Consider the following 274915-nt stretch of genomic DNA (forward strand, 5'->3'; position numbering starts at 1 on the left):
CAACTCATATATTTAACTCAGACACCAGTGGCCTTGGGCAGACACCTAAACAACTTAAGCTGGATGGATAATAAGCTGAGTATCCCTAAGCCAGTCTGACCATTCTATACTTTTTTCCAACTTCCAAAGTATGAATGGCACATGAATCTTCTGTTTTCATTGTACTGTGAGTACATCTGTTCTTTTTTTTTTTTTTATAAATTTATTTATTTATTTATTTATTTTTGGCTATGTTGGGTCTTCGTTTCTGAGCGAGGGCTTTCTCCAGTTGCGGCGAGCGGGGCCCACTCTTAATCGCGGTGCGCGAGCCTCTCACTGTCGCGGCCTCTCCCGTTGCGGAGCACAGGCTCCAGACGTGCAGGCTCAGTAGTTGTGGCTCACGGGCTTAGTTGCTCCGCGGCATGTGGGATCTTCCCAGACCAGGGCTCGAACCCATGTCCCCTGCATTGGCAGGCAGATTCTCAACCACTGCGCCACCAGGGAAGCCCAGTACATCTGTTCTTAAATTCACATTGGAATAGCTAATAATCCTCTTTAAAAGAACAGACAATGGTTCTAAACAAACTTAAATCTGAGCAGCTAAGCCACCTCAAAAACATATATCAGATAAATCTAAAACTAAGCTTTTCAGCTATTATAAAAGAAAAGCAATTGATTTTCATACATACTATACAAAGAATTCAACTGTAGGGGCACTTTGTAACTGCACCACTGAGGCATGATTAGCCTCTGGGGGAAAAAAATGGCTGGCACATTTTACTTTGACAAGATTACAAATTTATTTTCAGCAAAGACTTAATACCTTATTACTGTAAACCTCGATACTGGTACCTAGGAAAAAAAATTACAAACGTTTTAAAGAATAGAATTTTGGTTTAGACATTACAAATAATATTGGGTTGGCCAAAAATGTTCGTTCGGGTTCTTCTGTAACATCTCTTCTATTCCACATTATTGTACAGTATCCAATTTTCACTGCCCGTCACAATTTGTTTTAAAAAACGGAATGTTTTCGTTATGTTTAAGTAGAGAATCGCAATGCGGAAATATGGTCAAGAAGGTTTCTTTCGCTTAACTTACGTGGAACCCAAACATCAAAGCGATTAACATAACCAAGCTGGTGCAAATGATTTTCAACACCTGATTTGGAGATTTTGAGTGTGTCGGCTTATCTCCTGCGTGGTATAATGTTGACTGTTTTGAAATTTATGTCTCGATTTGACTGCTATCAACTTGAACTGGTCTCCCCGACCATGGAGCATCGCCCAGCCAGAAATCTCTACCACAAAACTTTGCAAACCACTTTTGACACGTTCAGTCACAGCACCTTTTCCATACACTGCACAAATCTTTTTTTGCCTTTCAGTTGTGTTTTTACCTTTCTTGAAATAATAAAGCATAATATGTTGTTGCTTTTTTTCCTTCCATCTTCAATATTAAAATGGCTACACAGAAATTCACCAATTTTGATGTTTTTTTTTAAAATGCACGCTGATATGACAGCTGTCACAATACAGTCTAACAAAATTGTTTCGAATGAAGTTAAAGACAACTAAGTGCTACTAAAGCCATCTTATGGAAAAAACCAAATACATTCAGATAAAAAAGCACTTATCTGATAAGACTATCCATTTGCTTTCATTTCTGTCATTCTCAAAGGAACCTGAAAAATAAATGAGAAAAATAAAGTTGTAGGTCCTCAATATGTTTAACTGATTGAAACATTAAAATACTCTTCAAATTAAGATTTGAAAAGCAAATTAAGATTACAAATTAATATTTCTCATTAAAAAAATCTATCAAAATGCTACTAAGAAATCAGAAGAAATCCACAAATGAAAAAAATGAAGTCTTAATTTAAAACAATTCTAATGCTGTTCCTCACCTTGGAAATGAAACCCAGGTTGAACCTTTTACTTTCCTGCGCTCTACCACATCCATATTGTATTTACCGTGCCTAGGCTATCTCTTAACTGGTCTTTCTGAAGGACTCCCACCACCTGCAAAAGCAAGCCTTCTGAAATGACTGACAGATTTCTCCCTCTCAAAGCCCTTTACATGTTTCCCACTTCATAGTTTTCAAACTTTTTTTTTTAAAGGAACTCCGAAATATGAAATAAGAGTGCAGCCTACTCTTAACCCCAACCAAGTAGAAGATTTTGTTCCACCACTGACCATGTGTACATATCTATTACAGTGTTTACTATAGTAAAATTTACTATAATAATATAAATGTATTCCTCCTCCCCCACCCTCCCTTGGGAGTTGTTCAAGAAATCATCTTTATCTCTACTGGTGAGCACACAGTATGTAATCAAATGCTAAAGGTATGTATTTTTAAAACTAAAATAACTCATACTAGTTAACTACAGGGTGAGATATTCAATATATTTAAAAACACTGGTTCACTACTGTATTGATCCAGAGGCTTCTAAATTAAGACAAGCGTGGTTTATGATTTGAACAGATCTGGAAAACCTAAGCTCAGGAAATATATAAACTTGGGGGGAATCAATTCTTTTATACCATCATGATAACGAGATTTTTCTTGTTAAAAAAAGTTAGGGCTTCCTCTCTGTCACCATTGTAACCACAATTTCAAAATAAGAAAACCAGCATCATTAAAACCAGGATAGTGGTTTATAAGCTAACGTAGGTTTCATACTGGCTTTGTCACTTAATAATTGTGTCACCTTGGGCAAGTTACTTATTCCCTGGTCTATAAAATGAGGATTATATACCACTTAAAATGACATCAAAAACAGGAATACTTAGATATAAATTTAAATTTGTATAAGATTTTGTGTTGAAAATCATAAAATGTTGGTGAGAAAATGAACTAAATAAACAAACTGATCAGAAGACTCAGTATTGTTGTCAGTTCTCCTTAAACTGATTTATAGATTCAATGTAAAACCCAATCAAATTTGCAAGAGGTTTTATTTTTTTGGGGGGGAGGGGTGTGTTTGTGGAAAGAAATCAACAAGCTATTTCTAAAACTTATTTGGGAAAAGAAATTAGAATAGCCAAAACAATTTCAAAAGAAATAGTTACAAGGCCTATGCCATCTGATTTCAAGACTTACTATAAAATTAATGTAATACTATTAATGGAAAAGAATAGAGTCTAGAAATAGAAATATATGGTTAATTGACAAAGGTGAAAAGGCAAATCAATGCACAAAGATAGTGTTTTTCCACAAATGGTGCTTGAACAACTGGACGTGTGTATACAAAAAGAGAAACCAACACCAAACACCAAACCATACCTTGTACCATATACAAAAATTAACTCAAAGTGGTAAGTCAAAATGTACCTCAAAGTCCAAAACTTCTGGATGAAAACAGAAAACCTTTGTGACCCTGGTTTAAAAAAGAGCTCTCAGATACTACACCAAAAGCATGATACATAAGTGAAAAAAACTGACAGTGAATTTCACCAAAATTAAAAGCTTCTGCTCTCCTTTAAGAGAATGAAAAAAAACTCTAGACAAAATATTTGCAAATCACATATTTGACAAAGGATATTTGTCCAGAATGTATAAAGAACTCCCAAATTCAACAACCCAATATTTAAAAATGGGCAAAAGACTCAGAAAATTCACATTACAAATAAAACTAATGTTCCTTCTTTAACCATCCTAACCCTGCAAGAGGTAATCACCATATTATGTATATCCTTCCAGCCAATAAATAACAATTCCTTAAAAGAGTAAATGCTGGTGTAATTATAAAGATGTTGAAGAGCAAGGGTCCTCACACACCTTAAGGCTGTTTGAAGTGTATGATTTGGAATTTGATTTTTACTATGTGGAACCATGAAGTGGAATTTTAGGAAAAAGTCATTTAAATAAGAAGTTGAACTATATGATCCATATGGGATTTATTAAAACTTTTAAATTTTTTTAGGAAAAGCCAATAGGCTTCAAGACTGCTATAATATGGGAGAATTTGACATATAAAGATGATAACCTACCTTTAGTAGACCGACTGGTTTAGGAGTCAGCAGCAACCAAGTGATAGTAAAGATTCAATGCAAAAATTTAGATGTCTAAAATGGATCATACTGCCAGGAAAGATTAAAAAAAAAAAGTTAAATAATATGCAATTCTTTCCCCAGTGGGAAAAACAGACACATTTAAACATCACTAGGAAAGTATATTAGAAATACATGGGGACTTCCCTGGTGGCACAGTGGTTAAGAATCTGCCTTTCAATGCAGGGGACGTGGGTTTGATCCCTGGTCAGGGAACTAGATCCCACATGCATGCTGCAACTAAGAGTTTGCATGCTGCAACTAAGGGACCTGCCAGCTGCAACTAAGACCTGGCACAACCGATATAAATAATAAAATTAAAAAAAATACTATATTTCTTATCCATTTAAAAAAAAGAAATACATGTTCATGTATTATTATGTATACATAGCCTGTATGTATATACTGACCTACAAATGTGTACTCTGAGAAGGGGGGAGCAGGGGAGGAGATAAATCCTGACAAATAAGGAATTTTGGACAGTTTCCTGGATATCTGGTGCATAAGCTCTCCAATTCAGTGAACTGGATGAAAAACTAAGGATGACAATAATTAATAGGAAAAAATCTGAGATGTCAATAATTGAAACAAAGTAAAAAGACTAATCCATCTAAGAATATGAAGAACAGAATTTAGATGGGCGTGCACGTTAAGTAGATAACTGTTTCTCCATCTTGTTCAGAGACCACCCGCATAAGAATTCTCCATGGATTTTAATTCACCAGATGTGAAGTGACGCCCAGGAATCTATATTTTGAACAAACACCCGATGTAATGCTTATGAATACACTAAAATTTGAGAATCACTGATTTGGACACAGCTTATTAAAAGGAGAATATGGCAACAGAATGTTTATTGAAGGGTTTCAAGAGATTTCTGATATATAGCAAAATGGAGGATGAAGCTGTAGGGCATGATGGGTACTTGGGAAAACGTTTTTTTTCCATTGGATTTTCAAAGAAATACATGTCTCAGAAATCGGAGCACATAACTAGATGATAAAAAGAGAAGTATCTGGTAGAAACTTTATAATAGATGGTTTCTAATACCTTATGATTCAGCATCAGTTCTCTCACCATTTCCAACATGAGGGTGGACAAAGAGCCAGGGAGCTGATAAAGAAGAAAATGCATATGAATTCAGAGATTAAAAAGCATCTTTTATAGTTTACTGACAGGTCAAGAGAGAAAAATAGCTCTGACTTAAGACAGGCCAGGTCAATATGGCCAAAGAAAATTTTATGTTAAGGGCTCAGTTCTGCCACTGCAAAAGAACCTTAACACAAGATTCCCTTACCAGCAATATGAAGGGATTCACGTTTACACTGAAAGTATCTTCTACTGACACGTTCTACTAACACCTAATTCGAAGTTCATTTCATAGGATAAAAATACGTGACAGATAATTCATTGTTTAGATAAATGTTGTATTTACTCACTATTTTACTAACAAAAGAGTTAACATCATTTTACTGCAAACTTTCCCCCAAAGATATTCAATATTCACAAGGTAGCCCATTTCTATTCTAATCACCATTTGACCTTTCACCTGTCCCTACTGAAAACGGAGTAAATGTGGCTGAATGCAGTTCTTATGTATTTCTAGAGGAAAGGTCTACTAGAAGTAAACACAGATAACACTTCCTTCAGAGGCAATACAATGATTCATTCACAAACTGAAACACGTTTGACATGGAAAGTCTAAAAGGCAAGCCACCAATGTTGGCAAGTCATACATTAGTAATTATTTCTGACAACTAAGTTTTTCTTCCTTGTCGGCAACCCTGGCTTTCATGATATGAAGCCAAATGAAACTTTCTGACAGATGACTTCATGTGTAGACATGACGTGCCACCCCCATCCCCCAATCTAGGCATTTGGACAGCTTCCAAAAAGAATTTCAGAAGAGATGCTTTAAACATGAAACTCGAGCTTGTCTACTCTAAATCCATTCTTTTCCCTAAATGGAAATCTGACAAAACAGGAAGTACTTGGCAGGATAGAGAAGCAAGTCTTGCAGCTTAAGTATTTACTGGTAACAGACTAAGTTCTTCATGACTGTGTAATAAAATGCAGAACTACAAACTTGAGAAGAAAACAGCAAAAACTTGCCTTGGTTACCAAGCTTCCCTTGGCAATTTAAAGGTCTTAAAAAGATAGTATCACATGATACATAGAGGAGTAAGAAACAGGAAGATGGCTTTTCTTTTTGTTATGGTACTTCATATAAGAATCCCTCTCCCGGCTTCCCTGGTGGCGCAGTGGTTAGGAGTCTGCCTGCCAATGCAGGGGACACGGGTTCGAGCCCTGGTCTGGGAAGATCCCACATGCCGCGGAGCAACTAGGCCCGTGAGCCACAACTACTGAGCCTGCGCATCTGGAGCCTGTGCTCCGCAACAAGAGAGGCCGCAACAGTGAGAGGCCCGCGCACCACGATGAAGAGTGGCCCCCACTCGCCGCAACTGGAGAAAGCCCTCGCACAGAATCAAAAACCCAACACAACCAAAAGTAGATAAATAAATAAATAAATTTATTAAAAAAAAAAAAAAAAAAAAAAAGAATCCCTCTCCCTACCCTGTCTGACCAAGATGTAAGCCACCAAAATTATACAAACACTGAAAAGAGTTTTGTGACTGTATATAAAAACTAAGAAACACAAAGATTCAAAACAAAACAAAGATTTCTGGTTTCGTTTGAGAGAACCTACTTCGGGAAAATCTTTGGTCTATGCTTGCCAAAGGATCTGAGTATAAATACAGTATCCTAACTACAAATAAATACAAATATAAATATACACCCTTAAATAGGCTGTTAGGATTAGCAGAGTCAATAACACACTAGCAAACATACTAAGGAAAAAAGAATCCCTTCCCCATGACTCCTTCCAGCTGCCACCCCCAGCCCCAATTCTACTGTTGTTGAAACAACTAGAAGCATTTTCAGGTAACAGTTAGTTTGTATCTTCACTTTTAAGCTATCACACTTAAGGGTACAGCAGTATATCAAAGTGCCCAGTAAATGTTAAAAACTACCAAACAAATGTAAAGCATTGTTATCTAGTCCATTTTCCTACCCCTCAAAAGCAGGTTCAGACCCACAGTAAGTCATAAAATCAATTTGTGGGTCACAACAGATTTTTTTAAAAAAGTGAACTACAGGAGAAAATACTGGAGCGCACCGTACTTTCATTTGTTGTGTGTATGAGCAGTATACACACATACACAGAATAGAAACTTCACTATAAAGAAATTAATCAATGACCTTGCTTAGCTATTATTTCAAATATCTGTTTTACTAGAACACTTGTTATATAAAACGGTGAGGTAGGTAAGGACATTAAAGCTTCTGTCAATTTGATAATAGCAGCAACTTCCGTAAGTGCTAAAATTATCAAGTCAGTGTCTGATACTTCTGATTTTCAGAGGTTAAGTATCATTTAACCTTTCAGGGATACATAAATATCAGAAATATGCTTAGGAATTCTTATTAGAAAAATATGGTGCTGGATTAGAACCGTTAAGTATTAAGAACTGTAAATACCTAGCCCCATGTCCCTTATACTTTAAAAGCAAACACTCATGTAGAGTAATGTATCCCAACCAATGAGAACAGGCTTATGATCAGAACACAGAACACCTGGTCTTCAAATCCAGTGTTTCTACAGTAGGATACTTACTTAAACCAACATCCCATTGAACTATTGTAAAAATTCTGAGAATTTTCGAGCTAAGAGTACATAATTGCTGCTTTAGCTCTAAAAATGCCTACTATGAGCCTGATTTTTTAACTTATCTCCCCATTTCCCAACATTTCCATTTCCTCTAAATCTAGAGGCATAGACCCCGTCAATCTTACAGTAACTAAAGATCAAGTAAGTGTCCTCATGAAATGTCTCACCCAGTTCCTATTTTCAGCCTACTCCTATTTTCATGCCTAGAGGCATTACGGTATTGTGAAAAGAAAAATGTATGTACAGAGTGAGATTATGGGTTCAATAACCAATTGAGCCAGGTGGTTTGTAGATTCTGTTATTGGCAGATGTACCCTTAGTACTGGCCCAACTTTTCACAAATTTGGACCACTGAGGATGAGAAGATTGGTGCGCGGGCAGATCTGTGAAAAATCAGCTGTCAGAAAAACAATCCCTCTGGTGGTTTATTAGACATACTAGCCTTTATAAAACAATAGGAAATCATTCTAATGAAAATTCCTGACCTGTGGATAGTCCCCAGAGTGACCTACCCCACTACACATTCTGGAATCTGACCCAATTCCTAAACCTCAAGCGATCTCATTTTAAGCAACTCATCAGGCAAGACGTTCCTCTTGTACAAAAACTGACAAAGCACATTTTTACTGGCATGCATTTGTCCATTAAATGTCACCTTTTAGCTTGCTATACCTTTTATAAACTGTCACTCCACAAATGAGTGCGTAGTAAGTGCCAAGGCCTGTGACAGGTTCTAAACCTACAAAAGTGAATAAGGTACAGTTCTCTGTAAGATGTCATAACTTAGTGAAGGACATATTAGTGGACAAAAAGCTAAAATGCAATACAGAAAGTGGTAGAAATCACATAAAAGGAAATATATGAAATTCATACGGACAGATTACCTATAGTTGCAGAGGTATCAAGGAAAGCATCACTTAAAAAGCAGCTTTTGAATATGTGGCAATAGGGCAACAATCGAGATGGTGGGAAAAGTATGAATAAAAACAAAGAACTGGGAAAATACAGAGCTTGTGCGGTGCAGCCATGATAGTTTTAGTGTGACTGCAGCAAATAATACCCGAAGAGAAGAAGTATGAAATTAGTTTGGAGAGAGGTCGATATGACCTTCAGGAAGGGAGAGGCAAAGAGTCTAGATGCTTTATTTCTGTATATAAATATAACATTTCCTTAAAACTCTCTTGAATGACAGATATTATGAAACAGCACGACACATACTAACAACACCACATAATATCTGGAATCATTCTAAGCACTTTACATATATTAATTCATCTAATACTAATCCTATCCAGGTCAGTTCTATTACTATCCCTATTTTACAGATGAGGCAGAGATTAAATCTGCCCTAAACCACCCATCCCCACAAAAAGCCTGGCCACACCCACACATTCTAAAGCTGAAGTATCTTCTTTGCTATCCCTGAGTAATTCCCTGGATATTCACTAAACTGTGGTCATTTCATGATGTATGTCAAATCACTATGCTGTACACAAACTTATACACTACTATATGTTAATATCTCAATAAAACTGGAAGAAAAAAAAGAATGAAAAACTAAACTTTCTTTAACTTAGTTCAGGAATCATCTGGTTTTCCTGCATTTATTTTACTTAATAATCCACTTTAACTTTTCAAGTTAAAATCAGAAATAAGAAAGCCCTAATAAAAGCACCAAAAAGTCTAATGGAAGAATGGAATTAAAAGTCAGAATACAAGGAATTCCCTGGCAGTCCAGTGGTTAGTACTCCACGCTTTCACTGCCAAGGGCCTGGGTTCGATCTCTGGTCGGGGAACTAAGATCCCACATGCCACGCCGCGCAGCCACAAAAGTCGGAATACAGAAAACAGTATACAGTCCAGCATATGCCTTAACCCAATTAGGGACCTTATAGGCATTTTCACAAAAGTAAGAACAGATGCTTACCGGACATTTCAAGCTCTAACTAGCATGTTTAAAACTGATTTCACTTTCCTTACCAACCAGTAGCCTCTCCTGACTTTCCAAATTGACTAATGGCACGATCTATTTCCCATTTTTTAAAATCCTGAGTTTTCTTTCTTCTTTACATCTATAATCAATTAGAAATCAAATGCTATCAACTCTTTTTTTCTCACAGTCTCTTGCTCACCTATCCTTCCTTCCCCTCCCTCCAGGCCTTACTCACTCTAGTTTCACCTCATGCTGACACCACTGCAAGAGTATCTTAATTGTCTCCCCACCTCCAATTCCTGTGTCACTTCTTCAGTCATACTGGACACTGTTTCCAAGTAATCTTCCAGGAATACATTTTGTCTATTCAAAAACCCTCAACAAAAATAATGAAAATCAAAAGGGAAGTCTTTATGGAAAAATATTTGCAGCAAATTACTGCTAAATATTATATAATAAGCTCAAAAACTTAAGGAATATCAAAACTCTAATATATAAATGGACAAAAGTCTTGAATAGACAACTTGTCTACTACTAAGAATCAGTAACTTAAATTATGGAAAGAGGTCCCACTTCACAAGTTAACAAAAATATTACAAAGAAAAAGAGAGCTCAACGTATTTTGTACCTAGTAACTTAGCAAAACTTATAATTACAGGCTACCCAATGTTGGTAACTAAACTCACAGGGAAGGTAGTGTAAATCGTAACTCTTTTGGAAAACAACATGGCAACATTTCAAAGAGTCATAAAAATGTTCATACAATGACCTTTTAAATCAATCCTAAAAGAACAGTGCAAAAAAACAGAAAATACTGTATGTACATAGATGATAATTACAGCACAATATTTAAGAACTAGAAACCTAAATGGTCAAGCAATAGGAAAATAAAGTCAGAGATAACACAGTTTGATGGAATACTTTCAGACATTAAAATTACTGTGGAGGACTTCCCTGGTGGTGCAGTGGTTAAGAATCCGCCTGCCAATGCAGGGGACATGAGTTCGAGCTCTGGGCTGGGAAGATCCCACATGCCGTGGAGCAACTAAGCCCGTGCGCCACAACTACAGAGCCTGTGCTCTAGAGCCCGTGAGCCACAACTACTGAGCCCGCGTACCTAGAGCCCGTGCTCTGCAACAAGAAAAGCCACCGCAATGAGAAGCCCGTGCACCGCAACAGAGAGTAGCCCCTGCTCGCCGCAACTAGAGAGCCTGCGCACAGCAATGAAGACCAAATGCAGCCAAAAATATAAATAAATAAATTTATATATATAAAAAAAATTACTGTGGAGACCATGCAGTCACATTGAATGCCTATTACAACGTTAAGTAACAAAGAAAAATAAAAATTTCTCTAAGGAAAAAGAAAATTTTAAAAATCCAATGTTAGGGTGGGATTAGAAGTAAGTTTTTGTTTGTTTAATTCCATTTTGATCTGTAAAATTTGAAAACAAAACAAAAAATAACCTTAATTTTCTGCTCATATCCCAGATTTCAAGGCCCTCTGAAAGTTCCCAAACCTATAAAAGACAAGCACTCTACATAATTCTGATGTGCAGCTAATTCTAGAAACCTTGACAAGCTGGCTTCACACAACTTTCCCAATGTAATCTTTAATCAGTCATCCTCTCCAAACTAGTTTACTTACTGTCCCAAACATAGCTTTTCTTATATATTGGGTTGGCCAAGAAGTTCCTTCAGTTTTAAGTAACAATAAAAGACACATTTTTCATTTTTGCCAAGAATTTTATTGAATAATGTATTCACTAACCGAACAAACTTTTTGGCTAACCCAAATAACTGCATCCTTGCTCACAACCTACATCCACTTAGAATGACTTCCCTCCTTCTAATTTTACATATTACATATCATTAACCTTGAAAAGCCTTCAATGATGGCTAAATAAATTTTTTTTTTCTGTATTATAAAACAATTTGTTTTTAAAAACAATTAGATCCAACTGTACACTGAACTTTGACAAATCTATTTTTCTCATGTGCCATGATTTAAATCTTTAAAAAGTTAAACCAATCTAAACTGATGGAATCTTTTGAAATAACTATATTAACATCCACATGTTTAATTATGGTTTTCTTTTTATTGACAGTAAGCTTCTGAGGACAGATCCTAGTAGGAATGCCAGTAGGTAACCTACCAAATCCTAAAATTATGCTCTTGTTTGCATTATATATGAAGGAAAACCAGTTATCTATGATTTCATGTGGCCATAAAATAAGCAGTGACATCTACTAGGGCAAAAGACCATACAGAGATTACAAAGGTTGCTTTGGTTGCAAATAAGCAAATTTAGTAACTTTCCAAAAAACAAAACCATCAGGAAAGCAGCTACATTCAACATAACAATCTGTTCTGCTTTTCAACATACATAGACATTTACAGAAATAACTGTACAGTGGAACAAATTCTATCATTTTTTAAAAGAGATATACATGTAATGGCAACATGGCCAGTCTCGATTACTACAGAATAGTTAAGTAAAATTGCATACCAGAAATACAATTTCAACAGAGAGCAGATCCAAGTCATTTAAAAACTGGAACACTTTCCTTCATTTTTCCACAAAGCGAGGCTTCCTCTAGAAGACAAAGACTTTTTAAAGTTTTGAGTATGTTATATAGCCCACACTCAGAAAAGACTGTTCTACTTCACTTCTAAACACTTTTCCTGATGAGATCTTTATATGTCAAGTACTTTACCATGGGTTAAAGAAAAAAAAAATCATGAAAATGTTCACAGTGTTCTGTGATTAAAAATCCAAAAATGGGAACCATATGAATGGGTAAAAAAAATTCATAGGGCTGTTCTAATTTTGAGATTTCAGTCTAAGATACCATGACGGGAAGCTAATTTCATGCCCTCATTTGAATCCTTGACCAAATAAATAAAACATTCTGCTTTCAAAATAGCTTTTTTTCATAAAAACATTAGTAAAAATTTGACAATTTTGATTTTGCAGAAACATTATTCTACTAGTTTGGGCTCATTAAAATAGGTTACAAAAATCAATTTTATCAAAATTAATTTTCATTCATTTATTCCTAAGAGATGATTTAATGAGTGTTCAATTAATATTCATCGATAGTTGCCTTCCACTAAGGTATCATAAAATCTTTAAAAAAAAAAAAAGAATTGAGGAAAAAAGTCAAGAATAACTATTCTCAATGAGTTCTCTAAACCCACATTATAATAGCAATTAGAAATCAAGTCAGCATTGGGACTTCCCTGGTGGAGCAGTTGCTGAAGAGTCTGCCTGCCAAGGCAGGGGACACGGATTCAATCCCTGGTCTGGGAGGATCCCACATGCTGTGGAGCAACTGAGCCCGTGTTCCACAACTACTGAGCCTGCGCTCTGGAGCCCTCGTGCTACAACTACTGAAGCCCTTGAGCCTAGAGCCCATGCTCCACAACAAGAGAAGCCACCGCAATGAGAAGCCCACACACTGCAATGAAGAGTAGCCCCCGCTCGCCACAACTAGAGAAAGCCTGCGTGTAGCAACGAAGACCCAATGCAGCCAAAATAAAAAAAAAAAGTTTACTCCCTTCAAAAAAAAAAAAAAAAGAAAGAAATCAACTCAGTATTAAATCAAGTTATTTGGAACACTAAAAAAAATTTCAAAATTAAGACAGCATTTGTGGAATATCATGAATTTTCAGAAGAGAAATGCTGTTAAAGAAAACATAAGTTAGCTTATTTCACATATTTTGTATATAAAAGTACATAAGGATTCATAAGAAACAGTGACAGAGCACATACCATGTATCAGGTAAGGAAACCTAAGACTGAGTAAAACAGCAATGTCTACCCTCTGGGAGTAAAGTCTCAAACTGGGGAAGAGCCAAACAAATGCAAAGTAAATGTGATGAGAGAGGCATGTAAAGGGTCCTATGAGAGTACAAAAGCACCTTGAGAACGCACATAAAGATGGAAAACTTTAAGCCAGGCTACAAGGAAACAATAGTTAAACTCAACTAACTCTACTATAAAAACAATTTGTTTTTAGTATCCTCTAAGTGTCACTTCTGCATAGCAAAATGTTTCACTGTACAAACACCTAACTATTCTAGATCAAAAAATAAATTAATTTTAAGAAATTACTCTTAAGGTCCAAAAAAATTCTCAAGTTTACTTTACTATATGTGTGACTTGACAGACTGATCATTTTACCTGAATAAACAGAGACCCAGGAGAAAAAGCTCAAAAATAAAGCTAAATTAAATTTTAAAAATGGGGGTGGAGGGGGGAGGAGAGTAATAAAAGGAAAAAGGATAACAAAAAAAGTAAGAGCAAAAGCTTTCTGATGAACAATGGTATAATCTCTTTGGCCTTGTATTTCCACTTTTAGAAATTTATTCTAGAGAAATAACCAGGCATGTGAGGGAATATCAAGATGCCTAGAAATTTTAGGCATAGATGTCAGTTCTCAGAGAAAATCTTTTGTAAACCATGCACAAGACATATTACTGCCATTATAAAAATTAAGAGATCTGGGTACATAAAATACAGTACATCAATCCTACAGGACACTACGCAGCCATGAAAAACGTGCAGCATGTTCCCAATATTTTCCAAAAAGGAAAAAAACCTGAGTGACAAAATGAGCATGACTAGAATGATCTCTATTTTGTAAAACAAAACCAGGGAAAGAGAAACCCCTCTGAATAACGTATAGGTACAGTACAAACTGCAATCACCTTTTGGTGGTGGTGATACAAGAGATTCTGTTTTCTTCTTTTGGCTTTTTGGTAATTTCCAAATGCCCACTGACATACATTATTTGGATCAGATAATAACAGTTTTAAGTCAGGTAGTGGAATTATAGGTGATTACCCACCCACCCCGCCCCGGGAAGTTAAGTAGTATTACATGTCCTATAATTTCCTTAAGAAAAAACAAATCGCTTAACTTCTAAACTCTTACTGAAATATCTTTTCTACATGCCAAATTTTTAAATATTGAGGAAAAAAATCATGAAAATGTCCATATTATTCCTTGATAAAAACATTAAATACTTAAAAATCTAGAAATAGGACCAGCATGAATTGGTAAACAAATTCGTAAGTATGTCCTAATTTTGAGACTTCATTCTAAAGTATCATATCAGGAAGCTAATTACAGACTCATCTGAACCCTTGACCAAAGACTTTTCAACTACCATTCTTCCATCTTGCTATTTATGGCTCTACTTACTGGTCTCCCCAATTCTAAAGATTTTTACAGACATTAGAACTCACCTCAGTAATACTTCCAGATGTTTGTCACTTAACTGTCCTGTTTTCTTCAGACCAACTGCCAAAAAAAACCCCAACAAATCATTAAACCACTCGATCATTTTCTAGTCTGGAGCCCCACCAATACAGCAATAGGGTTCAAAACATAAGTATTATAAGGATAATTTTAAGCAGCTATTCAGATCAGTGTGACTAAGTCACTCAGCAGAAATACTAACATGCATTTCATTTTCTTAACAATTCTGAAAAAATCACTGTTACGAATGAAAAATCGATGCAGCCTTAGTTAAGATGTCCTCTTAACGAGTAAGTTTAGTCAACGTGGATCACCGTCGATATTTTACATTTTCTTAATTATTTCATTCTTTAAAACAACTTGCCAATCAATACTCTATTTCCACCATTTCAAATGTGGTTTTGTTTTCTTTAACAGAACACAAGATCGTGTTAATGGAACGAGATCAAATGGCTGCCCTGAACAAAATCCTATCGGGGAGGTCCTTTTTTATTTTTACCTAAGGTGTTTTCCGTCCCTGAAAAACCACTGCTCGCTCCTTTCAAAAAGCAGCCTAAGCCTCGTGCAGCGTGGCACAGCTACTTGTCTAAGGCCAGAGCGGCAGCGTCTGTGCTAGCAAGGGAATTCCTCAGCACCCCAAGCCCAGTGTTTCCTTCAGTTTCCTCACTGCTTAAACGCATGAGCAGCAGGCGGAAACCCCTCCCCACGCAGGACCGGTTTGCCTCAGAACCCTGCCCTCCCTGCCTTAATTAAGGAGGAGCCCACAGCCGGTGGCCTTGGTCGCAGAACGTGACAAGCTGCCGAAATCCACTTCCAAAGGGAGGAAGCACTGCTCTAAGAGGAGCGACATCCCGAACATCTCTCACACTCCCGAGAGAAGTCCAAAGGATCAGCCCGGAGAAAAGAGACGTGCACGTCCCCTCCGCCTCTTTCTCTGGGGCCGCGAGAGAAGAAGCCTCGCCCCCTCTCAGCCCGCCCCCAGCTCCCCACCCAGCCGCAGGGAGAACTTACTCTGCCATGGCTGCCGCGCGGCCCCCTCACTTCCGGTGCCGGTGCCGCTAGAGCTGCGCCATCCCCCAGTCCACCGGACAACTACCGTTTCCAACTGACCTTTCTGACAGATTGCTACTCTTCCGATCTTCACTAGGTGCTGTCCTGGAGGGAACGGTGGATGGTTGCCGCAGTTAAATGAATCCACGGGATGAAGATTCCGCTCTCGTCTCGCCAGAAACATAAAATGCGGTAGACCTGCGTCCACCGCTGCCCAGACAAAATGGCGCCGAGAAACTGGTTCGGCGCAGGCGCTTTGGAAAGACCCTGCCCCGCCCCCGTGCAAGTCCTGGCCACAGCTCCGGGTTCGGTTTCCATGGGACACCCCACCGCCAATCCTCGTGCCGAACTGCTCTTCCTGACGCCTCAATTGACCAATCAGTGCTCAGTTAAGTACATCCGGAGTCGTCTTTACCAATCATTTTTCAGGACTTGCTTACTCAATACCTGATTCTCCAGTAACGTTAGTCTTCGGAGGCAGCCAATCATAAGTGGCAGATGTCCTACCTGCTGTTTTTCGCACCAATCCGTGAAGTTTCAGAGCTGCATCCAATGAGGACGGCAGGTAGCGAGCTCCAATCCGAAACTCTTCGGCGTCATGAGCAGCCAATAGGAGTTCGTGTAGAAGCGAGTCTGCTCAACAGCTTGTTATTTGGTGGATTGTGGCAGTAAATCGGGCGAGTGGGGAACCGGGCGCAGGAACTGCCGCCGCGGCCGGGAGTGGTGCTGCCCGGACTGGGGCCCACGGGGGTCAGTGGGGCGGAGGACTCGGGGGCTGACAGCGCGCACTTCACCCGCAGTTGGTAGGTGGGGAGAAGAGAAGCAGGGGATACTGAATGGACGAAGCGGCACTAGCAGCTGGTGCTGCTGCCCGGGGTCCCGGTGCAGTTGGAAGCTTTGGAGGTGGGGAGGGGGGATGCTTGGCAAGCGGGGAGGCGAGCGCAGGGGAAGGGGCAAGTCGTGGAGCAGCGGCAGCAACTGCGGGAACAGCCGCCGCAGCTGCCTCCTCGGCCGCTTCCCCGGGTTCCCCGGGAAAATGGCTGTGGGCTGGCCGCGCCGCTAAGTTTGCTTCCGCGAGGCGAGGAGCGGGCTGCTTGGGGCAGCCGGCCCCCAACTCCGCGGCGCGTCCTCCCCCGTGGAGTCCGTGGTTGGACCCGAGGAACTGGGGGCTGGTACCGCTCTGGGCTGTACAAAAAGTTGAGGCGGGCGCGGGGAGGAGGCGGCGGCTGCCGCTGTGCGGCTCCCCTCCCCTCCCACACCCTGTCCGGGCCACCTCCCCTCCTTCTCTCCGCCCCCCCCAGCCTTCTTCCCCTCGCGGGTCTTCCCTCCCTCGCGCGCCTCGGGGCTGAAGGCCACGGCCCCTGCCCCTTCGGGTGAAGAAGTGCTTCTCCTTTCTGATATGGTGCAGAGCGGAGGAAGGAGAGCAATGGCGCCGTGACACTCCGCTGCCGCCACCGCGGGCCCGGGGCGGGCGGAGGGGGCCGATCGGCGGAGGCGGGGCGCGGGCCGAAGTCGGGGTATCCGGGGGGCGGCTGAGCCAAGGCTCGGCGACCGCGCCTGTGGGGGGCCCGGGGAAGCCCAAACGGCGCTCTGCCCTTCTCCAGAGCGACCCGTCCTGGGGCTCTGAGTTGAGCATTCCGGGTCAAAGTGGCGAGCGAGGCGGGGGCGCGGTGGGCCGCTGGCGAACTCCGCGGCGGAACCCACTGCCCGTTGGCGCCCGTGGGGTTCTTGCCACCCCCTCGGCTCCTGCGTCCTGGCTGTCCTCGGAGGGGATCTTATCCCTTCCCTGGTGAGGGTTCTGCCCCTCCCCGCTGGCGTTTGTTTACTTTCTTTCCCCGGGTCGCTCCCCTCGTTGACTGATTCTGTGCCTGTCTTTCCCCTCCCCTTGGTTCCAGCGACGGAGAAGATAGCTCGTTGAGCTGGAACCCCACAGATCACCAGTGAAAATGAAGGTAAGTAGAGTCGACGCTGCTCGGAACCTCGTGCCCTGGACACTGACTGTCGTGAGGCCAGTGCTATGGAATGTCATTTTTTTTTTTGCTACTCAAAATTGATTCGTCTGCTAAGCAGCGCTTTCTGAAAATGAGGACGTGTTGAATGGGTGAGAGATGATCATTGTGTCTAAATGCGGTCAGTTGGGCCCCTCTCCGAAGCAGTTAGCACTTTGGAAAGGCTGCTGCAGCCTTTCCATTGTTGTCCATTGGGCTAGTATTTTTAAACACTTCCTGTGTTGGCAGCGACCTTTGCAGAAGTAAAGCTTTTGTCCTGCTTTGGTTCTTTGGGGGATTTTTTGATTTTTTTTTTTTCTTCCCCAGTGCCAATGCGATTTTCTAAGGAAGGAATGTGTGGATTGTGTAAGGGAGATACCATTTCTTCTGGGGAAAAAGTGAAATTTTGTGGGTAAAATATTTTAAGGTGAACTAAAACTAAGTATTATTATATATTATTATTATAACTAATAATACTTAATTTTAGTTCAGTCCTTATAGTAAATATTTTAAATGTATATCCAACATAAAAAAAATTCTCCTGAAGACAACTAATATTGCAAACATCGTATGTGATGTTTAAAGGGAAAGGAAGGTATAGCATCCTGCAGTTCTGTGGCATTGAATGTGTCATGTCAGATATTTATTTGTAAAAAGTATTTCTCTTCAATTTGCGTTATTCGTAAATGCACTAACCTTAAACTTGATTCCTTACTCATTTACTGTTTCAGTGTATTAAGCTCTGAAATACAGGATTTTCCCAAACTTCCTCTTGCTTTCCTATCTCCTTGAAGTGACAGTGTACCTTCTTTAATGTTAGTTGGGAAAACTTAATGAAAAATCATTTTCTACTTGAAAGTATTTCTCCAAAGTATACACTGTCACCTTTGCACTTAGCATTGTTGAGTTGAGCTTGTATGAATACACTTAACTTTTGGAAAACATTCGTAAAATGACAGATTGAGATAGCAATCATTCTGTTACTGTCAAGATTAAAATGAATGGTGGAGTGAAATTTTTCACATCTTTCCATGTATCATTCTGATCATGTCCATTTGCTAAAAGTAGATATTTCTTTGTGAAACTTTTTTTTTTAAATATACCAAGAAGATTAGTGTTGATAAACTAGGTACGGCCACCATCAGTTCACATCTCTGCATTCATCAGTTAATTTAGATTTAAAGCTTTAAAATGCAATATTTAGCTAATGATTTTTCTAAATAATGCTCTCCTTATCAAAAGGGTTGGCTTCATTTATTATCTGTACAGTTATTGTGTATCCAAAAATATGTTGCATTTACGTAGCTATATTAATAAACATTTAATTATGTATTTGTTAGTGTTAATTTTAATAGCAATATTTCTTTTAATTTGAAAACAAAATTTCAGGAGGCCATAACTGACTAACTTAAAGTTTTATGAGACACTTAAATATACCTTTTCTGGATTTTTAAGTTTTTTCATTTCTTAAATATATTATAAAATTGTTGAATCATTTTGTACCTGAATGAAAAAACATTATTTTTCCTACTGATACTTTCTAGTTACAATTTAAATTGTTTTATGTTATCAGGATGTAGTTTATAAAGTAAAGGATTGCTAATAAAGTGTTTGCTTTAGGGGTGTTTTTCAAAATATCGATGATATTAATAAGCAAATAATGTTAATGTTCTTATTACTTGACATACAGAACCTTTTGATGAGACTTGGGGTTGGAGTAGGGAAAATAGTAGTGACATTCATATCGTATGTTCCTTTCATCAGGCGGCGGATGAGCCTGCCTACCTGACAGTGGGAACTGATGTCAGTGCCAAGTACCGAGGTGCCTTCTGTGAGGCAAAAATTAAGACTGTGAAAAGGCTGGTAAAAGTTAAGGTAATTTTTTTTTTTAATGCCACAGCTTTATTAACTTGATTGAAGAGAATTAGTGATGGAATTAGGAGACTGCAAATCAACATTTTATTTATTGAACTGTTAGTTCACTTCGTGAATCATTACTCTGTGAAAGCACTGTTATATACAAAACTATAGGAAAAGCACATTAAGAATTGGGAAATAAAGAACTCAAGATGAGAAATTATTGCAACTGCTTCCATGAAATACCATACTCATGATACTTCCCATCATTTGGATCTTTCCTGTTTGCGGTAGCATGCTTACTTAGGCTATAATCTATTTTCTCTCCTTTCATATTCAGGTAGCAACGATTTCAAGTGATTAGAAAAAAAATAGATTACTAAAAACAAAACAGTGGAAATTATCATTTCAAGACAGCGATAAAAATGACTTAAGAATTTTATCTTAAGAAAATTTTAAGATGCTTTTTGACCAGAAAAGAAGTTATTTATTGCTATACAATATTTGGAAGTACAGAAAAGTACTGAAGGATTAAAAGCCATAGTTGACCTCAGAAATACTACTATTATCATTTTGTGTTTCCTCCTAGTAATTTTTCTACATAAATGCTTTAAATAATCTTAGTTACTTAGACTACAGAGGTAATGCATGCTTAGTATGAACTTTTTAATATTGTAGAACTGTATAATAAAGTTCATGGAGGTCCTCTGTGATATTACTCCAAAGAACCTTGATGTGTTCTACCAAATTTCGTGCTGTGCCTTTCAGTAACACTGTTGATGTTATTATTATCATTGGATCATTCTGTACTTTCAGTTTTGCAATTTGCTTTTCACTTACATATGTGATCTTTTCCTGCAAAAATTAAGCACCCCGGAAAGAGGAAATGTTTGCCTTGTTCTGTTCGCAATACCTAGAGCAGTGCCTTATAAACAGGGGGCGCTCAGAATGTGTTGAATGAGTAAGTGAACAGTGGACCCAGGACCAGCAGCATCAGTCTCACCTGAGAACTTGTTTAAAATGCAAATTCTCAGGCCCCCACCCCAGACAAACTGAATCAGAAACGCTGAGGATGGGGTGCTATGATTGTGTTATAACAAGCCCTTCAGGTGTTTCTGATGCATGTTGAAGTTTGAGAACCATTGAACTAGAGGAGTGTGATTTGTGTGGTAGACAAATAGATTTATCTATTATTATTACAAACTTTCTGTTTAAATTTTCATCTGCTGGTGAAACTTTTCTTCGGGTATTCTTAGGATATCATTTGACATTCATTTCTTCCTTGTTTCCTATAGCCTTTTTACTATGTCAGCTATACAGGATTTCCTTACTAAATATTTACTTGGAATTCTTTGAGAATTTTAACTTTTTGTTAGTATTGTGGCTCTTTGTAGATTAATTTATTTAATTTAAAATCAATACAATGATTGTCTGGGGAGGTCTTATACATAAATTACCTAGAATTTGAAGTTCCCCCTTATTTGGGTACATGCTCCGTTTCCGTCTCCCTCTCCCATTCTCCCTCTCTCTTAATAGAGCAGGTTACCTTATATATGCGGGAAGATCTGTAGTAGAAGGGAGCACTTATTTGTGACTGAATTGCATATCAGATTATTTTTTAGGTTTACTTTATGAAGGACCAGAAGACTTCTGGTTTTAATTTGTTTACCTTGCGTGTAGGCAATAAAGTTTGATGCTGTTCTTTTTTTTTTTTTTTTTTTTAAATACACTTGGCAGCAGAACCTTTATGACTAGTTGATAAAAAGCAATGAAGGCAATTTTAAGGTTTTACAATAATCACTACAGATTATAAACCTTCTATAGTTAATTCAGCAAACATTTATTAAGTGCCTGTAATATGTATTGACACTTGCTAACTGCTGGGGATATAGTGAGAAGGACTCTAGCACTCAAGGAGCTCACAGTTAATGAGAGAGACAATAAACATAAATACAATGGAGTAAGTATTATACCAGAGGTAACCACAGGATGCTAAGAAAGTATAAAGACATTTTTGTTACAGTGTTACCATAAATGTGTTTTAAAAGTAACATGCAAACTATTGTGCAAAAATGTTTTTTAGGTACTCCTGAAACAGGATAATACTACACAATTGGTGCAAGATGACCAAGTAAAGGGTCCTTTAAGAGTACGTATTTTGTACAGTTTACAATCTGACATGATGAATCGTAAATTCATACAGTGATTTATTGGATTTTATATTTGTAGATACACTTTTAAAATGTTAAAAAATGTTAATCAAAACAAAAATACAAATAAGGTGTTGTAGAGTTAGGATAAATTACAATATTACAATGGCTGTATCCTTAGTTTAAGAATGTTAAACATCTTACAGAAGGGTAATTTAATATATGTGAACATGAGTTTCAGCTACCTTTTGTTTTGAATCCTTGGACTGAATACTACATTTTGTTTTTCATATTGTTGCCACAGATGTTTAGCTTGATAAGTGTAATATACCAGTATCATAAGTCTGAATCTTCTGTTTTTCTAACTTACCAAGTAAACTATGTTGACTTAATAGTTCAATTTAATGAATACCTACATTATGTTTTCCATCCATTTCTGGCCATTTGTTTATGTTATAAATCTTTGTTATGTCAGAGTACCACTTCGGTTAATATCTGATATACAAAGGTCTGGAAGCTGAAAGAAGGTCACCTGGTCCATCCCTCTCTCTCCAGGTGAACCTTTATCTAAAAGGTCCCTTAAATACAAATGCTGAATCCAATATTCAATATTTACATGAAAGAAAATTGAAGCTGTTTTTGCTGTCCTATGGTTTTTTGGTTCTTACATTCCACAATTTTCTCGAAGGCAGTATCGTGTAGTAAAAAAAGCTCTGAAATGAGACTTAAAAGACTGGGTTCTCATCCTGGACTCTTTGCAAATTATTCTCTCTTCCTGAACCACAATTTTCAACATGTAAAATAGGGGTAATAATAGCTATCTTACTTAAGCCTAAGCATTTTGAGACTTGAATTGCATGGTAAATGTATGAACACTATAAATGATAAAGATCTAAGCCAATGTAAGGTAGAATTACCATAAATAGATATATTTTTTTTAACCCAGGTCATATAGTTGGTACGAGTGATTTGGTTTGTTTGTTTACATTTGGTGATGAAATTTCGATTTTTTGTTTTAGGTTGGAGCCATTGTAGAAACAAGGACATCTGATGGATCCTTTCAGGAAGCTGTTATCAGCAAGTTGACAGATGCTAGTTGGTATACTGTGGGTAGGTAGTTAGGTAATTTAATATAGAGGATTTAATTTGTGGGTTTCATATCTATCTCTCTGTTTTGTAAATACATTGAATCATTACCTTGGCAGAGGAATATGTATTCTTTCCTGTCAATTTACTTGATATAGACAGCTAAAATTTTAATGACACCCTGATGGTAAAAAAAAAAACAAACCAATTATCTCCTTATAGTAACTTGGCCACTTATGGCTATTTCATCCAAGAATGTACTTCTTTTTTAGGTTATCTTGCTATTTCCCTTCAAGAAAGTTAAATTATATGGTTATTTTTCTTCCGTTAGAAAAGTCAATACAACTTAGTATTGTAAGTCATCAGACTTTTAAACTTTTTCTGGAATTACAATTAAAATTGCATAGTTGCAGTCTTTTATTGTATTGCTGCCTATTTTATATAAGGGCACTATAGGTGTTACCACAGAATTTTCAGACTAAAAAAATTCGGGCCAGAGTAGATTCAAGCCTAGGTGATCATAGCTTAATTTTTGATTTTCAATGCAGTCAGGACTCTCTTAGTAACACCTTTCACGAAAGATATATATGCTGCTAATGTGAATTCATTCTTAACATTTCATGAATAAGCTTATACTGGCTTTAAAAAACTTTACTGTAGTGAGTAGCAACAAGTGTCACAGTGCATGTAAATGAAAACCTAAATGTAGTACCTATATAGTTGCTGTCATTATGTTGATGAGAATAGCAATAATTAAGATTTCCAAGTCTCCTCTCATGACTTTCAGACTACACAGTCTTGTGGATAACATCCAATCGTTGGCTTTACACTGAACATCTATAGCATTATTTGGTTTTTACATTTATGTCTTGGTATAAAAGATGTAATTATAGTGTTGTGGTTTCCTTGCAGAAGGTAAAGAAATGACCCTTTAGGTTTATATTTAGTTTACTTGATTTGTTGCTTTGGGTAAACATCATTCATCTGTAGTCGATGCTCAAAGCTGTGAAGAACACGCTTTGGTTGAAAATTGTGCTTCCTGTGTCTTACTCTGTGGCTTCTATTAGTAGTAGCAATGTGCTGTATGTACCTAATATTTTCTAACCATTTTTATTCTTAGACCTCCTACAAGTTGGTGTTGGTTCACAATGGTGCTATTATTCTGAACTATATATTTTTAGGAGGCTTAATTGTGACTGTTGATAGTTGTTAGAGATTTAAAAACTAAGCTTAAAATTAACTCTTAGATTTTAAGTGGATACAATTTTGCTATATTAAACAAAGCAGTGGTAAAAATTACAGGAGTTGATGTGTGCAGAATCATGGGATATAATATGATGCATGTTTGAATACTAATATGCATCCTATTTGGTGCCCAATATCAAGGTTACATTCACAATACTTGTGAAGTTTTACTGATGTAATGCTTATACTTCTGCAGCAGCAATACTTTTCAGGTTTTCACATTTTGGATTTTCTGCACCCCAGAATAATCCTTCAATTATTAATAGCAATCTCTGTCCTTTACATGAATGGCACTTCAGTATTGATGAAAACTAGTTGCTGCTGAGCATTCTCTGTGGTGATTTTCTTTGATAGATAATAACAGAAAAAATTGTATAATTCTTGTTCTCAAAGAGCTTAGAATCTTAATTGCATATGGTTCATATATTAAGCATTAGTGTACATAAGAATCACTTGGTGCTCATTTGAAAAAACAAGGATTTGAGGACCCCAAATCTCTCTAATTTAGTAGGTCTGGGATGGCAACCCAAGAGTCTTTCTTTTTTATTCAGCACATTGGCTGAATCTAATGCAGTTAGTACACACTTAGAAAAACAGACCACATTTGTAGAAACAGAGAATAATTCGGGGAGAAGAATCCAAAATATTTAAGATTTTTGCATCTGTGTAATGAGAGACAGTGACCAAAAAATTTTAAGATGTTAAGAGGCAGTATTCTCTTAAGTATACTCAGTATAGCACTCTGCGATAAAGAATATTTAGGTATTGAAGGATGTAGGCCACATAAAAAATGATCCTTATTAAAAGATGGCAAAATAAAATGTGTGATCTCTCACAGGTCACGAACTTTCTATAATTTTCTTTAATTGAGTGACTACTTAATTGCTCTTTTCTGGAATTTTTCTTGATTTCTAATTCCTAGCAAAGTGTTATATAGGTAGAATCAGAAAGTATTCAAAGTATTGTTAATGGTCTCAATGATGTTTTTTGATTTTAAAAGAACTTGAAATTATGTCAGGCTGTTAAAAATGAAACAGAAGGGGATACCACACCGCTGATTTGGATTAAATAGGAGTTATAATTATCAGTGATCAAAAGTTATCTGAGAAACTGTTATTAACTCCTTATATAATATAGGTATTAATTTTTCGTATTATAGCTGAATGACCAATTTTCAAAAAGATTATGGATCTAACATAACTCAATTAAAAAAAATCTAATAATACCTTGACCTCCAATGTTGAACAATAAATAGCACCAGTACTTGGATTCTTATGTTTTTTGAGACTTTGAAATATTTCCCCTTCCTATCATAAAACAGTGCTTCCTAGCAGTTTATTCATTTGGCAGTTCTTTTCCTTGCATTAAAGATAAGGAATCTGTAATGTATGGAAGTGTATTGTTATCTGTCCAGCCATTCAGAAGATACCAAAATTGGGATTAGAATTCATATCTCCACTTGAATGTTGCCTTTAATTCCTGACAGATATAACTGTCAGTAAGACATTCTAAAACTGTTCTTCTTTTGCTTTGTTAGAATATAAAAATAACACATTGTATTTGAAAAATAAGAAAAATGTAAAGGAGAAAGTTGCTTTTAATTTAAATAATTTATATATAAATGTACGTAAACACATACATCATATATCAAGTTTAACACTAAAATCTTTTCGATCATTGATATATTTTTGTGACAAATGCTTTTTAAGTTTCTGGATTTTTTCATACCTTCTTATTATTTTGCACATCAGTTATATCAGATCTCATGGAAATTCTAAGTTAAAGGAGTAGAGGAGGGTTACATTAACCTGGTGAATGGACTGACTTTTGTAGAATGTGCTGTAGGCTTATAAGGCTTTTAATTTGATTAGAACAGCTTATGACGAATGTTGTTATAACCAGAATCAACCACAAAAATGTTTTCAAAGCCAAGTGGTTATTCCCCTGACTAGAAAATCATTCAGTAAGAAAAAAAATACTAAAAAAAAAGTACTAAGTAACAAATCTATTTAGTCCTGTGATAGGCTTTAACCCATTGTTTAAATAGCCTTTTGTAAGACTTAACATTCTCATGATATTTTGTTAACATAATTATACATTTGAATGTTAATTTCTTAAATTTCCAGATTCCTGAAGTTTTTGATCTTAGCTGCTGAGGGGCTTCTGTAGTTATCACAGATGATTTTATGAGCAACAGAACTATTGGTTTTACCTAGGGTATGCATATATTTTTAATTTTAAAGTTTTTACTGTATCACGTGAAATGTTAATTGTTACCGGTATAAACAGATATAACAATAATACTTATTTTCACTAAGTCAGAATTCTTTTTTTTGTTTATTTTTTGTTTATTAACAAGATAAAGTTTGAGGGTTTTAAAAAAATTAATTTTTATTATTGAAATATAGTTGCTTTACAGTGTTGTGTTAATTTCTGCTGTATAGCAAAGTGATTCAGTTATACATATGTATACATTCTTTTTCATATTCTTTTCTATTATGGTTTATCACAGGATATTGAATATAGTTCCCTGTTCTATACAGTAGGACCTTGTTGTTTATCAAGTCAGAATTCTTAACTCTCTTCCCAGTGTTCATTTTATGCCTCTGTTTCTTCCCTGTTTCTTAATTCATTTTGATCCCCCCTTGGCTAAATCGTAGCTCATAGGTGACCCTTCTAATTCTCAATTTCTTTATCTATAAAAGGAAGATAGTGATTCCGACCCTGTAGAGGCTGCTGTGAGGATTAGGGCATAGTAGAAGCTTAATAAGTAATAGCCAATTGCATCTTTGGATAGATAAAGTTAATTTACTGTTGTTATTATCTTATTATTCTCCAGCATCTAACAGTGCTATGATAACAGGTAAATCTTTTTTTTTTTTTTTTTTAATTAATTAATTTATTTATTTATGGCTGTGTTGGGTCTTCGTTTCTGTGCGAGGGCTTTCTCTAGTTGTGGCAAGCGGGGGCCACTCTTCATTGCGGTGCGCGGTCCTCTCACTATCGTGGCCTCTCTTGTTGCGGAGCACAGGCTCCAGACGCGCAGGCTCAGTAATTGTGGCTCACGGGCCCAGTTGCTCCGCGGCATGTGGGATCTTCCCAGACCAGGGCTCGAACCCGTGTCCCCTGCATTGGCAGGCAGATTCTCAACCACTGCGCCACCAGGGAAGCCCCAGGTAAATCTTTTGTATTTAGTAGTTAGATTAGATCCCTGTTACTTTTGTTTCTTTGAATTCTAACAGTTTAGGGTCAGGCTTTATGTATTTGTTTCCATTAGCATTATTTTGTCTCGTGTGATTAATGTTATAGAGAGAGTCTTAGCTTCATCATTGTCCTCAAATTAGGTTTTAGAATTTATATGTAATATACTAACAGGGATACAATTTTAGTAGTATCTGTTCTCTTGCACTCAGTGAATGATCTATTCAAATGCCATTTTTGGCAAGTATGAGAGATTTCATATCTTATAATTACTAGATCCTTATACTCTGACTTTTCTTCTCTTGGCGTGCTGTAGTATACACCTTGAACCAAAAATAAGCTTAATATACTATACACACACCAGTTAATTATTTCACTCTTATCAAAATGCCAGAGTCAGTGTTCAATGCCTTCAAATTATGTGTTCTTTAAGATGATATTTCTAACATGGAAGTTATAGAGGAAACTTTTTTTTTTGGCCGCACCGCGTGGCTTGTGGGATAGTTCCCCAAACTGGGATTGAACCTGGGCCCTTGGCAGTGAGAGTGCAGAGTCCTAACCACTGGACTGCCAGGGAATTCCCTAGAGGAAACTTTTTTAAAATAAATTTTATTTATTTATTTTTGGCTGCGTTGGGTCTTCCTTGCTGTGCGCGGGCTTTCTCTAGTTGTGGCGAGCGGGGGCTACTCTCTGTTGCGGTGCGCGGGTTTCTCATTGCAGTGGCTTCTCTTGTTGCGAAGCACGGGCTCTAGGCGCACGGGTTTCAGTAGTTGTGGCTCGTGGGCTCTAGAGCACAGGCTCAGTAGTTGTGGCGCACGGGCTTAGTCGCTACGCGGCATGTGGGATCTTCCCGGCCCAGGGCTCGATTCAGTGTCCCCTGCATTGGCAGGCGGATTCTTAACCACTGCGCCACCAGGGAAGCCCTAGATGGAACTTCTTAATGATTTTGATAATCAGGGATGTCATGATTAAATAGGTCCACTATGTGGTTAAGTTTTCTGTTTGTCTTTCAGAAAGTCTTGAGAAGTTATATGGCTCAACAAACTTGTATAAAGTACTCAAATACATACCTTTATATAGTTTTATGAATTAAAAAAATTCTTAAAAGTATTTTTTAAGAGAAACAGAGAAAATTCTGTTTCTCTTTGTTCACTTGAAGTTGGAAGGGGTTCGGTTCCTGTAAAAAATGTAAAAGGGTTATTTGTACCACAATTGGCTTTGGTCCTTACCTTATTTCTAACCATGGTAAAATTGTGTTGAAGTGAGATTAATTTTTTCCTTCAAAAATCTGATATATTTCAAGGTGAATATTTTAAAAAAACAAGAACTCAGAATGTTAAATTGTTGAAATTTCTCATCAGAGCATTTTGATTTGGGGCTGCCATTGATTAATAATAAAACATTGTGGAAAAGATTTTGTTTCATAAATTTGATATTAGTGATTTGTCTTATATTCTCATTTTCCTTCCTCACATCTCCACCACTTAAATGTGGTGTATATAGTGTATATGTGTGTGTCCAGTGTCACCATCTTTGGTATTGTAGGCATTAAGGAAAATTGGAACTTTTAAGTTTTATTCTTTAGCATACTTACGGACATTAATAATAACATGAAAATTATTTTAAGTTTGGTATGATAATTTCATGATTTTGAATTTTTCAAAGAGCAGTGGTTTATTTATCAGACTCGATGACACCATATAAATCATAATTGTGATACAAATATTTAAACTAGTGTTAAACAAGTGTAGATTAGTGATATAATTGTTGGAGGATATTGTGTTTTATCCTGTCATTGTGTCTGCAGGTGGTCATTAATTTCTGCATCATTGACAGTGTATAACAGATGATTTTGCAGAATTATTATGGTTCTTTAAATATGTGCATCAGGAGCTTTTAATATTCTCTGCATTGTCTCCTGCATGTAAGAGAATCTAAACTAGGTGTCTTTAGTCTAAGAGAAGGAACTGACTGAGGTGGATAAATATTGAAGAAGTTGAGTACTCTTACATAGTTAAGTTTCTACCATGAAAAATGTTTATGATTCAAAGGCAAAGTTTTTGCTAATAAAGCAGCTCTTTAAAAAAAATTCATGATTGTAATTATATAGATAACAAGGTAAAGATTTTAAGATATTAAATCAAGATAATGTAGAATTTTCCTTAACATTAATCTATTCTGTTAAATTGGAAAAACATTAAAACATTGAAAAACATGTAGAATTATAAAAATTAGGATTAAATCTTAAAATAATAATCACTTTTGTTTATGCTTTCCTGTGTATGTGCTTTTTCCATAATATATATAAACATTTGTTGATGTGTATACGCGTTTTAAGTATCAGAGGTAAGGATTCTATCTTCTTGTATTTTACTTTTTCATAATGCTGGGCATCAGGTATCTTCTGAGAACATTTTCTTTGTGAATATTAGATGGTAAAATCAGAGTACCTTTCTAGAAAATTAAACCTATAAAATTATCAAAATAATATATATAGCTAGATATATGAAGAGCATTAGTGGTAAATTGTTAAATTCCTTGCCCCCATTTTCTTGAAATATTTTACACATAGTTTCCAAGTAGTATGATTTCTTTTAAATGTAGTAGAAATAAAAACTTGAGAAAGCTTCTGTGCAATTACGACTTATTTTTTAGAATTAAAAAAATTTTCTTCTTTCTGGTGTTTCAACTTTTATTTCTAAACTTCTTGCATCCTTCTCTAGCAAAAGAAACAAGTTGAATCTTATGACTTTAGAATTTGGCAGCCAGTACTTCTGTTGTATTAGGTTATCATGCAAATAAGTAGAAGCAGTAGAGTGAACCAACAGCATTACGAGCAGTCAGACAGTTTCTGGACATTAGAGATACTCCATTGATAACTGTTGTGAAAAAACCCATAATACTTCTTTTTTTTAAACCAGGTTTTTGCTCGTTCTTCTAAGATTAAAGGTAATTTAATATCTGTGCTTTGACTAGGTTGCTAATGGTTTAAGAAGGTCATTCTGTAGTGATAGAGATTGAAAAAGTGAATGGAGACACTTAAGCAGTTTGGGGCAGCCATTAACCTGTGCTTGTTTGGTATCTATAGAATGAAAAATGTGTGTATATTTTAAAAGGTTTTGAAGCATAACTAACAAATAATGGTTCTTAAGCCCCAGGTAAATAGCAATAAGTGTGCATAAATTCTCTGATATCTTTTGCCTATTGCAGTGTTCGATGATGGTGACGAGAGAACATTGAGACGTACCTCACTATGCCTGAAAGGAGAGAGACATTTTGCTGAGAGTGAGGTAGGGTAACATGGATGGACTTTTTGAATTGAACAACAGCTACTAATGTAGAGGCAAAAAGTGATTTAATTTGTCTGTTTCTTATCCAGACTCTTGACCAGCTTCCATTAACAAATCCAGAGCATTTTGGAACTCCAGTAATTGCAAAGAAGACGAACAGAGGAAGGAGGTCCTCTCTGCCTGTGTGAGTGTTTTCATGTACAGTAACATTACAATTGTCACAACATTAAATAAGTGGTTTTTCTACAGTGGCGAAATTTGTTTGGGTGGCCTTTCCACAGCATCTTGTATCCTTGTTTTAGACATTTTACCCTGAGTAGACTTTGTTCTTAATTCTTGGACAAAGTAATAGGAATAATGATCTCAACCCCTTTTTAAAAAAGGCTATTTTTTTTTTGAGTTACTTTGCCAAATTCCTTAATTGATAGGATTATTTTGCTGTTATGTGCGTATATGTGTTTTTTTTAGCCTTTTTATTTCAAAAACATTTCAAGTTTAAAAATTGTAAGAAGAATACAATAAACTTTCATATACTCATCCAGATTCACTAAATTATTAAAACTTTTGAACACATTTGCTTTATCATTTCCTGTCTTTATATACATATATTATAATTATTTTTTATTTAATAATAATTTTAATTGGCTGAACCATTTAAGAGGAAGTTGCAAGCATCATGACTTCTTATCCCTAAATAGTTTATGTAAGAACAAGGACATTCTCTTATATAATCAAAGTATGGTTATCAAATTCAGAACACATAACATTGATAGAATGCTATTATCTGATAATATATAATACATATTTCAGATTTTGCCAATTGTCCCAATAATAGCCTTTATACCATCGCCTGATTCCAGTATTCAATCCAAGATCATGCATTGCATTTAGTTTATGTGGTTCTTAAGTCTCCTTTAATCTAGAAAAGTTCCTCAGCCTTTTTTTGTCTTCATGACAGTGACATTTTTGAAGAGTACAGGCCAATTGTTTTGTAGATTTTTCCTCATTGTGGCCTTGTCTGATTGTTTAGTTATCCAGATAGGTTATCTAAATAAACCTCCTGATGTGTTTGGTGAGATCTCTTCCTAACCTGTTGGAGAATTAAAGTTACATTATCTGGAACCTGGCCTTCATAAAAAGTGGAAGGGCAGTCTCTTAAACTGTATTTGGCACAGTGAGTACTTCCTGGTGATATAGCTTTTCTGTCCCAGCCAGTGGTTGGCATGAGAGTCTAAGTCCAGGTCCTCACTGATCTAGTGAAGTGGACTCAGGGTTACCATGGACAGCGCAGGACTACTTCTTTGGGGCTAGGGAAGTATCTGTTTCTTCAATTCCAACTTGAATGAAGAGGCTACTACCCTGGGGTAATGACTGTATCAAAAATGGTTGATGTTAAGATCATGATAAAGTTATTCTAACTTTTAGTAACGAAGATGAAAAAGAAGAAGAAAGTAGTGAAGAGGAAGATGAAGATAAGCGACGTCTCAATGATGAATTATTAGGAAAAGTTGTAAGTGTGGTATCTACATCTGAGAAGAGTGAATGGTATCCTGCTTTGGTAAGTATGGTTTCTTTGCAGAATTAATTAACCATTTAAAGTATTTGTTTAACATGGATTTTAAGAAAGCATTTAAAATATTTTGAGAGTGTTACACAAATTTAGTTTGGACTTTATTGCAAAATTGAGCAATCCTACTCAGGTCCCACACACTTCACTGTCTTCTTTTGTTATTTCCTTCCTTTACTTCTCTGTAACCAAGTATTTATTGAGATCTTTCAGTTTTTCCTTCAAAATGTGTCCAGTGGTCTGTTTTTACTCTGTTCCCATCACCTTTTTTCACCTGATTTATAGCACCTACCACCAACTTCTCTTAACTTGATGCCTGAATGCTTTCTTTACTAAATTCAGACTTATTTTCTAGAAGTAACTTTTATAGAGAAATTTTAAAACATTGATTTAATCATGATACTCCCATTCTCAAAAAAAAAAAACCTGCACTGACTCTGCCTAATGAGTCAATTCTGCATTTTTAGCTGATATCTGTGGTCATCCCTAGCTCTTAGTTTGTTTCTCATTTTCAGTGTAAGCTGTCTACTTAGGCTCTTTCTTAACTGCTCCCTGTGTAAGACACTTCACTCCTCCAGTCCTTTACCCCTTAAATCAATTAGTATTTACTAAGGATTTGCAGTGACTTCAGCTTTGCTCTAAGCTCCTTAAGAAAAGAAAGAGGTATGAGACATAACACATTGCCCTCAAGGAGTTTACTATACACATCTCAAAGACTGTGTAGTAGTTAAATATTATATAGTAATTTAAAAAACTTTTGGTGCAGACACTGGAATAGGACAAAGAGTTTTAGGGAAAGGAAGGGTATACCTAGGCTTTAGAAATGGCAAATCTTGGGTAGGTTGGTAGAGAAAACTAACCTTTGCTTACTTGGGAAAGGAATGAGAAGGTATGGGCAAGAGAATTACTTCACAAGAGGAGTCAATAGTACTTGGTAATACCTATCTTCCCCTTTCTCTTCTTCCTACTCCTCTCCTCTTAAATATGTCTTAAGGCTCAGCTCAGGTCCTACCTTTCCTGCAGATTCTCCCCTAACCACTTTAACATAAGTATGCCCCTTCTTCTCTGAGTTTTGATATCACTTATATCTCTAATAATAATTTTGGCACAAAATACCTCCCAAATTAGGTTAGACTCCTTTAAAGAACTGAGGCCTTTTTTTTTTTAGGTTTCTATGTGCATATAAATACATTACTCAATTCCTATGTAGTAGATTTACTTTACATAGGAAAAGTCTGAAAATCCTTTGAACCTTTCAGCTGTATAGGCCAACAAGTAAATGGGTTTGGATTCAGAATACTCAGGTCATAATTTGCCAAGAGATTAAAAAAAAAAAAATGCCTTTATTTACTCAACAGGTTTATCATTTCCCAGGTGATAAAAGATGAGTAAGAGTCAGTGTAAGAATCAATCTTACATTTGATGATTTTAGTGTACTGCAGAGAATAATCCAAGTAACTGTAATATAAAATAGTATACATTCAATATTAGGACTTCTTGTCCTGAGACCTTGCATTTATTTGAAGGAAATCCAAAAAGAAAAATAAAGAAAAAGCCTTCATGAAGCTTTTGAGCTGAGCCTTGAAGGATTTAAAGTTAGTTAGCAGAGCTTCACTAGAGAACTTTCTTAGAAGAAACAGAATAAGTAATAGGAAAGAACGGGGTTTGTTCATGAAACTGTGTGCTGTGGGAATCCATTTTGGCTAAATATTAGATGTGAATAGGGGCATAATAGGAAAGAAGACTGGGAAGATAATTTGGATCAAGGGCAGAAGGGTCTTTAAAATTTCATCTAAAGAATCTGGACATAATTCTGCATAGAATTTTGCAGAAGAGTGATATTATTTGAGCAGCATATTTAGGAATGTTAATGACACAGTGGTATGGTGGATGGATTGTTGTTGAAAGCAGTGGAGGTGATAGGAATCAATTTGGAGGCCATTAGAGTGGTTCACAGGTGAGGTAATTAAGCCTTGGGTTCTGTCTACTCATCCTTTAAGACTTACCTTAAGCCTTAGCTGCCACACATTTTCCCTTCCCAGGTTTGGTTAAATCTTCTTCCTAGGTGTTTTTATTGATACTTTATCTTATGCCTAATTGGTATCACTGTACTTTTCCTTCGTTATGTTCTTTTTGTATATCTTTTTGTATTTACCTTTCCATTTCAGTGTTAGCTCCTTGAGGGCAGACACAACTATATTATTAGTCTAGTAATTACCAGCACCTAACAAACAAACAAACAAAAAAACATTTAATACCATCTGATGTTAAGACAGCTGATACAACTGCCAAGAATTTTTGATTGTCTGGACATAACGCTGTTTAATATGATAGTCATGACCATGTGTGGCTATTTAAGTTTAAATTGTAACTTAATTAATATTAAATAGAATTAAAAATTCAGTCTCTCAGTTGAACTGGCCACATTTCAGATGCTCAGCCCCATGTGATTCATTGCTGCTATATTGGTCAGTGCCTACAGAGAACATTTCCATCATTGCATAAAGTTCTGTGGTTGGTGCTAGATTACCACAGAGGGGCTAATGTTGAGCAGGTACAGTTCAGCAATTTATTAGTAGCCTTTAATGTTTTTTAAATATTAAATTCTGTAAAGAATATACAGAGATTGGTTAGTTACTAATGTTAAGACATTTGTTATTTTTAAAAGTTAAGAAATTTAAAAGTTCTTCACTCAGATTTTCTCTGATTTGTTTAATTACTAAAAATTGTACATGCCTTGGTAAGAATGGGAACTTAAGTGCTTATTTTAATCAAATAGGCAGATTTCAAAATTGATCCTGATTTAAGTGCATTTAAAAAAAATTATAATGTGGCATATTTTCATCATAGATCATACATTTTTTTTGGACAGTAAATGAGTTATTATTTGGCTTAGAATAAATCCTAATATTTTTAAAGTGGTCACATTATGGTTTATATTTCATTAATTATTCATTTTATTATCTAATGACTGCGTATATTAAATATCTAGAAAGCCAATATGCTAAAGAAAAATTAGAAGGCAATCTTTTGTAAGTAATTTATTATGGTATGGAAGCTGTTGACAATGAACCTATTTCTTTTCAAATATAATAATTTCAAGAAGTTAGGGGATCAAGAATTGTTATTATAAAAAATATATTCTTTCTTTGAGTAGGGAAAGTAGTAATCAATCTGCTTTTATTTTATATTTCAGGTAGTATCTCCCAGTTGTAATGATGATATCACAGTGAAAAAAGACCAATGTTTAATTCGGTCATTTATCGATTCTAAATTGTGAGTAATGAATCACTTAATAGTGTTACATTGGGAGAAAAAAATGGAAATCAAGGCTTTATTTTTTGAAGTTTAATCATTTCATGAACTGAGAAGTTGTTACCTAATATGTTTTGACTTTTTGTAATATAGGTTATTTAAAAAAAATTTTTTTTAATAAATTTATTTATTTTATTTTTGGCTGCATTGGGTCTTCAGTTGCTGTGCGTGGGCTTTCTCCAGTTGCGGCGAGTGGGGGCTACTCTTCGTTGTCGTGCGCGGGCTTCTCATTCCAGTGGCTTCTCTTGTTGCGGAGCACGGGCTCTAGGCACACAGGCGTCAGTAGTTGCAGCACGTGGGCTCAGTAGCTGTGGCTCACGGGCTCTAGAGCGCAGGCTCAGTTGCTGTGGCTCATGGGCTTAGTTGCTCTGCGGCACATGGGATCTTCCCGGACCCGGGCTCGAACCCGTGTCCCCTGCATTGGCAGGCAGATTCTTAGCCACTGCGCCACCAGGGAAGTCCCTAAAATTTTTATATAAAAACTGAACAACAATATGTGAGAATAATATTTAAAAAGTTTTAAAATAAAGCATAGTATTGATTTTCTCTTTAATTGTAAGAATTCTTTTTTTCTTTTAATTTATTTTATTTATTTATTTATTTTTGGCTGCGTTGGGTCTTTGTTGCTGCGTGCGGGCTTTCTAGTTGTGGCGAGCAGGGGCTACTCATCTTTGCGGTGCGTGGGCTTCTCATTGCAGTTGCTTCTCTTGTTGCGGAGCAAGGGCTCTAGGTGTGCAGGCTTCAGCAGTTGTGGCTCACGGGCTCTAGAGACCAGGCTCAGTAGTTGTGGCGCACGGGCTTAATTGCTCCATGGCATGTGGGATCTTCCCGGACCAGGGCTCGAACCCGTGTCCCCTGCATTGGCAGGCAGATTCTTAACCACTGAGCCACCAAGGAAGCCCTAATTGTAAGAATTCTTTATTTTTATTATGTGTACTATTTCATATTATAAAACATGAAATTTACTTTTAATAGAATTTATATTACTAGAATAATTATTTTGACTTTTTTTCTGATTAAAAGTCAGATTTTGAACTCCAATAAAAATTAATTTAAAAAAAGGTCAGAGTTTTAGAAACCTTCCTTCACTTCAACTTTGCTTTGTTTCCAAAAACTGTAAAATTATGTATTTATTGAGTTGTGATTCTCTGTGAAAAATTTGATACCATAATATATCTTACAATGATAAAAATATTTTAATGTTACCATCTATTAAATTTTTCATACTGAACTGAATAGTAAATTTGAGAAATATGAAAGATCAAAATAGACACTATAAGGAAAACACTATGCTGATATAAACTACCCCATATTGTAGGTAAGAGGGTTGCATAAATTGAAATATTACAAATGTGAGGCTCTCAAATTAGTGTGCTTTGAGTATGTGAATCTTTAGAATTAAGATATTAGCTTTGCCTATATTACCTCTTGCCCTTTATTAAGGATTAGGATATACATGGTCTTTTTAAAACAATTTATAGGTAAAATAATTTTGATTTTGAGATTTGTATTTTCTGTGTGTTAACGTGACTCTTTAAGTGATAATTCTTATTTAATAATGGTTTCCCTCCTATTTATTCTTCTCTATAATTAGTTATTCTATAGCAAGAAAGGATATCAAGGAAGTAGACATTCTCGATCTACCTGAATCTGAGCTCTCTGCTAAACCAGGTAAAATAAGGATGAATCAATCCATTATTTCATGATGTGACTCTAAATGGCAAATTTAGTGGCAAAAGCAAGACTGAATATTTTCTGGTGCCATTTTAACTGTTTAGAGTTGATATCCACTCTTCTTTAATGCCTTTTTTTAATATCTAGATAAAGTATTTGACCTTAATTCTTTGTGTGTTTTATCACTAACATTTCTGACAGTATTCCCTAGAGAAAAATAAACATTAATATAATATTATAACTTATATGTTCAAATTTACTGTATCATTGTAGAAATGACAGCTGAATTTGAATCCAGATCTTCTGACTCTGAATGTCATGGCTTTGTATTATTCTATGGTGCTAATTCCATAACAACTGCTGAAGTACATTTTTACTTTTAGGGCTGCAGAAAGCAAGCATCTTCTTAAAAACTAGAGTTGTTCCTGATAATTGGAAAATGGATATAAGTGAAATCCTTGAGTCATCCAGTAGTGATGATGAAGTTGGCCCAGCTGAAGAAAATGATGAAGAGAAGGAAAAGGAGGCCAAAAAGGAAGAAGAAGAGATGGTAGGTGAAATCTCATGTTTGTAACATATGAAAACATTTTAATACTCTAAAAATAATACCTTCATATATTTTCCCTGTGTTTAGATTCTTTATATTATTTGTTGCTGTCTTTTTCTAGCTCAGCTTTATTTGGGGAAGGGGGAGCTTTCTGGCTTTTAGCTTAGTGGGCAAATCAGAACTAATTTTTAGTGGGTAAGAGATTACAAAGAAGAACTTTTCAGGTTAAATGAGCAGCAAGTGCAAACTTTTTTTTTTTTTTTTTAACATCTTTTCCAAATAACCAAGGAGGAAGGAAATGTAACTTTTAGGTATATTACATGTGTTAACTCATTTAAATTATTGCCAGATGGAGTAATTGTTATTATTCTACTTTAAAGAGAAAAGTGAGGGTCAGAAAGGTTAAATAACTTTCCAAAGATGACACAGCTCAAATGTGGAGAGCAGGAATTTGAACCCAGGTCTGGTCTGTCTTAACTTTGAAATCTCACCTCTTTTAAAAGACATTTCAAAAAAAAAAAAAGACATTTCACAGTATCTCAAGGATAATGAGGATTAAAAAAATCCTATCTAAATGGAAGAATATTTCATTTGGTAGTTGGATAAATCATAGAAAAGATTTACATTGTATTTTATAAGTGCTAATGGTTTTCTTTGTAATACCACTGTGTTGTTAAGAATGTATATGTAATTGTAGGAAATCATTCATGAAGTACCGCATAATTGCTTACTTGAATATTGCTGTCTATTTTTTCAGCAGTGTTTTGTCAAGTGAGATAAACTGTCCAGTATAGTTTTGGTTGTTATGAGGTAAAGGGGCTTCGGGGCAGACAAAGAGAATGAGTTTACTGAAAAAGACCTATTTGAGCATGAAAAATATTTGCTTGGAAAATGTAGAATGTTTGTTTCCGTTTTACATACACAAATAAGAATTCTTGAAACAAAATGAGTGTACTTGTACGTGATATAGGGCATAGGGTATTTCTTCCCTTTTACTTCCCCTGCAGTATTTGGCTTTTTGCACTCTGAAATCAGAATGGCGGTTCATACTTACAGGCTGCCTACAGAGTTGCCATAGTAACGTGCTGTTGGTTTTAAGTGAGCATGCTCGGAAAGACAGGAAGGTTTTGCAGAGGCTTGGCGGGTTGCCAATGGAGGTTTGCCAGATGCTTTGAAATGGGCTGTCTTTCTTTTCCTTTCATGTAATGTCTGATTTTTATGTGGAAGAGAATGTAAGTAGTGCTGTATAACCCTGCGGATGCTATATGCCCTAAGAGGGAAAGCAAATATTGCAAGTCAGACCGAAAAATGTTCAGATACTGTACTGATTAAGTAGAAGGGGAATCTAACCATTTTACATGTGAAAGAAAATGCAGCATATAGGTAAGATTTTTTGTTATATATTACCATTTTGATTGCCAAAAATGAGGTTAAATAAGAATTTTAGGTATTGATGATTTGGCTGATATGGTAGGACTCGTAACCAGGCGTAATTGTTTCATGTAAAAGAGACAGTAGGAGTCTATTTTTAGAATATCAGAGGATGAGGGCTATTTTTCTGAAACATAAGATAGATTTTGAAATGAAAATGATAATGACAGTTTGGAAAAATTTGGGATTTAAAGTCTAAATATTAAATGTGATTTTTGTATTTTATCTGTATTTATTTATAGATTATATGTTTTCAGGGTAAATAGGCCACATTTTCAGGGTGTGAACTGTTGCAGTCTGGTTTTGCTTTTTTTTTTTTTTTAAATTAACACTGAAGTTAGGATCTTATATTGCCAAATACTGAAATACATAGTCTCTTAATTTTTGCTAATACTTTTAATTTGTATCCCTTTCAAAATGCATTTTCCCTGATCCCCACCCCCCCAAAAAAACCTGAAATTTTAAACAAAGAGGGTTAAAAAGGCTGTGTAGTAAGGTTAGAGAGGATGGCTGTAAAATAGTAAGTAGTAAATAGTGGTCTTATTATAGCTATTAATTTTGTAAAAGTCATAATGTTTTATTTAAGCTGTGAGTAAATGTTAGTAAAAAAGAATGAAGAGCAGAGGCAAGCTCTGTTACCTATTGTTTGCAGGTAGTAAGTAAAGAAATTTAAAAAGGTAAGGACCTTCGTAAGGATAGTATCTTCTTAAAATGTATTACTTAAATTATGAACTGTTAAAATTAAGTGAACCAAGATGCTTTTCATCTACTAAAGAAAAAAAAAGCACAATCGCAAAATGTAGTCACTGATTATAAGATTATTTAAAACTATTTTTCAGATACTCATTTTCATGCATATACTTTATTGAATTACCTAATAGAAACTAATTTCCTCTTTTTCTCTGGCTGTACAAGTAGATTTTCTTGAGTGAGATTTGGTTGCTTTAGAAAAAAAAAAATCAGCTGCATTTCTTGCTCTTGGATTTAAGATTTAGATGCTGAATCATTCTAACCTGTCTTGGACAGTAATTTTAAAAAATTTGATATATTGTAAAACTGAAAAGCAGTTTAATCTATATTTAGCAAAGGAAAAAAATGGATATGGTATAAAATGAATTAAAATCTGATAAGCCAGGGCCTACCTGGCTTAGTCATTACAGGCCTTTACTATATAAGTGAGGCTAAGCTGTTGTATTTACATTACAGATCATATTCTTCCCAAAATGTAATTATGCTATGCTTTCCGTGAGGATTTAATGTTGCTTGATAATGATCAAAAAGATCTTTTATAATATTCTGTAAACCACTGTAACAATACTTTAGCCAGCCATTTGGTGTTTGTAAATTTTATGCAGTAGAATCATACAAGTGTTAGATACTTCTGCAGTACTAATGGGCAGTGGACGTTGTTTTTATATTTGATACTTTGAGTACCCTAACATAGCCTTAATAAGGAGATTTGAGATTTACTGTGGAGGAGCATCTTTTATACTTAATATTATTTTGAATTCCTAAGCATTGGTAGTTTAGGATTTGAGTACAAGAAATATATTTCATACTATTACTGGGTAGGAAGAGACTTGAGAGTCTGACAGGAAGTAGATCCTACCTATATTGATGACTCTACATTTTAAGTCATTGACAATTATATCGAAAAAGGTTCTGGAGAATATTTTTGTGGGTATTACTTAAATGTCTTTTGTTAGAACATTTTTATATTAGAAAAGATATTACTGAATTTCCTTTTTAGCTTTGAAATTGATTGAAAAGTTCATGTAAACATAAACAATGATGTCAGGTATTCATTTACTCCTGACTTATATTCACTTTGGATGAATGTAGGAGAGTTGTCTAAGGGTAAAATAAATAGGTGAATGTTTAGAAGACTGAATATCAGGTGGGAATTTGACTAGTCTTAGTTCTTTTATCCTTTTGGTTTGCTATAGGTAGGCTTATATGTTGGGCCCTTTCAAAAATCTCCTCTGATTTCATATTTAGTAATGAAAATTAGAATTTAGTGAATTTTTATAAGAAATGCTCTTTTTTGTTTAGAAGTATTGACACCCTTTTCTCCAGTCGTTGAATTTCTAGGGATCACTGTTACATTTAATTCCTAGGATTACATTCCCCTATTATAAAAATCATAAGTGCTTGAACTTTTTAATTCATCGAAATGTGAATTTTTTTTAATGTTTAAATCAAGTGTTATTTTTGTGTATTTATGACTTTTTGTAGATCAACCATAAAGGCATTTGTTAGTGATCATTCAAGATCACTTTGGGTATAAACCTATAGTAAATGCTTGATAACTCAGGAAAATCATGTTAAGTCAATAACATTTACAGAAAAATTTAAGGTAATGTTAGTATTTTAGGTATATCTAATAACTCCAGCTGCCAATCAGGTGTTTCTAAGCAGACCCTATAAAGGCAACCTTCAATGAATAACTGAGACTTTAGCTTGCATTCAAATGTGATAACTTATCTGCTAAGGTCTTAAAGTGTAGCCTGTTAAATAAGCAAGCAAAAATGTCCTAATGTCTTTAGCAAAACCTTTCTTCACAGTGTTAGCACAAGGCTCTAACCAAATTAGGATCACCTAATCAGATTAATGAGGATTGCACATCTGTACACACAAATAACACCTACATTTTTATGTATTTATAGAAAAAGGTATTTTATAGTTGTGGTAGTAAGACTGATTTTAAAACCTTAGATTTGATAGCATGTGAACCACAGCTTGATGCCTGAAAGTAAGATGTGTGTACCTTTTAAAATAGTGGGGGGGGAATTACTAATTTGTTATAGGCAGGTTGTTTGTAAACTGTTTTGTGAAATTATAAAACAGTGTCTTACCACATAATGAATATATTAGGCATGACATGTGGTTTCTGAAATTTTCTGTTTAAGTGTACACAACAGGGAAGAATGGTACCACTCTAAATTTTATGATTAACAAATTTCACTGGGCCTTCAGTACTATTGGTCGGTTCTCAGTTACTATAATCTAATCATTATCTCCTCCATTAAGCCAACAACCCTACCCCCACTCCACTCACTTTGGAAAGAAACTAGGAGCTTCAAATTGGGAGCCAGCTCTAAACCCCACCTGCCTGCTCTCCTTCCCTTAATGTACAATTAATAGTATGTTGTCCTCTTCTGTAAGATGAGTCCCTCTTTTTAGGCTCTGGATCTCATTCCCTTCTTTCTTGCCTTAGACTGTGAAGTATCTCTTTTCTTTCCAGCATCTTTAATCTATTCCTTTCTGTTGTATCCTTCTTATCAGCTTTTAAAAACATGCTTACATCTCTTCCAACCTTCTGGCAACCTGTCCAGATTCCTTCCACCAACCCCTCCACCTTATGGCCAGATTGCTCAGAGGTATATACACCGTTCTATTTCCTGACACCACCACCCTGCCCCCCGTTCACTCTTAATTCACTGTAGTGCATCTTGCACTTCCACCACACCTAAAACTACTAAGGTCACCAGTGACCTCCAACAAATTTTTGTGCTAAGTCCAACAAATTTTTGTCATGATTTCATTTGTCTCCTTAGTAGGTATTCAGTATCTTTGACATGCCTACCTTCTTAAATCACCTGACATACATGACATTACATTTTTTCTGGTTTACTTCCTAACTAAATGATGTAATGACTCCAAATCTATATGTGCATCAAAGATGTCTCTTATGTCTCTTGTTAACTCCAGACATTTATATTAAACTTCCAATGAGGATTTCTTCATATTTTGTAAGTCCTCAAACTCTATATGGGCAAGACTGCACTCATCTTTTCCCCCAAACCTGTCCTTTCCCTGTTTGTTCCTAATTCACTTGAATAGAAGCACCATCCACCCAATTCCTCAAGCTAGATAAATGAGATAAATGAGATAATCCTCTCACTCTTGCCTCCCTATCCAATGAGACATCAGATCCTGTCTCTTCTACTTACTTTATAGCTCTCAAATTTGCCCACTTCCCTCACTTTCTACTCTCTGTCACCTTAGTTCAAGCCACTCTTCTCTTTCACCTAGCTAGACTGGTGCAGTAGCAACTTGTTCTTTCCATGTCCATGCTTTCGCTACTCCAGTCTGTTCCTCTGTACTGCATCGAAGTAGGTTTTTTAAAACTAGAAATATAAAAACGAGATTCCTCTTGGAATAAATTAATTTTAGGGCACAAAAATAAAAATAAAAATCCAGTCATTGACGATAAAACTGTGACTAAAATCAGCGTGTCTTTAACTTCATGGAACTTATTGAGCACTTATAACATGTTGAAACTTTGAGGACTACAAACATGAATAACCTAAACTAAAAAAAAAACTCAGCATTAACACCTCTCTCTCACTCTCCCATGCTCTTTCTCTCTCCTTCAGGGGGAGGGGTCATCTTTCCATCATCAGGTGGCAAGACTAATTCAGGCATTGATCCTCTCTTTGTGGACTGTGGCAGTAGCTCCCCTTTCCCTTCCAATCCATCAAACTCAGAGAACTTTTAAAAAGACAAATCTGACCTAATTCCTCTCTAGCTCTCTCAAACCTCACATCTACCCAGAGTGTCCAGTTCTGATTCTCTAACATATCATTCCAAAGTCCTTTCCTGATCACAGCCTGCCTTTGCCAGCCTCGTGTTTATGCTGTTTGCTCTTGTTCCCAGGCTGTATGCTCTTCACATTCTGAGGCTTTCCCTGCTATTACCACCATCACCGCACCCCCAGCAGAACCATTCATCCCCTCACCTTGCTCCTGTATTCTTTTATGTATTTTACAACACTTAGCACATTTTGTCTAATTGGCTGGTTTTACATTTCTACACCTCCTGCCAGACTTGAGGGCCAAAAGCGTCTTCTGATTTGAATTGCAATACTTTTGCAAAAGTCTGTGATTCATGGTAACTATCAAAAATGTTTGAGCTCGGGCTTCCCTGGTGGCGCAGTGGTTGAGAATCTGCCTGCTAATGCAGGGGACACGGGTTCGAGCCCTGGTCTGGGAAGATCCCACATGCCACGGAGTGGCTGGGCCCGTGAGCCACAACTACTGAGCCTGCGCGTCTGGAGCCTGTGCCCCGCAACGGGAGGGGCCGCGATAGTGAAAGGCCCGCGCACCGCGATGAAGAGCGGTCCCCGCACCGCGACGAAGAGTGGCCCCCGCTTGCCGCAACTGGAGAAAGCCCTCGCACGAACCGAAGACCCAACACAGCCAAAAATAAATAAATAAATAAATAAAGTAGCTATAAAACGCAGCTTTCTTTAAAAAAAAAAAAAAAAAAAAAAAAAAAAATGTTTGAGCTGTATTTGAAGACATAGTGTCCAAAGTCAGAAAATACATAATCTAGTAGTAGATAGGTATACAACTACTATAATATTAGGAAGTTATACTCCTGCTAACTAAAATTGTAAGTTTCTTAAAATTATGATCATATTCATGCCTCTTCTATATCCTTAGCCCCCTTCCCTGCCCTGGCATTTTACTGGGTGCATAGTTACTCTTCACATCCTTGACTAAACGAAGGGAAGAAGGCTCATCAGCAGTCTAGTGGGCTCTACCTCCCATTATTATAGCCCTCTCCCACTTCAAAACCCTTGAGGGATGAAAAACCCTCTTGCCTCCCAGGAGAAGAGACCCTGCAGGTATTGTGATAGCAAGCACAGCCCCCATACAAAAGTCATAAAGGCAGAGTCTTCTAGTTGGAGGCATTTTCTACCATGTGCAATTTTACTCTAAGGTGACTAACAAGAGAGCTGTTTTTGGTTTTTTTTTAACATTTTATTGTTTTATCTCTTAAACTTTTTTTTTAAAATTATTTATTTATTTATTTATTTATGGCTGTGTTGGGTCTTCGTTTCTGTGCGAGGGCTTTCTCTAGTTGTGGCAAGCGGGGGCCACTCTTCATCGCGGTGCGCGGGCCTCTCACTATCGTGGCCTCTCTTGTTGCGGAGCACAGGCTCCAGACGCACAGGCTCAGCAATTGTGGCTCACGGGCCTAGGTGCTCCGTGGCATGTGGGATCTTCCCAGACCAGGGCTCGAACCCGCATCCCCTGCATTGGCAGGCAGACTCTCAACCACTGCGCCACCAGGGAAGCCCAAGAGAGCTGTTTGAAAAAATAAAATGATTGTGAAGAATTACTTATTGTAAGAGATAAAGCATTTTGAGTTTTGCGAAGACCATCAGGTAAATTTAAAACTTTGTTTATAGTGTCATCTTTTTAAAATTTTTAATCAAAATAAATTTCCTTTCAAGCAGGCAGTTGTTTTTAAGTAGAATTCTTTATTCATTTATATCTTGTTTTCACACCTGATAACTGCATTCTGAACTTAAAATTTTATGGCCATAGTTTCTCATGGTACTTAAAACACTCTTGACATCCACTAACTTAATTCCAGTGAATTTAAACTACCAATTTTTATCTATAAAACTATATTCTTAATCATTAAGAATTTATCAAATGTTTGGTAAAACCTTAATAAATACCTAATTTGCAATTGATGGGTTCATTTTGTTTACTTACTTTTGGAAGAAACTTTGATTTCAAACTAGTGCTTTTTAAAAAAAATTGCTTTTACATATACTGGATACAACAGTCTTCTTTGAATTCTGTAAGATCATAAATACTAAAAATGAGGTGTTAGTCTGAGGAGAGACTATTGTGATTATGAGGGACAGGCAAAGCACAGAGCCAGTCTGGTATAAGTTGTTTTTGTTTTTTTCCCCATACCAAAAGTCCTTAAAATTAGTATCTGAAATGATTCTTAGACTACCAGATTACTCCTTTCTTGAGTTAACTCATTGGCAGTTGTTTTCACAACCTTGTAAAAGCAAAATTTTTTAATTCACTTGGGGAAAAAATTGCCATCTCTTGATCTGAGTATTTAGTAAAGACCTCTATTAACTCTGTAGTGATTATTAAGTCTGTATGTATATTGCTAACTATTAAGTCTGTATATTGCTAACTTTTGAGGCTTACTAGAACTTCAACTTAAGTTTCTTTATATTTTGTTAAACTGAAAGTACTCCGATGCTATAAGTCATTCTTTTTTTTTTTTTAATTAATTAATTAATTTATTTATGGCTGTATTGGGTCTTCGTTTCTGTGCGAGGGCTTTCTCTAGTTGCAGCAAGCGGGGGCCACTTTTCATCGCGGCGCGTGGGCCTCTCACTATCGTGGCCTCTCTTGTTGCGGAGCACAGGCTCCAGACGCGCAGGCTCAGTAATTGTGGCTCACGGGCCCAGTTGCTCCGCGGCATGTGGGATCTTCCCAGACCAGGGCTCGAACCCGTGTCCCCTGCATTGGCAGGCAGATTCTCAACCACTGCGCCACCAGGGAAGCCCTATAACTCATTCTTAATGAATGTACTGAAAGAAAAAAAAAAGACTGTACTGAGGGAAAGACTTTTCCCTTGATTGCCTCATGCTTTTTTTATTATATATTTTAATCGACCTTGATTGCCTCATTTTTTTTAATATATATTTTAATTAACTACGTGTTTATTGATCTTGGCTATATTATTAGCTGTTAGAAACTTAAAAAAATTTTTTTGCTCTCTGGATTTGTGAGCAGTCAATATTTATTGCTTGACAGTTGCCTTTGCTTTGAATATGGCTTTGCAAGACAAAAGTCTGAATTCTTGTTTTGGAACATGGAAAAATAGTAGTACTCTGGGTCTTCCCTGGTGGCGCAGTGGTTAAGAATCTGCCTGCCAATGCAGGGGACATGGGTTCGAGCCCTGGTCTGGGAAGATCCCACATGCCGTGGAGCAACTGAGCCCGTGTGCCACAACTACTTAGCCTGCGCTCTAGAGCGCACGAGCCACAACTACTGAGCCCACGCGCCACAACTACTGAAGCCCGTGCGCCTAGAGCCCGTGCTCCGCAACAAGAGAGGCCACCACAATGAGAAGCCCATGCACCGCAACGAAGAGCAGCCCCTGCTCGCTGCAACTAGAGAAAGCCCGCGGGCAGCAACGAAGACCCAACACAGCCAATAAATAAATAAATAAATAAATAAATCTATTTTAAAAAAAAGTAGTACTCTGAAATTAAATTATGATAATTTATATGAAAGAAATATATCAGTGTTTTCTTTGTCTCTCCATAGTATTGTTAAACTTTAAGAATTTTCCCAAATATTAATTTATAAGTAATCTATTAGAAAAGGAAATATTTTATTAAAACCCAAAATCCATTTGTTTGCATAAGAAAAAATCATTAGGTTTATACAATTAGTAAAATGTAACACACAAATAGGTATTTGTAGGAATAGTTGTTTCTGCATGAATGTTTCCATTAGTTTTTTTTTTTCCATAGAACTAAATTGTAGTTATGTATCTAGTTTCCTTCCCTAAGAAATAATTTTCATTGTTCTATTTTAAGGGGTTGCAAAGTCAACTACAGAGGCCCTGCAAGAAAGGCAAATGAGAAAAGCAGGCTACTATGATGCAAGAGGGGCTGGTGGAGTCTGGGACAAAATAAAATTTATATGGCTCATTTACATGCATTTAAATTTCTTTAAAACATTGTGCTATCCAAACAAAAAACCTTTGCCATGCGACTTCGCAGCCTCTGGTTTATATTCATTCAACAGTAACAAAATTTTAATATTGGTATGTGAATTATTTTAAAATAATAAATACATTTGTAATTCTTACACTCATCTATCAGTATATTCCTATGGGCCACATGGTATTTTGAGGATTTTTTTAAAAACACCAGATGAGGTGAAAACACTCACCCCATTCCTAAACCTTTTCCTCATGGCTAATCTTTGTCCCCACAGTGATAATTAATGGGAAGGTTCGAGTGATAAATGGAGTGGAGAGTAGAGATTGTATATCTTGACAATCGCATCAAACCAGCTCTATCAAAATATGAATTAAAATATGGTGTTGTAGGATTTTGAGAAAAATTCATATTTTCTGGCTTCATTAAAATCTTATCCCCTTACCTTGGATTCCCAAAACGAAAAACAAAGAAGACAGTGTGTCTCCTATTCATTGTTCTGTATATTTATATATTTTATCTTTACAGCCTGAGGAAGAACCTGATCCTGAAGAGAGGGACAGCTTCCTTCAACAGCTTTATAAGTTTATGGAAGACAGAGGTATTTTCATGCTTATTATTTAAAAGCAGGCATTTCTGGGAATTCCCTGGCAGTCCAGTGGTTAGGACTCAGCGTTTTCACTGCTGAGGGCCCAGGTTCAATCCCTGGTCTGGGAACTAGTGCGGCATGGCCAAAAAAAAAAAAGTAGACATTTCTTTTACTGTTTCATATTCTAGGTTTATGTATTATTTTTGTTCAAATCATGGTACAGGGATTTGGATTTCAAGCCTAAGAATCAGTTATAGCTGATAATAATAATTAAGTATTGGGAATAAAGACAACTACTAATATCTAGTTTGAGTACAAATGTAGAGGAAAAGTAGTTTTGGTATAGTTAAATTTTATCTTCTTGAGACTTATGAAACCAGAAAATATTATAATAATATTTGAGTAATAGAAAGTGAACAATCATAATGTAAATCTACATACCCATTATTTACTAATGGCGTTTTGGTGGCAAGTAAACTAGTCTGATCCTTGGTCTCAACAAATTAAACGTAATGGCCCCTATCTAAACGGAGTAGGATTTCTAATAAAGTTAGAAGCTTTATAAATCATCATACTTATTGACATTATGTCAATCCTGGAAATCCTCAGATAAATCGGTTCTAGTGGCCTTCAGCAATGATCCTTCAGATTACTGCCACCCGTCTTAACGTTTGTGTTGAAGCATTCAAAATGGAACCATGGCCTAAAATGTGCCCTTTCCATTGTATGTTTTCTTGCCCCGGCTTCTTGAACCAGCAACATCATTTGCTACACCTTGCAGGCCAAAGGTTTGATTTAGTTTTATCCAATTCAGTGGCAGTTAGAGAGGTTATTTTATTAGTTGTGGCAGTAAAACTAAAGACCACCACAGTACTGTGTAAAGAATATAGAGAATATTTTGTGTTGTCTTACATAATTTGAGGTTCTTTAAATATATGCCTCTGATTAGTGATATTTGGGAAATTAGAAATTGATAAGCTTTGTTTTCAACTTAGTATTTTCCGTTGGAATTAACATTGTATTTCTGCTCTCTGTTATTTAAAAGGTACTCCAATCAACAAACCACCTGTTTTGGGCTATAAAGATCTCAATCTCTTCAAACTCTTCAGACTGGTTTATCATCAAGGTGGATGTGACAAGGTAAGTAAGACTGTAATGCAAAGTTAAATTGTCTAATGTTGCACTATAATATGTACTTTAGGTAATAAACACATTTTCTTAATGAACATAACAGTATTAGTGTAAAGATTATTTCCCTTTGCAAACATTAACAAATAAAAACTTAATTTTCCAGATTGATAGTGGTGCTGTATGGAAGCAAATTTATATGGACCTTGGCATTCCTATTTTGAATTCAGCTGCTTCCTACAATGTAAAAACTGCTTATAGAAAGTAAGTAGTATAGTTTATTCATCAAAGAATACATATTTACAAGGAGTATTTTCCACTTAATTTGTTAGCAATTAAATAAGAACACATCAATCAAAGAACATTAAAGTCAGAGAAAGTGTATAAAAAGGTTTCGGTTAATAGATACTGTGATTGAAAGTTATTTCAGTGCACCAAGTCTGCTTTACTCCATTTTTCATGTTCTGATTTTCTTTTCAAAATCACAGATACAGGCAGTGTTTATAGTCTGAAATTACGATACATGTTATAGAGTTGTACCTTTTGTGGTGAACAGACTTCATATCAAAACTATGATAGCTGTGTTCAGTTATCACAAGCTCAGATTTTTCAGGAAAGAAATTTTAGTTTCTGATCAATATTTTGGTCTGTTTTCCTATATAAAACACCAAGAAATCAGTAACAGAAAAAATACTTTGTAAAAAAAAGGCTTGAGTTTTACTTTTCAAAAAATATGTGTGTGTTTAATATAGTATTCAAGTTAAATGTAAAGACTAAGATTTCTTAAAATGAAATATTGTTTGTTTAGGTATCTCTATGGTTTTGAGGAGTACTGCCGTTCTGCAAATATTCAGTTCAGAACTATTCACCACCATGAACCAAAAGTAAAAGAGGAAAAAAAAGACTTAGAAGAATCCATGGAAGAGGCTCCAAAAGTAGATCAAGAAATGCCTTTAGTAGAAGTGAAGAGTGAACCTGAGGAAAATATTGATTCAAACAGTGAAAGTGAAAGAGAAGAAACAGAATTAAAATCTCCAAGGGTAAGTAGTTAAGACTAGTTTTATCTAGTTTATTTTTAGCATATTTTAATCTTTTTATTATGGGCATTTTCAGATATACACAAAAATACTCCTGTGAACCTAGTTTATTTTCCAGTATTTGGTCGTGCTTCAGCCAGGCTAGCCTAGCTCCCTTTCTCTAAATATACCACACATTATTTCTTCTACCTGAAAAACCATTCCTCCTCTTGTTCTCTGTTTGTTTGTTCAAGTCATTCTCATCTGGGGTCAATCTCAAATATTCACTTCCGTCAAGTCTTTTGCTAAAGTGTCACCTCACTGAAGCCTCTCCTGGTCACCTTACCTAAAATTGTAACCTACCTCCTCTCTTTGGCACTGGCAATCCCTCTAATGTTGCTGTTTCTATCTGTAATTTACTTACTTGTTCAGTTTACTGCTTATTGTTTCTTTTACCCCACTCTGGACTAGTGTCACACTCCACAAGGGCAGGGATTAGTGTTTATTCCATTAATTGAGAGATCCCAGGCATCTAGAACAGTGCCTGGCACATAGTAAGGACTTATTAAATAGTTGTTGAGTGAATGAATCTCGTCTTTATAATACCTGTGCCCTCAGCCAGATGGGATCTTTTCTTTCTCTTGACTTCACAACACACTGTACAGCTCTTGTGGCAGTTTTTCATGCTCTGCCTTGTTTCCTAGTCATGTGCACACTGGTTTTATGTTCTAACTCTACCCTTGCTCTCCATTAGTATATAACAATCAGGAATTGTCCCTCATTATTTTGGTCTTTGTCTGATGATGTCTACACAGTAGGATTTATCAAATTTTAGAAGTAGAAAGAAGATTTAATCACACTGTCAAAGAAGTTCACTTATTGTAATGCATCTTATTTTTCAGTGAAATTGTAGTTAAAAGAAAAGGTGAAATCATCTTCTCTTTTATTTGCTCAGAAACCATTTTTTAAAACTGTCCATTTTATCATCTAGTAAATGGAATCTTCTAGTGAATTTCATGAAACATCCAAAGTGGTTTGTTTCTTTTCTTTCTTTAATTTTTAAAAATTGTGGTAAATACACATAACATAAAATTTATCATCTTCACCGTTTTTATATGTGCAGTTCAGTGGCATTAACTACATTCACATTGTTGTACAACCATCACCACCATCCATCCCCAGAACTTTTTTCATCTTGCAAAACTGAAACTGTACCTGTGAAACAGTAACTCCTCGTTCCTGTCTTCCCCAGCCTCTGGCAACCACCCTTCTACTTTCTATGAATTTGACTACTCTAGGTACTTCATATAAGTGGAATTATGTAGTATTTGTCCTTTTGTGACTGGTTTATTTCACTCTGCATAAGGTCTTCAAGGTTCATCCATGTATGCATTAGAATTTCCTTCCTTTTTAAGACTGAGTAATATCCATTGTATGTATTGTGGACACACTTCCTTGTCATTACATAAAGACCCTCCTCATCTTTATGTAAAACATCTGCGGAGTACTGCATAGTATGGATGTATCATAAATTTACCTTCCTCAAGATTTTGTCCAATTTTTTATGATTACAAAAAGTGATGCAATAAATATGCTCGTAAAAATGTCCTCCCCATTTATCTAAATATAGAGGCTTGTAAAAATGTCCTCCTCATTTATCTGAATACAGAGGCCAGACTTGTAAAAATGGGATTTCTGGGATAAAGGTATAAGTTATACAAACCTAAATTTTGATGGATAACAGATGCTTTTATTCATTTACCTACAAATATTTAAAGAGCACCTGCCATGTGCCAGGCACTGTCTAGATCTGAGGTTACAGAAGTGAATAAGACAGAGACCCTGCCCTCATGGAACTTACATTTAAGTTCTTTTTTTTTTTTTTCCCCCTACCTTTGATGTTTAAATAGCACATAGTCGGGAACTAGGTAAAACATTTGTTATACTGAGATATTGTTAAGTATTCTAGTGCTCCCAAAGTTCTTGGCTCTTTTATTATCCTCACTTTATTCCAAGTAGAGGGGAATTCTGCCAGTGTATAGAGGTTGACTGGAAGGAGAATTTAGGAGATAATGAAATGGCTCAACAGTTTCATGGTCATTTGAGCATGCAACAAGAGACTGGATAAAAGCTGCTGGGCGTATAACAAGTTACTGCTGGCCTAGTGAGCTCTCCAGATACTCATTCAAAGAAATGAGCTCACTTTTTGGCCATTGATACAGTTCAGTCCTTTTAAAATGTAATCACACTGAAACACAGTGATATGTTAATTTTATCTTAGTAAACAGTAGAATTAGAGATGACAGAACTTCTAAAAACTTAAGGGACTGATTTATTATTATTAACTTACATCATTGACACTTAGATAATTCTTTAAAAAATTTTATTATAGTCAAGAAATATTAAAAGTGAGATAAAATAATAGAGTGAACACAGGAGAAAATTTTTATTTTGTATGTAGTATGTAGCCAGGGATCATAGTACACTTGGACACAATTAAGTAATTTACATGGGTTATTCTTTTCCTTTTGAGAGGAAGAGAAAAGTATTCAGGAGTTGATGGGTTATCAGTGTCATGTGTCAAGCTAGAGAGAAGACGAGTCATTGCTGTGAAGGTTTAAGGAGAAGATACATTTTTCTACGTTTTTTTGCCCTTTGTAGTGATAGTTACTTTAAAGCTTTTATCCGCCTAATAGGGACGAAGGAGAATTGCTCGAGATGCAAATTCTATTAAAAAGGAAATTGAAGAAGAGAAAACAGAAGACAAATTAAAAGATGACGATACAGAAAATAAGGATGTAGATGATGACTATGAAACTGCAGAGAAAAAAGAAAATGAGTTACTACTGGGGAGAAAAAATCCACCAAAGCAAAAGGAGAAGAAAATTAAAAAGCAGGAGGATTCTGACAGAGACTCAGAGGAAGAGGAAGAGAAGAGCCAAGAGAGGTACATTATCTTATATTTGTTCTCCAGAAGCACCTGTCTGGGGTACAGCAGCGCTCTGTTCCTGCTTAGAGATTCAGGTTTGAGGGAATGTTTTCTTATTGGGACTTCCATTCCTCTTGTCTAATGAAGGTGAGACACATTGTGAAGATGATGTGTATCGCCTTTCGGAATTGGAGAATATACTGGTCGCACCATTTTAATAGCACTTGTGCCCTAAACAGTGGCCTCACAGAAGGCTGCGCCACCCAGTCAAAAGAAAGGTCCTGCAGTTGACAGCAGGGAAGGGAGCTGGAGAAAAATGGAGGAAGTGGACAAGAGGAAACAGCGACAGCAAAAATTCCATTTTAAAAAAGGTACAATGTGGGAAAGCTAACAGACACATGGGTGCACAGTACTAGCAGATGTTTCTGTGTGTTAGCTTCATCTAAGACATTTTTCTTTTTCAAGTTACTGTATTAGAATAAGTGGCATGCACCCCTGATTCTAGTTTGGAAAGTACATCCTTGCCCCACATCACAGCAATTAAATTTCGGCCTTTTAACGTTCATCCTGTTTGCTGTTGAATGAAAACTGTTTTTGTGTTTTCTCATGTATTACACATGTATGGACTGAATTGACTTAAAAGTAACCGATGACGAGGCAGTCTAGCTAGATCACGGTAATGTCCAACTATGTTCAGTTGGCCATTTCTTTGTTGTCAAATGGATTTACTAATTTTTAGACACTACTAAAAGATGACTTTTAATTCAGCAACAGCAGCATAACACACTTACTTGTATAGAAGCTCTCCTCCATAGTTATTTTTTGATTATCATCTGATGCTAAATTTTCTAGAAATTTGAGTTACTAAGCAAAATTGGGAACAGTGGCCTGCTGCCTCCGACTAGTGGCTGACACCCATCTGAAAATTAACCGTTGAGAAAATTACTGGAAAAATAGTAAGGATTGGTGAGTGGGAGAGGTAATTTTATGATTCAGTACAAATAGGTACAGGAGCTTTCACAATTACATGTGAATTAGATCAGTGAATACAGCAAGTTCTGTCTTGAAATAGGATTAGGATTAGGGAAAGTGGGAGGAAATAATTGGAGTTGAGTATAATGATGTGAGTGTAGTATTTGAAATATTTGGACAATAAATTTAAGCAAGGATAAACCACTTAAAAAGTAAGGCCTAATTACAGTTTGAAGATTTGTTAAAAATAAGCATCAAAATGTGTATATTTTATAGTAATGCATCAAACATGTAATACACATATATATATATATATATACACATACACTGTGGTTTAAAAAGCCTTTATAATTAATTGATATGTAAATGGAATAAATATTTATTTTAGAGACAGAAAATTTCAGACTTGAATATGAAGAATGATATTGCCTTTTACTAAATAAAAATTGAATATACAAACATAGTCTGTATTCTCATTCAGTAGCAGGAATTATGGAAATAGGAAACTTTTTTATTTATAGAGACTTCTGTCTTAAGTAGTTTCTCATGGTGTTTTGAAATTACCTTATCAGGATATAATTGGAAGATGCCCTTGGAAAGAAAACATTCCCACTGCTAATGGGTTATCAAAGCTTCTTCATGTCGGGTCCCCCAGTGGTCCCTAAAATAATGCCCTATGTTTATGACAGAACACAGTACCTCCTTTTAAGCTTTTTAAAACTCTTGTGACGCTAGTATGATCTTTGATGCAAATCTTTTCTGAATCCTTGCCGGGCTAATAAAGAATGTTTTATTTATAAAAATATGAAAAATATTGTTGGACCTCCCTGTGTGAATCTCCTTTATATCTGATTATCAAATAGAGAAGAACCGATGGGAGATGTGTAAAAACAAATAGGAATCAACATAAGATAACGCAAAGCTTTGTTCTCCTGGTGCTATCCCACAGTTATAACAAGTGGCCTAATACTCAAGTATCTATTGTTTCTATGTTAGGGTGGGGAAACCTTTAAAATAGAAACTATCAATAGTTTAAAAGATAGAGTTACTAAGGTAGTTAGCCCTTGTTCATTATTTTGCCCACCAAAAAACTAGTCTTGGTTAAGAACCATTCTGAATTGAGCAGAAAGTAGTAGTAAAGTAGACTTAAAAGACATTTTAGTTGCAGGAAGTTAAAAACTATCTTTAGGTCATTTTCACATGTAAGGTGGCACTTGAGTATGAATCCTAAAGACTTTTTCAAAGCATGTTGTCCGTATTTTGCTTTATCAAAAGTGACTTATTTGACTCCACATCATCATTAACTGTGATTATTGATTGGCCTTTAAGAAGTATGGATTTGCTTTTGGTACAGTGCACCTTTACATAATAAATAAATTCCTTAGTAAGTAGTCTATAAAAATCTTCTCCTTCTCCTCCTTCTTCTCCTCCTCCACTGACATGTTATTAAGGTAATAATTAGGTTGTGACTCTTCTACATGTTGGATTCTTTTAGCGTATATTATTTTGTTTTCCATTAAGTTATTAGTAGCATTATCAATGTTATAACTTACTGCAGGGAAGAAACCGAAAGCAAATGTGACTCTGAAGGGGAGGAAGATGAGGAAGACACAGAACCTTGCCTAACAGGAACCAAAGTGAAAGTAAAATATGGACGAGGGAAAACGCAGAAAATCTATGAAGCCAGTATTAAAGGCACTGAAATTGATGATGGAGAAGTTTTATACTTGGTACATTACTATGGATGGAATGTCAGGTAAGCAAGAAATTATTTTCTTTTTTTGAAATTTCTTTCATTGGTTCAGAAAGATCCATTTAATGTTTTAAAGAACTAAAGCAAATAGTATATATGTATTTACAAAGCACATCTTGTATCTGAATTTTCCAAGATTCCTATCATTCCCACTGTTATACTAGCTATGTCAATGCTTCCAGCCAAAGGTCACCAGGATCACATCTGTAGTTGAACAAGTTGGATTTACTACTCATTTTCAGTGAGGGAGAACACACAGCTTGGAGAACCACATGGCACCTCAGTTAGAGGGTGGATCTGTGAAAGCTTACAGTACCACCTTGGGGAAAAGCAATAGCCCAGGATTCTGTGGAAACATCCTGCAGGAAGCCAGGCCCATGGCTCCCAGCACTGCAAGTGGTTTTGTTTGTTTGTTTATTTGTTTATTAAATTTATCAGAAATCAAGCCTGTATCAAGCACTGTAACAATTCTGAATTGGTTAATTAATAGAAAAAAGAATATTAGATAGGACTTAGATCTGAGCTTCTGTTAGGTGATTTTGGGGAGGGTTTAAGGAAACGGGGCTTTGCTCTAGACTGGATGCTGTCAAGAAGTGGGGGGTAGTTCTGTGATTGGTTATCTTAATCTTATCTATAAGGAGAGAAGACTAGAGCAAGGTTAATGCTATAATTGGTAAAGCAGCAGCAGTCAGGAAAAAAAAAGGACGTTTGGTCATTTCTGTGGCTTGGACAATGTTCCTGTTTTCTTCTGTGTTGAGACACAACTAGGGAGTGGTCTTGTTTTTGTCTTGATCCATTATGGCCACGGAACAGACCTGTCTGATGCAGATGTTCTGCGAAATTGTTCACATTCAACATGAGAACAACACGCCCAAGCTGTGAGGGCCAGAACAGCTCCGTAGCAACAGCAAGGCCCAGCTAATAGTACCAGGCTGGTTCCTGAATGTCAGGGACTACTTTTCTCTTTCTCCTTTAGAAAGTCTTGTGTGTTCAGTATCTCTGCTTGCCCTGTAGTTGCTTTGAGCCAGAGTGCTCCAAAATTTCCCTGCATACTCAGTGTGTGCCCTGTTATGCCTCAATTCCCTCATCTGAATTGGGGAAGACAGAGTACCTACTTTACAGGGATTCTGTGAGAAGCAGTGCTAATATCTATATTAACATGCAAAGTTAATATAATTAGCGCCGAATATAGTTAGTAAGTGCTCAATAAACATTAACTGTTTTCTTTAGTGAGGGGGAGTTTGGTTTCTGTCCTCTCAACGTCATTTTAAAAGAGTATGGTTTTAATGAATAGCGTATAAAACTTTAAAATTTCTTTTCTCTTTTCTCAAACCAGCCCCTGTGCCCTTCACATTTCTGCCAACACTAAAAACAAACTTTTTCGTCCATCTCCCAGTTGTTTTGTACGTATGTACTGAATTTGGGAAGAAAGACCGTGCTTACCAACCTCGAGTCCCTGCTTTGCAGTTGCAGCCCATTGTAGCCTTCTTTTTTCCTCAGATTCTATTTAGTTCACATCCATCTACTTTTATTTACCATCAGTGTGTCTGTTCTGCTTTCCAGAATTTCCCGCTCCTATCATCCTTCTGTCTCATTTTTTTAATGTTTTACTGTATGACTCTTCCTCACAGTCATTTTTTTATTACAGGCTCATGTTCTTCCTAACTGGTTACCTAACTGGAATTCACATGGTTAATGGGTTTTCATTGACCTTCCGTACTGCTAGATATTGGGTTAATGCAGGAGAAGATCATTTTTAAACCACAGTATAGGTAGTCATGGTACTGTGTCAGCTGAACTTGCGCATATTGGAACAGTGCCCTTCTTTTGCGTGACTTCACGGTAACTGGGTAACAAAGTGAGGGTACGGTTCCCATCATCATGGTGCAGTTCAAAGCAAGGACTGCCTGTAGTTGTTCTGCTTAAATGTTCAGATTTTAGATTTTGGTTGAGCTCTATAAATACCTATATATTCATATAATATAAAAGCTGTTATTTAGTTCTAGGAAGTTTAATTCCTTATTTGCCCCTGATTAGTAACTTGGACTATGTTAAAATCTAGAGGTGATGTCAATATTTTGGGAAAGGGGAAAATGAGGAGTTCTCAACTTGAGCTAAACAGAGTAAACTTAGGTAAAGGAAATATCTATAAAAAATTTCAGTCTTAGAGGTGATACAGCCCAGAATAAAATTTTATTAGAAATACTGGAGGCTAGAGAGAGTTCTGAGGGGAAAAGAGTTGAAAAGGACTTCATAAAATAATCTGGAACTGAGCATATTACAAACTTGAATTTACCTGACTTGTTTTGCATTATTCGGTCAATAGAATGAATTCCAGTGCAGAATCAACTTATTTCATTAAGCTCAGATGTGTGGGAGTTGTGGAAAAGAAGGTAGTTCAAACAATCTTGCATCTATTTAGAGTTTGCCTACCCTGCTATCCCTGTAAGCCTGTTTTCCCTGAGAAATTCTCTTGCCTTGCCCTGTTGGTGGCAGGTACATAAAACACCTAGTACAGTACTTGGCACACATGTTACCAGCAAACTAGCATCTGTGCCCTTCGCATTTCTGCCAACACTAGAACCAGATTCTTTAGCCTGTCTCACTGTTGTTTTTATTTGGTGAGTACATTTCAAATAAGGTATTCTTGTGAATTTTTAATATATTCTTTATTTTAAGGTATGATGAATGGGTGAAGGCTGACAGGATAATCTGGCCGTTGGACAAAGGTGGACCAAAGAAAAAACAGAAGAAAAAAGCTAAAGTATGTACATAGGTGCCATATCCTTTATGATAAGTACAGGAATTATTCATATTGTATTTTCTATAAACGTTGTTTTCTCATTGTATAATCATCTTGAGTCTTTCAAAGTAATTGTGATTTTCTCTTCTACAACCCAGAAGCTTAAAAAGTAAAAAATGTAAACACATTACCACGCTGTTTCAGGAAAGGTGAAAACCGGCGACCCCTAGGGCACAGACTTCAAACACAAAGGCCTATGAGGTTCTCTAGAAAAGGGGTTAAGTAGGACTGAGAGTGACAAAGAAGAGGTCAAGTTCCTCATCTAGAGAGAATGGAACTAACCACTCTGCTGTGGGATGCAGACCCAGGGTTGCCAGATTTTAGGATTTTTTAAGACAACTCTATTTTTTAAAATGTGAAATCTGATTTTTAAATGCTGGAAGCTAATACTAAATTTTAAAACATACACTGGCCAGTTGTACCCTCATGCACACCCACAATTTTCAGCCTTTGCTGTAGAGATGATGACATATCTTTCTTTTCCTCAGGGAATAGTAAGAAACAAGGGGGAGAGCTGAGTAGTGTATAGCTCTCTAATGTACTGACTCTGACCTTCACAATATAATTGCAGTGTTCCAAGTTGAAGTTGTAGAACATCATATTCATATAAGTACAAAAATATTTTAGAAAACTATTTAATTTTTATTTTTCCATAACTACAGATTAGGAGTTGACATAACCAACAGCTGAGTAGTGTATAGCTCTCTAATGTACTGACTCTGACCTTCACAATATAATTGCAGTGTTCCAAGTTGAAGTTGTAGAACATCATATTCATATAAGTACAAAAATATTTTAGAAAACTAATTTTTATTTTTCCATAACTACAGATTAGGAGTTGACATAACAAACCTTTTTGAGTTATAGTTTTCCTTGGAGAAGTAGACTGTTCATTTTTCATAGGCTGGTGCTTCTCATACATTTTGTTGTTGTTACCCAGAACAAAGAAGACAGTGAGAAGGATGAAAAGAGGGATGAGGAGAGGCAGAAGTCAAAACGGGGACGACCTCCTTTAAAATCTACTCTTTCATCAAACATGCCATATGGTTTGTCTAAGACTCCAAACAGCGACGGAAAATCAGGTACCAGAAGCGCTCACATCAATATGCCAGACAGCTCACCTCTGTCAAATGGAATGGAAGGTGCTCAATTCTGAGAATCACTGGTTTTTTAAAAATCAATAATAAAAATAATAAAACTTCAGTTATGTGAGAGATTCATAGAAAGTCATCTAGGTTTTTTTTTTTTTTTTTTTAAGGAATCAATTGTATTTATTTATTTTTGGTTGCGTTGGATCTTTGTTGCTGTGCGCGGGCTTTCTCTAGTTGCGGCGAGCAGGGGCTACCCTTCGTTGCGGTGCACAGGCTTCTCATTGCAGTGCCTTCTCTTGTTGCGGAGCACGGGCTCTAGGTGCACAGGTTTCAGTAGTTGTGGCTCATGGGCTCTAGAGCGCAGGCTCAGTAGTTGTGGCGCACAGGCTTAGTTGCTCCGCAGCATGTGGGATCTTCCCTGGTCCCTGTGTCCCCTGCCTTGGCAGGCGGATTCTTAACCACTGCACCACCAGGGAAGTCCCTAGGCTTTTACTATATGATTTAAACTACAAAATTTGATTTGAAGAAAATGTTTATTTTGCTATATCATGTTTATTTAAAATTTAGTGATGTTTTACTTAATTAGGGATAACTTTTCTTGTTAATACCGTAGGAATATTCTTTCTTTTTTTAAAAAAATTATTTATTTATTTTTGGCTGCGTTGGGACTTCGTTGCTGTGCGCGGGCTTTCTCTAGTTGTGGCGAGCGGGGTCTACTCTTTGTTGCGGTGTACTCTTCATTACGGTGCATAGGCTTCTCATTGCAGTGGCTTCTCTTGTCGCGGAGCACGGGCTCTAGGTGCGCGGGCTTCAGTAGTTGTGGCACGTGGGCTTAGTTGCTCTGTGGCATGTGGGATCTTCCCGAACCAGGGCTCGAACCCGTGTCCCCTGCGTTGGCAGGCGGATTCTTAACCACCGCACCACCAGGGAAGCCCCCATAGGAATTTTCTATTTTAACAGAGGGTGGGTTGAAAAGCCATGCGTCCTCCTGTGTGCTGCACTGTCCTACAAAGCATGTGCCAGTGTCTCCTGTAATCTATTGCTGTTCACCTAGGGTCTTTCAATAAAGTTGTGACTGCGTTGTTCAAAGACAGGACAAACTAATGTGGTAGAGGCATGTTTTGTGATGAACATAGGTGAACATATTTTAGTCTGATTTTACCGTTTTTCCCACTTTTCTACCTTTGTATATTTTTCCATGTAATTTAAGAAATGTTAAATTTAGAAAACGTTCATATAAAAATTTCCCTCCCTTGAAGAAAAAAGCTTTTCTGAACCACAGGATTGCCATGAGCCCACCACGTGGAGGTTTTCTCCACGTGGAGGCATCTTTCCTCCTCTTTACTGCCATCTGCTGGAAGGTTGTCATAATACACAAATGCAAGATGTCCACAAAGTGGAAGATGCCCTCTTAGATGCATGCCAATGTGCAGTGTACAGTCTACAGAACTATACATGGTCTTGCTAAACTACTTCATAAAAGTAAAAAACTACTTTTTAAAAAAAATTTATTTTGTTTATATTTATTTTTGGCTGCGTTGGGTCTTCGTTGCTGCGTGCAGGCTTTCTCTAGTTGTGGCAAGCGGGGGCTACTCTTCGTTGCAGTGCGTGGGCTTCTCATTGTGGTGGCTTCTCTTGTTGCGGAGCACCAGCTCTAGCTGCGCGGGCTTCAGTAGTTGCGGCACGTGGGGTCAGTAGTTGTGGCTCACGGGCTCTAGAGCACAGGCTCAGTAGTTGTGGTGCACAGGCTTAGTTGCTCCGGGGCATGTGGGATCTCCCTGGACCAGGGCTCGAACCCGTGACCCCTGTATTGGCAGGCAGATTCTTAACCACTGCACCACCAGGGAAGTCCCTACTTTTTTTAACATGAGAAAAAATTCTAAATTCTGTATATGATAAAACCACAAAATAAAACTACACACCTTTTCATTTAAAAAGTACATTTAAGCTTGCTTTTTTGCACTTCTTTAGAATATGAGCACCATGTGGGTAGAATTTTTGTATTTTACAACTTCCATACCGTCTTAGAACCCTAGTTATTATTTTAAAAATTCTCTGAGTTAAAGAGAATGATTTAAGGTAGCTGGCCTATACTTTCCTGTCTCTTAATCAGAGGAATATTTAAAGTTTTGAGAATTCAAGCTTCTCATCCTGTACATCTTTTCAGAATTAAGTAGAATATCATATTCCTTTCTAAGGACACAAAATGGGCATCTCATTTATTAATCAGTACCTTCTAGATCTCAGATCAAACCACTTAACATATTAACTTCATATCTCAGTACTAGTCCTTTGATTTTTCTAGGGGTTACTGTAGCCTAAATACGATACTAGTAAAAATTGCAAAATAGCTCTTTTATAGATTTGAGACAGTAATATTTTCTATGCAGTGTATTTTCACATGGAATTTGAGGTCTCCCCTCCCTCATTTTTGGCACAAATGTATGATTTATTTATTTTTTTAATTTGTATTTTTAAATTTTATTTATTTATTTATCTTTGGCTGCGTTGGGTCTTCGTTGCTGCACGTGGGCTGTCTCTAGTTGTGGTAAGCAGGGGCTACTCTTCGTTTTGCTGCGTGGGCTTCTCATTGCGGTGGCTTCTCTTGTTGCGGAGCACAGGCTCTAGGTGCGCGGGCTTCAGTAGTTGCGGCGTGCGGGCTCAGTAATTGTGGCGCGTGGGCTCTAGAGCACAGGCTCAGTAGTTGTGGTGCACAGGCTTAGTTGCTCTGCGGCATGTGGGATCTTTCCGGACCAGGGCTTGAACCCGTGTCCTCTGCATTGGCAGGCAGATTCTTAACCATTGTGTCACCAGGGAAGTCCTGATTTATTTTACATAAGAAATTTCTACAAGGAGGTATTCAGAGGTACTTGATTAAGAGTTTTGTCTTTGGCAGAATTTTTATTATAAAATTGCATTGGTAATTAAGATAGAAACCTTTGTAATACAGTATTTCCTCTTGCAGACTCCTGTTCATCTGATAGTGAAACAGAAGACCTTTTAGAAAAGAATTTGATGAATGAAGAACTTTCTCCTGATATTAAAGAAGAATTAGAAAAAAATGAAAGTTTAAGTGATGATAAACTAGATGAAGAAAATCCAAAGATTGCTGCACATATATTAAAAGAAAATGATAGGACTCAAATGCAGCCTTTAGAAACCTTGAAGTTAGAAGTTGGAGAGAATGAACAAATAGTACAGATTTTTGGAAATAAAGTGGAACAAGCAGATGAAGTTAAGAAAGAGGCAGAAAAATCTCCGAAAGGAAAGGGAAGACGAAGCAAGACAAAAGATCTTTCTTTAGAAATTATAAAGATTTCATCATTCAGCCAGGATGAAGCAGGAACTGAACCTCATATAGAAGCTCAGAGTATAGAATTTTCTTCATTAGACAGTAAAAACTTTTCTTCTGCTACAGAAGATGAAATTGATCAATGTGCAAAAGAAAAAAAGTTGAAACGGAAAATACTGGGACAGTTATCACCAGAGAAAAAAGTAAGAATTGAGAATGGAATGGAAATGACAAATAGCATTTCTCAAGAAAGGACCAGTGATTGTGTTGCATCTGACGGAATGAAAAACTTAAATTTTGAACAACACTTTGAAATAGAAAATGAAGGAATGCCATCATTAATAGCAGAGCCAAACCAATGCATTCAAGAATTGACTAAAGAAAAATTTGATAGTCCAGCTGAAGAAACTGTAAATACTCCATTAAAAGAAGAAGAGGATGCAATGCCTCTGATTGGGCCGGAAACCTTGGTTTGCCATGAAGTAGATTTGGATGATTTGGATGAAAAGGATAAGACCAGTACTGAGGATGTAGTAGTTGAAAGCTCTGAATCTAACTCTCTTGTTTCTATTCCACCTGCCCTACCTCCTGCAGTACAGCATAACTTTTCAGTAGCTTCACCACTTACTCTCAGCCAAGATGAGTCTCGAAGTATAAAAAGTGAGAGTGACATAACCATTGAGGTTGATAGTATTGCTGAAGAATCTCAAGAAGGTCTCTGTGAGAGGGAATCAGCAAATGGATTTGAAGCCAGCGTTGCCTCTGGTACCTGTAGTATAATTGTTCAAGAAAGAGAGAGCAGAGAGAAGGGTAAGGACTTCCTAGGGAGAAAATCAACCGTTATATTAAAACCAAAAACTAGTAAGCCAAGAGTTTTAGGAACTAATGATCTGTTAAGTACCCTCCCTCCCTCCTTCCTTCCTTCTTTACTCTCTCCCTCCCTCCCCTCCTTTTTTTTTTTTTTTTTTTAAACATACACGTGGAAATTCGTGTAGAGTAGATAGGTGAATGAATGTTCTTGCTCTTGATTTTTTTTTTTCTAATTCTCTCTTTTCACTTATTTCAGGTCAGAAAAGGCCAAGTGATGGAACTAGTGGATTATTGGCAAAAAAACAGAAGCGAACCCCAAAGCGAACAAGTGCTGTAGCCAAAAATGAAAAGAATGGAGCAGGTTGGTACTTTTCAATGCTGGCTTTAGTGTGGTGTTAGTACTTTCAGCAGTTTGTTGGCTTGATCATTTGTGTCAGCTTAAAACTCAATTTGGTTCATTATGTTCTGAAAAGTAGCAATTTTTCCATTAGTTTTTAATCTGAAGGTGCTTGTCAATTTTATTTAGAGCTGGGATAGCTGTGGTTATTTTTTATGCTTATTTCATTTGTATTTCTTATGTAAAGCAGTTTAATATTAGAGGAATACATTTGGGAATCTTGAACAAAAGAAAAATAACATTTGCTCTGGTAATAAAAGCAGATTAAGTTTACATTTCTGAATGGAATGTTTTCCTTTAATCTAGAAAAACTGACTTTTAAATAGTAACACAGTAAGTTTGAAATAGAGGGAAATAAAATTCTTATTGAAACAAACAGGAAAATTAGTAAACCAGTAAGAATAGATTACATGAAAAACAGATTTCTGTACAATAAGGAGTAAAATTAAGTTGTAGAATATAGTAAATAGAAATAAACATGGTTGATTTTGACAAATTAAAATTTTACCTCCAAAGCATGCCTTCATACAAGTCTGAAAGGGAAATTCTAGATTACAGTAGATACATATTTCAAGGAAGGGGCATATAATTTATTTAAGATAAAAGGCATTTCAAAGGAAAACCTTTGAGCCATATTTCAAGTCCTCAGTAACCAGATATGGCTAGTGGCTGGACAAGACAGGTCTAGAGTATAGGGAAAGAGTGATGGGAGATGAGACTAGAAAGACAGCAGGAATTACAAAGGGAAAATGAGTAACTTTACAGTGGATGAGCTGGGCAGACATCACCTTAGTCAAATGAAGTGAACACCACCAGCAATGGGACAAAGTGAAATGTACCACCTGACAGGATGAAATAAGAAGAACATAGCTGCACATCTGTAATATTCCTGTCAAAGATGTATATAACCTGACTGTAATCACGAGGACCCATCAACAAATTCAAACTGAAGGATGTTCTATAAAATAACTGGCCTATAATTTTAAAAATTGTCAAGGTCATGAAAGTCAAAGAAAGAGGAACCGTTCCAGATTAAAGGAGATTTATGAGGTGTGATAACTAAATGCAGTATATGATTCTCACCTGGATCCTATTGCTGTAAAGAACATTATCAGGTCAAGTAGAGATACTTGTGTGGGATCTGAGGATTAGATGATAGTAATAGATCTGTGTTAATTTCCTGATTTTGATGGTTGTATCATGGTTCTTTAGGAGTGTGGTGGTTTTTAAAACATATCCACAAATGTGTTGATATGTTTCCCTTCAAGAGGCAAAGCCTAATCCCTTCCTCTTGAGTACGGGCTGAATTTAGTGACTCCCTTCTAACTAATAAAATAAAGTGGACGTGATGGAGTATGTCTTCAGGGAATAGGTCATAAAAAGCACTGCAAATTCCTTCCTGCTCTCCCTTGGATCACTTGCTCTGGGGGAAGTTAGCTGCCATGGTGTGAGGTCACTCAAGCAGTGTATGGAGAGGCCCACGTGGTGAGGAACTGAGCATATCCCGCCAACAACCAGCAAGGAACTGCGGCCTCCCAACACTCACTGACAGCCATGTGAGTGAGCCACCTTGGAGCATATCCTCCAGCTCCAGTCAGGTCTTCAGAGACCAGAATCTTGGCTAAAAGCTTGACGGCAACCTCACGAGATTCCCTGAGCTGGACCACACAGCCAAGCTGTTCCCAGATTCTAACCCTCTGAAACCGTGTGAGACACTAAACATTTGTAGTTTTAAACTGCTAAGTTTGGGGCTAATCTGTAGATAACTAATACAGGGAGAATGTTCTTATTTGTAAGAAGAGAGCACTAAAGTATTCAAATATGGCAGGGCAACTTATCCTCGAATGGCAGAAAAACATTCTTTGGTAATTGTTCTTCTCTTTTTTGTAAGTTTGAAGATTGTCTCAAAATAAAAAGTTAAAAAGATTAAAAAGGAAAAAAAAAAAGGAGATGATCAGTTTTTCTTTTTGGAAAGAATCTTTGGCTTAACTAAGGCAGTGAAAGAAGGAATGAATTAAGAGAATTGGGACATAAAATCACTAGTACTCAATTATTATTAGTTAGATACGAGGAACAGGTTAACTGACATATAGCATATAGGAGTAGCAGCAGGCGGTTGGAAGAGTAATTTAGGGAACGTTGCTTTAGAGGTACCACCTATTAGGAAAATAAGGGTCTGGAGCTTCGAAGAAAGTCTGTTTTTAGAAGATAGTTGTTGAAGGATTACAAGATGATAAAGCTGCTATGGGAGAGTTGTAAAAAGAGAAGAAAAAGGACCAGAAGTGGAATTATGTGGCATATCCCTTTAAATGGGCCAGGAAGAGCAGAGTAGAAGCAGGTTAGAGATAAATGAAAATCAGTTAACACTAGTTGGTTTGAATAAGAAAGACGGTTCAAATGCAATAGAATATTCAAGTAGGATTAAAATATATTCATTGAATTTGGTGAATAGTAAGTGTTTGGGGCCCTAACAAGAGCATGGGAAGGAGACATGATTAGAAAGTATGGAAATAAGAATAACAAAGAATTTCTCTTTCATGAAATTTGACCCTAAAGAGAAGGAAAGAGGTGCCAGCTAAAGGGGGAGGTTTTCCTCTCCTTCCCTCCCTCTCTCTCTAAGGGTAGGAAAGCTTTAAGCATGTTCATAGACTCTGGAAAAAGAAGAAAGATAAAATGACATTGGAATATTTCAGAGGAGCTGGGGATAAATGGTTTCAAGAGTATAGCTGAAGAGATTAGTTTGCCCAGCATTAAGTCTCTTCTTTTTGAGGCCAAAAAAGGGAGATAAGGACAGACACAGTAGGGGAGGGGCTGGGAAAGTGAGTGTGTAACCCTCAACTTTGCCTTTTCAGTAGAAGGGAAGGTTGGCTGTTGAGAGTGAATAGGATGGAAGTAGGGTGTAGACTTTGAAAAAAAGCAGAAAAAGTTGAGAGAAAATTCTAATTTGTTATTAAGTGAAAACCAAAAGCATCTTTAAGTACACATTTGGTGAGGAGGGATGTAGACTTGCAAACAAGTATCTGACACATTTTATGTATTATACATATGTTAAAAGTTGGATGTGTATTTTGTGCTTGTTCATGTATATAGTTTGGGTTGGTCCCCTTTTGGGTTGTTTTTATGTTTTGTTTTAAACATAAATGGGGCAATACTATGCTTATTGTTTTTTAACTTTATCATTTCACCATGTATTTTGGATATTTTGCCATTTTTGTTCTTAGGAACTCTAGCTCATTCTTTTTAACAACTTTAGCACAGTATTCTATAATACTGATATATAATTCTTAGCCATTTCCCTTTTGGTGGGTACTTAGGTTATTTCCATCTTTTTATTGTTATAAAACTTAGCACATTTGTGCATTTATTTCTTTAGGATACCGAAAAGTGTAATTACTGGGTCCGTTGCATTTTAATATTTGAGATTTTTATCATTTATAACCTGAGTCAATTTTTTCTTATTATAGGACAAAGCAGTGATAGTGAAGATCTTCCTGTCCTAGACAATTCAAGTAAATGTACCCCAGTAAAGCATCTTAGTGTATCTAAGCCACAGAAGCTTGCACGATCTCCTGCAAGAATATCCCCTCACATCAAAGATGGAGAAAAAGATAAACAGAAAGAAAAACATCCGAATTCATCTCCTCGGACATATAAGTGGAGTTTTCAACTCAGTAAGAAGCTTATAGAAAACTTGAATGTATATTACAAAGTGGTATATATTTTGAAATGTCAAAGTAAGGAATAACGATTAGCAAATTCATTTATTTAGGTATCCTAAATGTTGTCTTATTAATAATCACTACTTATTATCTTAAATACAAATCTGTGTATTTTCATAATACTAACTTGATAAATATTGGAGAAAGCTCTCCAGTTATGGAATGAGACATGTATGATTTATATAAATTGATGAAACTTAAACACCCTTTCTTGTACTGACAATTGGAAATAACTAATAAATGAGGAAAATATCAATACAAAGACACTATTTGGATAAATAACTACAATTATAGATCATAGTTGCTGTATGTTGATGTTTCCTTGTGCTTTTCTGATTATTTCAGTAATACATCATTAAGTAATACATGTTTAGTGGAATATTTGGGATATATATAGAAATCTTATTCATGAATTTAATTAAGGTCTTCCATTTTTATAGAGCCTTATTTAGTGTACTGTTAGGTTTTAATAAACTAAAGCTTTTGTTGATTTATGAGTTGGACTTTTGATAGAACTGCCATCTTTTTTTCTCGTAGAATTATTTTAAAATCCAAATTAACTTTTTTTCCCTTTTAGATGAATTAGATAACATGAACAGTACGGAGAGAATCTCGTTTCTCCAAGAAAAACTACAGGAAATCCGAAAGTATTACATGTCTTTGAAGTCTGAAGTTGCAACCATAGATAGGAGGAGAAAAAGATTAAAAAAGAAAGACAGAGAAGGTAATTTGATTATAATTTTTCTTCCCCCTATTTTTCAAATATATATCCTATCACTTTAGAAGATTTAGGTTTGCCACTTTTTAATATAGTATATATTTATTAATTGTTATCTTTAGATTCCTAGTGTTTTCTTCTTTGTTGCTATTGTTGAAGTGAGTCAACAGCTGAATCAGAATGAGACTCTTGAAAGAGACTATGAACTGTTTTACAAAATGTGTGATTTTACTAAATGTGGTGGGTTCTTAAGAAGAGCTTACTCCCTCTGAATTTCTCTCAACTGCTCAACAAACATTTATTGGCTGCCTATTAACAGGCACTATATTTGTCATTATGGGGTTCATCAAAATGAAGAGGGATATGGCTTATCCTCTAGGAGGTCATCTTGTTGGGATCATAAGTCATTTCCTAAGCAACTACTATATAAGATAGTTCAGCTTAGAACATTAATGCACACATACCATATGCCAGGCCCTCTTTCAGGTGGTGGAAGTACAGAGATGAATGAGATACAGACCTCGATCTCAAAGTCTTAACGTCTAGTGGAGCTGTATGTTGAGGGCCCTGAGAGTGATATTAACAAGAACAGGAGTTGGTGGAAGGAGAGATGACTTCGGAATAATCATGAGGAGAGAATAGCATCTGAACTAAACCTTAAAAATGTATAGGATTGACTTCTAGTTAAACATTGACATCTCATATCTACCCCAAGCCCAGGCCTCACTGAAATAATAGTAAAGAATAGTAAAAGCCCTGTACCCACAAGGACGAGAGAATGGGACCGCAGACTGACTACGGTAGACAAGAAATGTCAGCAGCATACCTTTTGGAAGCTGAGAAGCAGATGGACTGTAAGTGTCCTAGCAGATGACAGAATGCTAAACACCTGAGCCTGTGTATCCTTCTAGTGGGACGAAACAGTGAGAAGCAAGCCAATTCATACTACATCACCCCAGAAAAGCTCTGAGGACAGTGTGAGGTGTGAGGATGGAAATCGGAGATGGTTTGAAAAAGGAAGGAGAAATTGGATCCTTTCATCCCAACTTCTTTTCCCCTAACTCCAGCAGAAAATAGGAGATTAAGTTATTGGAGGCTGAGAGGGATCAACAGGCTTATAGAAAGACTCAGGGACACCAGCCATAGCTGAAGGTGAGGGTTAAGTGCTAAACCAAAAATAATGAGCTTGAGTGAAAGTTTCCAGTACTAAATGATGAGACTCCTGTCCCTTTTCCAACCAACGATCTCATCTTCTTGTCTCTCTGAAAGCTGGTAACCAAGCTTATGCTCCTTCCTGGAAGGAGATTGGAAGACTCCTCTGGAGAAACTGGTCAGCCCAAGGGAAGTGATCTAACATAGATACCAGTATTTGGAGGTTCCTGAACCAAAAAGCAAAATCCTTACAAATCACTATGTGTGCACTGCCCACCATTTAAAAGCCCTGTGGCCTCATGTATAGCTTCCAGTTAGCTTTTTAATGCTCCCTCTTAAATATGGAAGCCACAAGACCAGATGTTTGAGGAAAGCCTTTACATAAAGACAGAAACCAAAATATTCAATAGAAAAAAGGAACTTGGACAGTGTGCCATATAAAAACAAACTATAATTAATATCCAGAGTTACAGGAAAGATATTGCAGTCTTGAAACAAGAATATGATACTATCAATGAAATTCAGAGAACATGAAGGATCTCTTAAAAATTAAAAATATGGTATTTGGAATAAAAAAAAATAAATAGAAGGGTAAGATAGCAAGGCTAAAGAAATCCCAGTAAAAGATCAAAAAGATAATAGGAGAGAATAACGAAGAGAAGTATAGGATCTGGCTGGGAGATCCAGCTTCTGAATCATAGGATTTCTAGAAAGAGAACACTGAATAAACATAGGAGGAAGTTGTGATCAAAGAAATAAGAAAAACTTCCAGAACTGAAGGAGATGGGTTAGAAAACTGAAAGGACTCCCTGCGACCTCTATAAAGAATGGGGGAAAAAAATCACACCAATGCACATTATGAAATTTCAGAACCCTGTGGATAAAGGTAAGGTTCCAACAGCGTACCATATAAAGGTATATACAAAAAACTGGGTCTCAGAACAGCATCAGATTTCTCACGTCAGATTTCTCAATGGTGACACTAAAAACTGGAAGCCAAGCTATTAAGATAACATGACATCCAGCAAACAAGGAATCCCACATAGGAAAACAGTAAGGAAAATCTCAAGGTGATGGCACATGGAAACCCTAGAATGATCACTGCATAACAGGCCTACAAAGCAACTATTTCAGGAATAGGATGGAACAGGAGGGGACGGCTCTAGGAGGGATGTCCCTTTAAGAAAAAAACAGTAAATTATCTGATAGGCTTGCCCATCTTGAGAGAAGTTTTCTATCTATGGCAGAGAGTTAGGGGATGAATTACTAATAAAATGGCCTGTGTCATATGTGGTCTTGAATCATTCTACTCCAAGTCCAGCAGTTTTCAATTCCTGGAAATATGATGGAGCAAAAGGAAAGAGATCGACCTTCCATCTTTGTCCTTTTCTTTAAAAACTGTAAATAGCAAGAAGTCTTTACAGAATTTTTAAACACAGAAAGAAGAACAAATTAATAAATTGAGCTTTTCTTCAGAGAACCTTCAATGGCTTTGAGTTTCCTAAAGGTCATATAAGTTCAGACAACTAAAAAGATGATTTTCTTATAGTCTTCTTCCTTTTTTTGTTTTCTTAATTTTTTGTGTGTGAAGTGAGTTATTAAAGTGAAACATTGAGTGACTTCTAGCACATATATTAGAATTTGTAGTAATGAGTTACATGTCATATTGGCAGTACACACATTGAGGGATGTATACTTAAACAAAAATTAAGACTTTAAGTAAAATAGGAATAATTGGGCAAAGATTAGCAGGAGATAGGAGGGCCCTGCAAAGAAAAAAGTAAAAACTAAAAAATGACAGAGCACCTGATGCATAGAGTAATGATCTTTAATCCATGCTCCATGCTCCTGGAGAGTTTTGTTAAAGTCATTTGAAGGCTTTTTCTAATCACTCACCCACATTTCCATCCTGATCCCATGATTCTGATACCTGACTTAGATTACTGCTTCTTGCTTATGAGAGTTTTGTGTCCATCGGGTATATTGGGACAGGATAAAGATAGGAAGCCAACGGTTAGCTGGTTAAAAGAAATTCTCTAGGATAAGTGAATTCTTTTATGGTCCTATAATCCAGAGATAAAGCAGGAATTTGCTATAGTGAAAATTTATGTCAGGTTGATCTCATTTCTGATTTGGGACAAGGTGAGTTTCTTTCAGGGATCTTTCAAGTAGGGATTTAAGATTTTATATCTCTTTAGTCTTTACATTTTCTGGTGCCTTTTTTAAACTGAGTTACTTAAGTGATGAGAGACTGATTCCATTCATTTGAGCCAAACAAAATTTTGGTGACAAAATGTTGTTATTCCTTCATGCACCATTTAAGAGGACTATAATTGAAGTGAATAATGTTAAGAAATTCATTTCTAATTTGCCGGTGGCTGGGTATCTGTGTGTGATAGTTTTCAGGTCTAATGTAGCTGTTTTGATTCTACAGTGTCTCATGCAGGAGCCTCCATGTCATCTGCTTCATCAGACACTGGAATGAGTCCCTCCTCATCATCTCCCCCACAGAACGTACTTGCTGTAGAATGCAGGTGATAAATGTTTTCTCTGCCTTCCCAGCAGTTTGCTGCCAAGGACATAAATCCCAAAACCCTGAAATACAACCACAGAAAGCACTCAACTGGTTTGACATTGCTAAATATATCCTGTACACTTTTCCAGGCTGGATTGTATCTATTCCCTTCTCTTTTCTTTTTTTTTTTCTGTTGCAAAAAAATAAGCTGATTAATAACTGAAGTTTAGGCAGCCTGCCATATTTGTCATAATTTTTCCTTTTTTCTTTTTTTTCGTTTTTTTGTGAAGATAGAAAAAGGGCACTTAGCAAATTTGAATTTGTATAATAAAGCTTTCAGGTGTTATAGAAATCATAGACAAGCAAGTGCACATGATAAACATCAAAATACCCAGCTAAATAGTTACTGCTGCACTTTCACTGAGATGTATTTGAACACTTGGTGAGTAGGGGGTTTATGTTGTGTTTTTTTATTGTTGTTGTTGGTTTTCTTGTTTTTTTGTTTTTTTTTTTTGTGGAAGCACTTGCTATTTAGAACTGCCAAAGTATATGTTCAGCAGTGTGCCCAGGTTTAAGGTGTAAATGGGACAAAATAAATTGTGAAAGGAAGTGTAGTTGACTGAAAACTACAGTTGTAATAAGTCTTCCACTTTTTATAGGATTTTTGAGCACACAATTATGCAAATATTTTAATGTTTATTAATGTTTACAGTGGAATTGTGAATAAGTTTTCAGTGGACTATCTTATCCCTTGACAAAAATATTTTGTCTTTTTTCTATGTAATTTCAGAGTTTTTATTTTGTTACAAAAAGACAAAAATGAAATATATAACAACAATGAAGTTATTTAACAAGATTTCTAAAGCTGAAAATTTTGTGTAAAATAAGGTATTATCTTGCAACTTGTTAAATATATTTATTCAGACATTGGATGTTGTATTTTTATGTATTTTTTAAAATATTAATAAAATTGAAAAAAAGAAAATTCTAGGTTAATTCACTCTTCGAATGACAATAGCTCTCAGCTGTCCCTTTTACAGGAGGTTGCATCCAGCGGCTTTGCCTGTACTGAAGGGAGTCTGTCTCAGTCCTTCAAACAGTGTAGAACTATAAATGGGCATCTGGATCATTAAAGTACGTCCTCGTTTAGAAACTTTGGCAGTCCTAGTATTTAAACTGTTTTGAGGATCAAATTTTTGGTTGCCCTTAAGATATTTTGTCACAGTTTTTATGTTTGCTATACTGCCGAATAAATTTATATCTCCCAAAGTTGAGATGCAACAACTAAGTAAAGCAATTATGTATGCTTTGTTTGTGAATTGTTTCACAGACTGATACATTTTGTAAATAATTCTTCCAAAACCATGTATTTAAAGCAGTTTTGCCATATACATTATGTAAAAAGGTGATTTTTTAAAATCAGTTTTTAAATTCATGTTTGTACATTGAAAGGGGTTTTTTTTAAACCTCCTTTCCTGTGTTTAATATGCGTAGAGTAATAACCTAGACGCTCTAGACTGTATATCAGGATCTGATTTACAAGAACAGAGTCAGAGCCAAACACTAGTGATGGCATAGCATTACTGAAATCATTGTTTCTTAATTTCATTTTACCACATTGTGAACTTGTGATTCAGATTCCTTCCATTTTCGCAGAGAATTAAAAACAAAAAAGTACTCTTGTAAAATGCACTTTTCTGTCTTTTCTTTGCAAAGCAGAAGTATTTCAATGTAAAATAAAAATGGAGCTCAGTGGGCAGTATTAATAAAGGCCATGTTTTAAACATAGGCTTTATATTTTTAGTTTTCATTTAAGTGATTGTTTTTTTCCCCTAAGTGCCAATAACTCACAGTTGGAAAACCAGACTTCATGAAACAAAGCATATTCAATATATTCTTCATGTCTCTACAATTAAATATATCTAGTACTTAATTATAAAAATTTTAAAAGTGCGTCATTCAAATACAGTTGGAACTAGGAGGCAACTTTAGATTCATACATTAGATATTTTAATGATTTATCAGCTTGAATATTGTCCTTTCTAATCAATATAAATCTGGTAATGATGTACTGGGATCTTGCTACAGAGAGTAAAACTATATATTAATTGAATGAGTATATGGACACTTAAAATCCTTTTGTTTTGGGGGGCTGGAAAGGATTATGAAAATTATTGAATTTTGTAAGAATACTGACTAGGTATTAAATTCAAATATTGACCATATTTTGAGATTAGCTAAATGTTGAGTAGATAGCTCTTGCATATGATTAAAAAAATAAAAATATACTCTTTAATATATAAAATGGAAGGTGCTATCTATAAAATCAAGTTATTTGAAGATTATGGAGATTTCTATTTTAATATTCCATGTGTGCTTTTATTATTGTTTGTTAAATTTCTAGTTTTCCTGCCCTTCACTAAGAAAGATGTTTGTATTTAGCACATACATGCTATGTCTTCTACGAAATTGCTTTTAATTGGAAATCTTTATGCATCATGCTATTAATTTGCTTATATACCTTTCTTATACGCCCGGTAGTATAACGTAGCTATCAACATTGTGGAAGCATTTGAAGCTATATTCAACCACATATTTTAGAATTCAGGCATCAAAAATTTATGAATTTTTTTGATCATCAAAAATTTATTGGGTATCTTCGATGTGCCAGGCATTGTGCTAAGGCTCAGGAGACCTAACAGTGAACATGACAGAAAAAAGTCCCTGTGTGTGTGGACTGCATAATCTAAAGAGTTATATGTTAAACCATTATCCCATGTAATTCTTTTTTTAAATTAATTAATTAATTAATTTTTGGCTGCGTTGGGTCTTCATTGCTGCGTGCGGGCTTTCTCTAGTTGCGGTAAGCAGGGGCTACTCTTTGTTGCCGTGCATAGGCTTCTCGTGGTGGTTTCTCTTGTTGCGAAGCATGGGCTCTAGGCGCACGGGCTTCAGTAGTTGTGGCACGCAGGCTCAGTAGTTGTGGCTCACAGGCTCTAGAGCGCAGGCTCAGTAGTTGTTGCGCACGGGCTTAGTTGCTCTGCCTTAGTTGCTCTGCCGCAGGTGGGATCTTCCCGCACCAGGGCTCGAACCCGTGTCCCCTGCGTTGGCAGGCAGTTTCTTAACCACCCACTGTGCCACCAGGGAAGCCCCCATGTAATTCTTTTTTTTTTTTTTTAAACATCTTTATTGAAGTATAATTGCTTCACAGTGGTGTGTTAGTTTCTGCTTTATAACAGAGTGAATGAGCTACACATATACACACGTTCCCATATCTCCTCCCTCCCGCATCTCCCTCCCTCCCACCCTCCCCATCCCACCCCCCCAGGCGGTCACAAAGCACCGAGCTGATCTCCCTGTGCTATGCGGCTGCTTCCTACTAGCTAGCTATTTTACATTTGGTAATGTATATATGTATATGTTAACTGCAGGTGTGATTAGCATATGAAGTTATGGTGTGCCACGAGAAAACGATACAGAGCCCAACTAGTTTGAAGGCAAAGATGGTCTGCGAAGACTTTGCAGAGAAAGCAACAGTAAAACTGGGCCCCAGTGGGGATTATAAATTGGTTAGACAAATGGGAGGAGAGATATGGTGAGTAAAATGCTCAGGCACATTGAGGAGGAGAAATTGGTGGTGAGAGAACAGACCTGAGGCAGAAGAAGCAGGAGCCAGGTAAAGCAGAGTTATTCAGGCTTTGCCTAAATCTTATACCTGCCCATCTCGGCCTGTTGCTCCTTCTGTCCCCACCCCCCCAACTCTCATCCCTACTTATCGAGAGCCATTTCAAGAGCCACTTTTCCAGGAAGCTTTTGCTGACTTCTTACCACCCCCCAGAATATCACACTCTTTTATGCTCTGATAGCATTTTCAATCTGTATTATTTTACTTGACAACTCACCTTGTATTGAATATATTGCATTTACTTATGCCTGTGTCTTTCTACCCTACTAGATGTTTAGTTCCCTAAGTACTCCTCAGTCACAGGGGTATCCCACAGAGTGCCTGGTCGAGCATCTAACGTATAGTAAGATGGTCAAAAACTATGTTTACTTAAATTGAGAAAAATTACTTTTGAATTGCCATTGTGTTTTTACCAGTGATCCTTATGCACAAAGTCAGACATTTAGAAGTTGTCTTTGGTGTTCTTTTCATAAAGTGATTTAAAAGTATCATTTTAAAAATGTAAAACTTGTTTAACAGTCTAATCCCCAACTTAAAATATTCTTAAGCTGATGAGTTCTTTTTCCTCCTCTCCTTGTTTCTTCTTCCCTTCCCTCTTCCATTACTGTCATGCAGTTACAGACAGACTTTTGTTCCATTACAGGAAGACTACAGTATGTGATAGCATTCATCATTAGTGAAGGTTGAATGACTCTTAAAATGGAGTTGGCACTAATAGGGAATTTCTAACAAATACATACTTGGTGTTTTCAGCATATAAATATTTTTTTAGTCCTTCACATTTATTAACAAAATCAAATGATGTTTTCCATGTTGAGAAGGACAACAAAACCTTTTTTATTCATAGAGACCCATTATATCTTTTTAAACAGAATAAGAAGGGCACTGTTTATAATTCTGGAATTTGTAGTTAACATAATTATGAAGCTATCTTCATTTTGTAATCTATACCATGCAAAATTCATTTTAAAAAGTTCTACTTTTGAAAAACTTAAGGAACTTCCATGTAAATATAATAAATGATTACTCTGCACAGGTAATTGGATTTCTTCTCAAGGCTAAGTTACATTAAACAAGACAATCTGATTCAAGAGTCTCACCAGTTTAGGGTTGCCAGATTTAGCAAATAAAAATACAGGATACCCAGTTAAATTTGAATTTTAGTCAAAACACATAATTTTTTAGTATAAGTATGTCTCATCTAAAAATTGTTATTTATCTGAAATTCAAATTTAACTGGGCATCCTATATTTTATCGGCAAATCCCACAACTAATTCCTTTACTGTTATATTCCAGTACATGTTATCCTCTAGAGAACCTTGGTCTCTGATGGAGGATAATAAACTGCTGAAGTTTCTCTTGGTTTCCAAGGATGAATCGTCCTGGGAAGTCTGTAAGTGATTTCTAGAATTAACCATTTCCGTGATGCAGTCATTATCTCCACAATTGGCCCTGTAATAGCTAAGCTTTAACAAGATAGTTGTGAACACAAGATTTTACTGGTAGTGTGCCTTTGATGGGGCACCTTTCCCACCAGTTGCTAACTGCTCTCAGAAATTCTCTTTGATCCTTATCCAAACCTACTCTTAAATAAAAACCTAAACTAAATCTGACTGCATTAAAATTAAAAACTTCTCTATGACAAGACATTTAATAATTATGAATAGAGCCACTGTAGATATTCATTTCTCAGGTAAACACCTAGGAGTAACTTTTGTATGACTGTACCATTTTGCATCCCCACCAGCAGCACACAAGAGTTCCAGCTGCACTACGTCCTTGTCAGCACTGGATATTGTCAGATGTTTTTGTTCTTTAGCAGTTCTAATAGTTGTGATATTTAGAAAGGTCAAGTGATTTGCCCATGTTCAAACAGTTAGCTAAGTTATAAACGACTGCTTATAAATCCTACTGAGCAGAATCCCAGACCCTGTAAGTTCTCCTTAACCATACCACGTGTTGGGGAGGATGCAGAAGAACTAGAACTCTCTTACCCTGCTGGTGAGAATGCAAAATGGTACAACTACTTTGGAAAATTTTTGGCAATTTGTTAAAAATTTAAACATATGACCTAGCCATTCCACTCCTAGATATTTAGCCAAGAGAAATGAAATCATGTCCACATATAGCAACTTTATTAATAACAAATACTTAAAACAACCCAAATGCCCATCCACTGGTGAACGGATTAATAAATTATTGCATATCCATACAGTGGAATACAACCCAGCAGTAAAAAGGAACAGATGATACAGGCAACAAATTCGATGAATCTCAATTATGCTGAGTGAAAGAAGCCAGTCAAAAAAGAGTACACACTTTGACTGCATTTATATAAACTTATAGAAAATACACATTAGAGCGACAGAAAGCAAGTCATTGGGTTTTTGGAAAGTTGGTGGGGGTTGTGGCGTGGGTGGCCTGGGAGGGAGAGATTACACAGGGGCCAAGGAAACATCTGGGGGTGACGGTTGTGTTCATTATTTTGGTTGTTGTGATGATGGTTTCATGGGTGTACACATATGTGAAAATTAATGAAAGTGTATACTTTAAATGTGTGCAGATTGAATGTAAAGGAAAACAATCTTCTAAAACAAAAAAGGATAGGGAACATGCAAACCCAAAGTCACTGTGGTTGGCTAGTACAAAACTCAAGTTTAATCAAGTCAGTGGTTTTTTTTTAGCCTGGGGAAAGCAAGGAGAGATTTGTGCTTTTTCCCACCTACATATGTTATGACCCTTTTGAGGTTCCTTCATCTGACCAGAAATCTTAAGATCTTCCTGCTAACATAGGTAAAATAGACCCAGTATATTATTTTTCAGTGTTGAGTATAAATAGAAATCCTATTTTTCATAATTTACTGAAGCTAATTTATGTAACCTTTTCCTCTAATTTCTGAACATTTCTCAAATACCTTTTTGAAACACTGATGCTATTAAATTGAATATTTTACTGTAATGACTTTGAGTAGTCACTCTTGAATTAGATTTTATGTGACCTTCATTTCTTGTTACTAGAGTTTATACTATTTCATCCTGTTTAAGTTGCTAGTTTAATATCCCAAGATTCCTCCCTTATAGTTTTATTATACTTTCTCTGATTCACTGTGTCTTCAGCCTCCATCTGTTTTCTTCATTGTTTCAAGGTTCCTTCTCTCCTCAGTGCCAGTCATCTGCCTCACCTCCCTTTAGCCTTCTCTTGGAACACATCCTCAAGCATTTAACCTGGCCTCTGGCAATTTTGCTGAGTTATATCTTACTAGTCCTAAATAATTGACATAAGAGATAAGGAAATGGTTAATGTCTAAAAGAGAGTAATAATATTAAAAGGACTTTACATGCAGAAATCAGTGGGGTTTTTTTTCTTTTCATTCATTGGATCAGTAGAGTGCTTTCATACCATGTACTGCTCTGGTAGAGTAGGATTTTAGCACAATGGACTCAATTTGCCAATAATAGACTTCAAAAATAAAGAACTATCTTTAAAATTGATAAGCCTCTAGCCAGGCTGATTAGGAAAGGAAATAGAGAAGACACAAATTACCAATGTCAGGAATGAGAAAGGTGGCAGCATCACTGCAGATTGTATCTATAGCTATTATAGGGATAATAAAGGAATACTATGAACATCTCTATGCTAATAAATTCAACAACTCAGATGAAATAGAAAAATTCATTGAAAGACACAGATTTCCTAAATTTTACTCAAGAATAAATATATAACCTGATTAACCCTATATCTGTTATCAAATGGAATTAATGTTAAAAAACCTTCCCACAGGGGCTTCCCTGGTGGCGCAGTGGTTGAGAATCTGCCTGCTAATGCAGGGGACACGGGTTCGAGCCCTGGTCTGGGAAGATCCCACATGCCACGGAGTGGCTGGGCCCGTGAGCCACAACTACTGAGCCTGCGCGTCTGGAGCCTGTGCCCCGCAACGGGAGGGGCCGCGATAGTGAAAGGCCCGCGCACCGCGATGAAGAGCGGTCCCCGCACCGCGATGAAGAGTGGCCCCCGCTTGCCGCAACTGGAGAAAGCCCTCGCACGAACCGAAGACCCAACACAGCCAAAAATAAATAAATAAATAAATAAAGTAGCTATAAAAAAAAAAAACGCAGCTTTCTTAAAAAAAAAAAAAAAAAAAAACCTTCCCACAAAGTAAACTCAAGGTCCAGCTTCACTGTGAATTCTACCAAACATTTAAGGAATACATAGTACTAATACTAATTTAAGGAAAACATAATACTAATTTATCACACTCTTCCAAAAATTTGAAGATGAAGGAATGCTGTCAATTCACTCTATGAGGCCAGCTTTACTCTGACACCAAAACCAGACATTGCAAGGAAGGAAAATTAAAGACCAATATCCTTAATATGTATGCAAAAATTCTAAACAAAATTTTAGCAAATAAAATCCAAAAACATATTAAACGGATAATACAACATGGGCCAAGTAGGGTTTATCTCAGGAATGTAGGGTTGGTTTGATATTCAAAAATCAATATAATTCAGCTTATTAAATTAAAAAAGAAAAACCATCAGATGCAGAAAAGGCATTTGACAAAACCCAACATCCGTTCCTGAAAAAAAAAGCTCAACAAACTGGGAATAGAAGGCAACTTCCTCAACCTGATGAAGGACATCTATGAAAAACCTACAGTTAACATCATACTTGATGATGAAAGACTGAATTATTTTCCCCAAGATTAGGAGTAAGACAAGGAGAGCCACTCTCACTACTTCTATTTAACACTGTATTGGAGGTTCTAAAGCATTCAAGAAAAAAGAAATCAGAGGCATTCAAACTCGTGAGTTTAGCAAGAATGTAGGATGCAAGATTATAAAAATCAAATGTATTTCTATGTACTAGCAATAAATAATCAGAAATTGAAATTTTAAAAATATCATTTACAATAGCATAAAAACATGTTACAATGAATCTGACAAAGGATGGAAAGACCTAAACTGAAAACTACAAAGAATTCCTGAGATAAAATAGAGACAATCTATGAGGACATGTACCTTGTTCATAAAACCTAATATTGTTAGGAATTTTTTTTGCTTCTCAAATTTAATCCCAATCAAAACGCCAGGAGGCTTTTTTTTGTAGAAATTGATAAGCTAATTACTAAATTCATGTGGAAATGCAAAGGACCTAGAATAGCCAAATCATCTCAAATAAGAACTAAGTTGGAGGCCTAATGCTACCTGATTTCAATAATTATTATAAAGCTATAGTAATCAAAATGTTGTTTTGGAACAAAATAGGGAGTCCAGACCCATAGAACAGAATAGAGAGTCCGGACTCATGGAACAGAACAGAGAGTCCAGAAATAAGCCTCCCATGTATGGACAATTGATTTTTCATAAAGGTGCAAAGACAATATAATGAAGAAAGGACGGTCTTGTTAAAGAAATGGTGCTGGAACAATTGGACATCCATATGCAGAAAAGATGAACTTGGAGCCATACCTCACACCATATACAAAAACTCAGAACAGATTACAAAACCTAAAACCATAACACTTTAAAAAAGAACTCGGGGGCTTCCCTGGTGGCACAGTGGTTGACACTCTGCCTGCTAATGCAGGGGACACGGGTTCGAGCCCTGGTCTGGGAAGATCCCACATGCCGCGGAGCAACTAGGCCCGTGAGCCAGAATTACTAAGCCTGCGCGTCTGGAGCCTGTGCTCCGCAACAAGAGAGGCCACGATAAGAAGAGGCCCGCGCACCGCGATGAAGAGTGGCCCCCGCTCACCGCAGCTAGAGAAAGCCCTCGCACAGAAACGAAGACCCAACACAGCCACAAATAAATAAATTAAAAAAAAAAAAATGCCACCTCAAAATATGCCACTTTGGCATAAATATGGTTTAAAAAAAAAATAAAATAAAAAAAAAAAAATAAAAAAAAAAATAAAAAATAAAAAAGAAATCAGGAGAAAATCTTTGTGACCTTGTGCATAACTGGGTTAGGTAAAGACTTCTCAGATACAACACCAAAAGCACAATCCATAAAGAAATAATTTGATAAATTGGACTTCATTAAATTTTAAAACTTTGGCTCTTGAAAAGACATTGTTAAAAGAATAAAAAGACAAGAAACAAACTGGGAGAAAATATTTGCAAAGCATTTATCAGATAAGGGACTTGTATCCAGACTATGTAAAGAACTCTAAAAACTCAACAGTAAAGAGCAAACAATGCAATTAAAAAAAAAAAAAAAGACTAAATATTTGAACACACACTTCTCCAAAGAAGATACATGAATGTCAAAGAAGCACGTACAAATGGTGTTCATCAAGAGAATGAGAAGGCAAGCTACAGACTGGAGAAAATATTTGCAAAAGACATACTTGATAAAGGACTATGTCTTAGTCTGTTTGGACTGCTATAACAAAAATATAAACTGGGTGGCTTATAAACAAATAACTTATTTCCTATAGTTCCAGAGGCTAGGGATTCTAAGATCAAGGTGCCAGCATGGTCCAGTGAGGGCCTCCTGGAGTAGAAAGGGATGGGTTGTTCTGTGGGGCCTCTTTTATAAGGGCACTAATCCCAATCTTGAGAGCGCCATCCTCATGACCTAATCACCTCCCAAAAGCCCCACCTCCTAATACCATCATTAGAGATTAGGATTTTAACATAAGAATTTTGGGTGGACACAAACATTCAAGTCATAGCAGACTTATCCAAAATAAACAAAGAAGTCTTAAAACTGAACAATAAGAAAACGAACAACCAGATTTGAAAATGTGCTGAGGCCCTTAACAGACACAATCATTGAAGAAAATAAACAGATGGCAAATAAGCACATGAAAAGATGCTCCACATTATATGTCATCATGGAAATACAAATTAAAATAATGAGATATATCACTACACACCTAATTAGAATGCAAAAATTCAAAACGCTGACAATACCAAGTGTTGACAAGAATGTGGAACAAGAGGAACTCTCATTCATTGCTGGTGGGAATGCAAAATGGTACAGCCACTTTGGAAGACAGTTTGGCAGTTTCTTACAAAGCTAAACATACTCCTACACATGATCCAGCAATCCTGCTCCTTAGTATATACTGAAATGGGTTGAAAACATGTCCACACAAAATTCTGCCCAGATGTTAATAGCAGCTTTATTCATAATTGCCAAAACTTGGAAGCTTCCAAGTCCTTTAGTAGGTGAATGAATGAACTGTGGTACATCCAGACAATGGAGTATCATTCAGCGCTAACAGAAATGAACTATCAAGCCATGAAAAGACATGGAAAAGGCTAAGTACTATACAGTTCTAAGTATGTGACATTCTGTAATAAGGCAAAACTATGGAGACAGTAAAAAAAGTTAATGCTTGCCAGGGGTTGGGGAGAGAGAGGGATGAACAGGTGGAGTGAAGAGGATTTTAGGGCAGTGAAACTATTCTGCATGATACTATAAGGATGGATACATGTTATTATACCTTTGTCAAAATCATTATATATTTGTACAACACCAAGGGTGAACCGTAATGTAAACTATAGACTTTGGGTGATAATGATGTGCACGTAGGTTCATTGATTATAACTAATGTGCCATTCTAATGTGGGAGGGAGGAGTCTGTGCTTGTGTGGTTTCAGGGGGTATATGGGAACCCTCTGTACTTTTCAATCAATTTTCCTGTGAATCTAAAACTTCTCTAAAAAAATAAAGTCTATTTTTAAAAAGTGTTCAATATCATTAGGCATTAGGGAAATACAAGATAAAACCACAGTGAGAATCCACTACCTGCCTATTATGTTAAAATTTAAAAAGGTTGACCATACCAACTGTTGGCAACAATATGGAGGAAGTGGAACTCTCATATACTGGTGTAGCCATTTTGGAAAAATGTTTGGCAGTTTCTTAAGAAATTAAACAGACTCCTACCATATGATCCAGCCATTTCACCTTTAGGTATTTACTTCAGAGAACAGGAAAGATGTGTCTTATAAAGACCTGTATACAATTGCTTATAGCAGCTTTATTTGTCTTGTTTTCTTAATCCTTTTAACTTTATTTTTGTAAGTGCTAGTCTTTTTTTTTTTCCTTCTCTTTTTAAATTTTGGCCACACCGCACAGCTTGTAGTTTTTCAGTTCCCTGACCAGAGATTAAACCTGGGCCACGGCAGTGAAAGCCCAGAATCCTAACCACTAGACAACCAGGGAACTCCCTCAGCTTTATTTGTAATAGCCCAAAACTGGAAATAATCCAAATGTCCATCAACAGATGAATAGTTAAACAAATTGTAGTATATCCATAAAATCAAAACTATTTACCAATAAAAATGAACTACTGATGAAACAACATGGATAATCATTATGCTGATTGAAAGAAGCCAGACAATAAAACAGTACACATTGTATGATTCCATTTAGAGTCGATCCTGGAAAAACATCGGTTTGAACTGCCTGGGTCCACTTACACATATTTTTCTCAATAGTAAATGCTACAGTACTACACAATCTGGGGTTGGTTGAATCTGAGGATATGAAACTACGCATACAGAGGGCAGACTGTAAGTTATACAATTTTTGACTGCGCAGAGAATTGGCACTCCTAACCCCCACTTTGTTCAAGGATCAACTGTATATAATAATCTAGAAAATGCAAACTATAGTGACAAAGCAGAGGATGGTGGGGGAGGCAGGGAAGGATGAGCGGAAGAACAGATTAAAAAAAGGGGCCAAGGAAACTTTTGGGGATGATGGATATGATTATTATTTTGATTTTGGTGATGGTTGAATGGATGTATACATATGTCAAAATGCATCAAATTGTACATTTTATTTTTTTAATATTTATTTGGCTGCGCTGGGTCTTAGTTGCAGCACGCGGGATCTTCAGTTGCGGCATGTGGGATCTTTAGTTGTGGCTTGTGAACTCTTAGTTGTGGCATGTGGGATCTAGTTCCTGGACCAGGGATCGAACCCAGGACCCCTGCATTGGGAGTGCAGAGTCTTAGCCACTGGACCACCAGGGAAGTCCCAAATTGTGCACTTTAAATATACGGAATTTACTGTATACCAATTATAACCTCAATAACACTGTTTAAAAGAAAGAGAGCTATCATCCATCATAGAACAATTATTAATGCTATCTCAATTTTGAAAAAGCTTTACTGGAATTCTTTTTTTTGACTGCGTTGGGTCTTCATTGCTGCATGCAGGCTTTCTCTCTAGTTGCGGTGAGCAGGGGCTACTCTTCCTTGCGGTGCGCAGGCTTCTCATCGTGGTGGCTTTTCTTGTTGCAAAGCACGGGCTCTAGGCGCACACGGGCTTCAGTAGTTGCAGCACGAGGGCTCAGCAGTTGTGGCTCATGGCTCTAGAGCGCAGGCTCAGTAGTCGTGGTGCACGGGCTTAGTTGCTCCATGGCATGTAGGAATCTTCCCAGACCAGGGCTTGAACCCGTGTCCCCTGCATTGGCAGGCAGATTCTTAACCACTGTGCCACCAGGGAAGTCCCTACTGGAATTCTTATCACCAAATTAGCAAGAGTGGTGTCTATATTTGAGAAGAAAAATCTACCCTTACCTTAGAAACTTGCTTGAAAAATTTTCAATTACTTTATGGCATGGTCTCCGTGGCAATTTCACTTCAGTGAGCTGTTTATTTCTATTTGCCTTAATAGTTCTCCTACCTTTACATGTCACTGTTTACTTTGTCCCTGAACACCCTGCTAGTCTCCACAGTTTCCCTGGCGTCACCCCTCTCCATGTACCACAGGGATTAACTATGAGCTCAGAGGAAGTGAAGGATGGGAAGTGGGGGACAGGTAGAGTAGTTTTATTAGAAGACAAGAGCAGTCAGCCTAGAAAAAGATCGTTTGGAGCTGGACTAAACCCATCACCAGGATTCTGAGCTTAAAACCACTCCCAGATCACCAGTAACACTGGATGCTGATGCTACCCTATCTTCTGTTTGCGTTTATAATCAGGTTTTGACAATAGCCCAAGCTCCCAAATAGAAGATTGAGTTATAGGAAGAAACACACAGTACTCAAGAAAACAATTACATGCATGTAACTTACACCGACTTTTTTTTTTTAATTGATTAATTAATTAATTTATTTTTGGCTGTGTTGGGTCTTTGTTTCTGTGCGAGGGCTTTCTCTAGTTGTGGCAAGCGGGGGCCACTCTTCATCGCGGTGCGTGGGCCTCTCACTATCGCGGCCTCTCTTGTTGCGGAGCACAGGCTCCAGATGCGCAGGCTCAGTAGTTGTGGCTCACGGGCCTAGTTGCTCCGCGGCATGTGGGATCTTCCCAGACCAGGGCTCAAACCCGTGTCCCCTGCATTAGCAGGCAGATTCTCAACCACTGCGCCACCAGGGAAGCCCCCGACTAACTTTTGAATAGTGAGAGCATGGGCTGCTTCTCAGTCCCAGTGGAAGTCACAGCAGAGATGATCACCTTGCTATGCACATGGTAGTAATACCAGGAAATCGTAAGTAGCAACTGAATAACCAAACAAAAAAAGAAGGTCCTTACCTAGCTTATGCCTTCTCTTTGGCTTGGTATAAAATCAAATCTCTGATATTTGGAATAAAGTCTTACTTCCTTTCTGCTATGTCTGCTGAATAAGGCAAGTATTAGAAAGCATCTAGTCTAGTAAGTGTCACGGGCCTCTTGGAGTTGATTTTGCTCTGGGACCTTTGGCTGTCAGGCCCGGCCCAGACCAGCAAATTAACGTTTTTTTCTAGGCTAAATTATTATTGTTGTTACTATTATTATTACTTCAACATGCCTCCTACCTCCTGCTATTGAGCTAAGGTGGTTGGGGACTTTGGACTGCTGGGTTCTTGCAGGTGACAAAGCATACCAGGTTGCGGAATACGGACAAGTGTCCAGGTGCTCGGTGGGCAGTACTGTGAACTAGGAGATGACCAGAGTTATGACTCAAATTTGCAGATGAGGGAACAGAGGCCTAAGCCTCAGCTAACCAGATTCCCGACATGCTGTGATTTGCCTGAATGGGCGTCGTAGGCGGAGGGGCTGGGGTGCGTTTGGGTAAGGGGTTCGTAATTTGGAGCGCGACTGACCTGGGTTCGAACAGAGCTCTGCTACTCAGTGGCTGTGAGCCTCCCACACGCGTCCTCTAGGACCCTGGGTTTCCTCCTCTATCCGCCTGCCGAGGTGCGAGGCGTCGACGTTCAGCTCTTCCCGCCCGCGGCCCGGCGCACAGGAAGCCCCGAGGCGGGGAGGGGCGCCGCGCCGACGCCCCCTGCCGGCCGGCCGGGCTCCCTGCGCTGGCGGGCCCGCGCCCTACGCTCGACTCGTGGGACGCCCGCGGCCGGATGCCCTACGTCCGCACAGTCCTCGGCCTCCTGTCGGGCCTGGCGGCCTGTGGCGCCGTCGCCTTCCTCGGCTACTGCGTCTACTTCGACCGGAAGCGGCGTGGCGACCACGCGTTCAAGCTCCGCCTGCGCGAAAGTGAGTGCGACGGCGGCGGAGGCGCGGCGGGCCGGGCTGGGCGGGCCGCGGACGCGCTGACCGGGCCGGTGGCCGCGCTGACCGGGCCGGTGGCGGAGGGGCTGACTGGGCCCACGGAGCGAGGCCGGGTCGCGGGCGCCGCCGCCGCCGCCGCCGCCGGAAGGCCCGGGGGCCGCACGCCGGCGTGGGGACGGCCGCCGACCAGCACGTGCCACGTTGTGTTTGCAGAAAGAAGAGCCCAGCAGCAAAAGGCTGAGGGACGGGGCGCCCAGGAGAAGTGCTTTAGAGACGTCGAGGTGGCGTTACAGTGAGTAACCTCCCGCCGATGCAGATGCCGGCTCGGCCTCAGGGTCTCAGGCCGCTTCCTGAGCAGCCATTTCCCAGCGCCTCTCTGCCTGCCCTCACCCCGTTTCCGCTCAACTTACGTTTAGTTTTTATTGTCCGCTGCGAAAGGAAGGGAACAGAGGAAGAACCATTTGGGGTCGTGAAAAGGCAGCTATACAGTAAACGTGGTAGGAGAAGGCGCTCCGTTTAGTTTATAAAAAAGAAGAAAGAGGAGCCTTTGCCCTCCCTGAGCAGCACCAGACACTTAGAAACCGCCGCCGGGCCACGGCCGGGTGACAGTGCCGCACCGCCCGCTCCTGTCCTACTGGGCCTTTCTTCTTGCTCAAAAGCAGAACATATCCTCTTTTTCTCCAAAATGGAATTTGATGAGTTGTTTTTAAAGATAATCACAATCATCTTAGCAATCGGTCCAACTTAACTAACACATCACCTCTCAAACAGAGGGTTCTTAGGTCCTTCCATGAATTTTCATTCATTCAGTCGGTCGACGCCCATTTGAGCGCTTCCTACGTGTGAGGCGTTGTTCTAGGTGTGGCAGAGGTTAGCAATGGAGGGGGAAGACTGCCCCCCACGTAACGGGAGCACAGAGGAGGTAGAGGATCACTTTCAGGGCAGGGTTATCATGGAGGTGTTCTACGGATCTACTGCTCCTTTAACCTTAGTGGCTTAAAACATTATCTTATTTTGCTCCTGAATCTGCAATCTGAGTAGGGCTGGGTGGGGATCACACCTTTCTGCTCCGCTCAGCTTCAGCCAGGTTGACCCCAGGGCTAGGTGCTGGGTCATCTGAAGGCTCACTCCCTCACACGTTGGGCAGTTAATGCTGGCTGGCCACTTAGCTGGGACTATTGCACAGAACACCTACACATATCCTCTCCATGTGGCATGGTCTTCCTCACAGTGTGGTTGATGGGTCCCACTGGGCAAGCAAGTGTGTGATATATTTGTGTGTGTGTGTGTGTGTGTTGATACACACAGTTGACCCTTGAACAACACAGTGGTTGGGGCAACGACCCTTCCCTCAGTCAAAAATCTGAATATAACTTTATAGTTGGCCCTGCGTATCGGTGGTTCCAAATCTGAGAATTCAACCAACAGCAATTCAACTGTAGTGCCTATTTATTGAAAAAAATCCACGTATACGTGGACCTGGGCAGTTAAAACCCATATTGTTCAAGGGTCAACTGTATATATGTATTTATACATATATTTGTGAGAGATAACATGTGGGAGCATGCCAGGTGGTGCCACTTCTACCGCATTGAGGCCCACTCAATTTCAAGGGGAGAGGAAATAGCCTCTGGCTCTGGGAATATTGCTGTGGCTGTTTTGGAGCATGCAGTTCTTCACAGAAGACTTTGGAAAAGAGGTGGCATCGAATGAGTGTGGAAGGATGTGTTAAATTTGGGTCCTGGTTTCAGGGGAGACAACATTCAGGATGAAGGGAACTGAATGTACATAAAGGTGCAAAATGGGGGATCTGCCAGGCCTATTCAGTAAATCAGTTTGACAAAGGAGTCCCAGTGGGGGATAGTGGGAGGTGAGGTTGGAGAGCTAAGTAGGGGCCGCATTGGAGAAGGCTTTAAAGGCCAGGTTAAGGAATTCAGATTCAATGGGGGAATTACTGAAGATTTCTGAATTCAGGAATTTTTTAAAAAAGAAGGAAAGAAAAAAACTTTTTAGGTTACATCAAGCAGGAGTGTGCTAGATAGAGTGGAGGAAAAGAAAGTTATTGCAGTAGTACAGGTGAGAGGTAATCAAAATCCTGAACTGCGGTGGTGTCAGTGGCAACCGGTGATGAGAGATGTGAGATAAATTTTGCAGAAAGAATAGATAGTTCTTGCTGACTGATGAAAGGGTCATGGAGAGCAGGAGTCAGAGATTTCTGAGGTTTCAAGATGGAGTCTCTTAGAGAAAAAGGTACAATTGACAAAGTTAAGAAAGCAGGACAGGGAGTACCCATGGCTGGGCATGAGAGAGATGCTTTCCCTGGGGCAGAGCCTGGGTCAGCTCCATGTCTCTCTCCTTCACTGCCCTAATCCATGGTTGAAGTTACACCATTTGTTTGTGTGATTATTTGATTAATGCTTTCTATTTATTAGAATCAGCTCCATGAGGGCAGACCTTCTCTGTGTTTTTACTCTCCATTGTCTCTCCAGTGCCTAGAACAGTGTCCGGTACATTGTAGGCGCCTAGCAAACATTTGTTGAATATTGTTTATTGTAGGCAGAGAGAAACAGCTCGTGCAGAGGCACAGACTATGAAATTGCAATATTTAAAGTGTTGTGGCCAAAGAGATAGCTGAGTGGCAGTTTGGTATCTTATTGTGGAGGGCTTTGAATGCCAAACCAAAAAGTTTTGATATTTTTCTGTCGTGGCGGATAACCAGTGATGGTGATTTTATTTCAGAGAATGGATGCAATTTTTTTTTTTGGAGTATGGGGTGGAGGAGGGAAGTCAAAGGCAGAAACATCAGTGGCAGTCTAGGTGGGAAATGATGAAGACCTGGATTATTTCAAATGAAGGAAAGGCAGAAGCAGGATTTTTCAAATGTTCTTTTATATAATCCTCATAACCACTCTGTTGTTCTAGTTTTATAGATGAATAAACTAAGGCACAGAGAGATGTCTCTTCCTACTTCCAGGATCTCTCTTCCTCCTCACACCAGGCCCTTTTTGCTTCCCAAAGTATGGTCTGTGGTCAATCTGCATTAGATTTACCTGGGGCGTTTGTTAAAATGTAGATTATTTGACCCAAGCACCAGCCATTCTGATTTAGGAGGTCAGAGGTAGCCCAGTGGTTATGGGGGCAGTGATGCTCAGACTTAAGAATTTATAAGACTCTTCTGAGGAGCTCATTAAAAATGCACATTCCTGGGCTCTACTTAGAGAGACTGATTTGCTAGGCCTGGGTGGAGCCCAAGAAAACTGCAGTTTTAATAGCTCCTTCAGCCCACCCTTTGTGAAACGCTGCTCTCAGATTCTGCATCATCCCTCATCTCCCTGGAAGCTCCTTCCCTTCTCCATAAGTGATCTCAGGTGTACTGCTCTAGACCTGGGGCCCCAAATTTTGCCTGCCTGCCAGACTCTAGCCTAGATGCTCTGTTGGCACCTCAGCTTTGTGTGTTCAGAAGTATATTCATCATCTCGTCGCTTGCCACTGTTCCTCCTCCTCTGTTTCCTTGTGATGCTTCTGATAGCCCTAGGCTCCCTGCTGTGACCCAGCTCATCTTGCTTAAATATCAACCTCATCTTCCACAATCCCCTTATTTTTCTGTTCTCTATCTCATACCCTATTCCCTTTCTATTTCCATTGCTCCTATACTACCTCAGGCTTTTATCACCTTTTACCCAGGATACTGTAATAATTTCTTAACTGTCTCACTGCCTCTTATGCTCTCAGAGTAAATTCCTTCTAAACCGCAGCTGTGTATATGTAACACTTTGCAGTAGCTCCCTACTCTGCAGATGAAAGACGAACCCTCTCAGCTTGGCACCAAGGACTTGGCACCATGGGTGCCTTCTGTATTGACAGCCTTATCTTCCTAAGGATTAGAAATAATACATGGAAAGTTTTCAGTCCATAGCTGGCCTTCAGTAATTGGTAATTATTATTGTTGCTCCATGCACCCTATCATAATCCAGCTACATAAGCTCACTTGATATTTTTCCCTGCAGTTTGGCGTCACTTGTACTTTCTTCATCAGACTTTCACTGAGCTTCTGCACATCTCAAATGCTATCTTTTATGAGAAACTTACCCTGATCTTCCAACCAGATGGAATGTACCATGAGCCCCAGAGACATTGGACTTTGTTGTTAATGTGTTACTGATCTCAAGCATACTTGTCTTTTCTCTTGGTTAGACTCTGGGCTCCATGGGGATGGGCACAGGAGTCTTGCTCTCCTTCCCCTTCCAGCTCTCCTTAGAGGGTCCTGCTCTTGGCTCACTAAGTATCTGTTGAATGAAACCTGTGGTTGTTAGTCATCATCAGCATGTTTGCTGATAAAAGCTTAACATATGATCTCATCTGCAGGTTTATGCCATTTAAAAAAGAGAATTCTTGGGGAAAATAAACAGAAAAACTCTCTGGATAGAAAAGACTGAAGCTGAAGTGACTGGCAGTGGAGTTGATACTCTGGGCTAGGGATTGCCCACTTTAGCTTTAAAGACCAGCCCTTGGCATGGTACCAGTGATGATGCCATCCTGTGAACCTCGTCACCTTCGTGAACCAGCTTGCAGCAAACCACAGCATCCTTCTGAGTATCACCAGCTGCCCGGCCAGCCCCCGCCATGCTCTTTGCTAAATCAACAAGCACGGTTAATACCCTAGGCAAGAAAATAGGTTTGCAACATACAAAGAAAACTACCTTTGTTATAGTTGATTACAGTGTGATTTCTCCTATGTGTACTTAGCAAGCTGGGTAAAATATGGATGAAGTTATTACAAACATCTCAACCAAACTTGAATATGCCATTTTTTTTCATGTGTTTGTTTTAGGAGGGAGCTTCAACTTTTTTTTTTTTTTTTAATTATAACATGGGCTAAATTTAAGAAATTACCCTAGTCTTCTGACTTTATTTCTCAGAGTTGTTAGATCTAAATGGCAATATAACTCATGAAAGTATATTGAAAAGTACAAGAGCTGATATAAAATGGTAATCAGGGTTCCAGGTGTCAAGGGATTAGAGAAGCTGAAGAATAAAACTGGCCAGGCTGCAGCCTGGCAGACGCTGGATGTGCTGGTTTAACAAGGTACCATCTAGGAAGGCCATCAAATGTGCATGATGACAAGTCACTGCCATCGCCTGCTGTGTATTTTTTTTTTTTGTCGCCTGAAATTATAACTCCATTTTAAGAAATTGTCTTAAATATAAAGAACAACTGCATTTGTCATGCTTGGGTTTAGAGACTAGAGTCAAGATGTGCTTTTAAAATAAAAGTTAAGGGACTTCCCTGGTGGTCCCTGGTGGGGTAAGACTCTGTGTTCCCAATGCAGGAGGCCCGGGTTCGATCCCTGATCGGGGAACTAGATCCCACATGCATGCCGCAACTAAGAGTTCGCATGCCACAACTAAGGAGCCCGCCTGCCACAAGTAACACCCAGTGCAACAAAATAAATAAATAAAAAGTTAAATAATTTTGATGAGTAACCATATACCTTACATTTGTTACTTACTGTTAAATATTCTGTGACTCTTTTAGTTGTGGGATCCAGCAAAGATTGAAAAATTACAACAACTTTTTCTGCAAGAGGTACGAATGGGAGAACTTTGGTTATCCAGAGGTAAGAATGTAAACATTCTGTTGTAAGCAGTTATTTATGATAATTTATATTTGAGAAATATTTATGGATTGGTATTTGTATGTCAGATAACTTAACTAACTAGATGTGTTAACCAACTTGCTTCAGTTTAAGAAACTGTCCCAGCATTTTCACTTTATTACACTGTTCCAGCTCCACGATGTTATAGTTAGTGTTAGTTTTGGTTGCAGTCTTGGAAGTGGGCAGATGGAGAAGCAAAGCCAAATACAAGAACACCTTATTTACTGTCAGATAAAATTCTAAGTAAATGAGTTTTCCAAATGACTAAATGTTGTATGAATCAAAACTTAAAAAAATTTTAACTGCTTAAGGATACTCCCTGGATATAGGGGCAATTAAAATACAAAGAACCTTTCAGCTTTAACATTTTTTGAGCTGGGATAGTATAAATATGGAGAGGAAAATTATGAGTTATAAAACAACTATTTTATTACATTTTATTTTTACTTTATGTTTAAGAGCTATCATGTAATAGTTTAGATTTAGAGGTGAATGTTACAAATATTGAGATGATGAAGACAAAAATTGCAAACTTGAGTTTTTAAATTTTTCTCTCTCAAAGGTGATTAACATTATTTCTGTGAGCCCCTAAATTAATTAGCACTTTTAGGGTTATATACTTCTACTATATTTTACTTCTGAAATTCTCATCTTGGTTGCTTATTCTTTAAATCCCCCACCAAACCCAAAACCAATTACATAAGAATCTCTGGGGTGGGACCCAGGCATCAGAATTTTTTTTTCTTTTTTCTTTTTTTTTATTGAAGTATAGTTGGTTTACAATGTTGTGTTACTTTCAGGTGTACAGCAAAGTGATTCAGTTATACATATATTTATCTATATCTGTTCTTTTTCAGATTCTTTTCCCTTATAGATTATTACAAGATATTGATTATAGTTCCCTGTGCTCTACAGTGGGTCCTTGTTGGTTATCTATTTTGTATTTAGTAGTGTGTATATGTTAATCCCAAACTCCTAATTTATCCATCCCCCTCTCCCCTTTGGTTACCATAAGTTTGTCTTCTCTGAGTCTATTTCTGTTTTGTAAGTAAGTTCATTTCTGTCATTTTTTTAGATTCCATATATTAGTGATATCATATGATATTTGTCTTTGACTTACTTCACTTAGTATGATAATTTCTAGGTCCATCCATGTTGCTGCAAATGGCATTATTTCATTCTTTTTTTTTTTTTTTAAATAAATTTATTTATTTATTTATTTTTGGATGTGTTGGGTCTTAGTTTCTGTGCAAGGGCTTTCTCCAGTTGTGGTGAGCGGGGGCCACTCTTCATCGCGGTGCGCGGGCCTCTCACCGTCCCGGCCTCTCCCGTTGCGGAACACAGGCTACAGACGCGCAGGCTCAGTACTTGTGGCTCACGGGCCCAGCCGCTCCGCGGCATGTGGGATCTTCCCGGACCGGGGCACGAACCCGTGTCCCCTGCATTGGCAGGCGGATTCCCAGCCACTGCGCCACCAGGGAAGCCCTATTTCATTCTTTTTTATGGCTGATAATATTCCAATGCATGTATGTACCACATCTTCTTTATCCATTCCTCTGTTGACGGACATTTAGGTTGCTTCCATGTCTTGGCTATTGTAAACAGTGCTTCAGTGAACATTGGGGTGCATGTATCTTTTAGAATTATAGTTTTCTCCAGATATATAGGCATCAGTATTCTTTAAACCTCCCTAGGTTATTACAGTACACTGGTTGAGAACCAGTGTTCTAATGCAATAATTTGTCACCCAGTTTTCTGTAATCTCAGTTTTCTGCACTCCCTTCTGCCACCACCCCCAGTTTTTCCTGCTTTGCTGCCAGGTAGTTCTGTAGCCATCTCAGTTGTGTTTATGTCTATATAACCAGAGGGACGATAGAGCCAAAAGTTTTAAGAGAAATTTCTGATTAGCTGATTTGATTGCATTTATTGGTTGGTTGATCTAATTAACCAAACTGATTATTGTTTTTAGGTTACATTAGCTCCATCAACTTGAGAGGCACTATTATATCTTTTTCTTTCTTTAAAAGGTTTGATACAAAGTGTTTATTTCCTACTTAGTTATATTAAATATGTCAAAATGTCAACTTCTGTTATTACATAACACCTGAAGAGAGGCAGCACACTATAGTCTCAAGGTTCAGAAAGTTAGGTTCTGTTACTAATTCTGGCATTAATTAGCTTTGAAACCTTAAATTATTTCACTGATCTTTGCCTGTTTCCTAAAACGAGGTAGTGAGACTAAGTGATTACATGTTTTAACTTAAAGAGAGACTCTATCATTAATGTCCACTCTTCACAAATTTTCATTCTTAGTTACTTTACAGCCAATCATCCTAAAACTCATTTTAAAATTAAAACCACCTAGAAATTAAATTTCATAAATCTCTTCTCTTCCCCTGGATATGTAATCCATGTTACACTAAATCTTGTTTCAGCTCTTTGATAATACAATCTATGTTTTAAAAGTCTCATTTAGCTAGAACATCAAGATGTTTCACCTGTAATACTTCATCGATCACATATGTAGAGTTAAAGATAACTTGTATCAGTAACAGCAGACCCCAGCCTTTTTAAAAAACTCAGTACCTCCCTCTTGCATACCCAAATAGCAGAACATGAACATTTCCAATTCAAGAGTGCACTTTTAAATAGTAATTTGGGTCGGAAAGTTATTTAATTGGCAGCTCAACATTTTCCCCTTTATACTCTTTACTCTTTTTGCGACTTGTTTAAATAATCTTTATTTATTTTTTAATATTTATTTGTTTGGTTGCATCGGGTCTTAGTTGCGGCACGTGGGATCTTTTGTTGTGGCATGCAGGATCTTTCGTTGCGGCATGCGGGATCTTTCGTTGCGGCATGCGGGCTCTTCGTCACGGCAGGTGGGCTTCTTTCTAGTTCTGGTGCACGGGCTCCAGAGCACGCGGGCTCAGCAGTTGCGGTGCCTGGGCTCCAGAGCACGTGGGTTTAGTTGCCCCACAGCATGAGATTTTAGTTCCCCGACCAGGGACTGAACCCACGTCCCCTGCATTAGAAGGCGGATTCTTAACCATTGGACCACGAGGGAAGTCCCCTAAATAGTCTTTAGTTTGATGTGCTTTTTTAGTTTCAGTGCTTGGTGCTTTCTTGGTAATTTGTAGAATGTATATTTTGAAGAGCTTTAAAATTCTGCTCTAAACTTATAAATCTGTTTCAGGGGAGCATTGAATGGGGGTTGAACATCTCAGCAATGCCCTTTTGGTGTGTGGGCAACCACAGGAACTTCTGAAAGTTTTCAGACACACACTTCCTCCCAAGGTATTTGAGATGCTGTTGCGCAAAATTCCCCTTATTTGCCAGGTAAGCACATACTTAATTATCTTTGTGAAATGAACACTGTAAATAACCATGTTGGGCTTGATTACATAGAAACAGCAAAGTATTGATATGTGTGTGAATGGCCCAAAGTTTTAAATGAGTAAGATCTCTGAATTTTTGTTTGCTTTTCTTGTCTTAAGATGAAACAAGCTTATTCTTTCATGTTCCTTTGACTATAATGAATTGTATATTTTGAGTATTATACATGTTTCAACATTTCAACTTTGAAGTTAACATTGTTAACACTGTTTATCTTTGTACTTTCAAAGACATCACAATTATTTACTGACTGCAATGTCAACAGAGGTCTCTAAGTTACATGGTACTGTTAGTTAAATGACCTAATGGCTTAAAAATTAGATGTAATACAGAAAACTGTAAATTATCAAAGCAGAATAATACTTGTACTTTCCAATAATATGACAAAACATAGAAATCACTTTGGTAAATTTAAACATATATAGGCTAGTTAGTGTTCTCTTGAGTACAAGTTTATATTGGTAAATATAAGCAGACTGATACCTATTAATACATTGGCTCATGAATGGATATCATTTGATACCAAACTGCTGGGTGTACTTATGCATCAACTAGAGTTTCCTGCAGTGCTTGGATTTGTTTTAGGATTCATTTAGCTCTAAGACACTACTTTAACTTTGGTTTACTTTTTATTACATTGATCACATGCAGTAGCTGAGAGTACACTGTATATTATTGGTCTGACTTGGAATCATTCATGTTGGATTCTCAGCTTTTGAATAAAACACAAAGCAATATAGTCTCCACTAAAGCACAATAATCAATTCTTAAACATTCGCAAGCTAGTCTCAGATGGGATGTTTCCTGAAGATACATGAAAATGTAGCTAGGATAAGAATGTGTAGTGCCCACCCTGACACAAGAAGGGAGGCAAGAAAAGGATTGTGCATTAAATTGATTAGCAAGTAACTATTTTATGTATTTACCAGCAATTTGAGGCAGACATGAATGAACAGGAATACTTGGAGGATGATCCTGATTGAAAAACATTTCAATGTATCCACAATCCAGTCAGAATGCTATGGTACTATATAGTATAAACTGCTCAGTGATATTTCCATTTATTTTCCTTTTAGTAATAAAAATTTTTTTTCTATCTTATACATGATTGAACACATATTTTGCTTTAAAATTAACAGTCATAATTGAAGAAACCATGGTTTATTTCTCTAATCAAGTGACCAAGCTGCGGAATCTTAAGGCCTCAACAAGTGTTGCATCTTATTATTTTCATTGAACAGTAAGACCCATTTTGATGATTATTCTGGTAAATAGCAATTTTGTTTTCCCAGTGATTTCCGTTTGCCAAACAGTCATGACAGATTGTTTAACATGGTGGCTACTGCTTTCATGGGATTCTGTCAGGTGAATCCTCATTTCCAGTGCAACAGGTGTTGGCAATCTTTCATCAAAAGTCCATGCATTAGGACTTCTCTATCGTGGTTGGCCAAGGAGTCCTGCTTTGGCAGCCAGGGCTTCATTCTGCTGAATATGATATTCCTGAAATCTCATAGATATTCGTTGAGTCATTTTTAAATATTTCTGTAAGCAATGCTCTGAACAGGTGGTCTAGAAATAAAAAGATCCAAGAGGCAACACAAAAATATTAATTAAAAGAAATTGCATCTATTCTAAAAGAATAACCAGTGGGTACTTTTCTTTTCTTTGAATATATCTGAGAATTAAATGGTATTAATGAGTAGCAAGTGATCATAGCTTTCAATTGTTAATACTTTCATCCATTTACAAAAATTAATATATACTGAATGCTTACCAGTTTGGAGGTACTAAAAACAATGGTAAGTAAGTCCCTGCCTTCTGGACTAGATTTTCTGCAGGTATGTTTCAATATTAACTGAAATCCCACATTCCCGTCTCTTATTCTGATTGTTAAAATGTAGGCCCAGTATCAGGTTTGTTCTTTTTTAATGAGAAACTCCATTCTCAACATTCTTAATTTTCAACTTTTTACTTTTTAATAAGACTGTTGTACTTAGCATCTCTCAAACTTTGTCATTTATTTAACAAACACTTATTGATTGCTGGTTATATGTTAAGTTCTTGGCATGAATATTTATCAACATATTCCACTGGAGGAATTTTATGTCTCTTTTAGCCAATATATAAATGTTTTGAAGAGGATATTAAAAGTTAAGACTTCTAATAGGATTAGGCAATATGAGCCACCAAATTCAAGCTCTACTTTTTCCAAAATTAACCTGAGTTCTCAAGGTCAGATAGGAAAGCCATGTCAAGTTTCTCTAGCCTGGCCATCTTGAATGAAAGCTAATTATTAAGAATCTTTGCTTTGGAACAATGTATTCAGCAAGTCCCAGGCATCTTCTCTGAAAAAGTCTGCCGTAGTTCAGTGTGGCTGTGATATTAAATTTGGCATCGTTAAACTCAATGCCACGGGTCTTTGGCTGCTTCAAGTTCCTATGAGCAATGGAACGTATAAAAGGTAGCCTAAATTCCTGTAATAACTAGGAACAAGCAAAATGCTTAGGGGGATCCCATTTATATTGTTCATGATGAGCTTAGAGAATTTTTAGTGGGCAACACTTTTCATACCTCTTCAGGTTTTACTTCTCTTGTTGTGAAGTCTTTAACACAGTCCAAAAAGCAGGTTTCTGTAAGTTTATTGTAGGTTCCAAGAAATTCCTTAAACTACAAACAAATCAGAAGGTTCTTTAATATTTGGTTTTTAAAACAAAGATGTTTTAAATACTGATGTATTTAGGCAAAATACCCTGTAATACTTGAAATCAAAGGTTCTTTTGCTACCTTAAATGGGTATAATATGATTTACAAAATATAGTCAGATTTTCTAGTTGAATATTTATTATTTCCTGGATTATCTTTCAAATTATCTGAAAAATGAATATGCTTCATATCATTTAACATCCATCTGTGGAAATGAAATATAAATAGTTATTTTGTGAGATCACTGACTGACATGGTTATATCCAGTAGTGCCTTAATTTTTTGCAAAATCCTTTTTCCTTAATTATAATACCTTACCTGTTTTATCTGATCAGATTCTGGTATTTGTGCAGCCATATTCTTTTGGTACGTTTATTAGTCACCTGATTTAAAAGTAAAAAGTTTGTCAGTCTGTATACAAATGTCTTTAGGCTAGTTGAAGGTAATCAAAACAAGTATAGATTTTGAAATAGCACTGAAACAAGTCTACCTGAAATTATTGTTTATATTTTATAAATTTCTGATTATGTAATTATATGCCCCACCCCCAATCTCCCAAGTCATTAATAAGAACCTTACAGTTTAGAACTCGCTTTTCTTAATGCTAGCTATGAGAACCAAAGGCCCTATCTAAATCTCCAGTTTTAAGACAGTTTGCTCTGTTACCTTGCAAAGCTACGTATTAAAGTCCCATGCGTAGTAGGGTTTTATGGGAAAGAGCTCTCTGGTGTCTTCCTATAAGTACTTAAGTTAACTATCCCCCTGGTTCCTAATACAACTTAGATCTGTGCTACTAAAGATCCTTTTACTATCTCTATGTAAATGCAAAGGTTCTATTAATTAACAAACACCATCCACTTATTAATCAACAACACTCATGAAAGAGAGTTCTAAAAGACTCTAAGAGGACGTTACAGGAGTTGTACATTCTACAGTTCAAAAAGGGTAATCACAGAGACTTACCAGAAACTTCTGAACATATGACACTTTTGATCTAACTTGGGGGCAACAGAGAAGTGAAGATAAGGAAGTCAAAGAGTGTTTCTGAATTACTGGGATTTTCACATATCCTAAATGGAGGACCCAGGATCAGTTAATTCTGATGTAAGAATGTATCACGTTATTTACTTATTCTATCCTGGCTAGTTCTAAAACAGATGAAATCTCATAAACTGGATGTGTGTATCATTCTTACTAGTTCATCAATTATTATTTAAAGTGGCTATGAAAAGCACGAAATTTTCATGAAGCTCGCATGGAGATTAAGTAGGAAATTCAAGCTTAGGGCAGAGCGTATGCTACTATCGTGAAAGAAAATTTTCATTTTGATTAACAAATACAATCAATGGTAATTCCACTCCAGCATTCCCAACCATGTATAAAACTTTACCTCTTTTGCATTTATTCTTCCCTCCTCTTTTGTCCTTATCCTGTATGTTCACGAGTATTACTGCCATTTTAAAAAAGTTATTTTTTCCACATGCAAGGGAAAGCACCAGTTCTTTTCTATTTGCTATCCTAGTCTCATTCCAAAATTCTGACTGTCTATACTTCAGAGAATCTCTGGTTTAGTAGTAACAGTTATAAACTATCTTTTCTATTAAAATTCTTCGGTATCTGCTACGAACAATGCAGTAGAGGTTTCAGATTAGCCCAACATTCAGGCAACTAGTGTTCCATAAACACCTAAAAAGTTACCAAGAATGCTCTTTATTCCTATTTTACTTCACAGCTTTATAAATAATATATATATTTTAACCACATAAACTACCTGAAAAATACCAGGAATTAACTGAAGGTCACAATTTTTCAGGTATTGCTGTGACTATCATCATTGATAAGTCCCAGGTAAGATACTTCCATTATAGTTACTCTTTGCTCACTTAAGTCATGAAACACTGATTCCACACCCTCCAACTACAGAACTGCATAGAAATACAAACCTAATTATTCCATTATTTTCTAATATCAACTTCAAACTTATTTACAGTTTGAGATCTCAGCAGTTACTATTTTGCTAGATAGATGTGGGTAGATATTCATTCAGTAAACATTTATTTAATGTACCAAGTACTGTGCTAGTTATGAAACCAGCCATGCTTCTGAGGTAAGATGCATCTTTATAGCTGCTATAAAATTTTATCACTAACCAGCCAAGAAGCAGAGAATCCTGTAAGTATATCATACAGTGAGGTTTAGGATTTGTGCTTCTGGGAAGATGGGGTAGATGTGCTTTTCCCTATTCTTCTCACTAAGTACAACTAAAACCCCTGGACATTACACATAAAACAAACATAAGACTAAAAAGTAGAGAGGAGAAAGTATATTAGTTAGGGCCCTTGGGACCTGAGAAACATCACAGTAGTAAATTCTCTCCCTTGTCTGGGGTCTCATATATCACACACTTGGAGCTGAAAAAGCTGGCAATCTGCAAATGCCAGTTGGGGTAGTCAAAAAGCCCCTCCCTACCCCCAGCCAAAAGTCTGCCTTCTCTAGCCAAAAGGCTAGGAAAGGGGAAGCCTATAAAACAGAAATCTTTTAAACAATAACTGCTGTACTCCAGGCCAACACAGAAAAAACTTTGGTTCTCATCCCCACCCACATCAGCATAAGCCAGATAAGACTTCCACCCTCACTAGGTTGTAACGAGACACTCCAACTCCCACACCAGAGTAGTGTCAGAGAAGGGTGATTAGGGAGCAGGGACTTCAATTCTTGCTGGGCATTAATAAGGACCCCTCCCCCAAGTGTCAGTGGAAACTGCATGGGGAGCCTAGACTTCCACCTCCGTTGTCAGTGATGAAGTATCCTTCTCCCTCCCCTCTCAGGTGGTATCAAAGGAGGCCTAGTTGAGATTCAGGACCTACATACTGCCCCATGGTAGTCAGGCCACATGCCCTCCTATGGTGTCAGTGGAGGCCACATGGGGAGTAGTAATGAGGCACTCCAGTCCTCAGCCAGGGAGACACCAATGAAGGCCTAGTAGAGAGCCATAACTCCTACGCTCACCCAGCAGAAGTGAGGAACATCACCCCCACCCCCTGACACACACACCCACACACACCCACACCCCACCCACCTTCTCTAGTGACAGAGTGAGGAACTTGGACTTCTACCCTCACCAGGCAGTAATAAGGTGCCCCCCCCCATGAAGCAGTGTCAAAAGCAGTCAGCTAGAGGAGAAGGTTTAAACAAGATCTAGAGTCTCATAACACAAGATGCAAAATGTCCAGGTTACAAAAAAACAGAAACAAAAAAAACTCATTCCAAGAACTAAGATCTTAAAAAAAAAAAAGATGTCAAACACTGAGATGAGAGATGTTAGAATTATCTGACAAAGATTTTAAAATAGCTATTATAAAAAATGCTTCAATGAATAATTAAGAATGTTTGAAACAAATTAAAAAAATATAAAACTCAGCAAAGAAATATAAGATATCAAGAACCAAATGGAAATTTTAAGAAGTGAAAAATAGAAAAAACCAAAAGAAGCTCAACAGACAGAATCAACAGCAGATCGGAGGGGACAGAAAAAGGAATCTGTGAAGGAAGGAGGAAGATAGAAAATAGAATTATCCAATATGAATAACAGAAAAATAGAATAAAAAAAATGAACAGAGTACCAGGAATCTGTGTGACTATAACAAAAGAACTGACATTTGTTTTATTAGAGTCCTGGAAGAAGAGAAAGAGGGCAGGGCTGTTAAAGTACTAAAATAATGGCTGAAAACTTCCCAAATGTGGCAAAAGAAGAGAAGCTTACAGATTCAAGAACTGAATTGCATTCCAAAAAGCGTAAACACAAAGAAATCCACATCAAGATACATCATAGTCAAACATTTAAAAACTAAAGACAAAAAATTTTGAAAGCTGCAAGAGAAAAGTGACATCTTCTATAGGGGAAAAACAATTAGGATGATAGCAGATTTCTCATCAGTCAACCCAGAAACCTGTATCTAGCAAAAATATCCTTCAGGAATGAAAGTGAAATTAAGATATTCTCAAATGAAGGAAAACTAAGAATTTGGTGCCAGCAGACCTGCCTGAAAAGGATTAAAGTTCTGAGCGGAAAGAAAATGAAAAAAGGAGACTTGGAACATCAAGGAGGAACAACATAGTAATAAAAATAGGAATAGGTACAGTACCCTTCCCTTTTCTTCTTGAGTTTCCTAAATTATATTTGACAGGTGAAGCAAAAATTATAAAACTGTCTAACATGGTTCTAAATGTATATTTTAAATGGGGAAGGTAAAGGGAGGTAAGGCTTTCTCATTTCACTGAAACTGGTAATATGCTGACACCATTAGACTGTGATAAGCTTCGTATATGTCATGTAATACCTAGAGCAACCACTAAAAAAGAACATAAGGAGATATACTCAAAAACATTACAGATTAATCAAAATAAATTACAAAAAATATTCAAATAATCCACAGGAAGGCAAGAAAAGAGAGAAACAAAACCAGAACAAACAGAAAATAAAAAGTAAAATAGCACATTTAAGCCTTAATAAGCAATTACATTAAATATAAGTAGTCTAAAGAATCAATTAAAAGACAGATTGGCAGAGTGCATTAAAGAAATGACCAAGTATATGTTGTCTATAAGAAACTAACTTCAAATACAGTGATACAGACAGAGTGAATACAAAAGGATGGAAAATGATTTATCATGCAAGCATTAATACAAAGAAAATAGTGGATATATTAATATCAGATTAAGTAGACTTCACAGCAAAGGAATTTACCAGAGACACAAAAGGACATTAAGGGTCAATCCACCAAGAAGACATAGCACTCCTAAATGTGTATGCCCCAAGAACAGAGCTGCAAAATATGTAGAGAGAACTTAAAGGAGAAAAAGACAAGTATAGTTGCAGACTTAAACATCCCTCTCCCAACAATTGACAGAACAACTCAACAGAAAATCCACGAGGATACAGAAAAACTCAACATCATTAACCAACAGGATACAATCTACATTTATAGAACATTTCACCTAATACCACAGAATACACATTTTTTATTAAGTGCCCATGGAACACATACCAAGATAAACCATATCTGGGGCCACAAAGTAGCCTCAATAAATTTAAAATAATTGAAATCATACAGAGTCTGTTCTTAGACCACAATGGAATCAAACTAGAAACCAGTAACAGATAACAGGAAAATCTCTGAACATCTGGAAAATAAATAACACTTCTAAATAATCCATGAATCAAAGAGGAAGTCTCAAGGAACTTTTTTAAAAAGTCACTGGACTGAATGAAACTGAAAATACAGCATATTAAAATTTGTGTGACACAGCTAAATCAAGTGCCAAGAGGAAAATTTTATAGTACTAAATGCATACATTAAAGAGGAAATGCCTCAAATCAACAATCTATTTTTTTTTCTTTTTACCTCAAGAACCTAGAAAAAGAGCAAAATAAACCCACAAAGCATGTAGAAGGAAGGAAATAATAACAGAAATCAACAAAAATGAAAACAGAAAAGCAACAGACAAAAATCAGTGAAATAAAGAGCTGGTTCTTTGCAAAGACTATAACAGACAAACCTCTAGCAAGACTAACAAAGAAAAAAAGTCACATATTATCATTATCAGGAATAAAACAAGGTATAGTACCATAGACCCTGCAGATATCAGAAAAAAGGATAACAGAACTATGAACAACTCTATATACATAAATCTAACAACTTACTCATGAATTTACTATTATCCTGATATCAAAACCAGACAAAGATACATACAAGAAAACTACAGAAAAATATCTTCATAAAATAGACATAAAAATCCTTAACAAATATAATTCAGTAATATATAAAAAGAATTACACACCTCTAATAAGTAGGGTTTATTCTAGAGATGCAAGGCTAATTCAATATTTAAAAATCAATAAATGTGATCCACCATATTAACAGATGAAAAAATAAGTCATGATCATATCAATTGATGCAGAAAAAGCATTTGACAAAGTCAGTACCCATTCATGTTAAAAACTGAAAATTAGGAAGAGAGGGGAACTTCTTCAACTTGGTAATGTGCACCTACAAAAAAATCCTACACCCTGTACTACATAGTTAATGGTGAAAGACTGAATACTTTCCCCTAAGACAGTGAGCAGAGCCGATGTCTGCCCTTACTACTCTTACTGAATATGCTGCTGGAAGTTCTACCCAGTGCAGTAACTCAAGAAAAAGAAATAAGACATATAAATTGTAAAGGAAGAAAATAAAACTGTCCCTCTTTGCAGATGACATGATTGTGAACATAGAAAATCCCAAAGAATCTACAAAGAAACCCTAGAACAAGATAGTTCAGCAAGTCAGCAAGATCACAGGATACAAGATAAACATGCAAAAATCAATTGTAAAAACTAATTTTCAGTGTTACTGAAATTAAAAATACAATACCATTTATAATCACTCAAAAAGAAAAGATTTATGGGTAAATCTAACAAGGCATGTACAGGACTTGTATGCTGAAAACTACAAAATGCTGATGAAAGAAATCAAAGACTTAAATAAATGGAAAGACACATTGTGTTCATGGATTGTAAAACTCAGCATAGTAATGATGTAAATTTTCCCAAAATTGATATACAGGCTTAATGCAATTCCTATCAAGATCCCAGTAACATTTATTATAAATATAGACAATTATTTTTAAATTTATATGGAAAGCAAATGGACTTAAACAAATTCAAAAAAAGAATAAAAAAGTGGGAGGAATCAGTCTACCTGATTTCAAGACTTATTACACAGCTACAATAATCAATATTGTGTGATTTTGGTGGAAAAGCCGACACACAGATCCATGAAACAGGATAGAGAACCCAGAAATAGTCACACAAATATGCCCAACTGATTTTTGGTAAAGATGCAAACGCAGTTAAGTGAAGATAGCCTTTTCAACAAATGGTGCTGGTACAACTGTACATCCATAGGCAAAAAATTTAACCTCAAAGTAAGTCTTTCACTTTATACAAAAATTATCTCCAAATGGATCTGGGACTCAAATATAGAACATAAAACCATTAAAACTTTTAGAAAAATAGAAAATCTTTGGGCTTTAGGGCAAAGAATTCTTAGACTTCACATCAAAAGCAAACTACGTATCTGATAAAGAACTAATAACTAGACAATATAAAGAAGTCTGCAAACTCTATAGTAAAAACACAAATAATCCAATTAGAAAATGGGCAAAAGACACCTCACCAAAAAGATATAGATGACGAATAGGCACATGAAAAGATGTTCAACATCGTTAGCCATTAGGGAAACAAAACCACGATATATATAGCATTACACACCTATCAGAATGGTTGAATTAAAAAATATAGTGACAACACCAAATGCTGGTGAAAATGAGGAAAAACTGGATCACTCAGATATTCCCTAGTGGTAATGTGAAATCATATAGCGACTGTGGTAAACAGTTTGGCACTATGTTAAAAATGTAAATGTACAACTATCATATCATGCAGCAATTGCGTTCCTGGGCATTTTTCACAGAAAAATGAAAACTTATGTTCACACAAAAACCTGTACATGAATGTTTATATACACTTTATTCATAACAGTCAAAAACTGGAAGCAATCCAGATGTTCTTCAACAGGTGAATGATTAAACAAACCGGTACACTCATACCAGAGAATACTACTCAGCAATAAAAAGGAATGAGGTACTGACACACGCCAACAGCCTGGATGAAACTCTAGAGGATTATGTTGAGCGAAAAGCCAATCCCACAAGGTTATATACTATATGATTCCATTTATATAACATTCTTGTAATGACAAAGTTACAGAAATGGGGAACTTATTAGTGGTTGCCAGGGGTCGAGGAGGGGGTGGGGGAGGAGGAAAGTAGGTGTTACTATAAAAAGGCAACATGAGACTTTTGAAATGGAAATGTCCTGTACCTTGACTGTATCAACATCAATATCCTGGTTGTGATATTGTACTACAGTTTTGTAAGATGTTACCATTGTGGAAAGCTGGGTAAATGACACAAGGGAACTCTATTTTTTCTTACAACTGCATGTGAATCTACAATAATCTCAAAAAGTTTGAGGTTGCCCAGCTTTCTAATCCCTGCCAAAGAACAAGGTACAGTGTGCATTGTGGTAAATGTTAGCAAATGTTCAGAACTAGAGTTCTTTTGGCTTCCTACTCAGAAAACAGCCTGAAAAGATCCAAGAACTGGTAAGATAACTTTTGTGGTTAGGTGTTAAATGAAGACTTTGTTTTGTGGGAACTTAAAAAAAAAAAAAATACAAGAGCAATAAAACAAGAATTAAAGGAACCTGGTTTACCAGCAGGCCTCTAGCTGAAAGCACAAAAGGTTATCCAAAGACCTGTTCATGTTCGCTAATTATAATGCCAAAATCAGCTTCTTTTTCCTGTTCCTATCCTAGTATTTCTTCAGGTTAAAATTCATATATAATATGACTTTTTCAAGCAGAGGTCAGAGAGGCAGAAAGTATGAAATCTTTAAATGTTGTGTAACACTGCTGACTTTACGTCACTTCCCTCTTGGTATACAACTCATAGTGACAATTGATGATTGTTATTGGGAAGTCTTTGAAGAGATATAGATGAGGAGCACCCCCAAATGTTGTTTGTATGAATTTTCTTGATATTGTCTTTTAATACAGTCCTTAACAGTATATCTCCTCCTTTAAATAAAGTATATCATATTAGAAGAATAATATAACCTATTTCTTGAGAATTTGGAAAATAAAAAATATTTCTACTACTCAAAGACCACTGTGTTAACATTATGCTTTCCCTTTCTCTAGAATCATTCAATTATATATTTTATTTTTTCAAATATCTTTACAGACCCACAGCTGAACTCAAGAGCTAACAGTCAGGGGACTTCCCTGGTGGTGCAGTGGTTAGGAATCTGCCTGCCAGTGCAGGGGACACGGGTTTGAGCCCTGGTCCGGGAAGATCCCACATGCTGTGGAGCAGCTGAGCCTGCAAGCCACAACTACTGAAGCCCATGCGCCTAGAGCCCGTGCTCCGCTACAAGAGAAGCCACTTCTTTGCACACAGCAAAGAAGACCCAGTGCAGCCAAAAATAAATAAATAAATTTATTAAAAAAAAAAAAAAGCTAACAGTCAGCAATTTTCTTAAGTCTGCCTATATCTCCAAAGCTCTTCTCTGTAGTCACCAATATCAAGATTATGGTATACCTAAGTGAAGGCAGTTGTTCCTAGAAAATACTGGAGACGGTTGAGTGAGTAGATGATTTTCAAATTTACTTGCTAGTTTGTGTCTTCTGAGTCTTCCAGCATTCTGTCTTGCAGTTATTTAATCATTAGTTACGTTGACTGACAAAGTCCAACAGCCATACAAACCACCTGATAGTGAGAAGCGGCAGAAGCAATGTGGCTGCCCTTTTATTTGGTCCTAATTACCAGTATTACAAGCAAATGTTTGTTACTGTAGAGGCAAATATCCAATCAGGGGATACCTTCTGGTTATATCCCTGAAACCTGAAGAGGGAGGGAAGGGATAGAGAGTTCTAGCATCTCTGGCTTGGGCCTTAGGAATGATTACAGCAATGCTAAGTAATTTTTGTGTCAAACAAAATATATCATAAAACCAGGGAACTTAAGAGAATTGTTAGTCATCAAGCTCAAACCTTTTCTGATGCATGAGTTTCCTTTCTGTTCTGGAAAAGTAGTTGTCCAACCCTTGCTTGAATGTCTCCAGTGAGGCCTGATTTCTCACCTGAAAAATGAGGGGATTACAATATGACTGCTGAGGCCTCTTCAAGCTCTAAGTCTGTTCGATGAAATCTAAACTTCTGCTGGCTAAGTCATTTTTTGAAAAGCCTTTTCCTTTTCAATAAGTGAAATCAGTTTCCTCAATCTGTTCTGAGGTTACAGTTATTTAGCATATGTGTTATTATGTATTAAAAAATACTTAATATCCTATTTTGCCAGGTAATTTGGATGTTCAGGTGAACACACAAGGACAAACAATTCCCAGAAATTTCTGAGTATTAAAAAAAAAAAAAAAACTAATCAGGATGTGGTGGGGAGATACCCTCCATTTAGTCTTTAGAATCATATGCAGATTTTTACCAGGTCTGGAGCCAAATTTCTAATTCTGTTCAAACTTAGTTTACAGTAAGTGATTCTTCTGATGTCCTTGACCACTATCACTATAATTGATCCTGGCCTCAGCATGGCTGGTACTGGTAATTGGTACTCTTGTGATTCAGGCAAGGATCATGAATGGATGATAAAACTACTGGGTGATAGGTTGGGGAACAGGATATATGCATTGTATCAAAGCATCTCCACAGGTTACTTATCACAAAAAGAAAACTGTCCCTTTACATTGGGAAGATCTGCCAGTCACCACCTTAACCGGTGTGGTACCACCTATGTGCTATTCTTGCCAAAAATGTTTGATGTGATTGATTATGAGGAAATAATTAGGAACAGCCACAATTTGGGACTATGTGTAAGATGACTAGACTGGTCTTTTCTAAAAATTAAAGTCATAAAGGAAAGGGGTAGAAAGGGCTGTTCTAGAATATGAGACTAAAGAATTATAACTAAACAGTTGTGAACTTTGGAACTCAAAACCATTTTTGAGTTTTAAAAGACTTTTTGGGATAATTGGAGAAATCTGAATATGTTATCTTAGGTGTGATAGTCATATTGTGGCTATGTAATAGTATGTTCTTAAGGAGATACATGCTGAAGAAATAAGGGTTAAAGGTCATGATGTCTGCAACTTGTAAGTGGTTCAGCAAAAAAAACCTGTATATCTCTCTCTATATGTATATATAGAGATATGAGAGTGGGAAAGAGAAAGCAAATAAGTAAAAGTGTTAACAACAAAAAAGAAATGAAAGAACAATCTTGTGAGCCATGTTTTTTGTTCCCGGGCTATCTGTTCTTTATTTGATAGGTCAGATGTCTAAACTGATCTGAACTAACTTGCTAGATTGACATAAAATAGGACTCTACCACATGTCCCTTTACTTTAGATCATTTGCAGCAGCTTTAGGAAATTGTGCCTGATTAACTGGCAACCCTAACTTATTATTAATCAGAGCAAAACATTCTTTTGAAAGATCACTGCATACTCCTTTTGGGTTTAAAGGATGGCTTCAAGTCCTTAAAGGATGAGCCTATGAGTACTGGACTAGATGGGGGCAAGACTACTTGGGTTTTAATCCCAGCTCTGATTAAAGGGTTGTAAGATCCAAAACAAGTCACATTTTTAATGAGTTTCTACGCCTATGAGCACACCTTAGAGTAGAGGGGAGAGGTCACTTTTTCTTTTACATATAAGTTTCACCTAGAAAATAAGGGAGATAAATCATCTCAAGTCTCTTACAGCTCTGTCATTATATCTTTTAATTTACATAAATTATAAAACAAATTGTGAACAGATACTACCTAAAAGCCTGGTAATGAAGGAAATGTAACTGACATACAGAAACTCATCAAGATTTAAAAGGTTCTCTACAGCTGAGCCCTTAAGGTCTCTTTTAATCCTAGGATTTCTTCTATCAAAGTAGACAGCTGAGATGTAAAAATAAATAAAAATTTGTTATTTAACGTTTACATCAGATTACATTTTTTGCTTTGATTAATCTTTTAGTAATGCGTAAAGGGAAACGTTTAAGTAATGCATCCTCGAAAATTAGCAAATCAGATAAGGTGTGTTGGCCCTGGTCTTCTGTCTAGAGAGAATTTTTCAGTTAAAGGAGGGTTCAGCTCAAGGTCACGGGGTGGATGCCTTACAGTCTAACTCACTGTCCCAAAACAAGCCCCCGACTCCCCAAACCTGGGTTGAAGGTGGCTCTGGGCCTCGAATTCGACCCTCGCCACAGTGATGACACTGTTCCGAGGCAGGTCCCAAACCCGCTCTGGGGACGCGTTGCCCGGTTCCGCAGCCCCCCACAGCCCCAGGTACCCGCGGCGGCCTCCTTCAGAGACCCTGCCACTCTTTCTGAGCGTAGCTTGCAGCCCCCCGCCTGGAAACCCGGGATTCTGTGGACAGAGAAAAGAGACCATACTTAAGGATAGACTCTCGCATCCGACACCAGTAGGAGGTTGCGGGGCTGCGCTACCAGTCGAGTCTGGGGGCGGAGGATCTGGGTCAGGGCCGGCGCCGCAGCCGCTGGATGAAAGAGAACACGTGGGAATGGCGATGTCAAATAGCTCTTATACCCTACTTCGCCGATTCGTTATAATGCCGGAAACTCTAGAGGAAAAAGCTGATTTCATAAATGAATTTTAAAATCCCCTGAGAATTGATTGTTTTGATTGTCTGCTTAGACAAAGCTATTTCTGACTTTCTCTTCAATATCAACACGAATCTGTTGAAACTTTTTGTAAAACTAATTTACTTAATCTCGCGTCCCTAACGGTCTCCAGGAGCTACCCTGTAAACAGTCCCTAATAAACAAGATTGGTATTATCATCTACGTCGGGAGCTCTTCAGGTCTTGGATGAAACTCCCGAGTGTTATTCAATGTTTTAAGTCTTGTGGGGCAATGTACTGCCTTTAATAAAACAAAAAATTCACACCCGTTTTAAGCCTTTTATGTTGGGAGTTTGTTTCCACCCGGAGAGGGATGGAAGAGCACCGGAGAGCGTTTAGCTTTTTGGTTGGATATTTGGGACGATTTCATGGCGCGCGTGCGTGTTGTGTCTGAAGGGCGGGTTTAAAAGGAAGTAGGTGTTGACCCGCGGGCAACTGAAGCTGTTGTCAGGTTAGACCTGTGACGCCTCTGCTGCCGAGGTTCGGAAGACGCAGAGGGGTGAACTTAGGTGTCTGATGGTTGCTTCTGGAGGGGTGTGTAAGACTCTTTGGCTGAAGAAAGCTATTAAGCTTCTTATGTGGGTGATTTTGAAAAAAATAGCATTTCGGTTTTACCTGCTTGACTCCCTCTTCTCAAATTTTAACTCCGCCTCCACATCTGGTTAGTTTTGCACTGCCATCTCTCCGGTTGGGGAGTGCTCTGTGTTATTGTTATTATTGCTTATGCGGCCATTCTCTTGCCATCCTCACTTTCAGATTCATTGGCATGGTGCATAAATAGACTGAGTGGGATTAATGGGTAAATATGTTCTAGTCGTCTCTAATCCTGGATTAAATACCAAATTGAAATTTCTGGCTTTGTGCATAGTCTGTTGAGACGTTTTATTTAAAAGTTGATGACTGCATGTTTCAAAATCACTTGAAATTCACGTTTTCTTTATCATACTCCCACTTTATTTCTTCTCCCCTACCCCTGCCCCCCCGAAATCCTCAAAGCGGTGAAAATTTTGTTCTGAAGTTTTATGGACCCAGAAGAAAATTCTGTTCATAATTGTGGGACTAGTTTTGTTACCAGTGATATGAAAGGCTCTGAGTTTAACCCGGAAAAGAAAAAAAAGGTTAAAATACCAGCGAGGAGACTTCGTGAGGTAGTTTCTCCAAATCAGGGAGATAATTTGGCTTTGCTGAAATATGAGTTGTCCCGTGTTCCTCCAGCGTTGTCTGCAAATAAACGTCTTCCTGTTAGAACTGGGAAGAGCTTGAATGGAACGTTATGTGGTATGTGATTCCAAATAGTTTCAACCAGTTTTCACTTCTGTAAATCTTTAGTCTTTATTTTCATTTCGTTTTTTGTGCTTCAAAATTTAGAGGACTTTTAATGTTTAAATTCCTAAATATATGTCTAGTTTGTACAGGCGTTTGAAAAGTGACCCCTTTTCCTGGGAAAATGGCCAGGCACCGACAGTCTACATCGAATAATATTGAATAGATAGAATGAATAAAACATTTCGTATTTTGTTTTTTCTTTGCGTGTTTTTGGCACACTATTCTTGTCCACATCTGTGATGGACACACTCAACTAGTGTGATGTGCTTACTTTTCACCAGTAGTGCTGGCTTTTTACCTTCTGTTTGGATAGTAGAAAAGCACAATTTCTGCCTTTTGATGGCTTCCATGTCCCAATTCACTTGTCTGGAGCTCCCTGAAAGTGAAGATAGCATATGCTTTACCCACTTCACTGGTAATCAAATTAATGAATATAAGTGCAAAAAACAAAAGAATAAATAAAGCAGCTTTTATAGTGCTGCTTTTGAGGGGTACAGCATAACATAGGCCTGCTGTTAAATCAGGCTTTTATATCATGCGCATGTTTTATTCCTGGCAAATGATTGTACCCATAGTTTGTCCAAATCCAATAGTGTAATGATATATTTTATAACATTTTATACTTATCTCATTTGATTGTCAGTTCTGAGCCCTTATTTTCCAAAATGCCAGATGTAGAAACCTTCATCAGGATATATTTAAGTACATTTTACGATTTTTGCATGAAGAGTGGCTTCCAATTTAATTAATTGCATTAATATGGAGTTTATAGTTCTTGAATTATGTTTGTACAGTTTCAAAAGGTAACGTTCTGATTTAAAAATCACTAAAATTGATTCCTTTATTTTGTTAGGTTCATCAGACTTAACTTCTGCCAGAAATTATCAGCAGCCTCCATTAGAAAATCCCACTGTGTCAGAAAGTGTAAGCAAAAGAATTCTTAATTATGCTCATGTTAAAATTTTAAGTATTGGCAAATAATGCTTTTTAAAGTTTTGTTTGATTAGCAACAGACCTTGTTTTTATTTAAATTTCATATACCAAAGAAATGTTTTTACAAACTGTAAGGTAAAGGTAAAGCAGCTGTAACAACATAATTTAAGAAAAAGTGAGGTGTGAATTATATATCATTCAAACTATTCTGAAGCCTTTTGTGTACTTCTTTTTTTGAGAGGTCTTTAAGAAATAATAACATGAAATTCTCATCATAACATTTATTATTTATAATGCTGAAAATATTTTATTATAAGTATAATGTTTGATCATGCAATTTAATTAGACTTCGACCACTTATCATAATGTTGACCTATATATTGTCAATTTAACTAGTAAACTAAGAATGATATCGAAGCTGTTTACTTATGAACTTTGTCAAAAACTCACAATAAAAATGTGCTGTACTTCGTCCCTGAATAAATGCCTAGTTTTGGGTTGGTGTTTTTTGTTTCTTTTTTGAGCAGGCTTTATTTAATGATTAATGGTATTTGAATTCCATTATTTAAATAATTTCCCAGATATATGGATATGCTATTATTGTATAATTGAAGATAAAAGGGTGATCTTTGGAAGATCATCAGGCAGGATTCTATTAGATTTAATACGGGCTCACAGCTTGTTTTGTGTAGATTTGCCTAATATAAAATATACCTGCAAAGCAACCCTAGTTCTTTATCATTTTACCATGAACATAAACTGCAATCTTTTTGCATTATGTTTTTATTTCATAAATGAGTACTAAGATTATAGTGTGTATTGACTTGACCCAGCTATTTTAATGAGAAAATTAAAGTAGTTTGTGTCTGATATGCTCACATTTTTAAGCTTATTTGGATTTGTTCCTATTCATACCTGTTTCTCCCTACTACCTGAAGATGAGATATACCTTTTCCTACTTGGGACAAATCCTTACACATGTTCAGAAAGAAAACAAAAACTTAAAAAAAAATCACTATAGAAAATACAAAGAGAAGAAGGAAAAAAAGAAATTCCACAACTAAAATCAACAACTGTTAACATTTTGAGTTTTTTTTTCTATGTGTATATATATTTTATGAAGTGAGACCATACTGTTTTATAATTTAATAGTATTAAGGTTATCGTTGCATGCCACTGATTTTTTTCCTAGGAACTTTTAATGGGTTCACAGAATTTCAGTGTATGTATGTACCAAAGTTTATTTGTTCATATTCCTGTCACTTGACATTAAGGTTTTTTTCCCCCAGTTTTTTATAATATATACAACCAGGTGATGAACATTCTGGTATATATCCTAGCTCATTTCCTTGTATTAATTTCTAGGTGTAAAATTATTAGATAAAAGATTATGCACATTTTTTTGCAATGTTTCTAAACTGCCTCCAGAAAAACTGTATCAGTATATATTCACCAGCAAGGTCATGAGTAAGAATTAGTGGAATTATTTCCCCCGTCTTTATTTATACAAAGCATTAAAATTAAACCAAAAAAACCCCTGCCATTTTGATAGGTGAAAAAGGCATCTTATTGTTTTATTTTCTATTTCTTTTATTATTAGTGGAGGGGAAATTTTTTTCATTATATTGCCACCTGTATTTACTCTTTTGTGAATTACATATTTATGTGCTGTGCTTTTTCTAACTGATTTGTGGGAGTTCTTTACATTAATTTCCCAGATACATTCTACTGTATTGTTAGCCTCATGGGCTATTTTTAGGAAGTTAACACCTGTTATCAGCAGATAGCTTGGATCAGTTTTCTTTTATGATTTTCTCTTTTCCCTTTAATGATTTAGCAGGGAAAAACATGTGTGTGTAAGGAAGATGAAGCAATGTTGACTGACCCTAGTACTTAAAAAGTCATGGTGTCTTAGCACTGAATAGAATCTTAGAAGCGAAGTCTAGGGTTACACATGTGAGCAGAAAGCTATTTGCCAGTAGGTGTCACTTATATAGTGAAGTCTTCTGAGACCACATTATAGCTTAGTGACAAAGAATACTGTGATTAATTTGTGATATTGTGCCATGCGTTGACCATCCTTACAAACTTCATTTGACTCACAGTGAATCACATTTTCACATTTAACTATAGCCACTGAGATGTTACATAAGTTGCTCTGCTGAGTACCAAATCAGGATTTGAATCTGAATTTCAAGGTCACAGTTGCTTGCTTGTTCACTTACCCATTCGTTCACTTGATGACAGCTCGTTACTCATTCAACAAATCTTTGAGTAGCTTCAAGGTACCTAAGCATTATGGTGGTGCTGGGAATTAAGCATGTAAGACACACAGTCCTCTCCTCCCAGGGCACAGTAGTCACATGGCTAGTAAATGGTAATTGATAAATAATACATTATAAAGTTTATTTAGCCTTTCATTTCTTCCTTTCATATCTTAAAGGATTTTTCTAAAGATGTTGCAGGGCAAGTGTTGCCTTTGGATAAAACAGAAGAGAACAACAGACAAAAAGGTAAAAGGATAGATTTGATTTTTTTTGGTAAAACATACATAACATAAAATTTACCATTTTCACCATTTTTAAGTGTACAGTTCTTACTGTACAGTTAAATATGAATATACCTAATGCTAGGTATATTCATATTGTGCAGCCATCACCACCGTCCATCTCCAGAACTTTTCATCTTCCCCAACTGAAACTCTGTACTCATCAAATACTAACTCTATTCCCCCTCCCACCATTCTACTTTCTGTCTCTATAAATTCTACTATACCTCATATATATGGAATCATACAGTTTTTGTCCTTTGGTGACTGACTTATTTCACTTAGCATGTCTTCATGGTTAATTTATGTTGTAACATGTAAGAATTTCCTTGGTAAGGATAGAATTTTAGATTTTTAGACATTCATTGATTTTTTTTTTAGATATTCATTAAACAGCCTTATAGTTTTTTCTTATTATTTTCATTTTTAATTAGTTTTTCCTTCCAAATTAAGCTACTAATGGAATCTCTAAAGTCCAGAAAATGGTTTGTAATGGTAAGGATACTTTTATTATTGCCAACATATTGCATAGGTTTGGTATTTGATACCTGTTTATACGTGCTGAATTCAAGTTTTGTATAGTCTTTCGTAAGATAATAGATTAAAATATGCATTGAAAAAATTTATTTAATGACATTTTAAAAGTAGTTGGTTTTATTTTCATCTAAGCAGTTTTATTGTTAGAGTTTGAACAAATGTCTCTAATTTGGCCCCAGGTGTTTTTACGCAATTTTTTTCCTACAGTCTAGGGTTATAACTATTATTACTCAGTCATTTAATTTGTTCCTTACCTTTTTAAATTGAGAAGTCATATTGCTGAATCCCCAAACATTTTTTTTAGTTAAAAAAGTTTTTCTTTGAGTAGCTTATCAAAATTTAATAAATTTTCAGGAATCTAAAGTATATTTTTGTGTTTTGATTTTGCAGCAAATGACATCTTTATTTCTCAGTACACTATGGGACAGAAAGATGCTCTAAGAGCAGTTTTAAAACAAAAGTAAGTTTCATTTACAGAAAATAGGTGGGCCATTTCTTGTGTTTCTATATGGTTCTCTAAAATGAGCTTTATTTATACTTTGCACCTAGGAAAAAGTTTTGTTTTTCAATGTGTGAAATATGTATCTGTGATAATATGTATAAAGAATTTTTCATGGTGCTGGGCATGTGTAAAATATTCAGTGGCTGTTAACAATTATTATTATTATTATTATTATTATTGAAGAGGTATTGTTCTAAGCATTTTATGTGCATTAACTCATTTAATTCTCTCAAAATCCAATGAAATAGATTCGATTACTATCCCAATTTTACAGAATCCCCATTTTATAGATAAGGAAACTGAGGTAGAGAGGGATTGATTTTCCCAAAGTCATTTAGCAAGTATTCACTGGGCTGGGATTCAAACCCAGGTAGTCTGTCTTTAGAGTCCTCTCTTAGTCACCTCACTCTACTGCTTATAGCAGTAATCAAGTAGTTCCAGATATGTAATACTTACTACTTACTATCAAAGGACATTTAGACTTTTTCTGGTTAAGATTTGAGAAAGGGACAAGCTTAGCATCTGGATGGAGTGAAGGGGAATGTGGCTACTACTCTATTCAAATGCTTCCTCCCAACTTTATCTTTAATGCCAGTGAAATACAGAACCAACCCTGACAACAGCACCATACTAAACATGAAAGAATATATCACTGGAGGAATTTTTTTTTTTTTGTCATTAGTGGTGGTGGAATGAGATACATATTCTTAGGCTAAATGTATTCTACTCCTGAACCAGAGCAGCCTGGGATGCCCTTTAGAAAATAGGAAAAATTTTTACTTACTTTTGAACTCTCATTTTATTCAAAAAGGAAATTTTAGATTACTTCTATAAGTGGAAAGTCAGTATTTCTAATAATACAATGAAAATAAGTATATAACTATTAAAATAAAGTTTATTCTTTTTTCACCTGTAGTTATCCATGGTATACATATTATACTCTGGGAAACACTAACGAAATAAATATTACCTCCAAACTACAAGGGTGTGATCTGAGCCAGCCAGAGTTTCACAACTGGTTGTTTTGCTTAATGGTGCTTTTCCTTTTTACATTTGATCAGCCTCCAGTTCCCAATATGTGATATGGTGGTTAGGAGGAGAATTTGGATGGTAAATTGTATTCTGGGATTTGTAAATATATAAGAAAAGGCAAAAGTAAGGGCATGAGGAAGTAGTGCAGTCTCCCAAATTCTATACTTGAACTAAAAATTGCAGACTACATCTGACTCATTTGGAGAGAAAGTGATTACCATTTCCATCCAGCTGACCCCAGGTAGAAGTGGCTGCTTGCAACCATAATAGAGACTTTATCAACTTGCCTTCAAGTCAGAACTCTCAGATCTGAGAGGGAGAAGTTGTTTATATACAAGTGGACCGTGAGAGGTAACTGTGAACACTACTCCTCTTATCTGTTCACAGTAGATCTCTCACCATTTCAGGGTGGATGAACAGCATTTTTTTAAAAAAACAAAAAACAGAAAAACTAGGAAGGGCCTCCTAGTGAACAGAAGTTCATTGCAACGTAGAGAATAATAATTGAGTCAGAAGTATAAAATGACTCTCATACTGGGTTAAGAGAGATTTTGCTGTAGTCAGTGTCACTTGAATTTTTTTTTTTTTTTTTGGAGAATGGTGGATGGAATTTGGCAAAGTGATTCTAAAATTTACTTGGAAGGACACACAAGTTGAGAATATATACACATACTGTTAAGAATACATACATGTAGAATGCACACAGTTGAGAATAGCTAATTTTGGAGAAACAGAAATGGAATGATGGAAAATCTGTCCTATTTGCTACTATAATATGCTGTAAAGCTGTGATAAAAGGTAATCAGCTGGAGCCTTTGAGGAATGAAGAGTCTGTCCAGAGTGTCTAGAACAAGGGTAGAATGTCCTTACATGTGGCTGGAGAGGTAAGCAAGGGGTGAGGTTATAAACTACTTTAAAGAAGTTTGGACTTACAGAGAAACGGCAAATCATTTAAAAGTTTTAAAGTATGATATATTTTTCTTAAAAGGCTTACTCAGGTAGTTATGAAAAAATGGATTGGAAGAGGACTGGACTGGAGTCCAGGAAACCAGTTGACTATGAATTTTTCAGGAATCTTTTAAAGAGATGAATTAGATTGGTCCTGAGTACATTGGGGAGTGGTGGAATGTGAGGGTGGGAATCATGCTGGGCTGGAGAGGAGTACACAGGTTTGGAAGATGATCTGGAGATAGAATTGCTGCTTAGATGTGAGAGTGAGGAAGGAGCTAAGGATGGATCCCAGATTTTTGGCTTGTATAAATGCATAGTCAGTAGTAGTATTCACTGAGAAAGGGAAGCCTTGGGGGAATAAATTTCATTTTAGACGTAAGCAGGGGTTTGAGGTACCTATGAGACATCCAGGTGAAAAATGTCTGATAGGAAATTGAATATAAAGGTCAAATTCACAAAACGGGTCTAAGCTAGAAATCCATATGTAGAAGTCATCTGTATGTAGATAGTAGTCTAAGCTCTGGAAGTGATTGAAGTGACTCGGTGGGAGTGTGAGAGTGAAAAGAGATGGCATAGGGTAGGGCTTTGAGAAAACCAAACCTTTAAGAGATGTGCAAAGAAAGCAATGTGGCTTCTAAGTGCTACTCAGAAAGTTTATCCAGAGGTGTAAGAGAGTATGGTCTTAGCAAAACCAAGGGAAATGAGGTTCTAAGTTTGATAGCTGCTCAGAGGTAAAAAAAGATAAGGACTGAAAAGTGTCCATTGAATTGAGGAAGAGGAGGTATTAATGGCCTTGGTAAGAGCAGTTTCAGTGTAGCATTGGGATAGATGCCAGATTCAGAGGATTTAGGAATAAAGAAGAAAGTTCTAGAAAAAGACTAGAAGGAAACAGTTTCTTCTGAATGGGAGAGTTATGTGCATTTTTTCTAGTTCTTTACACTTAGAAGCTCATTTGCTACATTAAGCATTTATTAATTTGATAATTGGAAAAAATAAAATTTTAAAGCCTATGAAGAAGTTGATGTCTAGCCTTATAATGTTATTTTTCTTGTTGGTCAATTTAATGTATTAATGTAGAATGAAAGATCTTAAAGGGTAAGTCACATTCAGACTTCATACAGAAATTCTAAAAGATACGGATTATCTGAATTACATTTTCTTAGTACATCACTCAGTCAGCTAAATATATATTGAGCATCTACTATGTGCTCTTTCTTAGTTGCTGTTTGGTATAAAAGAAGTCCCCGGCCCCCCACCCCAGGTTGCTTAGAGCTTGGTTGGGGAGAGAATAGGTAGATATATGGAGGAATGCATGATTAGAGCTGTGAGAGGAAACATTCAATACATTGTTAAACTGTTCTGTACAGACATTTAAACCATAGGATGGCTGACTATCAAGCCTCAGTTGTGTGGTATAGGAAATAAATGCAAAAGTAATTAATGGAGAGATCAAGAGGAAGTGTTATAAGTACAGGCTTATTGAAAAAGGTAAGGCTTTTGTTGTATCTTGAGGAGAAGGATAGAGGAATTTGGGTGAAGAAGGTTGAGAGAACAGAGTGAGAAAAAGCATGGAGTCAGCTGTGGGAGTGGCATGGCGTAGTCAGTGAGAGCAGTGTGACTCAGGAGAGAGGTGGTTTTGGGAGGAAAAGTGCAGTATGTATAGGGCAGGGCCAGAGGATGGAGTGTGTGGAAGGCCAAACAGGAAAGTAGCCTATGCAGTTGTCTATAAGGAATGATTTTAGATTTTTGAATGGTGGGAAAATGTGTGTGGAAAGTTTTTAAGCAACTAGAAACGGGAAGAATGAAATAGTTGACAAGCGATGATGGTTTTGTACTAGAGCAGAAGTCTGAAGGGAGAAGTGCTGTTCTGAGAGAGAAAGCTTGGTGTCACGGGACGATCTCTGGGAACTGGTCCTAACTCAGCTACTTACTAGCTCTGTGACGTGATCAAGTAAATCCCGTTACCTCTATGGACCTCAGTTTCTTCATGTGAAAATTAGGAAAGATGGGCTACTGGGTTCCCCCTGCCTCCGTAATTCGATGACACTAGTCCTGCAATTGTGATGAAATAATTGACAAAACCTGATGACTCAGTTGAGCATGAGAAGGTAAATGGAGGATAGAGAAGTTAACTGCAAAATTTTGAGAATGAGAGAAAAATGACGCTTTTAATAGAGATGAGGTAGCGTCAATGAGGAGTAAGTTTAAGAGTTCTGTGGCCTTCTTCAAAAATCAAAGGGTGGAAATTCAGCAGCTGGAGATGAGCTCATTCCTGTTGATTTTACTTAGACTTACTTAGGGACTCTTCAGTTTTGTCAGTGTTTTGTTTGATTTCTTTTAGGCCAAATACAGCACAAAATTGACCGGTCTTTTTCTTTTTTTTTTTTTAGGTGTTTAGTTAAATGCCTTATTGTGAATATGTATCTATTTTCTGGACTCATTTTTAATCCAGACTGCTTAGTAGTGTATTTTGTGCCCATTTAAATAAACTAGGTGACATTTATTAAATCTAAATGAGTTAGAATTTAAAAAATTCTTTTCAGCAGTTTTAACAATCCCTCTTGGGTTGTCTTACTTTGGGAGTAAAACTTGATACCTAAATTCTTAGAGCCTTTTCTGCATGTTTTAAAATTTGTACTTTTTGACTATAAATCATTGTAATTGTGCCCATGTCTTTTCCACATACATAAGTCATATTTTCTGAATTATCAGTGCCTTCAAGGAATTACCTTTTTATTTCTTTAGTGTGTAGTGACCTGAGCCTTAATAGATTTCATTAACCAAATGACTGATAAGATGCTGATAGCGAAAAATAGGGATTTAACTTTTTAAAAAATCAAGAAAACTCACCTGCAGCAGATTACCACTTGTAGGTATTTCTTCTAATGGTTCAATATAGGTTACTGAATAGATTTTATTCCTTTTTTATTTACAGAGCTCAAAGCATGCCTGTCTTTAAGGAGGTAAAGGTACAGCTTTTAGAAGATGCCAGCGCAGAAAAGGACCCTATTATTCAGGAGAATAGAACTTCACCCAGTGGAATTGATTCAGCTGCAACTGTGGCTGCAGCAACTGCTGCCGCCATTGCAACAGCAGCTCCACTGATAAAAGTATATCTGTTTCTTCCCAGATAGTCATTACTACTTTGTAAAATGTAAAAATGTTTATTAGAAACTGATTCTGTAATTGTTGTGTCCAGCCATTGGCTAGGGATATTGCTGTCTGTAGTTGTGAATTATTTCTCAGAAGTTGTGAGATTTACCTCTCATCCCTGTGTTAGTTCTAGAAAATCCTGGACTTTCTTAGTTTTAGCACTGAAAAATCTCATCTTGGGAACCCCTCAGTCCTGGATACCTGGGATGGTTGGTCATCCTTATTTTAGAGCTAGAAGGGACCATACAGACCATCTATGCCAAAACCCTCAGTTTGTAAATGGGAAAAACAAGAAACAGGTCAGAGTCAGCAATAAGGTCTTAGAGCTAATAGGTGGGAGAGCCAAGACTGCTGACCTAACTCAGCCTCAGATTAGTGAAGTATCGAAAGCTACTTTGTTTTGCTATTTCCTTCTTTTTAATTTCCATTTAAGTATTTTTAATTTCCATTAAGTATTTAATTTCCACTTAAGAAATAAAAATTGTATGTGACAAATTTGGTATTTTTTATGAGAGAAAAGATCTACTTAAGGATAGCTATCTTCTGCCTTTTATTTCTGTGATTCTAAAAATAAAGGCATAAAATCATCAGAAATTTAGAGGGTAGAAGCTCTGGTTTGATAATTTCTCAATACCAGTCACTTTATATAATCTTTCTAGTAATTGAGCATATTTTTGATATCTTTGGATATTTTTACTGTTTTAGGTGCAGAGTGAGTTGGAAGCAAAGGTCAGTACTGTTACAGAATTACTCAATAAGTTACAGGAGACTGATAAACAGCTACAACGTGTTACAGAGCAGCAGACAACCATTCAGAATGAACATGAGAAACTACACTGCCATGATCATGGAAAGCAGATGAATGTGTTTATGGAGCAGCACATTAGGCATCTTGAAAAACTGCAGCAACAACAAATAGATATTCAGGTAATAAAGGGATCACACATTCCATGACCTTTTATCACGTGGATCTCTAAGCTAATATTCATTGATTATTGCAATAGCTCAGGAGATTGTAACAGTTTTAGTTCTTAAATAATGATTTGCTTTTGTTCAGAATTCTTTTCCTCTATGGGGGTAACTCTGCATGTTCTAGTTCAGGTGTCTAGCTCTGTGAGACCTCTCCTTATAGTTGGCTTTTCCTTCTTTTGTGGTATTTCCGTTCACGGTGTTTTTAAAGGGCGTTTATCGCATTGCAGTTTTTTGTTTACATCAGTGGCTCTTAGCCGGGAATGTGCATAAGACTCACTTGGAGAGCTTTATAAATATACACGTGCTTGTACCTCTCAGAAAGTCTGAGACAGCAGGTCTCAGACGGTGTCTGGGAATCCTTGAAAGCTCTCTAATGATTCTGTTGCACACCCTTGGATGAGAACCACCTAGTATACTTATTTGCTTCTACATTTACTTAATTAAAAAGAATGAACATTCTTATGCCTTTTGAATATGAGGCACTGGGCTATTATAAAAAGAAGAGTTATCCTCACAGAGAGCTAATAGTATAGTTTCTTATTTATTTTGGAATTTCTAAGTCCTGGGATACTACCCAGCACTCAGGTACTCAGTATAATTTCTTTTTGAATGAGTGAATGACCAGCGTCGTAAATGCATTGGTTTTAATTTACTTTTTTTCCCTACTTAGTATGCAGTTTAAAAACTTTTAAAAATAAAATTAAAATATAACATTCAGAAGAATATATAAAAATAAGCTTATCATAGCTCAATATAAGATCACAGAGTGAACACTAATGTCCTATTATTTTCAAGACTTCCTAATAGAGCTTGTCTTGCAATTTTCACGAGATTAAGATATTATTTTAATTGGAATGATTATGGGCATATAAAATAAAGTTTTAGTAAGTACTCCATACATTGCTAAAATTGAGTGTGCAGCATGTCATCTGGAGAGGCTAGGAGTGGGCCTATCAGAGTGCTGGTCCCCAGTCTACAGATAACTTTGCTTCTCTGAGCCTTGATTTCTTTACCTAGAAAATATTTTTGGTTCAGGATAGAATGAGATGGCACATTTGAAAAGCACATTGAGTTTTTTTAAGGTAGTTCTAGGTGCCTTCCATTCATTTATCCTTCCATAAATAAACGCATAATTTATTAACTTTCTGATTTTAGAAGAATGGAATCTTTGCTAATTCAGACATCTTATTTATAAAGCCTATAACTACAGAGAAAATTGAACTTTCAATGAGTATTGTAGTAGTTCAGTTAATGCTTAATGAAATGAAATTCTTTTTGAGTCCATCCCTCTTCTTCATGTAAGAGTGATCTCAACACACTTTTAAGAATTCTGTAAAACTATAAATCTTTTCGGTTTTTCTTTGCCTAGCATAAAACTCTTTTAAAATCAGTTTTATTAGTTAAGATACTTACACATTTCAGATGTTTTAATAGTGTTAAAACTGTGTTGTCACTATAGTTTCCATTTATATGTAAATGCATATATTACTGATGCTACTATGCGCGGCTACTATTTTATTTGAGTGCTTTGTATCAATGGTTTTTTTTTTTTTTTTTTTTTTTTTAAATTTATTTATTTTTATTTATTTATGGCTGTGTTGGGTCTTCGTTTCTGTGCGAGGGCTTTCTCTAGTTGCGGCGAGCGGGGGCCACTCTTCATTGCGGTGCGTGGGCCTCTCACTATCGCGGCCTCTCTTGTTGCGGAGCACAGGCTCCAGACGCGCAGGCTCAGTAGTTGTGGCTCACTGGCCCAGTTGCTCCGCGGCATGTGGGATCTTCCCAGACCAGGGCTCGAACCCCTGTCCCCTGCATTGGCAGGCAGATTCTCAACCACTGCGCCACCAGGGAAGCCCTGTATCAATGGTTTTTAAACCTTTAATTAAAATAAAATCTTACCATCTAGGATATAAAAGTTGAGATGTTTTGGTTTTAAATTCTCTGGTTTAAGTAGAGGTCTAGGGCTAGGGTCCCTTCTTCCTGGTCCTCTCCTACCCTGCTTCAGTGTCTCTTGAGCCATCTCTGAGGTGAAAAGGAAGAAACTGAGGTTTAGAATAAATTAAATGATCAGGACCACACTGCAGAGCCAGACTTAACCCAAGGGCTATTATATGCTTCCAGTGGCATTGCTGCTGCAGTGGGTAGTTGCATGTAATGTATGTATTTTCATTGTTTATTAAATCTAATAGATTGTTTTCAAGTCTTCTAATAAATTTCAAGGTATTTTGGCATCTAACTCTTTCAAATGATATTTGAAATTAACAAAGTAATTTTATGTTTTCTAGACTCACTTCATTAGTGCTGCACTCAAGACTAGTAGTTTTCAGCCTGCTACTGTGCCCCCTTCTAGAGCAGTGGAAAAGTATTCTGTAAAACCAGACCATTTGCATTTTGGTAGCAGTAATTTATCTTCACATAACACCTTTGCTTCCAAACAAGGTAAAAATATGTAGTTTTCTATGACTAAAAAATGCCAGCTGTGAATGTTCTTTGCAGTATATAAGCTGAAAACTTACTTACAAGGTTGTGAGAGACTAAGTCTTTGCTTTATAAAATTAGGTTTTTTTTTTTTAGGTCAGGTAAGTTTTAGATTATTTTGAAACTTGTTCAGTCAAGTTATGGATCATGTTCTACTTAATGGTTTTAATTAATAACTTTCATAAATTGTCAGTAGCACTTCTATATAAATTTAGAAAAATTTTACTTATCTAGCATCAAAAATGCTTGTCATCAATTCACCAATTTTCTGACAAACTGGATATTTACTGTTTTCTTGATTCTGTCAGGGGAGAAACCATCTGAGTACAATTAGAAACAATTTCTAAATATTTTCAAAGAGTTAGTAATGCAAGTCTATTTTAATGGAATTTTAAAAATCTCTTTATAAAAACAGGGGAATACATAGCTTATTTGTGTTACACCTTTGGAATTTAAACTATATCAATAAATGTATCTCCAAATTATTGATATTTGAATAATGAACTAATGAAAATCAAGGGCCTATCCCTTTAATGATATACAGATCCATGTAGTACAATATTCCTGACATTTGATTTGTTAGAACATTGTTGGATTACAGACATGTTAAAGGTTCCTTATACTTGCAAGGTGCTTTACGTTTCCCACAAATGAGTGGGTCTTACAAAACTTTTGTGAAGTAATGTGAGTCAGTTTTTAAGTTGTAAAGGGAGGAAGATGAAGCCCAGAAAGGTTATGACTGCCTGCTCAAGGTCACCTGGCTTGAGAGTGAAAGTATCAGAGCTACAGCCAGAACTCAGGTTTCCACGCTCACGGTTTATAGTTGTCTAACGTATCTTGTACTCACTAACGTGGGATCTCTCTAGATCAAAGTATATAAAAATTTTAAGACTTGCTATACTTAGCACCAGACGGTCTTACCAGTTTTCATTGCCATGAGCAGTGTCTGGCTATGCCATTTTTCACCACAACTTGAATAGCACTGAATATTGTCATATTTTTTTCTTATTTATTAGGTATAAGTATAAAGTATTTATAGTCTATATTCTTCTGATTTCTAGTGAGGATGAACTTATTTCTATATATTTGTTAATAATTTGAGTATCCTATATAATTTTGGTTTTATTTTTAAAATATGGGGAAGAGTAATATTACAATTTAAATGTTTTTAAAAAGTAAGTTAAATTTATTATTTTCTTTATTTTCTATTGAAGCACCTTCAATAGAGGTTGAAGATACCAATTTTGATAAACAGAAATCTCCTTTGGAGACACCAGCACCTCGCAGATTTGCTCCTGTACCTGTTTCAAAGGATGATAAAATATCAAAGAGGGAAAATCCTACAGATAAAAAAGAAAATATGGAGATGTCACGTCATACAGGTAATAAAGCAATTATAATTAGCACCCACTACTTTTATTAGACCCATCTCAATTTAGGAACAGATTTCCACACTCATGATTTATAATTCTCTAATGTGCCTTGTAGTAACTGAAGTGGGATCTCTATTTTTAATATTTGTATTTAAATGATACTTTCTGGGCAAATCAAGCTTCTTTAGATTCTTTGTAGAAGGAGTTGGAGATATACCTTTATAATTATTCTGACTATCTTCAACATGTTATTACTTAAACCTTTAATGAAAAGAATTTGTTATTAATAAATAAAAAATAATGCTTTATAGAAGGTAAGGTTGATTATCATGTTTACTTATATTGTTTTTAAGTGTGAATTTAAATACTAAAACTCAGAGAAATTTAACATTTATTATTGTGTTCAACTGGAAAAAGTGCTAATAACCTTTATAAGTGACAGGAAGTAATAATTTGTTATAGATGCTTAAAATATAGCCTTTCTAGTAAAAGTAAGTAAAAATGTTAAATATAAGCTTTCATTTTTGGAGTCATTTAAATGCATTCCAGTCTTGTCTTGGACACATTTAAAGAATCTTAAGGAATTTAAAAGATAATAAAATCTTTAATAAATAAACTAACCTCACCAAAAAAAAAAATTTTTGTTATGTAGTCTCATTAAAGATGAGGCTAAAAGGAAGATTCAACCGATAGTTGTTGTGAAGAAATAGTTAAATCTCCCTATTACTGTTTATAAAAATAGTTCAGTTTACTGGGCTTTGTGATGATGTTACTTCTCATTCAAATTCCTTTTTTCTGTGATGGAAATAAATTCAGGCCTAAAATTTTACCGGTATAGTTTCCTTGAGTTATAAATATTTAGTTTTATTGATGAATGTATGTATAGTCTACATTGTAAATTGAGTAGGTCATCACCACATGAAACTAATTTAGTACAAATATATGTGAGATAGTATATAAAAGAGAAATGAATTAGTACTTGAAAAATGATACTGTATTTCTTCTATTGTAGAAAATGTAGGACTCTTGGAACAGGTTTTGAATAACTATGATTCTTTGACAAGAATAAGTGAATCTTCAGACAAAAACTTACTAACTAGATCAAAAATAGGATGGAATCCTGAGAGGAGAAACAGGTAAAAACAAGAGATTGGAATAAAAGCTACATTGAAAAGAGCTTTGTTTATATTTTTAAAATTTCTTTAGAAATTTTAGTGAATTTAAAACATTGCTTTTAAAAATTGTCTTAGATTTAGTTACTATTTTCTTCTGCTAATAGATCTTTCCTCTTTTCTATAATATAATTATGAATACATCTAATTTTCTCAAACTGTGGATTATTTACTATTCATTTCTGATGAAATGATATCTGGGATTTGCTTCAATAATAATCCATTGTAGGGGCTTCCCTGGTGGCACAGTGGTTAAGAATCCACCTGCCAACGCAGGGGACGTGGGTTCGAGCCCTGGTCCGGGAAGGTCCCACATGCCGTGGAGCACCTAAGCCCGTGCGCCACAACTACTGAGCCTGCGCTCTAGAACCTGCAAGTCACAACTACTGAAGCCTGTGCACCTAGAGCCTGTGCTCTGCAACAAGAGAAGCCACCACAATGAGAAGCCGGTGCACCGCAACGAAGAGTAGCCCCTGCTCACCGCAACTAGAGAAAGCCCGCATACAGCAACGAAGACCCAACACAGCCAAAAATAAAAAAATAAAATAAATTAAATTAATTAAAAAAATAATCCATTGAAGGGTGGGGAAAACTGGGTTGGAAGTATAAATGAAATGAGAATACCCATAAGTTAGTTATTTTTGTAGTTAAATAAAGGTATATAGAGGTCATTATTACTATTCTTTCTACTTTTGTGTATGTTTGAAACTTTACATTATAAAGAGTTTTTAAAAAGTCAAGTAAATCTAAGCCACTATAATTTTTTTTTGAATGTCATGAAAACTACAATAATAAAAACTAAATGAGTCACATTTTGTGTAATCTCATAAGAAGACATTACAATTTTAGTCCATTACATTTAATGTAATTACTGATAAAGTAAGATTTATGTCTGTCATGTTGTTATATGTTTTTTTATATCTTAGGTCTTTTTTTATTCCACTATTCCTCCATAATGTCTTTTTTTTTATTAAATAGATATATTCTAGTATAAGATTTTAATTCCCTTGTTGCTTCTTTTACTATATTTTTTGAGTTATTTTCTCAGTGGTTGCCCTAGGAATTACAATTAACATCTTAACTTAAAATGATCTAGTTAGGATTAATACCAATTTAATTTCTATAGGATTCAAAAACTTTGCTCTGATATAGATTGATTCCCTCCCCTTTTCTTTCTATTATTGTCATACAAATTATGTCTTCTTGCATTGTAAGTTTATCTATACAGCTTGATAATTATTGCTTTATGCAGTTGTCTTTTATATCCGATAGAAGAAAAGAGTTATAAACAAAAATAATTTAATACTGTCTTTTATATTTACCTATGTAGTTAACTTTTACCAGTACTCTTTATTTCTTCACATGGATTTGAGTTAGTTTGTGGTGTCCTTTTATTTCACTCTGAGGGACTCTTTTTAGTATTTACTGTAGAGTAGGTCTGCTGGTGATGAATTCTCTCAGTTTTGTTTATCTAGGAATGTCTTAGTTTCTACCTTTGAAGGGTAGTTTTGCCAGATGTAGAATTTTTGGTTGACACTCTTTTTCTTTTAGTGCTTTGAATATGTCATCTCACTGCCTTCTAGACCTCATGATTTCTTATGAGAAGTAAGCTGTTAATCTTCCTGAGGAAACTGTATATAATTAGTTATTTTTCTCTTGCTGCTTTCAGGATTCTCCCTGTGTCTTAGGCTTTTGACAGTTTGACTATGATGTAGCTAAGTGTGGATCTCTTTGAGTTTATCCTCCTTAGATTTTGTTGATCTTCTTGGATGAGTGGATTAATATTTATTAAATTGGGGAAGTTTTTGGCCATTATTTCTTTACACAGTTAAATAGTGCACATGACCTTTTTTTTCTCTCCTAGGGCTATGTTGTATGTTGGTATGCTTGATGATGTTCCACAGGTCTCTGAGGCTTTTAATTTTTTTCATTCTTTTTTTCTTCTGTTCCTCAAACTGGATAATTTCAATTAATCTATCTTTAAATTTGCTGATTCTTTCTTTTGCCAATTTGAATATGCTGTTTAGCCTGTCTAGTGAATTTTACATTTCAGTTATTGTATTTTTCAACTCTCAGAATTTCTATTTTTTAAAAAATAGTTTTTATCTTTATTGATATTCTTTGATGAGACTTCATTCTTTTAGGTTTCTTTTTGGCCGTGTCGTGCAGCTTGCAGGATCTTAGTTCCCTGAGCAGGGGTTGAATCCAGGCCCTCGGCAGTGAAAGTGTGGAGTCCTAACCAGTGGACCACCAGGGAGTTCCTGAGACTTCATTCTTATACTTTCCTTTAATTGTAGTAGCTCATTTATGTTCTTTCTCTAGTAAGTCCAATATTTGGGGTTCCTCAAGGACAGTTTCTACTGACTATGCTTTTTCCTGTGTCTGAGTTATACTTTCCTGTTTCTTTGTGTCTCACATTTTTGTGAAAATTAGACATTTTAATGTGCCAGTTCTGGAAATCAGATTCTTCCAACAACTGCCACCCCCAACCAGCATTTGTTGGTATTGCTGATTGTTGTTGTTCATGTTGTTGCTGTTTGTTAAGTGATTTTCCTGGACTAATTCTATAATTTTAATTCTTTATCATGTGTAGCAAGTCTCTGTTTGGTTAGCTAAGTCTGCTAATGATTGGAAGGAGATTTCCTTATCTGCTTTGAATGAGTAAGTCTCCCTGTCTTTGCAAGGGGCTGTGTGTGTGTGTGTGTGTGTGTGTGTGTGTGTGTGTGTGTACGTACATGTTGGGGCACACCTTCAGTGCTCCAGCAGTTTATAAGTCTGTCTTAACCTTAACTTCCTACTCGCACAGAGCCCACGGTCAGCCAGATGTGAAAGATTAGGCCCTTTTTAGGTCATTCTTTTGCATGCACATAGCCCTGTACATGCACATGACCTTCTAGATCCCCAGTAATGTGTTGGAGCTTTTCAGAACTCCACCGTGGACATCGCATTCCCCAGATTTTTGGTTTATTGTTTACCCTCTTGTTTGCCTCAACTGCCATGACCCCCTCAGGCAGCTAAGATGTTGAACAATTGGCGCTGTTTTCGAAGAATGACCTGGGGATGGGATTTCTCACTGAGATAACTCTTGGTCAGGTCTAAGGAGAAACCCTGAGAATGGGACTTTTTGAGGCGCTCCAAACTCGTTCTGACTTTTTAGTGGTTGTGAGGCTATTGGTTTTCTTTTTTTTTTTTTTAATGTTTTATTTATTTATTTATTTATTTTGGCTGTGCTGGGTCTTAGTTGTGGCACACAGGATCTTTGTTGCGGCCTTTTTAGTTGCTGCATGTGGGCTTCTTAGTTGCAGCATGTGGACTTCTTAGCTGTGGCATGCATGTGGGATTGAACCCGGGCCCCCTGCATTGGGAACACGGAGTCTTTTTTTTTTTTTTAAATAATATATTTGCATGGGTTTATTTATTATTATTTTTTAAAATATTTGTTTATTTATTTATTTATGGCTGTGTTGGGTCTTCGTTTCTGTGCGAGGGCTTTCTCTAGTTGTGGCAAGTGGGGGCCACTCTTCATCGCGGTGCGCGGGCCTCTCACTATCGCGGCCTCTCTTGTTGCGGAGCACAGGCTTCAGACGTGCAGGCTCAGTAATTGTGGCTCACGGGCCCAGCTCCTCCGTGGCACGTGGGATCTTCCCAGACCAGGGCTCAAACCCATGTCCCCTGCATTGGCAGGCAGATTCTCAACCACTGCGCTACCAGTGAAGCCCGGGAACACGGAGTCTTACCCACTGGACCACCAGGAAATTCCCGAGTCTGTTGATTTTCAAAGCTACCACAGAGTTGGGGAAAGGGGTCTGGGAATAGGGCAAGTTAAAAATGCCATAGAGCTTGCTGTTCTTGTCAGCCATTTTCTTGCGTAAATATTCCTTGGGTTGTTGTAAGCTTTTGTTTAATTTCCAGCGTTCTGCAGAAGCTGATTTGACCATTTTTGCTAGTGTTCTCTTTACTCTTAACAGGAGTAGATTTTTAGAGAGTCTTACTCCACCATTCCAGAAGTGCTTCTGCACGTTAGCTTTTTCAAAGCAAAACTGTTTTCTGCTCTTTTTCAACTATTCCTAAACCAGTCTGGCCAGAGTAATTTTGTTTCTTGTAATTTTTGGTGTTTCATATGTTTAATCACATAACTGATTAATTCTGTTGTACAATTTTAATATGACTCATTTAGAATTCATATAACTAAGGATGTATCAAAGATTTATATAATCAACTGTTTACTGAATTTATGACAATTTAGAAAACTTTATTTTTAAATCTTTTACAGCATTTACCCTCTATCCACTCAGAAATTTCCTTCCTATGAAGAACTAGGAACAGCTAAAGTGACTGTGCAGAAGTCTGATGATATTCTTCATGATCTTGGCCAAAAGAAGAACGAAACAAATGGCATACTCCAGGTAAGCTGGGAACAAAATACTAAAATTAATGATTAGTAAAGGTAAAAATTGCAAAGAAATAAAGTTATCAAGACAGAAAGCAAGAGGAAGGATGAAGACAAAGCATGGAAAGACATGTCAGCCCAGCCTGTTCCCCTTAAAAAACTATTCCAAAAGCCCTCATCAAGTGATTTCTACTTACTACTCCTTGGCTAAGACTGAGCCACATGGCAACCTGTAGCTCTCCAGCTTCTGTTGGAGAGGAAGGAAGGCGGAAGGAGAACTGTGAATGGCCCTCGTTTATCCAGTTCACATTGTATGCTCTGCCTACCTAGAGCCAACTTGCTCTTATTTTGTTTTAGCTTTCTTCACCAGATAGAGCTTTTGTTGGCCACCGAACTGCTGTGGGCTTCCCAGCCCCATTTCACTGAACATTCACATTAGTGCTTCTAAATGGAAAGAAACTTTAGTTGCCAAGTATTCTTTTATAGCTCTTCAATTTGACAAATTGATTCCTTAGACTATATTGTCATAGTATATGTCCCAAACTATAGTAATAGCTCTTATTTGGATTAAAATATTAATATGAGTTTTACATAGTAACATTCTTGCCTTTTTATCTTTTAAGCCAAAAGAATCTCAGATTGTGTCAGGGGTTGCTGATCTTCCACAGAATTCCATTAAGCTTCAAATAACCAATACGAGATCCGTATTGAAAGATGCTGAGAAGATTTTGAGAGGAGTACAAAACAATAAAAAAGTACTTGAAGAAAACCTGGAAGCTATTATTCGTGCAAAGGATGGAGCTGCCATGTATTCATTTATCAATGCTCTATCTACCAACAGGTAGGACAGGATGTTGGCATCCCAAGATTTTTTATGAAACTGCCAGTTTACAGGCTCTCATAATTTTTTTTCTAAGCGCTTCATTTTGTTTTAGTGTGTTTTAATGTTTAGAAAATGTTCTTCATTGCCTTTGACATGTGGACTTATTATAAAGTTGGAATTTGGGTATGTACATGTTGCTATTATTTTTCACAGATGTTAATTTTCCCTGTTTTTTTCTCTCCTTGGTACATTTCTTCTGGGATCTACATGTGCTTTTCAAACATTCGATGAAACTAATAACATTGGTTTTTCATTTTCAGATGAAGGATATTGGGCTACACAATAGATTCAAAACTAAGTAAGAGATCTATTCTTAGGAGCTTTAATGTTAATTTAAGAAAATTCTTTTTTCTGTTTTGTAGAGAGATGTCAGAGAAGATTCGGATCAGAAAGGCAGTAGATAACTGGATTAAAACTATTTCCGCAGAAATTCAAGTAGGTATTGGAAAAAAACAGAATTAATTGAATTCTTAGGAGATAACATTGATTACAATTTACAAGTATCACACATATTCTCAAAATATTCCTTTTAAGTCCACTGATAATTCTTAATTTCACTGTCACCCTTTATACTTACTTAGTAATAAGTTTCATTTTACTTAACGTGCTTTGTCTCATAAATTATATTATGGCTGTTAACTGGAAAATTGTGGATAATAACTAAAATATGAGTGATTTGAAAGAAAATTTAGCAAAAGCATTTAGAAAAGAAAGAAGTATACTTACAAAAAAAGTATCCTTTAAAAAAAAAAAACAGCAGATTTAGAAGCATTGGCTTACCAAAGTAAAAACATCAAAGTTACTTAAAAGGAAAATACTCCACAAGATTTTTAAGGTTACTAAGTTTAGAGAAGTCAGTTCCAGCTGGAAAAACTGCCACTTTCTCACCTCCACAAAGCTCATGGTGTATCTTCAGACATTAGCATTGCAAAAATCCAGGACAGTTGTTTTTATTAAGGGGTCAGTAATTTAAAGGAAATTCTTAAAATTTTATGTATTTGAAGAAGCAAAACTAGACAGGGTAACTCATTTTTACCTTGGGATGCAAAGCTTTTTTTCCTGACTGTAAGATGTGTGTATATGCGTACTCACAGTGGTAGAAGATGAAGTGCTAGTTTTTTTCGGTTTTGGGGATTTTTTTTTGTTTCTTTGGGTTTTTTTTGGCTGCACCATGTAGCTTGTGGGATCGAACCTGGGCCCTCAGCAGTGAAAGCACAGAGTCCTAACCACTGGACCTCCAGGGGATTCCCTAATATACACTTTTTTTTTTTTTTTATAAATTTATTTATTTATTTATTTATTATTTTTAGCTGTGTGGGGTCTTCGTTTCTATGTGAGGGCTTTCTCTAGTTGCGGCGAGCGGGGGCCACTCTTCATCGCGGTGCGTGGGCCTCTCACTATCACGGCCTCTCTTGTTGCAGAGCACAGGCTCCAGACGCGCAGGCTCAGTAGTTGTGGCTCACGGGCCCAGTTGCTCCGCGGCATGTGGGATCTTCCCAGACCAGGGCTCGAACCCGTGTCCCCTGCATTGGCAGGCAGATTCTCAACCACTGCACCACCAGGGAAGCCCCTAATATACACTTTTAAACACTGTTGTTTTAAGAATATATATCTCTAATGTGGTTATAAAGAATTTATATTAGCTGCTATGTAATGCGCCAGAAAAAAAGTGAGCTAAGAGTCAGAAGACTTGGAGTTCATATCTGGTTCTGCAGAAGACTAGCAATATATGTCACTCTGTAACTGTGGATTTCATGCAAAATATGCTTGTTTAAACCTACATGTAACTTTAATTTATAAATAAATCTCAGAGTTTTATTACAAAATTGTTTACTTTTTGGAAACTTTTTTTTAATTTAATTTTTGGAACAGTTACTATATTCATATGGTTTAAACATCAAGAAGTGTAAAAAGCTTTATAATGAAAAGTTGCCCTCTTATCCCTGAACGTTGTCTACTATTTCTCATTCCCTCTGCTCCATAAAACACCAGTCTTTTTAATTTTTCGTTTATTCTAAAAAGAATTTTTATTCATATGTAAACCAATATCATTTACTTATAAAGCCTTTAAAACTGCGAAATTATATTTCTATAGCAGCAGAAAATAAATTCTAGTACTTTTGATGTGAAAGCATTACTACTTGGATAGATTTTAAGTAATTTTAATTTTGGTTATGTTAAGGATGAACTGGCAAGAAAAGATTATGAACAAAAGAGATTTGATCAGAAGAACCAAAGGACCAAGAGAGTTCAGAACATGAGTAAAGATATTAAAACCAACACACAAGACAAAACGGTAAACAGCTCTGTAATTCCAAGAAAACATTCTCAAAAACAAAAAGAGGAGCAAATTAGAAATCCACCTACAAGGAGCATGCCTGCTTCAAGCTTACAGAAAGAGAGAAAAGAGGTAAGATCCTAATCTGGTTTTGTGATGTAAATGTTGCATTATAATTGATCATTTTTTAAAGATATAAATAATGAAATGACTATGAAAATGTTTTAAAAATATGAATGACTATACAAATGTAAACCATCTTTAAACTATTGATATTTAGAGTTTTGGATATCCATAATGTAGAAATCACTGCACAAAGTACACAGTTCCTTCCTTCTGACATCTCACACTTACAATCACAGTATTTCAGTTACAGCAGGTGTATCTAGAGATCTAGTCCAAAGATTAGATTCTCTAGTTCATGGTATTCAAAATTGTATTTCATCTTTGTATGTTGTATATGTGTGTGTGTATAAATTTTAGTTTGTTTATTTTTCAGTTTAACAAATGTCTGTTTAGTGCCTAGTGATTGAGAGGCATGGTACTAGATGCTAGAGGGAATTTTTTGGCTGCTCTAACTAAGCTGTAACTTTGTTAATGCCAAACATGGATTGTTGGGCAGATTCATAAAGCATCTGATTAATTCAGTACTTAGTACTTAGTAGATGCTCAATAAATGCTACCTTTCTGTGGCATTTAGATTATGATTGAAGGTGAGATCAGGAATGTAGGAAATTATTTAAAGACTTGGTTTATGTTATTTTACTGTACTTGACAGTTATTACTTTCATATGTAAAATGTGTTTAAACTTACTTTTTGGTGCTGAAAGTATGCTTAGTAGTGTAAGAACCTTCATGTCTTTTGGGTGGATGATTTTTGTATTTAATTTTCATGCTTTGGAAAACTTTACAACTGTAGTTTGAGAACTATCTCCAGAATTTAAGAGCCATTCAGCATAGAGGACTTTCCTGACCTGATCATTCTTAATATAGTACTTAAGCTGACAAAAGGAGGTTTTAGAAAAATAAGTGTTTGATGACTATTTTGCTGGTGAGTTGAATAACTTTGTATACTTAGGGGTTTTTGAAAGCAACGACGGTGGTACAAGACAAGGATTATATGTTACAAATCTATGGAAAACCAGTTTATCAGGGTCATCGCAGCACTCTTAAAAAAGGACCATATCTCAGATTTAATTCTCCATCTCCTAAGTCCAGACCACAGAGACCAAAAGTAATAGAACGAGTTAAAGGTAAGGAACCTCATTTTTTGGTGATAAAACTCATTTTTTGTGGTATTGGTTTAATATGTAAAGTTTAATTTTTGCTTTTTATTACTTATAAATACTGTTCAAATTATGTAATGCTTAGGGATGGAAACATTTCCTTTTAGGAAAGTAGGGAAAAATAGACCAGATTCAAGATAGGATCAGTGGGGAAAAAATAGGATTCGGTGGTATCTTCAGATAAAGCATGATAAAATGTATGAGATGATGACTTTTAAGCAATTTAAATTATAATCTAGGGAACGTAGACATTTCCTTGGAAAGCTTACTCCATCATGTTCTTTATGAACAGAACGATAAGCCATATGCTGTACATTATCATAAAAGTGCTTATGGGCACTTTTGCAGTTTGGTTTGTCCTCAAAGAGCCTTAGTTAGGAAAGGGGAAAATTTTTTTTGTTACTTTTATACACAACTAAAAATATCTTTATTTATCACTATATGTTTTGACTCACACCTACCATTTCACTAGTATATTTAACTATAACTCTTAGTTAAATATTGAGTCTGTTGACTTTGGTTACATTTTGAAGTTTCTCAACTTGTGCTTTAGCAGTCTGTAAGGCACTTTGACAACATGCCGTCCCTCGTGGATCCCAACTCATTTTCCTTTCTGATCCTTTCTGGAAGTTAGAGCTATGGCAGTTGCTTTAGTTTTCCTTCCTTTCCTTTCCAAAAGTTAGTTGATCATATAGGGTGTCAGTTTATCTAGAAATCCTATAGATTTTATTTTACTAGGCTTGTGGATGATATTTACCTTAATGTTTCCTTGTTTCTTAGAGCTTGCTATTAACTTATATTTGGGGTTTGGAAAGCCTTTGCAAAAAATAAGTTAAGGTTTTAAAATACTTTCAAATCCAAAAATCACTTTATGAAGGAACCCTTTTAATGGTAGAAGTGATTGAGAACCTATGGACCCAGGCTCCTCCTTGGGCCTTGGTGCCTGTTATTCCCTCTGCCTGGAGGGCTTTTCCCTCAGACCCTTGCATGGCTCACTCAGGTTTTTCAATCTCTGCTCTTAGCTCCTCAGAGAGGTCTATGTTGACCATCCTATCCAAAATATTATCACCTAGCCCTCTCTATTCCCTTGCTCTGCCTATTGTTCCTCATAGCACTTTTCACCATCTGACATTATACTTTTATTTGTTTATCAATTTTTTTCCTTACTAGAGTGTAAGCTACATGAATACAGTTGGTTTATTCAGTACTTGTAGTCCCTGTGTCTGGAATGATGCCAAACACATTTTAAATGCTGAAAAAATATATTTTAAATAAACATTCAAGGGGCTTACCTGGTGGTGCAGTGGTTAAGAATCCATCTGCCAGTGCAGGGGACATGGGTTCAAACCCTGGTCCGGGAAGATCCCACATGCCGCGGAGCCACTGAGCAACTAAGCCCATGTACATCTGACTTTGATATTGTTTCTAAAAAATCTTTAAATACATTTTAAAAATCTTTAAAAGCATTAAAAGTGCTTACTATGATGTTACTATTAGACGCGGTCTACATTCACTTCCCCCTCTGCCTTTAAGTTTCTGAGCATTAGAAGGGAGAGAAGTTACTGCTAGGCACCTTTCAGATTCTGTATAGCACCTACAGTACGAACATGGAAGCAAAGGTATCCGTACCACCTCAGAGGCCCCCTCCACTGAAGAACCATTTGTCTGTAGCAAGTAAATTAAACGGCAGTGTTTTCTGAGGTGGTTGCCTGGAAGCCCAGAATTCAAACTAATCTACTGTATTATAGTAAGAAATAAGCAACAGCATCCCTTTCAGACTAAACAAAACTGGGTGGAAACTAAGAAGAAGAAAAAGAAAACCTACCTTAGGTCTAGCTAAGGTTCAATTAAAAATGTTTTTAAAAATACCTTTTATGTGTCCATCATTATTATACTAGGTATTGTGAAGGCCACAAAGAGTAAAACATTGTCTCAATCCTCTTTAACTGGAGGACTTCTCTGGTGGCACAGTGGTTAAGAATCCGCCTGCCAACGCAGGGGGACATGAGTTCAATCCCTGGTCCAGGAAGATCCCACATGCCATGGAGCAACTAAGCCCATGCACCACAACTACTGAGCCCGTGTGCTGCAACTACTGAAGCCCACGCACCTAGAGCCCATGCTCCGCAACAAGAGAAGCCACTGCAATGAGAAGCCCACGCACCACGACGAAGAGTAGCCCCCTCTCGCCACAACTAGAGAAAGCCCACACACAGCAACAAAGACCCAACACAGCCATAAGTAAATAAATAAATAAATAAATTTATCAAAAATAAATAAACATTCAAGAAAAATATTCCTTCAATTGAATGAATGAATACTTGAGAACATGATGAAAAAAAATATAGATGTGGTACTAAAATTTTTCTTCCTAGGATCATAAAACTATATTTAAAAGTCTAGATTTATAAAACTACTCTTATATTAAAAGTAAAAAGTAGAAATGTCAGGTATTTATTTATCAATAGAAAAGATTTTAGTTTCTTTTCCTTTACAATTTTAGTTTTCTTCACTTTGGTCAGGTTCCACAGAAATTTATGTTCTTCTCCAGAGAGACAGATAATCAGAAAAATTTCTAATTATTTAAGAATTCAGGATTTAATATCTATATAGATTTACTAAATAGTGATTAAAAAATGTATAATGTTATTAACTTCTGCAAGGTTTTAATAAGTATAGAATTTGATTATCTGCACATAATTTCAAAGGATAAAGCCTGGTTATTCAGAATAATGAGAGGATGAAAAAATTTTCAATTCCAAAAATGATCATTAGCTTTTTTATACTCATAGGAAAAAACGTAATGAGGTAAATAATACGTTCTGAATATTCTTTTGAATCTTTATTCAACATTTTTTTTCTAGTTATTGTATCTTTTCTATCATAGTAGTTGCACAAGTTGTTACATCTATTCAGATGTTAAAAAACCATGACCTGCAGGTCAGCTGCGTGTTTTTATAAATAAAGCTCTATTGGAACATAGCTATACTCATTCATTTAAGTGTTGTCTATGAGTACTTTCATGCTACAACAGCAGAGTTGAGATGTTGCCACTGAGACCACACAGCCAATGCTAAAATATTTACTCTCTGACCAATTAAGAAAAAGTTTGCCAACCCCTGGTTTACTTATATTTTGGGGCCCTGTAACCTTATTATATAGAATGAGATCTTTCTGTGAGGAAGGGTTGCTATATTTGTAGATGACTGCATAGTAGATGTTCAAACAATATTTTAAAATATCTGCCATTGGTGATTATTATAGGCACTAAAGTAAAGTCAATAAGAACACAAACTGACTTTTATGCAACAAAACCTACAAAGACAGATTCTAAACTGCAACATACCATAACTACACTGTCTCCTGGTGATCAGCAGTATTTGTTCAGCCCAAGCCGGGAAATGCCTACTTTTTCAGGTACACTGGAAGGTCATCTAATTCCTATGGCAGTTCTTTTAGGTAAGACCCAACAAAATATATGGGGTAAATTTAAAAATTCTAATCAGCAATAGCAGAAATTACAAAGTGATACTGACATAGTAGTCACCTACCTTTTCCTTTATGTGTTGTTTGTATTTGTGAATAGGGCCTCAGAATGTGTCTTTGTGTAGTAGCAGTCTCTGAAATGATGCTATATTTTCACTTACAGGAAACATTCTTTTGGTATTTTATAGTATATTGCTGTAGATGAAATGAAATTAAAATAATGTTTAGACATGACAGACATTCATAATAATTAAAGAACTTAAGGATTTTGATTGGTTTAATATCATCATGTCTTAGGAGAAGTACTTTGAATTACCTTTTATATACCTTTGGAATAGGCCGTGATAAGTAAAAATTATGTAGTTGTGTGTTCTAAGCTAATTGTTTGTTATTAACTTATCTGAGGTCTCTCAGACCCATCATTGTAAAAGTTGAGCAAATAATTTTTGTTCTCACACTAGCTCTTCAAACTTTGTTAGCTATTTTTTTCTTTCAATGTCACTGCGATTCTTAATTTTGATGAATTATTTAAATGTGAATATTTTTCAACATAAGAGAGAATTTTTTATTTTTGATATTATGGGTTAATGGCATGTCAACTTGGTAGCTGTCTGTTCAAACATGTCTTCTACTAAAATAATGGCTGATACTTATAAAGTCCTTACTGTGTGCCAGGGACATATCTAAGCACTTTATATATATTAACTTATTTAATCCACTGTATAAAACGCATGGTAATGTACCAATTTTATAAATGAAGAAACTGAGGCACAGGAGAGTTCAGTAATTTGTCAAAGTCCACATAGCTAGAGTGGAGCCAAGATTCAAACCCAGGCAGTGAGACTTTAGAGTCTGTGTTTTTAATGAATGCACCGCACTGTCCCTCTTTACTTTGAAATTTAGGAAACAAGTGGAACTTTTGAAGTGAAAGGTAACAAAATTTTGACAGCTATGATAGTTAGCAGATAGTTGGCCTACGTGCTGTTTATTGGTAGTCAAACACTAGTATTTTGTTGTCGGTTTTATTTCTGTCTGTTGCTGCTCTATGAAGATTTGAGAATAAAAATAATACAACACAATGCAATACACTTTAGTTTTGGCTTTGCCACTTACTATCATAACCTTTGGCAAATTAGGTTATGTCTCTAAACCTCTGCTCCCTCAACTGTAAAATGTGGATAATATTAATACTCCATAGGCTTATTTAAATTAGATAGCGTATGTGAAGTGTTTAGTACATATGAGCGCCTAATGTTAGTCGCTGCTAAAAGGATGACATGGTGAGTATGAGGACAGTGGTGATGATAGAGGAAAAGGTGATCGCAGATAGTGCTTTCCTTTCCTATGAGAAGTTAGGCATAAAGATCTAGGTTTTAAATTAGAATTTTCTCTTTATTTCTGAAATGGTTGACTCCTTTTCCCCCCAAATTTTTTAGGACAAACCCAAAGTAATAGTGATTCCATGCCACCTGCTGGAGTAATTGTAAACAAGCCACACCCTGTAACAGTGACTACTTCTATTCCACCATCATCTCGAAAAACAGAAACTGGAGTAAAGAAACCTAACATAGCAGTTGTAGAAATGAAGTCGGAAAAAAAGGACCCTCCTCAGCTTACTGTGCAGGTATTCAGTGTGCATGAACAGAAAAATTTAAGGAAAAAAATATTTGGCTTAACTTTAGTACTTAAAATCTATTATATTGCTTCATGAAAACTGTGCTTTCATGATGGGTCTTTCCTTCTTTAAAACTATGATATTAATGTGATATTGCTATCCTTGTTCTGCATGATTTAAGCTACCTTTTCTAAGCTGATAACTCATATCCAGGTGAATTGATGATATTCCAAAGGGAACAATTCAATAGTTATAATTAATTTTAAAAAAGGCTTAATGTGTTTGTCTTATATAATTAATACTTTATACAAACATATATAAGAGGACTTGAATGAATGGAGAGAGAACTTATAATGTGAAGCTTCAATATTCAAGATGACAATTCTTCCTAAGTTAATGTATAATTTAAGTGAAATTGTATTAAAAAAAATAAAAGCCATGATTTTTTTAAAACTTGAACTTTAGGATCATTTTGACATTTGAAAGAACAAAGGTTTAGAAAAGTTAAAGTGTTTTGATACTGGTCCTATTTCAGAAATAGCCTTGGTTATTTAAAAAGAATGTAATATGTGATAGATAGTTCATTAGTCAGTGGGAAATAGGGTTATTTTAAATGAAATAATGTATGTTATAATTAGTTAGCAGTGTGGAAAATAGATCGGTTTTAGACTCTAAACTTTTACTGTATAGCAAGTGAGTTCCAAATAGGCAATAGGCTAAAGTGTAACTACAAAATATAAAAACATAGAAGAATTAGAAGATAATTGCATGTAGTCCTTATCAAAAATGAAGCTAAGTCTAGATATGAGAGGAGAAATCTTAGTTATGATAGAAAAGAGATTTGAATCTATAAAATCTAAAACTTATATATGTAAAAGATTCCTAAATGAAAAGGAAAACAACATACAGTGAGGACATATGAAAGGAATATGATAGAAAGTTTTAATTTTTAAATATAAAAACCTCCATAAATTAATAAGAAAACATAAGAGCAAATCTAGAAATATTCAAAGAACATGTATAAGACTCTACAGAAGAGGAAGTTATAAGCAATCAAATTGAGTAATTTAAATCTTGCTAGTTACCAAGGTAATGCAAATTAAAATAACAATATACCTCCATTTAAAAACTGTTCTTGCTGAAACACTTCTGTTATCTAATTTGGGTGAAGGTTGGGTAAAACATAATTAATTATGTTTTTGATGATGGAAATAGAGCTCTTCATTGCATTTTGGCAGTAATTACCAAGAATCTTAAATATTTATGCTTTTTGGCTCAAGAAGTTAGTCTAATATCTGGCTATCTAGCATAATGAAATAAGTCAAAGTTCAGGGAAAAAAACCCCTATGTATATATGAAGTTTTTTGGAGTGATATATATCTATCTATGTAATAGTGAATATGTAAGGAATATCCTAAATGTTTACCAACAGGAAATGATTAAATAAGGCATGTATTTTCTTGAAATACTATACACTCATTTAAAATACTATTATGAAGTCTATATGGAAGTATAGTAAGGTGTTTATGACCTAATTACAATGGAAAATCAGGAATGAAACTGTTTTAGATTTTAGCTATGCATAAGTGGATAGTAAAAACATAAAGGGAATAGTGAAAATGATGTTGTCTTAAGATAATAGGATTCTTTGTGTTTCCCTTTTATTTTCCAAATTTTGTAAAATATGCTTTCATAATTTATATTTGTTATCCATTGACTTTGCAATAAAAAGTTAAATATGTTATTGATAAATAGATTCACAAATATTTGAGTCAAAATGATGAAATGAAAGCTGGATGTTGTATTCTGTTTTAGGTATTACCCAATGTAGATATTGACAGCATTTCAAATGGTAGTGCTGATGTTGGTCTATCTCCGTCTAGTCCCAAAGAAGCATCTCCTCCTCCTCCTCTGAAAACCTGGATACAGGTATGTTCAGAAATGTATTCTATATCTTTGAGCAATGTCTGACTATAGATTTTTAACTAATGTTAGTCCATGCAAAGTCTTCCATTATAATATATTTTAATAATTTTGGTTTAAGGAAAAGATTCAAAACAAATGTGAAATTGCTTTTTTAAAAAATTAATTAATTAATTTATTTTTGGTTGTGTGGGTCTTTGTTGCTGCACGTGGGCTTTCTCTAGTTCCATCGAGTGTGGGCTACTCTTCGTTGTGGTACGCAGGCTTCTCATTGCGGTGACTTCTCTTGTTGCAGAGCGCGGGCTCTAGGCTTTGGTAGTTGTGGCACGTGGGCTCAGTAGTTGTGGCATGCAGGCTCTAGAGCGCAGGCTCAGTAGTTGTGGCGCACGGGCTTAGTTGCTCCACAGCATGTGGCATCTTCCTGGACCAGGGATCGAACCCGTGTCCCCTGCACTGGCAGGCAGATTCTCAACCACTGCTCCACCAGGGAAGTCCCTGAAGTTGCTTATGAACTCGAAAAAGAAAGTTTGTTTAATATCCTTACGTTTATAAATGTTCTGAAAATGATAATCCTTAGTGTAACTTTTTGGTAACTTAAGTTGTAAGACTCATATGTGAAGAAAGAATTTCTGTCTCTTTGGAGAAGAATCTTGATTTAAATGGGAATTAAATTATAGTTTTCCTGAATGTGAATTTTATAGTGACAATTGGAGTTTATGTTTTGGGTTGTTACTTTGTCGTCATACTATTGGCACGATGCAAAAATATGCATTTCTTTCTGATATTTATTTGCTGCTTGTGACTGAATGACAAAATTATGACTTTACTACACAGCAAAATAGCACTGTAACATTTCCCCAGGTTTCATCTATTGTAAGCAAATTTGTTCATTGAGGATACAGTTTTAAGGAGAGGAAGAACATCAGTTTTTCACAATCAGAAATAGTAAAATAGAACTGGCCTTGAATGGCTCTTGTGCCTAATTTTATTTTTCATCAATAATTTTTTTAACCAGAAGTTTATTAAAACATATATGATTACAAATAATTTTTTGGACTGTTCATCATTCTGCTCTCAGGAATTGTCTATTGTGGGCTTTGGTGACCAGATTATATATTATGAGGCCTAGAGGCTAAATTTTTAAAATAATTATTTTGTTTGTCTTTCTAAATTATTTGATTCTGTATCTGTCTTTTTGTGAGTTTGTATATGTGTAAACGTATATATCTATACATATAAACGCATTTCTTTATCTTAATTCTAGGAGAGAAATCACAATTATATCAACTTGATCAATTGACTTAAGTTGCATTGTTGGTGGAGTCGATAGAAAAACTGATACCTGGTTTTTTATAGCTATTGAAATGATAACTTGGAGACTAGCTTGGATTTCATTTACTAGTTAAATCAAGTCTGAGCAGGATATCAAAATAAAACATAGGGGCATGTAATTATAAGCTTATGCTATGGTATTATGATAAATTAGGTATAAATTAAAAAGACATTAAACACAACAAAAACTTTCTGAAAATGCTTTCTTAGACTCCAGAATTTACGAAGGCAGATGAAGAAGACGTGAAGTTTCCAGGAACTAACTTCGATGAAGTAATCGATATCATACAGGTAACAAAGCTTAGCAATCATGTGAATTTATTTTTCTACTAGCATTTTTTTACGTGATTTGATTATCTTTTTTTTTTTTTAAAGACTTCATTTGTTTTTAGAGCAGTTTAGGTTCACAGCAAAATTGAGAGGAAGGTACAGAAATTTTCTGTATGTTCCCTATCCCCACACATGCATAGTCTCCCCAATTATCAACATACCCCAACAATTTTGACTTGTTAAAATTGACACATCATAATCACTCAAAGTCCATGGATGACCTTAGGGTTCATTCTTTATGTTGTACATTCTATGGATTTGGAAAAATGTATTCATCATTATGCTATTATACAGAGTATTTTCTCTGCCCTAAAATCCTCTGTGTTCTGACTATTCTCCTTCCCCCCTACCCACCCCAGTCCCTAGCAACCACTGATCTTCTTACTGTCTTCATAGTTTTGTCTTTTCCAGAATGCAGTATACTTGGAGTCATACAGTATGCAGCTTTCTCAGATTGGCTTCTTTCACTTAGTAAAATACACTTACGTTTCTTCCATATCTTTTCATGGCTTGACAGCTCACTTCTTTTTAGCACTGAATAATATTCCATTGTCTGGATGGACCACAGTTTATTTATCCATTCACCTACTAAATGACATTTTGGTTGTTTACAAGTTTTGGTAATTATGAATAAAGTTGCTATAAACATCTGAGGGAATTCCCTGGTGGTCCAGTGGTTAGGATACCGTGCTTTCACTGCCAGGAGCCCAGGTTCAGTCGCTGGTCAGGGAAGTAAGATCCCGCAAGCCACTCTGTGCAGCCAAAAAAAACCAAACAAAGAAAAACAAAACAAAACCAAACATCTGGTTTTCTTCTGTGGACATAAGTTTTTAACTCCTTTGAATAAATATCAAGGAGCACAATTGCTGACTTAACATGGTAAAAGTATCTTTAGATTTGTAAGAAACCACTGAACTGTCTTCCAAAGTTGCTGTACCATTTTGCATTCTCACTAGCAATGAATGATAGTTCCTGCTGTTTCATATCCTTGCCAGCATTTGGTGTTGTCAGCATTCCAGATTTTGGCCATTCTAATAGGTGTGTAATGGTATCTTATTGTTGTTTTAACTTACATTTCTCTACCTCAACATAATAAAGGCCATATATAACAAGCCCACAGCAAGCATCATTCTCAACAGTGAAAAACTGAAAGCATTTCCTCTAAGATCAGGAACAAGACAAAGATATCCACTCTCGCCAGTTTTATTCAATATAGTTTTGGAAGTCCTAGCCATGGCAGTCAGAGAAGAAAAAGAAGTAAAAGGAATCCAAATCGGAAAAGAAGAAGTAAAACTGTTACTGTTTGCAGATGCCATGATACTATACATAAAAATCCTAAAGATGCTACCAGAAAACTACCAGAGGGACTTCCCTGGTGACACAGTGGTTGAGAATCTGCCTGCCAATGCAGGGGACACAGGTTCGAGCACTGGTTCGGGAAGATCCCACATGCCACGGAGCAACGAAGCCCATGTGATGCAACTACTGAGCCTGCACTCTAGAGCCCATGAGCCACAACTACTGAGCCCACGTGACACAACTACTGAAGCTCGCGCGCCTAGATCCTGTGCTCTGCAACAAGAGAAGCCACTGCAATGAGAAGCCCACGCACTGCAACGAAGAGTAGCCCCCACTTGCCGCAACTAGAGAAAGCCTGCGTGCCGCAACAAAGACCCAATGCAGCCAAAAATAAATAATAAATAAATAAATAAACTAATTAATTAAAAAAAGAAAACTACTAGAGCTCATCAATGAATTTGGTAAAGTTGCAGGGTACAACATTAATACACAGAAATCTCTTGCATTCCTATACACTAACAACGAAAGATCAGAAAGAGAAATTAAGGAAACAATCCCATTTACCAGTGCATCAGAAAGAATGAAATACCTAGGAATAAACCTACTTAGGAGGCAAAAGACCTGTACTCAGAAAGCTATAAGACGCTGATGAAAGAAATCAAAGACGAGACAAACAGATGGAGAGATATACCATGTTCTTGAATTGGAAGAATCAATATTGTCAAAATGACTATACTACCCAAAGTAATGCACAGATTCAGTGCAATCCCTATCAAATTTCCAATAGCATTTTTCACAGAATTAGAACAAAAAATTTTACAGTTTGTATGGAAACACAAAAGACCCCAAATAGGCAAAGCAACCTTGAGAAAGAAAAACGGAGCTGGAGTAATCAGGCTCCCTGACTTCAGACTATACTATAAAGCTATAGTAATCAAAACAGTATTGTACTGGCACAAAAACAGAAATATAGATCAATGGAACAGGATAGAAAGTCCACAGATAAACCCACACACCTATGGTTACCTAATCTATGACAAAGGAGTCAAGAACATACAGTGGAGAAAAGACAGTCTCTTCAATAAGTGGTGTTGGGAAAACTGGATAGCTACATGTAAAGAATGAAGTTAGAACAGTGCCTAACACCATACACAAAAATAAACTCAAAATGGATCAAAGACCTAAATGTAAGACCAGGGACTATAAAAATCTTAGAGGACAACACAGAATGCTCTCTGACATAAATCACAGCAAGATCTTTTTTGATCCCCCTCCTAGAGTAATGAAAATAAAAACAAAAATAAACAAATGAGACCTAATGAAACTTAAAAGCTTTTGCACAGCGAAGGAACCCATAAACAAAACGAAAAGACAACCCACAGACTGGGAGAAAGTATTTGCAAATGAAGTGACTGACAAGGGATTAATCTCCAAAATATACACATAACTCACGCAGCTCAATATCAAAAAAACAAACAACCCAATCAAAAAATGGGTGGAAGATCTAAATAGATATTTCTCCAAAGAAGACATACAGATGGCCAACAGGCACACGAAAAGATGCTCAACGTCACTAATTATTAGAGAAATGCAAATCAAAACTACAATGAGGTATCACCTCACACTGGTCAGAATGGCCATCATCAAAAAATCTACAAACAATAAATGATGGAGAGGTTGTGGAGAAAAGGGAACCCTCCTACACTGTTGGTGGGAATGTAAATTGGTACAGCTACTATGAAGAACATTATGGAGTTTCCTTAAAAAACTAAAAATAGAGCTACCATATGATCCAGTAATCTCACTCCTGGGCATATATCCGGAGAAAACCACAATTCAAAAAGATACATGTACCCCCGTGTTCATTGCAGCACTATTTACAATAGCCAGGACATGGAAGTAACCTAAATGTCCATCAATGGAGGAATGGATAAAGAAGATGTAGTACATATATACAATGGAATATTACTCAGCCATAAAAAAGAACAAAATAATTCCATTTGCAGCAACACGGGTGGACCTAGAGATTCTCATACTGAGTGAAATCAGACAAAGACGAATATCGTATGATATTGCTTATATGTGGAATCTAAAAAAATGATACAAATGAACCTATTTACAAAACAGAAATAGAGTCACAGATGTAGAAAACAAACTTATGCTTACCAAGGGGGAAAAGAAGGGGGAGGGATAAATTGGGAGATTGGGATTAACATATACACACTACTATATATAAAATAGTAGAAAAATAGTAGTAAAAAAGATAAGTAATAAGAACCAACTGTATAGCACAGGGAACTCTACTCAATACTCTGTAATGACCTGTATGGGAATAGAATCTAAAAAAGAATGGATATATGTATATGTATAACTGATTCACTTTGCTGTACAGCAGAAACTAGCACAACATTGTAAATCAACTATACTCGAATAAAAATTAATCAAAAAAAAATTAATCAAAAAATTTACATTTTGCTGATATATGATGTGGAGCATCTTTTCAAATGCTTGTTTGCCATCAGTACATCACTTTTGGTGAGGTGTCCATTAAGATCTTTGGCCCATTTTAAAAATTGGGTTGTTTTCTTATTATTGAGTTTTAATAAGAGTTTTTTTTTGGTATATTTGGGGTAACAGTTTTTATCAGAATGTGTCTTCTGCAAATATTTTCTCCCAGTCTGTAGCTTATCTTCTAATTCTCTTGACATTTGTTTTCACAGAGCAAAAGTTTTTAATTTGAATGAAGTCCAGCTTATCAATTAGTTTTTTCATGGGTTGTCCCTTTGGTCTTAAATTTAAAAAGTCATTGCCATACCCACGGTCATCTATGTTTTCTCCTATGTTATCTCTAGGAGTTTTATAGTTTAGCATTTTACATTTAGGTCTGTAATCCATTTTGAGTTAATTTTTGTGAAGGGTGTAATCTCTGTGTCTAAATTTTTTTTTTGGCCTGTGAATGTCCATTTGTTCCAGCACCATTTGTTGAAAAGATTATCTTTGCTCCATTGTATTGCCTTTGCTCCTTTGCCAAAGATCAGTTGACTATATTTATGTGGATCTATTTCTGGGTTCTTTGTTGTGTTTCATTGATTTATTTGTCTGTTCTTTCACCAGAACCACACTGTCTTGATTGTTATAAGTCTTCAAGTTGGATAGTGTCAGTCCTCCAACTTTGTACTTCTCCTTCAATATCATATTAGCTATTCTAGGTCTTTTGCCTCTCCATATAACTTTTAGAGTAAGTTTGTTGATATCTCCATAATAACTTGTTGAGATTTTTATTGGAATTACATTGACTCTATAGATCAATTTGGGAAGAACTGACATCTTAACGTTATTGAGTCTTCCTCTCCATGAACGTGGAATATCTCTCCACTTATCTAGTTCTTGATTTCATTCATTAGAATTACGTAGTTGTCCTCATATAGATCTTGTACGTGTTTTGTTAGATTTATACCTAAGTATTTCATTTGGGGGGGGGTGTGCTAACGTAAATGGTATTGTGTTTTTAATTTCAAATTCTGCTTGTTCATTGTTGGCATATAGGAAAGTGATGGACTTTTGTATGTTAACCTTGTATCCTACGAACTTGCCATAATTGCTAATTAATTCCAGGAGTCTTCTTGTTGATTTTTTCAGCTTTTCTACATAGACAATCATGTCATGTGCAAAGATAGTTTTATTTCTTCCTTCTCAATCTGTATACCTTTAATTTTCTTTTCTTGTCTAATTATATTAGCAAAGACTTCTAGTACAATGTTGAAAAGGAGTGGTGAGAGGGAACATCCTTGCCTTGTTTCTGATGGTTGAATATCTTTTGACCATCAGTATTATGTTACAGAGCTTTGAGAAACTTCCTTTTACTTTGCAGTTAAATATATTTTTATTTTAAAATTATAAGTTGTTATTCTGTAGTACAGTATTATCTTCTATATTACCTAGCTACCTCCATGAAACTTAATGATTGTTAGCTGTTTCCAACCTGCATCTCCTCTCTCCTGCTTCTTTCTTCCTTCTCCCTTATTGTTTCCCTTGGTTTCCCTCTCTCCAGTCTGTCCTTTCTTCGTTCTATTACATTTGTCTGTTTTCATTTCTGGATTATTGGCAAGTTCGCCAGTTAGTTCATATTGAGGAAAAAAGTTGTGAGAGGTCTAAAATCCAAGGGAAGAGCCCATATAGCAGGAAGAGATATAGAAATGATAGAAATGGTTAAATAGAAGGAGGGAAAAAGTAGCTGGAAGTAAAATATAAAGGATGGGAGAAAAGATCATAGAACTTAGAGACTACTTGGATAATGATGTGTCAATGAACTTTAAAGGAGACATTTGTTCATATTTCTTAGACTTTCAGAACCAAGACTAGTTTTGTCAATCATAAAATAAAATCCTATTTTAAACATTAAGCGATATGCACTACATTAATGTTACTTGCTCACCAGTGTGTCTTCTCATGTGAGCTCGACGTGAATGTTTTGAAGGTAAGAATATAGCAAAGACATTAGACAACTGTTCAATATATAAGTGAAAGGAACATTGTAGAAATAGCAAAGAATTTGGACTTCAAAGACAAGTGTTTCTGTCCTTGCTCTGCCACTTAATAGCTGTGGACTTCATTTTTCAATGGGACAATATTATTGAGTTATATTTTTTAAAGAGCCCTAACTTTTTTTGAGATACATATTGCATTATTTACAGATAAAACGATATGGTATCTGTGGTTTATTTCAAAATGGTGTGCAAAGGGGGAAGTGGATGGGGGAAGTATAGATGACACAGAGTTCATTATGAGTTGATAATTGTTAAAGCTAGGGAACAGGTAAGTGGGATTCTTATTATTTATATGTAACAGATATAGTGCATGAGCACTATTTTGTTCACTTTTAAACATGTATATTTTTCATAATAAAAAGTTTAAAAATTCTGGAAGTAACTCTTTTGATCATGATGTGATGGTACAAATAATGTGTAAGATGACCTAACTGCATATTTAAATGTAAATTATATGTTCTGTAAGAGTAAGCAGTAATATTTAGAAGTGTTAGCTTTACTATGATAATAAATTAATAAATTTATAGAGGGAAAGGTTAATAATGTTTTATGTAGGAATAACCAAGTTTTCTAGTTTGTTTTATGATTGTTTAAAATGAATATATATATCTTAAAATATTTATTTATTTATTTGGCTGCACCAGGTCTTGGTTGCGGTACGTGGGATCTTAGTTGTGATGTGCGGGATCTTTTAGTTGTGGCATGCAGGATTTTTAGTTGCGGCATGTGGGATCTAGTTCCCTGAGCAGAGTTGAAACCCAGGCTGCCTGCACTGGGAGCGTGGAGTCTTAGCCGCTGGACCACCAGGGAAGTCCCTGAATATTGGGCTTTAAAAACAGAATATAATTGTGTAATTAAGTTTCTTCAATGTGATTTATATGACAAATGCGTATACTATAAATAATGTGATACTACCAATTAGAAAATGCTATTGATTAATTTAGAAGTGTTGGTTAATTCACCTACCTAAGTTATCTCTACTTGGCACTCAGTAAGTGTTGAACAGATACATGAATATAATAGTTTTGTTTTTATTATTACCAGGAAGAGGAAAAATGTGATGAAATTCTGGAATACTCTGAACCAATTCTGGAGTTTAACAGAAGTGTTAAAGTTGTTTCTACAAAATATAATGGCCCTCCGTTTCCTCCAGTTGCTTCTACTTTTCAGCCCACTACTGATGTTCTGGATAAAGTAATTCAGAGAAAAGAAACATTGGAAAATAGCTTAATTCAGTGGTGAGTTTACAGTGGTGTTGGGGTGAACAGAATTATAGTAGCAAGTATAAATAGAATGTATGAAATTTTGGTTGAAAATCTTCCTTGTCTCCTTTTGTTTATCAAATTTTTCCTTTGCCGTAGTCACTGGACACTATCTGACATGATGCTGAGGGTTTAACAAACTGTTGCAAGTATTGTTTCTGTCCTTGAATATTTGTACTGAGGCTGTCTGTTATGACAAAAGAAGCTATTGCTGAGTAACAAAGCATTAAAAATGTGCAAGTTCTTTAACCCAGTGGTTTATTAACAGAAATTTATCCTAAGGAAATAAACAGTTCTGCTACTAGGCCATAGAATACTTAGCACTTATAGTGCTTACTACAGACAAGGCACTGTTTTGTTTGTTACTTATATAATAAACTCATAAACTCTACTTTTATACCTATTTTTACCTGTGAGAAACCTTAAAGAAGTTATGGAATAAACTAAACAACTGAATATTCATACAGTTATCATGATTGGGTTTAGAAAAATATTTAATGATGTAGAAAGATATTAATAACAGTGGTGCATAAATGAAGCAGGATACTAATGATGCAACCACAGTGTAGAAGAGCTCACTCAGAAATAAATGTGTGTGGGAAAAATATTGAAAAATAATACCAAATTGTTAACTAACTTTGTTTATTCTTGAATCTGGGATTGTGAGTGAGCCTTATCTTTTTTTTTTAACTTTTATGTGTTCTCTGATTTTTACAATGAACATCTATTACTTGTATAATAATAATAATTAAGAAGCCTGTTAGCTTCTGTAAAGAAATGTACAAAAGCAGTCTCTTATTGTGTTTCCCTTCCTTTTCCTCTCCTACTTCCCTTCCTAAAAATGACCTTGAAAGTAAATTTTCTTTCCCTTTTTAGAGGAAAACTACCTGTGTTGCAGTCTATATATTTATTTCCTTGAAGAGAGGGCAGCTGGACTTCTTTTCTAGCTTTGATCTTGTGGGGTTTTATATGTGCTTTCAGAGTAGGGAACCCAACATTTTAGGTGCATGATATGCCAGGTAATCATTGACCTAAACCTTATTTTGAATTTACGAGGGCTGTTAAAGTTTTCATTAGACTGATCAGAAAGATTTTAATTTGATAAACTGTCTCCCACACAGAGATTCGGTTTGTTTTTCTAGGAGATATATTTGAATTTTTTCTTCTTTCCGGATTCAACTTTCAGAATGACTGCTTTCACATGTAAATGTTTGTGTCCATGGGTACCAGTTATTTTTAAGGGTGTTATTTCTAACCATCTATACATTTCAACTAAATTTAGGAATCCTTAACTTTTTTCCCCCAGGGTAGAACAAGAAGTAATGTCAAGAATGATCTCTGGGCTTCTTCCAGTTCAACAGCAGGCCACAGCTGACATCAGTGTCTCAGTCAGTGAGGCCAGTGAGCCCTTGACTTCTGACATTGGTAAGTGAAATGGAATCTTTTAGCTTTTTTTGTTATTATAAGACAAAACCTTCAGGTTGTTGTGGATTTATATATTCTAGAGGTCACATAGTCCTTGGTTGACAAAAGATAAAAGTCCTCTTCTTCTCAATGTCACTTCCCAGTTTTCTGTAGTGGAAGTTATTTCTCCCTCACTCCCTTATTACATACTGCAGCATTCAGATTATGCTATCAGCGTCCATCCCTCCTACCCCCAATCTCTCCATTATTTCCCATAGCACTTTGTGTGCATTTGTTTGTGTGTCTGTGTATCTTTGTTATAGTAACCATCAAATTGTATTATGATTGGCTTGCATATCTGTCTCACTCACTAGACTATAAATTACTCACAAGTAAGGGTGATTCTCCTTTAGAGCCTAGCCCTTGACTGACACCTAAGAAGAGTTTAAGTATTCCCTGAATGGATAGATCCTCTTTCTTTAGGGAGCCCACACCATTCACCTCTTCTTCCTCCTTCCTCCTTCCTCTTCCTCTTCTCTCTCTCCTTCTTCCTCCTTTTCACCCTCCTCTCCTTCCCTCTTCTTCCCCCTCTTTCTCCATTAGCTTTTTGAGGTATAATTTACTGGCCATAAAATTCACCAATTCTAAGTGTACCGTTTGACAGGTTTTGTTAAACACAGCCACATGTTAGCCACACAATCATGTTATAGAAAAACATTTCCATCATCCCCAACAGTCCCCTCATGCCACTTTGCAGTCAATCCCTAACCCCCTCCCATGCCTACTAGACCCTAACAACCACTGATCTACTTTCTATCATTGAATTTTGCCTTTTCTAGAATTTCATATATATGTAATCATACAGTATTTAGTCTTTTGTGTCTGGCTTCTTTTATTTAGCATAATGCTTCGACAGTCATGTTGTTGCATATAGTAATAAATATTACACTCCATGGATGTACCATAATTTGTTAATCCAGTTACCAGTTGATGGACATTTGTAGTCTTAGTTTTTGGCTATTATAAATACAGCTGTGCTATGTATGTTTCCAAACAAATCTTTTATACACATCTTTTAATTTCTCTTGGTCATATGGTAAGTAGATATTTAACTTTATAAGAAACTGCTAAGTGTTTCCAAAGTGGCTGTTCTATTTTGCATTCCACCCAGCAGTGAATGAGAGTTCCAGCTGCTCCACATCCTTACTAATGCTTGTTGTCAAAGTTTTAATTATAGCCATTCACTAAGCATGTGGAGATATCTCATTGTGGGTTTTATTTACATTTCCCCAGTAACTAATGATGGTGTACAATTTTTCATGTGCTTATTTGCCATTTGTATATTTACTTTGATGCAGTATCTTTAAAACTCTTTTGCTCAGTTTTTAATTGGGGTCTGTGTCTTACTATTATTGAGTTCTTTATTCTGGATACAAGTCCTTTATTGCATATGTTTTGCAGATGTGTTATCCTAGTTTTTATCTTACCTTTTGCTTTATCAGCATTGTCTTTTGAAGACCAAAGATTAATTTTGATGAAGTTTAATTTATCAATTTTTCTTTTATAGCTTGTGGTTTTTGGGGTATACTGTTTATGAAATCTTTGCCCAACATCATTAAGATTTTTTCCTATGTTTTCTTCTAGAAGCCTTATGGTTTTAGATTATAAATTTAGGTCTATGGTATGTTTTGAGTTAATTTTTATATGTGGTGTGAAGTAAAGATCAAGATTTTTTGTGTGTGTATGGATATCCAATTTTTCTAGCGTTATTTGTTGAAAGGATTATCCTTTCTCCTGCTGACTTGCCTTGACACCTTTGTTGGAAATCATCTGGCTATTATATATGTGTGGATCTGTTTCTGGACTTGCTGTTTGGTCCCATTGATCTACAAGTCTGTTTTTACATCAATGCCGCACTTCTTGATTATTGTTATTTAAAAATAAGTCTTGAAATTGGATGGTATAAGTTCTCCAGCTTTCTAGCTCTTTTTTTTTTTAACATTCCTATATATCGTTATCTCTATTTTTTTCCACTTCTTTCCAGTCCGGAATAACCTCCTCTTCCTCCTTCTTAAACTACCCCTTAACTGCCTAAATCCTAGACATTAGAGTCTGTATTTACTGCTTTACTTTCTCATTCTCACTTTCTCTTTAGTTTTTATGAGCTGGTTTCTTCTTCCTTCTCGTTAATGAAATTCCTCTCTTACAGCATTTGGTTCTCAGAGATAACCTTTTTTCAAATCCTTATTCTCCTAGAAGGCTCTGGTATGGGCATTGTTGACTACCTCTAATTATTAAAATGTTCTACTGGTTTTGGTTTCTTAGAATTCATTCTCTTGTTCTTCCCCTTTTTAATTTCTTTAGGACCTCATTTCCTCATCTTTTTCTTTTTTTCTTTTTGCTACTTGAATAAAAAATTTCCCCCAAGCTTCTGTCCCCTGCCCTCTTTCTTTTCTGTTTTTCTAGTCTCTTCTTGGCGTTAGTTATCCCGTGTCAGTTGATGACCCCTAAGCCACACATTTAGGCTGTAAACTTGCAGTTTTGCCTGTTGATGAATATTTTACTTCATGCTCCACTGGCATACCAAACTTGGTGTGTCCAGAATGCATCTCATTTTTCTAACCAACCTTATTCCTCCTTTGTTTCTGTTTCTGTTAATGATACCACTATTTTCCAAGTGCCCAGTTTCCAAAGCCTTGGAGTATCGCTTGTTCTACTTTGTTTTCTTTGGTCTTCCTCAGTCCACACCCAGCCACGTCCCATGTCCTGGCTCCATACAATTTATTCTTATATTTGATGAATTCTTCCTATTTAGTATAACTCAAATGCCTCTTCCACTGCTACTATCCCAGGTTTTCTTTCATCTTCTCATTTTTTGAAGGAAGGAATAAAATGACCAACAAAGTTATGAGGAAATTTTTTTTACTTAAGATTAGTGCTTCTTTAATGATAAAATCATTTTGTCATGTTAGAAGATACTTTTTCAGAAGAAGACATCTAGGAATACAAATCCAAAAGAAAACCAAAACCAGATCATCCAAATAATTGCTCTGAGACTATTTCAAAATCTGTTGGAAAAGGAACAGATGGAAAATACCAAGTGAAACTGGAATTAAAAAGAACTAGAAACCAAAGAGAAGGCAAAGGACCATGAAATATGCCTTGGAGAAACAGATAGTCGAACTTCTGTAGCTTTTGGTCAAAATTCTGGTTGTGGAGATGGTATTCAGCAGTCCCAAGACAAGGAGACCAGTCCAGGAAAACAAACAATTGTCTCCAGAGATTTGTCCGGTTTATGATGGATACTGTCCAAACTGCCAGATGTTTTTTTCTTCATTGCTAGGTCATACACCTGGATGGCATATTTTGGAGTGTTTGGATTCTCCACCAGTCTCTCCTGCTAGTGCAAAGCAGGGCTAGTGATAGTCCTCTTAGCAGTCCTTCACATGGGTCAGGAGGTTGTTTCAGTGAGACTAATTCAGGCTTTGTAGCCTTAAGGAAAGATGGTCTAATAAAGAGGGTATTTAGATCCTGTTCCCTTTTCTTTAAAAGCATGTGTGTTTGCTTTTGTTTTGCCTATGTCTGGGTAGGGCTTTTGGGTTTTATAACAGAGATATTCTGATTTTTGGTCATGCCAAAACAATGAATTATGGCAACTAAAAAGGGAGATGTGTTGATATATACTGTTGAATATAAATTTGGGATTGTGATAGTCTTTGCTATGGAGCTCCAGAGTAAATTGCTATTACTTATCTCTCAACAAGTGATCCCAAGACACCTGTACCTACCTTTTAGGGAATTCTGGGTAATGCCGCCATAGTTGTACTAATTAAGGAGTACTCTTTGGAGAGGTCATGTCTGCATCAAGTTGTATAGATCACTGTTTACGTGTTTTCCACACAGAGCTTTAGAAATATAACCACTTTAAGCCTAATAAAGTCTGTTTAGGAAGTTTTACTGAATTTTATGTACATTCACACAAGTGAAAAGTACAACCCATTTGGAAAATTAATATACCTATAGAGCTGCTTACATCAAGCACCGAAACTACTCTAAAAGTTTGAGGAGGATTAGCCTGTAATGTTAGTAACTGAAGTATCTGAAACTAGACGGAAATAAGATTTGTCTTCATATTTATGAAGAAGCTGCCATTTCTCTAAAATCCCCCCACAGTCATTGTGTCCCTGTGTTTTGCCAAGATCTATCACAGGGTTTCCTGATGCCCTACTCTTGGAAATGTGGATTGTTTTCAGATGAAAACATTTAATGTGGATACAAATCTTTTTTTTTGCGGGGGTCGGGTGTGCTGCATGGCATGTAGGATCTTAGTTCCCTGACCAGGGATTGAACCTGTGACCCCTGCAGTGGGAGCATGGAACCTTAACCACTGGACCACCAGGAAAGTCCCTGCAAATCCTTTTTATCACTAAATTTTGTAGTGGGAGGGAAGAGGCCATATAAGTAAATTTTCATCTGGATGTTTTCCTCCCCTTTTTAGTTTGTTTAGAGAGGATGTTCATTATGTGAGTTACGATCTTATTCTCTGTCACAATAAGTAGATTTTGTATTTTCATTTTATTCCTCCTCACACCATCTCATACACATATGTTCGCATCTCTAAAATTTTAAGAATTAAGGCTTAGAATACAAGCATGTTTCTTGCACACTTACTCTGAAATTCTTTCATTTTTTAGTGGAAGGAACAAGCAGTGGTGCCCTCCAGCTTTTTGTTGATGCCGGGGTTCCTGTGAATTCAGACATTATTAGGCATCTTGTGAATGAAGCTCTTGCTGAAACAATTGCCATCTTGCTGGGTGACAGAGAAGCAAAGAAGCCAGGTCCTGTTGTTACAAGTGTTTCTGGGGATGTTTCAATAAGCAAAACACACTTGCGGGTAAGTGTGACTCTCCTTCATGACTTGGAGTCCTGGGGAATTTTTGATACCTTTGTTAAAGAACAGTAAAATGGACAGATTTTAAATTGGGTCATAAGATCATAGTTTGTGGTGGAGATTGGTTTCTTGTGGCTTTGATTACAATAACAGTTCCCCCAGCATTTTATTTTAAAAACCTTAAAATCTATAGAAAGTTGAAAGTATGATACAATGAACATCTGTGTACGCTTTACCTACATTTACCAGTTGATAACATTTTGACACATTTTCTTTATCTATCTTTATATGTTGTTCATTATACATGCTTTAAAAATCATTTGAAAGTTGCAGATATCATGACACTTCTAAAAGCATCAGCAGTATCTCCTAAGAACACAATTCTTTATTACATAACCAAAGTACCATTATTATGCTCTCCATATTTAACATTGATATGTTAATACTATATAATATAGAGTCTATATTTGAATTTCCCCAGTTGTTCCAAGAATATCCTTATAGCTAATTTTTTTAAAATTCAAGATATAGCTAACAATCACATGTACTGCTTTTGGTTCTTATGTAAAGTGATATTTTTAATCTTTAAAAGAAAGTATATTTTAGGCATTTTTGTTATTGTTTGTTTAATCAGCCTTTCTATGTTAAATAGAGTTTCTAATTTATTATAGCAACATGAAATTATACAAAACCACTACCAGTGGAGGGGGGAAGGAGCAATATAGGGGTGGGGCAGTGGAAAGTGCAAACTATTGGCTGTAAGATAGGCTCAAGGATGTACTGTACAACACAGGGAGTAGAGCCAATATTTTGTAATAACTGTAAATGGAATGTAACCTTTAAAAATTGTATGAAAATTTTAAAAAACTAAAAAGAAAAAGAAAAAGAAATTATACAAAACCAGAATGTACTCTGTATTACCAACTGTTTAAAACTTTATGGTCAATTCTGATCCTGTCGATCATAAAAACATCATTTTATATAGGTGAAACATTTAAACTGACTCATTTGAGGTATAAACATAAAGTTACATATTTGAATTTTATGGAGATTGGTGTAATGTAATTGGTGTAGTGTGATTAGTGTGCCAGAGATTTGGTACATACTTTTGTTCTGTGCTTTATTTATTAGCTCATTGGTAATGCATGCCAGTATCAGAGTTATGGTTATCTCTATGCTAATTAACTTTGGTTTGTCTTCTGCCCATATATTTCAGATATTTTCATAAGGGTGATTTAATGAGAAAATGTAGAAAAATCAGTATAAATAGGAAATAAATGTAATTGTTAAGAGCATGGACTCTGGAGTTGGGAAGTTCTGAATTCGAACCCTCAGCTCTGTTACTGTAGTCTTGTCTGTGTACTAGAGATAAAATACTCAGAGTTTAAATGATGACAGCTTTACCAAAATCTGCTTTTCAAATATTAAGGAGGCCAAGTTCCCCTTCCCCATTGCCATATTGTTCCTTATCTTCAGAATTGTCATGGCTTTTTTTGGCCTTTTCATCTTCAATATATGTTTTAAAATTAATTTTCAAGTTCTATAAAATATTTTGTTGGGATTTTGGGAGGAATTAATTCAGTTTTGATTGGTTTAATTTGAGGAGAATTGACATCTTTATGATACTGTATCTTGTGAGCCATCATAGAAGATTTTGTGGAAGATTCAATAAGATGATACATGAAAGAGCTTAAGCTAGGGCCTGGAACTTGGTAAATACTCGGTACCTAATTGTTTATCATTATTACCCATTACCAAGACTAGTAGGATACCTTTAAATCCTCTCATGATGATGAGCCAGTAGCATTAGATTTGAAAACAGCAGTCTTAGGCTATAGGTTTATGCAGTCAAGAAGAATAAAACATAGTATATTTCTTTCACTTAAAAAGCAAAGCTAAGAATATGCTAATAATTAAGCAATGCTATAGAATTTCTAATATGCTTCATGATTTTTAAGTTGTATATCTCTTTGCAACTCATAATACAGAATAAAGACCAATCACCCCACTATAAAAATATGTTTTAGAAAGAGAAAAAAGGACAAATAGAAAAATGAGGAAAAGACATGTCCAGACAGTTCACACACAAAAAGGAAATACAAATGGCCCACATACATACAAAAAGATGGTCAGTCTCACTGATAGTGAGAAAAAAAAATCATTGAATCCATTTTTACTGATCAAATTGGTAACACTCTAAAAGTTTGATTAACACCATTGTTCAGCAAACCTTTGGGAAATGGGAATTCTCATACCTTCTGGTGTTATTGCATTGATAAAATAATATAACCGTGTAGAGGGAAATTTGGCAATATGTATTCAAATTAAGAATGCAATTAGCCCTTTAACCAAGCAGTCTCACTTCTGGGAATTTATTCTATAGAAAATCGATACACATATGAAATGACTTAAGTCTCAAAAAACTAAAAATAGAATTACCATATGACCCAGCAATCCCACTCCTGGGTATATATCCAAAAAAACCAAAGACACTAATTTGAAAAGATACATGCACCCCAACGTTCATAGCAGCGTTACTTACAATTGCCAGGTTATAGGAGCAACCTAAGTGTCCATCAGCAGATGAATGGATAAAGAAGGTGTGGTGTATACACACACACACACACACACACACACACACAATGGAACACTACTGAGCCATAAAAAAGAACGAAATTTTGCCATTTGTAGCAACATGGATGGACCTAGAGATTATCTAAGGCAGACAGAGAGAGACTAATATCATACAATATCATTTATATGTGGATTCTAAAAAAATGATACAAATGAACTTATTTACCGAACAGAAAGACTCACAAACATAGAAAATAAACTTATGGTTACCTAGGGGAGAGGTAGGGAAGGGATAAATTAGGAGTTTGGGATTAGCAAATTAGTAGTTTATATAAACTACTATATATAAAATAGATAAGCAACAAGGACCTACTGTATAGCACAGGGAACTATATTCAATATCTTGTGATAACCTATAGTGGAAAAGACTCTGAAAAAGAATATATATATATGTATGCATATATATAACTGAATCACTTTGCTGTACACCTGAAACTAACACAACATTGTAAATCAACTATACTTCAATAAAAAAAATTTTAAGTAGGAATATAGCCAACATTTTGTATTAACTGTAAACCTAGTGTAACCTTTAAAAATTATATAAAAATTTTAAAAAATAGAGTATTCTGGACATAAAAAAATGACAAGATTATATTTGATAATTCTGAGGAAAGGAACTAAGTAGATAGGACATGGGTAGGAAAGGAGACTTAATTTTCACCATCATCCTTTTGAAGTTTGAATCGTTTGAATTACCTGTTTAACAAATTGATTTTAAAATGTTTGCTTTTTTCTTCCCCAGGACTTTCCACCTCTACATTGGCTTCCTTTTATCCCCCCTACGTTTTCTTATCCTTCCATTGCTTTTCATAAGCTTTGTTCTTTTGTACTGAAAAGTGATTTTTGATATCTTGTCAATTAGTTAAAATGCCCTCTTTCTGTCACATGGTCTACCCAGCTTGTGTTTGGGTTTGATCTTCAGCTGTCTGTTTAATCTTCCTCTCTATATTAGATAAGGGGGCCTAGTTCAGAGGCAGAGCTGTTTGAGTTGCTGGAGGCTTTCTGTAGGCTGGTCTTGAAACTAATAGCTAGACGTTCAAGAGCTAGAACACAGAGGACTCCATTTTCCACCCCCATCCATTTAAATTTTATGTAACTCTGAATGAGATCATTTTAGTTTTCAAATTGCCCTTATTTGGGGATTGTAAGCACGAATTATCTTGTTTTATTTATTTTAGGCAAGAGTGTGTACCCCAGTGGCTACCCCACAGCCAACTCCTCCTCTCTCACCTTCATCACCTCCTGAGGAGCGTGTGTGGGTAAAAACTCCGGATTCTTCTCCCTGTGTTTCAGATCATGATGTAGCTTTTCCCATGAAAGAAATATTTGCTGAAGAAGGTAGAAACCTTATTTCTATAACTCAGTTTTAATTTTAGCAACTATTAAATAAAATATCATGGTTTGTTTTATAAGAGTCTTTATAGATTAGTATACACATACCTGTTGCTTACTAGGTTCTAGTTAAGTCATTTTTTCTTACAAGGAAACTAAGGGGTTGGTTACCACTTTTTAAAGTATATTGTCTAGTAGACATTCAGACTATTTTAAGTTCATGGTGATGTTGAAAGTGATGTCTTTTCAAGGTTATTTTTTGTACTTTACTAAATTAATTTGGAGCTTTTCCCATTAATGGCCATCATTATTAATTCTTGTTGCCATTATTTGTATGCCAAAATGTTAAACAACATATCTTGCCTTCCTGTGGAATTCTTATTGACTTTTTTTTGCTTTTACAAAAAACCTTTAGGAAATAATATGCCTCCCATCACACTTGTTAATACTCCAACCGTTACCCCTGCAACTACACCTCCTCCCGCAGCAGCTCTTACCCCAACTTTGTCAGAGACTTCTGTTGATAAATTGAAGATGTCAAGCCCAGAGCTTCCCAAGCCATGGAGTAATGGAGACCTGCCACTGGAAGAAGAGAATCCCAGCTCTCTTCAAGAAGAACTTCACCCGAGAGCTATGTAAATGACAATATATTCATTTTTAGTAACTATACATTTCATCTTATGTTGACTTAGGTGACCCATTGAAAACATCAGAAATGATAAATGAAGGTTGATAAACCACAAGCTAATCTATACTTTAGTAGGAAGAAGTTTCATAAATTTTATGTTTTTAAAATTTTTACCAGATTTATTTATACTTTCAGTTCCCTTCTTTTAAAATAAAATTTTTGGGGAAACAGATTAAAATAAAGATATCTATAATATTGTTAATAAAATAGAAGAAGATTTTTCCCCAGTGTGAATCTTCATTTACTATGATCAGTTAACTTTTATATTACCACATATCCCTATGTAGATTTATTTTAGAGATGGTAGAACTTTCAAGATGGTCTGTGATTAAAGCATGAAGATGATTTTGGAAAAATAAATCTTGTTGGCTAATTATAGTAGTTCAGATTATAGAAATATATAGATATATCTATATATTGATATAGAAATATGTCTAAAGGAGACATAGTACTTTTGAATCTATTTTTTATATAAAAATTAATATAGGCCTTCACCGATGTAATACATTCAAACTATGTCTCTTTCTTCTTAGTGTAATGTCTGTGGCCAAGGATGAAGAACCTGAGAGCATGGACTTCCCTGCTCAGCCTGCACCTCCAGAGCCAGTTCCCCTTATGCCGCTTCCTGCTGACACCAAGGCCCCTTCCCCCATACAGATGCCAAGTTCAGATTCATCAACAATGGAGAGTACCTTGAGCGTTACTGCCACTGAAACTGAAACCTTAGATAGACCCATCTCTGAAGGAGAGGTTTTATTTAATTGTGGTCAAAAAGTGGCTCCTAAGAGTAAGTTAATTTTGTATCAATTGATTTCACTGGTTAGCGTATGATAATTCCTAAATAATACTTTTCTGTCTAAAGTGTTTTTACTTAATTTTCAAGATTTAACAGGGTATAGTAGAAAGAATATGGACTCTGCAAGTTAACTTTTCTACACCTTAACCTCAGAATGTAAAATCTCCCTCATAAATCCCACCCTCCAGAAATAATATCACTGTTGAAAGTTTGGGGTATACCCTTCCAGTCTTTTTTTTTCTATGCATATATAGACACCTAAATACATTTGTATGTATATATATTTTTACCTTTTAAGTACGGTCATATTATACATATTGTTTTGAAATCTGAATTTTTTAACCTTAAATATGTTATAGACATTTTTCTATATTAATACATATAGCCCTACCTCTTTTTTTCAGTGGCTGGGTAGTCTGCTAAAACAGTGCCATAGTGGTGGGGATTTAGATTGTTTTCAGTGTTTTCATACTATACATAACTCTCCACTGACCATCCTTGCACATATATTTATTTATCTTTGTGAACTTCCATAACTGATAACTTCCTTAGAATACATGCCTAGAAGTGGAATTGCTGAGTCAGAGTATGCACCTTTAAAATAGCAATACATAGGGAATTCCCTGGCGGTCCAGTGGTTAGGACTCCATGCTCTCACTGCCAGGGGCCTGGGTTCAGTCCCTGTTTGGGGAACTAAAAAATCCCACAAGCCACACGGCGTGGCCAAAAAAATAAAATAAAATAGCAATACATTGCCAACATGCTCTCCAGAAAGGTGAATCGGTTTTTAATTTTAATCAGTTTTTAACCATATCAGTAGTATATAGGAATGCCTCTTTTTAATTTCATGGTTACATTGATGTTTAATAGCCCTTTTTAATTTCTGACAAGCTGGTAAGTGAAACAAAAATCTCATCTTTGTTATAAAATGTACTTTTCAAAGAGCTAGTGAGATTGAATAGCTTATGAATTATGATTTATGAACTTTGCCAGTATTTTTATTGTATAAGTTTTAAGTGTAATATTCTATGGCTTTATGGTGAGATTATTTACTAAATTTATGTTTCTTCTTTTTTCCAAATTTTTGCATTTTAATTTCTAGTTTTAGGAGATGAAGGACTGTATCTGACAAACCTAAATGATAGCTTATCCAGTACTCTGCATGATGCCCTCGAAATGGTAAGAAGTGATTGACTCCACATTGAATTCTGAGATGAAGAATATCTTGATGAACTTGTTGCCACTGATCAGGGTTTTTTCTCAAATATTTGAGTTATAGTCATAAAATTTAATAAAATATCCATGAAGGAATTTAAGGTTTCTTACACTTGTCATTATCATATTTATACATTTCATTATCATAATTGTGAGAATGAATAGAAAACTGTTGTTAACCCCTGTGGCTCCAGTAGTTGAAAAATGCAGTTAATTTAATTAGGTGATGAAAATCTAACTCAAGGCACGTTGTCACCTGGATATGTTGCCTTTACAGTGTTTCAGGCAGGACCTTAGCTGTTGAAACCAACTCTCTTATAATATGTTTGTAATTTATCCCTAATCGTGATTATAATTCTTTACGCTAAAAAATAATTGAATTTAGTGGCTTTAAAAAAAAAATACTGGGACTTCCCTGGTGGTCCAGTGGGTAAGACTCCGTGCTCCCAATACAGGGGGCCCGGGTTCAATCCCTGGGGAACTGTGGGGTCAGGGAACTAGATCCCACATGCATGCTGCAACTAAGAGTCCACATGCCGCAACTAAGAAGTCCACATGCCGCAACTAAGACCTGGCGCAGCCAAAATAAATAAATAAGTAAAGATTTAAAAAAAAAAAAAAAATACTGAAATAGGACCCAAGGGTACTAACACTCCTAGTTATTATCTAGCTTTATGGAAGAAAAATTTGCATTTAAAAATATGTATCTTAACATATATAATATATCAACATGTATGATATATTATATATAAAAATACCATACAGAAATGATAATAGGGATTTTCTTTTGAAAATTATTAAGGAATAGAAATCTTTATGTTTTATGTTTTCAAACAACCTAAGCGAGGAAGGGTAGTTGTGCTCAACTTTCATCTACGTTCATCCATAGCCTTTGCTAAGCATTGCTATTATTGTTGCTCTTTAAAAAAAAACTTATTTGATAATTTTTGACATATGTATATATCTGTAAAGCCATTACCACAGTTAATGTAATGAACATATTTATCATCCATCACTCCCAAATCTTTCCTCAGGCCCTTTTGTAATCCCTCCTTCTCATCTCTCATCATTCCTCTCATTCTCTATACCTCTCCCAGTAACCACTGATCTACTTTCTGTAACTGTAGATTAGTTTGCATTTCTAGATGTATGTAAATGGAATCACGTGGCATGTATTCTTTTTTTTTTGGTCTGATTGCTTTAACTCAGCATAATTATTTTGAGATTTACCTGTGTTATACTTTGTATCATAGTTCATTCCTTATTATTGCTGAGCAGTGCTCTATTGTATGGATGTGCCACAATTTGCCTGTTCACCTGTTGATGGACATTTGGGTTCATTTCCAGTTGGGGGCTATTACAAATAAAGCTGCTATGAAGACTTGTGTACAAGTCTTTGTATTGACATATGCTTTCATTTCTCTCTGGCAAATATCTAGGGTGGAATGGATGGATAATATGGTAGTTATATCTTAATCTTTAAGAAAAGCTGTTTAGGGCTTCCCTGGTGGCTCAGTGGTTAAGAATCCGCCTGCCAATGCAGGGGACACGGGTTTGAGCCCTGGTCCGGGAAGATCCCACATGCCACGGAGCAACTAAGCCCATGTGCCACAATTACTGAGCCTGTGCTCTAGAGCCTGCGAGCCACAACTGCTGAAGCCCGCGTGCCTAGAGCCTGTGCTCCGCAACAAGAGAAGCCACCGCATCAAGAAGCCCACGCACCGCAACGAAGAGTAGCCCCCCATCGCTGCAACTAGAGGAAGCCTGTGCTCAGCAATGAAGACCCAATGCAGCCAAAAATAAATAAATTAAAAAAGAAAAAAGAAAAGCTGTTTAATTGGATCTGCCAAAAATTTTTTTTTAAACATCTTTATTGAAGTATAATTGCTTCACAAGGATCTGCCAAAATTTTGCATAGACTTTTTCCTTCTATGTTTTATATTACTATAAATATTTTTGAGCTTTGCTCAGGACATGGTTAAGTATTTAGAGACAGTTTTACCCTTTTGAGTCTTGCTTTTAAGATTTGTTAGGCAGTACCAGAACAGTACTCAATCTAGGGCTATTTATCCCCCGCTATGGAGAGAAGACACTTCTATGTACTCTACCCAGTGCCTCATTAATGAGGTTTTCCAGCTTGGCTAGTGGGAACAACCATTATCCAGGCCCTGTGTGAGCATCAGGCACTGTTATATCCAATCCCTTCTCAGGTGCTCGTTCCTCCAGCCTCATGTAATTGTCTCCAAAGCATCTGCTGAGTAGTACTCAGCTTAATACTCAAAGGGGATCTTCTGCAGATTTCCAGAGTTTTCTCCCTCTGCAGCTTTCACTTTTCTAGCAGTCTGTCTTATGAACTCTAGCTGTCTTGGCCTCCCTGGAGTTTCAGCTCCACCTTCTCAGCTTAGGCTCCTGTGCCACAGCCTGGAAACTCACAGACAGTAAGCTGGAGCAGGCATAGGGTTCTTCTGACTTGTTTTTCATTTCTCAGGGATCGCTGTCTTTTGTTACCTGATGTTCCATGTCTTGAAATGCAGTTTTTCACATACTTTGTCCATTTTTTAGTTGTTTCAAGGCAGTGGGTGTATCTGGTCCTTATTACTCCACCTTGACTGGAAGTTTTAGAAGTCTAGTTGCATTTTTATCTTTCCATTTGTATCATTATATAAGATCATGATGAAAAAAGAAGGAGATTGGTGTACTTTTGAAACATCATGCCCTTCTATCCCCTTAACAATCATAATGCTAGAAATTTCTTTTTTTTCTTTCTTTTTGGCCATGCCACGCAGCTTGTGGGATCTCAGTTCCATGACCAGGGATTGAACCTGGGCCACAGCAATGAAAGCCCAGAATCCTAACCACTAGGCCACCAGGGAACTCCCTAGAAATTTCTTTAAAGCAGCCTATTCAAGTGATGTAAACTAGGACTGTATATTAAATTCACCAGTGGAGCTTTTAAAAATATGCATCCTGCCCCCACCCTCTGATATGTTGATTCAGGAGGTCATGAGGGTTATATGGTATGCATGCATGTGTGTGGGCGGTTAGAAGCCTAAACCTGTATATTTTAAAAAAGCATCCCAAAAGATGATGCTCATCCTTTGTCAAAAATAGTAACTACTCATTTTACTTTGCATTGAATGAGGTTAAATCACTTGTTTGTGTCACAGAGCTATATAGTGATAGATCCACAACTCTTTTTATATGGATACATGATAATTTGCCTTTCATCTTAAGCTATCAACTTAAGCTAAAAACTGTAAATTTTGAGTTCTAATAGGAGCTATCTGAATCCTAAAGCTTGAGTTGCAAGCAGCTGGGTGTGTGTGTCCGGTGTTTGTCAAGTCCAACAAACAAAAAGCAAAAGATGCCATGTAGCATCTTTACGCTATTAAAGACACAATAGGGTAAAGATGCCAAATCTGGAGATTCATATATTCAGGTAATAAAATGTGTTAAAACAATTTACTTTGCTATATGTAGGAGTATGAAATAATTAATGAAGGAGAGTTTTGATAAGATTTTAATGGGGCAGTTACTTTTCTAACTAATTATTTATTACAAGTAATTGAGTCTGTTCTGAAGAGAGTGGAAATCACTTTTATAAAATAATATGAGGGGAAGCATAAAGGAGAAGTCTTTATTTTCAGAGAAGCATTACACTAACATTTGGCTTACTTAATATGTCATTAGGGCATTTTTATCCATTCTTAGAACTTTATCATGGTGCCAAAGCACATTTAAGTTTGTTTAAATAGCTGAACTGAACCAGGACTAAATTATAACATCTTTCTTTTTTTACATTTGAAACTAAACTTTAATTTTGATATTTTTACTAAGCCTAAATCAGATATGCTACAAATTCATGACAAAGTCACATGCAGAAGTACAGTCTTGAAAAAGACTAACTTTGCAGTTATGTACCAGTAGGTATTTATCTGTGTACACCTCGGGGATAAAGACTTGTACTGCAGAGTTAAACTTTATTTCATTAAATGTAAGATACTTAAGTAAAAAAAAAATACTATTAATGGAGTTTAAAATCATGTTAATCCGTGTATTTACAAGGGAATCCAGTTTTCTGACTCTGTGGCCCACACTGTCCTTCATTTTCGGGACTGGTCTGTTTTGAGGCACCAAGAAGTCTAAGCTGGGTCTTCCAGCTAGGGCTTTCAGTACCTGCTCCCTAGCGAGTACTGGAGGTCAGCGCAAAGGCAAATGGACAATCAAAGGTCTATAGGTGCCTCAGCGTATTTTTGCAGTTTTTCATTTCTGCCTGCGGTCCAGGTTGCTCCACTGCTACGGTGCTTTGCCCCCATTGCCACACTGGGGGCGCAGCTTTGTGTGCTGCTTCAACATGAAGCAGGAAACCGTGTGAGCCAAAAACTTGATGACACTGTGTAAAACGTTAATGAATCATTGTAACTCAATCACATGGGACAAAGGGTCCAACTTTCATATGCTTTTATAGTAAATCTCTAGTTTAAATGTAACCCAATTATTTTATACTGTTATTTACATTTGAGGCAAAAATAAAGGGTTTTTAGTATAGTCGAATGGAAGTGAGATCTAAATGATAATAAAGAGTCCATCTTCTTTCTGTAAAGTGCTAATATGACCATGTTCATGATGACTGTTAAGTTTTATTAATCATAAATTATGAAAAATGTAATTGATAGATTAATTTTTGTTTTTCTATTGTATTGTCTTTATATTTTACTTAGGAAGATGATCCTCCCAGCGAAGGACAAGTGATTAGGATGCCCCATAAAGAAATTCATGCTGATGCAATTCTTTCTCTTCTTGCTAAACGAAACCAGGAATCGTTAGTTTCACAGCAAATGGTCTATCATTCAGAGGTATTTTTTAACCTTAATTTTTTTTTCTCTTAGATCTAAATACAGGAAAAAGATAACAAAAGTATTCCTACTTTTAGTTAAAGCACTCTAATACTTCAGCTTACTCAGGGATCAGCCTTGCAGTAACTTTAACCTAGAACCGTAGAGTTTTGAGTTTTACTGCTGAAAGGAATTTAGGCCATCTGTTCCAACTCTCTTATTCTACAGATGAAAAAAACTGAAGCCCTTTTAAATGATTTGTGAGGATCGTTCATTCATTCTTTCTTTCGTTCTGCAACCATTTACTGAGTATCTACTATATGCCAGACACAACCTCCGAAAAGGTACAAAGATGAATGAGGCAGGGTCCCTACCTCTAAGCAGCTTACAGTCCTGTAGGGAGAAAAGAGCTTAAACAATTACTCTACCATGCAGTAACTGATCAAATAGTTGGAGAAGTAGATTGAACAATATGATCGTAAAGAACCTTGTAGGCCATGGTAAGGCTTGGACACTATGGAGCCCCTTAAGATATTTTTGGGCAAGGGAGTCACAGGCTAAGATATTTAGGAAGACATATGGGGCCATGGACAAGTGAGGGAAAGATAGAGGTTTGTCAGAACACCACTGGGTAGTCCAGAATGAGAACATGAACAAAGGCAGTTAAGTAGAAATAGAAAGGAGAGAGATTTAAATTTAAGAGTACTGATTGGCAGTAATTGGTCACTGGTTAAGGGAAGTTGTGGTTGTATAGTTGTTGACTTAGAAAAGCAGAGAGGAGAGTGCCAAGTATTGTGGGGAAGGTAATGAATTTGATTTGAAACATTAAGTTTAAGGTGCTTAAGTAAATTCCAGGTGGAAATGTACAGTGTAGTTGCTCAGCCTGGTTGATGATAGAGGTGGGACTAGGATTCTTGATTCTATTTAGTATTCTTTCTATTGTATTTGGTTGTCTTTGCTTGAACAGGTGTGAAACTGGCTTTAGATGAGCTGAAGATCTGAAGACTATACAGAATCCAAGGAGATGGCTGGCTTTATTTTCTATTCATTTTTATCTTAAAAATTTAAATTCTTAGGAAAGATAGAAGAAAAAAGATATGGAACTTAGTAATGGAAAAAATGGAAATTTAACTTACTCCTTCTTATTGAAAAATGACTAAATTTTCTGCAACTTTACTTAGCTATTGACCAAAAATTGATTTCGTTGGAAAGATACTAGTTGTGATTGCTGTTGCTAAAGTCAAGAAAGTACTCTCATAGCTGTAGAAACCATGCTGCTTAGTATAGAAACCAGTAGGCTGAGAGAGAAAGAGGAGAGAGAAAATGAGACAAACAAATGGCACAAAAAATGGTAGAAAATAGTAGAAATGTCAGTGTAGTTTAAAAGTTCCACTAACTAATCCCTCTTTCCTTCATTTTGGAAATCAGTAATATTGGTTCATTTATTCATTCGATGCTCAGACTTTTCCATCTTTTTAATGCTGGGAAATTTCTCTCACTACTTTTTCAATTTTTTTCTTCCTCTCATTTTTTCCCCCTCTGGCTAGAACTGTTATTTCCAGATATTAACACTTCTGCTTCTGTTTGTTTTATCCCTTAGACTTTCTATGTCTTCATTCTTTCCTACTCTCTTCTGGGAGAGTTCTTCAATCTGATCTGCCAACCACTAAGTTGTTCTTTAGCCTACTATTTATCTGATTTATTATATTTTTCATATCCGATAGTCTTACTTGGTTCTTTTTTTTTTAAATGATTTTTTGTTTCACATTGTTAATATCTTTCTTTATTCCTTGTGTGTATGTGTGTATGATTAATGTTTTTCACTTTTTTTTTAAAACACTAATTGATTCCTCGAGTATCTGTTTCTTTTTTTTTTTTTTAACATCTTTATTGGAGTATAATTGCTTTACAATGGTGTGTTAGTTTCTGCTTTATAAGAGTATCTGTTTCTTTTGGTATATGAACTCATGTTCCAGGGCCGGGGGGGTGGGGTGGGGTGGGGTGGCGGTGGCGGGAATAAGCTCTTCTGTGAGAATTCGTACTGGGTAAGGACTAAAATCGGGCCATAGTCTGTTCCTGTGAATATAAGAAGAGAGGAGGAGATGAGCCCCAGGGATGGGCGTCTCAGGCAGCACAGAACCACTCTTGATCGTGGCCACTGCTGTTTGCTGGTACTCTACCGTTCAGTGTTTCTGCTGGTTGTTGTGTCTTTAAAACCCTTAGGAAGAAGTTTCTTTGGGAAATTTTGTATTCCTGTCCTGGGGTGGAGAAGGGAGAGAGTGAAGGAATGAATGGCCATGGGTTCCTGGTCAGATGTCACCTGAAACTTTTCACCCCAGCTGGGCCTTCATGCTCCCTGATGTTACTCTGGGGTACTAGTATCGGCAGCCCAGATTGTTGCCAAGATCTTTATGGTTAAGGGACAAGCAGTGATGATCTCAAGTTAATGAGGGAAAAAGGGAATGGCAGCAGCACTTTGTTCCAATCTTTCTTCTCACTAAACCTCCTCTAGCGACCCTCCTCCTCGGGATGCAGCCCCTTTCTTCCCACACACACCAGGGCAAGCTAGTCGTCAGTCTTTCTCAGTGGTTTTTCACAATTTTTACTTAGTTCTCAGAATCCTGGTTTCTTCCCACTTATGTAGTTACTACAACATTGTTTTGGGGACAGGGAGCTGGCAGCCTTTGTTAGTGTGCCATCTTGGCTAGACCAGAAGCCCAGAAGTTGGAAGTTTATCCTTTCCAGATCTTTTTCTAAGCACCTAAGCATTTGCATATGTGTGTGTTTGTGTGTGTTTGTGTGTGGTCATGTGTGGATAATTTTGAGGTATGTGTATGTGTTTTTCTGCCATCTGATTCTTAAAATTTAACTATAAATCCTAAAGATCCACCATATCCTTTTTATCTACCATGTAGTATACCCTAGTTTAATTATTCTACTACTGAAGGATTTTTAGATTGGTTCCAATTTTTTTTTCTCTCCAAACTGTAATAAGAATAAAATCCTTTTTACATTATGAGGAATTGCCTTTCTGTAGAAGATAATGAGGGGTGGAATTACTCAAAAGGCACGAGCATTTATAATTTAAATAGACACTAATAAATTGCTTTTCAACCATGTGAGATTCCTTTCCAACACCACATATGATATTTTTAATCTTAAATTTTTGCCAGTCTGATTAACAGTGACATTTAGTGCGTTATCCTACGTTTACAGAACTATCAAACATTTGTTTTGTTTGTAATAAGAACTTGTAGTAATGATACATTTGTAAGTTAAAATATTGCTTTGGTAAGAAAATAGTAACCATTCTTTGTGCTTAAAACTCTTTGCCCAGAGGGAGCATCAGGTCAGTGAGAGTAGTCTGATGACAAAACTGCAATTTGTACATTTATGTGGATGGGCCAGGTGTACTACTAGAGATCATAGGTAGCCTAACTTAGAATTGACATGAGTCTGAGCTTTGAGTATAATATAAGAATGATAACTGCTTATGAGTACGAGAGCATTTTGTGAATAGGGAAGCTAAATCTTCAGTAGGGTCATAGTGTATTAAGGTGTTAAGTAGTTCAGCAGTTACAAGTACCTTAAAAAATTGGTTCACAACAGAGAAGGTACTGTATATTGCACAACATTTATATGGTAGTGGCAGAGTAATATAGGCACTGTGAAATATTTCTAGTTAGTTTCTAGGGAAAATGTATCTGCTGTCATTCTAAACTTTGCCCAAGAATCTCCAAGGGTTTTATATTAATTGCAAAACAATCTTTTTCTTTTTAAAGGATGTTGAGCAACTGATATTCTTAAAGAAAAGTCAGATTACAGGATAAGGGGAGCTACAAATCTGTAGAGGATAATTAGGGCAAATTGTAGAAAATCTTGAATGATGAGCTAAACAGATTTTATTTTGTAATCAACAGAGTCATCAAAGATGTTTCAGCAGTGATTTTTTCATATATTCTAGTAAAAAAACCCCACTTGGTTGAAATTAAACTCCTTTTAATAAAAAACATGAGAACTTTCATATACTGGAATTTTTATTCAGTTCTTGATTAGCAAACTCATTAATTAGAATATCTCCAAGTCACAAGAGGTGCTAGTGATTAGGGCATATTATTTTTAATACCAAAAGAAAATAGAAGTCATCATCTTTTTGGTTTTTATTTATTTCATATATTTGATAAAGAAACATATTCATACTTTTTGTACATTTTCATCAGTTGTTTTATTATAAAGTTCACACTAACAACTTTAGCCAATTTTCATTCATAAAGAACAAGAGGTGAATTTTCTATTCTTCTAATTAAGCTGTATGAACAATGTATAATGTGTGCCAGCATTTAGTGTTTTAAATAATAACATTTTTCCGGTGTGTTTTATTGTTGTCTAATTTGAAGGTTGAAGAAAACAGATAATGGGTATTTAACTTCATAAGAAATAAGATATGGAGAACAAAGCCTGCACTTAGATATCTTATTAAACTAACTGTCCTGTAGTGTGTGTGTGACATAATAAGGACTTCCTAAAATAGCTTTCAAGCAGTCATGTGGTCTGCATCATGATACATTTGACAAATATTTCTTGTTTTGACTTGATTTTAATGTAATGTTTGTAACAATGGTTTCTACTTTTTACAGGACTTGGAAAACAGTGTAGGTGAACTTAGTGAAGGACAAAGGCCCAGGCTGACAGCAGCAGCAGAGAACATCCTAATGGGACCTTCCGCCTATATGCAGCAGCCTGTAACTAACGCAGAGTCTTCAGATCAAAGATGTGCTCCTAAGCCATTATCTCAGCAGTGTGACACAGTTACAGGTATAAACCAAAATATTGCTTCTTGAGGTATTGTCTGTTAGAGTATTCACTTCGAATCCCCTCATACTTTTTTGGTACTGTTTCCATGTTGAATGCTGTATTCTGTTTTGTATTATAATCTACAGTAGTGTTCCTAATCTGAATTAAGAAAAGCATAACTATTTTCAGGTAGGGGCTTACAAAATTTCCTTATTAAAAGGGGTATTCATAATTGAAAAGTTTGATAATGACTTTTTCTATAGTATTTATCGCAGTACTTCCCCAAAGTGTTGGTCTGTGAATCACTGGATGGGGCATGAGATAATTTTGGTAATATGCATGTGTCCACCTAAAAATTTTTAATAGTGATGTATTTATTTTAATATATACTGGAAAAATATAACCAGCACATCACAACGGTGACATAACAGATCTTGCGTAGGACAATGTTAAATTAGGTAGTACTGTAGAAGTTCACTCTTCTGACTCAGTGTTCAGTGTACTCAGGACTGTTTTGGAATTTTATTAACTAAACTTTCTGCTGTAACACTTTGGGAATAAGAGTAGAATAGAGAATACCAATTTCTAGCATATGTAGTTGATTTTCTTTATCTATAGTACTTATGTCCTATAGAGTCACCAGAAACATTGAATTAGCAAATACTGAGCCATTGCTTCTAGGGGAAATACAAGGTTAGGTTCCTGTGAGCCTCTGATTATAACATTTTTGACAGTTGATCAATACATAACTTTGTTTTATGTGTGTTTCTATTTAAGGACACTTATTTAATATATATTGTTGATTCATTAACATTGAATCTCACGGCCAACAGCACTTAACTCATTCCTGAATGACACTTATCTAACACATATATTTTTTCTGTAAGGCCCATCGCAGCCTTCTTGCACTTAGGTACACTAGAGAGCACTTCTGCACTATGTTTGGGGGCCATTTTAAACACCCACAAAATCACCAACAAAACGTTCAAAAATGTGAAAAACGTGTCACTAAATAGACAGCGAAAAAGAACACTTGTTCACGGTGTAAGAGCTGATAAGAAAGCAGAGCAGTGTTCAACTTCATCTGCTGAAGTGTGTGTAGGGTGATTCAGGTTTCTGCTGCTCTACACATGTCCACAGATGACTGCAAACGTGCTGTGAGTATTGATTTCAGGGTTACAAATAAATTTTTATCAGATAGGTGAATTTGCAAAAATGGAATCTTCAAATTAACGAGGATCAACTATATTTTCATTTATTGATTTTCTCATGCCCATTGCTGCATTCTCTTAAATGAAAAGAACTTCTGGAGGTATGCAGATTTGCCAGAAGTTAGAAGAGGAGATGCTGGAAGTTAGAAAAACATTGGCACAGAGTATGAGCGAACACCTTATCATTCAGAACTGAGAGACATTCAAGACTGAATTTTCTATGGGAATAAATGTAAATTAATATTTGAATTATTTATTTTATGCACATAGTAAGAGTATTAGTTTTTTTACATTTTTAAAAATTAGGATTCAAAGTGGCATTAAAATATGACTTCTATATTTGTATCCAGCTAACCGTGCAGAGTGCAATTAAATAGAATTGACACTAGATGGCTCTCGCAGATCACTTGAGAGCTGCTTGGTACTTGGCGAACAAAGAGGTACTTGTTAAATTGTTACAGAAAATAAAAATAAATAAATAATAAATGTTACAGAATAAAATCCATGAGGATATATCCTGTTTAGCCCCTCCTTATACCTTGGTATCACCTAGCAGATTACCTATAGTACAGTTCATTTTTAATTGTAGGCACGCTATAGATATTTATTTAATTTAATTGGAAAAAATAATAAGTAATGTGGCATAAGATTGAGCATATAGATGGGTCAGTATGACAGAGTGGCTAAGAGTCTGAGCTTTTGGAGTTTCAGAAATCACTTTGAATTCCAGCTCTGTATTTTTGGGCAAGTAACAATCTTTCTGAGCCCAAGTTTCCTCATCTATCAAGTGGGGATAATATTAATGTATTAGTTACCTATTGCTATGTAACAAATTACCCCCAAATTTAGCAGATGAAGACAGCAAACGTTTATTATCTCACACAGTTCTGAAAGTCACGAATCTGGGAGTGGCTTAGCTGCACGGTCCTCAGGATCTCTCATGAGGGTGTAGTCAAGCTGTTGGCTAGAGCTGCAGTCGTATGAGGGCTTCAGCTAGGGTTGGAGGATCTGTTCTCCAAGCTCACTCCCATGGCTGCTGGCAAGATCCCTCGGTTCCTCATTACTGGAACCTTTCTATAGAGCTGTCATGACATGGCAGCTGGCTTTTCCCAGAGTGGATGATCTGAGAGAAAGTGAGCAACCAAGATGGAAACCACGATGTCTTTTATAACCTAGTCTTAGAAGTGACATGCCATTACTTCTGCCACATTCTGTTGATAACACAGACCAATCCTGGAGTAATATCATAGGGGACTACAGAAAGGTGTGAATACCAGGACCCAGATGTTAGGGGACCATCGTGGACGCTGCTTACCACGAACAATATCTACCTCCTAAGGTTATTAGGGGTGGGTAGTAGGTGACAACGCACATAAAATAGTTAGCACTGTGCTTGGCACGTGATAACTGTTACTATCTTTAATAATGCTTGGAGGATGTAAAAATATCAATACCTTCTCCAGTGTATTTAATGGAACCAGAAACTATCCACAGTTGCTTAAAAGGAAGGTGCCTATAGAGAGCTAGTTTGTTCCTCTTGCTTTAAGTATTTTGTTACATTATGTTTACTGTAGAAGAATGAGTCCCAGTGTATCACTGTTTCTGCTACTGGCTATCTCATGCCTTTCATGTTGATTTTTAGTAACTTTGTTTACAGAGGCTCAGCTATTCTTACCTTGCCTGTCCCCACCCCTGCTCATTTTCAGAAAGCATCCTATTTACAACCTATAGTCCCCTACCACTGTTTCTAATTCTGAGGCTTTCAGGTTGGGTTGAGTAACAAAAAGATGCTAAATAAGGTTTGAAGAATTGTCTCGAGAACCCTAAAGTGTAAACTGGTATTTTGAACAAACTGTGAGGACTCTGGGACTTACTACCAATTATAGCTCTTCATTTACTCAGAAAACTTGTATTGAGTACCTACTGTGTACTCGGTACCAATATATTAGTACAATATTAGGGTCTTGAGATGCAGAGGTAATAGACATCTGCTCTCAAGGAAGTTTACAAACTCGTGTAGGAGAATATGAGACAGCAATTTTAATATTGTGTGATTAATGCAACAACACAGACTGCTTTGGGAGTGCAGAGGAGGAACAGCCCACACGTGAGAGCTCAGAGAAGGTTTCCCACAAGAGCCAATGTGAAACTGAATCTTAGAGGAATTAGCCAGATGATGAAGTGTGATAAGCACGTTCCAGTTTATTAATTTACTTATTCAGAAAATATTTTTTGAGTGCTTGCTCTGCTCTAAGCACATTCTAGGTGGTAGGAATATAAAACCTGGTAAGGCCTTATCCATAATGAATTTTTTCTCTAGTAGAGGTAGTAGAGAGAAGGCAAAAGCATGCAATAAATGACTGTAGTTATTGTGAAGCAGTCCGTATAGGATGGGGGTACAGGTCAGTTGTAACTGGGGAGGGCAATCAGGAAAGACTTCATGTGTGAGGAGGTAACTTGAAATGAGTTCTCAATGATGAATAGATGTTTGCTGTGTAGTAAGTGTAAGAGAAACCTCCGAGGCAGAATATGCAATGAGACAAGGGGATAAAGTTAAAGAAAAAGAAACAGTGAAACTTAAGCGGGGAAATGTAAGTACTTTATCAGTGAATTAGAGTTTAGGATGCAATGGGATTGGAACAGCAGCAGAAACCAGGTGGATATAGATAATAATATCAAGTGGTTTTTAGATTTACTCTAAGACAGTAGAGATTCGTTTGTGTGCAAAACGGAAAGTAATTCCAATCTTACTTTATATTTATGCCCATGGAAAATTCAGTCTTGAATTTCTGTCAATTCTGAATGTTTTGTGATATTCACAGATCCATTAAAGATTGTATGTAAATGAGTGACGTGATCATATTTACCTTTTATTTAGCAAGATCATGTGAGGTGCAGTGTGATGGATAGATTGGGGAGGATTAAGACTGGAGGCAAGGAGCCTCTGGCTTAGACAGTTATTAAAGTAAACCTGGTGAGACATTATTCAACAGCGAAGAAATATGAAAAGGGAGACTTGAGAGACATTTGAGGAGGAGAGTGGACAAGACTTAGTTGAATATGAGAGGTGCAAAAGAAGAGAGGGTCTAAGATGACTCCAGGTTTCTGGCTAGAATGATTGGATAGGTGGTATTTCCATTCACTGAGGGAGGGAGGGATTCTGGAGGAAAGACAGAATTAGGTGGAAATAAGAATGAGTGGGGTTTCATCTATGTGGAATTTGAGGTACCTTTGGGTTTCATACAAATGGAATAATTTATTAGATAGGCAAGAACCAAAGCTGCTGCTGGCACTGGCAATTCAAGCAGACTTAGTCTTCTCTGAAAGTCTACCATGGTTGCTTTTTCAAAGCAGTAAGATTCTAGAAAAGTAAAATTAGGGATTTTAAATTATGATTAATTAAATTTGTCTTGAATGGAATAATACTTTGTGTCCCTCTTACAAAGGGCTTACTAATGTACATTACACTCAATTAGCATACTTTTTAGAATTGACACAGCAAGTTCAACATTGTTGTGATTGCTGTCATGGAATCCTTTCCTGATCCCTTATCACTGGGTTAGGTACCGTCAAATATGCTCTCTGTGTAGTCCTCTAATGTCGCCTGCCTAATGTTGCTCTTATCACACTGATTTGTAATCTCACTTGAAAATGGAGACTTTATCTTGTCCACTGTAATAGCCCTGTCATCTAGCAGAGTATGTAGCATAGTCAGTAAATATAGGTTAAGTGATAGGGTATTATGTGAGCTGAAAGCTATTATGCACTTTTAATGCTTTTGGGAGATGTTTGATTATACACTTTCTTGGTTTCTATATTTAATTTTTTTCTTCTTTTATCACAATCTACCTTGTGTCTTTTTTAATTAATTTTTTTCTTTACACCCATACATCAGCCACATATCATTTTACATAAAAATAAAATATGATTATATCATATATTACTTAAAGTTATAGACTCTTTTTTTGAGTGCTCTTCATCTACCCCTCCTCCTCACATTTTCTCCTGTCCCACTTTATGCTTTAACTCGTGTTAAGATTCTGGTATGTAACCTTCCTGGGTTTTTTTCCTTATGCATATATAATAATTATATACACACACACATACAGTATACATGATAGGTACATATGATGTGTGTGTATTTGTTGTTATTTTACAAGTTGAGATTGTGTCATGCACACTTGCCTGCATTTTGTTTTCACCCAGTAAACCCTGCAGAAATTACTCCACGTCAAGTAGTAGTGCTTAAATTCATCTTTTTATTGACTTTTTATCCACTTTTAGTGTGGATTTCCAATAATGTATTCAGTCATTGCTCTGTTGATGAATATTTACTTTATTATCATTTTGCCCCTACTATAAACAGTGCTAAAGTAAATATTCACACATGTGTATCCTAACATATTGCTGCATTTTATATTTCGGGAATAGTTTCCCAGAAGTAGTTACTGGGCCCAAGGGAAAATATATTTAAAAATTTAAAATAGATATACCAAGTTGCTGTCTTAAAAATTTAAACTAATTTATTTTTATCAGTAATATATTACAACCTTCCCCCATATCCCTTCCAGAAATTGTGTTTACTACTATTTTTATTTTTGTCAGTTAAATTATAAAGATATGGCTGACTACTGCTGAGCTTATGTTTGTTGGCTATTTGTATTTGCTCTTCTGTGAATTATCTACTTAAGTTTTTCCCCCGTCTGTTAGGTTCTAAGTTTTTCTTGTAACTTTGTAAGACCTATTTCTGTATTTTAGATATTTTCTATCATCTGTATTGCAAATGTCTTTTCCCAAATTTGTACTTTGTTCATTGACATTATTTATATTCTTTTCCATATAATTTAAACAATTTTATAGAGTTATTTACATCTTTTATACTTCCTGTGTTTTCATCACGTGGTTAGGTTTCCCCCAATACAAGCTTATACCTGTAGTCTCAGATTCTTTTTGCAAGTTCATTATTTAGTATATATTTATATTGAAGTCTATCTGGAATTTATTTTTGCAAGTGGTGTAAGGTAGAAGTTCAATTTGATTTTCTTCCAGATAAGTAGTCAGTTGTGCCAATTATTATGTATCTTTTTCCTACTGAATTGAAATATCAACCAATTTGTATATTAAATTCTCATAGATGTAGGAATTTTTTTTCTCGATTCTTTATTCTAAGTATTCTAGATTCCTTAGGATCTAAAACACATTAGACTACTGTGTCTTTATGGTACATTCTGTTATCTGATAGGTCAAGTTTACTTTTTAAAATAAATTTTCCTGCTTTTCTTGACAATTCTCAGGTATTTATTCTTCCATATAAACTCTAAAATTCTGTTTTTCAATTAAAAATCACCCTGATTGGAATTGTGCTAATTTATGTATTAATATTGGAAGAATTGACATTTTTATATGTATATATAAAAATACATTTCATGTATTTTACTATTTGTCCAGATCTTGTTTTGTGCTCTTCAATAAGATTTCATAATTTTCTTCATTTTCTTCTTCTATACCTTTCTTAATTATTTTACAGTTCTGGTCACTACAGTAAAAGATTACTTTTCTATTTCTAAGTGCATATTGCATAATATAGAGAGAAACCAATGATTTTTGTATATTTTTTTAGTATCCAGTCATAGTACCAAATTGTCTTATTAATTCTAACAAAATTCTTTTTCCTCACTAGGGACTCTAGGGCTTTCTAGGTATATAATCATATAATCAATACAAAAAGTTTTTATGTATGTATGAATTCTTTTATCTTAATTCATTTGCCAGTCTTAAGAAAATGTAGGAAAAGTGACATAGGAATAGAAAATCCATATCAGAATATAAAAAGGCCAATGAGGCTTGGAACAATGGTTGCTCTAAATGATGAATGTTATTACAATTATTTAAATTAATCTTATAAATAAAATGAGAATAAAACAGGTAATAATTTTGAGAAATTGTTTTGTGTAGATCAAATTCTGGAAAGGTAAAACTTAAAAGTCAGTGTATGTATTCTGCTTTATGTAAAAGCCACCTAAAAATATAGATTAACATAAAAAAATCAGAGAGTAATTATTTGCTAAACCTAAGAAATTGTCAACATACTGCCTTTAAATGGAAAATACCTGTGGGGTCTTTAAAATATCATTTCATTTAAAACAATTTATGTGTAGTGCTTCAGGTCTATTTCTACTGATTAAATTTAGAAGGTGACCATTAATTAGGAAAAACAATTTTCTTAGAAATAATTTAGCAAGAATGTGAAATAAGGAACAGTGACTAGGAGTTGAAAGATGAGGATTTTAGTTCCTTTTCACCTCTTAGCTCTGATTTTTTGACAGTTAACTTCCCTGAGCCTTACAGGGAAAGACAGTTATAAAACTATCGGATCCTCCTGCCTTACAGAATGATTGTGAGATTCAAGTTAAATGAGATAATATATGTGAAAGTGCTTGGAGTATAAAATGTAATGCAAATGTACAGTGATATTATTAGATAAATATTTATCTCCACTCTTATTGTCTTCTTTTTATTGATTTGATTGAGATGTCATTTGGATGAGGAAAAGAGGAGCTTGATCTTTTGAAGAAAAATACCAGAACAGAACTAAGTAATACCAACATTTTCTAGTCAGGAAATTGCCCCTTGATTTGATATTACATTTTAGATGCAAAGTATTCTATTGACTCTTATTGATAGAAAAGGTAATCTGGAGTGTTAGGAGTTGGTGTGTAGGAGTGGGTGTTGGGTGTGAACTGCGTGAATAGCTTGCTGATTGGAACCTTAGAATAGTCCATAGGTTTGTTTGAACATAGGTACTTTTTGCATTCTCTATGAGCTTTGGTTTTAATTGCAGTGAAGCCTTGGTGACACGTATTTTCTATTGAAGTACTTCTAATTCAGCAGGTAAGAAATATTGGTAATTTTAGCCAATTTTTCTTTTTCTAAGAAATAATTTATTTTAACTTTTTGTTTACATACTTGATAACAGATGATATTTATGAAGATTTATGTGTCAGTCATGGTCCAATGAGTTTGGGAGAATTGGAGTTGCGGCCAGATCCTCACCTTGCCCTTCCCACAAAACTTCTGACAACACAAGAAGATGATGTTAAACTATCAGTGGCAGCTGAAGATTTTCCTCAGGTACCCGATTAATAGCACTTGTACTTTACTTAAATCAGAATGGTAACAATATTGCCTTAGCATAGAACACTGTCAAGAGCACAGTCTTTGGAGTCAGACAGCCTCGAATCATGCCTCCTTTTTTCACTGACTCAAGCCTGGCTGTAGATCTTAGCTCATCCAATCTCTAGCTGTGACCTTGAATACATACTTAGCCTTTTTCTAAGCCTTAATTTCCTCATCTTTAAATTAAAGATTAAAATAATGTATGTAAAAATGCCTATTACCGAGTTAGATAGCTATTATCATTTACACCTCTATATTCCCATGCAATATCTAGTTTAGTAGTTTGTGCATAATAGGTACTCAATAAATATTTATTCTATTAAAATTTGTGAAGTGTGTTACCGTGAAAGCATGAGATATTTCATACTGAGTTAAGCCAATGGCCCATGCAATCTTGTGTACTGAAAAAGTAGGATAATTACTCTCCAAGGTGTAAAAAAAAATACTCATGTTAAATTAAATACAGTTTTTTAATCTGTGTAATCTCACTGTAGATTAATTTATTCAATAAATAGTCAGCATGGTATGGTATTGTGTTGCATTGCATGGTGTTGAGGGTGAAAGCCAAAAGTATATAAAATAAAGATTGCTTATGGAACACACTATTATGTAGGGTTCAGTATTAATAACCTGTGACCAAGCAAACATCAGGAAAAAACTAGTAATGAATAAATATCTGTTAATTAATTCTGTAATAAAAGAAAAATTGTTTGTGACCTTGGGTTAGGCCAAAATGACACCAAAAACACTATCCATGAAAGAAAAAAAATTAATAAACTGGTCTTATTAAAAACCAGAACATCTGCTCTTCAAAACACACAGTTAAGAGAATGAAAAAACAAGCTACAGATTGGGAGAAGATATTTGCAAATCACTTATCTGGTAGAAGGCTTATATGCAGAATATATAAGGAACTCACAGAATTCAATATTAAGAAAACAAACAGTCCAATTAAAAAATGGATAAAATCTTTGGACAGATACCTTATCCAAAGAAGATATACTGATGGCAAGTGAGCACATAAAAAGATTCTCAACATCAGTAATCGTTAGGAAAATGGTAATTAAAACCACATTGAAATACTACTACATACGCATTAGAACATCTCAAATTAAAAAGACCAGCATGGGCTTCCCTGGTGGCGCAGTGGTTGGGAGTCTGCCTGCCGGTGCAGGCGACACGGGTTCGAGCCCTGGTCTGGGAGGATCCCGCATGCCGCGGAGCAGCTGGGCCCGTGAGCCACAATTACTGAGCCTGCGCGTCTGGAGCCTGTGCTCCACAACAAGAGAGGCCGCGATGGTGAGAGGCCCGCGCACCGCGATGAGGAGTGGCCCCCGCTTGCCACAGCTAGGGAAAGCCGTCGCACGGAAACGAGGACCCAACACAGCCATAAATAAATTAAAAAAATTAAAAACTTAAAAAAAAAAAAAAAAAGACCAGCATGCCAAGTTTTGTCAAGGGTGTGGAGCACTTAAACTCTCATATGCTGCTGGTTGGGAATGTAAAATGATTCAACCACTTTGGAAAACAGTTTGGCAATTTCTTAAAAAAGTATTGATAAAATGTACACCTACCATATGACCCAGACATTTCACTCCTAGGTATTTATTTACCCAAGAGAAACTACCACATATGTCTAAGCAAAGGCTTGCACATGAATGTTCATAGCAACTTTATTTGTAGTAGCCCCAAACTGGAAACAACATAAATATTCATCAATTGCTGAATGTACAAGCTGTGGCATATCTATAAGATGGAATACTGCTTAGCAATAAAAAGCCATGGACGGACTTCCCTGGTGGCGCAGTGGTTAAGAATCTGCCTGCCAATGCAGGGGACACGGGTTTGAGCCCTGGTCCGGGAAGATCCCACATGCCATGGAGCAACTAAGCCCGTGCACCACAACTACTGAGCCTGCTCTCTAGAGCCCACGAGCCACAACTACTGAGACCGTGTGCCACAACTACTGAAGCCCGCGTGCCTAGAGCCGGTGCTCCGCAACAAGAGAAGCCATTGCAATGAGAAGCCCACGCACCGCAGCAAAGAGTAGCCCCTGCTCTACGCAACTAGAGAAAGCCCACGCGTAGCAGCAAAGACCCAATGCAGCCAAAAATAAGTAAATAAATAAATAACTTTATTAAAAAAAAAAAAAGCCATTGACTACTGATATGTACAGTGACATGGACGATTCTCACAAAAGTTGTGTTGAGGGGAAAAAGCCAGAACCCCCACCCCCCAAAAATAGTGCATACTTTACGATTCCACTTACATGACATTCTAGAAAATGCGAACTAATCTATAGTTATAGGAGGGAATTCATGTTATTTTGAGCTTGGTGGGTATGTTCACCATATTATCTTGACTGTGATGGTGGCTTCATGGGTATATACATATGTCAAAACTTAGCGAATGATATACTTTAAATACATGCAGATTATTGTCCATCAGTTATACCTCAATAAAGATATTCTAAAAAATAAAAGAAAGATTGCTCTCTTTTAATTATTGGCCTGTTTTAAAATAAAACTGCAAAGTGTTACCAGAAGAATGGCTTCAGAAAAATTCATTTGTTAGATTTCCTTTATTAACAGAGAAGTATGGCTAGTACTAATACTAGCACACACTTGTTTATAGTGCTTACTCTGCCTGAGGCTAAGTTCATTATGTATTAATTCATTTAATCCTTTTAACAACCTACTGAGGTAGTTATTATTATTATCATCCCCATTTGATGGATGAGAAAAATTGAGGTATTGAGGGGTTAAGTAACTTACCCAAGGTCAAAGCTACATAATGAGTTAGCCAAATTTGAACACAAGCAGTTTAGCTCCACAATACTCAGCTCTTAATCCCTGTGGTTAAGGAAGGGAGCCAGTAGGAAGGTTCTAAACTGAAGCAGCACAAAAGAGTCATAGTACCCATCTTAGAAATACACACCAAAATAATATTTCCTTCAGGGAAGTAACCTATATGACTAATGGCTCTAAACTTAGAAGACCAGAGGTGAGGCTAGTTGTTATTATTGCAGTCTAAAGCTACTCATTTTTACCTGTAGATAAATAAGTACCTGCCAGAACTGGAGTGGTTACATTTGAGTCCATGTGGACAGGTGTTTCAGATTCTCCTCTGCTTGTATCTGTTGTTAAGAGTTCAGAGATACCTTTTTAGGTTCCTGTCAAATTATATCTGACAGTTGTTTTCAGAGACTCATTCATAAATAGGCTCATAAAACAGGAAAGGGGAGAAAGAAAATGGCTAAAGTCATCACAATTTGTAATGTGTGATTGTGAAGGAATTTGTGACTACTGTAAATTTCAAATTTCGTTAGGTGGTAGTAAGGAAGAGAGATGATGGGGCTTATGGTAGAGTGAACTTTTCTTGAATGGCAAAGGAGGAAAACAATACCTACTCAACACTTGTGAGAATTCAGTGATGTTATTATATATAAAAGCTCTTTGAAAATTGCAGTACATTATGCAGATTTTCATTTTATGCAAAAATGGTTATATGGAAGTGCTTACAGTCAAATTAAGTTTTTATCCTGTCTAAATCCATCATGTATGTATCTAGAATAGTTGATTTATAAGTAGCTCTGAATTCTCTAGGAAATATAGAAATGATTTGAATATCTGAAATCTGTGTATATTACCCAAATCTTTTGAAAGATTTTATTTGCAATATCTTTTCTTTAGTAATATGTACTCCATCACCCGTTTGGTAGTTAGAAAGCATGCATGATATTCAAATTTTATATAATAAACACCTAAATAATTTAATTGCTCAGATCTTTTTAAAGTAACTTAAAAAATAATATTATGACTTCATGTCTTAAATTCTTCAGTACCAACAAAAACAAGACCAAGATGTTAAGCAAGTTGAACACAAGCCAGTTCAAAGTCGTTTAATACGTGTAAGAAATAAATGTGATATTTCACTTTCACAGCAACAAGGTAAGATTTGTTTCCTTGTAATAATATAAGAGTTTGATATATGTTGTGATATTGAACACGTATATAATGAGAATTCTTTTATATAAGTTTTATTCTTATTCTCTAGGGGTTTTTTTTTGTTTTCTTTGATTTAGCCCTTTGGGATAAAGAATCTGGTATTATATTTGAGTGTATATTTGTTAGTTCTTTTTACCAATAAACACTATTTCTAATGGATTTTAAAAACTCTTAGGTAGTATTTTTATTTTAATCTTACCTTTTGGTTCTTGTACAATTGAATGTCAGTGTCTTTTTATCTGTGTATAAGTCTCTATCTGTATCATAGTTGTCTGTTTTAAATTATAATATGATAAAGGCAATGGTTATGGTTGTTAAGGAGCTTTGTAAAACTTTGTAAAGGCTCTTTATGTGGCTCTTTATGTAATCGTGTGGCGATTTGATCAACAGGTACAACTTAAAAAACAAAGAACTCATGTTAGGTGCTATCATATGAATGAACTTTTCCGTACTGCTTGACTACCAAAATTGTGTGGCTAAATGATTCCACAGTCAGCATCACAGCATTTTGATGTTGTCTTTATGTTTCTGCAAAGCTGTTGGCTTTGTGCTTAGTTTGCCTTCTTGCTTCTTCGTCATTTAAATTTTATATAACCTAAATTCTGAAATTTGGCAGTAGAAATTAAGATGTCTTCTGTTTAAAAACTTTTGTCTACAGTCCAGGTAGAAGTATTAGGAGTATTTTGAGCCATAGAATGTTTTTCTTCACTTTTGTAATTGTGTTTTTTATCTCATATATTGAATGCCAATATAATTACAAATGTAACTGTTTGGCAGTTTGGGGAGGACCTAAATGAGGAAGTGCTTAAGATTATGTTATATGAGGTTTAGGTTTTTACTTTTCTGCTTGTTTTCTGTTCCTTTCTTGCTCCAACTTTTCAGAACTTTGCCCTCCTGACCACTTTTTAAAACCTAACAGTGGTACAGTAGTGTTAGTATCATATTTTAGAATCTTATGGAAAATTACCTGTAACACTTTCCTCATTGTGTTTAAAAATTAATCATGACAGTATATAGATATGAGCAAATAAATATTTCTAAGATAATATCAGGACTGACTTGATATCCTTCTACTGAATTCTGTTACCATTCATGGTGAATGACTGTATATTTAATTTAGTTTTTTAAAAAAATTATAATTTCTTAAAATTATAAATGAATTTTGTCTCCTTGGAGAATGTTGTATATAATAAAATGATCATTTTTCTCACCTGATAGGAAAATATCTTTGGTAAGATTTTAAGGGTAAATACCTCTCTTTAAGAAAGTGACATTGTTTTCAGTTTCATGTATATGAATGTCTGACCACAAGATGGCAATATTTAAATTTTTGACTTAACAACATGTCATTAAATAACAGTGTGCAGTTAACATTTAATGTCAATAAAAATCATAAGAAAAATAAAAGAAACCAATGTGTTAGCTAGTAGGAGGAAGTTTTATTTAGAAAGAATCTAGAACAGTTGGATTTAATATGTGTAAGAATTATTTTCATTTAATTTTACATGCAATACAGAAGTTAGGAGAGCCTCAGGCCTATGTCAGTTTTAACCAAGATAAATAAATACCCAGTGGGCTATAGATAAAACATTTTAAATAGGAGCCAAGTGTTTCACTCTATAATTGATACATGTCTCCATACTAAATATTTTTTGAATGAATACAATTCCCTTGGCAAATATAGTCAGTTATGACTTTTTCCCCTATAAATTTTGTGGATTTAATTTTTTTCTCTGATGAAGCTCTGATACACTGCCAAATGTTTCAAAGAATAAGAGAGTCAGAGTGCCAAAATAATCCTCTAGGGCTTTCACAACTTTGAGTGACCTTGAAGGAATTCAATCCCATCATACACAAAGGGCTTGAAGATAATGAAGGAAATTCACCTTATCACAAGGGAATCAAAACCACATCTTTTCTGGAAGATAAATGCTTCTAAGAATACTTGAAGCCCAAATTATGGCTATTTCAGGAAGAAGTATTATGTATTTCACTTTGAAATGCATAGTAGTTTAATATATGTATATAAAGAAATCAAGCCGTTTACTAGCAGTAGCAGTAGTTTAGTGATCATCCATTAAAAATTGACTGAAGATATGGTAGGACATAGGTTCTAGCACTATGCTTCTGGGAGATCTGTAAAGTATTTGTCTCCTTCCTCCGCTTGATTATTACTTTCAGATTTTAATACAAAAGAGAAATTGAATTGAATTCTGAAAGGTAATATCCGTTTCTTTTGGTATTTAATTCATTGGGTATATTTTTGAGCACATGATACCACTTATCTGATTCTAAGTCCTGATTAATGTGTCTAACAGTTTTATAGTGAAAGCAACTTTTTAAGTAATTTAGTAAGTCATTAAAATTTTTTTCCCTTTCACTGTACAGTTAACTTTCTTCAATACAAATGAGAGACTAGTTTTCAATCCATTTATTTGTTATGAACCCAGGAACAATTAAATTCTATAAAGTGATGTATTAAAATAGTTCACTTTTAAAAATATTTTTCTTCTTTAGTTTTTCTCTTAAAATTTTAAGAACCGCATAATAAAGAATAATTAGAAAGTCAAACAGGCTATACTATAATCATTGGGGAAAAATTAGAACATATGTTGTATGGTTAAATGCTAGGACAGATTAGTTGTCAAAGTTGTTTGAAAATCACAGCATTCTTCAGTTTTCTTATTTGTAGATGATATATGTTGCTCAGAAAATATGTATCAAAGTGCTAAAAGTAATTACTAATGTAATTGTACTAATTAATCAAAAGCAGGTTACATTTTTGTGGAAAATCACAATAGGTTTTTTTTGACATTATGTCCTGAGTTTAATTCCTAGCCATCGTAGCACCTTTTATACCTTAACATACGGTGATTGTGACTTTAGATATGTGAGAATTAGGAAATTCAAAGCTTATATATATTTAGAAGTCATTTCTAACAATATGTGCAAATGAAAACTTTTGCCTTTGTATTTGAAATATAACTGAATTATAATAGCTCAAAATTACAATTGATTTTAGTAATTTTAAAATCACAGTTAAAAGTTTTTTAAATTGATTTTTTTCTCATAAAGTATGACAGTGATTTAAAAGCCATGTGTGTAGATCTCTGATAGGGAAGGGATGGGGCACAGAGTAATAAATCTGCCCCAAATCCATGAATCCAAAGGTGTAATCTGAATAAATGTGTCTTTCACAAATCTATGCTATTATTGATTAATAAAATAGAAATTCACTTTAAAATGTTGCTGAATGTGGGCATTCTGTTTCCACCTAGGAGGAGGAAAGTGGAGAGTGTCTCTTCTCCTAACTGTAATAAAATGTCAGATAAACTCTAAAATCATAACATTTCTTGAACCCATCAGAGAGCTTATGATGTAGAGCAACTAAGTAGCCTGAAATCCACGGAAAGACAGACTCTGCTCCCGAGAGATGAGACACAAGAACCCTGTCACTGTGCCAGAGCACAGTCACAGGAAGAGACACCACGCACCATACAAGCAGATAAGATGTATTTGACTAGACTTTTCTTTAATGAATTGCTAAAGGCCAAGCATAGAGCCATTGGTAGCTACTGATACAAAAGTGGTTCACTCCCACTTGCAGTCTCTTCTCCACAGACCTCTAGAAAAAGAAAGATTAGGAGACTGGAGAGATTCTTCTTCACTGGTGCAGGCCTGGAAGAGAAGAGTGGCCGCCACTGCCAGAAGGACTGAATTCTTTCCAGCATAACCCTGATACCAAAACCAGGCAAAGACATTACAGGAAAAGAAGATTATAAACCACTATCTCTCATGAACATAGACAGAAAATTCCTCTACAAAATATTACCAAATTGAATTGAAACTTCTTATTCTTCAACATTCAGCTGCATTTTCCTGAGTCCTTACTGAACCTCCATTTGAAAATGGCTTATTCATCCTTAGCCCCACCCTCCAGATCTTTGGTGTCCGGAACATAATCATAATCTTAACAATAGTTTCCATTTACTGAAGTCTTGCTAGGCACTCTATGCTATCTCTTTTATTCCTCGTAATACCATGCCACACAGGTAATGTGGCATTTATATGAGAAAGGGTAAGGTTCATGAAGGTTAACTAATTTTCCCAACGCACACAGTTTAGCAAATGAAGGTCTGGAATTCAAGCCCATATCTACTTGAGGGCAAAGCTGATGCTCTTTTCCTTGTTTTATACCATTTTATTGAGTAAGCACTTAATAAATATTTGTGTGACTTAACAGTTTGTGGCAAGAGCTGCCTTTACCATCGCTGTATTCTCCAGACTGATTATTTAAAGTTTCAGAGAAAGTGATATATGGGATAGTTTTGTGGTTTATTTATTAAGATAGGTTTTCCTATTTATTTAATAGACCTTGCTTCCCAACATAGCACTGTGCTTAAATACAGTCAGTGATCAATGTGTTCATTGAATTGAATTTGATAATTCATTCCATCATTTGCTTTTGACACCAAACAACGTTTAATGCTGTTATTTAGTAAAAAGATACAAGGAAGAAGAAAAGGAGAAAAATGAGAATAGTTCCTTATGATCATTTTTCAGTTGAAACTTTTGAATGTAGACATGGTACAGACAGCCACGGTGGAATAATGTAAAGTCATTTTTACTCTTCTAAAAGATTTTGTGATTTCTTTTGTAGTATAAAAATTTTTCATTCTTTGAGGACATGTTAGTTAAGCAAGAGGAAGGGGCAACCAAGCATATGCTCAAGGGTAGAGAAAGTTAAATCGGGTTACATGTTAGTCAGTGGGCAGTATTTTTTAACTCTAAATGAAAGAGAAATAGTGTGAGCATTCATCCATTCTTTTTTTTTTTTAAATTGAGATATCGTAAAATTTTCCCTTTTATAGTGTACAATTCAGTGGTTTTTAATATTTTTAAAAAGTTATGGAAATTCCAGAAAATTTTCTTTGCCCTAAAAGGAAATCCCATATTCATTCGTATTCATTCTCTATTCTCCCCTCCCCCCAGTTCCTGTCAACTACAAGTCTACTTTCTATGTCTATGGATTTACCTATTCAGCACATTTTATGTAAATGGAATCATACAGTATGTGGTTTTTGTGTCTTGCTTCTTCAAGTTAACATGTTTTCAGGGTTCATTCATGTAGCAGATGTCATTACTTCATTCCTGTTGATGGCTCAATAATGTTCCATTGTACATTTATTTTTAGGTCAGTGTTTTTAGCATCCTTTTTGTGTAAAGGACTGTAGAAGGTGCTTTGGAGCTAGAGAGATGGATAAGACAAAACATCTGCTCTCAAGGGATAAGAAGAAAGGGCGTAGTTTGAGAAGAATAATTTCTTTAAAACACTGAGTCTCAGAAATAATGTTAGAATACTATGAAATTCAAAAAGACAAACATCTTTATGTAATCATACTGTCAAATTGTCACTTTTTTCTTATAGTGCTGAAAAAATAAACACATGGCAGCAAGTATGTTAGGTCGACTTGCTGATTGTCTTTATGTATATACATTTCTTATATTTTCTGAATGGATGGAGGTGGGAGCATAAACCATATGAGAAAAGACACTCTTCTGGCACATTAATGAATTTTTGTCATAGATTATTATTTCAACTGTTCGTTCCTACAAGAAAGGATTTACACCTTTGATTTAAAAAATAGAAATATATACACACACATATATATATAATCTAGGAGATAAATGTGCTTAACTAAGGCTATTCCCTAAAAATAAGCAAAATGCAAAGAGGATTGATAGGGAAAATCTATTTGAAAAGACACTGAAAATTATTCAAGGATTTCCATAACATTTTCACTTGTTGGTGCTACAGTGATTTCTTTTTCTATGTAGGAGTATTTTAATTGTGGAAATTATTTAATTTTCTTATTGTTGTAGAATTAATTATACACTGTGTATGGAGCACATAGGTTTTTCTCAAGTCTTTGATATTAAACCTGTCTCACCAAATACATATACCAGGATTGTTTTGAAGACTCACCAGTATTCCAGAAACCTCTGCCACCCTTTCATTGTTCTTAGCCAGATTTCCTGAAACCTGACTTTAAAGTTTTTATGCTGTTTTTTTAAGAAACCAAATTGATGTAAAACATGATTTAAACTATTCATTAAACTTAGTAGCCTTTTTATTCAACAGCCACTAAGCAAAATTTAACCTTCCAAAATAATCACAGAGGTAAGTGTAGATTTGATAATATCTTTATATTTTAATATCAATGAAATACTGAACTAGGAGTAAGAAGATCAGATGCTACCACTGATCAGAATTATGACTTTTGGTTTTGTTGGACTGGGGATGATCCCTCTGTGCCCAAGAACCAAAGGTCATAATTCTGATTAGTGGTAGCATCTGATCTTCTTACTCCTAGTGTAGTAGTATTTCTATTATACTACACTGCCCTCCTCCAAGTAAAACTAACAACATTGACAAGTCAGTCATTACAGATGCTTTTCTTCCAATCAACAGAATAATCATTTAAATTTTTTGTGATTTTAGTTTTATATAAATAAAATACAAATTAGATAGACTATTTCAACCACGATAACAATGGATTATTCTACTAACCCAGCTCTACCCTAAATAAAAGAGAAGCTGGATTATTTCAATTCAGAATGAATTAGAACAGAGAAGTAATATTTTTATGCTTGTAGGATGCACTACTCCTGGATTGTTTGTTAGTCTCTAATACATTGTCTCTCAAACTTTGACTTAAGAATCTCTTGCATTTCTAATTTAAAACGCAGATCCCCGGCTTCACCGTGAGACTCTGATCGGTTGCCTGAGGTGGGGCCTGGGAATCTGAATGTTAAACTAGCACCCCTGGTCATTCTGATGCAGAAGAAGAAGGACCACCCTTTGTGAAACATTGCTTAATGACTCCAGATGTTCATGCTGATGTCTGTTCTACTGTAGAATTTGAAGCACTACAGCATACAGTTTGTACTCTGGGGTCAGATTGCCTGGGTTCAAATCCTAACTCTGCTAGCTATTCACTAGCTGGTGACCTTGGGCAAGATACTTAACCTTTCTGTGCTTTTCTCATCTGTAATATAGTATCTATTCCAGAAGGTTGATATCCTAGTGGAAGACAGGTAGTAGTGCACTTAGAATAGGACTTGACACATATTAAGAGCTGTGAAAATATTAGCTATTATTAGCATGACTGTCTCCAGGACACCTCTCCTTTTTTGAATACTCATGTTGTAATCAGCTCTTCTTTAACAGATAGTCGTTGAATCTATATTGGTTCTGAGCTTTAAGGACGTTGGTGAGAAAATGCTAGAGATGGTACATGTTCCATATAGTGTTAGGGAGGTAAAGTGACTTTCAACAAATTTTTTTACTCTTCAGTGAATATATTTAAGATAATTTATATTTATTAAACCTTGAGGACTTAAGGACATGGGGAGGGGGAAGGGTAAGCTGGCACAAAGTGAGAGAGTGACATTGACATATATACACTACCAAATGTAAAATAGATAGCTAGTGGGAAGCAGCCGCATAGCACAGGGATATGGGGATATAAGTATATGTATAGCTGATTCACTTTGTGATACAGCAGAAACTAACACAACAATGTAAAGCAATTATACTCCAATAAAGATGTTAAAAAAACAAAACAGAAAAACAAACACAAAAAAAACCTTGAATTTTTTTACAAAATTTTTAAATTGATTTGCATGTTGGACAATTAAATATAGTGAAGCTTATTAACCAGAATGATTTCCAATCTATAATCCTATCTATTGGCAAGTGACTGTTTTGGTGAATTGCGTTCTGTCAGCAATTCTCTCATTTTTTAATCCAAGAGAGAAACTGATAACTCAAGAGCTCAGTAATCATTTATGAGCTGTTGCATCCTGATTAAAAGTAAGGATTAAAATTAGGGGCAATATTGGGTACACATAAAGGTATTAAAATGATTAAATTTCTTAGGGCAAAAACCCTGTAACACTAATGGCAAAAGGCGATATAATTTCATTGTCATTCCTAGAAACCTTCCTCATGTGTTCTTGACAAACATTTTTCACCTTTTTATTGTACTTACATATTTTATTTTACTAAATTAATACTTTAAAGTTTCTTATCCATAATAATTTTGCTTTTTACCACTATTATCACTGTTATTATTGATGTTATATAGAATAAGATTTTATTTATATAAAATGCCCTCAATTTTTGCCTTTGGACTCAGCCTTTTCCCTATCCCCACTCCAAACAAAGGTCTAACATCATCTGGGTAGGCTTAATACTACTAGCTTTATTACAGAATCATTAAAACATTTTTTTAAGTGGGAAAAATCTCCCAAGATCATCCTTTGCTACAAAAAACAAATAACATTGGTGAAGTAAAAGCCATATTTTTAACCATGTAATTCATATGTAAACATGTAATTCAGGCCGCCTAATGGCAGCTTTTGAAGACATGTTCTACCAAAGCAAGCCTATAGTGATTCAGAAGTGAAGTACAAATGAGAATCATAGACACTGTTTAGAGATGGGAGGGACAAATTAAAATTTAAGCTTATGACTATGAAGTCTTCTAGGCAAGTTTTATTGATTTTGAACAGTGTTTATGATGTCTTTAAGAATAAGAAATTCTAAGGGGATTGTCTTTAAACAGTTCTCATTGCTGGTCTAGGGAGAATTCAAGTTATTGACTCTCTTATTTCCCTTTCGTACATAGAGTCATCTCCTTTCAGGAATAGAAGAGATGAAGACCTGGACTTATATGATGTCGTTCAGAAGTAGTAGGGTACTAATTAGCTGGAACTAAGTTTTCTAAGATGGCTTTTTATCGCCTTTCATCTTCTCTAGATTTTCTTTTCTCCTTAGAAACCTCAATTTGTGGAAGAACCTATATGTTGGGGAATAGTGAGTTCTCCTTGGAGTATGTAGCGATAGTTGTCTTATCCATTATACAACTTACTACTTCTTTTCTCCTTCTTCCCCTAACTATCCTGGCTGGTTTGGATAATGGCACAGGAAGCTGATATTGTGAGGTAGTTAGTGCATCAGTTAATGGAGCCACTTCAGTCATGTATTCATTCTCCCACCTGTACTGGGACTTCCATTTACTCAGTCCTATTTCTCTTGACTGGCTATTCCCCGGGCCCTATATTTTGCCTGACCTATATGGTTAACCCATGTAAATACTGTCTTATCACCATCCAAGACTTGCGTGTCTCTTTGATCTGTGCTAATCCCCATTCTGGATTCCTCCTGCTTTCAGGGGTCTCTGATTTTTTTCCCTGGTCATGAAATCCTCTGAATGATGATGTGATATGTGCAATTATAACCTGTTAGCAGACTGTGCTGTGCGGCTTGAACTGGACTTTGGCCAGTTCCCCAGTAATTCTTTTAATTTCATACTGATTTTAGCTTCCAAATAGCACGTATTCCAGCCCTTCTTCCCAAACCCTTAATCCCAATTTTATCCCCTCAATTCTCTTTTTTTAATATATATATAAATTTATTTATTTTATTTTTAGCTGCGTTGGGTCTTCGTTGCTGTGCGTGGGCTTTCTCTAGTTGCGGTGCGCGGGCTTCTCATTGCGGTGGCTTCTCTTTGTTTTGGAGCGTGGGCTCTAGGTGCGCGGGCTTCAGTAGTTGTGGCTCGCGGGCTCTAGAGTGCAGGCGCAGCAGCTGTGGTGCACGAGCTTAGTTGCTTCGCAGCACGTGGGATCTTCCCAGACCAGGGCTCGAACCCGTGTCCCCTGCATTGGCAGGCAGATTCCCAACCACTGCGCCACCAGGGAAGCCCCTCAATTCTCTTTTAATATATGCTTTTGTTTTTCTAAGTTCTACTCTTTCAAATGTGTTTCAAAAGTTCTACTCTTTCATTTATAGCTACTCTAGCTCCAACTTCTTATGGCTTTACATTAATCCTTTCACTTTTTTCCCCTTTTGGGTTGAAGAAAGAGCCGTGCTTTTTAAAACCTCCTTAAAGGTAACTCTTCCACCTGCAGCCTTGATCCCATGTCATTTCTACTCTTGACAAAGGGAGAGGGAGAAAGATATAATCCTGAGAGAAGAAAAGAGTAAGTGCAGAGAAAGGAAGGGAGGGAATAGGAGGAAGGGAAAAGGTGGGGTTACATGAGATAGTAGAGGGGAAAGGGAAAAGGGAGAAGGGGAAAGAGCAGGGGTCAGGGGAATGAGGTTGGAATAAGCAGGATCGTTCATTCTTATCTACAGAATGAGGGCTGGGCTTGATGATTCTTCAGGTCACTTGTGGCCACACACATTTCATAATTCTGTTTCTTCTCAACCCTCATCCTACTACACTTACCAGTATCTCCTAAGCTCCCCTCCGCCATGCCTTTCTCAGTGTCTTCACTTGGAACTGTACCCTCCCTTGCCCTCTTTCACCACCTTTCCATCCTAGAAACAAACATTCTTGGTCCACTTTGTGTCGCTGAAGGGCCCGTACTATTTGGTATATACTTCACTTTTAGCCCTTGCACCATACCTTGTAGGATTATTTCCTATAGCCTCTCCTTCTCTAGAAAGTAAATTTCTTAGAGACAATGGCCTTGTTCATTCATCTCTGCACCACCTGCTCTCTAGCACAGCACCCTAAATGGTAGGCTCCCGGTAGATGTTTATTGGATCAAATGTATTAGGTAGTCTTATTCTCCCATCTAGTGCAAGGGCCTTGTTAACAGTTTCTTTCTTCGTTTTTCTATTCATTCTTGAGTAGTTGCTATGTGCTGGGTACTGTTCCAAACCTTGGGGATACTGTGGTGAACATACCAGTTGAAATCCTTGCTTTCACAGGGCTTACATACTTGTGTACATCATAGAAAAAAGTAAATTAATTTACAGCAATTTCAGATGATATTAAGTGTTGTGAAAAACATAAAAGGTTTACAGAAGAATGCCAGGTGTCAACGGGCAAATGTGGAGTGACTACTAATGTTGGAAAGTCAGCATTTTGCAACCATCCTAGCAAAGATTAGATGGGGCAAAGGTCTTCAATGAATGCTAAATATAGAGGGAAATTTTAATAAAGAGCAGGATATTTGCATGGTCTTAAAGTATCTCCTCATAGATTGGTTCATTTAGTAGAAAGGGAAAACATAGGACAGTACCCAGAATGGATGATCAAAATTAGTATCGCCATAGAGGAACAAATGAATACTGTGTGCCTCCGGATGGGATATCTGAGCACATAACCTGAATGTAGTCACGGGGAAATATCACACCAATCTAAAACATGGGGAAGAAGTTAACAATTGTGAATCTGGGTAAGTGAAATATAGGTGTTCTTTATACTATTCTTGTAATTTTTCTCCAAGTATGAAATTCTTTCCAAATAAAAAGCGAAACATTTTTAAAGGGTATTGCTTTATTTATTTTAAAAATAATGTCTATGTCAATTTGTATTAATATTTCTACTAGTATCAGTTTAAAAGAACATAAAGCAGGGTGATGAATAGTGAAGGAAGCAAAGTAAGTGGTTTGTTCCTTTAGATCATGTGGTTAGGGAAGTCCTCTCTGTAGGAGTGGCATTTCCATATAGAATGAAGGGAAGGAGAAATCTTGCAAACATTTGGGGAAGAGTGTTTCATCTAGAAAAAGTAGGAAGAATGAAGGTTTTAAGGTGCGAATGAACTTGTTGTGCCCAAAGAACAGCAAGAAGGCCAGTGTGGCTGGAGGGGAGTGTGCAAGGGAGCTGTGGTAGGAAATGAGATAGGAGATGTAGGCAGATCGTGTCGAGCCCTGCAGACTCTGGGAAGGAATTTGGATTTCATTCTGAGTGTGATGAAAAGCCTATGGAGGATTTGAGCTGGGGAATGACGAACTCTAATTTACATTTTTAAAAGGTTCCCTCTGGCTTCTAGGTGGAGAACAGACCATAGGGAGACAGTCGTGGAAGCAGGGAGATCAACTGGAAGACCGTTGCAGTATTACACATGAGAGGTGATGGTGGCTTGTGCCCTAGTGGAGGTGTCACAGTGGTCAGGTTCAGGCTATGTACTGATGGCGTATACCTGATAAAGCTGAGGAATAATGTTATTTTAAAAATTGCTTATTAAAGCAGATTAGATGTGGAATGTAATTGAAAGCAGAGTCAAGGATTAATTACTCCTAGATTTCTGGTCTGAAACTTACTGGGCAAATGATAGTGCCATTTATTAAGATTAGGAAGACTGAGGAAGGATGTGTTCACGTGTTCAGCCTCAGTTTTTAGGGTGGGAAGAGTCAATGAAATAATCGGGTTAGTGCAGCAAATGTAAATTGGGAAACCTGAGTTGTGTCTCAAGTACCACAGTAATTTTCACAATTCCACAGATACATGTCTTCTCTTTTAAGAAACGAATTTTTTTATTACGAAACAAAACAGGTTTACTTAATTATAAAATACGTTCAAACATGTACATGAAAAATGCTCTTATTTTCAGAGTTTCTTTGATGGGCTCCTTATTCATCACCTAAAAATAGTGATTACAAATATAAGGCTTTCTTGGGGGTGGTGGAGTGTGTGTGTGTGGTTTCTTTCCCCCTAAATATTTATTTATTTATTTATTTGGCTGTGCCGGGTTTTAGTTGCAGCATGCGGACTCTTAGTCGTGGCATGCAGGATCGAGTTCCCTGACCAGGGATCAAACCCGGGCCCCCTGCATTGGGAGTGCAGAGTCTTAACTGCCGGACCACCAGGGAAGTCCATTGGGTGTGTTTTTAAATTAGTAGTAAATGCAGAGACCCAAGTTGTGCTGGGATTTCCAATGGAAAAAGATGCAGTTACCTGTGAATCATTTTAAGCTAGAATGCTATTTACTATCTTTTAAAATAGCAGAACAAACAACTCTGTTGTGGAATATATACCTACAAAGTCTTTAAGTGAAATGTTATTGCCAAAAGTTATCTTAAAATCTAATTGTTAATCTCTGTTATATTGTCAACTTAAGATGGACAGGTACTTTTTAGTGTGATGAGACTCAGGTAGTAAGGTTATGGAGAACACTGGCACTTTTTTCCTGTGAATATAATTGCAATAATACTGTCCCATCTAATAAAGTCAGGAAAAAATCGCGTAGGTAGAAATGTAGTTCCGAAAGTCTGTGATTACTGCCTTCGTGTTATTCTGCCTATGTTAAAACAAATCAGACTTAGGAAGTCATGGAAATATTATGTTGGATATTTTCTAATTACTGTGTCAGCCTGATAAATCATTTTCTAAATTTGCCAGTTTCTTGAAATAGCTTAACCTATGTTCATAACACTTTACAGGAAGCAGCATAAAATTTCTACGTCGCCATATATTTCTCTTGGTGTCACAAAAATATATATTGTATAAATGAAATGTTTTTCTTTGGCAAAAAGGCCTGTACACCAAACTACAGTTAATGAACACAAGAATTAGAAAGCAAAACTTCGTTTAGTCTGAGGAAAAACAATTCTTTAAACTGTAACCACATGGCCGTTTCTTGTTTGCATCAACTCTGGGTGACTGTTATTGTCTTCTGTGAATTCTCTGGGGCAGGGGCCTGACTTTGTTGAATGAGCCAATTGTTTTCCTTTGTGTTGCCCATCTAGTAAGTTCCCATCTGGTTTGTATCAGACTGTTTTCACAGCCAACAACTGCTGCCGTCTCTATATCCTGACACTTCAGGGCCCCATGCTATCAAAGCATGCTGCGATGGCCTTGCTGGCAGGGCTCATACAGCTGTGCCTCACAGCTTGGAACTATTACCCAGAGTAATGGTAACATAGAACTTGGACTGGCCCTTATTCCCATTGGTGTCGTGTGTACACTGAGCAGAAATTCCCCCTTGCCTGCCTGCCCCCTCACCCCGAAACTTACTAGTCAACAGAAAGTCTTTAAAGCTCTAATTTTAGGATATGGAATAGTGTTGTTCTTATTTTCTAGTGGCTTCCTGTATTTGAAAGCTCATTTTTCATTCTTTCATTCTTTTTCCAAAGTTACCAGGTCTGGCCTTGAGGGAAGTGAACTGGTCACTATGTCACATTTAATTTTTGTTTCCAAATTAGTTAGGAATGACTAGATATGGCAAAATCCACTGTAAAGACTACACAATAATACACTGTATTTTAGCGATAGTCACAGGCCAGAACTTGAGAGAGGTTTTCATATGAGAATTTCCATCTCAGAAAATGGATTTTCTGTGTGTAAATTATAGAAGCTCTTAGATTCAAACTGTTAAGTAACTATATTAGGGACCTACATTGCCTTCAGCTTTGTTAGCTATCAAATATCATTTATAAGAATGTGATAATAGTGACCTTCTATAACAATCTGTGGCCTCACATAATTAAAGTTATATGAATTACTGTTGAGTAAGAGTTATAGTTGAGTTTAAATGTAGTTATGATATCATTGCTTTATAGACATAAACTGAAACAGCAAGCATTTTTTTTGTATCCAAAATAAGGAATTAAGTGGCTTTTACAGGATGTGTTAATATTTTTTAAAATATTTATTTATTTGGTTGCACCGGGTCTTAGTTGCGGCAGGCAGGCTCCTTAGTTGTGGCTCACCAGCTCCTTAGCTGTGGCATGTGAACTCTTAGCTGTGGCATACATGTGGGATCTAGTTCCCTGACCAGGGATCGAACCCGGGCCCCCTGCGTTGGGAGCGCAGAGTCTTATCCCCTGCACCACCAGGGAAGTCCCAGAATGTATTAATATTTTAGAAATGCTTTTAGAAATGCTTTCAAGATTAGTTAAACTGAGATTGGTTTGTGCTTTCAATTAAATTGAGTGGGTGATTGTTGTAAACATCAAGCATCCTAAGTAGTAAGTCAAACTAGACTTGTGAGAGTCAAACTAAAGCAACAGCGACAAAAGCAAAAACTCACCTCCTGCTTCTGAATAATTTTAGCTTACAGGTTTTTCAAGATTTTAAGAAAAGAAATAGGAAGGAATTTGTCTTTAGTCAGCAGTGTGGCTTGCTGCTGATGTTAACTTGATGTGAAAGCCTACCTAGTACTGTTAGTTATTTGGCATTTTAATTCATTGGAAAAACAGTTTAAAACTATAAGGGAATCATCTTTTAATTGATGAAACTAACCTATTGGTTTTTTTTCAACCTCAAGTTTTTCTGGAAGTATAATATACATACAGAAAAGTACACATAAGTGTACAGCTGAAAGAATTTTCAAAAACTGAACACACTTGTAAAACCCATACGTAGCTCAAGAAGCAGAATATTGCCAGCACCCCCAAAGCCCCTCACGTTCCCTTTCAGACACAGCTTCCACCTCCGAAAGGATAACCACTATTCTCACTTCTAGCAGCATAGATTAGTTCTCTTGTTTTTGTACTTTAAATAAATGAAATCATACAGAATGTATGGCTTCTTTCACAAGGCAAACCTATTGTAATTTTTAAGATTCTTTTAGTTTTCAAACCATTATGGCATGTTTTTGTAAAGAATTATCTGAGAGGAATTTGTTTTAGTAGCTGTGTCGTAGGCTGTTCAACCAACAGGAAGCACCTTGTAGATAAAGTTGTCTACTAAAACATCGTCTCTCGGTTCTCAACCAGATTTTAATGCTGGAATGTCTCTCTAGACATTCCTGCCCCTGAAAGGCAGGAACTCTCTCTGTCATTACACTACACAGCAATACATTCAAGCACTTAAATGGTTTTTTAATGAGCCTGAATAATTGAGTGTACATTATTCAAATAAATCATGGTCTGCATTCAGGTTAGGTGGGTCATCTATTTTCTGAATTACCAATCAGTTTCCTGGCATTTGAATATAAGCTTTTATGCTGCCAAGATACTATTTCTGAAAATCCTATTATTGACAAGAGTTGTATACCTATTAGATATGCAGCCAATGAGTAACTTATTTGTTTCAAAAGTGTTAACTTCTTCTATATATATTTAACTACTTTAATAATATTCCTAATATTCCCTTTTTTGTTCCTTCAGTGAACTCAAATTAGTATAAAAGCACCAGCTATTCTGAATGCTACTAATTTTAGATTTCTCCTTATAGATTTGTTTCAAATTCTGGATGGTCACTCATTTAAAACTCTTGTTTTGGGGGTTAAAAAAATTCATGTTTTGGAGGCCTTCATCTTTATATCCTTGTTTTTGCAGTTAACAGTCCTGTAGTACTATATGGTTTTCTTAAATACATAAAGAATTTGTTTAAAACAATAATATAATGATTTACAGATTTAAGTATTGCTATACTAATGATTCTTACTAAAGATAGTATTACAGAGCAGAAGATGTAGATTTCAACCAAAAATAAAAATTTTTTAAATACAAGAGTAGGAAAATAAAGCCCAGGTTCCTATCCTTTTATAAATACCACTTTTTGAAATACAACATGGTTACTTTCAAATTGGCACCATATAGCTACAAGATTTTTTTTTTTTTTTTTTTTAAATAAATAAATAAATTTATTTCTTTTTTTTTTTTTTTGATTTTTTTTTTTTTAACATCTTTATTGGAGTATAATTGCTTTACAATGGTGTGTTAGTTTTCTGCTTTATAACAAAGTGAATCAGTTATACATATACATATACATATGTTCCCATATCTCTTCCCTCTTTGCGTCTCCCCTCCCTCCCACCCTCCCTATCCCACCCCTCTAGGTGGTCACAAAGCACCGAGCTGATCTCCCTGTGCTACGCGGCTGCTTCCCACTAGCTATCGATTTCACATTTGGTAGTGTACACATGTCCATGCCACTCTCTCACTTCATCCCAGCTTACACTTCACCCTCCCCGTGTTCTCAGTCCATTCTCTATGTCTACGTCTTTTTTTTGTTGTTTTTTTTGTTTTTATTTATTTATTATTTATTTTTGAACTTTTTTTTTTTATTCACAACACACACACACTGTATTTTATTTTTACAAGACATAAATAGACTGACACCAAGCATTGTACATGGATGACCACAACAAAAGCAACAATGGTTGCAATTACCAAACATGAAACACACTCATACTATGTCATAATATTGACATTCAGTCCAGTAATCCTCCACTGTAACAGCTCCTTTACTTTGCAGCGAAAATTGATTTGTATATTCTTTGATCTGAGTCCTTGTGGGATTTTTTTTTTTTTAAATTCAGACAGAAAGTCACAAAAATTATACTCATCCTCATCAGTTCACTCAGTCCCATGTAATTAATTTTTTTTTCATCTTGATCTTTTGTTAGCACTTTTATGAGTTCATCAGTTTTTCATTAGAGTTCTGAAAATGCTTATTCATTCAGTTCAGCAGTACAGTCAGTTACCAGAAACCTGTACTTGTCAGAGTCTTTCCATGAATTTCTTGAAGATGAAACCCTTTTATAGGAACATATTTGCAAAATAGCTACAAGATTTTGAATGACCATTTAAAATAAGTTAAAGTACTGAAAATACGGTGAGTGTTTTGGAAGAAGCATAGTGTACAAGTGGTACAATCCCAGTACCGTTGGTGTGCCCTCATTTAAAGCTTTTTCAGCAGTATCCCTGCTTTCCCAGCCTTGGAATCTATTTCCAAATCTAAGAACATTTGTTTTTATTTTGTGGTACTTTAAACATTTAAATAAAGGTTAACACGTTTGCCTTTGTGGTAAAGGTAGAAGGATAAATTATATTCATAGGTAATTTATGACTCAATTTTTAGTCAATATTATCCACTCACAATTTCCACAGAAATGTTAATAGAAATTTATAGATAAAATATTTAGAAATGTTCTCTTCTCATTCTTTCACTTAAATACCAATGAGTATTATGTTTCCCTCAGTTTTGAACAGCGGGATGAGGAAGTGTAAGAACCAACAAACTTGATAGCAGTTTTCAAAGCACATTGGCCATGGTGTAAGTTGTGTTTGCTACCTTAATCCTCACCTGCAGAGCACAATATTCACACTTACAGTAAACCCTATCACCAGCAAGTGACAATTATGAGGCAGCTACAGGAAAAAACGAGAATAGTCAACTCTGATATTGACATGGTGGCCTTTTTTTTTTAACCATTAGGAGAAGTCATTGTAGAAATAAAGATTCTCCCCCAGTTTTGGTACAGGAGAGTTTTGTTTATAGTTATAATAACCGCAATGACAATATGTAATAGCTGCCATCTATGTTTACTTCCTTTATGTGATGCACTCTGCTAAGATCCTTAATCAATCCAATTAGGTAGGTAATAGTCGTCTCATTTCATATTTGAGGAACCTGAGACTCAGAGAGGTTACATATTTTGCCCAAGGTTACACAGCTAATAAATGATAGAGCTAGGAGTCAAACCAAGTCCAATTCTGAAATCAAAGGCTATGCTCTTCAACATACTATATACTTCCTTCCTTGACAAATTTTTAAAAAGTAGAACAGATCATTTCTGATTATTCTTACAGGTCTCAATATCTGAAGATACATCTTGGTAGAAGAGTATGAAATGTTGGGTGGTGGGGAAAGAACTGTTTTCTATGGGTTTTTAGTTCCTACTACTAATTTGTGACATTGATTTCTTTGTCAGTGAACCTTCCTGAATCACGATTTCCTTATTAGTAAGGATAAGATCATCTCTGAGATCCCTTATCGTTCTACTGCTGTAATATGTGATCTTAAACCAAAAGTCTCCCTGTCAAAATATATTTTGAAAAGATTGCCTTAATGAGATCAATTTTTTGTCAATTGGGAAAAGTTAGAAAATAATCATAGGTTAAATAATAATACAACTACCATCTATTGAGTGCCTCTGTAGGCACTGCTCTAAGTTATTTACATATATTGTTCCGGTTAATGATCGTTAGAAACCTATGAGCTAGAAGAGGAAATAGAAGCACAAAGTGGCGATACTTCACGGAGTGTCGTATTTCTCCCGGTCTCACAGTGGTTGGCACTGTGATTTGCATTCAGGTAGCTTAGCTTCTAAATCTGTGCTTTTAGCCTCGAGCTTACAGCTTTCTCTCTAATAAGAGTGTCTGGTTGTTATTTACTTGCCAAAAATGTTTTTATCTTGCATACCACAGTATAGAATGAACGGAAAAGAAGCAATTTTTTCTAGAAAATGATCAATAAAAGATCACAGGGTATTATATCCGTTCCATATAAAGTTTTCAGAAACATTGGTCAGCTGGATATTTCTTGAACAACTATATACAAAGAACTGAAGTAGGCATCTTAGGGAAAATGAAGAAAGATAATGGAGGGAACCATTTATTTTCTTGTCCTTTAAGGAAATCTGGCATTGCGGTAATTTTACTTCAGCCTATGAAGTGGCTTATTGGAGACATTCCTTTAAAAAAATAACAGATTTTGTATGTTATTTTAATTTAGACAATTTTACTAATAATGTAGCTTTTTGTTGGCTATAAAGAGATGACTAACATTTACTTGGTTTGGACTAATGAAATAGTTGTTATTTTTTTAGTTAAAATTCATTTTTTAATAAAGCAAAAATAAGCTGCTTTTGAAAGTTTCAAGAAAATGTTTTTATTAAGCAAAGGACCTGAATATTAGAGAAAACATTCTCCATTTTTTATTGAAAAAAAATGGAGTGTATAAAATTCCCATTTAGTTGTTATGAATTTAGAAGAGTGTTCCATTGTAGCAGCACCTCCCTTTGGGGGATACATTCCCTTTGGAGTGTGAGCCTGTCAGAATAGAAGGGAGCCCTTGTTGGTTTGAGAAAGCCCCAGAAGTGATTCAGACTTTCCCTTCTCCTACCCCAACTCTCTGTTGAAAATCACTGGTTTAAAAAAGGTGTCACAGCTCTTTTTTCCAAAGTATCCGGGTACACTATTTAGCACCTTCTTTATTAATTTTTTATTTTTATTTTTTTTTGGCTGCGTTGGGTCTTCCTTGCTGCACGCACACTTTCTCTAGTTATCGTGAGCGGGAGCTACTCTTTGTTGTGGTGTGCAGGCTTCTCATTGTGGTGGCTTCTCTTGTTGCAGAGCACAGGCTCTAGGTGCACGGGATTCAGTAGTTGCAGCACTCAGGCTCAGTAGTTGCGGCACACGGGCCCTAGAGCATGTGAACTTAAGTAGTTGCTGTGCGTGGGCTTAGTAGTTGTGGCTTGTGGGCTCTAGAGCACAGGCTCAGTAGTTGTGGTGCACGGGCTTAGTTGCTCCATGGCATGTGAGATCTTCCCGGACCCGGGATTGAACTCGTGCCCCCTGCATTGGCAGGTGGATTCTTAACCACTGTGCCATCAGGGAAGTCCTCCAGTTTAAGAGGATTGAGACAATGTCTTACTCTTTGCGGCCTTCACAACACCTAGTATAATAATGATGGACACATAAAAGGTATTTTTAAAAATTTTTTTAACTGAACCCTAGCTAGACCTAAGGTAGGTTTTCTTTTTCTTTTTCTTAGTTTCCACCCAGTTTTGTTTAGTCTGAAAGGGATGCTGTTGCTTATTTCTTACTATAATACAATAGATTAGTTTGAATTCTGGGCTTCCAGGCAACCACCTCAGAAAACACTGCCATTTAATTTACTTGCTACAAACAAATGGTTCTTCAGTGGAGGGGGCCTCTGAGGTGGTACTGATACCTTTGCTTCCATGTTTGTACTGTAGGTGCTATATAGAATCTGAAAGGTGCCTAGCAGTAACTTCTCTCACCGCTAACACTCAGAAACTTAAAGGCAGAGGGGGAAGTGAATGTAGATAGTGTTTAATAGTAACATCATAGTAAGCACTTTTAATGCTTTTAAAGATTTAAAAAATATATTTAAAGCTTTTTTTTAGAAACAATATCAAAGTCAGATGCTCAGTTTGGGTCAATTCAGATTATCGGTGTATAAGTAATTTGTATTTGCCTACAAATTTACCCTTATAAAATTATATTTCTTCTAAAACTATACTTTTTAAGCTTTTATTTTTCTTCATTGATCTGTATTGCCTTTAAGTTTTTTATTGAAGTATAGTTGATGTACAATATTATATGTTACAGGTGTACAATATAGTGATTTACAATTTTTAAAGGTAATACTGTATTTATATGTATTTATAGTTATTATTAAATATTGGCTATATTCCTTGTGTTGTAGAATATACCCTTGTAGCTTATTTTATACATAATAGTTTGTACCTCAGCAAATGAATGGATAAAAAAGATGTGGTGTACACACACACACACACACACACACACACACACACACACACACACACACACACAGAGTGGAATACTACTCAGCCATAAAAAAGAATGAAATTTTGCCATTTGCAACCACATGGATGGACTTGGACGGTATTATGCTAAGTGAAATAAGTCAGACAAGAGAAGACAAATACTGTATGATATGACTTATACATGGAATCTAAAAAATACAATAAACTTGTGAATATAACGAAAAAGAAACAGACTCACAGATACAGAGAACAAACTAGTGGGTTACCGTTGGGGAGAGGGGAGGGGCAATATAGGTGTAGGGGATTAAGAGGTACAAACTATTATGCATTTAATTTTTAGCATTTAAATCTGTGTTTCCTACAGCGTAACTACAATAGTTTAACATGAATGTTTGTCACCAGTGGGAATATATTGCTTGGCTTAGTGAACTATGTAATGCTTAAAATCATTTTCATTTAATTATCTTCTTTTAAATCCACCTGAAATTTTCGTGAAATAAAGGAAGCTTGAGAGATGACTGATTTTTATCTTAGAGAAAATCAGAAAATACTGATTATACCGTACTGTAAATTTTTTTCTGATCATTCTGAATAACAGTGGTTATTAAGAGTAACTGACTATATTTCAGAGGCATAGGTTAACAGCATGCCATCAACTGGGGCATATGCCTTAGGCACCCAGGGTATCTTTTGGCCTGAGAACTATATGTACCACAGGTTTCTCTCTTCAGTTATTTACTTTTCTCGGCTTTATATTCTCTAGCTATAAAAGAGTTTTTCCCCAGCCTGTTTTCATTTTAATATTAAATTTGGCTTGGTTTAACAGGGTAGTGCTCTTCTGTGCTCCCTGACACCTTACTGGTTTTTTTCACATGGATTGTCGTGGGTAATATGCCACAGGCTGGCCTAGGGAGAAGGGGAATTCTAAACTTCTTTTTATAATGATTAAATCCTTAAGGAAGAGAACTGTGAAAACTTTTAGCCTTGGAGAGAAATGGCCCATGAGTTTCTCTTATTAAAACACAAATAATTGTGCAAATTCTTTCATGATCCTTGGTTTCCCCCTTTCCCTAATCTTCGAGGCATAAAGATAATAATCTATTAGGTAAAGTATTATTCTATTGGCGGTCATTAAAATTCAGCTGTTTATCTTCCTTCTTTATATTAAGGCCATAAGGTCGGGCTTCTGTTTGCCTGGTTTTATGAAAGTAACTGTGGGAGTGCATTTGGTTTGTGGGGATATTTTTTGTTTGTTTTTTTTTTTTATAGCAGGAATGAATCATGATTATTTCTATGCTTAACTGATTTTCTTATGAAAAAAAATTTTTTTAATGTAGCTTCACCAGGTGATATGGATCAGACACAAATTGAGCCCAATCTGTACCTCACATCCGTATTTACAGGTAAGATTTTTTTACTTTAAAAGTTTCAGATTTTTTTCGTTTCCTTCTTTCTTTCTCTCATAATAATCAACACAGTAGAGAAAATAATTCCAATTTTTTATTCTTTTAAAATATCTATAAACTCACCCCAGGTATAGAACTCCCTTCAAGCACTAAACTCAACTCTCCAAAAGTTAGGAGAAAAAAAAAAAAAAAATCTATCATTTCCTTTTGGAAAGTTTATAAAATGTTGAATTAAAAGGCTGCAGGTGTGGTATTCAGAGCACTGAGGCTAGTACTCGAGATAATTCCATCTGGGGGAGGTTATTTGTTGGGACAGGACACTGTTTAAACTTTGAAGTCAGTTTTAAACAAAGTGAAGCAGCTGGAACCTGGCATAAGAAGAAACAAATCTTTCACATTAACTATTGCTTTTTGGAGAAAAAAAGATTTGGACTTGTTTTTACAGGTGCCAATACATTTATTCTTCCTATAGGAACTGCTGTATTTTTATCTTAAATTATAAATTTTAAAATAAGCATTTGTGAACTCACTTAAAAAACAGAAGGAATAGTAACCTTAAAAAATGTAATAGGGTTTATATTTCTAAAACACATTTTGGGATAAGACTATAGTAACATTTTAAAGCACTCTTTTAAACATGAAAGTAAGGAAAGAAATGTTTAATACTGACTAATTCTGTAAAGCAGAGGCAAATCTCATTTTACATACTATATACTTAACATCAAATGACCAGGCATCTTCTTCATCAAGGCTTGTAGTATTTGTTCTCAAGCACTGAAGCTATGATGTTGCAAAATCTGTAGGGCTGGGTTAAGTATGCGAGGAGAATTGAATACAGCAGGATAGTTTAGCAGCTGCTTAAACAAGGAATTTAAGCAAGTGTAGATGAACCCAGGGTGGACAGGAAAAAAATGCTTCAAGAACTCAGTAAAACACAGCTGAAATACTGTAACATTTTCATAGACAGCTGGGAAGCAACTGTGTTGCTGGAACTCAGGGTTGATTTTAAAGACTGGATCTGGTCAGCGTGAGTCTAAGCAAGCTGGTAGCCATGAGGAACCACAGACTCTCTAGGTAGAAACAAATCAGTTTGGTTCAGCAATCATTTTAAGGCCCAATGTGTACCTAGCATTATGCTACAACTTTGTAGAATGCAGAGGTAAACAAGACAAAGTCGTTGTCCTCAGGGGGCACATTTAACAGGAGCAACAGACCCACAAGCAAATAACAGTAATACAAGACGATAAGGTCCCAGATACTTAGTGTGTACCTACTGTACTAGTCACTTGGAAGACAATGAGTGCAAGTCGCAATCCATGCTCTTAAGGAATATATTGTCCAGTGGAAGTGACAGACACATAAATAATTACAGTGCAGTCTCCTAAGTGCTGCAGTAGCGTTGCTTTCAGAGAATAAGGCATCCGCAGTTAACAGGAGAGGAACCCCTGTATTTCACCACTACGGCTGGGAAAACAACTCAGAGAGTGTAATTCATCTGTACATGTTCTTGAGTATTCAGGGTCCGCAGACCCCTTAGAGACATTGATAGCTATGACTACCTGCCTCCCTTCCAAACTGTACTTACATGAAAATAATTTGCATATGGTTTCAGGGTATTCACAGATAGGTCCCGGGTCACCCATCCATGGACTCGGGATTCAGATCCTTCGGGTACTTGATGAAAGATTATTACCTTTGTTTCCTTTTTAATTTTATTTTTAAATGTGCAGTGTGTAAGAAACTCATCTTGATCTGCATGTAGAAATACCCAAATCCAGGCAATTTAAAGTCACTATACTATCTATTCATCAACTCCTAGAAGAATCCCATAAGTTTCTGTGGCTTATGCCATGTGCAGTTACTGAATCTGAGTGAGGAGTGTGCGGTGCTGCATTCTTCTGTGAAGTTACTGTGGAATTTTTTACTTCTTTTCTCTGCTTGCCTCCTGTTGTTTTAGGAGAGACTGCTTTGTTTGGATTCCTCTCAGTTTGCAAATAACAGAGACATAATAATGGGTTACCAACTGTTTGAAGATTAGAGTCAGAATCTAAAACCTGCTGATGAAATGGATTATCTAAACCTAAAAAGCTTTTAGAAAGTTATGTATATGTATTTTTAAAAATACACATATGATAGGCAAATTCTTAAATGGACATAAAAAATCCTGTATTATTACTTTATTGCTTAGAATAAATTAGTTTTAGATTTTTTGTTTCTTAGTCTTACAATCAAAGAACAGAAAACAAAATTTCTTTATGAATTTTAAATATTTTTAAAGCAAAAAAATTGAATTTCAAATGTCTAAAGAGTTTTATAAATACGACTTAGGATGCTTCAAATACATGGTCTCGCTCAGTGACATCTCCCGCTTAAATGCATGCCAGGTTAAATGACGTACTGCCTACCCACGGAATCAAGGAATAGTCTCCCTTCTTTAAAAACAAATCTGAAAACAGCTGTTGAAACAATTACATCATAGAGTAATGACATGACTGTGGAAAGTTAAAAAGTCAAACTTTGAAAGCATCAAACTACATTTAATATAGGTAGAAAATTTATGTTTGCTTTAATGATGATTTATTAAGATATTATATCTTTTCTTTAAAAAAAATTAAACTCTGTGAGGACCATAACTGGATATGAATGTGACTCTTTTTGCCTGTTAACAGTGATGCTCTTGAAAAAAAGTTTCCAGTCTAAAAAATTCTCTTTTAAAGCTCTAAAACTGTGACTGTTTAGCTTGTGTAAATGAGCGCTTCAAAAAACCTTTCCAAAATGTACATTAACAAACACCTTTAGATAAGGTGATGCATTTTATTAATATAACTCATTGATTAAAACTCAGTTACTAGAGTTAAAAGTAGCATAATTATTTGGAGGCCTTCTAAAGCTGTGGGGTTTTTTTCTTAGTGTATTTCAGTGACACATTCTTATACCTCTCTCCTAAGTCAACTGCCTTTTGCAGCCCACTCTGAGGGTCATTGCCTCTTAGGATAATTTCTTTCCAGTTCCATAAAAGTAAGTGCTAATCTGTTTTAAGTGCTTTTTATTTGCCAGCACTATTCAAAACACTTTATATGCATTATCCCATTTAATCCGCATAAAACCCTCTGAGGTAGGTACTCTTACCTTTATTTTGTAGATGAGGAAATGAGGGTTTAGAGAAGTTATGTAACTTTCTGAAAGTCCCTTATCACTCATTCTCCTTCGTACCCCTTACCTATTTTTCATTATAGCACTCATCACCACCTGACATAATATATGTTTGTGTCCTTACTTGTTTGTCATTTGCCCTTCACATCCCGCTGGGATATGATGTCAGTGAGATTAGAGCCTTTGTTTTCTTCACTGCCGAAATCTCCAGAGTCTAGAACAGTGCCTGGCACATAGGTGCTTAGTTGATATTTATTGAGTTAACAAATGGATGAGCCTAGCACTGCCCTCTTACGGAATCCAGGCTCTTCCCCCTTCCTCTTTTACTCCTTCCCACATGAAAACCTCACACTGACAGTCTTGATGGGACCATTCCCAGGTGACTGAACAACAGGCCTCATTTGGAGCCCAGACTTGACTGATCATAAAGGGACTTGTGCTTGAAACTTCATCACTGCTCCTCTCCTTAGCTGCCTGCTACCATTACATACCACTAGTAAAATGGAATTTCCCTCAACAACCTTTAGAAGTACTAATTTTTTATGTGGATAATTAAGGTATTTGGTATCAGGCAAAAAGCAGTGAGCTGTAGTCTCAGCTCTACCAATTACGAATTAGTTGAATTATACTAGACTCTTTTGAAAACCTTGTGTGACTCTTCATTCTTGGGTCTCTTCCTACTTATCTAACACTTCCCTTTTGTGTTCCTCTATTTTCTCTTTATTCACCTTTCTTTGTCCTTCTCTTATTTCTGTCATCATTTATTTTGTTCTCTTTTTCTTCATTGCCTTCCACATCTTTTAAGTCCTAGCTTAACTGCTACTTCCACCTAATTTAAACCAAGTATTCCTCTACATGTTTATCTCCACTACTAGGTGTTTGTTTTTTTTTCCAGTTTTACTAGGATGCTGTTTTTATTTTTAATTTTTTTAAACATCTTTATTGGAGTATAGTTGCTTTACAATGGTGTGTTAGTTTCTGCTTTATAACAAAGTGAATCAGTTATACATATACATATGTCCCCATGTCTCTTCCCTCTTGCATCTCCCTCCCTCCCCCACCACTATAGGTGGTCACAAAGCATCGAGCTGATCTCCCTGTGCTATGCGGCTGCTTCCCACTAGCTACCTATTTTACGTTTGTCCACTACTAGGTTTTAAGCTTCTTGAAGTTGAGGACTATTTCATTTTCACCTGTGTATCATCTTCTCAACACCATCTTAGCTCCACACATACAGTAGGCTTGTATAGATGTTTAGTTAGTGAGCATATGCTTTTGGAAAAGCCCACTCTGACATCTCTGTGCCTCAATTACCTTAACCTTGTCTGCCTCCCAGAATTACTGTTAGGATGAGATAAAATGATAGGCAAAAGATCTTTGCAAAATTTTAATTGCTGTATAAATATAAGGCAGTAACTACAAGAAATAGCATAACTTTACAATAATTGAATTTAATATGTTTCTTGAGACTTGGAAACTTCTTCAGCGTCCAAAAAAAAAATAGTTATAGCTCTTGTTACATCACTGAACAATTTAATCAGTAAGTTAATGTGCAGAGTAGAAAATAAAGGCACATGTAAAGCAGTTTTGTGAAACTGGATAACAGAGAAAAGAAGAATATCTGGCATCAGTGTAGTTTTTGACAGATATGTAAGTAATGCAAAGCATGGAATTTTTCTTAATCGGGAGATGATAACATTTAATTTTACAGGTTGAAAATTAATTTTGCTCTCAAACCTTAGTTATATCCTGTGTTGGTTTTTACTTTATTGACGAGGTAAGCTCTGATCTTGGATACTTCTCTTGGTTATTTTGTATATTCTGCATCACGGCTTTGTAAAATGTCAGAATATTTAAACAATGCTTATGTCCTATGAACATTTTTTAAAAGAAGTTCTTATTGTTTCTTTTTTTAAAATTTATTTCTTTTTAAAATTTATTTTTATTTTCGGCTGCGTTGGGTCTTTGTTGCTGCGCTCAGGCTTTCTCTAGTTGCAGCAAGCGGGGGCTACTCTTTGTTGCGGTGTGCGGGCTTCTCAGTGCGGTGGCTTCTCTTGTGGAGAATGGGCTCTAGGGTGCGCGGGCTTCAGTACTTGTGGCGTGTGGGCTCAGTAGTTGTGGCTCGCGGGCTCTAGAGCACAGGCTCAGTAGTTGTGGTGCACGGGCTCAGTTGCTCCAAGGCACGTGGGATCTTCCCGGACCAGGGCTTGAACCCATGTCCCCTGAGTTGGCAGGCAGATTCTTAACCACTGCCCCACCAGGGAAGTCCCTTGAATGTTTATTTAATATATATTTTTTCAGCATTTAAAATGTGTTTGGCATCATTCCAGACACAGGGACTACAAGTACTGAATAAACCATAAGTTTCTTAATTTTAGTTTTTATCATATCCTGACAGAGCTAAATTTCAACAAGTCTTTTCCTATTTAAAATATTTGTTCTATTTAAATTGATATAATAATTGCTTTCTTCTTAAAGGATTGTGCTGTGGCATTACAGTTTGTAGTACTGCTATAATTATACAAAATCTTATTTCCCTTTCCTCTTTTATTAAAAAAAATTGATACAAGTAACAAAAAGGAATGGTATATTAAAATAGTCTTTGTTAGACTTCCTAATATGAAAGGAACTTGTCTTTTACAAGTATTTTGATCATCTTGAACAGCTGTTATTGAGTCGTCATTGAATCTCCAAAACTGACTACTTTTACTGTGGTCCCTATAAAAACTTGATGGAAAATTTCACTTTATTCCTGTGGAAACTATTTTAAAAGTATAAAGGAGTTTTAGAAAAATTACTATGACTCTTGACTCAGATGTCTTTAAGATTATTTAGGATAATTTACTTTTAAGATGCTTGTTATCATGTATATATGGTAAGTACATGAAATTTGAAATGAGGATTTTTGTGGTCTTAAATAGTACCAAGTTGGCATTCTTTACATTCTTAGGCAATGTGCTTTTTAAACTTAGAGGAGTGAATTAGGGTATACGCAGATAGATATGCATATGTAGTCAACTCTGGGTTTTTTTAAACATATTAATGAATTCTTCATTTCAAACTGCCTCCCCTACTTGGTCTTACCTAGCATTTATCATTTGTACCACAGGTTTGGGCACTTGTATACCGTCTTAGTCTATTCAGGCTACTATAACAAAATGCTATAGACTGAGTGGCTTTTAAACAACAGAAATTTATTTCTCACAGTTCTGGAGGCTGGACATCCAGGATCAAGGCACCTCTTCCTGATTCCTGTGTCCTCACATGGTTGAAGGGCTAGCATGGTCGAAGGGGCTAGCAAACTCTCTGGGGCCTCTTTCATAAAGGCACTACTCTCATTCATGAGGGCTCCATCCTCATGACCTAAGCACCTCCCAAAGACCACGCTTCTTAATACCACCACACTAGGCATTAGGATTTCAACACATGAATTTTGGGGAGACATAAACATTCAGATCATAACATATACTTCTAAAATGTTGTCTCTTAATTGTTCAGGGGTGGGAGTGAAAAGGAGGGTGTATTTTATCTCTGTGACAAGTTCTGAGCACCTTGAGAAAAGAAATTATTGCAAATGCAGTCCTTTTTTGATCCCCAGTATTATTTAGGAAAGTTTAAGGCACATAAATACTCAGGTACACTTGTTTAGCTGAAGGAGTTTCTCCTTTTTACAGGTGGTGAAGCAGTTCCACTCTTCACTTCGCAGACATCATCTGCCAAGATGTCCGTGACACTACCCTCAGTGAACCTGGAGGACTGCTCTCAGTCTCTGAGCGTCAGCAGTGTCCAGGGGGACACAGAATCCTCAGGAGCAGATACCTTCTGAATGTGAAGTGAGAGCCAGTACAGTATGTGTGCTACTGGTTTTGAGGTCATTTTTCTCTGGCATAAAACTATCTCTCAGACTATTTTGGTCCTTCAACATATTCAGGAAAACAATTTTTTTATTTTTTATTAAAATGAAAAGTGTAATTTGGGTAGTTAGGTAACATTTTTAAATAAAATAACTTAAATGGATATCATCATGAGTCTGTGTTATTTCTTAGAATCCTGAGGCAGCATAGAATAGTGGAAAGGGCATAACTTTTGACATCTAAAAATTTATTCTACAGATATAATTATCTGTACTTAGTTATGAAATTAAGTTGCTCAAGGTTATTCATTCCAACTTTTTTATAAGAGCAAATAATTGGAAGCAATCGAATGTCTCTCAGTAAGGAACTGATTAAAAAATTGATAGTACAACTGAATACTAGGTGGCACAAAAAAGAATTTTAAAATGTTTATGTATTGATATGGAATTATCTCTGAGATCTAGTGGGGTTTTTTTCACTGATTTTATAAAATTGAAGTATAATTGATTTACAATATTATGTCAGTTTCAGGTCTACAGGATAGTGATTCAGTATTTTTGCAGATTATATTCCATTATAGGTTATTATAAGATACTGGGTATAATTCCCTGTGCTATACAGTAAATCCTTGTTGCTTATTTATTTTATAATAGTAGTTTGTATCCGTTAATCCCAAACGCCTAATTTGTCCCTCCTCCCTTCCCTCTCCCCTTTGGTTACCACAAGTTTGTTTTCTATGTCTGTAAGTCTGTTTCTCTTTTATATATACATTCATTTGTATTATTTTTTAGATTCCACATATAAGTGGTGTCAGTATTTGTCTTGTCTCACTTATTTCATTAAGCATAATAATCTCTAGGTCTGTCCACGTTACTGCAAATGACAATGTTTCATTCTTTTTTATGGCGGAGTAATATTCCATTATGTGTGTATATATATATATATATATATATATATATATACATATATATATATATACCACATATCTGAGATATATTGTTAAAGTGAAAAAGGCCATGTGCAATATAGTGTATGAATTATGCTACCATCATTTAAAATGAGGTGGGTGGGAATCCAAATATATGGCACGTACATACATATATGCTTACATACACATATTTGCTTATGTATCCATTAAATATATTTGGAAGGATAGACAAAAAACAGCTAACTTGGTCTCCAAGGAGGGAGATTGAGTGGCTAGGTGATAGAGAGGTTGAGTGATAGGAGTTAGGTATGACTGTATTTACTGTGGATTTTTATATACCTTACATGTACACCTTATAAATCTTTATAGTGTATAAACCTCTGAAATGTGACTGGATTAACTTTAAAAGTATAAATACATAAAATTAAAAGAAAATAAAACATGGCTTTGTAATCAGACACATGTATGTTCTAATTCCAGTTTCTTCACCTTGGTCTGTGATGGGGCAAATAAACCCCTCCTTCACAGCTGCCTGGGTAAATGGGTTTAATACCTGGTTTGCAGGATACTGGGGATTATCAATTATGTTGGGAGTAGCACCCACCATGGTGCCTGGCACCACATAAGTGCTCAATTAATGGTGTATGTCATTATCTTGAGGGGTTTAATAAGCATCCTACACTGGACAGTAAGCATATAAGAAAGAGGGCAGCCTAGCATTAGCAAAGACATTTATCTCTCTGAAAAATTTTTTCTGTGACAACTAAAATTCAAACAGTAACTATAGTCATCCTTGACTTTTCTCAGCATTTTCTGGTGAGTCTCAGCCCTGGCTGCACAGTAGAACCTCTGGGAGCTTTAAAAATGCCTGGTTTCCATATCCAGGGATTCTGATTTAATTGATCTGAGTGGGACCCAGGCATTGGTATGAAAAAAGAAAAAAGACCTTCCCAGATGATTTTAATGTGCACTCAAGGTTGAGAATTACTGAAGAGCAATTTAGAATTCCTTAAACTTCTAGTAGGACCCATTGTCGGGGGAACTTAGAGAGAGTCTGAGTGTTTTTTCTCACTAAAGATAGAAGATTCAAGAACCTGTGGAAACTCAGAAATGTGTCCACACATGTTTCTTCTTATGTCACAGCTCCTCAAGCTTCACTCAGATACTGGTTACTGAAATGCTCTAGGTTTCACTTTAGAACCTATTTTTCTTTGCTATGGCCTTTTAGACATGTCTGCTTGTAATAGTTCCCATTAAACAGGAAGAAGAAAAATGCTGTGCTCTGGATCATAATTTGTTTCTGATGTTCACTTACAAGTCTCTGATATACGAAAGCTGCTGATATGTTTCTAAGTGCTGCTTCGTTTTAAACATTACCCACCCCCCATCCCAGTTTCTGGTTTTCAGGACTTTTTCTGTTTGGGAAAGATGTTTCTTAATTTTAGCAAAAGCATTTTAAATGATTTTAATTATTGTGATTAAAATATTTTTATTCCATCTGCTCTTTTTTTTCTTTAATTGAAGTATAGTTGATTTACAAAGTTGTGTTAGTTTCAAGTGTAGAGCAAAGTGATTCAGTTATACTATATATATAGTTTATATATATACTTTATATTCTTTTTCAGATTATTTTCCATTATAGATTATTATAAGATATTGAATATAGTTCTGTGTGCTATACAGTAGGTCATTGTTGCTTATCTATTTTATATATAGTAGTGTGTATCTGTTAATCCCAAACTCCTAATTTATCCCTTCCCCACTCACTTTCCCTGTTAGTAACCATACGTTTGTTTTCTATGTCTTTGAGTCTATTTCTGTTTGTAAATAAGTTCATTTTGTCATTTTTTTAGATTCCACATATAAATGGTATCATTTTGTCTTTCTCTGTCTGACTTAATTCAGTTAGTATGATAATCTCTAGGTCCATCCATGTTGCTGCAAATGTCAATATTTCATCCTTTTTTATGGCTGAGTAATATTCCATTGTATATACCACACCTTCTTTATCCATTCATCTGTCGATGGACATTTAGGTTACTTCCTTGTCTTGGCTCTTGCAAATAGTGCTGCTATGAACATTGGGATGCATGTATCTTTCGAATTAGAGTTTTCATCTTTTCCAGATACATGTCTGGGAGTTGGATTGCTGGATCATATGGTAACTCTATTTTTAGTTTTTTAAGGAACCTCCTCCATACTGTTCTCCATAGTGGCTGCACCAATTTACATTCCCACCAACAATGTAGAATGTTTCCCTTTTCTCCACACTCTCTCCAGCATTTATTATTTGTAGACATTTTGATGATGGCCATTCTGACCGGTGTGAGATGATACCTCATTGTAGTTTTGATTTGCATTTCTCTAGTAATTAGCGATGTTGAGCATTTTTTCATGTGCCTATTGGCCATCTGTATGTCTTCTTTGGAGAAATGTCTATTTAGGTCTCCTGCCTATTTTTTGATTGAGTTGTTTGTTTTTCTGATATTGAGCTGCATGAGTTTTGTTTGTATATTTTGGAAATTAATCCCTTGTTGGTCGCATTGTTTGCAAATATTTTCTCCCATTCTGTATGTTGTCTTTTCGTTTTGTTTATGGTTTACTTGCTGTGCAAAGTCTTTTAAGTATAATTAGGTCCCATTGTTTATTTTTGTTTCTATTTCCATTATTTTAGGAGATGGATTCAAAAAGATGTTGCTGCAATTTGTGTCAAAGAATGTTCTGCTTATGTTTTCTGCTAGTTTTATAGTATCCAGTCTTACATTTAGGTCTTTAATCCATTTGAGTTTATTTTTGTGTATGGTGTTAGAGAATGTTTTAATTTCACTCATTACATGCAGCTGTCCAATTTTACTCAGCACCACTTATTGGAGAGACTATCTTTCTCCATTGTATATTCTTGCCTCCTTTGTCGTAGATTAATTGAGCATAGGTGCATAGGCTTTCTTTCCTGTTCCATTGATTTATATGTCTGTTTTTGTGCCAGTACCATACTGTTTTGATTACTGCAGCTTTGTAGTATAGTCTGAAGACAAAGAGTGTGATTCCTCCAGCTCCCTTCTTCTTTCTTAAGATTGTTTTGGCTATTCGGGATCTTTTGTGTTTCCATACAAATTAAAATTTTTTTCTTTAGTTCTGTGAAGAACTAAAGAAAAGAACTAGGTATTTTATTCTTTTTGATGTGATGGTAAATGAGATTGTTTCCTTAATTTCTCTTTCTGATATTTTGTTGTTAGTGTATAGTAATGCAACAGATTTTCTATATGTTAATTTTGTATCCTGAAACTTTACCAGATTAACCGATGAGCTCTAGTAGTTTTCTGGTGGCCATCTTCAGGATTTTCTATGTATAGTGTCATGTCATCTGCAAACAGTGACAGTTTTACTTCTTCCTTTCCAATTTGGATTTCTTTTATTTCTTTTTCTTCTCTGATTGCTGTGGCTAGGACTTCCAAAACAATGTTGAATGAAAATGACAAGAGTGGTTTAGATAGCCTCAACCACCGAGGACAGACAGCAGAAGCAAGAAAACTACAATCCTGCAGCCTGTTGGACCAAACCCACAGTACAGAAAGATAGACAGATGAAAAGGCAGAGGGCTATATACCAGATGAAGGAACAAGATAAAACCCCAGAAAAACAACTAAATGAAGTGGAGATAGGCAACCTTCCAGAAAAAGGAATTCAGAATAATGATAGTAAAGATGATCCAGGACCTCGGAATAAGAATGGAAGCAAAGATTGAGAAGATGCAAGAAATGATTAACAAAGACCTAGAAGAATTAAAGAACAAACAAACAGAGATGACCAATACAATAACTGAAATGAAAACTACACTAGAAGGAATCAAAAGCAGAATAACTGAGGCAGAAGAACGGATAAGTGACCTGGAAGACAGAATGGTGGAATTCACTGCTGCGGAACAGACTAAAGAAAAAAGAATGAAAAGAAATGAAGACAGCCTAAGAGACCTCTGGGACAACATTAAACGCAACAACATCGCGTTATAGGAGTCCCAGAAGGAGAAGAGAGAGAGAAAGGACCAGAGAAAATATTTGAAGAGATTATAGTCGAAAACTTCCCTAACATGGGAAAGGAAATAGCCACCCAAGTCCAGGAAGCGCAGAGAGTCCCATACAGGATAAACCCAAGGAGAAACACGCCGAGACACATAGTAATGAAAATGGCAAAAATTAAAGACAAAGAAAAATTATTGAAAGCAGCAAGGGAAAAACGACAAATAAAATACAAGGGAACTCCCATAAGGTTAACAGCTGATTTCTCAGCAGAAACTCTACAGCCAGAAGGGAGTGGCATGATATACTTAAAGTGATGAAAGGGAAGAACCTACAACCAAGATTACTCTACCCGGCAAGGATCTCATTTAGATTTGATGGAGAAATCAAAAGCTTTACAGACAAGCAAAAGCTAAGAGAATTCAGCACCACCAAACCAGCTCTACAACAAATGCTAAAGGAACTTCTCTAAGTGGGAAACACAAGAGAAGAAAAGGACCTACAAAAACAAACCCGAAACAATTAAGAAAATGGTCATAGGAACATACATATCGATAATTACCTTAAACGTGAATGGATTAAATGCTCCAACCAAAAGACACAGGCTTGCTGAATGGATATAAAAACAAGACCCATATATATGCTGTCTACAAGAGACCCACTTTAGACCTAGGGACACATACAGACTGAAAGTGAGGGGATGGAAAAAGATATTCCATGCAAATGGAAATCAAAAGAAAGCTGGAGTAGCTATACTCATATCAGATAAAATCGACTTTAAAGTAAAGAATGTTACAAGAGACAAAGAAGGACACTACATAATGATCAACGGATCAATCCAAGAAGAAGATATAACAATTATAAACATATATGCACCCAACATAGGAGCACCTCAATACATAAGGCAACTGCTAACAGCCATAAAAGAGGAAATTGACAGCAACACAATAATAGTGGGGGACTTTAACACCTCACTTACACCAATGGACAGATCATCCAAAATGAAAATAAATAAGGAAACAGAAGCTTTAAATGACACAATAGACCAGATAGATTTAATTGATATTTATAGGACATTCCATCCAAAACAGCAGATTACACGTTCTTCTCAAGTGCGCACGGAACATTCTCCAGGATAGATCACATCTTGGGTCACAAATCAAGCCTCAGTAAATTTAAGAAAATTGAAATCATATCAAGCATCTTTTCTGACCACAGTGCTATGAGATTAGAAATGAATTACAGGGAAAAAAACGTAAAAAAGACAAACACATGGAGGCTAAACAATACATTACTAAATAACCAAGAGATCACTGAAGAAATCAAAGAGGAAATCAAAAAATACCTAGAGACAAATGACAATGAAAACACGACGACCCAAAACCTATGGGAAGCAGCAAAAGCAGTTCTAAGAGGGAAGTTTATAGCTATACAAGCCTACCTAAAGAAACAAGAAAAATCTCAAGTAAACAATCTAACCTTACACCTAAAGAAACTAGAGAAAGAAGAACAAACAAAACCCAAAGTTAGCAGAAGGAAAGAAATCATAAAGATCAGAGCAGAAATAAATGAAATAGAAACAAAGAAAACAATAGCAAAGATCAATAAAACTAAAAGCTGGTTCTTTGAGAAGATAAACAAAATTGATAAGCCATTAGCCAGACTCATCAAGAAAAAGAGGGAGAGGACTCAAATCAGTAAAATCAGAAATGAAAAAGGAGAAGTTACAACAGACACTGCAGAAATACAAAGCATCCTAATAGACTACTACAAGCAACTTTATGCCAATAAAATGGACAACCTGGAAGAAATGGACAAATTCTTAGAAAGGTATAACCTTCCAAGACTGAACCAGGAAGAAACAGAAAATATGAACAGACCAATCACAAGCAATGAAATTGAAACTGTGATTAAAAATCTTCCAACAAACAAAAGTCCAGGACCAGATGGCTTCACAGGTGAATTCTATCAAACATTTAGAGAAGAGCTAACACCCATCCTTCTCAAACTCTTCCAAAAATTGCAGAGGAAGGAACACTCCCAAACTCATTCTATGAGGCCACCATCACCCTGATACCAAAACCAGACAAAGACACTACAAAGAAAGAAAATTACAGACCAATATCACTGATGAATATAGATGCAAAAATCCTCAACAAAATACTAGCAAACAGAATCGAACAACACATTAAAAGGATCATACACCACGATCAAGTGGGATTTATCCCAGGGATGCAAGGATTCTTCAATATACGCAAATCAATCAATGTGATACACCATATTAACACATTGAAGAAGAAAAACCATATGATCATCTCAATAGATGCAGAAAAAGCTTTTGACAAAATTCAACACCCATTTATGATAAAAACTCTCCAGAAAGTGGGCATAGAGGGAACCTACCTCAACATAATAAAGGCCATATATGACAAACCCACAGCAAACATCATTCTCAATGGTGAAAAACTGAAAGCATTTCCTCTACGATCAGGAATGAGACAAGGATGTCCACTCTCACCACTATTATTCAACATAGTTCTGGAAGTCCTAGCCACGGCAATCAGAGAAGAAAAAGAAATAAAAGGAATACAAATTGGAAAAGAAGAAGTAAAACTGTCACTGTTTGCGGATGACATGATATTATACATAGAGAATCCTAAAACTGCCACCAGAAAACTGCTAGAGCTAATTAATGAATATGGTAAAGTTGCAGGATACAAAATTAATGCACAGAAATCTCTTGCATTCCTATACACTAATGATGAAAAATCTGAAAGAGAAATTATGGAAACACTCCCATTTACCATTGCAACAAAAAGAATTAAATACCTAGGAATAAACCTACCTAGGGAGACAAAAGACCTGTATGCAGAAAACTATAAGACACTGATGAAAGAAATTAAAGATGATACCAACAGATGGAGAGATATACCATGTTCTTGGATTGGAAGAATCAACATTGTGAAAATGACTATACTACCCAAGGCAATCTACAGATTCAATGCAATCCCTATCAAATTACCAATGGCATTTTTTACAGAACTAGAACAAATCATCTTAAAATTTGTATGGAGACAGAAAAGACCCCGAATAGCCAAAGCAGTCTTGAGGGAAAAAAACGGAGCTGGAGGAATCAGATTCCCTGACTTCAGACTACTACAAAGCTACAGTAATCAAGACAATATGGTACTGGCACAAAAACAGAAACATAGATCAATGGAACAAGATAGAAAGCCCAGAGATAAACCCACGCACCTATGGTCAACTAATCTATGACAAAGGAGGCAAAGATATACAATGGAGAAAAGACAGTCTCTTCAATAAGTGGTGCTGGGAACACTGGACAGCTACATGTAAAAGAATGAAATTAGAATACTCCCTAACACCATACACAAAAATAAACTCAAAATGGATTAGAGACCTAAATATAAGACTGGACACTATAAAACTCTTAGAGGAAAACATAGGAAGAACACTCTTTGACATAAATCACAGCAAGATCTTTTTTGATCCACCTCCTAGAGTAATGGAAATAAAAACAAAAATAAACAAATGGGACCTAATGAAACTTAAAAGCTTTTGTACACAGCAAAGGAAACCATAAACAAGACGAAAAGACAACCCTCAGAATGGGAGAAAATATTTGCAAACGAATCAACGGACAAAGGATTAATCTCCAAAATATATAAACAGCTCATTCAGCTCAATATTAAAGAAACAAACACCCCAATCCAAAAATGGGCAGAAGACCTAAGTAGACATTTCTCCAAAGAAGACATACAGACGGCCACGAAGCACATGAAAAGATGCTCAACATCACTAATTATTAGAGAATGCAAATCAAAACTACAATGAGGTATCACCTCACACCAGTTAGAATGGGCATCGTCAGAAAATCTACAAACAACAAATGCTGGAGAGGGTGTGGAGAAAAGGGAACCCTCTTGCACTGTTGGTGGGAATGTAAATTGATACAGCCACTATGGAGAACAATATGGAGGTTCCTTAAAAAACTAAAAATAGAATTACCATATGACCCAGCAATCCCACTACTGGGCATATACCCAGAGAAAACCGTAATTCAAAAAGACACATGCACCCGAATGTTCATTGCAGCACTATTTACAATAGCCAGGTCATGGAAGCCTAAATGCCCATCAACAGACGAATGGATAAAGAAGTGGTGGTACATATATACAATGGAATATTACTCAGCCATAAAAAGGAGCGAAATTGAGTCATTTGTTGAGACGTGGATGGATCTAGAGACTGTCATACAGAGTGAAGTAAGTCAGAAAGAGAAAAACAAATATCGTATATTAACGCATGTATGTGGAACCTAGAAAAATGGTACAGATAAGCCGGTTTGCAGGGCAGAAGTTGAGACACAGATGTAGAGAACGGACATATGGACACCAAGGGGGGAAAACTGCGGTGGGGTGGGGATGGTGTTGTGCTGAATTGGGCGATTGGGACTGACATGTATACACTGATGTGTATAAAATTGATGCCTAATAAGAACCTGCAGTATAAAAAAACAAACAAACAAAACAACTAATACTAAACTTTCATTGGGTTATTTGTATGGAAATATGTTAATATAAGTGTTTCAGACATTACATGAAATTTCTAAAAATCTTATATGTTCTGGCATAATGTTATAAGTCATAATCCTAGTTATTACCTTAAAATGTATATCTCAGAAATAACTAATTTTCTTGTCAACTGCATTATTATGAACTTTCATCAAATCTTTAACTGTGGTCATTTTTAAGTCTTTTGTCATTTCCAGACAGTTCTGGGTGTACTCTGATGCTTTTGTAAATATGTTCCTATAAAGGGTTTCATCTTCAGGAAATTCATGGAAAAGACTCTGACAAGTACAGGTTTCTGGTAACTGACTGTACTGCTGAATTGAATGAATAAGCATTTTCAGAACTCTAATGAAAAACTGATGAACTCATAAAAGTGCTAACAAAAGATCAAGATGAAAAAAAAAAATTAATTACATGGGACTGAGTGAACTGATGAGGATGAGTATAATTTTTGTGACTTTCTGTCTGAATTAAAAAAAAAAAATCCAACAAGGACTCAGAGGCAAAGAATATACAAATCAATTTTCACTGCAAAGTAAAGGAGCTGTTACAATGGAGGATTACTGGACTGAATGTCAATATTATGACATAGTATGAGTGTGTTTCATGTTTGGTAATTGCAATCATTGTTGCTTTTGTTGTGGTCATCCATGAACAATGCTTGGTGTCAGTCTATTTATCTCTTGTAAAAATAAAATACAGTGTGTGTGTGTGAAAAAAAAAAAAAAATGACAAGAGTGAGCATTCTTGTCTTGTTCCTGATCTTAGAAGGAATGCTTTCAGCTTTTTACCATTGAGTATGATGTTAACTCTGGGTTTATCATATATGGCCTTTATTATGTTGAGTTATATTCCCTCTATGCCCACTTTCTTGAGTTTTTATCATAAATGGATGTTGAATTTTATCAAAAGCTTTTTCTGCATCTATTGAGATGATCATATGGCTTTTATCCTTCAGTTTGTTAATTGATGTATCACATTGATTGATTTGCAGATATTGAAAAATACTTGCATCCCTGGGATTAAATCCCATTTGATCATGGCACATGATCCTTTTAATGTATTGTTGGATTCAGTTTGCTAGTATTTTGTTGAGGATTTTTGCATCCATGTTCATCAGTGATATTGGCCTGTAATTTTCTTTTTTTGTGATATCTTTGTCTGGTTTTGATGTCAGGGTGTTGGTGGTCTCATAGAATGAGTTCAGAAGTGTTCCTTTCTCTGTAATTTTTTGGAACAGTTTCAGAAGGATAGGTGTTTACTCTTTTCTAAATGTTTGGTAGAAATTACCCTTGAAGCCATCTTGTCCTGGACTTTTGTTTGTTGGGAGTTTTTAAATTAGTGATTCAATTTCAGTACTGGTAATTGGTCTGTTCATATTTTCTGTTTCTTCCTGGTTCAGTTTTGGGAGATTGTACTGTTCTAAGAATTTGTTCATTTCTTCTAGGTTGTCCATTTTATTGCTGTATAGTTGCTTGTAGTAGTCTCTTACGGTCCTTTGTGTTTCTGTGGTGTCGGCTGTAACTTCTTTCTCATTTCTAATTTTATTGATTTGGGCCCTCTCCCTTTTTTCTTGATGAGTCTGTCTAAAGATTTATCAATTTTGTTTATGTTTTCAAAGAACCAGCTTTTAGTTTCATTGATCTTTTCTACGGGTTTTTTAGTCTCTATTTCATTTATTTCTGCTCTGATCTTTATTATTTCTTTCGTTCTACTAATTTTGAGTTTTGTTTGTTGTTCATTCTCTAGTTCCTTTAGTGTAAGGTTAGGTTGATATTTTTCTTGTTTCCTGAGGTAATCTTATATCGCTATAAACTTCCTTCTTAGAACTGCTTTTTAGCAAAAGCATTTTTTATTTAAAGGTGTTGGTAGTTTTTTCATCCTAATCAGAAAACCTGCCTTTTCTAGTTTAAGGTAGAAGTATAATCTTTGATTTATTCCACTCTGTATGTACTTGAGCTTTTCTTAAAAAAAAAAAAAGTTTAGTATCTTTTCATCAGTATTTTGTTTGTTTATAGGATTATTTCTGGCCAAGTTTCCGTCTGTATATATTCTGCCAAGCACCTCAAACTTCTTGGAATAAAATTATGTATGTAAAAGTAAATGGTAATTTTGATGTTACAAGCTTTAAAACGTTCATTTTATATTTAATTTTATAATTTCCATCTTCCAGAGTGGACTATTTAAAAGACATGCTGTTAATAAGTAGACTCTATCAAGATCAAGGCTGTTACTATTGTTGGGCTTACATGCCAGGGTAACAGGTATTTTAAATGTTTCATTGGTTTAAATCCTAAAATAAATTTGCTTTTGTGCATTTTAATAGAATCTTGAAAAAATGTTTTTATTTTCAAAAGATGGTTACATCAGTATATTTCTTACCACTTGCATATTTCTGATCTCTTAATTTTTCTTTTAAAATATTAAACATATATTTAAAACAGTTTTATACTTTTTCTATTAAAAACTGAACATTTTTCTAAAAAATAAATAAAATAGCATTTCTTAGTTTGTGGTGGATTACTGCCCCCGATCCAAGAATAATTCTGTAGTTGAAACATTTTTTGAAACAACTTTTTAAAAATGTCCTGAAGCCATCATTTCCTTATAGATGAGTAACTTGAACTTCTGTGATGTTGCTAAGAAGAAACCCACTGAAATATTCTTTTCTACTATACATCCATATATGTATCTGTTTAACAAAAATTAACTCTGAAGGCTGTTGGGCACACAGTGCGGTGTGGATACTTATGGCCCGGGCTGGGTAGCCATCTCAGGATTCATTCTCTCCCTTTGGTCATCTGCCTCTCCTGGAGAATGAAGGTTGACCAAGGAATTGTCTCTTCCTAGTATGGAATCGCCATTTGGTCACCTAACGTCAGTTACACAATAGTTTTAAAAACTCTCTTACAGATGCCTTGGAAAAAATGAATATTATAATGAGAAATCCCATCATTACAGTTCAGAAAATTTCAGGAAACCAGTTTTTTACTTGACCTAGCTCATGCCAGGAGAATAGATTCCAAGTCTCAGACTGTCAAACCTTTGAGAGTAATCAGCCCGTGTCTGTACTTTTTTAAAAATTAATTAATTAATTTTATTTATTTTTGGCTGTGTCAGGTCTTAGTTGGCAGCACGCGGGATCTTTGTTGCAGCATGTGAGATCTTTTGTTGGTGGCGTGCGAGCTCTTCATTGTGGTGTGCGGACTTCTCTCTAGTTGTGGTGCACAGGCTCCAGAGCACATGGGATCTGTAGTTTTGTGGCACGTGGGCTCTCTAGTTGTGGCCTGCAAGCTTAGTTGTCCCGCGGCCATGTGGGATCTTAGTTCCCCGACCAGGGATCGAACCTGTGTCTCCTGCATTGGAAGGTGGATTCTTTACCACTGGACCAGAAGGGAAGTTCCTGTGTCTGTACTTTTTAAAGGTATTATTTCTTCTTGTACTGAAGTGTTTACCTAGAAACAATCAGAAATATTAGCTAGAGTGCAGATGTCCCCCTGGTGAGGCCAATAAATATTGTAAAGCTATGTGATGGAAAGCAAACAAATCAAACCTCTTTTGCTGGATTATTATAGTGTGAATGGTCTCATTTAATAGTTTCAGCCATAGTAAGGGATAAATTACTGATACATCTCTTAAATTCAGGGACCCCTAACCTAGGTAAAAACCCTCAAGCAAATCAATAGACTCCTCTAACTTCTCCTGGGAGGTCACTTCTATGAGACCTCTGAAGAGACCCAGATAGTGAGACTGACAGGATTTAAAATCCTGAAGGGAGCTGGTAAGAAGTCCCAGGAATAGTTCTTGGTAATCATAGAGGTCACAGATAAAGAACAGGCCTGGCGCTGCACAATTGATATGATCTATATGTAAGAGTTGAAAGTGTATGTCTTTTTCCTGAATCATTATGACAAACAGTGATAACGATTTCAGTTGACACTTTGTAGCCTGCTTTTCCTGAATGAAGATATATTTTTCTTTTCTATTTTTCATGAGATGTTAATTAGGAATAAGTATCAAGTGAGGAGGTATTTCTACCATGGGGATAGTTTAATGAGATTTCTTGGTAAGCTTGGTAAGTATTTTTATTTCCTCTTTGCATGGGTTATGAAAGTACCATAGACACTCAGGATTATTTTAAAAGGTGATTGGGTTGATTTTTCTCTCTGGATAAAATATGGCTGTGTGTAATTCTATATAATTATAACAACCAGTCTGAATGTCTGGGTTGGGAGATAATCGTTGTAAGTATAAAGGAGATGTTCAGATCATATCGTGACGGGCTGTTTGCTAGTGTTAAGCAGCGGTATTCCTATGATTTGAGTGACCCCTGGAGTTGGAAATGGGTAACAGGCCCAGCAAGAGGTCAGGTTAGTAGATGAGGAAACATTCTTGGAAACGAGGTGAGGAAATAATATATTTTGTTTCAGAAAAAGGGTGGGGAAAAATGAAGAAAAGTAGAGTCATAGAAAACACAGAGAAGGAAATCAGTAGTCCATAGTGACATATTAACAATCTTACAAGGAAGGCAGTCGGTTTGATTGGATATAATACAGTTCTAGTTTGTTCATTGTCTTGGGTGGAATTTGCACTTCTGAAGTTGTCTGCTTGATCAGAAAAGGTCCCGATAACCTGTTTGTGCCTTGAAGCCATCTGCTTCTGGAGGCTTCTTTGGATAGCCTCAACTTGCAGTCTCTCATGGGAGTGAACGTCCATTGGTCTGAGTTGGAAGTCCCTTTTCATTATGACATATTACACCCTGGGTAGACTTCTGTAGCTGTTGTCAAGAGGACCTGAAATGGCTCCTTTCAGTAATTTAAAGCATTTTTGTATCTATATCACTTAGTATTTTCTGCAAAACAAACCACCCCAAAACTAGGTGGCTTAAAACAACCATTTATTTATTCATGATTCTGTGGATGAGCAATTTGGCTGGGATCAGCTGGGATAGCTTTGCTCTGCTCTGCTCTTCATGGTGTTGTCTGGCCTTATACATGCATTTATAGTCCGCTGATAGTTGATGGTCTCATTCACACATCTGGCAGTTGCTGGCTGTTGGCAGGGGTAACTGGGCCCATCATCTAGCAGGCTAGCCTGAGCTCATTCACGTGATATTGGTTGAGGGTTCCTAAGAGCAGCAAGAGAGGGCAAACTCCAACGTGTGAGCAGTTTTCAAGCCTCTGCTTGGGTCATGTTGTTAATGCCTTGTTGGCCAAAGCAAATCATTTGCAAGCGCAGACTCAAAGAATAGAGAAATAGTCTCCATCTCCTTATGGAAAGATCTGCAGTCACATACAAAGGAGCATGCATATGGGATGGGAAGAATTTGTGGCCATTTTTGCAATTAAACACACACTGATATCTTTTCTGGTGAACCTGGTCACTGAGCTAGGAGTCATACAAAGGTGTGGATGATGTCTCTTTTGGAAAGGTGGCTTGTGCATGTTGAGCATAAGACAGTACCCTAGATTGACTTCTTACAGTACTCAGCTAGATCTGCATGCAACAAAATAGTGATTGGTGGCGTTATTCCCAATCACATAGGACATCCTGTAATGATGTCCTATGGGAAAAAATCTGTATGAGCTCCAAGGAGGTGATCATGTGGCCATTAACAATAGTGACAAAACATTAGACTAAGGCAGATTAAGGATTTTTGATAGTTTAAAACTGGAGTCAGCAAATTTTCTCAGTGAAGGGCCAGATAGTAAATTTTATATAGGCTTTGAAGGCCAAATATAATCTCTGTCACGTATTCCATATTCTCTTCCTCCTCCTTTTTTTTTTTTAAACAAAATTTTAAAATATGTAAGAAACATTTTTTAGCTTGTGGACCATATGAAGAGTCTGTAGGCCAGATTTGTCCCATGGGCTGTAGTTTGCCAACCCCTGATTGGGACAGTTTTAGCTTCAGTGTCTCATTTATTCTTTCTACCTTTCCTGCATGGGGAGTACAGTTTTTATGTTAGGAGAGAAACCCTGCAGAGTTCCTATCTGATTGTTACAGTGAAATGAGTTCCATAGTCACTGGGTAGGAAAGTAGGCATTCCCCATGCTAGGAACACAAAGTCTAGTAACTGTAACATCTGTAGCTTCTCATTAAGGAATGGGTTTTTTCCATCCTGAAAACTTACAGACTACTGATAGTAAATATAGCCTAGAGACCTGGGTAGTTGTATAAAATCCATTACTAAATGTTCAAAGGGCCTTGAGAAGGAGTTTCTGTATTTTGTCTTGACCCTCTCAGGTTTACCTGGGTTATTTAGCACAGGTAAGATGTAATTTTACCACTTCCTAGTCAAATTTTGAAAAATTTTCCATTATTTATCTACTGTGGAACTTGATTTGTTCCTGATGTAGAAAATCATGGGAAATTTAATTAGCATCCACTGGTTTGATCGTGGTACTCCTGAGCAGTTGTCAGGAGATTCTCAGAGCCCATCTTTATGGAGAAAATGTCTCTGTAATTGCCAGTATTGTTTTTCAGAAGTTTGGGTTGATTGTTATGAGCCAATTATAGCGAGTCTAAATGAGCCAGTTTTCCTTCCAAGTTTGGTGGGGATACATGTCAATTTGGTAGAACTCATAGTTGGGGTAATAAAAGCTGCTTGTTAGAATGTGAGTTAGCAAGGGCATTCATTGGTTTCTGGAAGAAGGTATTGTCTATGAGTATCTCCCTTAACTGACAGGTGTTTTTTCAATATCAAATAGCTTTTAGTGAATCGTTAATATCTTTACCATTTTCATTAAGGTATCTTAAGAAACCGAAAATCCCCCTTTTTTCCATAGCATTCCAAAGTTATGAACAATTCCAAATTCATATATATCTGTTTAATGTTTACCATTTCTTCATTTGCCAGAGTGCAAGTCAGAGAAATTAGTTCATTCACGTGGGCAGATTGAACATTAGGCAATGGAGCAGCTTTGGGAGCTGCATGTTCAGTGGTGACAGTGTATCCTGCTCAGGAAATGCCTTTATCCTTTTTAAGATAAGAGCCATCTACAAATAGACTTAAATTAGAATTGACTAAGATTTGACCTGGGCATTCTTATGTACATAGCTTTTGCTTTTCCTGAAGTATATAATTTACACAGAAAAGTGCTCATCCTGGAGAGCTCAGTGAATTTTCACACGTGTATACATACCTGTGTAAACTACCTCCCAGCTGGAAATAGAACATTTCCTAGCACTTCAGAAGCTTCCTTTGTGCCCCTTCCAGTCAAAACGTACCCATTCTTGTCCAGAGGTAACCACCATTCTGACTTCTACCACCATCAGTTAGTTTTGCTTGTTCTTGAATTCCATGTAAGTGGAATCATACAGTGGATAGGCATTTCCTTTTGGCTGCTTTTGTGCAGTATAATGTCTCTGAGTACATCAATAGTTTGTTATTTTTATTGTCATGTGGCATTCCATTGTATACATATTCCACAATTAATTAAGTTATTCTCCTATTGACGGACACTTGAGCTGTTTCTACTCTTGATTCTGAATAAAGCTGCTATGAATATTATTGTATTCTGGTGGACAGATGCACTGATTTCTCTTGGTTATTTTTCTGGGTAATAGGGTAAGCAGATGTTTATATTTAGTAGGATTTAGGCATTCTTAATCCCCAAGATATCATTAAACAGTCATGGATTCCTCTTCATCTAGAAGGGGAAGTGAGTGGTGGAATTAAAATGTGAATGATGTTAAGCTGCGATACGTGAAGTGCACAGTGAAGAATTTCCTAAGCCGTACAGCAGCTGACAGAGAAAAGCTGAATGTTGCCTATAAATATCAGGGATTGCACAGCACATGGAATGCAGAGTTAGTGCAGAAGTAAGCACTCATCAGCCTAGAGCAGAAGCTTTGATCAATTACATGCTGCTGCCCTCATGTGCGGGCAGGGAGGGTGGGTTGTGACTCCAGATCAAAAGAGTTGTTCAGATAGGCAACAGGCTTCTGGTGTGAACCTCTCTACTAAATTAACACACCTATTAGGCAACCTTGTCTTCCCTGAACGATTAGAAGGGTTTGGCACAGTTAGGGACATGCAAAGTATAGAGTTGCTGTGGGGAGCTTCTACCTTAGGAAGGGTTCTGGATTCATGTTTTAGGACTCTTGTTTGGGCAATCCTGAATATCCTCTCAGTTGTTTTTGAGTTTAGGGGCTTGAATATAATGGAATAGTTTTTATTTCGGAGGAGGACGGAGAGTATCTGCCTATAGACAGAACATGACCAAAATTAAGTAGTTTCATATTTTATAGTTTGTAATCATGTAGTTACAAGTTTTCAATTATGTAGACCAAAATTACATAGAGTTGTAACTTTTCTCTAGACGCTTTATGTCCTTTTCCAGTCAATTTTATTAAGAGATATTTGAAGCCTTCCTATGAACAACTCGGATCAGGAGAATACAGCAATAAATTATCTACCTGTTGTATTAGAGTGGATTCTCATGGGAAAATGGAATCATTAAGGTAATTTACTTGGACACTGAGAAAAATATGAGGGTGATTCCATAAGTCCTCAAGCCCCATGATATTTGCACAAGTCCTCAAGCCCCTCAAGTCCTCAAGCAAGAAAGCAAACCAATTCTTCTTAACTACTGGTTGCTAAAGAATGCTGCACAGATATCCACTGCCATAAATAATTACTTGTGGAGGGAATGGAGAACAAGATAGTATCTGGGTAGGAATATGATGAATCTAAGAATCGTAATTCTTTGATTTCTCTGAGGTCTTAAATCAGTAGCATTTCCATTAGGTTTATTAATTAGCAATGTGAGCATTGCAAGGACTGGTGCAGTAGAATTAGCCCATGTTCTTAAAAAATGGCTTTGAATACGAGATCCTTCAGGTTTGAGTAAGTCTTGGGTAATTTAGGCAGGTGTTTTATAAGGATAGATCTCAATCTAATAGGGTCAGTATTAATAAGCATAGCCCTTAGCCTTTGGATATGGTTCTTATTCCTAAGCTATGGCCCTTCTAGGATTTCAGTGGAATGTTCAAATTGTTTAACCGGGCTCCTCTCAATTGGAGGGACTCTGTCTTTCCAGTATTAGGCAACTGTTGACATCTCTACTCAGCTCTTTCATACTTCCAGCTGTGTGCTCTCCACTGGATCCTTGGATTTTCACCCAGCACATGTCAGGAGTCAGCTAAGGATCTGAGAGTTTGTATGAAAATATTGCAACCCCCTTCTGTGGGCTCCCTTCTTTATGGACTTTCCTGACCAATATTCTAGCCTTTCTGAGAGCCCTGAACACTGGTCCTGACTTCCAAGCCCAGCAAAACTGCCCCTTTGCTTGAGTGTGTCCTTCACTTGTTGGGAAGTACCCCGGATAAATGTGGATCTCAACAAGTGTTTTTCCTTCTTTCAAGGTATGAATGTTCTCTTGTTCCTGCCTGTTTTTGATTCTGCCCCAGTTTCTTCAGATGACTGGTTTTTATATTTTGTCCAGAGTTTGTAACTGTTACTGGCAGGAGGCTTAGTCTGTTATAAATACTTTACCATTACTAGAAACTGGAATAGGAGCAGCAGTAAAATGGTGAGTGAGAGGTATCCAGACCTTCATTTTTTAACCTTCTCCTTCCTTCTGTCTCCCCTCTCTGCCAACAATCTTTCCACCACTGGCCCTCACCTAGAAAGGCCCTGGACCTCAGTAAGAAGAAAGGAACAGAATAGGCTATTGGCATGAAGGGGTGGCTCAAGAATTTGGGGAAGAAAGATGATCTCCCTCTGCACGTAAGTCTCCTCTCATCAATGATATCCTGAAAACACTAGAGTGGTTCCAAATCTGGCTCTGCACAGTTTAAAAACCAACATGCACAGGCCCCACTCCACACCCACCAAATCAACAGCGGGTGGAAGGGCCAGGTGATTCTGATGGTTAGTCAGGATTGGGAACCATTACTAGAAGAGGCAGGACTCAGATGTCTCTTGAATGAACGAGTGAATGAATGCATATGTACAACGGGCGATGGTGAGGTCATTCCCACAAGGTTAAAACTGCCTGCTCTTCCACAGCCCTGGTCTCCAGTATTCTGAGTTGTTGAGGGCTTGTCCAAGTGCTTGTGGAAAGTAGCAGCCAGAGAGTGTGTTTTGACAGTGATATATGATGCCTTGCTTCACGGGAATAGTTCAGGAACAGCCAGGAAGTCTGAAGTCCACTGAGAATGTGTTAAATGTGAGGTGTCCTGTTAGGTTTCTCAGTCTCTCAACAGTCTTGAAATTTGTTTGTCCTTGTTCCAGTTTATATGCTCCTGAAAAAGGCCTTTTATTGTCCTGCGTCTGTCACTTAAAGATATCCTTAACTCAGGAAACAAACCTCACTTATCTTTAGGAGTGTTTTACTTGGATCAAAAAGCAGCTGAATACAAATGCTTTATGATGCCTGAAAAATAACACCCAGAGGCACAGCTCTAAAGCGACTTTGAAATCCTCCCCTTTTAATACGAATCTTTCTCCTTCGGGAGGATAATTTTTTGAGAGGTAATAATCTGGTTCTTGGCATCAACCTAAGACCCTCTTGCTATTAATTGTTGTAAACAAAGCTCTTGCTTGTAAGATGAACATACATCAAGTTTCAGGGACTTTAAGCTTCCCAATAAGAAAAGGGACAATTTGCAATGAATTAATAGCCTCATTCTGTGACCACGTTGGAGGACTTTGGTTTAGGACAGGGAGACCATCCACCAAACGGCTTACTTGGGGGTAAAAAGATGTGGTTCCCATTCTCCAAGTGCTAAAGATGGTGTAAGTTGTCCCCTAATAGATTTCTAGAAGATACATTGTTATATCTTCACTTTTACTACAAGTTTATTGCAGTAACACTAATCAATGTGTGTGTGTATTTGTGTTGTGATTTTTCTCTTCTGAAACACAATCAATAAACCAGTTTTGTTTTTAGTTGGTTCTCTTTTTTCTTGCTACACATTCACATCTGGATTTTCTCTTTTGGAGTGTAACTTCCTGTGAAGCAGCAATGATGATTTTAAAGAAAAAATGAATATAACACCTAGCATAAGGTCGTGGTCCTTTAATATACAAAAGTTTTTTGATACTTATTAATGATAATCATATGCACCATTTGGGACCTTGTGAAATCATGGACTATGCAAGCAGAGCTCGAATTGTACTTCTTTGCCACCTATTTTTCCAATAGAAAAACAACTAGGTAAAAGAGAGTATCTATTTAGAAACTTTACCAACATATTTTCTTTTTTTTAATTGAAGTATAATTGATGTACAGTGTTTCAGGTGTACAGCAAAGTGATTCAGTTATATATATATATATATATATATATATATATATATATATATAGATATATTATATATATTCTTTTCCAGATTCTTTCCATTATAGATTATTACAAGATATTAAGTATAGTTCCATGTGCTGTACAGTAGGTCCTTGTTGTTTATCTATTTTATATAACTATTTTCTTTTTCATGTTAGAGTTTTCTAAAGTTTTTGCCCAGCATTATTGTTTTATTTGATTTAATCATCCACATGGAATAGAGAATTAATTAGAAGGAAGAGAAGTAGAGAAGAATTTAAATGTGTTTTGGGCAACCAAAGAATTTAAAATGTATACTTTAAACTCAAATTGCATTGATCTTTTTCATATCTATTTGGACATAAAGTTTATGAAGGGGCCCCTAAATTCCTTGTTTTTATGGGATTCTTCCTTAATCTTCTCCCCTTTTTTCCTTTCTCCCTTAGAATGCTAAATATCCTCCTTCTATGGAGACTAAATTAGGTGCATCTTGAATTCATTTCTTAGAACATAAGAAGTCTTTCTCTTCCCCATAAGCTGTCAGTATCATTTATATTTTAAATGAAAGGCAACCCTTTTCCTGAAGGAGGAACTCCATCTTTCTTTGGGGATTATCTAAACAATGTCACGTGTCCTCTTTTCTCTGCTCCATCTTCACATGAGAAAGCATAAATCATGTAACCCAACAAATAAACACAACTGACATGTTATTTCTCTTTCTATAGAGACATCAGCTCTTTAATCTCCTATTTCTTGTGAGCAGGCCTACTTTGGAGGACTGAAATCCTAATGTATACACAATGGTATTCTGTAAGTAAGAAAGGAAACTCTAATGGAACAGTATGTTAGAGAAATTTAATGTAACATGACTACATGAATACCTCTTGCTGTTTTGCTTCTCTCATCCCGTTGGCTATAAAACCAGAAAGCATTCCTGCAGAAAGGAAAAGAAACAGCTAGCTAAGAATAAAATCTAACCGTGAAGGGCTGGCAATGCTCAGTGCCAAGAACCTGAGACTTTCTTTCAAGCATGATGTTTCATTGTTAAGGTTTTATAAGAAGTTAGCTTTAACCTATTAAGAAAAGGGTGATTTAGAAATAGGGGGAAAGGAACAATTTTCCCCATTCATTCTTCTCTAGTATAAACAAGGTATGAGGCTAATGCTTTCTTGGCATAATATGAAGCTCTGAACTAACAAAAGAGTGCAATTAAAGCTCACCTGGCCTCAGAGGTCTTCTTTCCATAAAAGTTAAACTCTAATGATTGGCACTCAGTGGCCGAGATTGGCTCAGGATATTGGCGGCATACTTAATTGATACAGAGCAGTTCTACCAAAATAAAAGTCATTAAACCAACTGGAGGAAGCCTAAGAGAGGAGCAGCAGGGAGATCCTCTTTACCTATTTTTTTTAGGGGTGAGCCCTGTGGATGGGGTCTGCTGGTGCGAATGTTTGGTTTGTGAGCCTCTCAAGGCAATCCAGGGGTATCTTTAGGAGGCTGCTTCAGAAAGACCAACAACATGAATCTTTTTCCCAAAGAAAATGGGTTGTGCTGTGATTTTTAAAAAATTTATTTTATTGAAGTATAGTTGATTTACAATGTTGTGTTAGTTTCTGGTGTACAGCAAAGTGATTCAGTTATACATATATAGTCTTCTATACATTCTTTTCCATTATGGTTTATTACAGGATATTAAATATTGTTCTCTGTGCTATACAGTAGGACCTTGTTGTTTATCCATCCTATATATAATAGTTTGCATCTGCTAATCGCAAACTCCCAATCCCCCCTCCCCCACCCTCTCCCCCTTGGCAACCATAAGTCTGTTCCCTATGTCTATGAGTCTGTTTCTGTTTCATAGATAAGTTCCTTTGTGTCATATTTTAGATTCCACATATAAGAGATCTCATATGGTATTTGTCTTTCTACTTCTGACTTACTTCACTTAGTATGATAATCTCTAGGTCCATCCATGTTGCTGCAAATTGCTGCAAATGGGCATTATTTCATTCTTTTTTTATGGCTTAGTAGTATTCCATTGTATATATCTACCACATCTTCTTTATCCATTCATCTGTCAATGGACATTTAGGTTGGTTCCATGTCTTGGCTATTGTAAATAGTGCTACTATGAACATGGGGGTGCATGTGTCTTTTTGAATTATAGTTTTGTCTGGATATAAGCCCAGGAGTGGTATTGCTGGATCATATGGCAACTCTATTTATAGTTTTTTGAGGAACCTCCATACTGTTTTCCATAGTGGCTGCACCACTTTACATTGCCACCAACAGTGTAGGAGGGTTCCCTTTTCTCCACACCCTCTCCAATATCTATTGTTTGTAGACTTTTTAATGATGGTTGTTCTGACCCATGTGAGGTAATACCTCATTGTAGTTTTGATTTGCATTTCTCTAATAATTAGTGATGTCGAGCATCTTTTCATGTGCCTCTTGGCCATCTGTATGTCTTCTTTGGAGAAATGTCTGTTTAGGTCTTCTGCCCATTTTTTGATTGGGTTGCTTGTTTTTTTGTTATTGAGTTGTATGAGCTGTTTGTATATTTTGGGAATTAATCCCTTGTTGGTCGCGTCATTTGTAAATATTTTCTCCCAATCTGTAAGTTGTCTTTTCATTTTGTTTTTGGTTTCCTTTGCTGTGCAAAAGCTTATAAATTTGATTAGGTACCATTTGTTTATTTTTGCTTTTATTTCTATTGCCTTGGGAGACTGACCTAAGAAAACATTGGTGCGATTTATGTCAGAGAATGTTTTGCCTTTGTTCTCTTCTAGGAGTTTTATGGTGTCATGTCTTATATTTGTCTTTAAGCCACTTTGAGTTTATTTTTGTGTTTGGTATGAGGGTGTAGTTTAACTTCATTGGTTTACGTGTGGCTGTCTAACTTTCCCAACACCACTTGCTGAAGAGATTGTCTTTTCTCCATTGTATATTCTTGCCTCCTTTGTCGAAGATTAATTGACCGTAGGTGTGTGGGTTTATTTCTGGGCTCTGTATTCTGTTCCATTGATTCATATGTCTGATTTTGTGCCAATACCATACTGTTTTGGTTACTGTAGCTTTGTAGTATTGTCTGAAGTCTGGGAGGGTTATGCCTTTTATCTTGTTTGCTTTGGTTCAAGTGATTCCCAGCTTACAACCAATAGGGAGCAGGCAGTGGAGCAAGGCATTCTGGGACTCAGGTTTGGTGTGGTAGCTGCACTGATAGCATCTAGGAGAGCCAAGTTGCTTTGTGTGGAATAAATGAATCCCCTGTAACAAGCAGATAAAATGAACTCTTTTTCCCAATCCAAGGCTAGATAATGGGTGGTAAGTATGCCTCCATTCTACAGTGAGGTACTAGACCCTCATGGAGGACCGGCAAAGGGAGTGGTGATAACCTGACCCCAACACCCACCTCAAAGATAGAAAAGGCTGATGCTAAATATTAGAGAGAACTTAGGAAGTTGGGTGTGTTTTCCCCCCAAGCAATATATCACCTGAGCCACAGTAGCCTGTAATGTATGGCTTTAATATATTACCAAGGGAAAATGTTCCAATGGGGGTGGTGGTGAGTTTGATGGGGCCCAGCACAGGAAGCTTCAAGGAGACCACTTGGAGACCTTGTTGTGTCCTGGGAGTTTGAGGAACCCCCTGGACTATTGTCTCAGGAATGTAAAGGTGAGATGCTGTGGCTATTACCCTGATGCAGCAGAGGAGAGAGAGCGAGAGCAACTGTGATGTATCAGGAACTAGCTACACTTCCCACCAAGGGGGAGGGGAAAAGTCCAGGGATATGTGAGTGCTTTTTTCTTGGACCAGAAGTGGGCAATGCGGGAGAGAGCCCTGCTGGAGACATTTTGCATCTTCCCAGAAGGACGAACTAGAGGGGTGATGTGACCCCAACCAGGGTTGGACAATGAAATTCCCTGGGGCTGAGAGGAAGAAATAAAAACAACCAGCCAGAGGGAAATGCATTACACACGTGAAGAGAATTATAGTCTAATGTTCCCACTGTGATCTCTGAAGAACTCAGAAATGCACCACAAGAAAGGTGGTCAGCTTGAGCCATTCACCGAATTTAGGGAACATCAGCTTAAGATAGCTATACAGCAAGAGGAGATCCACCCCAGGTGGTATTGGTGTCAGTCAAGTAAGATCTTTTATGCCGCTGTCCCCTCCCCCTCCCCCATTGTTCAACCTTTCAGGAGGCTGGGCAGCCTAGTGAGTTGGGGAGAGCAGAAGTAGGAGAAACAGAAAAAGAAATAGGAATCTTCCCCACCGCAGGTCTTCCTGCTTCAGAGCCCTGGTCTGTGAGAGGGGAGAAGGTTCGACTTTAAATGCAGTTCAGAATTCTCACAGTAACACTGGGCATTTCGATTTTTGTGGGGGTTTTTTGTCATTGTCAGTGATCAGAGGATTTTTTGTTAACTAGGAATGAGTGGATAGCTGTGAGTCCTGCTTATATTACTTGTGATTTTACTTATTATCTAAGAATTAATAGTAATATAATAATTAATCATGCTATTAAGCTATTATCATGTAAGAGTGAGTGGATAAGCTATGGGCCCACATGACGTGTCATCTGGGGGTCAAGGAACAATGAGCCTCAGACAGTGGACTTGAATGGGACTTGAACAGGAACAGAGTTGTGTTCTGGTTGACCAGCGCATGAGTCAGTTCTGCTTAATCAACATACCAGGCAGAATTAGGAAATTACTTTCTAAAAGAAGATGTTTCACATCCCTCTTCCTCACCCTGACATAGATATTTTATGCTCCTGAAGTGCATTTTGGGTAAATAAACAATCAAATAAATAGTTTCTGGAGCAGCTAAAAACGTCATTAGAGAATTTAGTGTCCATGAAAATGAAGGGGAATACACAGCCTCTTCAAGGTTCACAGACTATGTTAAATGTTACTTTGTCCAGGATGCAGGCATGTTTCATAGCGATCATCCTCCCAGCGGGTAAGAATCCGGAAGTAAAAATTAATAGGACCATTTTTATGCAGTAGAAGAGACATTATGTGTAGAGCTATTGATGGCAGGCACATGGCCACTTTAATAAAGTCTCACTTTAAACATCCACCAACACTTGATGAGATCACTTGTAGGCTTTTTTTTAATGGTGTGTTAAGTTCTAAAATATCCAGTTGGTAATCTGTTTCTGAAGTAGGGCTCTTCAGAGCACGACAAGGTAATCAGTTCAGAATAGCAAAACTCTGCTAGCTAGTGCAGCTCTCTGAGGTCGGGTGGAACATCGGCTCTTGAAGAATGTAAACTGGTGAAATAAATTGTAGATAAAGATAAACTTGTTCATGCAGGAGGAGGAAGGAGACTAACAAAACTGCTAAACTCTTGAAAAGCATCATTTCTCAATGCAGTCTATGGAGTCTTTGGAAGGAAATGGTGATTAGTACAAAGGCTGCAGGGTGTCTGATAATTAACGTTTTATTTAGGTTCTTATTTGATTAATGTCTGCTCATCCACGTAGCTTCCTGAGAGCAAGAACTCCTTGTCTCTCAGATTTAAAATGCTGCCCAGGCCGACAATCATTTGGCCTCTTTTCTTTCTTTTTCTTTCACTGTCAAGGGTATTTCCCTGGGAAGGACATCATCTACTGTCTCTCTCATCAACAACTCCCTCTACTAGGCCACACACGCTGCCCACTTTCGCGTGTCTCTCTCAGGGCTTGTGGGTGGGGGTAGTGGAGGGGTGTGCAGGCGAGGGGCTCCTGTACACACGGGCCTGCGGCAGCTTGGACACACTCAGGAGACACTGGCCCTTTGCGGCAAATCCAGAAGTGGTAACTGACCTCTAGTGAATATCCCTTTTATTTTGGTTGATCAGTTTTTCTGGTAGAACATACTTCAAATTGCAGAGGAATGTAAGCCTTCTTACACTGTATCAGGGCGGCTTGGTACAGTGAGAAAATAAAATGCAGAAAAGCGCCAGGGTTTATTCTTTATCCTGGGGCCCCTTCTTCTTCGTGTCAGCACTGACAACTCTGTCAGGCTACTCTCCATTTCAAGAATAGTAAACAGACGTGTGTGTGTGTGTGTGTGTGTTAAGCAGGGTATAGTCCATAACGAGAGAGTAGGAGATATTGTTCACAGAGGAGAAACAGAGCATGTACCCTTAACCCTGTTCTTCATCCGGTGTCCGTGGGTCCCCATTCTATAACTTCCTTCATCAGAGTTTGCTTTTTAGGATCTTTGTATTTATAAACTATCCCTCCAACAAGTGATGTTAAACTGTTTTTAAAAAGTGAATGACTTCTGGTTTTATATTTTGGTTGTTGTGTTTGGCAACTAAACGGGAAATTCAGGGCAGGCCTCCCTCCTCAGAATGTATAACTAGGGGACTGGCCTTTCTCCTTCATGGAGACTCATGGTAGAGAGACCTTTCAACAATTGTTCATCTTAAAATGCACCTTAAAAATTTCGAGTAACTTGTACACACAGACACACAGACACACAGACACACACACACACATTAATTTTACCAATGGGAAGGCAGATTTAAAGCAAAAGCAGTGAGATCTTCTCATTCCTTCCAGAATGTGGTCCAAGATGTTAAGTTTAGAATACATTAAGTTTAGAGCTTGGGATTTACCTAATGGTTTTCAGAAGTCAACTCCATAGCTTTGATTAATGCTGCCTCATAATACCAATAATGTTGTACCCCAGTAAATCATTGGAACAGTTTCCCTTGCTAATATATTAAAGCCATACATTACAGGCTACTGTGGCTCAGGTGATATATTGCTTGGGGGGAAAACAAACCCAACTGCCTAAAGGCCGTGTTGTACACACTTGGGTAGAATTAAGCCCGGCTCCCTTCTCATGGAATCTGCTTGCAGCGCTGCGTGTGCTCAGAGAACTTTTATTTCCTGCCCCCCCGTGCCCGACATTGAAGACATGCTCCTCAAATTTGCATCGGTTCCTTGTTTGAAAGGACCCAAACTCTGCTCAAGTGCAAATGCATGTGAAAAATGTTGAACCAGTTAAAAGTATGGATTTTGTAGTCCTTAAAATTGGTGGGTTTGAATTACAGCTGTTTCATTCGATGGGCTACGTGGTCTCGAGTGAGTAAGTCATTTAGACTTTCTGTGAAATGGGGAGTGTGTGTGTGCGTGTGCGCGTGTGTGCCTCTATGTGTGTGTGCGCCTCTGTGTGTGTGTGTGTGTGTGTGTGTGTGTGCTGTCTACCTTGCAATGTCACCAAGAGGATAAGCTGAGATCCTGAGTGTAAGTGGACAGCCCAGTGCTGGGCACCTAGTCAGTGAGCGGTAGCTAGTTTTGAATGTTCTAGCAGGGACCTCCTGACCAGCATTTCTACACCCTACTTGGAGCCTTCCCACAACAACTGCTTTATTTTGAGCTGCTTTGAGTGACTAGGTTTATATAGGAGTCAAGGTTAATGATCCAGGTAATGGCCTTCCATTTGGAAATGGTGTGGCAGACTTGCAGGGCAGTGCTAAGTACCCTTTCCAGCAGGCTCCATCCTCCCGAGACTGCCCTCCTTGCCAGGCAGTAATGACCAGCTTAGCTCTGCGATCTGAGCACGGCGTGGACAGGATCTCAGGGAGAGAGGAAGTAGTGGCCATTCTACTTCTTGTCCTGTGTTTTGGCTTTTGGTGCTAGAGGTAAAAGAAAACAATGAAACTGGAGAGACAGCTTTTTTCACCAAGTTCAGGTAAAATAATTTGGTTTCAAGCATCTCAGATAATCTCTGCTAAACTTGGGTCCCAGCTGAGGCTGCCCTGGTCTGATCTCACAATCAGCAAAACCCACAGTTACCTTTTAAAAAATGCCCCACTTGGGTTGTTATAGAAATCTGCCTATGCCTCATGTGAACAACTTGTGGGGGGAAATCATATTTATTGTACATGAAACATATCAATAATAACACAAATAAGGAATTTTTCTATAATTTCACCAGCCTGACACAGCCACCACTTTCATTTCTCTAGAATCCTCTCCAAGCTTTACCCTATGCATACCTGATTTTATATAATTACATTATTGCATAATTACAATCATTAATTTAGATTAATTTTATTAGATAAGTAATATATAAATATATATGTGCTGTAAAAATGTAAAACGAGAATTCTAGAGAGCTAACAGGGAAAGTCTTTATTACCTCTCTCCAACCAGTTTTTGTTTTGTTATAATTTTGGGGTTTTTTTCAAAAATGACATCATCTACAAGTGTTGTCTGTGACTTCCTTTTATTCACTTAATATATCTTAGAATTTTCCTTTTTGGTACCTAGACCAACTGTTACAGCCTTCCTTTTGTATTTAACATTTTTATAAACTTTTCTTCACGTTGCCAAATATTTTCAGGATTATCATTATGATCAATGAGTGTGAGTGGAATTGAGACCCACATGGCTTACTTATTTCTGGGACATGAAACAATCTAGCCACAAAAGGCGTTATCCCAGATGAGCAGTGCTTATTCGATACTGAGTTGGTTGGTGAATCATAGAATGGCTCACTGGAAAGACAGTGAGCCTATTCCCATTTTACAGATGAGGCAACTGAAACCCTTCCCCACTTTTTCCTGAATGGAACACAGCAAATCTGAGGATGAGGACCATGTGCTAAGAAAGGGCCTGGGTCCCTGACGACTTCTTTGAGCAGTTCTGTCAGCTCTGGGTTGCCTACCTCTGGACTCTGTATTATATGAGAGAAATAACCAGCTACTTGGTTTAGTCGCTATAGCAGGGTTTCTATCACATGCAGGCCAACACTTTCCTAACTGATACAGCTGTGTTCTCTCATTTATTTATCCACTTACCATTTATTGATTTCTGGTCATGTGCCCATATGTACAGATGATGCACATAAGAGTAATAGTTAGCATTTATAGAACACTTACTGTGGACAATTCTTGTGTCATGACCTTCACATGTCTTCTCATTTAGTATTCACAATAACACTCTAAAGTAGATATTATTTTCCTATTTTTACAAATGAAGAAACAAACTCAGAGAGATGAAATAACCCACTCAACAGCACTCATCTAGTAAGCTCCAAGCCTCTCTGACGTTTAACTGCAAGAAACTGCACCCCATTTATCCTTTAGGGAATAGGGACCCAAGAGATTTTTTTGAGAAGCCAAACAATATGATTAAATAAATCTTTACACTGTGAAGTATGTACGGTTATTCCCATTTTCAAATGAGACTCAGAGAGATCAAATGACTTCAATGCAATTAATTCCGTTTGACAAGCATCCACTGGGCACTGGGTTCTGGAGACTTTCTCAGGTGCTTGAGGCTGCACAGCCAGATGAGACAAAGCCTGGCTGAAGTGAACACTGCAAGGGAGGCAAGACTTTTCTGGAATTAAAGCAGTTGCAGAAGTTGTGCTTTCTCCGGCTGGCATCAATTACTGACTTTCTGTCAGCAGAATATTCCAGATGGGCTGGTTTCTATAAAATCCCTAGGGAGAATCCCAGGGCTTAGGTTCTGGGGGAAAGGAAGGGAGGAAATTGGCAAAAGAGACTGTTTGAAAGGGCCGTTTTTCAGTCTTCTCAAATCAGGTACAAAATAATGAACTTTCACAGAACACTTTCTATTTGTTAATTGTTCATTTCTCCCAAGCACAGAGAGGAGAGTGAGAGAAAGGCAACCTTTGCCATGTGATTGGACTCAGATCTGTTTACCAGATCAAAGCCCGCGGGTAATGGAAACTTCAGAGCGGGAGAGGGTGGGCCCGGGGAGCAGTGCCCGCAGCATCTACTTAGCTGAGTGCATCATTCTTTACGCTCTGGAGCTTGAACTGCATGGCTTGGAAATGCTAGCTCTCTTCAGACTTGTCACAGGAGGGTTCTGGGGCGCTGGAACTGCTCAGGGATGCTGGATGCTAGGAATGTTTATAGAGTGAAGCTGCTGGATCACATTCCTCTTCTATTCTGTAGACATCTCTTGTTTCTTAAGGGAAAAGTAACAAGTTCTTGGTTCCCCTAACATGTGTGTAGCTAATTTTGAAACTATTAACATTTCCTGATGATAAGCTTTTTTTTTTTTTTTTTAATAGCTGGCAGAAATTTATTTCTTCTAGTTCTGGAGGCTGGAAGTCCAAGATTAGGGCGCCGGCATAGTTAGGTGAGGTCCCTCTCCTGGTTGCAGAGTTCTCGTATCCTCACATGGTGGAAGGGGCTGATAAACTTTCTGAAGGGCTCTCTGTATATCTAATGTCTTCCAGGGAAATATGGAACCTACATTGTTATGGACTGCATAATTCATATGTTGAATCCTAATCCCCACGGGGATGGTATTAGGAAATGGTGGGGCTTTGGGGAGGTGATTAGGGTTAGATTAGGACATGAAGTGGGGCCTTTGTGATGGGATTAGAGCCCTTATAAAAAGAGGAGGAGACAAGGAATCTCTGACTAAACCATACACTGTAATAGTTTTACTGAGAGCCATTTATAATTCAAAAAATTAAGTATAAATGTAGAGCAAAAGGGAAGGAAGGATGTACCACAAACTGATATCCTGGTCATCTCCAACGAGGGAAGCTTGATGGGAAGAGGGCCAGGAAGACTTTTACTTTAAATGTAGTGTTTGGATTTTTCTTATAATGAGTCTGTGCTAATGTGTTACTTCTATAATTAAAATATTTTTTTCTAAAAAGAAAAAATTCTTTACACAATACTTATTAAAAGTGGTTCTTGCATTTAGTTATTTCAAACTACGAGGATTCTCATTAATCCTTTAAAAGAACAACTCAGCATAATGCCGGGTCTTGAAAAGTAATGTTTTTAAATGACAAGATAGTTTAGGATTAGAATTCCCTTATAAAGTGGAGGTTGTTTGCACTGGGAATGGACGGATAATACTTTGCAAACAGCGGTTGAATGATTTGTGATTGCTAAGTGCCCAGAGGATGAGCAGTCCCCAGTGCATGCTTGGTACTGTTATTAATGTATCTTTCATCTTTTGCGCACTCTGCAAATGTTAACTGGTTCACTCTCAAGAGTGATATGAATAAATTCTTACTGCAGTTGTAACCTGAGGTATAGGGAGAGGTCAAGGGGATTTTTTCACTATAATTTTTATGGGGGTTGACTTAACAGTGGATGGACTAGTCAGGGTCTGGGAGACAAGACTTCTGTTTAATCACCAGCAGGATGACCTTTATGTTTTATGTCCGGGGTCTCTGCCTCTGGGCCACACTTGGGACACAGGCGTCGCTGGTGAGGCTGGGAGTCCCTGTGCCTGGGGTCCTGCCTCCTTGGGCCCACCATTGGTAAAGTGTTTTAAAACACCCTTTCCCTTTCAACTTGAGATTTTTACTTTCTGTTAACTTTCTCTGTTTCCTCTGAAAACCTGAGAAAGGTACTGTGGCAGCTGTGTTATTTCTAGGTGCAGTAACTTATGGCAAAAATGACCCTTCGTGGTGAATTGTATCTGCCCTGGGAGAACTAAGAACCTGAGGGGAAGCCATAGCTTTGGGCTTACCTGAAAGCGGTGACTCTTGAAACTGGGTAAGTCCCTTGAGGGCACTGGGCAGCTATGCCTATGGAAGATATTGGCTCCTGTGCGGCACGAGGGTCTAGACGGGGGCGGGGATCCCACACCTACCTCATGTGGTCTCATCCTCTTGTACTGGAACCCTGGGAAACCAGAGAAAAGAGCCCGTGATGGCTATGTGGATTGCTGCATGGATCACTCCCGGGGAAAAGGAACACTGCTGCTGCCCTGCTGGCAGGATTCCCGGTCTTATATCCCGAATCCAAGTGTGGTTGACTGTGGTCTTATGCGTCTGGATCCTGAGTTGAGTCTAAGAAGCTGCCTGCCCGGGTAGGTTTTTCAGATCCACTCTGCAGCCATTTCCGGAGGTCTCGTGCCTCTCAGGGGGTTGTTAGGCGTCCAGGCCAGGGCCACTTCAACTTCCTGGAAAATCCACTGACCTCTCCCCTTCTCAGACCATTGGGAACCTCTTATTCTGAATCTCCCCTTGAAGCCTTTTTTTTTTTTTTTTTTTTTTTTAAGAATTTATTTATTTATGACTGTCTTGAGTCTTCGTTTCTGTGCGAGGGCTTTCTCTAGTTGTGGCGAGCGGGGGTTACTCTTCTTTGTGGTGCGCGGGCTTCTCATTGCGGTGGCTTCTCCTGTTGCGGAGCACGGGCTCCAGGTGCACAGGCCTCAGCAGTTGTGGCGCGTGGGCTCAGTAGTTGTGGCTCGCAGGCTCTAGAGCTCAGTCTCAGTAGTTGTGGTGCACGGGCTTAGTTGCTCCGCGGCATGTGGGATCTTCCCAGACCAGGGCTCGAACCCGTGTCCCCTGCATTGGCAGGCGGATTCTTAACCACTGTGCCACCAGGGAAGTCCCTGATGATCATGCTTCTTGACAAAGTCAGACTTATTTCAGCACTTCCACTCCTGCCTTAGGTCACTGTCATTTGACTTGCACCCCCAAAGTCCGCAAATCTCCCCTCTCAAGGCCAAGTCCCCGCTTTATCTCAGTTGTTCTCTAGTTTATCCTTCTTTTGCACTTGATACTCTAACGATATTCTCAAAACGCGTTTCTCACTGGGTTGTCCTGCTTGGTCAGGCTCCACGGTTTCTCATCACATCTTTCTGAGTGATCCTCCTTTTGGGAAAGGGAGCCTCATGAGCATCTGGACAGAGCCTGGAGCTAATGCTTGATTGTTCAGTCATTGACGCTGGCACCCTCTCTCTTCCATTTCTCTCTACTGTTTACATCAAACCTGACACTTGGCAGAGCTACCTGGCTGCCTTTGGAACCATCACATTTATTTCACTTTATCTGCCCCATGACTCTGTGAAGATGATGCACCCACTAGACAGCATGTATCCAGATGGTATAGGAAAGGAATACACCAGAATAGCCTGTATTTCTAGGAGAAATCCAGAACAGGGAGACCTGATGGAACTGGCCCCTTGACCCACCCCTCTGAGTCTTATGGTCCCTGACTTTACTATTCTCATATACTTCTCTTGAGTCCTTTAGATTTCCACAGTTTGGCCTGTTGGAAAGAATATAGACTTTGAGATGAGAAGGATCTGGGCTTGAATTCTGGTTCTGTCACTTACTAGCACTGTGGCTTTGGGGATGCCCTGTAACCCTTCTAAGTCTGTGTTGTCATCTGAAAAAGCTAAGACGCTGTTTGTAAGGAGACTGTGAGCTGTGAATAACGTATGAAAAGGGTCTAGCACGGCTGTCCCTCAACAAATGACAGGTCATTTTCACTGTCCTTCTAACCAGGTTTGTGTTTGGTGTCTCCCCACAGACTCTCTCAATCCCAGCCACTCACATCCCAACCAATTTGGATAACACCCCTCCTGGCTTGATCCACTTTGCTTCTATCTGGAGCACCTGTCCCACAGATGGCACTCCTATCCAGACCCTGGCCTTTGTCTCTTTGACCTCTACTTTATTCCCAAATTGAAGACATATAGGAAAGAAGTTTTCACTCTGTTTTAGCCCAGCTAGCTTTGCCAATTTCCTAGGTTCTCCTTTGCCTGGTTTATGACATAGTAGGGCCACATTTTGGTTTGGAATTTCTAAATAATTTAATGTAAACTAGAATGCTTTTTAGGTGAGGTTTAATATGTGTGCAGGTCTATATTTGTCCAAGTTGGCTGGCTATTTCTTGATTGTTTATTTGTCTTTTGAGATCTGTGAAAAACGATCACTTCTTGGTTTGGAAAGAAATACCTATCTCTTTTGTGCTCCAAACCAGTGAGTTTCTGAAAGCTAATTACGTTTAGCTCAAAGAATATTTTTGTATTGTTTTGTTTAAAAACACATTTCCCCATGCTGAGTACTGAAAAGACACTTTCTCAGTAACTTCTGTTTGGGGGATGAATTAACAAATATAGAATTTTTGCCCTAAATATGATATCATCTGTAGTTTTGCTTGTTTGTACATTTGTTTATACTTGTACCCTACTTAGGACTAGAAAATTGTGAAGATGCTTAAATCAGATAATTATCATGTATTTCTGAAAGGATTGAAAAGATTAAAATCTTTTAAATTATTATTTGAAGGATAATGTATACTCAAATTCAGTCCAGAATCCTTAAGATATAACACTATTAGCATAACCTTTTAGATGACTTTTTGTATGTGTACTAACAAATGTATGTGTGAAAAAATATATGTGTATGTGTATATATACGTGCTTGTGTGTGTGTGTATTCACATAATGCTTTGCAACTTGCTTTTCTCACTTACAATGGACTGTTATTTCTTTCTGTGTCTGTAAATAAAATTTTGGCTTCTTTATTTTTTAATCATATGTATAATAATGCTATTAAACAGAGGTACAGTTTTAAGTCAACTCATCATTCTCATTCCTTACAACCACAGAACTTCTGGTTCTTATAAGATTTAACTGAATAGTACCTAATTATTTAAATAGACAGCTCTTCCTGCCTGATAATTTATGAATAAATAATTCATTAGTAACTGGAGACTACCACAAACCTAGATTTCCTAGGAAAGAGGGGGCTTATTGAATTAGGAGGATTTGTATACCTAAGCAGAAACAGCATGACATAGAAGAGAAAACACTGCGCTACAAGCCAAAGATCTTTGGTTCTAGTTCTGACTTTTTTCTGTTGAACAAAGCACCAGTATCACTGGGCTTCAGCAGTGTCATTAAGATGAGGATATTAATATTTACCTGCTTAACTCAAAAGGTTCTTGTGAGGGTTCATAAGATAAAATATATGCAAGCACTTTAAAAACTATCATTTTTGCTAATAAGTGTTATTTAATGATTTCAGTGAGTTTGAGCAACTGAGAATAAGTTGGTAGCTTACACTAATGTAGAGATCTCTAATTATACCAGGTCTGGGAGATTTGATGGCCACAAATTCTTTGCTATATCTTCTATTGAGAGGTGATGTCTAATTCCCTTCACCTTGAATTTTGACCCATAGAATGCAGCAGAAGTAGTGTTCTTTGACTTCCAAGGCTAGATCATAAGAAGCCTTATAGCTTATGCCTTGGTCTCCTGGAACATTTACTCTAGGTGAATCCAACCAGCATGTAAAAGAAGGACCAAGTAATCTGAAATCATGCTATGAGGAAGCCTAAGCTATTAGCCACAATGGAGAGGGCATGAAGAGAGAGACGCCTGTCCAGTCCCAGCTGTTCCAGCCTTCCCAGCTTGGGTTCCAGACATGTGAATGAAGAGGCCATCTTGGATATTCCAGCATTAGCAGACATGACATGGTGAAGAGCCATCTTGGATATTCTAATACGTGTACAAAGTACTTATGCTCAGTATATACAAAAATTTCTTATAGCTCAATGATAATAAGACAAAGGGTCAAATTTCTCTCTGCCAACCCCCTTGAGACTAGGGTGCAGACACTTGGTCACTTAGCAATCAGGTGCACCTTCTCAAGTCTTTAAATCCTGAGCTGGTGATGTGAACATACAGAACCATTTAAAGTTCATGCTGGTGGCATCCAGAGTCTAGAGTCTGGTGACTGAGGCTGCAGAGCCAGCAGGGGTATCCTCAGAATCTGTTCCAGTGATGATATGGCTTTGACTTTGGGTCCTACTGGCCACCTTGAGTTCTAGCCATTTTCCTAGGCTGATTCCCCAGCCTTCTAGATTATCCTGTGAGTCACCAGATACCTTTCCAATAAGTTACTTTTCTGAGGTCAGTTTCTATAATTCGTAATCAAGAACTCTCACTAATTCAACAGAAAAACCTTCTTGGGATATCAGTGAGAGAAGATCATATGTGCAGCTTCCTTCCCAACTCAGCAATCTGTCTTTTTATGGGACCTTTCCTAATATTCTTTTTGTGTTATCTAACCAAAGGACTGGAATGCAAAGTCTCTGTAGGTATCAGCCTGTCTGTAGGAATTTTTTCCATTTAGTGTTGTTGAGTTTTTCTCACCTTGGAAAATTAAAAGCGAAGCCATTCTGACATTTTTGGTGTTCAAGTATAAAGTATATTTTGTCTCAGAATGTAAAAAAAACCCTCAAGAAACCTTGTTTTGGTCAAATCCATCTGGCCAGAACAGTGTCTTGCTTTATTAATTTTTCCCATGTTCCCAGAATAAGATGCAGCAATCGAACATCAGTTCAGGCTCCCTCACAACTCTGACTGAATTTTAAAAAGAAATAAGTCAGGCTTCCCTGGTGGTGCAGTGGTTAAGAATCTGCCTGCCAATGCAGGGGACACGGGTTCGAGCCCTGGTCTGGGAAGATCCCACATGCCATGGAGCAACTAAGCCTGTGCACCACAACTACTGAGCCTGCGCTCTAGAGCCCATGAGCCACAACTACTGAGCCCGTGTGCCACAACTACTGAAGCCTGTGCGCCTAGAGCCCGTGCTCTGCAACAAGAGAAGCCACTGCGAAGCCTGCGCACTGCAATGAAGAGTAGCCCCCACTCACCGCAATAGAGAAAGCCTGCGTGCAGCAACGAAGACCCAACGCAGCCAGAAATAAAATAAATTTATAAAAAAGCAAACCAGAAAAAAAAAAACTTAAAAAAAAGTCAATGAGAAATAAGCTTTCTGCTTTAAAGGTGAAGTCTCAGAGAAGAGGAATGAGTGAAAAGTTAGAAGAGGGGGCTATAACAGGGGTGGAGAGAAGATGGGGACACTAAAAAGATATGAACTCCGGATACAGACCCAGGCTGCCTCTGTTACCATCACATTCATATTCTTCAGGTGGTGCCCTGAGACCCTGCTCTACTGCTCCAAACCGCCAAGGAACAGGTGAGAGGCAGGTGGCCAGCTCAGTTAGTCATGGTCCGGGAGCCCTAAATGATATGCTTTCATCACGCCCTCCCAGAAGGAGGAGTGCCCAGACCACAAAGTCTCCAACCTCGCCCCAGAGAAGGGAGAATAGTGAATGGGCACTGGCTGTTGCTCCCTTTGGGTACGACACCCAAACTAAGTTGCCTCCTTAACTTCTGTCTAATAAAAATCATCATGTAGGGACTTCTTTGGTGGTCCAGTGGGTAAGACTCTGTGCTCCCAATGCAGGGGGCCTGGGTTCGATCCCTGATCAGGGAACTAGATCCCGCATGCATGCCGCAAATAAGAGTCCGCATGCTGCAACTAAGGCCCGGCACAGCCAAAATAAAGAAATAATAAATATTTTTAAAAAAGAAGTAACATTAAAAAAAATCATCATGTTATATCTAATATATATTAAAAAACATGGGAAACATACACATGAGTGATGAAGCACAGTGATAAAATGGAGACCCTCAATCCGACAACCTAAATTAAGAACTAGATAGTACAAGTATGAATATTAAATTTACCCTTTCCTTTCTTTTTAAAATTCCTAAAGTGGAGTTCTTAATTCTGTCAAAACACATACATAGACTAACAGACTATAAATAAACCATAAACCAGCATCCTTGTTAGGTGGATATCCAGTCTTTAATTACATACTTCCCATGACAGGATATTCATGGCCTCATAATGCAAGTTACTCTGTTATTGAGCAGCCCCCTTTTAGAAGAGTCTTCCTTATATTGAACTGAAATCTGCATCCTGTGACTTCCATCCATTATTCTTAGCTTTACCGATGGGAGTCACTGTGGTTACGAGTGCAGATTCTGGAACTGAATAGATCTAAGTTCAAATCTCAGCTCAGTCACTTGCTGATTGTGTGATCTTGGCAAGTAGCTTAGCTTCTTTGTGCCTTAGTTTCATCTTCTGTAAAGTGGGAATAATAAAAGCATCCATTTTATAGGGCAAGCTAGACCAGACCATAATTACTGGTCTGGGTTTGAGGACTGGTGAGGTTTTGTTTGAATTATTGTAGCTTTTATGTATTGTCTGCCCAGCTTAGAATTACAGTACATTGTTGTTTACAGAAACTGGAATTACAATGGTTTTTAAAAGGTAGAATTTTAGTTTTCCTTCAAGTAAAAGGGAGTAGGCAGTCCAGAGCTGGTATTTTTCTGCTCTGCCATTTTTAGTGCACGGTTTCATGGTTCAAGATGGCCACTGAGTTCAAACCACCATCAGAGTTCTAGACAGAAAACCCAGAAAGGGAGAGACGGTGCATGCCAACAACCTTTCTTCCTTTTAAGAAGCTTTTCTGTAAATCTTAGTCAACAATACTCGCTTACCTGTCATTGGACAGAGCTAAGTCACGGGGCCATCCTTGGCTATAAGGCAAACTGGGAAATGTAGTCTTTTAGCTAGAACATTACCATCCTAAATAAAAGTAGGATTCTGACACCAAGAAAGAAGAGAAGAATGGATATAAGACAGGCAACTTGCAGTCCCCACTACACGAGTGAATCAAGCAGTGAGCAGTGCAGAGTGTATAGACATAGTGTAGAGTCAGTGTTCTCCAGAGAAACAGAACCAATAGGATTCATTTTAAGGAACTGGCTCATTTGACTGTGGAAGAGGACAAGTCTGAAATCTGCACGGAGGCCCAGCTGGAGATCCAGGGAGGAGATGATGTTGCAGCTTGAGTCCAAAGACAGTCTGCTGGCAGAATCCTTTTTTTTTTTTTTTTTAAAGTTGTTTTTTTGTTTGTTTGTTTTTTTAAATTTATTTATTTTTGGCTGTGTTGGGTCTTCGTTTCTGTGAGGGCTTTCTCTAGTTGCGGCAAGCGGGGGCCACTCTTCATCGCGGTGCGCGGGCCTCTCACTATCGTGGCCTCTCTTGTTGCGGAGCACAGGCTCCAGACACGCAGGCTCAGTAGTTGTGGCTCACGGGCCCAGTTGCTCCGCGACATGTGGGATCTTCCCAGACCAGGGCTCGAACCCGTGTCCCCTGCATTGGCAGGCGGATTCTCAACCACTGCGCCACCAGGGAAGCCCCAGAATCCTTTTTTCTTAGGGGACCTCAGTCTTTTCTCTTAAGGCTTCATCTGATTGGATGAGACCCACCCACATGATGGAGGCTAGTCTGCTTTACTCAAAGTCTACTGGGTTAAATGTTAATCACATCTAAAAAATGCCTTGACAGCAACCTCTAGACTGGTGTTTGACTGAGTGCCGTGACCCAGCGAGACTGATACACAAAGTCAGCCATTACACATGGTCACAGATACAAGCAGATATGGCTGCTCTGTGCCTCTGTTCCTAATGGATTGAAGTGGATGTGAAGTTCAGTGGATTCGCCAGCCCTGGAGGAACTTGCCAGGTCAGAAGAGCCCAGAGCCTTGGCTTGTTGCCTTTTGCATCTTTTCAGGCTCGGGGGTGGGAGGAATGCTTTGACACTCTGGGGTCACCTTGTCACCAGGGAATGGAGCCTCTGTGTTAGTCACAAAACGTAGTTACTTCCATGTTTTACTTCTTACTGAGTCCTAAGGCCTAAGCTCACTTTCAGCGCTACAGCCCTAGTCGGGACCCACTGAGAGTCACGAGTGGGTTCTGTCAGCTCTCTCACCTAGAACTCTCCCAGCACGGGGCTCAGCACAGGCCAGGGCTCAACAAAGCTTTACAAAGACCTCATTCTCATTCCTTACAAATATTTGATTGTCACTCTCATGTCTTCTCGTTAAGTATTTCTTCTCCTACACGTACCTGGTTTCAGTCTTAGCACTTTGTAACCCTAAATGTACATTGTCGTGTTGGCGGGTGTGGGGTGGTGGTGCTCGGGGCGTGGGAAATGGGATGGATTAGTGCATTTTCTCACTGTAACAGATGTTGGTGCGCCATGTAGCTAAATACAGACTTTAAACAGTGGCGTTTTATGTTTATGTTGAATAATAAAAGCAGTTTGCTTATATGCACTTAAATAACTCTAGATAGAGGAAAGAAATCCTGTGTTCACGGGGCATTTCTTTTGTGGGTGTGCAGCTCCCTCCTACTTCTTATCCGATGAGGCCTAATCTGGTGACAGCTCATTTTGCAGACAACACAACTGGAAAAAAGCCAGGTCAGAGGAAAGGAGGGGGGAGGGTGGACTTGGTATTTATTATTTGGTGATACTCTGTAGCTAAATGGTAGCTTTACTATGCTTTCCCCCAAATCCTCCAGGTATGAAGTCCAGGTAGAGTCGATGGGATAGAGGTAGAAAGAGATCACTGTGATGTACTTGCTATTATGTCTGGTGACTTCTCCCTGCATTCTTACATAAGCCAGATAAGTATGTCTTTATTAATGGAGAGGGCTAGTGGCAAGGGGTGGGATGGAGGAATGCATTTCACAACTTTATATATATATGTATATCTTCAATTTGAAACTTCCCTTGGTTTCCGTAGCCCAGCTGCAGAAGGCCACCCAATTAGTTAAAAAGAAAAAAGGTTTGAGATGATGGCTGGGTTACTTCATGTGGACTAAAATAGAGGAAATGGCTACAATTGCTTTGCCAGGGATGTCCAACCCTGCATTAGACTAAAAAGGCATCTTACAGCATCAGACAATTTAAAAAGATGCAATAAGGGAGCTGCCTACTTTGCACATCTGTTAGGAACATCTGGCTCTGGCCTGAGCCCTGGTAACTTTGACAGTTAGTTGGTGGCCCACAAATTGAAAAAGAGGCAAACCCTCAACCTGTCAGCCTCATCTGTAGAATTTCCTGGTGGCATAACTACCAAGCTCAAGGGTGAAAAGCAGCTGGGGCATTTGTGCAGCTGCCCACATTGCCTGTGCTGAGCTTACTTCCTGACTGCGGATTTAAAAGAGAGGGGCTTTTGAAGACTCAGGTGCTGGCCTCAGAAAGCAGTACATCTGCACCCTGCCCCAGAGGGCCCTTCACCATGAGCATCTTGGGGGGTGTCTAGGAGGCTTAATCCCTCAAATTACTGCTCTCTTTCTTTTGTGGTACTGGGTTGTTGACGAGATGCGCCCTGTGGCAGGTTGCATTTTCCAAAGGTGGTTGTGATGACATCCCTCATCCCACGTGCTCGTGTGCAAGTGCTACTGTCAAGAGGCAGAGGCTTCTGTCCCTGCCCTTGAATGTAAGCCGGCCACAGTGACATGCTTGCAGCCAATAATGTGGCATGGAGGTGGTGACTTCCGAGGTTTGGGGAAGTCCCCCAAACCACTAAATCTTGAGGTGGTTTGTTACACAGCAATAGATAACTGGAACACCAACCCTCAACTGGCTTTATTTCTTTCACCACCAGTGGTGTCCTGGATCTGGCTCATACTGGCTCGTGAGAGCAGGGGGTTAAATTTTCAGGAATTCTGTGAGCCAGTTATTAAACAAAGCCATCATTAAAAATTAAATAATTCAACTTACAATGAAATGAATTATATTAAAAACAAGAGTAATATATCCTCAAAACTCATAACTTCCTAGTTCTTTTCCTATGTGTTACTTTCATCTGTGCTTTGAGGTTGTTTATGCCGCTTGTGTCTGTAGGTGGTGGGGCTACTCCGCAAAACTGCATTACAGCTTGTCTCCTCCCAGCTTCATGGTCAGGGATATCACACTGGGAGCTCGAAAGTGACTGTGGTGAAGGTATTTACACCATGGAAATCGTCGAATGCCTTCCGGAAAGCTGGTCATTAAATATGTTACCAGACACCATTACCACTGGTCACTGCACTTAAAACCAGCTGCTACATTAGGTATTTATTGAGTATTTCCTTATCGTTTTCCCCGTCAGTGGAAGGTAAGCATTCTGAGAGGAGGAGCTTTGTCCTTTTTGTTCACTGTCATCTCCACAGAACCTAGGAAAGTATCAGGCACAGACAAGGTGTTCAATAAATATTTTTGCATGAAGGCATTCTGCTCTGTAACATACTTGTAGTGAAATTCACAGGTCGTTTGCCACATCCTCTTCTCTGGACTACTGGCTTCACCCTCAGCAGCGGTGAGACTTTGCCGTGCTGGCCACAGATAGATGGTTCAAGCTGAACCAGTAAGCATCCCTAAACTACACATTCGGAGTTAAGTGAGGGAACCCAAGATGATAGTGGATGTGTGACGAGGAGAGAGTGAGAGCACAAGCCGGCAATTGGAGTGGCTGGTACTTTGAAACTTGCAAGCTTGCAAGCTATTGGTGCCCATTTCCTGTTCATCATGGGGACTGAGTAGCAAAGAAAGCTCTTCTTCCAAGAAGATGAAGCCATTTCTCAGAGAGATCCAGTTATGAGTGTCAGCCGCTCCCGAGGCCTCATGTATTCTCGACCTTGGGGTCTCCCTGTATCCTTGATTTCTGTTACTTGTAACCCCAAACGTCCTAACAAACACAACCTCCATGTTTGTTTTAATATAATCTTTTAAATTACTTATCATCAGGGGGAAAAAACAACCAGCAGTGGGCCTGTATGTTTCCCTTCGGTAATTTTGGAAGGATGAGTCATGTTTAGTCTATACAATCTGAAAACACGTATGTGAGGTTTGGCTCCCAGCAATTTGTCTCCTCTTCTCAGAGTCATAGTATGTTGAAAATTAGGTTAAAATATAATTGTGGGTTGAAATAGCAACCTGTTTCATCAGTTTACAATGTGTATTAGGGCCATGACTATGGAAAAGACACTAGGAATTGACACGTGTGCAGTCCACATTGGAGGGAGTTTCACTTAACTATTTCTTATTATATGGTCAGTTTTGGGGAGAAGGAAAGTCTGATTTGAGACAGTCTCTTTTACTATGTCAAAGAAATCCTGGTCAAAGGACTCTTTCATGAACAAAGAGGATTCATGATGTTTATCTTGCCACTTACCCTGAAATTTTTATCACAGGTAAATGAACTAAAGATCTTCTATGACTTGTATTCCCCACAATCAACATTATGGCTTTACAGATTTCATTTTCCTCACAACAGCCTTCTTCTGTGCAGGGAACACGTTTGCAACCTGGCCTTCCGCTTGACCATGGAGAGTGGTTAGTCTCGACGTTTGCAAGTAAGCCCACTTTCGGAGGCACTTTCATGATTAGGTTGAATACTGAATTCACTCACCCTATCTGGGTTTTTCCTCTTTGTTTTGATGGTATTTTTTTTTTTTCTTCATGAGGAAACAAAACAGAACAATTCTGAATTTGTATTCTGGTGATACCTTTTCTTGGTTATGCCAGCCTATGTTTTTGATAGGAGGGTTTTCAAAGCTACTTCACATTTCATCACCATTTTGTCTAAACTGACTAGTATCCAAACTATTGTCTTGTTGTTGTTGCCTATTTGTTAGATTATTTAAATTTATATTTCATACCTCACTGAAGTCAGAGAAAAAAGAAGAGCACTTTGAGTTGAGCCCCTGCTGGTGAGTTCAGGGGCAGCACCCCTTTGCCCAGGCCACCTGCCCGCCCTTTTTTTCTCCTTTGACTTAAAACAGATTTGGCTTCAACAAAGGGAGTGGATTTTTCTTCACACAAGCTGCACCTTCCAGCGTCATTCTGAAACCCACCTTGAAGGAAGCTTTGAGCTACTCCTCACTTACTTTATTTGCTTTTCCTTGTGCTGTTATGAGTCAAGACTCCTCTCTTTTTAGTTGCCAAAAACTCTGCTGCTTTTCCTTTGAAATCTACACAATTATTTAAAAATATTTCAAAATACTTTTGTTTTAATTGGGGTATAGTTGCTTTACAATGTTCTGTTAGTTTCTGTTGTACAACGAAGTGAATCAGCTATATGTATACATATATCCCCTCCCTCTTGGACCTCCCCACCCACCCATCCCACCCATCTAGGTCATCACAGAGCACTGAGCTGAGCTCCCTGCGCTATACAGCAGGTTCCCACTGGCAATCTGTTTTACACATGGCAGCGCACATACGTCAATCCCAATCTCCCAGTTCATCCCACCACCCCGCCCCAAACACACAACCAAGTATAGAGAGTGACATAACAAATACCTGCCTCACCACATAGATTCAACAAATATTTACATTTTGCCATAATTGCCTTAGGTCCTTTTTCTTACAGAAATTCAATATTACAAATGGAAAGAAAGCTCCTTTTGTAGCCTCCTCTTTCCAACGCCTCTCCCTTCCTCATGACTGGTTTTAAAATGTCATTACAAGAGTGACAGCTTCATGCGTTATTCCTCGGGGCTTTCTCATCTGAGAGGCACTGTGATTTAGGCCCATTTATATCTTCAAAATAATAAAGCCCATATTCGAAATGAGCATCCAAATACATATTCTGTGCTTTGTATGTGACAACTGCATCTACACTTTGTAGAGTGACTCACTGTAGTGGGGACTGTGCTAGTCTCTTGTTTCCAGGGCACATGAGGGTCTTCAGGCACCTCATGTCTGTCAGAACCTCCCATGGTTTCTTTCAGTTTTTAATTTCTCTTATATTCCATAGTTTCACCAGTTTTCTGTTTATGCTTCAGACTTCCCCCAACCCACGTTCCCAATTGAAAATCGTTACCCTTTTTATAAGGTCGATGAAGAATGGCACTTAAAGTTACAAAACCAAGAATGTCTGGGACCTCTGTGCTAAAGGAAACTCCAGAGGCACTTTGGTGAACAAGCAAGGGGGAAACAGCCAAAGGCTAAATCTCCTGATTCTCTCCCGTGTGTGATCCTCCACATACACGAATAGGTTGAAATGTTTCAGCCTCAGATCTGAGCTGCACAAGGCAGCCTGCGTACTCGCTTTCAAGGTGACTTCCATTTAAGATAAATGAAGATTCTGGAGAAAAATTGCAGACATCCTGCCACAGGGAATAATCTATCTCCAAGTTGCCATCTCCCAAGTCTCTGATTCTAAACCTACAATATATGAAAAGTGTGTGGGAAACAGTCGAGCTAATTCAAATGGCACATGTCTGAGCTATCAAATATTTGTAAAAGGGACTCTCTTTCTGTAGGAAAGAAAATTGTACTGAGTTTAAGAGGCCTTTGTACCAGCGGACAACTTTCCCTTCACCACATAGCAGGTGGCCTTCAAGGGCAGGCCCTTCCAAGGTCCCATTCATTGTCATCTGGGTGATTCCGGCCCCTGCCAGCTCTTCTTTTTTTTTTTTTTTTTGGCTCTGCTGGGTCTTCGTTGCTGCACGGGCTTTCTCTAGTTGCGGCGAGTGGGGGCCACTCTTAGGCTGCGGTGCGCGGGCTTCTTATTGCCGTGGCTTCTCTTGTTGCGGAGCATGGGCTGTAGGCACGTGGGCTCAGTAGTTGTGGCTCGCGGGCTCTAGAGTGCAGGTTTAGTAGTTCTGGCGCACGGGCCCAGATGCTCCACGGCATGTGGGATCTTCCCGGACCAGGGCTCGAACCCGTGTCCCCTGAATTGGCAGGTGGATTCTTAACCACTGAGCCACCAGGGAAGCCCCCCTGCCAGCTCTTGTGTGAGACCTAGTGGGAAATCATAAAAATAATAGCAAACATGGGCTTAGCATGCTCCTGGCACTGCCCGAGATGGTTTATATCATTTTATCCTCATAGCAACCCTATTGGACCCTGAGGTCACACAGGAGTGAGCTGGAAGGGAGGCAGTGTGACCTGGAGCCTGGGACCCTGTGGTGCTATTGCCGCGTTCCTCTCCACCCAGCTCTCATTCAATTGCCATAAAACCACCTCGGCAGCCAGACACGTCTAATAGCTAAGTGTCTAGCAAAGGCTGCATTGTCTTTGGAGCCTTAAACACAGCCCTTTTAATTGGAATTGCTTCCTAATTCAGCTTCATATATCTTCTCTCCTCCCACACAAAAGAATCCATTGTGTTGGTCTCAGGGACAAACTGGATGCTCCTTTGATATGCTTTGCATGTAAATGTAAGGAACAAGACTCATTTGATTTCATTATATGCTTTATTGATGCGCCTGCAGCATTTTATTGTAGGTTTTTGTGACTAGAATTTCTAACAAAGGAGGGAGTGGGCTTCCAGGCTGGCAGCTCAGCCTAAAGAGGATTTACCACATAGGGCTCTAAAGAGATGCTCACTTGTGGCTGGTGTCATTCCTAAGCTTTTTAAAGGGCTGGAGGTTTCAGGAGCTGCTGCTATTCCATGACTATAAAAGTGTTATCAAGCATGAGACGAATGCTCCTTGCCACTATGGGGGGGAGGTGGGGAGGATTTACTGAGCCCCTGAAAAGAGAGGCAGGATGACTTGGTATCACTGGGGGAAATAAATGTGCTCACATGCCAGGACTGACAGAGCTGGTACCTAATCCTTCCTACCTGCAATGACAGGCTCCTGGGACTATAGCGTGGGGTTAATTATTGCCAACATTCTTCATTATAATTCTAAATGAGATAATGATTAGAAATAGTACCTAGTCATTGAACTGTAAATGCCCAAGGCATTCTCTTGCTGGAGAAACTAGCATTTTTTCCTATGGCATGTTAATTCCTTTGGCACTATCTTTTTCTTTTTTCCTTCCAGGTTTAGTTGGTCTTTTAAATAATTGGAGCCTCTACAACTCTCTCATGCCAAATAGAAAGAGTTACCAACGACTAAAAGCTGACTAAGCACCGGGTACTTTATTGTGTTGTACTTAATCCTCACAGTAGCCCTGTGCAACTGGGATTTTATTATTTCCGTTGTATAGGTATGGGATGCCACAGAGTGGCTAAGTGCTTCCACTGGTGACACAGCTAGTATGCCGAGGTTTCAGGACTTGAATCCACGGAGTCAGACTGCAAAATATAAGACATTGTCTCCTAAGACCTTGAGCTTTCTTCCCTTAACACCTGGCTTGGAGGTCTGGCCATATCTCATCTAGAAGCCTCTGAGGTCTATAGCCTTCCTGATGGACAGCACTTTTAAATGGCCCCATCAGCCTTCTCTTTGTCAGTGTTCCAGATCAATCTGTTCATTCTACTATCTTTTAACAAGGCCCATCTGGGACCACACCACATCAGCCAAGGTTTTGTTAACTGGAAAAAAAAAAACAACCCACCCAATGTGAGAGCTGTGAGTTCAGTTTTATTTGGGGTCACTGAGGACTATAGCCCAGGAGACAACCCCTCAGATAGCTCTGAGGAACTGCTCCAAAGAGGTAGGGGGTAAGGTCAGTATTATATATGATTTTGGTGAAGGAGAAAGTGCAGTCAAGCACACGTCTCGGTAGAAGGCTGCCACTAGTCACAAGGAGCAGATGTTTCTGTTAATGATTTTAGTGCTTTTCTAGGCATAAGAAGGTACAAGAAATTGGGTTCATAAAATTTTCTCCTGAAAATACCTATCTGAAGGCCTGTTCTGCCAGTTTTTCCCAAAGCACAGAGTGCCTCATTCCTGATCTCCTTTCAAGGTGTGTTAAAAGTCAGCGACTGGACTGCAGTGGCTAGTGACCTCATCCTTCTAGAACCAAATGGAGAGCAACATTCTTTAGTTTGCAGTTTCAGTGGGCACTGCACTTCATGAAAACTAATTGAATGTAGTTTTTTAAAATCAGTTCTTCACTATGAAAAGTCTTGGTATACAAAAGTATGCATCAGTAGAACAGAAGTCTTAGGTTGCCTAATTATATACACCGCTAAAAGCTTTACTTTGACTTACTGTAGAAATCCTTCAAATACTGAGCTCCCTGGAGCATTTAAAGTGAGATTCAATTGATGACAAAATTGATTCATTTAAGAATGAAGGCATAAAGAAAGCAACACTCTTTAAGTAAATTCTTTCATATATATTCATATGCTTCCTTTAACCTAGAAGCTCCAGTGCTAAACATGACTAAAGGTTTTTCAAGGCTTTCACACATCAGTGGAGCCCAATTCTCTTCCCGTTCTCTTTCATTCCATTTCTAAAGTGAGTATCAGAATGATGGAAAATCAGTCATCAGATAATACTTTTAAGTGATTCTAGAACTCACACACTGCTTTCTTTTATTACCCTTTGAAAAAATATCTTCAGATTTTCTAGCTGATTGGAGAGCTGGATGAGAGCACAGTAGGGTCTAAATACTATTTTCTTTCAAAGATATAGCAAAGAACCAGAGTCGCTGACTAATTCACACAAGCACTTTGGAGGATAATCAGTAACCTTGAGAGTATGTTTCTGGGTTTTTTTGTTGTTGTTGTTTTTTGTTGTTTTTTTTTTTGTTTAAACCAGCTATGATTATGGATGTGCTTCAGATGATAATCAAGTGAGTGGTGGCTTTTATTTCAGATCTAAAAAGCAATTTATTACTGCCTTTCTCACTTATGTTTCCCTGTCAAGTAGGCAGTCCCATGCTGGGCTCTTAGCAGCTGAGCATTTTCAGTTAGCTTTAATTATCATCTAGCTCATGACTTCCTTGGTAGGCTGGGTTCCCTATTTGGCCCTCACCCCTAATTTTCTACCCCTCTCTATTAAGTTTTCTATTGTTGTGTAGCAAATTACCAGAAACTCAATGCCTTAAAACAGCATACATTTAGGATTTCATGGGCACTGCTTAGCTGGCTTCTCCGCTCAGAGTCACACAAAGCTGAAACTAAGGTGCCATCTGGGGTTAAGGTCTCATCTGAGGCTTGGGGTCCTCTTCCAAATTCACATAGTTGTTGGCAGTTCATTTTCTTGCAGCTGCAGAATTCATGACAGCTTGCTTCTTCAAAGCCAGCCTCTCTGAACTCTAGACTCTCTTTTAAAGGGCTCACCTGGTTTGGTCAGGCCCACCCAGGATAATTTCCTTTTAATTTGAAGTCAACTGATTATAGACCTTAATCACATCTGAAAAATCTCTTCATTTTTGCCATATAACATAACAATCATGGGAGTGATGTCCCATTGCCTTTGCCATATTCTACTGGTTAGAAGCAAGTTACAGGTCCCACTGACACTCAAGGGTGTCACTGGGCGGGGGGGTGGGTGTCATCTTAAATTCTTCCTACCACATTCTCTTTCTGAATAAGAACAGACATGAGGCTAGTGAGCACCCAGTAGCCACTCTCTCATGCATTCAGTACACTTTAATGTAGATTAATGCTCAAGAAAATGTCTTATGTCACCTATTTACATCATTGAATCATATCCCAAAGTCAAAGATCCTTGTTTCGAGAGTTTAAGGGTTTTCCTTTAATGGGCAACTTTGACCTTAACAGGACTATAGATCCAGTGGAGGTGAAAGGTGTGTGTGGTCATTTTGGATGTTTAATTGTTCTTTTCCAGAGGATATCAAGGAACAAAGAAAGCTGAATCTATTATAGAAATTTTCTTCCACCTCAAATGGAAAAGCAAAGGTGTTTCAGGATAAGATCAATAAGGGCCACAGGTCCAAGGGAAGTATTCAGCCTCTCCTGTGTTTGGAATAAAGTGAGTTCTTCCTGTTCCCTAGTGTCCTCAAAGGGAAAATGGCTCCAGTCATGACATTCAAAGTAAGGTTGGGCCATGGCTCTATTAGTGTTAAAAATGTTTCTCCATAAACACTTTAAAGTAGTATAATTTTCATTACCTGTACCCTTCTGCTTTCCCATTAACACCTTCTTTTCATTGTAGGTCTGGCCCTGGAAATCCTGGTAAAGCTACAAGTAGACTAAAAAGTATCATTCACAGCACAAGTGACGTGTGTAAGTAGATTCTGTAGAATTTAAGATTCCAAAATTTGTACATTTGGAGATGTACTATTTGGAAGAGAGAATTAGAGGAACACCCACAACACCTGTGTGCACATGTATGCATGTATATTCACACCTCTCACACTTTCTCATTGCTACTCAGGTATGACCCTAAAATAACAACAATACTAATCATTTATTGAGGATAACCATGTTTCAGCCATGTTACATACAATATTGCTTATCTATCTATGTATCTATCATCTATCTATCAATCATTGCTAATGTAATACAGATAATGTTGAGCTTGCCCTACCTTTGCAATTTATATAAAATTGGTTCGAATGTCCTAACTTTCTGTGGAAATCCAATTTTCTCACCAAGATTGGGATAGATTCTTGTGGTCACTGCTAGCTCTGATTTCATGTTCCTACTGCATTCTCACTGTCATTAATATCTGGCCTTTGGAGCTTTTCCCTTGTCTGTCCCGCAGACCCATGGACCCCATAAAAGAACACAGGTTGTGCTCTTGGAACAGGACTGGCTGCATAATTTGTAGAGCCCAGTGCAAGAGGAAAATAAGGAGACCCTCTGTCAAAAATAATTAAAAATTTCAAGATGGTGACAGGAGAACATTAAACCAAGAATGTGGCCTTTCTAAGCTTGGGGGTGCGACTGCACAGGTCACGTGCCCATGAAGGTAGCCCTGTCCTAGAATTTCCCCAAATATCACTCCTTACAAGGCAATCAGATGATGGACTACATATTTATTAAAATGCCTAGGGTAATAGTAGAAGAGCACTGGGTCTAGGGATCACAGCAGCTCACAGCAGAGAACTTCAGATTAAATGGTTCCCTCAAATTTCTGTCCATATCTACTGAAATTTAGTTTATCTATAACTTCCTCTTTTTTCTTAATATCTTTCTAAACCATGACCCATGCCCAGGGTTTGAGTGTGGGTACTCATCAAAGCATTCTACTGGGCAAAAACTTGACCTACTCCTAAGAGAAACTGTCTCCTTCCCTAGGGATGGAAGTAGGACTAGTTGTATTTTAAAGAGCAAATTACTCTTATTCTCACTGCTCAAATTATTCTCTTTTGTGCAAGGTATTATTATTATCATTCTCATTTTACAGGTAAGGGGTTCTGATGCTCAAGAGAACATAGCTGGTGAAATGATATCTAGCTTCAACATTTATATTCTTTCCACTATGCTTGCTGCTCTCTAAATCTGGAAAGGTTTTTGAGAAATCACGAATTAGCCCCCAAATGTGCCAAAACTATCTCTATGGAGGTGCAGCCTGGTATAAATCTTTCAGTGGTTCCACTAGAACCCAACACTTTGGACTACTGGTGTCGGATTATCATGTGAAGCAAGATTAGCCAGAGGGCTGTCATGGAGGAAGGTTAGACTATGTCCCTCTTCCTTTCCTAGGCAATATGGGATTTAAGGACTGTTTAAGATCCCTTTCTTCAACTCTTTATGGAATTGGAGACCATCATTATTACCTTTATGCTCTATGTACAGTGAAAAACATAGCTATCCTCTTGGGACTGTCAGAGCCACTCTTGTTACTGAATTTCCCTCTTTCTCCACAAGGGAGGAAGAATCCTCCAATACTTGGCAGACATCCTTGGAGATATTTTGTGCATTGTTGGTGTGGTCCATGTACTGTGGTCAGTCCATTATTCAGTCTTAGGATAACCTGATTCAAAACCACCCAAGCCATCAAACCATCTATGTATTTAAGCTGGGTACATGTGAATGTGCTGCAGTCCACTTTTTGGACCAAATTTCAGTATGAAAATGCCTCCTTATGTATAGAGTGATTGTATAATTCATCATCCAAATCTGGACAGTTTTAAGAATGAAAGGGTACTAAAAAATTAATTACATAGTTTTAAAAAATGTACATTTATTAACCAACAAATTGGTTTTATTAGAATGGTGGACCTATAAAGTCTGTTCAAAAACTATTTTCAAAAAAGAAATTATTTTTCAAGAATAAAAATAATAGAACAGTGTACATGAAGAAAAAATTTTAAGTTATTTATATCTATTATCTGAACTTTGAAATGATATCATCTGAATAATTAGTCTTGGTATATATTAATGTGCTTTAATCGGTTGCATAGTGTTCTGTCTGATAATCAAGCCGATTGTATTTTTCTGATATTTTTTTCAATATGTTGTTATTAAGTTAAATGTTCACATATAAATGCTCACAATCATCTTAAAGATTACATTTTAAGGTTTATAAATTTTAAAATTGTTAACACCTTAAGTTGGCTCTTGTCTGAGAAAATACTCTCTATAGATGCTGAGATACTTGTTAAGCTCAGAGCAAGCAAATTCTGCTAAATAAAATATATTTTCAATTTAAATTTTTAATTTGAATTTTCAAATTGAATATTTCAGCCAAATATTTTCACAAAGACTGTCTTTTTGTCTCTATTTATGATAACTATTTCAACAAATAATTTTATAAGCAAAAACTCATTAAATAAAGTTTTCACCATTTATGAATCTTTTGACTGTTTTGCCAAATTTAAATGCCCCCAAACTAGACCTTCTCAAATTTCTTTCTGAAACAAAATATAAATTTATCCAGTTAAAAACAGGAATTTTATCAAAAGATACTTCCTACAAGATGAGATATTCCCAGGTACAATCACAGAATTTCAAATCATACTTGGGGATTATTCGAACTCTCCTTTCTGGGTTGTTCACTTTCTCTCTTGCTTGTATAGGGATACATTTCAATATCTTTTTATTTGTAAGCTTTGTTTTTAGTAATTGTGATTTCATTAAACTTCAGAAGCTGAACTGTTTGGCATTCCATTCAATAAATACTTTAAGTATTTCCAGCTAATTTTGAATGAAATGGAGCCAAATTTAGAAAACTTGTTTATAAAAATGTTCAATGACATTGATGGGCACTTAAGTTGATATAGAAAATAGTTCTTCAAGACTCAAGCATTTCTAAAATCTTATATCAGACAGGAAGGAGAGAAAGCATGTAGTGCCATGCTGGTATAATTTAGAGTCCTTTTTTTTTTTTTTTTTAATTTATTTTTTATTTTTATTTTTTTAGAGTCTTTAATATCAGGTTTGTAATTCAATAATGCTATGTGTAGGTAATTATATTTATCCATTTTCCTAATTGAATCTTCTGTGGATATAACTACTGTATAAATTATATGAGCACTACACTAATTGTTATACATTTCTGTTCCATAACTGGAGAACACCGTCTTTACCATGACGGTCTGCTCTACCAAAAGTTGAATTATTGTCACAAAAATTTTTATTTTAAGTGTCAAACTTTTAAATGGAATTTTCAGTAGTATTCACAATAATATCAGATGTGGAGGAATCAACGTCTAAAACCTCTACTTTGATTCCATGAATTGGATGAAAAACAATGAATCAATATTTCAATTAAAAGATTTTTCTATTTGAAGTAAATGATGACACTAACATAAAACTGGTGGCATTTAATTGTGATTCTAATATTAGTGGAGATAACACATAACATCTCTTGTTTTACTTTTTCTGTGTACACAAGAAAACTTGGAATTGAAAATATATTGGAATGTGTTTAGGAGAACAGTCATTTGATTTAAACGTGATCTAAACACATGCTTCACACACAGTGAGTATAAATGCACCTTCTGAAGCTTTAGTGGTTAACATTTTTCCCAGCACATTCTTCTTAAAATAACAATTAAGCATCGATATTGATGCTTCCTTAGTAGATTTAGTCTTCTGGCTCTCATGTGGTCAGTGATATCACTGTGACCCCCATATAGAGAATGATAGATGTCAACAAATGTTTTGTCCAAGAAACATGTTCATCATCAACTTTCTTGGATGTTTAGTACTTAATTTTCCACTAAATATACTCCTTCATTTTTATTGAATTCATTGTGGTCAAAAGGATTTATTGCAGTATAAACACGTTATCAACAAAATAAACAGTTGTAGATTTATAATAAATGGCTAAACTACCATGTAAGAACTTAATATCTAGACTCTCTCACATTTGTTACAGTAGCGTGTCTCTATGTCTCATGTTTCTCATTGATCCCAGCATCTCTCTGGCTCTGATGGAGTTCTCTTAAATCTACTCCAGCTTATCTTAATGCAACAATTGCTAATTACACTTTGTTTAAAAATGAAAAATTGCGAACAAATTCTAAACCACATGAGATACTGGACAACAGGCATAAACCAGGACGGTCCCAAACAAAATGAGACATAGAGACATCCTGCTGATGAAGAATGTAATCTCTGCTCTCCAATATTCTAGGATTTACCCATAAACCCTGCACACTTGTCAAAATATCCTCAATTAGTGTTATTATAATGTGAGACCTTATGAATTAATTTTCCATGCCAGGCTGACCTTTTTAATTATTTTTTTAGGTTAAAAAAAGCTAAAGTAATATTTAATGAGGAAGAATCTGTTATAAACGTCATCAAGTAAAACTTGCATATTAGAAGTAAAAATTATTAGTTTTTTTTTTAATAAAGTAGTTAGGAAGTTAATTTTCATTGTGTTTATCTCCATGCTTTCTGAGATACTGTTGCTATTAAAAATGCCTTGTACTTAGAACTGCTAAAATAAAAATAGTGACAATACCAAGTGCTGGTGAGGATGTGGAGAAATTAGATTTCTGATACAGCCATTCTGGAAAATAGTTTAGCAGTTTCTTATCAAACTAAAAATGCATTTACCATAAAAGCAATTGTACTTGGGCATTTATCCCAGAGAAATAAAAACTTATGGTCAAACAAAGACATGTGCATGGATGTTTATAGAAGCTTTATTTGTAAAAGATAAAAATCAGAAACAACCCCAACGTCCTTCAATGGATAAACAAGCTGTGGTACGTCCTTACCATGGAATAGTACTCACAAGAGAAAGGAATGAAATATTGATCTATGCAACAACTTGGGTGGATCTCAAGAGCATTATGTTGAGTTGAAAAAGCTAATCTCAATAGGTCACATACAGCATGATTCTATTTCCGTACTATTCTCAAAAGGACAAAATTATAGATATGTAGAACATATTGACGGTAGCCAAGGATTAGAGACAGGGGTGAGTGCAACTAAAAAGAAGTAGCATGAGGGAGTTCCTTGATGGTGATGAAACAGTTTTTTATCTTGTGTATTGTGGTAGTGATTATATGAATCTACACAGGTGATAAAATTTCATAGAACTATACACACACACAGACACACACACATGAGTGCAACTTCCTGGTTTTGATATCACACTGTAGTTACCAGTGTTCTGAACTCTTTGTCTGGTAAATTGTTTATGTCTGTTTCATTACACTATAGCTATGTGAGATGATGACTGGGGGAAACCGGGTGAAGGGTACTATTTTTGCAACTTTCTGTGAGTTTATAATTATTTTCAAACAAAAAGTTAAATGAAGAAACAAAGATACATTTGCCCCTTTTATGTTGTATCTGGTATTATGATATCTGCTTACCTGGAAAGGAAAAGTAATGATCAAATGATTTCAAGTTTCAATTATCTTTTTTTTCTTTCTTCTTACCTGTATTTCTTATTTGTTTTGTGGTGAATACATATTATTAACATAATAAAAATAATGAGGAGATAAAGTAAAGATTGGACTACTAATGTCAAGGTGGATTGAGGTGAGGGAAGAAGCAGCAGCAGAGATAGTGGCCACCAGAGAGACATCAGGGGCTGTATTTTTCAACGCAGGGCATAATGCATGCATAATGGACGCCCCCCAATAGGTGCGCGATGATAGTTTACTGAATGGAAGAATGAATGTTCAAAAGGTGTTAGACACAAGTCAGAGCAGATGGAAAGAGGTTCAGAGAGAGGCTGGAAAGCCATCAGGTAGCAAATAGAATGGCTTCCAGGGCACATAACTGGAATCTGTTTAAAAAAAAAAGGACTGATAATCTCCAAATGTGGAAGAAATCTAGGTCAGAACTGTTTAGACCAGGCTTAAATGCTAAACAAAGTCTCACTGAGTTCAGGGAATAAACCACTTGGACCACTAATACTTCCTTGGAGCTGGTAAGCCAACATTGTGTCAGGTAGGAAGGTAGCTTTTTGTTCTAAAGAGCTAAGTGGGTCTACGATATGTTGAAGTCCTGCTAGGCATAGGTTCCATACCTTAGAGGAAAGATCAACATCCCATGTCTCTCAGAGCAGAACTGTGTGAGTTCCAAAAATGATCTGAGGGTTTCTTGGAGTAAGTCATTACCTTAATCCCACAGGTCAAGTTTAGCTCGTGCCAAGAGAAGAATGGAGATTGGATTCTTTGCTGGGCCTAAATAACCTGAGATCGTCTGACGGGGACTTCCGTCAGCCCCGTGTTCACTAAAGCTTGCCACACCACCAGCGATGGTTTGCACCTTGCCTCAGCGTCTTCGTGGATGCCAGGTGAGAGGCTCAGCCTGTGCCCCGTGCGTGGTGTGGGCTCTTCATCAGTCACGTGTGTCAACCACACAGGCACATTTCAGGGCTGCCTTCCCTCTTGTAGTAATTGTCATTACGTAAACAATCAGTCTGAGTGCTAACACGTGTAATTTCACTGAACTGACAGTAATGAGTCTTGAGTGTGCTGTTCCCCAGACTCGCTTCTTTCCCAGGTGAGGGGCGGCAGCGATGAGCATCCCTTCTGTGGCCACACAGCGTCCACGGGTTTTCAAAGTCTTCAGAGGAGCACTTCAGTTTTCAGGTCAGCACCCCTTTTCTTCATCAACTTGGAGTGAAAATCG

General features: G+C 36.8%; 4 protein-coding genes and 1 long non-coding RNA gene across 15 annotated transcripts; 3 read left to right on the top strand and 2 right to left on the bottom strand.

The window, feature by feature from the left end:
• Positions 1-754: 754 nt before the first annotated feature.
• LOC118889983 lies at positions 755-16254 on the bottom strand. 3 transcript variants are annotated; one of them, XR_005018651.1, is made up of 7 exons: positions 16075-16254; positions 14952-15006; positions 12208-12294; positions 5086-5148; positions 3976-4065; positions 1886-2000; positions 1494-1663 (listed from the first exon to the last, which is right to left on the bottom strand). It is a non-coding gene; the product is annotated as an uncharacterized LOC118889983 (long non-coding RNA). The 3 variants fall into 3 exon arrangements; XR_005018652.1 differs by lacking the exon at positions 1886-2000 and adding an exon at positions 11165-11217; XR_005018650.1 differs by lacking the exon at positions 1886-2000 and having other exon boundaries at positions 755-1663.
• Positions 16255-16640: 386 nt separating this feature from the next.
• ARID4A (AT-rich interaction domain 4A) lies at positions 16641-74791 on the top strand. Of its 3 annotated transcripts, none has more exons than XM_036842663.1 (24): positions 16641-16817; positions 17910-17966; positions 19767-19877; positions 21943-22008; positions 23029-23119; positions 30752-30831; positions 30921-31015; positions 32257-32389; positions 35595-35674; positions 37308-37384; positions 37771-37937; positions 48394-48466; positions 49500-49594; positions 49749-49846; positions 50391-50622; positions 53295-53545; positions 56058-56255; positions 58932-59016; positions 59996-60197; positions 63112-64248; positions 64505-64609; positions 68110-68316; positions 68942-69088; positions 72669-74791. In XM_036842663.1, exons 2-24 carry the CDS (start codon positions 17961-17963, stop codon positions 72770-72772), a joined length of 3840 nt encoding a protein of 1279 aa, XP_036698558.1. In that variant the 5' UTR covers positions 16641-16817; positions 17910-17960; the 3' UTR covers positions 72773-74791. The 3 variants fall into 3 exon arrangements, with proteins under 3 accessions (XP_036698558.1, XP_036698560.1, XP_036698559.1); XM_036842665.1 differs by having other exon boundaries at positions 59996-60137; positions 72669-74790; XM_036842664.1 differs by lacking the exon at positions 16641-16817 and having other exon boundaries at positions 17562-17966.
• Positions 74792-87739: 12948 nt separating this feature from the next.
• On the top strand, positions 87740-97927 carry TOMM20L (translocase of outer mitochondrial membrane 20 like). Its single transcript, XM_036842464.1, is given in 5 exon segments — positions 87740-87876; positions 88105-88166; positions 93428-93509; positions 96745-96887; positions 97874-97927. Coding segments are annotated over 5 exon segments (477 nt in total). The 5' UTR covers position 87740.
• Positions 97928-98089: 162 nt separating this feature from the next.
• TIMM9 (translocase of inner mitochondrial membrane 9) lies at positions 98090-111893 on the bottom strand. Its single transcript, XM_036842463.1, has 5 exons — positions 111706-111893; positions 109306-109394; positions 99966-100030; positions 99516-99611; positions 98090-98513 (listed from the first exon to the last, which is right to left on the bottom strand). Exons 3-5 carry the CDS (start codon positions 100002-100004, stop codon positions 98379-98381), a joined length of 270 nt encoding a protein of 89 aa, XP_036698358.1. The 5' UTR covers positions 100005-100030; positions 109306-109394; positions 111706-111893; the 3' UTR covers positions 98090-98378.
• Positions 111894-112359: 466 nt separating this feature from the next.
• KIAA0586 (KIAA0586 ortholog) lies at positions 112360-218181 on the top strand. 7 transcript variants are annotated; one of them, XM_036842467.1, is made up of 32 exons: positions 112388-112462; positions 112950-113231; positions 114133-114203; positions 116656-116725; positions 117688-117757; positions 122718-122892; positions 123641-123862; positions 126190-126343; positions 127597-127764; positions 128768-128891; positions 133201-133333; positions 133941-134158; positions 134563-134635; positions 136383-136610; positions 137557-137731; positions 141029-141223; positions 142687-142874; positions 144681-144794; positions 146331-146411; positions 153341-153534; positions 154865-154983; positions 159657-159856; positions 163669-163828; positions 164238-164457; positions 165044-165297; positions 166409-166485; positions 171243-171377; positions 175994-176171; positions 184338-184492; positions 188379-188487; positions 210948-211013; positions 217844-218181. In XM_036842467.1, exons 2-32 carry the CDS (start codon positions 112976-112978, stop codon positions 217993-217995), a joined length of 4734 nt encoding a protein of 1577 aa, XP_036698362.1. In that variant the 5' UTR covers positions 112388-112462; positions 112950-112975; the 3' UTR covers positions 217996-218181. The 7 variants fall into 7 exon arrangements, with proteins under 7 accessions (XP_036698365.1, XP_036698362.1, XP_036698366.1 ...); XM_036842471.1 differs by having other exon boundaries at positions 112393-112487; positions 113169-113231; XM_036842466.1 differs by having other exon boundaries at positions 112396-112614.
• The last annotated feature ends 56734 nt before the right edge of the window (positions 218182-274915 follow it).

The sequence above is a fragment of the Balaenoptera musculus genome, chromosome 2 (assembly GCF_009873245.2).
Source record: "Balaenoptera musculus isolate JJ_BM4_2016_0621 chromosome 2, mBalMus1.pri.v3, whole genome shotgun sequence".
NCBI classification, from domain to species: domain Eukaryota; kingdom Metazoa; phylum Chordata; class Mammalia; order Artiodactyla; family Balaenopteridae; genus Balaenoptera; species Balaenoptera musculus.

Bases quoted from the DNA above. Each gene is read 5' to 3' on its own strand.
- ARID4A (XM_036842663.1), top strand. The intron at 32,390-35,594 runs GTAAGTATGGTT...TTTATATTTCAG, and splicing joins GTGAATGGTATCCTGCTTTG to GTAGTATCTCCCAGTTGTAA. The intron at 37,385-37,770 runs GTAAAATAAGGA...TTTTACTTTTAG, and splicing joins TGAGCTCTCTGCTAAACCAG to GGCTGCAGAAAGCAAGCATC.
- KIAA0586 (XM_036842467.1), top strand. From the start codon at position 112,976: ATGGACCCAGAAGAAAATTCTGTTCATAATTGTGGGACTAGTTTTGTT. The intron at 141,224-142,686 runs GTAAGACCCAAC...CAAATTTTTTAG, and splicing joins TCCTATGGCAGTTCTTTTAG to GACAAACCCAAAGTAATAGT. The intron at 164,458-165,043 runs GTAAATGACAAT...CTTTCTTCTTAG, and splicing joins GAACTTCACCCGAGAGCTAT to TGTAATGTCTGTGGCCAAGG.
- TIMM9 (XM_036842463.1), bottom strand. From the start codon at position 100,004: ATGGCTGCACAAATACCAGAATCTGATCAGATAAAACAG. The intron at 99,612-99,965 runs GTAAGGTATTAT...ATTTGTTTGTAG, and splicing joins AATCTGATCAGATAAAACAG to TTTAAGGAATTTCTTGGAAC. The intron at 98,514-99,515 runs GTATGAAAAGTG...TTTTATTTCTAG, and splicing joins GAGAAGTAAAACCTGAAGAG to ACCACCTGTTCAGAGCATTG.